This window comes from Corapipo altera, unplaced genomic scaffold (assembly GCF_003945725.1).
Source record: "Corapipo altera isolate COAL_440 unplaced genomic scaffold, ASM394572v1 119, whole genome shotgun sequence".
In the NCBI taxonomy this organism is placed as follows: Eukaryota; Metazoa; Chordata; class Aves; order Passeriformes; family Pipridae; genus Corapipo; species Corapipo altera.
In genome coordinates, this window is record NW_020884985.1 from 1,196,726 (window position 1) to 1,485,083 (window position 288,358).

Genomic DNA, 288,358 nt, shown 5'->3' on the forward strand with positions numbered 1-288,358 from the left:
TCTAGGATACCAAAAGAGCAGCTCAGATTCTCCACAGCCTGAGCAAATTAGCATTCCATGTTACCAAATGTAAGCCTACCCTGAAGTTTATTTTAGATAAAGTCAGCAATAACCTCCCTGCACAAAGGATGATAGGAAATTTTCATGTTTAAAAGAAACCAACCAGAATAAGCTTCTACATGGCAGATGTGTTAAATTTCTGACGTAAGTATGTCATCTAACAGGTTTTTTTAACTACGCAGATCCCATTGGAGCACCTAGACAAGCCTTTGTTGATCTACTTTTTGAGGTGACCAGGGTCCTGTTTTCCATCTGTCCTTGAAGAGGACAATTTGACCTTTGCAATAAACCTATAAGCATTGCAGTCAGGGCTACAGGATTCATTTTTTTTGGATGGAAATACATCATACTGTAAAAAGGTTTCCTGCTTCTGCTTCTTTTTTCAGAGTTATACTTTTCAAATCAAGATATTCTTTCAGAGCATAAAATAGTCAAGACATGAAGCCAGTTCGTTTTTTTTCTGATAAAATAATTACCATAATCACACCATCACCATGTACATCAAAAATCTAAACCAGTCACAGGGAGAGAGAGCAGACTGATGCTTCTGTCCATTTTTTCAGTAGTCTGCTGTTCATACACACACATAAAGTGGCCTGAAAACAACTAACATATACTAGAGCTTGGTCTTGCTATACCTTTGCATTCCACCACTGTACAAAATGTGTCTGTTTATACAACACTGTATGTAGAATACTGGCTGCTGGGAAAGAACTGCAAATTTCATTCTACCTGCTTGATCTTACCAGCTTATAACTCCTTCCAACTGCAACCATTCTCTGTACTTGTCATCAACTCATATTATTTTCTTTTTACTAAACTGTGCTTTCTAATTTTGTAAACGTTTCTTCAACTGCTTTACTGAACTAGGGAACATACAGGAAAATGGATTTTAGTTCACCCAAACAATTAATTCATGCTCTTTAAAATAATAACACCTCTTTAAAAACTTTTGTATTTGAAAAAATGGTGCATTACATTCTCATTCTAAAACTTGATCTGCTCCACCCAAAATAAATTATTGCACATACAAATAAGCACAAAACCTGTTTGCAATGTGTTACCTGGTACAAAAAAATGTTGTTTCACACCACATTGAGCCAAATTCTGTATTCCTCACACTTAGTAGCATCTCACAAGATGGTTAGTGAGTTTAGTCAGGATCACTCACAGCCATTACAATATTGTTAGATGTGAGAAAAAAAAAAATCTATCTGTTCAGAAAGGACACTTTTAGAATTACAGCAGAGCAGATTATACTGCAAGTATCACTGTAAAACCTCTATAAGAAAGCTAGACCACAGTCAAAGTTTAATACTAGTATTATTGTCATTTACGAGTTTGTATTTTTCAAGTATTTCTCCACCTTATACACAAAAACAGGTAGGTGTGTTGCATAAGATCTCAAGGCTGTTACACATACTAGAAGCCACTGTGTATCACCCTCTTTCTTGCTTTATAGTAATTTAAAGTCTAAGGTTACAGCTTTTCTGAATCTGTAGCCATCAGAAAAAATTCAGTGAACTATACTGAATGCCATATACACTTTTGTTGGGTTCCTTAGAAGCAATAGGCAGAGCCCTATAAACCTCCAGGGAATAGCTAAAAAACACCCCAGTGTTGCTCACTCAGATGAATAGAATTTTTTCCACAGATTTGAAGCATTTCGAACAGCTACTCAGACTCCATCCTAAGCACTCTTACTTTACTGTAACAAAAACTGTACAATAATAATGACTCATGATTAATGATTGAATGTGTTGGATTTTTTTTAAGCTATAGCTCTAGACAGAATCTGTATAGTTTAAAATATGCCTTTAAGATGTCAAAATACACACATACTTTCACACATTCTAGATGGAGTGTTATTCATCCTAGACTTCATTACTAGCCTAAAAAAAAAAAAAACCCTCATAAAAGCATTCTATCTAAATTCTCTTCAGTGAGATGAATTCATGATAGACACTATTCCCATAGAACTAATCTCCTTATTATGTGACTGAACAGTTGTGGCACATCCTCTCCCCCATTTTTCACGTCAGATCAATTCTGTTTGGATTAGAGGTGAAGAAACACTGTAAAAGAAACACACTATTTGAGACCTCACTCTAAATACATATTTTCCTACTACTTTAGGTTCCTGATGCTGCCACAACAGAAGCACCTTTAGGCTTTCAAACGGGAGTTGTACCTGAGTACAGAGAAGGCTGTTAGTCCAGTTAGTGGTACAAATGCCTTCTTGCACTATTAGAAAAAGGCATAAAGAAAAGGCAGTCCTGTGAAAATAGTTTCCAAGGGTTATACTTCTATTCTCTCACTTTGTTGCATAGCAAATACGATCAGTTTACAATTTGAGTTCTTTCATGAGCCAGCCCTGCTACATGATTGTGAAAGCCCCGATGGGTTCTGATTCCTCACACATGACCAAGCTTATCTCAACAATTTAGATTTATACTGTATGTTGGGTTCTAACCACGTCTTTGAAATTTTGCTTTCAGTCATGTGTTGTTGCAGTAAAACTCACTGTGCTTATGTGCTTTGAAGGACTCTTCGCAGTTTTCCTGTATGCTCTGCAATGAAGCCTTAAACTGCTCAGTTGATGATGGTAATTGACCTTTAGAAAAAAATTGTGAAACACTAAATATAAACCACTACCTCAAATATAATTAATAAAAAGAACTTGTGGCACTTTACCTTACAAAAAAACCCCACTGAACTCTAGGGCTGTATAAATAATTGGTTTTTCAATTGCTGTCTGAAAATAGGCACTGAAATTAACTGCTGCTTCGGGATTGACCCAAACTGCATATGTTCTCTGTTGTCGTGGCAAAATAAATAAAAACGTTTAATTTAAATTTAATTCGGCTTCATTGTGGAGTTTCTAAAGGCCTTACAAAAGTGCATTTTTAAACAGTGGATTTTAAAAATATGAGCATATTAAATCAAATTATTTACACCTAAAAAACAACCCACACTTTCAAGGTTCTTTGTGAGAAAAACAGACTGAAAATTTGATGCAAGCTCACATATCATTTCTGTTGAACCAAGTTTTCATTTCTGCCCAGCACTAAATAATTCATAATTCAGTTAAGCAAATTTAAGATGGTAAGGAAAAAAAATAAAGGTCTATTTCTACATTAGCTTGCAAATGAGAAAAAGTCTTTTAAGAACATATTTTGTGAAAAGCAGTTATTTCAGTTTTACATTCCAAAGAATTGTCTCACTTTCCTTTGCAGCACCTCTTTCAGTTCCAGTTGACCATAACAGTCATAGAAGATTTTCCGGCCTTCCCACTCCTCATACAATGTCATCCTCCTTAACATTACACACACGGTTAACAAGGAAAGGAAATCAGCCACTCCAGATAAGATGCAAAGCAACGTGGAGGCAACATTATCAGCAGGTCTGTGAGGAAAGGTAAGGACGAAACAATAAAAGGAAAGAGTCAAACAAGAAGAGGAGCAGGAAAGTGTCAAGCAGAACACTGCATCAGGCTGCTCAGGCAGGTGCAATAAAAATAGATTAGAACAGAAGGGCTAAATGCCAGAAGCTTTGTCCCAAATGTAGCTAGCAGAATAATTCTTAAAAATTAACTGTGAAAAGAAACAATTGTTCTACTGCTTTCAAGGATTGATACAGGCTATGAGTAGGGTATTGATGCAAAGGTATTAATTGAATGCATGTGGTATTAAATCCTCCTTTCAAAAACAGAGGTTAGCTTCTGCAACTCAATCTATTGCCAATTTAATCAGAAAATGCTCTTAAAAGTTATGACAAGCAGAAAATCACATAATGTCTAAAAATTAATTTATCTCTGTGCAGTGTGATTTAAATTGGACCTTCGCTGACCACTCAAGAAAACATTCAAAGTGGCTGTGCACAGAGAGCCATTCAAAAGCAAAAAAGAAGAGGCAGAAATGAGTACAGTTTTCTACTAATATCTTCCTTTTGTGATATTTTTTTACCTATTACCAACAATTGTATGTTTAAAGATTTGGTAGCCATTTTAATTTGGCTGTTCTTGGCACAGCTGTCCATTTCCTTGAGCTGACTACAAGGGCAGACCACAGTGATTCAGGTTCCTTTTGAAAACATCTTATATCAAAGGGTCAATAAATACATAAACTCAAGTGTTTATTATGACCTAAAATATTTGTACAGTAATTTTAGGGAAAACAGTGCTTACAGGGCTCTCCTAATAGCAAAGTGGAGGGGTTGTTTTGGTTTGGTTTTTTAATGTCCCTTAAGAAAGTAAAATCAACAGCATTCTGTTTACATCAAATTTAAGACTTGGAAATGTCCAGTTGGTCTGGAGAACCTTTGGACATAAACAATGCAATGCTGAATGAAAGAGGAGATTTGATATTCTAATTTATTTAATGGCAAAGCAGGGATTATTCCCACATGCCTCCTCCAGATATTTCACATTTTTCTTCTAGGAAGTACTTTTCACCATGAAAGGGTAAATTGCATGAAATTTGAATTAAAGAGACATATTCTAATAGCAATAAGCCATGCCAGGGTGTGCATTACTAGACTTATTGGCAAGCCTTTCAAGTGATTGAAGCCACTTGGTCTTCAGACTGTTTTTTTGCAGCGTACCCAGGACATGCACCAATAGCCTACACACATCCATCTTTGTGGGGCTTATTACTACTACATATTAATCACCATGGGAGTCTGGTGTTGGTTACGAGTCATTCCCCCACAGCTGGAAAGGACTGAAAAACAAAGGTTTTGTTTGCAATTAAAAGACCACCGTGTCTCTTTAGGGTCTTGGGAGAAGCACAATTTTCAGTCCAAAGAGGTGATACTTTCAGAGCTCCGATAAGCATTTAATTTTACTAATACAAGCAACTTCAGATGCAATACTCTGATGCTGTACTAAAAGCTGATCATGAACACAAAATGTGGTAAATTGATCCTACAGTGCATCTACAAAAGGATAACAAACAAAAAAAATACATAAATCATTCATATCACAAAAAATATGTTGAGATTTCAGTGCATCAACAGCACTTGATGGAGACTGCTACATCAACTAGCTACATTTACTTTCTCAATTCACAAATCAGAGCAAACCTAACAAAAACTGGCTTAAAGTGAGAGAGCACAATTCTTAGTCTATATAAATTCATTCATCAGGATGTGCAAATTCCTGTACCTGGTGTCTTTTATCCAGGTCATTTTCATGCTTTTGAAGACATTCTCCTGTACAACTACTGGTTGGTGTGTTACCTCAAACACAGATACACAACACACAACACTAATTGCATTCACGGCTTAAAATATTTCCTCTGGCTGATGGACTACCAACAAGAACCCCAAACTTACATGATTATTCCATTAAAAAATAATTTGATATTTAGTTCATTATGGAGCACATATAAGAGCTGCAGTGCATCCATTCTGGAACTTCAGGGTTCCTACAGAATCCTGGGTGATTTGTTTATGATGTGGTGATGATTGACTGTCAGTTACTAATAAATGATAAATAAAAAAGTAACCTGTGATATTAAAGTACTACATTAGCTACATTGTGATTAAATTACAGTAACACCACCAGCTATAAACCTTTATAGAATCTCCTCAGCCATGCAGTAATTCTCCTAACTATACTATTATGTAGAGCACAAATATTTCTTTGTAAGTCCGAAGCAATACATCAGGGAAGCATTTACTGCTAAAGCTAGATTGAGAGTAAATGCATCTTGGGTTGCTATGAATAAAGCTCTGGCTTCTCATTACTTTATGACAAGACACAGAAATTCACTTTACTTTTCATTTAAGCTTTTCTGCTCCAGTTTATAGATGTATGCCTTCACGCTTTTATTCCCTTCTCGCTTCAGCCGTACGTAATAAATGATTATAAATTTTCACATTTGACCACCTCTCTGCTAGTCTCATGCTTAATGCACAAAGTTAGGAAGCTGCAGGTAAAAATTTCACAAACACTTTTATTTATGATGTTGTCCTTGGTAACCGAAATTTCAATGTACTGAAATGAAAAGTATGATTAAAGGGATACGACGTCCTGACAAGGATAGTAGAGGGCAGCCTTCTATTTCCCACTGAAAATATATAATACTTTTTTGACATCAATTTCATAGAGAATAGACATGGGCTAGTCATGAAAAAAAGACACAAACATGTTTCTAACTTCACTGTTGTTCTGCTGTCTTAAATGAAACTTATTCTAGAAATATTTTGTGCAAGTTACACAGCTTTCAAGTTAAAGTCAGGTACGTTATTTAGTATAAACGAAATCCTGTGCAGTTAAAAAAAAAAAAAAAAAGAAGTCTTACTGATAATTTTCTGCAAAATTTAAAAATGAAACACACCTCCTCTTAAGAGAGATATTCCTTTCTCGTTTTCTCTTGCCACTTTCCTGATCATTTTACCAACACAATAGGATTTATTGCTTGTAGCTTTTGTCTGGTTTTGATTCTAAATTCAGTTTAGCTAACTCATATTGTCCCATGCAGCTAAAAAGTTGTGACAGCCTCAAAACACTTTAGAAGAAGCACCCTAACAAGGACCAGTTTATTTTTAATTAAACCCTTTTTGTCCTCTTTTTAAAAAAATCAAAATAAAAGTTTAAACATTCCATATAATACTAAGACCATTGCTCCTATTTATAGGTAAATGGGGGAACTGAAATAACAATAAGGTTATGTTACTAACATTCATAGTTTTAGATTACCTGAAAAATTAGATTAATCTAAAATTCCCAAATAAAATCCATCTTTTTGAGCATTTTTTAAAATAAATTACTTCAGTTTAGTACCTCATTATTATAAGTGGTACATATAATTGGCGGGTGATATTATCAGTTAAACTTATTATTATTATCATTATTTCTTCTTCATAAATTAGTAGTAGTAATAATAATAATATCATCATCCCCAAGCACCTGCTAGAGTTTACCTTCCCAGCAAATATTCTGTCCAATTTCCAGTAGCATAGATACAAATATAAAACATTTTGGAAAATAACTCTTGGACTTCCACATTCTAGAGAACCAAAGTTTAAATCTATTTTAATAGTATTCAGTAAAATAAAGCCTTTACATTTGGGCTTTTTAGGAAAAACAGACTAAGCTATGGAGAAGAGGGGGATAGTTCAGAAGTTCTGTACATCAAACTCTGAACTTTTCAACCCCAAATGAGTGTTTCAAATCCTATTTGGACTGGTACAGACCAAAAGTTGCTTTTATGCATTAGATATTTAACAATATATAGACAAAGCTCTCAGTTTATACTCACTGTCAGATGCATCTGTGTACAATTCATAGTCAATGGCTTCTTGTGATCAGCATTAATTGGCATAATTAGCAGAGATACATTTATGACCAAACTTTTTGACTAATCCTGTGAAACTCATCAATAACTACCTTGGCAGGGCAACTCCAGCAAGTTCCACCTTTTCTTTAATAGTACTAATGACTTAGAGAAAAAAAAAGTCTAGAATTATCATATTAAGAAGTTATGCTTATGAAACTCTTGAAGCATTGTTTCCCAAAGAAGGATTAGGGGTTTACTCCTGGTCTTTTCACAAACACATAAACCATTTGTTCTGTTGCCAAGACCTAGTCATTACAAAAACCTCATGGATGTACAGTCAGAATATTTTTCAGTGCATGCTTGTAACATCATCATACTTTTCCCAATAAAAGAAGCTACAAAGATTTTGTGACAGATTCTATTTGTTGCCTAGCTATCACAAATCCCTGAAAAACACATTAGGTCTTATGTCAGTTATTAAAAAAACCTACAAATTATAATGAAAAGAAAATTACTGACAATTATAATTTGAATGTCTATCTTAATCCATTTCAGATTTACTGTTGCTCCGAGGCTCTACACCTTGGTATTTTTTCTTCTCCCTCACCAAACAATTATAAGCTACTGTAATTATTCCTTTTATAATCATTGCCACTATAATACCAGCAATCTACATTGCTGAGCACTCTGCATAGTGTCCTTACCCAAGCACACTCTACTCTAAATGCATTTTAATATTTGTAGTTTGAAACCTGACAAAAACGTCCTTAGAGCAGACATGTGGGATCAATTACGCGAAACAAAGCATACGAGTTAGAAGTACAATACCACAGCAGAGCTCACACTTTCTTTTTAACTTGCTAATGTCTCTGACCCCTCTGTACAAAAGCACTTTAATCAACATTCACATACTAGATTTTTTTTTAGCCTTACCATTTAACAAGCTGTAAAAAATGTTTAACAATCAATTATATACATCAAGTTGATATGCTGCAGGACTGAGGGTCATTTAAGCTCAGAGCTACAGCTGAAAGAGTTTGGGAAAGCCACATGGGGACAAAAATCACTTTTCCCTGTTAAACTTGCAAGCAAAGGACAGCTTAATTAACCCAGTAGAGAGGATCTCCTCAACCTTCCCAAAGGTCATTGTAAAAGCACTGTCAACTCTGCTTTTGGGCCTTAAGAGCATTTGCTTTATGTCTTCAGGTTTCAGCTGTGCACACAGCACCAATAAGAAATGTCACAATCAAGTGACCATATTAGCTAAATTTGATTCTGATCACATGGCCTAATCCACTGCTGGAACAATAATCTAAATCTGGACCTGGCTACTGATGTCTGGTATGAGATATGGGTCAGCGAACATAAGTGCTCTATTTGTAATCATAAAAAGAGAGATAATGCATAGGATGCTAAACTATTGCTTTGCCTCCCCTTCATCTTATGGGGAAATTGATGGTCCATATTCTCCAGAAGGATAGGGAGAGGATGGGGCTGATTAGGAATCAGAGGTTTGCTCTGACTATGCATCTTTTAAAGAGATTTCTTTCCTCTCTTAGCACTGTTTTCAGAAGAATGACAGTAATAAGAGTAGATTCCCCACTGTTCAACTAAGGCATTGCTTTTAGGGAAAGGGAGTCTGCTTCATTACTTTATTAATCAAAAACACCACCCAACTCATTCTAAGTTCTTAGGCAGCTCAGCATGGTTTCTCAGATAGCTCCACCTACTCTTCGTAGGGTTCATACTCAGGCCAACTTCTTCACTTTTGGAGAATCTGCAGGATGTCACATTCCTTGCAGAGTGTCTTTGCTAGTTGCCTGCCAAGCTAATGCAAAGAACCGTAGCTTTCTCTGTCACAATCTCTGACAGGCAGCAGGAGACTTCATTTTAGAAGGCATTTACTTCTGCTGGTATATATATATCATGGCAGATAACTAGGGCAATCACACTCTGTTTAGGACAAACAAACAAACAAGGCCATTTCATTGACACACGCATTTGAAAATAAGTGCTAACTCATAGGACAAGTCAACAGTTAAATGGGAAGTATAATTTAGAGCTTCAACTTCTTTTTAATTTACTGTAGTCTTGAAAAATAGGATAACCAGAACTCTTCCAGAATGATATATAAAGTAAGGCTTATTGGGCACATACAGGACACAATACATACCTTAAGCACATCCTAAGTATTCCCAGTGCCTTGGCACAAGTGCTGCAGAGTTAGCAAGCACCTCAGATTCTGTCTAACAGACATTTCAGGGAAAGATCCAGGGAAATCTCGACAGATGGTAGCTCTAACTAAAAATCTGTTACTAAGTACGGAAGTTCTGTAGTTGTACAAGTTAAATACTAAAGTGGTTTTTAGTTAGAGATGCATTGATCTGACTTCAACCTGCAGTTACTGAGGTTCTGTAAGACAGCAGTAAAGCTTTCTTTGCATTAACCAGCCAAGCACATAAACATTTTAATGAACTGTTTTTACATGGTTCGTTGAGTAGCTCCTAGTCATACAAATCACTTCTCCGTCACACTTGCCCCTCTCACACACGCTTTTCCTCTCAGTCTATGAAATGGAATAGCAGTTCTATGGATATTCAGCAAATGTGACATTCTAGTCAGTAAAAATGTTTGAGCTATTGTGCCATACACAGAAGATCTCCAGCAGTCTCAAGCAGTGAAATAGAACATGCAGGGAAACAAGCTGCACTGCAATCCCCCAGCAAACTGCTTGGGACCTCCCTAAAATAAACCTCTTGGAGCTACCACATTGCACCGCAAACGTTTCACACAATGAACTACAGTGTTGCCATGGAGTACTGGGGGAGCTAAATTGTCATTTCATTAATCATAGAACATTCCATCTCCCAAACAGGTATTTATTTTATATTGACCTAAAGGTTGAAATAAATTATTGAAATCAACATCACTGTAGACCAAATCTCCTTGGAATAATCAAATTACATTAACGACAAGTATTTTGGTATATTCTAGTCAACCTCTAAAAAGCAACATGAAAAGCATAAAATATTTATTGTTATGTTTTCAAATAGACTTTATGACACATTATGTATTTTTGAGATTAAAGATTAGTTCTAACACATGATTTAATAATGAATGCAAATTATAAATGAATATTTAACAAACCATATCACGTTTTATGTCTTAACATATCCTTTGCCATTACTGGGACTGAATGAGAAATGGCTTTGTGATGTATTGTCCTGCTGCCTAGGGCCCTGGTGTTTTCACCTTGATATGGCCTTTAAAATAAATTAATTTGTTAACATTTAAGAACTCTGTGTAAGAGTTGACATAAAACATTTATAAGTCTGTTTATGATTGAACAAGCCATGCACTAATCAGATAATATTTACTGTAAAAATAATTTATTTGGCCAATTGTTCCATGGAAAAAAAAAAAAGAAATGGAAATGTTTATTTCCAAACTGAGTTTAGAATTAAGTGGTACTAATGGTACCATAAAGATGTTATATAGTGTTAATATAACCTGAGTATTAAAAACATAATGAATTTGCTATTTATGAACCAGTAAGTTTTACCTCAACCCTGAAATAAACTTCCGATCATTACAGGCCTATTAATAACTTTTCTGTCTTCTTTTCCTTCTCTTTATCCTTCTTTGCTTTCCTCTACATGGTAAGTAATATTTTTTATATTTGTAGAATGAATTAAATTATATTTAAAAAAGCTTTATTTTATTCCAAACAATATTTTGTAATATTCTGTGTGCTTAAGTGACAGTACAGGTTACTACCACAGAAAGACAAATATTATTTTTGTTTACTTTTCATTATTAGTTTTAATGTTATATCTATCCCTATTAAATTTATTTTGATGTTACAGATTAAAAAAATGCAAAGAAATACAGGCTTCTCAGCTTCATAATTTTGTTCATTTTAAGTGACTTAATTCAGACTTCTTGTTAGGACAATATACTACACACAACTTAAACCAAAAATCAGCCATTACACTTGGTAGGAGTTTCACTAAATTCTCCAGCAAATTTTAGTGATTGAAAGAATAAATTGCCTGTCTGCCAGTGCTCAACTGCCCTAATTTAATCAGCTAGGAATGAGACTTACAATAGGTTATCATGAGAACTTGGGTCACAATGTTTTATACTTACATAGCATTCTAGATATTTAAAGATAATTTTAAAAAAATGAAAAAAAAAAATTTCTTTTACTGGCCCTCTTAATTCATTATTTCCCCACCCAAATACAGTGTTTAAAGAAGAGAGTTTCAGTTATTTTAGGAAAAATAGAACAGCAAATTAAGAATGGAAAGAGGAGGATGGGCTAGGAAGGATGAGATTCAAAGGGACACTATGACTAAAGGACAGTAAGAAATCAAGAATGAAATTATTACCATTAAGTGAGCAAGAAATTAAAGAAATTAAGAATGAGCTTGCTTGTTAACTGGCAAGAGAACTTTCTATAGCAATCCCTACTCTCCTCTCCTACTGTCTGCCCTGTCTGTCTAGAGTGCACTGTCACATAGAGGTTTGGGTGTGCCTTTGTTTTCTGATTCTTTATATATTTTCTCACATCTCCCAGACATTCCTACCTCTTCCTGTCATCATCTTCCAGTCATCTCTCCTGATTCATTTTTGCCATTATTTTCTTCAATTTCCATCTCCAATGCTCTTCCTCATCACTGTTCTCTTCTGTTCACTTAAAACGATTTCTGACATAAGCTATGCAACCTCGTAAGACTTATCTCACGATCAGTTTGGGGATCGCTCCTATTTAAGCTCTAAGTTCAGATTCTTTTATTCATCCACTGCTTCCTATATCTTGGGGAAAGCCACTGCCATCACCAATTTTCTTTCATTTCAGGTCCCTTAAAAAGAGATCTAAGAGTTTCCAGTACTACGTCTTGGACATCTGCGCTGATCTCTTCATATGCAGACAAAAGCCTAAGCTGAACTGGATGACAGACTAGTTTCACTCACTAAAACAACATTCCAATTCTCCACAGCATTATTCACGACCCAAGAAGCTTTTCTTCCAGACTTAAATCCAAGATATAACAATATTGTTTCTCTTTGCCACACTTTTTCTTTGAATTTTCCCAGAAACTCCTGTCAAATACTTTACACCAGTGTTTTTTTCACTTATTGACTGAACAGTTAATGCAGGTGACCTAAAGCATCATATCCAAGACAGGGAGAATTTAAAAGCCAACCAGAACATCAGACTACAACATGAGAATTAAACAAACTTCGGTTTCATTGTCCATGTTCTCCAAGTGTTAGTAATTTTTATCAAGCCGGACACACATTTCAAATCTGACTGAAGTTGTTTCGGTCTTATTTTTAATTATCTTGGCTTTACCCTAAGGACAACAATCTCCTTAATTCCACAGGAAGATTTCCAAGGAAGATATCCAGATTTGCCTGCACTGCCACACTACCACCAACTTCTCTCAAAATTCTCAAGAAGCAACAAACCCTCCCTGAATGCCCTAATATTTAATGTACATTCTGGGCCTTACTCAATGCCTACTACAGCCAACTAAAACAGTTTCATAGACTTGGGTAATGTTTTATTTGAGGTTCAGAGGCAGTCAATGACCATAAATCAGATAAGCAGTTTCGCAGATTCTTCTCTCTCCCTCAGCGTTCTTGAGCTCTCTAAAAACACTCATGATTGGTACAGCCTAATGAGCTACATAAGACATGTTAAAATATTACACAGCATTGTACATTAAAGCCAAAATAATGGAAATCACTTCACCTGTGACAATATAAAATTTGAGTCAAGGTTCACACAAACTAGCATTACAATATTATGTTCATTTTCCTATTATGCCCATTCTGCCACATATGTCTAGTTACAATTTCTGCTTTGAAAAATTAGCAGTTACATTTACAGCCAGAGAAAATGAAAGCAGCAAAATTTAGATGCATGAGACAGCATCATTGAAACTGGTAAGAGAGAAATAATGTACAGAAATCAAAGACCTGCTTTTAGAATTACCACTTGAAAACTTAAGAATGAAGAAAACAAAAACAATTCCCAGCCGAAGAATAGACAAAGAAGATAACCCTCCCATAGGAGCACAGCATGATAAGTAGCCACAGGGAGAATCACTGTGATCAGTCAGAAAGGCAGGAGAGTTATTAGCTTAGCCCTGAACCTCCTACTTAATGTGGGGCCAGTGGTGATAGTTAACAGACCCTGGCTAAGGTGACAAGCTTTGGACCTGCTTGAGGAAATCCAATTGAGGAGCAGCCATGAGGAACAACAAGCTAGAAACAGATGTTTCAGCTACCAGGATGTGCACACATTCAACCTGAATATGTAGAAAAAATATTATTTTCTATAGATAGTGATTTCATCTCCTTCTGCAGCTCAGGTACTGTCAGGTCTCATTATCCATGGCTAAAGTGCTTCCTTCACATTTTGGAATAGGTCTTAAATTAAAGCAGAACTGTTTGAGTCATAGCTACTGAATAAAGAATTCAAGGCATTAGATTAATATTCTGAAGATAATCTTAGTATTCAAGCAAAACAAGGCTTAAATCATGGGAATACAAAAAGGTAAATTTCAACAGAGTTAAAATAATGACTAACCCCCATTTAACCCAGCACACACTATCGGGAAGGCTAGAGCTTTCTTTCAGCTGTCAATTCATATTTAGCAACTAATGTGGATTACAAGTACATGTATCAATAAATACTTGGACCACGGCCAAAATGGGACAGGAACAGGTTTGTCAGAAGGAGCTAATTACACTCCAAGACAATTATGCCAAATACAACAAACAAAATGTCAAAGACTTAAACTAGTCTTTTGTGCATCTCTGGTTTCCATAGCATGTGAACGAGAATACAAAAGTCCTCTGGGACTATATATCATATATATAACATACACTCATGTACATAGTGTACATTTTCCTTTGCAATTCTATAAATCTCGTTAACATTCATGAAAACTATATATGCACCTCAAGAGGAGAGAATGCCCTGACAGGTTGATTTTTACAAGAAATTTACTATTCTCAACACAACATATGTCTGTTCCAGATTTCAAACACATCCCGTTTTAGGGACATACAATATCCCTAAATAGTTGCTGCTAAATTTGCTTATGGTTCTACATTAAAAAGTAAAATAAATAAAATATGTGTGAAAGGAAACTAATACCATTGACTGTCTGCAAAAGCCTATCTCTAAGCACACAAGGAACAGTGAAATATCTTTACAAATAACATTTGTTTCTATGCCTTTCTGAACTTCTTAACTTTCTTATATAGTTTTAGAGGATAAGAGTAAGTTAAGCTACTTTTTCAACTTCCTAATTTTCCTAATCAACTTCCAATTCAACCTCCCAATTTTTATGTATTGAAAACAAGTTAATGTTATAAATTTATATGTTCTCTTTTTCTGCCATTTCCAAAGCAAATCATCTCAGTAATTTCTAAGGTAATAACAAAAGAAGTCTCTGGCAAAAGTGGGGCTTTTTTTCATAGAATCCTTTACTCTTGAAGATCAAGTTTAGTCCTCACTTCTAATTAAGGTAGTGTATGATAAATTACTCTGCTATTTAACTGAAACAAAACCAAGGATGTTATCAGTTGTCTTTCTCCATTTATATAATACCATGGGGGCGAGGGGGAAAGGAAGTATTAGTACCTAAAATTTAAAACTTCTTGAGAGCTATAAGTTCTCAAAAATTGGATGTTAATGTTTTTCCAAATTACAAGCACTCAAGGTTGATATACGGATACAGAAGTTTTTGTGAAATATAGTCTAGTAGTACATTGTTTCTTATAATTCAAAGCAAAACTTTTAAAAAATATCCCTTCAGCTTGTTTTAAATAACAGTAGTTTTAGAAACACCTGGAGAAAAATGTAGTTTCTACTTCAGAAGAACTCAGTAGTCAGAAGGCAAGGAATCTACTCCTCCTTTCATATATATTTGTAATATTATTATAATATTATATATGAAAATTCTATTGGATACATTATATAATATATAAATTATATAAAAAATATAGCATATATAATATTTTATTTCAGCCACTTTAAGAAGCTGCAGCCTTCTCCCAGCTGATACACCTTCCCTAAAATAAAACACATTTTAAAACAATGTTAAAGACTGGACTGAACAAAATATCTGCTCCACTTACATATAGTGTGTAATTCAGTTTATTCTCTTGTTTCTGCCATCATTCTCTTGAGAATATTATTTTTACAAGCAAAGATACATGCAAATAACTAGAAGGTTCCAAACTCCAAAAACCAAAACATCATGTTCCAAACCAGTGTAATTAATGTAAAAAAATAAACTACTCTTTAAAATTAAAGTAAACTGCCAAAATAAAATCAAATTTGTAAAAAAGTCTGCATCACTTTTTAAGGTTAAGTATCATTTTCATTACTTCTGTGTAATGTTTCCTTAAATTTCAAATAATTGAAAGTATAGCATGCTAGAAAGACTAAAATAAAGTAAGCATCTGGCAGCAAAGATGCCAAACACCAAGTTTCCTGGAAAGTTCAACCACTAAAATAACAATATGCTAAAGAATAGGTGTGCCTGCAGGAAATCTAGATAGATGGCAGGGTTTCACCACAGAAGCAGACTATGTCTAGTATGTATACTATGTATAGTATGAATTGCAGTGTTCAGTCCTGTATTTCTTTATTGACTACTAAGCAGATATTCTAAAATATTTGAAATCAAATATACATAAATAAACATAAAAGCAAATGTAACACAATCTTCAACAATAAGGACCTCTAAGAACAAGAAAACCACTTATTGGGAAAAAGTACCAGAAATTAACACTTTCTAATTGAAATTTTATAGCCATAAGCTCCAGGTGGCCACATATAATCCCTATTAACAGGTGGAAAAATTGAAAGCAAAAAAAAATTACCAGACATGCAAAATTGTCTGGGACCACTTAAATACTAATCAACACATAGACCTTGTTCTCATGCATCCCAGTGATTGGCTTTACATAGTATCAGATAACTTGCAAATAAGTGTTAGAAAGTTTCTTCTTTAACTGAAAAGGCTGAGTCTATAGATATTTTATTTCATTATCTGTCAGACTGTACTGCTATGTTCTCCATGTCATTTCCATGTTTGTTCTGGCACTAGATTCAGATTGAAAATAAATTTTTTTCTTCACAATTCAATGAAAAGAACAGTTGCTTCTTAGTTCTCCATTATTTATTCTTTGGATGTAGCTCATCTGGCTTCTAATTTTCAAATAGATTTTTAAATTTCTATTTCAGTACTTCTATAAGGATAAGATGATTAGGGTGTAAAAAATAATCAGTATCCATATGAAATCCTATGTGCCTCTAGCAGGATCTAAACAATATACTTTCATGAAAGATTCCAAAGGATAGTTATGCAATGCTTTTTTGTTCATAGGTACAAGTCACAGAACAACATACAGGATACCAGAATCATCTTTAGTGCAATAGGGAAAGATCTGAAAGAATGTGCTCTGGGGAAATCAAAGGATAAACATGTGATTGGTTTTTTCTCTAAAAAAAAAAAACAAACAACCAAACAAAAAAACCCCCACCAAAACCAAAAAACCACTGAACAAATGCTTTGACTGCAGAGGTAGAGGCTAAAATACCCTCAAAGACTGAGGGCTACCCCACCTCACCATGCTGAGCAATGTGACTTATATACGAGCTAATCTTATTTTGATATGGCAGAAATGTCACAGCACAGGGTGAAGAGATCGTAAAACCCCAGGACTTGGGTGCCATCATCTCTACTGTCTCTAACACAAATAAAGGAATATAGAAGGAAACAAGGAGCAAATTAATGTCAGTTACAAATGTCCTTGCTTTTGTGTGCTTCAGACGGACTTCTATTGTGATTTGGTGTGCAATCAGGCTAAAACTCCTTTGTTTTCAACTCTACTCAAAATATAATTTCCTGATCTAATCCTGTTTATTACCAGTACGAACATTTTTGACCTTAAAAGGTATTAATGACCCAAACATTAATTCTTAACAAGGCAGTACATTAGTTTATTGATGCAGATTCATTTTTGCCCTTAAGTACTCATATTAAAAATCCTCCTAAAAGATAAGTGAGGGTCTCACCCACAAAACCTCTTTCCTTCAAATAAGAAAGTCATAATCCAACATCAAGACAGGATAGTAACTTTGGAAATCTATAAAATTAAACCTAAATGTCTTTATTTTACACCAGAAAAGGGGGATGACTCTACTCTTACACACACACAAGGAAAAAAAAAAAAATTCTGGATGACCCCCCAGCCAGATACTTAAGCCTTTCTTAATCTGATGATCTGTTGCTTTGACATCTTTGGTCATTATGTGTTTCATGGAGTGTTGTATTAAATAGAAACAACAGAAATAAATTTCAAACCCAAATATTTTAGATGTGTATCTGAAATGCAGATGCATGTGTCTGGCAAATGATTGGTGTGTTTAAAGTACAAAGTTGATTGACACGTGCTTTCACTTAATGATGGTAATTACGAAGAATAACAACTCAAAGCCACATCTGTTCAATATAACAATCTTGTGCTATGCAGATTACATTGAGAGCTGTCAGAAATGCCAATTTTGCCACAAATCATGCACAAGCACATTTGTAAGACAAGAAACAGATTAATAAGCATCAACACTTTTCTGTAAACACTTGTTGAAGAGAATAAAAGCTGTTAGCACTGAAGGAAATGATACAACAGTGGATGCTTTCTCTATCAAGCTTGAAATAAGAAATCACAGGAAGGACAAAAGTGCAGGCTGAATCCCCAAAGAAAAAGTCCCCCTGTAGCAGATCAAGATGTGGAAAACTCAACAATTACACTACATGCAAACAACATATAATCATATTTTTTCTTTCATTTTGCTCAATTCTCACTTAAAATCTACATTTTTGACAGCAGTAGATAATGTAAAAACAGGGTGTTTTTAAGTTGTACTGAACTGAAATATCAATTTTTTATTTAATTGCAGAACATGCAGATCTAAATGGAAGATGAAACCACTAAATGAAGAAAACTGAAATTGCTAACTCATAAACATATGAAATTTTTTTATCATATCATAATTGTAGGTGCCTTTATTCAAAAGTTGTTTAAGATTCAGGGTCACATTTTTTCTGTAGCAAAGGAGCATGGAATTATAGGCATGCAATCTCAGAGAAGTCATTAATGTAATATGACTTTGCTTGCTTTTGTATGACAGAAGACATACAGCTAACATGCAATGTAACTGTAGAATAAATAAATAACATGATTTTTTAAAAGATTCTTAGATATATTCCTCTGTAAAATATAATTAAAAATTGAAATAAAGAAGATTTTTTTTAATCTCTTTGAGAAGTAGTTTTCTACTGATGTGACTTAGTAGACTCTAAATAATCAACACAGAAACTGTACATGCACTTATAATAGAAACTTAACAAATCATCTTTTTTTGGTTTTAAGTATTTATTTTCCAAGTTGTCTAAGCTTATTCTTGTTCACAGGCTGCTAGAGCAGATAAACTGTATACTCTCTTAGTGGATCAGTTAGACATCCTGCAGATTTAGCCAGAGAGGAGACCTTCTTTATGAATCATTTCTTTCTAAGTTTAGCTTTAATTTGCCTGAGTTTGATCAAAATATTTTTCCAGTATTCATTGATAATGCTGGTACAGCTGCCTCAGGTGTTTAAAGCATACAGAGAAGCCAACAATGATTTACAATAGCTAAAGATTTCATAGAAAGACTATTTTACCATCTAAGTAATATAATTTTGTATAATCTACAAAATGTCCAGAAAGAGTAGTACAATTATTTCTACACTCTGGGCTTATTCACTTTGCAATAAAATGAACAAAATATTTTTGTAACTAATAGGAGAGATCTTACAGAACATTAAGTCTCATATTCCACAAATCACTTAATTATGAGGCTATCCTCCTTAAATCCACGAACTTACATACAAAGTTTGGATCATGGAATGCCAGGTTAGAAGGGACCTTAGGGATCATCTGGATCAAACTTTTTTTTGTATAAAAACCACATACCTATAGTTTTCTGTTAAAACTGCGTGATTTCTATCAAGTTACCTACCTGCATCTGTGATCACATAGGAGATCACAGTTCCCAATGAGGAAACCAGGGAAATATTTTCTGAACACATTCAGAACTTTTAAAACTTGCATTTAAAATTGTCCATAAAATCTTTTGAACTTTACAAGAAAAAAACCAGCAGCTACCAGGACTTTGAACACATAATAGCATTGCTTCTATCAAGCCATTAGCTACAGAATTAACATTCAGTGGTTATTTATTGCAACTGTCAAGCAGCAGCAGTGATATCTCTTAGCCAGCAGGTTTGCAAACTGAGTTCCTGTTCCAGCCAGGGTTGAAAGTTCTTGACTAAGGAGCCCACCTGCCCATCAGAATCATCATTTAACTCCCTCTTCAGGGTATGGCACAGCGTGCTTCCTACTGCAGGAGGAAAGGATTCTCTAACCTAATGTTCTTCATCACAACAAATATGTAAGCCTGAACAAATTTTCTCAGACACAGCTGCTTCTATGGTATCTCGGCATTTGAGTAGATGATTTGCAGAAATTCCACTGGGAAGGAGGTACTTTAAAGGCTGCCAGGGAGTGTGATAGGGCTAGAACAAGAGTGAAGAGGCACAGCTGTGACAGCTGAAAGCACGATAAGCTGCCACTGATCTGTTTCTATGCTTATCACAACACCCATTAATCAATTCCAATCACAGCAGGCCCACCAACTAAACTATACTCCACCTCTCAAAAACTGACTACTCAGCCTTGTAATCTTCCTGAAAAATTGTTCATCTGAAAAAGTGTCAGAGGAGCATTATATTACTTACTTTATTTAAAAAAAACTATTATATTTGCATTTAAAAAAAATAAAAATCAAGCAATAGTCAAAATATCCACAGGCCTTTCTTCACAAAACTGTAATAAATTTCACTGTCTTGATTATTTTTGTGTGCAATTTTAAATGAAATAATTTCCTTTCTGCTTTTTGTAAGTTGCACCATAGATGCTACTTTTAGTGAACCTGAGATCAACAGTAGACCTTTAGGTCTGTATCTTCAAGACAGCCTAGAGTATAAATAGTATTTACCCATCATTTAGAAAGGGTCTCTTTAAATACAGTTCTTTGTGAAAAAAAAATAGAATTACACAAAAATGACAGAATTGACAAAAAATAGAATTACACAAAAATGACAAAATTGCGCTAACTGAAACACAAGTAGATATGTTCTGATTGATGGTACATTTCCTATTATTTTTATAATTTGCTTTAGTAAGTTTACTTCCCAATGACATTAATGCTACCATGAATTTGAGTTTTCTTCAGAGCAAAGGGCTGAAGGGACACCCTTAACCACTGTTGGTATATTTGTTCCCTAGAACAAGTGAGCAGGCAGTTCTGTAATTTGGTTCCTTGTTCACTAATTTTCTAGTCATTACTGCATTTCACAGTTACTGCTTTTGTTGGCCTCAGGTCTGCTCTTACCAGAAGAGTTGTAGTTTTAGAGAACAAAACAGCAGCGAATTAAAAGCAGAATGAAGAAAATTGTACTTTCCCCAACATGTTAAAGGATAACATTGCGACACCTTTCCACAGATTTTCAAAGTTAGCCAGAGGAATGAGACCCCTTGGAACCAGAATTGGCCATATGTGGATGTGTGGCCCCTAGCATGCTCGGTGACACAGAACTCAGTCCTGTGTTGACAGCCCAGAAGCTTTAAGCTCGACCAGGCATCAAAGAAAGCACTTCATCAGAAGCCCGGCTACTTAAAACAACCAGTTGGAAGGATTAAGTGCACTTTGTATATCACTTTGCAATGTCAGTTTAAAGCTTGGAAGGAGGTTTTCAGAATAACCAAATACATTTAGAAGCCAGAGTCCCTTTACTATCTAGTGGGATCTGTGCATCCAAAGAACATGGTAAGTTTTGGAAAATCTCCCAATATGATACACCACTAAAACAGTTTTCATATTTATGCAGCTGTCACGTCATTGAAGGATTGTATTCACTCTTTTTATAAAAGTTGTGTATTTTAATAGTGGAATGGGTTTAGAAGAACTAGATGCCTGCTGTGGCATTTGTGGAATTGTATTATTTTCCAGAGAATGGTACTGTTGTTTCCTAAGACCATGTTACAAATCCAGGCAATTCATAAGGCTCCAAAACATGTACTTGAAGAGAGTTGCTTTTATTTATCAACAGTTTTCTAGCTGATCCACAAGCAAAAGAAAGAGCCTGACATAATTACTATACAACAGCACAGAACATCAAACAGCAAAATTTACACTCATTTAAAAAAGCAGTAGTCCACAATTACCACTGGCACGGAATTTGCTTTACTTTTGAATTCTTCCTTTATTTAGTAGGATGGCATCAACCACCTAAGTGTTGAGAGAGTTCTTTCAGGCTCATTTTAAATCTCTTTTATTACCACGACAAAATTCTGAGAGATCCTATATGATATTCATATAATACATATTATCACGTAATATCACAGGACTTATTTCTATGCTTATTATTAAAATTATTTTGGCAAATGGATGAATATGCTGCATGTATCGGCACTGTAGAATGGACACAGTAAACATGCTGGGAAAATTCTGAATTTAGAATCAAATCATGTAAGTTATAGTATTTCTAACCCTATAAAAACTTGGTAAGTACAATAAACAGCTATTTATTTTAATATTCATCACATTCCTATCTTTTGTCACCTTCATCGTATGGGAGTTTAAGGATTTTTTTTCCACTCTCTTGATCTCCCTTAAAGACAGGTACAACTCATTCTTCTTCTAGATGGCATTTCCAGGAACAATAGCATAGTGTAAAAATACTACCTGTATAATATAAAAGAATTTTGATTCTTGGGCCCTGCAATAATTTCCAAATTCAACACCCACCCACCCCTTTTCTCTCCCCTGTTTTCAGCTCTAAATTCTTTGGGACACAAATTTTCTCTACAACTGGAAAATGCCTATCAAAGAATGAGTATCTAAATAGTCCTTACCTGAGCAAATTTCCTGATGTAGCCTCTGCAGTGGTGAACTAAAAAAGCTTCACCTCTTCAAACTACTTTCACACTCTGATTTTGCATTTACACTCTAATAGAAAAGTTGATATCTTTCTCATGTAAAAATTAACAAGAAAAACTGAGGGAGTAAAAATCTTTTTCTAGCAGGCAAAGCACAGTTTAAGAAACTACAGACACCATCAGCCTAGAGACCTGCATCCCAAGAAGATGGAATATACCGGTGTGCTCTGGATATAGAGACATTTAACACAGAAGTAACAGAAAACAAATCAGATGTGCATACACATGAGAATGTGATTGCTCTATGAAAACATACTAGCACAGAAATCTATCACATAGCAGATTTAGAAGAATCTAATAGGAATCTAACAAGCTGGTCCTAAGCCACTACGCTACATGGATGTGACTTTTATTGACCTCTTTGATCATAAAGAGCACCGAAACTGTCAAAAGAAATGTACATGATTCCCAATTTATGCAAATGCTCAGGTGTTACAAACAGCAAAAGTGACTGCCAAAATAAAATAATCTTATTCAACACAAAAGCCAACTTTGTGCATTCAGAGTTATATTTTCAATTCTATAATGATAAAAATACATTTTATTGTGACTACAGAAATGAGAAATGGAGCTGGGGGGCTGCACTGCCTACTGAATTATTTATTTCCTACTGAAAAAGCCTGGCAGATAACTCCTTCCTTACAAAAGACATAGGAAATAAGACACTGCATGACAGGGGAATTTCTGCTAAGTAGCAATCCCCCTAACACTGTGTAACAAAAAAGTATCAGAATCATGCTAAATACGATGGCTCCCCCATTCTAACACCTGGACAAGGCAAAGAAATATTTCAGTCACATTATGCCTTTAGCCTCAAAGCAAATTCCCAGTTTTAGTTAACTTAAACGTACCAGCCACAAGAGCCTATTTTTAGGTTGAGCTGTACGCAACGTTCAACATTTCCAAAATACTGTGATGAATTTCAATGCTTTTACAAAACAGTTCTTTAGATACTGCCCACAATGAATTCTTTCAAGGATTTCTTCTTTCACAGTTAGAATTTTATTTTCCTCTGAAAGCTCCAATTATCTGAGAATTCAGGAGAAAAGCCAACTATTCTGTTTTGCACCTGTGTGCATCCAGGTCACTGATGTCTTTGCTCCTCTGAGCAGAGGATGCTGGTAAATGCCCTCCCAGGACAGCACCGCTGGGCCACAGCACAGAGCAGAGAACAATCTCTATTCCCTGGACAGCAGAGCCTACCAACACAGTGTTGCCAGTGCAATGTGTCAGGAATGTGTTTTATGTATTGTATATCTTAGCGAAGCCTCATCTTTCCTGGGCCGCAGCTGTAAACTAATAGCATGGAAGTCTAATGGAAGTCAGTGAAAAGGGGCTGTTAAACTGACAGATTGAAAAGGTTCCACATGGGTTCTAGGTACTGTAAGAACAGTCACACATGTTCATTCAACATCAATATTAAAAAGCATGGGCAGGCAAAACTGCAAGGCTCACCTTCAGGCAATGCTCCTGAGTCCAGCTAATAAAATCTACTTTTGCTATTACTATATACAAGGATGTTTGTCTACACTTGGGTTGTGATTAACTAAGTCCCTTAACAGTGCTATAACTGTATCCATGCCAAGTGTGCACCACATTAATAGCTAAATTCTTAAAACGACTTATACATAACCTACTCCCTACAAGTTAAAAAATACCACCTTAGCTAAGCAGATTCCCCAGAAGTTAAGAATCCATTTCTTCAATAAGATCTGTTCCTAAAGACATAGATCACTGAATTGCTTTGCAACTGAGATACAAAACATCTGATCTATTTACTTTCTCCCCCATCTGTTCAATGAGAAAGTGTTTCTCACCTTTGCAAAGCACTTTGAGATCTACTAGATGAGAAACACTGTAGATTTTCATGCAATTCCAGCCACAGCTGCAGAACAAGAGAGAGTTTTATGATGACTCAATAACATCAGAAGTGGAAAGGTCAAGTCACAGCTACTAGGATTCAAGAACATTAATACTCTGCAAAGAGAAACCTTCTCTTGAAATTATATCAACAAATGCACCTAATCTCTGTATTTCTAAAAAAAATACAAAAAACCCCCCTAACAAAAACCCACAAAACCAAAAAAAATTCCATCCCCAACTTTAGTGCAAGACTTGATATATACATCAGGAGTATATATATCCAGTATTGATCTTACTGATCTGCCTACAAAACACATAATATTTAAAAATGCCCATTATTTCAAAAAAAGTATTGGCTTCCCCCTCCCAAGAGATAAGACTGCTTTACTACTGTTGGTTTCATTTCATAGGGGTTTTTTAAAGTCCTTTATTCCACTGCAATGCCATTAACATGCAGACAAAACAATTCTGGAAGAATCCCACGCTATCAACACACAGCTAATAAAATAGTTTCTAAAACTGTGGTCTGAGTTTTTGTAAGCACAATAATTGACAAGTTGGATTGCTTCATGTCCATTTTTATGCTTTTATTAAAGCAGTGAGATTGTGAGTAAATGCAGATTGCTCATTAAACAAGGATTCTCTCACAAAAAAATATAATCTACTTCTCCATCTGATTTACAACCTCACTTTCACAAGAAGCATAGCCAAGGCTGGAGAAGGACAAGTATTGTTTATCTCAGATCTTCTTAGCCCTTTGGATACAGCTTGAAATTATGATGTGAGACATGCTAACAAGCAGTGGGGATTATTTTAAACAGGGGACAAAAACGTTACTAAATAAATAATTCTTAAATATTAAGCTTCTCTGAAGACATTGAGAGGTTTTCCCAATAATACTTCTCTCTTATTCAATGCAAACCTAAACCTTAATAAACCTTGGTTTCACATTAGAACACATTTACAACACTTCTATGTACAAAGTTAACCTGTTAAAAACCAAAAGATTGTAAGCTATTTCTTACCTACCAGTTAGAACAGAAAACATCAGAATTTCCAAGTTCTGTTCTGAATTTCACTCTCGACCCACTACGTGATTTTTGGGAAAGACAAGGAGGAATAAAGGAGTCACCCAAGCTCCTGGGCAGTAAAACATTAGTTTATTTGTAGGCATTTTGGCAATTAGAAGTGGCTTAAGAGTGAAGTTAAACAGTCATAATATTTGTTTCACTGAGCCATCATCTTTCCTGGCTTTACATTTTCCAATATTAAATCTGAGCTATTATATTTCTTTTTTTGGGCTATTCACGTGAATATGACAGGAAAAGTTATTCCTTGATATTGTTTATGTAGTTAAACCCACTATATTAGAAATATATTTGTGATATTGATAAAAAAGGTTATTAAACCGTATTATGCACAAGGAAAATTACATGTTTTTTTCCCTTAATAGCAACTTTAGAAAAAAGAAAATTGTAAATTAATAATGTGAAAACTAAGTGTAGGATAGTAGGTGGTTTTGTATATAGTGACAGCTAATCTTGATGGTAACAGTTATGCTATAGCTGCCACATAATTACTTGAGGGAATATATAATAGAAAAGTTGTTCTATAAACTGTAAAAAGACCCCGAGGGAACAGATTTTCCTACAGACCCTGGTAGGAGCGATAACTTTCCCGGGGCGATAGGGCCCGACACGCCTTGGGCAGCGCTGCCATCCAGCGGCTGCCGCGGGAACAGCAGCCACGGCCCGCACAGCCCTACGGCATCCCAACTTCCACCCGGCTTTTCCACTCCCCCACTGGAGGGGAAGGAAAAAACATCACCACATCAAATATCCATCTTCTTGAAACTACTCTTTTCAGGAAACACATTGTATAGCCAGCAGAACCTCTATAAGATAAGAGAAAAAAATCCAAAACCATAAAAGTCTAGGTAGTCTCGTTACCATCCATGTTTTTCTCAGAATGCTGCTCGTGGACAGTGCTGGCATGTGGCAGAATGCAAAATGCTAAGAGAATCATGAAAGAAGTGTTAATAAGCGACAAACGGTTTTGGATAGAGTTACTCAATCACTCCTGGCAGTGGATCACTTTATTTAATTTTACGGTAGAACCAAGTAGGGAAGTATCCCGGATCTCTCTGGAAACAGTCAGAATATGACAGCACACCAACAAGGAACACCAGCCAGGGCTCTTGCTGCTGGAGTTTTAGGGGTCCACAATCTAAGAAAAGCTATGTCTAGAGCACTTTGCATGGATCCCCCAGACCACATGAAGCTGGACCCAGGTCCTTGCAGCATCTCAGGGGTAATCCCAGAAATCAGTGACTTTTGACAGCAGCAGTAGAGGGAAGAGCACAGGCTCAATCCTGTTGCATTAGTCACAGCTGTCTGAAGTGACTATTCTAAGACACATTTACAAAAGTTTTATGCAAACAGAAAACAAACTGATATCCTCGTTGCATTAGTCCATTGTTTATCACTCTTGCTACACAAAACAAACCTCACAGTGCTACCTCAGAGCACTCTGGTAAGCATTTTTACACAGCAATCGGGAGTCCCTCTCCTGATAACCAGAAAAATTAGAAAAACTGATACACCATTGCACAGCAGGATGAGGAGTACAAAGGAACAGCTTTGCATACTTCCTTTTGGGCTGTGTGTTAAATGCTTAGGGTGGGGTACAGTAGTATAAGAAGTTTATATATATTATACACACACATTACCCCTTAATTATCCTGTAGTGAGAGTCAAGTGTAGGAGATGAAACTTGCATGTTACTGGTCACAATCAAACAACTCAGCTGGCCTTCAATTCTTAATACTGGTATATACTTTTCTGATTTTATCTTCATTAATCAAATATTTAAACAGAGTCCTTCTTACCAACTTTGCTATCTACTGTTGAAGATGGCTCAGGAGCTCAAAAACAATCTGTTTTATTCCATACTTACCTATCTGACTTTGCCGTGTTCCTTGTGGACGCATAGTTGATATTAAATATAATTTAATTTACATGGTTTAACTTCATATTTTATCAACTCACCTTAGTTGTGCTGTCTTCTTGTATACATGACAATACACAGATAGTAAAGTTGTGATACAAACTACCAACAGAGAATTTCATATTCCATTTGCTCTATCTCTGAAAGATACCTGAAGTAATATTTTATGTTGTTCTTGCTGTTGAAGAAGCATTAGCTCAGAAGACTTCTTTCTCAGTTTTGTTCTGTTTTCACTGCAACAATCACAAGAACGTTATTAGATTATATAAATCGAATTCTAGAAACCAATATGATTCATGCATATAAACATATTAAAACAACAACAACAACAAAAAAATAGTTTAGGAAACAAATTCAAGATCAACCAAATCTTGTTACATATCCTGATTCCAAGTCCTAAAAAGAGTATAAAACAAAGAAAATATGACAATTATTTTTTAATATAGAAAAGTAAAAATATCAGGACTTAAAAACCAAACCAAACAACAAAAACCAAAAACCAGTCCTTTCTTGGGAAAATGCATAAACCAGCTCAGATGCTACCAAAAGCCAAGAAGGGAACTAAAATGCTGTCCTAAAATAATAACGTAAAAAAAACCCCAATCCAAACAAACCAAAAATCCCCCTTACCATGAAATCAGAAAAGCTGCAAAATATACAAAAGCAACAGGACTTATCTAATCACAGTGTTTTACTATATTTGAAGAATGAGAAGAAATTTCCTGTCCAAAAACAATAGGTTGCATTTGCAGAGGTGAATCAGATGTAGTCTCCTCTTCTGCCTGCAGATGCCATTACTGGATCAAATTAAATTTCTGACTGGAGCTTGCTGTTTTCTTTCATCTAGAATTCTCAAGCAAGTACTAGAAGAGTTTACTTATCCTTAATTTCTAAGACTGATACACATTCTTTAAAAAGCATAGGTAGACTGCCTTTGTTCTAAAAATGCATTTATATACAACATGTCTCAATAAAGATGGACTAACGTTGTCTGAAGGATTCTCATGTAATCAAGCACTCACAGTCTGAAGATATACTTCCTTCCAGGACTGTTATTTTTACCTGAAATAAACATGCTTCTTAGGGATAAAAACAAACAGGTTAGTGCCTAATCACAGTTAGTTGGACTCTCATGGTTTTAGCAATTTTCAAAAAAAAATCAATTTGTTTCATTTTTGTGCAGTAGTTTAATGCTGCACATATTAATGCTGAATGATGTTGGAATGTGCAATTTCAATTTTATTATCCTACTATTAAATAAATAAAACTAGACTCAGAGCTATAACGACAAAAAGAGTTGCAGATCAGTACTCTCAGGATCATTAAGCATTTGTATTGATGTAATACCATTTTTAAAATAAAGTATAGAACTGAAGAAATACCTATTTCTTATTAACTTCTTAAAGCAATTTCTATTATAAAGGGAATGTTTTCCATTAGTTAGATTTTTCCTAGTTGCACATTTTCCAATTAAATTAGGGTGCAGCAGCTGGAATACCCCATCTCTCCACTTTACATTTCAATGAAAACAAACCCCCTTCCTTTTATATCAGTCAATAAAACCCATGGGTCAAGTACATATAGTTCTAATTACATGATTACTTTTTACCTGAAAGCTGACTGAAGAACATTTTCCTGGAGGGAGAAGAGAAGACATTAAAGGAAACAACAAAAAAACACCACCAAAAAAACAACTTCAATAACCCGTGGCCTGACTGTGCATGTTCCTGACTGTTCACTCAAAGTTCATTTCAGTCACACAGAGCTGAAAGACTGTAGGTTTGAGAATCCCAAAACCTTTCAAAGACCAAATATAGCATTCTTAGCAAAACCATGGCACTATCTGCTACAGTGACTAAGTCTCAGCCAAAACCATGAAAGTCCTGTGTATGGAAGTGTGTGTGAATGGGCTCTATCAGTCCCTGTGGCTGCAGATAAGAAATAGGAAGTAGAAAACATCAGCCAACAAGAGGTAGCACACGTGCTGAGGTGTACAGCCCAAAGTCTCATGGGTAAGCAAACACAAACCTCCACTTCAGAGTCAGAAGCTCAGCTGTTGCTCCAGCCTTGTAACCCTAAGTGATTTTTCTGTGTGTGTGCAACTGAAGTGTGAATGAACTGTGTGAACAGTTACCTGTTGGAAGTAAACATCCTAATTCCATTAATAACAGTGAATTAATGAAAAGTGTGTTAATAAATATTATTACTATTAATCTGTAATAATTATTAATAAATAATAATAAATGAAAATTAATAAATATATTCCTGTGAATGTAATTAGCTTTGTGACATACTAAAACTTTTTCAATTGCACTGTTTTGGTGTCTGCTTCAGGGTTTAGAAGAAACTTCTAAGGTACCATCATAAGAAGATTTTATGTATTACCACTGTCTGCCAAAGTTATCCAGACCCTGACTTTACAGTCAGATCTGCAAAAATACAAGATGGTGAAAGTATCTGGACCATACTATTGAGCAGGATTAAGGTCTACTTCAATTCCCCACTGTGCCCAGCAGGGGATGCAGATCCCGTGTTCAGACATGGCAATTCCTGTGCTGACCTGGGCCTAACCCACACCTACTTCCAATGCCTTGGAAAGACTAATAAAATAACATACTGTTCAAATCAATATATCCCAAAATTTGCCTGCTATAATCCCAATTCCTTGACATTCTTAACTTATAAATATGTTAGCCTCTAGTAATAAATATACCTTACCTCATGGAATATTACACTAATAGATTACTGGAGCCTCAGCCAGGCTGGCTGATGTATTAATGCAGCACGTTGTGAGAGCACCAGCTTACTCTGATGATGTACAGTGACCATATAGATTCTAAGAATAAAGCACTTCAATGATGTACAACTGTAACAAGGGTACAGAGCTGAAAAAAGCACTAGCAGTAGGTTTTGTTAACTTTAGAATGTGAATATAGTATTAATAATGGGAAATAAAGAGGGATTGATTAGTCGAATCATTAGATAAGGCCAGTTAGCACAGAGAAGAGGAAAAAAGAAACAAGAAGAAAAAAAAAAACTCAAAACACCACAAAAACACCCTCAAAACAAACCCCAACCAAGCAGCAAGAACCTATTGGCAACATTTTCACTCATCCTGCAAAAGCTAAATTTCATATCATTAAAATGGTCCAATACCTCAGTTAAAACTATCTGAAACTCACTTGTTTGCATGGTCACTTCCTCCTGAGTTTCAGAAAGGCTAAAAGCTTAAGGGCAGTTTGAGCTCCAAGTTTGTTTTTTAGTTATAGAAAGAAAAAAAGACAAAAAAATTTAAAAATTCTCATAAGAATACACAGAACTACAAAACTCAATGTTTTCTAAGCAATGCTTCCCATTAAACACAAGAATAAAGCAAACATCATTAATCACCTGGGTAGGTGGAACATCAGTAACACTTGAATGTAATTTTACAATGGACACTTGACATGATACCACAATATTGACTTGTAAATACAGGAAGGGGTTGAGTATTCTGACATTAATAGGTGTAGATTACTGCATGAGCATTCAGCCTCCAAACGTGTGCTGTTCATAGAGGAAAGTTAATGTGTATTAGTAGAGGAAAGAAATACAGGTAAAGAAGTTTTCTGTTTTGTTTCACTTGTGAGTTACAGAAAACAACTCTTACTAATATTTCATATTTCTACACTATGATACTTTGAGGAAGAAAGCAATACACTTGAAGTCATAATAAATAAATAAATAAATAAATAAATAAATAAATAAATAAATATTGGTGTTCAGTTACATGATGCGGTTTTACTCTTTACAGTTTCCATGCTTAGATACACAATTCAGAAGGACCAGTTACGTTCTTAGAACGTCAGCCAAATATAAAGTAATACATTTACACAAGGACAAATATATCGGGTTTCTTTTCATTTTTACAGCACGAAAAGCTGAACAACTAAATAAATATACTTTAACCCTGGAGCAGACTTGTAAAAGCCTTTACAGTAACAAAGCATTTAAGCATCACACCTCACATGAGAAGAAAATTATTAGCTGATAGAAAAATTGGTGAATATTTTTGATGGCAGGACTGTGCCACTAGACATTTTTTGACTAAGTACAATGGTATACTAGTCTTTAAGAAATACATGCGGTTACTGGATCAGCATAATTACCCTCCTCATTTCCTCTAAATAAGGAAAGTGCAAAATCTCTGAATAACAGCATCAATTATAATTACAGTATGAAAGTTTTCAAAAGAAAATGATGGCTAACTCTACTGCAGTCTTTTTACAAAGAATAGTTCTAAGAACCTAACATGTTCTCAGAGACTGAAATTCCCAAGATGTTGAACATCTTCCCTCAGAAGGAAAGGTGACAGCTGTGAATATCTGGTTTGGAAGGTGTGCTGGGTTTGGCTGAGGTAATTTTTTTCACTATACCTACTAAGGGACTATGGTTTGGATTTGTGCTGAACACAATCATGAAAAATAGATGTGTTTGTTATAGCTCAGCAGCACTGACACAAAGCCAAGGCCTTTCTTCTTTTCATACTGCCATGTTGGCAAGGGGGCTGGGGGTGCTTGGGAAGCTGGGAGGAGACACAGCCAGGACAGGTGATCCCAACTGACCAAAGGGATATTCTGTACCATTTGACATTATGCTCAGTATATAGAAAGAGAGGATGGAGGAAAGGGAGGACATTCAGAGTGATGACATTTGTCTTCCCCAGTGGGAATGATGGAGGCTCTGCTTTCCTGGGAATGGCTAAACACCTGCCTGCCCATGGGAAGCAGTGAATTGATTTCTTCTTTTACTTTGCTCATGTGCACAGCTTTTGCTTCCCCTATTAAACTGTCTTTATCTCAACTCAGGAGGAGTTTTCTCACTTTTACCCTTTCAATTCTCTCCCTGACCCCATTGAGTGGGACTAAGTGAGTGGCTGTGTGGGGCTGAGCTGCCAGCTGGGGTTAAACCATGACAGTTTGTTTTGGTGCCCAACATGGAGCTCAGAAGGTCTGAGATAACGACAGATTTGATTGGAATATGTTAGATGGAATTTATAGCCATTATTGCTGTTTGGCTGCTTTGGGCAGGCTCTTGTGCTTCCCCTGGGCTCGACTGTATGAGAGTCTGAGCTCATTAGTGGCTGCTTTTTGCTTTCACTGCTTCTTGTGCTGCTGATCACCCTGCTCTGCTCTTCCTGGGAACATTCTGATATCAGCAGTGGTGATGCACAGGGACTGGCAGATGGCTGGTGCATGGCTGCTGTTTGTGCTGCTGCACTGGTCATGCTGGAATGCCAGTGTAAACACAAGTCAAGGAGACTAGGACCTGTGGATGAGTCCATAGGGATATACACTTCCAGCCCCTGGAGGATCCATGCCCGAAGGAGCAGGTGGATGCTTGAAGGAGGCTGTGACCCTGTGGGAAGCCCACACTGGAGCAGGGTCCTGGCAGAACCATGGGGATGGGGAGAGAAGCCCATGCTGGAATAGGTTTGCTGGCAGGACTTGTGACCCCATGGGGGAGGCCCTGCTGGATCAGCCTGTTCCTGTGGGACTGCACCCTGTGGAAGGGACCCACACTGGAGCAATTCATGAAGACTGCAGCCTGTGAGAAGGACCCACAACCCCACGCTGGAGTAGGAGAGGAGGTGCTCCAGTTATTGGAGCAGAGATTCCCCTGCAGCCCCTGGTGAAGACCATGGGAAACAGAATTTTTTCTTTTGCTTTGCTTGCGTGTGTGGCTTTTGCTTTCCCTATTCTACTGTCTTTATCTCAACCCAGGAGTTTTCTCACTTTTACCTTTCTGATTCTCCCCCACTGGTGGAGCAGTGAGGGCGCAGCTGTGTCGTGCTTCGTTCCCAGCTGGGGTTAAACCATGACAGAAATTTTGATGTACAGGAAAAATCTTTGGTTTTAGCTTACAAACTTTGCTGCACTGTTGTCAGTAAATTGTGCTCACTCCAGGCCTCCTAAAACCCAGTCTTAAAGAATAAAAATTCAAATTAATTTCCATCCTTCCTGTCAACTTGCACTGGCTTCAGCCAACAGACTAAAAATAAGGTGTTAAACAATGACTACAATAAAAAGCATAAGGAAGTAGTTGACTGGGAAAATGCTCTACAACCTCATGGATTAACACATATTTAGAGATATGCTTCTATTCCAATATGAATAGTATTGAAAGTCATTTGAGCAATCAAAAGACATCTCACTAGCAACAAACCCAACATGAACTTACTTAACATCATGTTGAAGAGCAGCATCACTGATACACTTTAAGCCCAGATTTTTCAATGATCTACAAAACCACTTAAAAAAGCATTTATCAAATAGGGTTGGTAAAGTACTTTTACTATCTCTCAGTTTTTCTCTACAGAAATAAATACAAAGGTTTTGCTCTGTTTAAAAAAAGGTATAAAAAACCCACTTTAAGTTTGCAGTAACACTACTAGATCATAATGCAGAAGTGAAGCAACAACTCAAAAAAAAAAAAAAAGAAAATTGGTTCCCACATCATTTACCTTTCAAGTGTCCAAGTTAGGAAGGCAGTCTTCTTACCTAACTGTATGCAACATAACATGTGTTATGAATGCCCTTCAAAGGAATCTCCCACACAGTCCTAAATCATGGTTTATGATGAAGAGATGTGAATGTCCCACCAACCCTTTACTAGGTTTCCTAGTTGTTCCCCAAGAGTTTTAGTCTACCTGTTCATAACATCTCCAACTGATTTTTTACTTACTGCATTAAATTATTTCTTATAAACTTAGGTAATAATAGACATTTATTAAAACAAAAGGAAATGTATTTTCAAGTCTGGCAGCCTCTTAAGGATTTTTTTTTGGTGAAATATAGGGTACTTATCCTCATACAAACATGTCACTTACTTCCATATCACTCACTCACAATATTAGTAATAAATGTTAGCTTTTTGTGGCATATGTTACTTTGCCTTCATGCAATAGGAAAGAGTTTCCTTTCATTTGTTGATAACGTTTTATACCCACTCTATCCTACCAGGTGAAAGCTCTGGAGTTTCTGTGTGTTCCAGAGTCCCATTCCATTTCCAAGCAAATTCAGCTTCACCTGTTTCAACCTGTCCTCCTTGAGTCTCAGTAGTTTCACTACAAACAGTCTGAGATTGCAGTGATGGTTGTCCTTGTTCAAGTTCAAAATTCATAATAAGGGAATCAACTAGAGAGTCCAGTTCATCCAAGTTCATAAAAGGCTGGGATATCTTCTGGATAGGGTTGTTTGCAGAAGACAAGGCAAATAAACTGAAATAGTTGTTAAAATATCCACCTATGACAGAAATATTTTCTGCAAAGCTCCTGAGAGGGCTTGTGTTTCTGTACAACCCTATGAAAAACAGAGACAAGAAGAATCAAATGCAGCATTTTGCAAAGGCAGACCAAGTTGTCCTCCCTCTTGCTTTACAGGTCTCCTGTAGCCCACAGGTCACTATCAAGACAGATGATAACCCAGATAAATACCTTGCAACATAGAAGAAACAATTCGACAGACTTCAGTTAGGCACTGCTCCAATTCCAAATATTTCACAGCAATCTTAGTGCTTTTCTTTATTTCTCGATACAGAGATTCTTCTCCTGGTAACTGAGATTCTATTTCTTTCTGTATTATTAAAGAACAGTTAAAAAAAAAAAACAAATACATGACAATATATTAACTATTATGAATTCAGTCACATACAACAGGCCAATGCCAAAACAAAAAAATCAAACTGACACCAAGTAAGATAGCCTATTATGAATTCACGCCTATTATGAATTCAGTCACATACAACAGGCCAATGCCAAAACAAAAAAATCAAACTGACACCAAGTAAGATAGCACCAGAAAGAGTACAGACTGTTGATGAGGTTAAAAGAAGGCAAATGAAACTAAAATCCATAATAAGCTTGGCTCTTAGATTAAATGATCTATCCTGGTTTTTAATTCAAAATACCAATAACTACAGCAGCAGTTGTAAGTTACACTAGAATTACTGAACTTAAGGCTTTCACCTTAAAAGAAAACAAAATAGGTGGTTAGGCTTATGATGAGCATAAAAATGAAGAAAGATAAAAGTACCTCCAGAAATACTTTAAGTGGAAAAAAAAAAAAAATCAAAGAGTTTTGAGTGGAAATGTAGTAGTCAGAAAACAGCATCCCAGTCACAGGAATGCTGCTGAGACAGGAACTGTTATCATGCAAGTGTAAATATACAGAAGGTAGTTTCAATACCTCTTCTTTGATAAATGTATCCTTCAAATTTAAATGCCAGACTTAAAGCACACACATTTTGCGAAGCATTTCTCTTACCTTTCTGCAGTAAGAGATGTTATTTTCAAGGAATCTGGCTAATGCCACAACGTTATCCTTTATTCGATTTTGAATCTACAAAGAAACTTTTAATTATATTGTACACTTGATTGAAGTCAAAGTACATTAATATTTTAAAAGGATAAGAATGAATACTGGTACACTATTAAGAAAAATACTCTAAAGCAGAAATAATGTTTTCTGCAACATAAAATGGAATTTTTCAAATGTTAACAGGCTACTTATTCCTTATACTTTACTCTCTATTATGTGTATCATCTACTTCATGATTTACTACCTAAGTATATCAAAAGCACAAAATAACAGACTGTACCTTAAAAAAACCCTCTGTGATCAAATGCCTCCAAGATATAGTAGTAGTTTTTAATCTTACTTTCATCTCACCTCATTTTGTGGACATTGTTTCAGAAGTTTTTTCTGTACCATTCTTGCTTTCTCCTGTACAGCATCAATGAGAAATTCCAGACCCGAGCCTACTCCATCATAAATGGCAAGTACAAATTCCTTTTAAAAAAAAGGTTCAAAATGCAATGATTAAAGAAACTGATTTGGTCTTAAAAATTTAAATTAAAATAGATTTTCTGTAGTGGGCTAGAAACAATTTTGTTTTCAGCAAATTGTTCAGTGCAGGCCTATTCAGTCACCTGTCATTCATGGACCACTGGTGCTCAGCACTGTAACCTCCTTTTCCTAACTTTGTTCAGATTTCTGAAAACTCAGTGTGGTACTTAAACACAGATTACTGAAATGTAAGTATTGAATTTCAGTGAAACAGGTAGACTTGTATAATCTCAATGCAGATACAATCCTAAAAGCACAGTATTTCTTTCTCTTCATAAGTGTAAGTTACACAGATTTAAAGTGAAGCTTTTAAGGGAAAAAAATGTCAAAGGTATTAACACATCCATTTTCACCATAAAAATGAATGTACTATATGTACTTAATATAGTTGGTGAAATTGTTATTTGTAACAATTTGCTTCTGAGCAGTTACTGATAATAAGCGTGACAGCAACATTAAAATTACTATTCATAATTACTATTTCTAATAAACATTTTTTTTACCTGTAGACTAGATGCAGGAATATTGTTCTCTTCAGGAAATGAAATATCAGCTGTTGTGACTACTGCCAAGTGTCCAATGTATTTCATTGTTCGTTTTACTGTTTGGTTTACTTTGCTCAATGCTTCTGTTACCATTGAGGATATATCTGAAGAACATCCCTGAGAAACAAAGGCACATCGTTCACTGAAAGCACCTGTGGTCAAAGAGCACATACTTTCTGTATTGCAAGAGTTCGTAGCATGCAAGAGTTTGAGGAATTTTTAGCTTTACATGTTCCTAATTACAGTGACTTAACTATCACAGCTAAAAGACTGTGCCTTGCAACCACAGAGAAGAAAACACAATTAAGAAAAGAAATAAATGCTTCACCATGCTACAGCGTGAAAAGGGTAATACTCACTGGCCACTGGCTTATACATTTATAAACAGCAGCACTTCACAGTCTAAACCAGCACTTACTCTTGCTCCTGCATATTTTCTTTTACCCTTTAATGAATAAGAACTAATGCTATTGTCCTGGGCACAGGAAGGTCTGCATTACTCTCAACTAGCACGTGGAAGTAGCAATTTAGCCAGAAAAAAGCACACCTTCCTTAGGTGTGTCCAGTTGTCATTGCATGCACTAGATATTTAAGTGTTTAGCAAGTCTGGAGTAAATACTGCATTAATGCATAGAGGTTCTCTACACACAGAAGAATTCTTTAATATGGCCTTACCTGCAACAGTAACTGTAAATAACCTCCCAAGTTCTTTATTTCCCGTTTCATTTCTTCATCAACTTTTATAGATCCAGGACACTTTTGGATATTAAGCCAGAGCTTGCTTAAAACTACAATCTGGCCAAAAGCAGAGATAATTCTGATGCTGTAGGACTGAGCAGTAGGATCAAGATTGAAAACTACAAGAGAAAGATATCTATCAGATCTGTCTCCTTGGCAAATTAATGGAGGAATGTTAATTCTTGTGAGAGACAAACACACGAATGCTTTTGAATCTCAAAGTCATTAGTAATGTTTAAACTCTTATGAAAATGAGACTTACAGTTTTCTTGACATTCTTCATCTTGCTGTTCATAAGCTTTTGAAATGGCAGACACTCCAGAAAAAATTATAAACAAATTAGTTAGGAGACTGTCTGCTATGGTTTTTCCCACTTCATGATTCTGTTCCAGTAAATCTAAAGCTGAACTTATAGATTCCTTGCAAATTCCAGGAAGAAACGATTCAGAAAAGCTTGGGTATATGCTGGACTTGTTCTGTGAACCTGTATGATGTAAAAGCAAAACATACATGCAAGAAACTCTTCACAGGAATGAGCAGTCAGTGTGTCTAAACAGTAGTGACTATTTAATCTTAACACTCATCTACTCAAGACTGTAAGTCAGGAAAAAATGCATATACAATATCCTAAATACATTCTAGATTCAGTTAGTACAAAGACGAATTCAATAGTGAAATTCTTTAACATGAATCCATCTGTTTCAACAATCAAATCTACTGAGAAACGGAAGATAAAACCCAGCCAATCTAAAATAACTGAATGCAAAAAAATATTTGGAGCATCCTGTATTTCTGAAAACAAGTTTGTAAAACCTGGCAAAAAGCTTGGGGAAACCTCAGTAGTTGAATGGATAGCAACAACTCTAGAAAACAAAGTCTCCAAATTATTGTATCAGGATTCAACCTTTTTCTCCAGTTAACCCATGTAGTTACGCTGAGTAATATTTTAGGCAAGTTTCTTAAGTAAAGTTCACAAAGTGCTGGTCAGGAAGTTTTTGCCCTAAGAAAGTGTAATTAAAAATACAAAAACCCCTACTGTTAACAGCTTGACATTAAAAATTTGAAGGTATCACAAACAGGATATTTTTAACTTTGCTTTCCAACCCATGCCACTTTTTTAAAAAACTATTACAAATGCCTATGTTTTCTGCACGTATTAGGTTCAAATTCTCAGTATGAAATGGAAGGTGTTCTGCCATATAGCAAATACCTGATATATAGGAAGTCTGTATATTCTGAATGGGTTGCAATTTTATCTCTGACAAACATCCAGAAATTCTCTTATTCTTCATGAAACTTCTACTTCTAAGAAAGGATGATAAAGTAAAAACATGACAAAATGTCAAAAGAAAAGAACCTCTCTCCTCGTACCCACTGAAAGTTCAATGAATATTAACAGACATCAGGCAAACAAAATAAACATCTAATTAATGGAACTTCTGAACACAGAGCCTAAACCAGAGTGAAAGCAAGTCAATACAGCCCATAGAACGGATCCTACTTACTTTCTTCAGCCTCTTGCTACTATAGAGGGATCTTCATTCCATGTACTCATTTTTAATCTAATGTCCTCTACTACTGGATTATTGTAATCCAGAACTAATTGTCAGTGGTCATACATAAAACCCTCTGGCACTGATCAGATACATGCTGCACATATTCCACACCTGACCTCAGAAACAACTGCTGTTACATCTACCAAACTGCTTCCTGGGCACATAATTTTTATCAGCAACATGTTGCACACCAATACACATTTCGTAAGTGAAGCCAGTAGAGCATAATAAGGTAACATATTTAGTTTCAACTTTCCCCTCCTCCTCACAAATACTAATTAAATCAAAATTTATGGATATAATTGACATTATAATAAAGTAAAAGAAGAATTAATAAATTACTGTGTTAGTGACACAAAAACATATTCAGATAATTACACAATTTTGTGTTTTAAGTGTAGTAGAAGAGCTACAAATTAGTATTACCTTCTTCTGGAAAGAGAAGAAACTGAGGTGTCTGAAAGGTCAGGTTCCCACTCATCAGCAGGATCATAAAACACATCAGCAGCTTTATTTCTATCATTATTCTGAAAAAATAAAGAAAACAGAGGGGAGGAAGAGAGTTAAACAGAAGTCAAGTGACAAAGTATTCAATGCATGGATGAAGACAACATGTTCTATTAACAGGAAAAGCGTAGCTTTAATGTTTTTGCTTATTTTCCGATATATATGTTTTACTGCTTCTTATTCAGTAAAAAAATGACCTGAATAAATTAATTGATTTCTATTGTCCTCTTGTTGTTTGATGGAGAAATGTGTATACATGTGTCTTGGCGTTTAAGATGACATAAACCCCCCAAAAACTCAAGATTTTCCTCCCGTATGGATTATCAAAATCTTATCTTTGACAAAGTATTACTGATTATTAGTGTTTATTCTTCAGCTATTACTGACCTCATACAGTTCTTTCATTGCTGCTAGTTTGCATTCAAATTTCTCTAGACTCCAAAAAGTTGCTATTCCCAGCTTGATGTTACGAACCTGCACCTGAACAGAAGACACTGCTCCTGTTTTATCATCAATTTTGTCATGCCTAAGAATGTGGGAGAGTTAAAAGACAAATATCAAGACAAAACACATTATTCATATTGCAAAAATAAACAAGATGCTTGTTTATTATACAGAGAATAAAAACCATGATACAAATTTCTTGAGACATCGTGTATCTAACCAAACCAATGTAAGTGTAGCTGTTAAAGTTACTTTTATGCAAAGGAAAAAAGGAACCTTGCATTCAGAGGCAGAAGTAGATACTAGAATACAAATTCCTGGCTCCCAAGAAATTCAAAGCCAAGTATATGCTACAGAATTCTACTAGCAGAGTTCTTCTTGAAGGAAATGAAAATATAACACCTGGAAAAACAGTAAACATACACTTCCTATTTTACCTGCATTTACTGTATCAAGTGTTTTAAATAATACAGCATTTGCTCTGCACTAATACATCTCTGCTCATGCTAAGATCAGAACAACATACAGGTCCACTTCCAGAACGTTCTTCAGCTACAGCTGTCAAGTAGCCTGGCATAGCAAGAGATCTGTGGAGTGAAATAACTGGTCTCAAAGGCTCAATATCCACTGAGGTTTTTACTTTGAGCTACCCCTGTTCCAGGCCTGTGAACTGAGCACCTCCTGGTGGCTGGCACATGGGGCTCTGTTCAGTTTTGCTTTAAAAGGAACATAGTGTTCTTTAGGACCACTTCAATATGTGGACACGGGCATCAGAAGATTCACCTCCAAAGCACATTCAATCCAAAATCATTTGGCTGTGGACACACCTTTGAAGTTGTGATCTAAAATTCAAATTTGAAATTCACATTTCAAAGTAACAAGGCTGAACTACACACTTAACTAGTTTGGAAAGTTCATTTATCATGTCAGATTTTATAAGACAGACTCTTGAAAGAAGAACCAACAGCTCCCCGCATATTCAGAATTCACCCCCCAGTTATAAATATGTATATTATATATACAACCCCTTAAAATTAACTAACTCAGACACTCACCTGCAGAAAATAGTGTTTTTCCCTAATGCATTACTAATGGTGTTGGCCTCTTTGACCATCACTGACAGCTTCAGAGACTTCCAGTTAAGTGGACCTAATAAAGAATATAGAACATAATGCTTAAGTGGACCAAACAATGTGATGCAACAACTTTAGGGTTAACTAAAAAAAAAAAAAAAAAAAGGCAAAAAAGATATCAACCCAAATATTCCATGAATTCCCAGTACATTGGGAAAAAATGACCCTTCCAGGCAAGATAACCCTTTCAAAAGGTCAGATAAAGGGTATTTCAGAAACAGAGGTGTAAGACCAAACCCTACATATTAAATCTGTGGTAGAAAACTAAACAAAATTAATTCTGTTACTCCAAGTTTCCCCGAGGAGTTAAGATTTGACCAGTTCAGACAGAAGGGGAAGGACTTTCAAGCAATTGGGATAAATACAGACTACATGGATATCTACCTAACCACCCTGAGTATGACTAAAACAGAGCTTTTAACACAGTCTGACAGATACAAGCTTATGAATAGAGAAGCTTATAACAACCAGAAGGGTCTTGATGTTCAGGGAAGTGTTAGGGGAACAGAAAGACCTCCTGTATCTGTATCCATGGCCCAAGCCCACCAAGCAAATGAAAAGTCAGCATTGTCTTTGCAAAACATATATACAAACTTGTCACTGTTCTATTCCCACTCCCACGGTTCTTCTGAAGGCTGTGTATTTCTTCAGCAATCTTCTGCTTCTCAGCTTCCAGAGCCTCCAGTATCTTTGCATGACGAATAGTATGGTCTTCTAGAGCCTGGGGAAAAATGGGCAGTAATTAAAAAAAGAAACTGAAAATTTAAAATTCTTAATGCTGTTTATTGAAGTTAAATTTTATGTTCCTGTCATTTTAAAGACTCTCAGAATAAATGTGATACCAGGCATCTGCTATATTGATAGAAAATGCTTCATTTTCAAACTCTGACATTTTTCTGAGTTTGCTTCGACTTTGCAAAGCTTAAAAATACTGGAATTAAAAAAAGAAACAACTTTTAAAAAATTAAGTCATATTTGTTGCAGCAGTCAGATATATATGAACACCAGTCAGGAATCAGACGTTGTTTACATTAATGCCTGGAGTAATAACTTTTGCCACAGGCAACAGTCTCTAAAGTTCGGTACAGAAACAAAACCATCCATGTTATATGAGAAATAAAGTCAGCATTAGTTAATCCCCAATGTTAATACAACATCATACTCAGAATGCAAACTAAGTATCAGTTCTGCATAAAATCATGTAGAAGAAAAATACTTCAAAGCATTTCCTTTAAAGTAATTGTTTAAAAAAAAAACCTAACAAAAAAAGCCCCCCCCCCCCCCCCCAAACAAACCAGTTTATTGCCTAAAAAGCTGCTTTTTTTAAAAATTACCTGCTTGGTAGCCAAGGTCTCCATTTCTAAACGTTTCTTACTGAATTGTAGTTCTAGCTCAAGGTTTTGCTTTGCCTTCTCTAGTTCCTGTATTTTAGTTGCAGCTTTTTGGTTATTCATTTCTTGGATTTGCTTCTTACGAGATTCTTCTCTCTGATAATAAAAAGGAGAAATGAGAGGAGGAAAACCACTTCTACAGCATTTCTGACCCGTCCCTTACACAGATATTAAGGTTTATTTTCATTTCCAACACTTAAAACATGCAGTCCCTACAGCCTACACAGCCCAATGTCAGCAATGAAAGGTTATATCCGCATCACAAGCATCACTGTCTTCCACAGAAGGTTTAAAAAATAAGATACATCATCATTATTATTTTACCATGATGTACATTCTATGCCAATGTACATTCTATATTGTAAAAGTGTTGAAAAAACTAGCAAAGTAGCATACCAACTTGGAAAGAAAAAAAGCCATATTAGTATATTACTACAGTATATTACTTAAGTACTTTAAAAATCCCATGGAATAATTCTGTAGGTATTTTTCTTTGCATGCAAGTTACAATCCATAGAATAACTCTGAAGGAGATACCTACTTGACAACTTCTTGTGTTACTAGGACTGACTTTGTTTTTTTTTAAAGAATGAGGCCTAGCATTCCCTAAAATACTTAGAATATTCAAGACAAAAAAACCACACCACAAACAAAACAACCCCAACCAAGCACCAAACAAACAGATACCACATACTACAGTTTCTGTTATTGATATGTTTGATGTAATGATGCAATGGCAACTTACCACCTCTGCTTCCAGTGATTTTATTTTGCTTTCATAAGCTTCTTTTTGTGAGGTCAGCTCTTGTTGAACCATCTCTTTTGCAATTTGGACACTTTGCATCATTTCTTCCTTGGCTTTGAGCCGTGCCTCTTCAATTTCTGATTCAAGACTACAAGTATCATACATTTAGAACGCTGCCTTTAATCTCTTATAGGCTGCATAGAGACTATCAACTTTTTATTCCTATCATGAGGGTTTGTTAAGATTTTTTTTTAGAAGAACAATTTTCATACTTCACCTATTTTACATTTCATAAGGAAAATGTAGACACTGGTAAATATGAAGGGCATTCCAGAATGTTTAAGTCCACTCGATTTCCATTTGCATTGTATTACATCACTTTCACAAAACTAAGAACTGTAATGGAAACCCACTAAATCACATTAAGATGGGAGAAGTAAATTTTAAGTTAGTGAGTCTGGCACTCTGATAACTCCCAGGAATGAAGCAAGTACAAATAACACTTGGCCATCTCTCAAATTCTCCCTCATCAGATACGACTAAGGTTGTAACTTCAGGTTCTTCCATTTTCCTAAGGCATTTACTTTTCAGGCTTTAAATCTCTCTAAAACATCAAAACTAACTTTCAGACTCATCATATGCTTGGAGAGAAACACAACCCAAGAGACACACTACTTAGCCCAGTGTTTCTTTAATCGTGGTCTACATTCTTGATAACTGGACTAACGTGTGGTGATTGAATCTTAGAGGTACACTTTCATTTCAGCTAAATCTGGGACTTCCATTTCCATTAAATAGAGTTGCTATTTTCCCATTTTCCTTTATTGTGAAATAACTGAGGGTTATTAATTATTTCTTAAACTAATTGCATGGTTGAATTAACAATTGCATTTATCTCAAGAACAAGAACTAACACTTACTGTGTTCTCTGTGCAATAAGCAGCTCATTCTTTGCAAATTCAAAATCTTTTGGACCATCATGCAAACACGTAGTCCCAGAAGAAGGTGTTTTAACTTTCTGAACCTCTGCTGGATGATTAAACCTGAAATAATGGTCTCCCCCAAGGATCACTCGATCACCCTATTGGGAAAAAAAGAATTCATCTAAAAATTCAAATTTATAAGCAAAAATTTTCAGCACTTAAAACACAGCATGCAGAGCTAGAAGTCAAAGATGAAGAGACAAATATTTACAGTTACAGAGCCTTCTAAGAAAACTGCAGTCTGAAGTTGAAATATTAACAAAGCAAAGAAATTCACACATGTACATATTACTATTACTAAATCAATCACTTACATGATGCAGAACTGTTGGGTTCAAAATGCATTTCCCATTTACATATGTCTTTGCTTCTCTCAGTGGAATAATACTTACTTGGCCAACAGCATTTTTTATAACACTGAAAACAAGAAACATTTACAGTATCAGTAGTTCATAATAACTGCAAGTGCTATTTCTTAATAGACTAAAATTCATGCTTTAGATTGTGTTCTGTTATTGTCTTTCCAGATGTGTATTGTCTTCATACTGTTTAGTCACAACACACATACTGAAGAAATGACAACCTATATTTTGGAAGGGAACCTATATTTAAATCTAAGAATCCACTGCTAAAAAATTACCACAATACCCTGAGCATTCCTTTCATAATACTTAATTTCCCAACACATCTACATTTCATGGGTTTAGTAACTGATTAGTGAAGTTTCTTACAGCTTTTTGTCTGGGATCAATTGCACAGAATGCACTTTAAACAATATTTCTGCAGTATGGCCAAGTTGATCTCTATTTTTACTAACGTAAGAACTGTCAAGACATTTCACTTCTCTGTTGAACTTAATGTAACAGAGTTATCTACCACAAAACATCATTTGATCAGGTCTAATTCATGCAGAAACGCTGCAGAAGATTTTGCTACATGAATGAGATGAACAAAGAAATTAAACTATCCCAGTTAACAGATTTCTTAGAGGAAACAGAAGGAAGTTGCCTTAATCATTGAGCAGTAAAAAAAATATCCCTAAATGTTATTTTCTTGGCTAAAAAACCTGTTTTGTTACTGCCAGAAGAAAGAGTGACTCCAAAAGAAAGGGAAGAGGGAGAAGAAATTTTAAGTATAAAAACAACACTACATACCAATGATCATCAGCAATCAGCACTCCAGGAAGTTGAATATCATGTTTTGAATTTGGTGTACACCTTCCAACTGTAGTCTCTCCTTCTTTGATCATATACAACAGCACCTCAGAAAGTTGAGGATCTTCATTGAGATTGACAAGGTTTGGTAAATGATTGTCCATTTTGAATGCAATTCCAGCTTTCTAGATAAAAGAGAGCTCTGCATAAAAATACAATTTACTTTGTGCATTCAAACATCTACTTTAAATCTTCCTAAGTCACAGCGGTCTGTTAAAAGAATAGTATTACAGAAACCAAATCTTACAGCTACTCCCATTATTCTACAAGGTTTGCTGATGTTATATTTTCTGTACTATCTCCTATAGAAAGAAAAATGTACCTGCAGTTCCTCTATATCTTCCAGTTTCCTTTTTTCTGCTTGTTCAAATTTTTCTTTCCAGGTCCTTAATATATTAAGAGAAAATAACGCAACATATTAGGAGAAAAATGACAGCATATAAGTCTTGCCATTTCTATTTTAAATTAAGACATTCATGACTGCCTGACCTTTGCATTTCTGCCATGTTCCTCTCCTGCTGGTGCAGTTCTACCCTCAAAGATGTTATTTCCTGCAAATAACGCCTGTATTTTTCACGATCAGTGTTCAGAGCACTTTTCTGAGCTGCCTTCATCCTTTCAATTTCAGCTTTCAATTCTACATTAGACAAACAGAAACACAATGCACATAAGAAATGAAGACAAAATAGGGTGTAGAAACTTCAGTACAATACTAGAAAATTCATCCTGTTATTCAATTAAAAAAACAAAACACACTTCCTTATTCCAGGTTCTCAAGTGTAACCTAAGATATCACTTAAACTTTGGAAAAAGAGAATTCACAAAGAATAATGATGTTAAAAGGAAGAAAATCCCAGGTTGTATTAGCCTAGTTGACAAGCAGTCAGTCAACACAACAGATTATCAGTAGTAAGAACTCTTATGAAGCAATAAGTTAAACACATGTGCAAGTGAAAAACCCTCAGACTGCAGATGTCAATCTCACCTCTGATTAGCTTCACATTTACATCTTCATTTACTTTAGCAATGTTGATAATTGAACAAGCCTGCTTTGCATAGCGGAGGGTGCTGAGTGTTTCCTCCATACTGCTGGCAGCTGGACTCACTGTGGCAATCATCGTCGTTTGGGAATTCCCACCAAGACTTTCCTTCAACAACCTTCATTTGACAGAAGAATACAAGTCAATCCACTGAGAGAAAAAATTCACAACTTCTCAATCAGAACAGATTAAATAAAAATACCCAGGGTCTTGCTACTTATTTGAGAGGGACTGTTAGCTACTTAAAAAAAACCCCAAGGTCCTGTTTGCATCTGATGCATCTGATGCAACAGGCTAATTTCTTCCTTCCATAGATCATTTGAGAGAAAGAGAAAAGTGATGCCTCATGAACAGATAAAGAAAAACACAATCTCAGAAAGTCTTTACTTCTATATAAAAAAAATTCTGAAGTGTACATACCAAGTAAGAACAGATTCCCGGTAAGGAATGAAAGTTTTCTTTCCATTTTGAAATTGTTTAGAGAGTGCAGAAATAACCCTTCCAAGGGTTAACAGTGATTTATTGATACTCACACCTTCCTACACAAAGTAGAAATAAAAATATAATACATTTGCATCTTCTTGTGTGATGGTTTTGACTGTACTGTTGATTAATTATGCTTGTTCAACATATGGTACAGCTGTACTACATGAAATGTTACCACTTATTAAAAAAAAACAACAATAAGATGCAAGAGCAGTCTAGAAGACCCTCATTTGGAAAGAACAAAGACCCTGCCTTTAAAATAAGTGGTGTTAAGAGCAATTAAACTTATCAAGGCAGTTTGAAATAAAGTCTCTTATTAGAAACTCTATTGAATTAGATTCCCCCAAAAAGGGGCAAGACCCAACTCTGTGTGATATCTGATTCACTATTTGCAAAGCCACACCAACAGTTTTCCCTCACCCCTCCTGCAGGATCATTAGACCTGCATAGCATGGGAAGTGCTGTTCTAAGCAAGATGTGCCATATTGCACAGTGCAAACACCTTCTTCAGGCCACCCACCCTCACAGCAAAATGTGCTGTAATACTTATAAAGGCTACATACATCCTTTATAGCTACAGTTCCTGCCCAAGAGTCCCATTAGTTGAGCATGGTTTGGAGTTTAAGGATATTATTAGGAGTCAATCCTCCTCCACAGATTTCCAGTCCTGGTTTACCTTCAGCCTCTCTCCAGTGGTCTGAGCTTTGGCACAGCACTCACTGCCAGCGAGATCAATTAGATTGATGTGACTGGTAAGCCTACGATCACACTGTTCTTCATTCACAAATTTTACCTGGAAAAAGGGGACATGTTGGCATTCAAACCAAATTAAAAAGCCTGAAGACAAGCAGAAACCTGATAAGCTGTTCACAGCAAATACATTAAAAATTGATGCTTCCTTTTAATTTTTGACAGGATATCCTCATGCACATCCCTTGAAGGAGATGAAGTTCAGATTTTAACCGCAGAATTAGTTAGCTGTGGCTGACTAACTGCATAAGCATAAACTACAAACACAACAGACTACCAAACTGTGGGTTTGGGTCTGAAGTTTGACTATTGCAGTTATCCAAAAAACATGGAAATCAGTAAGCTGTTACTGACTTAGACCAATTAAGATCAGGTCAGTAGAAAAGGCTCAAGACTAGTTATGATAGAGAAAAATCAACAATCTAGTGGTGAGAAAAGGGGGAAGAAGGAAAGAAGATCAGGGAACTGGGATGAAAAATTAAACCAATCAAGAACAAAAAACCCACAAACCAACAAGTTATTTGTGCATGGAGAAAATTGATAGTCTGTAGACTCCTGAGGAGGTCTACCTATTTCACTTCTGTCTTCAGGCTCAACTCAATAAGTCAGGTTTTGTCTTTTAAGCATCTGTAAATCAGATGAGGAGTTGTAGTCCCTATGTCCTAGAGTCATATGGGGGAGGAGAGGCACCCTGAAGCAAGGAAACATTTGTTCAGTAAATTGTGTTCAAACTGAGCAGAAACTGTATCTCCCACTGGTGACCCAGTCTGTTGCTTGCAGGAACTCAGCACAGCTATGCACCTCACACAGCCTAACCTTCTCAGAAGCTGTGTTGGCAACAGTGTGAAATTTGGTCTGGCCTCAGTTAGGATTCCTGTTATATCTCAAAACTCACACTGAGAAGCTTGGAACTACTCCTAGATCTGTCAGTCTAGACACGTAAAATAAAACAAGTTTTGCTGTGTAGAAAGCCACATTAAAATGCCCTGTGCTTTTCTCAAAGATCTTCAGGTATATTCTCACAGCTTTCTAGGCAGCACACAAAACAACTTTTTACTACCTGATCTGAGCAGATATAAAAAAAGAACAACCTGGCAATACCTTGGTTTGCGTCATGACAAGGGTGAAGACAGAATGAGATCTAGAGCTCTTGTCATTCATTACTGTAGCAGCCGTTGCTCTCTGCTTATTTCCTAGTTCAAGCCAACTCTGTAAGAAAAAAAAGTTAGGATGTGAAACCAAAACCTGCTTTGGAGTTAATTGAAGATTTTCATGTTTGCCAATAAAGTTATTAACAAAAATCATGACTATATGGGAGGAATGAAAACTTGAATTTAAGAGATAACCCTGTGAAAAGGGACACTTAACTGGATGAATCTACTCAGCTCTATTATATAGGACTAGTCTTCATTATCCTTTTACAAAAACAGTTGAAACATCACAGACTACTGGACAGTCTACACTTTCTTCCCATCCATGGAATTTATTTTTCAGCAGTGAAGAAAGGAGCAAGTAGAAATATTTGTATTCTCTTTTAGTAACCAAATAACTCTTACCTGAATATCAGAGTAAGAACGAACAACATTCCTAAGGTGGGGGGAAAAAAGAAAAGTTTGGGTTCAGACAGTTTTCTTTCTACAGTTTTCCCTGCTGCCTGAGTTCTGAAGCATTTCCCCAGTTACAAACAAAATACAAACACACAATGAAAGCTTCAGTTGTCTTGAGACTTTCACACACTTATTTCACTAGGGCAATACACCACAGGTATGAATTTTTCTAAAAGTACATGACACTGAGAGCTTGCTTGATTTACTGGTGAGTACAGAAGCTTGCACAGAGCCTCAAGATAACTATTGCACTCTTTCGGGATTACACCACACATCTTTTAAAGTAAGAACAGTTAAGACTTACACTGTCAGGCCTTCCACATATGGTCCTAGCACTGGATGTTCTCTTACACGAAGCTGGTGAGAATAATTTCAAAATACAAATTATTAGGAGTGCATTAGTTAGATCTGGCACTCAGGACTACCTTAAAAGAAAAAAAATTCTGCAACATAAATCTATTATGTTTCCAAGTTAAGTAGTTTACCTTGAAATCACTGATAAAACTCACTCCTGCTTTAAACAAAACAGTATAGTCGTAATTTCTATAAAACAAGTCCACATAAGTCTCAAGCTTAGGTTAAAGGACTTACTTCAACAGCAAGTTGAACTTACTGTATCATCTTTATCATAAACTAATATTCAGTTTACACACAAGTGGTCGGTATAGTGCTCAATGTCAAAGAGCAGAAAATACTTTTTTTGATAAATCAGACGTAATGAATTCCTTCCTACGTACCCTACATAAGACAAATTAATTTATGTTTTCTCTTATTCTAACACACAAACACTAAAAACTAGCTAAACTAGTTTAACTAGTGATATAGTGATATTTTCATTCGTTTTTTACTTGAATCCCATTATTCACAACTAAGTTACTTAGATGGCAAATTAATGATCATTTGCCAACTGTGCATTTTTGTTTACAGAACAGATGCCACTGCTTGGAGCTTATGCACATACTTGTTTCTGTGAGTAACTTACTTGTTTTTTCTGCCCATTTTCAGCTTTAAAGACAAGCAAATCATGGATTTTCTCGTTGTATATTTCAAAGAAGCTCATTTCAAGATGATACAAAATCTAATAAAATTAATAATAAAAGAGGTATTAATATGGTCCACAAAACGTTTTCATTATTCTGAGTGAGGGCAGTTATTTTTTATTTCAGCAAGAATACTGAGTTAGAATAGGAATACTATTGAAGTGTATTTTGCTTTGATACATGATGTTTAACAATAAATTCATATTTTTTGAGTTCTGTTCTACTGCCTCCACTGCAAGTATGGAGCCCACTGGGATTTATCTTCACTTACATAAATCTTATCGTGTAAGACATGCAATATAGAGAAAAGAATCCTAGTCTAGTGATACATTAAAAATATCATTCCCATTTTTTTTCACATTATTGCCATTAAAGAAGTAAAACAATGTTGATTTTGACTGCTTAGGGAACCCTGCTAGTCAGAGCTACTAGCAGAAATAAGATTGAATCAGCAAAAGAATATGAACATTAATAAACAGATCAGCACTAAGTTATCAGTTTCCTCATATTCCAATGTGAGGTCAATAGCATAAGCACATCACCTGTTCCTTGTCCATTTGTGCTATTTGATCGAAAAGATCTTCACAAAGTCTTGGAATTATTCCTCGGTCTTCATCAAATCCCATCATCCTGTGGTTATAAAAAACCTGCTAGTTTAGCTTTGTAACTCTCAACAGATACTTTAGCTGTGCATCTCTGCAGTTGCCACACCATATGCTTTTGTGTTATAGAAGTAATAAGCAACAGAAATAAATCTGATCTGAGTTGATGCTTATTTAAGCAGGGATGATGTCTGGAGGTATTTTCTATTTAATCCATTGAGAAATTGGTTGAAAACCTAAGAAAAACCAAAACCCTACAGCAGCTGAAGAGTATGTCATACTATTAACAGTAAGCCTATAGATGTTTATTATCTTAACATGCATGCATCTTGTACCCTCTGCACACTTCCAGTGTAGTCACATAAGACCCTCTCCACCCCTGGTGCACCTTTTTCTTGTTGAATTGTGCCATTGCAGACCATCAGTGTACTGGGCTAACTCAGCCACAGCCTAGGGACACATACAGGTGCACAACATAGTCATGAGCACAAATCTGTTGTGTAAACTTGACCACAGGACACAGGTGTTACTGATACTAATTTCAGCCTTGCTTAAAATATCAATGGATGAAGGTAAGTAGTTAAGGGAAAGTAGAAGAAAAAACCTAAACAAAAACCCAACAAACCTACCAACATAATATTGCAATCCTAAGTATCTTTTCTTTTAGACCAAGGCTAAAAAAATACTGTACATAACAACTGAGTTCACACTTTAAAGGAAAACCCTGCTTCTAAGTTCTGTATCTATTGTAAATTGAACAGAAATACTTCTGGTCCTCAACTATCTATACTAAAAGTTTATACAGCCTCATGGAAATTAGAAAACTCAGAACTAATTTCTCTTGAAAGAGATTTTTTTCCACTAGAAGTAGTAAGAAGTCAGTGCCAGATACATAAAAATATTCTAAAGCTAACTTCGGCTTAATTACTTTAGGTATTTGTTTAAATATTTTTGTTTTAAAATACACAAAAATATTTTGACAAAATTCTATAACGCAGGAATCTATTCCATACAATCTTTTTTCATGATTGTACATGGCATAACAATTGGTTCCTACAGAATTTTGGCAATTATCAGGAACTTACGTGTATGATTTTCCAGAACCAGTCTGCCCATAAGCAAAAAGACAAGCGTTGTATCCCTCAAAAGCTCTTTCAAGGAGTGGCACTGCCAAAGCTTGATAAATAACTGCTTGGCTTGCAAAATTAGGACGACTTTTGTCAAAAGACCAGAAGGAGAAGTCATAACTGAAGCTGTAAACTTGGTTTGTGGATGGATTTTGTACAGTTGTCTCTGAACCACTCATGCAGATTACAGGGAGTGAGTTTTCAGTTTTCTCTCTGCATGGAAAGGGAGGGATATTAAAAAAAAAAAGCTACATGCTTTAAGTTAATAATTTCAATCAAAACAGAAAGAAAAAATAAAAAGATTGGTGACCATTGTGAAAAATATCTGTTCAATGAACACATAAAGTATTAAAGATCAAAACACTGTTAATGAATATGTAAAAAACAGACCCAAATAGCTATAAAGTCAATTCAGTTTCTTAATAAAATCTGGTGTTTTATGAAGTATCAGCTACTTTCAAACCATATATTATATCCTTATTGGGTCAATGATTAAACAATTCAAGAAGTACAAAGCAGAAGTCACCATACACTACAAGCAGCAGAAATAGGTCCAGGATACAAACCTGTTACTGAAGGGTCGGACCCGCACAGCCACAATCACTTTGCTGTTTTTCACTTTGAAAACATCTCCATCAGTTCTACTGCTCTCAGCTAAAGCTTCTGTGTTCGCTTCTGCTTCTGAACTTCTACTCCCAGGAAGAGAGCTGGAGACACTGGGGGTCTTCTTGGCTAAAATTTGAAGATGAGGTGTTTGTTCATTTGAGGCCAGTTTGAGAGGTGGTTGATCTTGAAAAGTGCTGTTCTTTGGTGTAAGCTTAAATCCTTCTGTTAAACCTTTGGCTGGGGTCTTTGGTCTTTCCAAACTGTTATGTTTTATCATCAAGTGCTGTACCCTTTGCTTTCCAGCTAGCTTATTTATATTGCCTTTTTCATTCAGTTCTCCTGATAGCCTATTAATACATTTTGAGGTAACTAATTGCTCTGATTTAGGAACTTCATTTTGAGATTTTGTATCAGCAGTGCCTGTCTTATCTTTTAAACACGTGGAGATACCATTTTTACAGACACCATCAACAAAACCCAAGGAACCCTTGCTGTTCAAGTTACACTGCAATTTGGTACTGGACTGACCCTCAGCTAACTTTAAGTTTGGTTTAACAACATCAGTATCATTAATATTCTGTGGAAGTGTAATCTTGTAATTTCTTTGTGCATCAGCTGGCAAGTTTTCTTTCCTAGGAACAATATTCTGATTGATATTACTCTTCCCAGTGGAGCCAGTCCTCACACGTCTCCGCAGAGTAAGTCTTTTCTCTGTTTGTAGCTCTTCTGTGTCCTGTGTTGCATTTGTATGCAACAGTTCACCACTGGACACTGGTTTTTTGCTTAATCCAGTTCTCCTCTGAAGTGTTAACCTGCCTTCAGATGTAAAAGTAGTTGATGCATCACCCACTTTTTCACAAGCTGAAATCACGTAAGTCCTATTTACTTCCTCAGCCTTATTCTGAGAATATGGAAGTAGACTATTCTTTTCTTCTCCCAACACCTGTGACTTCAGTTGCTGCCCAGATGCTTTCCTGCTGGCAAAGGTATCATTCGAGGAAGTCTTCTGCAAAGCAGCAGTGCATCGTGTCCCAGCAGGGCTTCTGCCAGGAACTGTGTAAATAGGCATGTTGTCTTCCAGCCCGTTAACACTTGGTTTTTAACAAGCACAGCACCTTTCCTAAAGGATTATTTCTAGTTGCTGCTTCACAAGGAATCTGGGAAGACAAAGCAAACATTTTTTTTATTATGCTCACGTCCAGTATGAGTTATGTTTTGGTGCATGGGGAGCTCTTCACATACACTGCAGTACTTGCTCCCAAACATAAATAAATAACAATTAGTATCCTGTTTCACCTCCAGTACTTTAAAAAAAAAAAAAAAATCATTATTTATATTTGAATGACTGCTTCCAACAACAGGCTATTTGACTTTATTTACTGAGTTCTATGATTTGTTTCAGAAAGTAAACCAAACATCACAAAGAAGCACCTGTTGGTAAAAAGAATGATCTAACTATTTAGTAACAAAGATGACCGTGGATATTTCTTTCAAGTGATCTACCATGATCCCTAAAGTAAGGAAATTCCAGATCATGCCTCCATTCACTCACAGCTATTTATACTCTTAGTGTTTCACAGCTAACAGAGTCCAATAGAACAAAAAAATTAACTTTGAATAAGAAGTCTGTGAACACGGAAAGCAGATTCTTTTTCAGGATTCTGATATATAATATAAAACCCACTATCAGAACAAGACAGTTAATAAAGATGACTATTAATAGTACCTTTGGACATTATTTTAGTTCGCTTTAGTACATAGGCCCATAGCAAAAGACATCTAGCCTAGGGGACAGAAAAAACTGTAAAATATGTTCCCCATCCTTCCTACATGTAAATATTTTGAAAGCTCTATATATGCAATCTGCATAGGAAAGTATGTTTTCACTGTTGTATCTGCATCACGGGTATTGGGTTGTTACAGGTTTGGTATCACTACCCACTGCAGACTTGCCAGCTGCAATTAATTCGCTGTTACAAGAAGTCACCTGACTTAGACCCTTAAAAACTGCATCTATCATTAACAAAAGCTGTACACGGTCAGGGGAAAAAACGGGAAGCAAGATGAGAGCAAGTGATGTAGAAGAAACCGTTTAACCACTGCTCCAACAGAAGTTTACATTAAATGCTACACTTTTTAAGTTGAAGCTTTCAGAGCACTCTCCGACTTTATGCACTTACATCCACTTTCGCATGTCATGACTGCACGCTTTTCATACCTCGCAACTTGTGAGGAAAATATAAAAATTTCAAACCAGAGCATATTTATTGCTCAATCCAGTTTGAGACAGGAAACTATTTACATCACAGGAGTTGTAAAATATCAATTTTGTGGCTCCCTCCGGCAATCAGTAGATAGAGAAACACGGCTGTAAGCCATGAATGGTTTTAGCGTTTTCTGAAAAGTCCACCCTTCCCGTGCAGCTTTAACGCAAGTCCTGTAAGAAAGTTCTCCCCTGCCCTTGCCACAGATGTGCCTTGTGAACACACATAAAGTTTTTCTGTAGAACAGTGAAACTCCCCATTGAGAACTCTATCATTCTAAAATAAGGAACGACGTCCAGTTCGAGAGAGCCGAACTCAGAACGAGAAGTACGCTCACCCCTTGTTTTTAAAGGATTACAATCACTAACCAGAGATGAAACCCACGCGCTCAAAGCTGGGCGAAGACGCAGCTTTGAGTACCGGCAGCTCCGCTATCCCTCAGCAAAGCTCCCATCCGTCCGTCCGTCCGTCCCTCCCAGCCGAGCCCCGGCAGAGCCCGCGCGGCCGCGGGGCTGTGTCGCGGGGCTGTGTCGCGGGCCCGCCCGCAGCGACAGGGCAAGGGGACGGCAGCGGACCCTGCGCCCCGCGCTGCCCGCAGCCCTGCGGCTCCCGAAAGCCCTCCCGCGGAGGGGCAAGCCCCGCCGGGACGCGGAGGGGTCCCGTGTGTCCGCCCCATCCCGCCCGGCCCGCCCGGCCCTTACCTGCGCGCGGGGCCTCCGCAACCGCCGCCGCCCCGTTTGAACGCGCCGGGCGCGCGCCATTGGCTGCGTGAGGCACCGCCCCGGGACCCGCCCCGCGGCACCGCCCCCGCGCCGCCAGGGGGCGCCCCTGCGCCGGGACAGGCGGGAAGGGCGAGCGTTGGGAGCGCGGACCACACCCATCTCCACCCGCTCCGTGCGGCCCACACAAACCTTGGGAGTGCAGTCACACCTCACTGCCACGGATGGCCAAGGGATGACTGGAAAGGGGAGAAAATGGGTGGGAAAGGAACTAAAATAACTCATAACGGCCAGGACACTTACAATGCTGGCACTCCAAGCAACACCAAGGGAAGATGTGAAAACAGGGTGCTGGGCAAACAATGGATCTGCCCATGAAAGATCCATTGAAATTAAAATATGTTATACTAACTATCTAAACCCAGTAACAATGAAAAACCTTGCTATAGCAGAACCAGGTTGCTGGTACAATTTCACTTTTACAAAACCTGCGCTCACATTTTGTTCCTGGGGCAAACATGGTGTAGAACTATTGCTTGATCTTATGATTGACAAAGAGAAATCATGGAATTGGTGTAGGGCAGGGTGCCCAGGGGTAGAGGTGTGTGCAGTTCTAAATGTGTGCATGCCTGAGTAGCATTACACAAAAACAGTCTATAGGCAGGAGTGGGTTATTTGAAACGAGAGAGAAAAATCAACAAATTCCATCTCTAAAGGAGACATTGTTTTGATATGATGCCAAACTGAAAGTAACACTAAAAGCACGACGACAGTTTTACACATTGTGGTGAATTATGTTGAAGGGAAAAAATGTTGTAAATTGTGTCAAAAGAATTCAACAATCATAACATGCCTTTGGACAGACCCCATCTCTCATTTGAGCTTGTGTCTACAATTCAAGATTGGCATCGAATGGCCATATTCAACAACACCCATCCCTGTATCTCCTCACATTTACAACAGGGTGCCACACTCATGTCATCTGTCCTGCAGCATGTAAGACCTACTGTTTTAATTTCTAGTTGAGGAAATTAAAAACAACAGCAAGCTACTAAGCTGTTTTGCCACCAAAGTCAATTTATCCCCTTGCTGTCTTTGGCCAAAGAACGGACATACAATGCATAGGGCTAACGCTTAACTACCTGCAACATCTCAGTCTGCCAAAAAGGGATGATGCGTCACAGCACCACAAAAGGTCTGATGAAACTAATTTCTCAAGCCTTAGTCTAAAAGGAAAAAAAAAAAAAAGGAAGTTCTGATTATGACCTCTCTCATACTTCAGATGGGAAATCATACAACGCTATCTCAATACAGTTTTAACCTCACTTCCCCAAAAAATGAAGGAGTATCTGATGTCAGAGCATGGCAAGTTCTGCTTAACTAATATGACCATTTATACATTAACTGTTTCATTAAAGAACAAAACAAATTTCTTATGTGTTTTATCTTACATCTCTACAACAAAGCTCCACTAATAACCAAGTACTGCTGCTATTGCAAAGTGCTTGAGTAGAACATCCCACTGGTTCACAGGCCCTAAAGGAGAAACTAAACTACCAGTATTCTTTACAAACAAAACTTGAATACGTTCCTAAGAACATATTCAGAGAGCACAGTGAGAATCTGGAGAAATGTTCCCAGTGGAAGATTTTATGTAAGCTAACAGGAAGAGATTTTCAGAGACTAATCTGTCACCAATTTTTAATGGTTTAAAGCTGTGTTCTTTGCAAAGATCTTGTCTCAATATAATGATATAAGAACTACCAGAAGAGTGTGTCTCACAAGAAGTCTGAATCTATTCTGCAGAAATACTAAGACAAAATAAAAGGTATCTTCTCAGTTCATGTTGCAAGCAAGACCAAAGACTACTGGTTATAACAGGGTTACAGGGTATTTTTACTAGGCACTACTGTAATTCAAACACACAGCCTGTATTTCAAAATAAAGATGAGATAAAAATGAGCCTCCTTAAAAAACTGACAAACTTCTTTAAAAAAGGCAGTACACAAACCATCATTTCATGTTTATTTTTAATCACAGTTTCATGGTAATTACATAACTATATCTTTATTACCTCTGAGAATTATTTTTGTTGTGTTTTCTAATAATGTCCATAATATTATCTCCTGTTACAAGGCTATTTTGTAACTGTTTAAGTCTCTGTTGTTCCCTTCTCTTTTGGTCATGCAGATATGGGGAATTAAGCAGCTGTGGGGGAAGAATGGTGCCTGTAGGTTTTACTCTTTTTACAACGTCCCAAAAGAGCTTCTTGCTGTTGTTATTGATAAAAGTAATTGCAGTTCCGCTGTGACCCAACCTTCCCGCTCTTCCAACCTGAAAAAGCATGAATTAATTTTAAGTTATCAATACTAAATGGAAGTCCTTCAAATAGCCCTAAAGTTTATTTTCTGTTATAAAATAGCAAGTAACACAAGTGACAGGGTCAAATCTCTAACACAAAGTTACTTACAAAATACTTCCTGAATTCAGGATATGTAGATCTGAAGCTTTAGCTTAAACGCATCTAAAGTTATGACTTGCTTATGGGACATACCAGAAGTCCACTATTGATACTGAGACATGTGACACAGCCTACGGGCAAAAGCTTACAGTAGATCTGATCCAAACAAAATGTTTTTCAAAAATATTTATTATAGAGATGTCACATACATGTATCAAGCACAAGATGTACCAGCACGGCCATAGAAATGCCCTTTACTTTCCATGTTCTAGTAACTGTAAATTATTTGCCAATAACGTTCATGACTGGTTTCCTGACTATTTCATGCATATCCCATACTGCAGACAAACTGCAGCAGATAAGAGGGATATTCAGCCTTTCTTCACACAGATAGTAAAAATGGTAAACTTTGCTTTCTATAGACACAAAATTCTTCAAGAGTACAAAACAGGAAGAATAATACTGCAAAAATAATTGACATAAAAACACTCTTCTAGGTTTTAGTAACTTATATAGATGAGAGACAAGAGCAGCGTTCTAGATTTTAGTCATTTACATAAGAAACTTATAGAAGAGATATCCCACATCTCTCTTTCTTTTCCTATAAAAATCAGTATTCTGAAGAGGAAAATAATCTTTCTTTTTACATTTAAATTTGAATTTCCACAGGTGGATATCTTATTTTGATATACTTTTCAAATAAGGCTTTAGCAATTTATTTATTTACCTGGTGTACGTATTCATCCATACTTGAAGGCATATCAAAATTCACTACCAGTTTGACGTTGACAAGGTCAAGCCCTCGTCCAAGGACTCCAGTACTTACTATAACTTCATACTTCTCTTGAAGTAATCCCTGGCAAGGGAGGAACAAATAAAAATTAGTTCTTTTTAGCTCATTTTTATTTTGAACCGCTCCAAGCATAGGCTAAGGGCCAGTGTGTAAGAACAATGTAAGAACACAGCAAGTGGGATTATTCTATTGTAGAAGAGATAATGACTCCCCTGTATTCTTGATTTAAACAGGAATATAATCCACAGGGATAATTCAAGAGAGATCAAAGCCACAATTTTAATTCTAAAAAATAGTCAATTTAAGATACTGCATATTTAAATTTCCATTTCAAAGCAAATAACCTAGGAAACAGTCTCCAGTATTTATCTACATTAAAAATGGCGTTATTATCTTCAGTTTTGCATGGTCCCATCTATCTCCCCCATCACTACCTCAGGAATTACTGCAGAAAAGCAGTCAATCATGACTTCAGTCATTCAAGCGAAGCCACCTTAAAAAAAAATGGCCTTTTAAAAATCTACCAAGACTCGCGTAACTTTAGGAGGCACAAACCTGTAATATGTCTGTTCTTTCCACCTGAGACTTTTCAGAATGCATAGCTGTGCACTGCAATCCTGTAATCTTATGAACAGCATCACTCAACAGGTCTGCTCCTAGTTTACAGTCCACAAACACTAACACTGGAGGCTTGAAGAGCTTCTCATCCTGTAAAATTAAACAGTTTGTATAAAAAGGTTACCAATGGCAACTATTGGCTGCCCATCATCAGCGTGGATTAAATTTCTTCTGCTCTTTATCTCCAACATTAACAAGACTTTCAGATGAACAAAATGTTTCTAGACTTTAGATAAGAACAAGATACCAGCCATGAAACTTTACAAAGCTGTACATTATAAACATATAATGACTTGTAGACTCAGAAGCTAATTTTATATCAACACATGAATTTTTTTTACAAGTCAGAAGTTTTCAAGTAATTCTGAATTTCTTTAAGTTTGGAGATTCAGTTAAAAGATTCTTATTTACCTCTTGGATAACCTCAGTCAAACATCCAAAATCACCCCCATTTCCTCACAGAAAATACATGGGAGTAATGGGAGTGGAGTAATCCCTGAAACTGCCCTTAAAACTCTCACATTGCAGAACTGCTGAAGTAAGTGCAGTCACATGCTTCACCTCACTCCACCTCTTCACTGCATACAGATTAGAACTAAAGATGAGACCCTGACATAGATGTGTAAAGACATGAGTATCTTTATAAACTGTTCTTATGAGAAAAATATTAGACTTACATTTAGTATTTCAAACAGCTTTTTCTTTTTAGATGGTTCTTCTACCCACAAGATAATCTGGCGAACATTGGAACATGGCAGATTCTTCTCTCCAATCGTTATTCTTACAAAATTGTGCAGAAGCTGATTTGCCAAGTGTTCAATGCCCACTGGAATCGTGGCTGACACCAGTATGGTTTGATGATCCTGTGAGATGTCTTCCAAAACATCCAACACTTGCTGCTGGAAACCCATTTTTAACATGGTATCCACCTAAGTGAAAAATATTAATTTGTACCAGAGTTTTCCATGAAGAGCAGGACCCTGAACTTGAATTGACAAAAGAACCATAATGTGTATGATGCAGGAGTATTTACAGTCAGAAGAAAATGTGAAAAAATTAAAAACAAATTATTCACACTGGTCTAACAGTATTACCCTGTCAGGTATCTAAGTCTTTTACAGCCAATAGAAGAGGAGTTGTTCAAATACATTTCAAATTGTATTAAAAAAATAAAATTTTCTCTTAGGAAATGTATTGTATCTTTATAACAAACACTCTGTATGTTTAATCAGTTAGACCAGCCACTCACACTGGCTCTTCAACGAAATACAGCTCTTATAAATAAAAACTTACTTCATCCACCACTACAATTTTTATGCCATGCAGTTGAACAGAACTTTGCTTTAAAATCTCAAGAAGCCTTCCAGGCGTTGCTATTATAACCTATTAAAAACAAACAAACAAAAACCAAAACAAAACAAAAAACAAAACCAAACAAACAAACAAAAAAACAACCAGGAGTTAGAAATTCCATGAAAGAATAGATGACTTTCCTTTCCTAGAAAAACTATGAAGTTACAGCAGAGATAACAAGGGCTATAATTAGTGAAACTACTTGCCTTCAAGTAAGTCATAAAACTTTTAAAGATAACTTAAATTACAGAGGCTCAAAAGGAAACAGAACCTTTCAGAACTCTAACGGACATGTCTAAATTACAAGCAATATAATCTGCATGAAAAACAAACTACTTTTTGCTGTAAATTACAACTCCTTGTCTAATAAAATAGTATATTTTAGTCTTTGAAAGCAGCAATATCACCCATGAAACTTTTTAAAACAAAAAAGTTTAATCAGAAGTCAAAATATTTTTAAAAATTGTATTACTGTAAAATTTTCAGGAGCTAACAAACATTTCATTAGTTTAGACTTGGAAAAAACATATCCTTGTGTGCTCATACATGTCAACAATAACATTTTTCTTTTCTGTGAATGTCATGAAAATGTAACTCCCCACTCCAAGTCCTTACCTTAACACTTTGCCTGAGACGGTGAAGCTGTGGAGGCAGCGGCAAACCTCCTACCAGGAGAACTGTTCTCATGTTTGGTAAACCAGCCATCAGTTCCTTAGCTTGTCTCTCTATCTGAATTGCCAACTCCCTTGTTGGTGCCAAAATAAGGGCAGATGGAGTTTCTGTCTAGAAAGAGTGGGAGAACTCCAATGAACATGGGAGTGCTCTATTATTTTGATAAAAAGCTTTCAAAATTAAATTTCCCAACATAATTTTTTACATTACAAACAAAAATTATTTTAAACAACAAAATAAAATTATTTCTTGACATATACATGAACTTGTTCAGTGCCCTGAAGATCAAGAATGGGAAAGATCATGTACAGAGGTATTATTCATTGACACTCCAATTTTGTGCATGTTATTATAAACATACAACTGTCTTGCAGACTTTAATGATAATCAGACAGAGGAAGTATTGGAATGCAATACACCTGTTCTCACATGTTCTTACATAATGCCTTTATTCTTAAAACTAATGCTAGAGTACTTTAGAGATTAAAAGAGTTGCTTAAATAATCTCTCTTCATCTGTAAGAGTTTATGCACTCGTCTGTGAGTCTATATACATATATTTGTAAAGGTATCTAACCAGTGAGAAACATCAACTAGAATCAGGTCCAGAATGTTTGAATATGTTCTTACAAATAAAACCACCAAAGAAAAAGCAATACTGAGCCACACACAAGGTACTCAATACTATTTGCCATTACTTCTTGTCATACATTCATGTCCTTATGAAGCAAAAACTTTCTTAATTGCTTTTTCCCACAGAACCGAAGGGGTGGCTGGGTAACTAGAGGATTTCAGAAATTATATTACCCCAAGTTCCTGCAGTTATTTGATGGTCAACCAAATATATTCCAAGAGAAATTACTCTGTGAAATTACGCAAATGCCAACAAATGTCTTTCAGCCTTCTGACATATCAAGATAGAGGAACAAGTTCTTGCAGAGGGCTGGAATTACTTTCACTTTCTATTTTAAGTCATTTAGGAAGCATACCACAGAATTTAATTACCTTTCTTAAAAAGGAGGAACTCTACACTTGGTAATATTAAAAGTTGCTTTATCTCCTGACCAAAGTGAAAAAACATTCAAAATCATTAAAATTAATCAGCAACTCCCCCCACCCCCAAGAACCAACACTCCATCTATCAAAAGTAAAATAAATCATTGAATGTTAATTAAAACCACCACAGTCACATTCTCCTTCACATTGGGAATCCAAAAGACAAAGTTGCAAACCACATTCTCAAAACATACAAAGTTCCATTACCTCATTCAAAACCTTCATAATAACAGGGAGTAGGAAGGCTGCTGTTTTTCCAGAGCCCGTGTCTGCACTAGCCACAATATCCCGCCCCATTAGTCCAACAGGGATCATTTGCATTTGGATGGGAGTTGGGACTTCATAGCCAGAATTCTTCAAATTATGGTTTAAAGTTTCAGGAAAACCACAGTGTTCAAACTCTACAATAGGTCTTGGAACTTGCTGACCCTGGACAGCAATACCCAGCTGCAGCTTAAGGTTCTCAACCTGCTCATCTCGCAAACCTAAAATAAAAGAATGATCTTTGTAGAAATAAGGTGCATGAGGCAAGTGAGCTTCTGCTTCAGAGTTAGTGAGTTGATCAGATGTCAGCTGTTCTTCCTTCGCTTGAGTTAGTAGAAGGTGTTTGGCTTTACATTCCAAACTACAAACATCTTCATCTGTTTTATCGCAGATATACTCTCCATAGCGACCACACACCACACACACAGGTTCTCCGGGTTCTGCCCAACGCTGGGATTTGCTGAAGGATTTTATGGGTTCTTCCAAAGGGCTGTCTTCATCAGTATTTTGACTGTCCTTTCCCAGCGCTGTATTAGCAGAATCAAGGTCTCCAGCTACAGGGTCTGTGTGTTCTTGTACAATTTCATTCAAATTGCACGCTGAAGGAAAAGTTTCTGTTCTAACTGACTTACAGTCTTGGAACTCGGTGGTGTCCTCTAGCAAAGGTCCTCCAGAAGACAGTTTATTTTTCTTAGCTGTACAGCTTTTGTCCTCATCAGCAGTCCTCTTGACTTTAACAGATCTTGGTAAAAACATGCTTCAGTACACTAGAAAGCAAATGGTTACAGTTGTTAGAAACTAGTGCTATTGAGAAAGGTACATATACTGTTACCACAAAAAAAAGACCAGCAAATATTTGCAAACCCAGGCATGAACTCTCACTCCCAGAAAAGATCTAGAAACTGCCTTATTTAAAAATTATCTTGGTATTACAGTGTTCATGCAATGTCAAGTAGTATTTCAAAGTAACAGTGGAAGCATGGAACAGTACAGAGATCCACCTACAAGTAGTTTTCACTATTAGACCTTTGCAGCTGAGTAAAAACTTTGGTTTTGACTGCATGGAAATTTATCTATTTTGAGAGTCAGTCATATTTAAATCCTTGGAGAGCTGTTTCTAGGATGAAATTATGGAAGCAAGCATTCTTCTAAGCTATATATAAAAATAAAAAAAATAATAAATTTTGAAAAATACGTCAAATTCAGTATAGGACCCACTCAAGACCACTCCTTTTGTTGTCCTTTTCAAAGTCCACTCAAATTTGAAAGGTTGCACACTCTTGAGATGTTTAGAGTCCAGATCTGTTTGTTCAAGGTGTCCAAAAAAGAGTAAAGACCTACATGATTAATTTGGCAAGTCTCTACTGTAAAACAAGGAAGACAAATCAAGTGTCCATAATGAACCTTAACTTTTATATTCTGAAACTTTCAGTAATTGACTCTGAAAGCGTCAGATATTCTCACTAATCGTTTGCTATCGTACAATCATCAAACAAAGTACACAAACCCCAGCAATTTTATTCTGAATAAATGGTACTGTGTATACCAGTCTCTGAGGACTTCTTCTTACATTAGTTTTCTAAAACCCCACAAAGCTATCTCTGTGTTTACACCCAGCTGTGTCTCTGTGTAACTCGGAGCCGTCCAGCGGCTGAGGCAGCGGGGCCGGCCCGGAGCTCGGCGGGCAGACCTCGGGGGCCCGGCGGACACTGCTCCCCCTCGCTATCGGACCAGAAGCCAAATCTCACCACGTAATTTTTCGAGCCTAACGAGGCTTTTCCACAACAAACCTCTTCGAAAGCTCAGCAGCCTCCCAGGTAAGGGGAGCGCTCAAGCAGAGTGCCGGGCTGACGGACGGGCTGCTCGGGAGGGACCCGCGGGGACCTCGAGCAGCCTCTCCCGCCTTGCCTCAGCCTCTCTCTCTGGCAACGGCCACGCACCCCACGGGACAACACTGCGGAGTGGAGCCTTTTCTGTCCCCCAGCCGCCCCCGCCGCACTGCCCGCGCCCCCACCCCGGCCCCGGCGCTGCAGGCGAGGCCCAGCCCCGGCCCCCCTCGCCTCACGCACCGCTGCCAGCTTCCCACGGGGCCTCGCCGCCTCCCGCACAAAATGGCGGCGGCCGCGCGGGGCCGCTCCCGCCCACAGGCCGAGGCGGGGAGGGGCGGGTTCCCGGCTCCGCGGTTCCCGGCTCCCCGCTCCCGGGAGCCTCCCTGCTCGGCCGGGGAGGGGCGAACCTGTCCCGGAGCTGGTAAACTCGGATTGGATTGGGGTCTGACGGCGCGGGTTTTGTCCACCAAAATCGGATTCGTCACCCAGTGTAAAACAAGCCCGATAATTAGTAACTCGAGAGAGACATTGATTATTTCAGAGTTGCGCAAGCCTGAGTGCTCGGTGTTATTACACAAATCGAGCACACCAACTATCAGTACATTTTACTATTTATACATTTTAGCAAACAAAGGAATTAGTGCTCATTTGCTACAAGTTACATTGTTCTCCTATTAATTAGTATTCTATTGCTTAACGATTCCCTCGCTTCTTATGCTAATTAGTCCATATGCCCAATCTTTCTCTTCTTTTGGGTTGGCGGGTTTCTCGGGTCAGTGGTCTCTTGAGTTAGTGGTCGCAATTTGCCCCTGCTAGAATTAACCATTTAACCAGTTGGAGCAGATTCAGCACAGTTGCTGAGTTGTCTTTATTAGTTTCTTCCTTATCTTGGGAGTACTGCCAACGTCCTTGTGGCCTGTAAATTCTGCATTCTTTGTGTCCACTACCAGAGGACATCCTTCTTCCCAAGCTTTGCTAACCTCCCCCTAGGTCTTTGATCACTGGAGCATGCTGAGACCTAAACAAGGCAATTCTACCAACAAGGCAATTCTACCAACAAGTTACTTGTCTTTCTAACACCTAGACATCACTTAGAACTTTCTTGTTAGCTACTATCTGTTTCACCGACTAAATCTCCCTTCTTGTTGATTAGCCTTGAAAGTATACAAAGATCAAACAGCAAAGAACATCCTTAGGAAAATTTTACATATTCCACATTTTGCAACAGGGTGCTGCCCCTCTGGCTCTGCAGGGGGGGCACGTCCAGGACTCCCACAGTTACAGCCAGAGCTGCCAGATGCTACAGACACAACATTTGCACATGAGGAAAATATTCCTGCTCCACATAACAGAGCTACAAGGTATGGGAGAGAAATGCCCAGTGTGTGCCCCACCCACTTGAAAGGGCACAGTGAGATAGCTGTTCACATACTGCAAATTGAGTAGGTTATTACTTTCAACAATAAATAAGCATATTTACACTACTTCACAAGGCATGAGAACACAAGAATTTATGACATTTCACTGCAGGGCACAAAACACTTTCAGACTGATCGACAACCGGGCCTTTGCAAGACAGCCCAGGTGTGACCACTGCCCCAGGCAAACCCAAGTTCTGGAAGAGAGCAGGAGGGCTTGGATGTGTGTCCACTCAGAAAGGCTGTCGGCTTATCTGCTCGGCCATTCCTGCTCGGCCATTGTGAACAGCGTAGTCACTGCCACTCCCTCGCTTTTCAAGGACTCATGTCACCACAGGGAGGTCAGTCAACCTGTCCCAGGTACTCCCTTCCAACACCAGGACCTGTCATAGGTGATGTTGCTGTGTCTGTACAGGCCCTGGTTTTGAGCACATGCAGCAAGACCAGAGTATTCCCAAAGTAAAAGTGTACCCTATGACCATAAATGATTTGGTGCATGGCAAAGATATCCTGCTGGGAGTTCTCTGGGTTGATGTACTCCCAGGCACTCTAGATACCCTAAACCAGATTTTATCTTACCTCCCTCCCTCTCCTCCACCATTGATCCCATTAGCCTGAAAGCATCCCCATTGACGCAGAGTTCCATTTCTGCCTCATTACTTTTGTTGGTGACTACAACCATCACCATTTCCGACTAAAGAGAAAATCCATAAATCCTAACAGCCCCTTTGGAAGCACTGTTTAATAGCAGTCCAGAGGGACAGTCAGGGAGCCAGGAGGACAGGGCTTAAAACACAGACACAAAGCTGGGGGCTTTCAAAGAGCCGCCTGTAGCTTTCTATAACATTCAAGTCCAGTCACATGTGAAACACGGTCTATCTTAAAGTATCCTGGAAATACAAAGTTAGTGCAAATAAAGGGGGTTTAGTCTCTCTGGGATTATTAATTAACTGGTAGAATTGGAAGAGACTATTGAACTTCTGGAAAGATTAAGTGGGCATTTCTAGACCAAAAAACTATCGGGCACCTTTCACCCACACTCCATACATTCCTGTTAAAATCTCTACCTTTCTCTGATTCAGCCTCTGTCATTCCCTTTTGTTTGCACTGACTTTCTTTTCTTCATTTTCCCTCCCTAACGTAAGTGAATTTCCTTTTCTTACTTCCATTTTTACAAGGTCATTTCCTGGAATTCAAAACATCATTTGCTAAACAAAGACCAGTATTTCAACAATATTCAATATGATATGAGATGCTTCATACCCTATAGAGTTCATACACCAAAATGCAAATATCCCATATGTATCAGCTTTTTCTATTCTTTTTAGTGTATAACAGCAGTCAGAAAAAAACAATGTCACTTGGCAGGAAACACTGGGAAAGGTATATAGAATATTACTGTATATACTGTATCCACCTATATGGATGCTCCTTGTAATTCCCCATCACTCAGTCCCTGAGAAGGACTACAGTACTGCTTGAAATTAAGTTTTAGGAAAGGACTCTATGGGTATTAAGAGGCATGAAAAGGCTTCCATGCAAGAGACAACTATGTAAACTCAACAGTCTGAAAAAGAGATGACTGAGGAACAGGTAACAGTAGATCTCCTGTACCTTGAGTGGCTCATAAAGGCTGGACAGCTGACAGTTCAAGCTTCCACAGAATGCAGTAGCTTATTCTTAATTTACAGGGAGAAGATAATCAGTATAGATGTAACAAAACCTCTTCTGGAACAGATACTGTACTTTGTGAGCTCACTAAATAATTTTTTTTTCCTGGAATAAAGCATAAATGTTCTATTTCAGTTACCTTTTTTTCAGAATGATGAAATATGTAAGAGTAAGAGAGAGCTTTGGTGAATTTAATTCCCATCCTCTCAGTTCTTGATGCTGCTAATCAGATCTGAGGTGAATGACATTTTAATAAGATTTCTGAATTCCAATTTTTGTAACCTTCAGAGTTCACAAAATGTCCCAGACAATATGCTCTCAGATATGCTACAAAGGCTTTGCCTTGGTATTCTTCCTTCTAAAAACTAGTGAGTTCAAGCATTGACTGAATAAAGGTGGGGTTACATCCTGTTAGAAAACCATGAATAATTATAGACAGTAACTTTTGTACATTCTGGACAATTTATCTGGGAGTGTCATAATGGAAAATCTTAAGGTCTCCAGGGCAGCAAGGTAGCATTTGTATTTTGTATGATCACATTGTTATTTAATTTAGTTGGTAAAACACCAAGAATGTACAATATTCTCATCTTGCCTACGCTGCATGTGTTCTAGTACAATAGCTGCCCAGGAAAGTATCACGTACTGTTATTAGAAACCCCTGCACAAATACAGTCCTTATATAATTAACATATCTCTTCACAGTAAATTCTAAAGTAAATATTAGGAGCTACAGCAATGTAACACACGCACAACTCCATATGTACAAAAGGACTACTATATGTTGTGACATAGATTCACTACATAAATATATAGCCACAGATTATTTCAACACTATGCAAATTTTTGTTATAATATCAAAGATAACAACTATTAATTAAAAGTCAAAAGAAATAATGAAAACAATAACTCAAGCAAAAATTATTAATAGTTAAGTATCCCACTTTTTGGTTTATTTTAAATGATATCAAGGAGATTTTTCTATATTCACTCATGCTTTCTATATTAAATATACAGAAAGCAAACGTGGCAACTTGGATTCCTGCCCTCAGTTTAAAATCAAATGCTTTGCCCTGTAACATCTCATAGCCATTCTTTAGAAGCATGAACCAACCTTTCCCATCACTTGCAAATAATAAATAATTCAGTAAAATAAGATTGGATTAAAGCAGGAGGCTGAAATCCCTCTACTCCCAGGCACACTAAATCCATAAGAAACAGGCATTCTGCATACTAATTCCAAGAGAGTGTCCCAAGCATTTCCAAGAACTGCCTGACTGTACCACACACCTCAGCTCTCCATAGCAACACTGCCCAGAGTGACCCCACCAATTCAAACCTGTACCAGAATACAACCTCCAGGCACCTCTCCACCGATCTGGCAGGAAAGGTCTTCTCGAGTTCCACACAGGGATTTGATTGGCACGTAAGTACATCCCAAAGGGTAACTGTCCAAAACATTTTAGCCAAAATATCCTCATGTGATGTCTGATTTTTCCACTTGGAGTGAGCTCCCAGTGTATGAAAAACTACTGAGAATGGACTCTAATTTGAGTCCAACCAGCACCTTGTGCATCACTCCCTCAAGTGGCAAGTGCCAGGAGTGACAGATCTGACAATTAAAACGTGTCTAAAATCACATCAAGAGGGATAGCTTTGGGTTTTCTTTATGCTATTAATTATTTTAAATATCTCAACACATATCCTGTGTAACACTGTTCTACACCAAGGAATTACAGAGCTTTAGGGCTGTTTTATAATGTTATAATGGATGAAGAGCATTAAGTTTATGTAGATGTCAATTAAAGAATAAAAAAATTATTCTCTGGGTTTGTTTAGGGGTTTTTTTAAGTGTGCCACAATACATGTAATTGGAGTTAACAACACATCCACTGTTTGGGTGAAAGTGAGGGGGAATGTCTTTCCATTCAGAAGGCATGGAAGTCAAAGCATGTTTACGTGGGGATTGGTCCATGTCTGCTCCATCTGATGCTATGAAACTAAATATTTTTCTGCTCCTTCAATGCTTGGGGATTTTGAAGCCACTCAGCATATTTTTAGGTAGGTAGTCAACTGCAGCTCTAACCCAAAGCATATTTAGTGAATAGTTCTTTGATTGAAGGAACTAGTGAGTCAATGACACCACTGGTTTCTGAATTACAGCTTTAAAGGAACCACACAGGAAAAATCCAGATAATCTAAAACCAAATAATGGTGGCTAACCATTACCTAGTCAATTTTGCTAATATTCATACAAAATGGCCTGATTTAGTACAGGTATTGCACACAGTATACTTATTCTGAGGCCCAGTTTTTCTAATTTTGCTTAATTTAAATAGGCAACTCCTAAGGTTTCAGAAAGTAAATAATCAGTAAAAGAAGACTTGGACTAATATTTTCAGGCTTCCTGAGCATTCTCTTTGTTTGAAGAGCCACATTCTAAGGAAACATTGGTCAATATTAGTCTCTGCAGAAATCTGTGGTAAAATTGGAATTTTTAAAAAATAATCTAATTAAATCTGAATTTTTAAAGCATATGACTGAATAGGTTTAAAAAAGAACTCCAAAAAACACCCCAACAACCAAACAACAGCAGTCTGCCCTGAAGCTCCAGCATTAAATGCCACTAGTCCATAGGGAAATAACTGTACAGGGCAATTCATGAAAAAATTATGAACATAATTAATGTATGTGATTTTATGCTCAAATACTGCATATAATATTTACTTTGAAAACTGATGGACTCCCTAATTCAATATCATCATACCCTTAGCATAGCTATAAAAACTACAGTGAATACAGTTACCAACTTCTTTGTGCAAGATACAGACCAGCTTTTTGCAGTTAAAAGGAATGATTTTAGGGTCTGACAACCATTTAAACATATTCAAACTTCCATATCTCTGTCGGGTCTCTGAGACTTAGAGAACAAGAATTTGATCAAAAGATTGCAAAGACAATTGACAAATTCCAGAGACTTCAGTAAGCAGCAAACTGTAACCCAGAGAATTCAGGTGGAAATTAGCAGGATTAAACGATCTTGAAATATAACATAATTAGAATTAAGAATTAAAAATTAAAAAATTCTCTCCTTTCATGTTAATCTCATTTTCTTTCTGAGGGTATAAAACATTGTATTTGGAAAGCTGCTTACCAGTTTGCCATTTAGATTTGTGTTCCAGTTAATAAGGCTGTTTGGAGGCAAGAGAGATTGCCATCTATTCTAAAAGTAAGATAACACTCACACAACATGCACTTACTGAAATTAAATCCTTTCCCCCTTCTGCTTTGGGGTCTCAGACAAAAGGATGGGAGAGGAAAAACAGAAATTCCACAAGAGACAACAGGAACCATTAGGTTCCAGCTTGCCAGATAACCTGTGTCCAATGTGTATTGCCACCTGCCCATCAATAAACTCTCTTTCAAATTGTATCACTTTTTAAGAGATTAAGACCTTTCTAATTAATCAGCAAGTATAATAAATATAACAGGTACATTGCATTCATATTACAGGGAGACAGGTGAAAGAAGAGTTATAATCCACTAAAGTGACAGATTGAAGGAAAAATTTATATCATAAGCCCTTTGAGTAAATGGATAATAAATTTCCCTTTTCACCAGGAAAGCTCCTATCAGCACTGCTAGTTTTGACAGCAGAAACTACTGTAAGAAAGGCCTGGAAAACATGCAAGAGAACTGCTACAAACTAGACTTTTTATCAGTTGTTTTGTTAAAATTTATTCCAATACTAACCATTAGGTTTAACCTTCATGCTTCCCCACATTAGATTTGGTCCCCCTTCTGTCTTTGCATGAAATCTTAAAATTGTCCTAGTTGAATCCCTCACACAAAAATTATTAAAGGATGGGTGTGGAAAGGGTGTAACTTCACCTACAAAAAGTCAACTCACTGCTGCCAGAGTAGATGCCAAGTTCAGGGTGTCCCTGCTACAAGTGACTGCCAGCTGTGACTTGCCTTTGGAAGGCATGGGCAGCCTTTACCAAGCAGAGGATGCCCCCAGCTCCTGCACTTTCTACCAGTGCTGGGCTTGGTGGCTACACAGCTCCAGGATTCCTTGAGGCCAGCCTTTACCACTGCTCTCAGTGACTGTTTCTGTTGGGCTCTAGCCTACAGATTTTTTAAGTTCTCAAAGGTCACTCTTTGAGTATTCATTGCAGTCTTAATAGTGTAAATAAAAAAATACACCTTGTGGATATTTTCTCCTACAGGCTCATCCTGCAGGTCTCTGATATTAATTTCACAGACCTGGGTCGTAGTTGGCACTGACTTCACTAGCACAGAACTTTGTCACGTGCGAAAAAAAGGCATTGTACATGACTGCTAAGCAAAACAGAGGATACAAGTTTGTTTGGTTTGGGACTTAGTTTAGCAAAACAAGTTACACCTGCAATTAAAATTCTTTCCAAAAGGATTGTAATGCAATATAAATACACGGTCAACATGTAGGCCATTTATCCATGACATTTTTTTAATAGAAAAGTATACCAGATGGCTTTCATTTCCAAAGGCACAACACTTTTTTTAATTGCATACTTAAGGCTCACAGACCCCTAAAGTTAAAGCAACAGATTTGTCCTTCTGAAATTCAGTTACTTTTCTAAACTTTGCTGTGAGAACATGCAGACAATGCATTAGCTCAGCTTGATAAAGCACAATAGCTATTAAAAAACAAAAGCAAGCCTCAAAAATGCAACATATCTCTCACTACCACTCTTGAATGACTGCTCCCCATGCTGTTTATTAGGAAGATTCAAAGATGCCAGTAACCTTACAGCTGGTGACTGTAAGAACAGAGGGTAACAAGACAGAAATAATGAATGCCTCCTTGTTAAGTCATGTTGTTTGTGCTGTTCCAAGAGAGATCTGCCAAGAACTTTCCATGCAAACCTTATTTTTCTGGGATCTGTAACTTGGCTGCAAAAAAATCCATCATGATAATACCCACTTCAAAAGAATTTAGATTAGAAGTTTTAAAATACATTTTCACATTTTGGTATAAATTCAATTTACACTAAATAAACAGTTTATCACTTCATGTATTTTTTAGTTGCTTTATTGCAAGAAAACCTCTGGTTAGCAAGTTTGCACCCCAGATCATTATATGTTTTCTAACTCTTGGGCATTAAATAAGTCTGAAGTACTGCAGTGTGAAAGGAAACTTTGTGCTGTATGGTCAAGCTTTCAGGGATGTGTATTTTCTTTTTAAGGAAGACTGTATGAAATTCATATGAAGCACTCATGGGATTCTATCTGCCAAACAATTCAATGGAATAAATCTATGCTAATTCTTAATACAACTCAGCTGATCTGAGTGTAAGGCCAGATTGTGAAAAAGACTGTTCAACACACCGTTCTCACAAAATATAAGCCTAGAATTTCATGTGAAATTATGTCAGTTTGGGTTTGTTTTGTTTTTAAACAAATGATTTAGAGCTTTGAGCCATGCAGAAGTCCAATTTCCATTTCTTTTTTGGCTTATGACCCACTAGGACAAGGTCATTTTGTACAGTTCCTGGCCAAAGCAATATTCTTTCCTGTGGCAACTAGCAAGATATATAGAAATTAGATTTCAGGCACAAAACAGGTTGCAGCCCAAGCTGAGGAAGCTCTCTGTCAGGTAATAGTCTGGTGTCACAAAACAAGAAGGTTATGATAGTTTCCCAAGTGGACAAAGGTGGTGGCTTAGGCTTACACCTATAAGGAATAAACATCCCAGCAATTTAAAACTATAAAAGATAATAAAAACATATAAATATAATCAATATCAATAAATTATAAACTGTTATGAATATATATGGTGAAATAATTTCAAAAGAAACACTAGAAGGAACAGGCCAGAAAACAACATGAGACAGAGTAGCTTAAAAAGGTTTCTGTTCATTTTCTTGGCTATCTTGGGTTTTCCCTCCTAGAGCACCTTATTCCTCAGAATATTTATACTTACCTCACAGTTCAAGACAAATTAAAATTAAGTAATCCTATGAAACCACAGTTCCCCTGAGATTATTTGCAATTCAGCTAACATGCTGGGTATAATAAGGATATTACCATTCTTGAGGAGTTTGCATGAACTGGAGCAAGTCATCGTACTCAGATTCTCATTCTGCTCAGTTCCAGAGTAAACTAAAGCTGCAGGGGAACAGTTCCCCTTGACATTACCAAGGTAAATACTTGAAAAATAGAGCACTACTGCACTGTACTATTTGAAAAAAGAAAAACATGGGTAGCTAGATGAGAGACAAGTAAGAACAAAGAGCTCCTAGTAGATCAGTGGAACTTGGAGCAAAAAGGCAAAGTAGCCAAAAGGCTTCTGCATTACTGACACTGTCTGCTCTGCAAGGAGCCACAAAGGGAGGCAGTGGTTACAAGAGGGTGTTGGCCCTGGGAAGCATGACATGTCTTTCTTTAATCATTAAAAGAGCCAGCAGATGCACAGATAGAGCATCTCCATTCACATGGCTCTTAATCTTCTGTTGATACACAGGAAACCTGCTCTCTAGCAGCACCGAGGATATTTCTGTGGCAGTGGGCTCTCTTAAATAATGAAATCAGAGCAATGTAATCAATCAATTTGGATATTTCCATTCTTTGTGCCAATAAGTGGAACCATGGCTGCTCCCTGCCCAGGTGAGACAGCAGAGATAACACTGTGCATTAACAGTGCCATGTATATTATAGAGCATGAATACCATATGAGGACAGAATAACCAGAGAGATTTATCAACCTTTTGAATTTCTCTTTTGAAACTTTGTAGAAAAAAGAAATCACCCAGGCTTTTTTCTTCAAATACAAATAAACTGCATGACACCTTTAATCCAGAAACCCAATTATATATACACCTACATTTAATTATGTCTGTAGCACCAGTAATTTCAAAAGGGAACAGCACATAGGACTAACCTAAACTTAAAAAAAAATCCTTCTTGAAGCCAAATATATACACATACACACAAACACACATTTAGTTTAAGGCAACTATTAAAATAATTGTTGCTCTTTCCATGTTTCTAATATATATTGAAATTGGGTGGTATTTAAATCAAATTGTTCTATATACAGCTTAAACATCTCATACATTTTTCTATCTTGAACATAAATTAAGTTATGCCAAAAGATAATTAAATGTAACACAGTTCTATACACTCAGGTTGTGATGACCTTACCATAATCGAAATCTCCAACACCATCAAGGATAACTATGTATAAATGGTTACAATAAAAATCTTTAATATACACTTTCCACATCTAATTTTTAAAGTTACCAGCTATGTACACCTGCTCCCTAAAGAAATAAAAAAATTCCTCAAAAACTTACAATTTCTCAGTAATTTAAGGGAAATGGAAACTGCTTAAAAAACCAGTGACATTTTGGAGCATGATGTTTCAAAGAAGACATATATAAAAAACCCCACTGTCATTGGGCAGTCTGCTGTTCTATTCCCTTGCTCACCCCTCCTCACACATATTCACTACCACGCCTTCCCAAAAAAAAAGAATTTCACTGCAATGAAATGATAGCAGAAATGCGGTGTTCAAACACAGTGTTTACACATGAGCTTCAGTGAAAACTGGAAGCAGGGCCAAAACATGGGAAACTGAAGTCTATTCATGCTCTGCTAATAAACCATGTGTATGCTCAAAACAAATGAGCTTTTATGAATGTTCAGATCTTTCTTCACATGTAGAAGACGCATAAAAAAAGCCAGTCAGAGCACGAAAAAGTGCACAGTTTTGTACTGACTCTCATTCAGACTCAGTGAAAAAGCCCTAGTAACTGATTTAAACTTCTTATACGTGAATGCACAATTTGAAAACTAAAGTCATGTCCATTTTCCTCTGAACTTGGCTGCAGATAAAACATTATCTGACAACTACCATAATGGTAATAAATATGGCATTTTAGTTTTGTACAAAGTTTATAATAAAACATATCAGTTATAGCAGGGTATTTGTTTTCTTTACAGACAACCTGGCAACAGTGGAGCGTCAAGAAGGAGAAAGCCTTGGAATTACGGAGTATTGCACAGCACATGTGGGAAGAAAGTTCATCTAAAATCTCCTAGAACAAGAGCAATTCCAGGAGATGGGAAGAACATAAAAGTAGCCAATGTGAAAACCAGATTAAAAAAATTAAAAGTAAATTTAAAAATCTGAGGAAAGAAGGCACCAAAGTAACCAGAGAAAAAGACAGAACAAATCAACCAGTCCTGAGTGTTGAGGGGGATGAGAGGTTTTGCCTCTCACAGACCACAGATCTATTGTCTGACTGGTGACCCAGCAGAATTGGGAGGCAAGATGTAGATTCCCACCCCCCAACACCTTCACACAGCTACATTAGGCCAAAGCCAAGTTGAGGAAATGAAAACAGTAGCATCCAAGTATTAAGAGAAGTGACAGTTAGGTACCACATTTGACTCACATCGGGAAGCTTTCTGGTTGTGCAGATTTCAGTAGCAGTAAATGAGTTAAAGTAGGTATCACTCCACCTTTTTCCTTTTTTAACTGTATCAAAAATCACCAACAATTCAAGTAAAATGTCAGACAAACCTTTATTTTCCCTTTGACTCATGACTCTACTAGAATCTATAAAGTTGTTAAGCTGTTTTATTCCCTTTTAAATGCCTCAGCACTTTCTGATTACAAATTATTAGAACAATCTAAAAGACAGTAATTATGTAACTGTTCTTGTACTTTTGTATCATCCTGAAACAGGAAGAACATACTCCCTTCCAAAATCATGCTCTGAGAAAATTCCTAGCTTGCAGAAACTACATACGTGCATGCCAGTAACAATGCCAAAGAAGTGTAATAATTCAAACAATCACTCACTTGATTATCATAGAATGGCCTGGGTCGGACAGGACCTTAAAGGTCATCTAGCTGTAAGAAAAAGAGCTTTGAAGAGCTGCCAGCTCTGGTCAGCTCCTTTGTCCCTGAGGACAGTTTCCCAGGGGATCTCATTCACCAACTCCTTAAACAACTGGAAGTTCATTCTTTCAAAGTTCAGGGTCCTGACTTAGCTCCTCACCAGGCTCATGCTCCTTGAGATCACAGACTTCACCAGGGAGTGGTTGCTACCCAGGCTGCCACCAATCTTAACCTCTCTAATGAGCCTCTGCATTGGTGAGCACAAGGTCTAGTAATCCTCTTCTGGCTGGTTCACCTAATATCTGGACCAGGAAATTGTCCCCCTACACACTCCATGAGTCTCCTGGACTCCTTACAACCAGCTGGATTGTGATTGAAAAATATAATTTCTTAACTCTTACAGTTTTACCACTGCTTATAAAGAAGTATATTTAATAAAAGGTCTTAAGTTTAAGAGGCTGGAATATCAGTAACTCCATTTCACAAGTCATCTCTAGGCTGGAATAACCTCACAGAATGACTTATAGATTGCCTGTTCAACCTCATACACACAATATAAACCTGCTGAAGTCAACAAGCTTGTTCCTTAAGGTTCACATTGGGACATGACTGGTTCTTGGGCCGTATGTTGACAGTCTGACAGCACCACATTGAGTTGTACATGCTGCCTCTTTGCCAGAGGTTACAGACCACAGGGTGTATCCCTCCCCTCAGCCAAAACCATTTCTATCATGACTGATATTCTCTAGGCTAAGGCAAACAGATGGGATCATCTTAATTAGGTAAATTTGATAACAGCAATTAAAGACAATATGCCCACGGTGTTATTTCAAGTCTGTTTCCAACATTGAACATTGAAGCATTACCCAGCAGAATAGTTGCTGTGAGCTGCTGTGTTTGTGGATTCGCCCTAATAGCACCAGCTAATCTGAAATGGGAATGTGCTTACTACCTTTCACAGGCAGCCTGATAAACTGGCTGTTCACTAGCACCGAGTCTGTCTACAGACAGTGCCATTGCAAAAACAGTAATGGTATTGCTAATTTAAAACATTTTACTCTACCTTTATCATCAAGTATTGTGAAGGAAGAAACAATGCATGAAATGTTATTCCAGTTTGAACACTATATTATCTAGCACTAGCCTGAATTTAGTCTACTGCTTTCCACTCTACACATATCCTCTTCGGAAGCTAAGTGAATCCTAAACCAAGTGAAAAAAATTGTATGAAATTGTTAGTCAGGACTCATTCCACTATCTCCCAAGGTTATAACTATTAGCAACAACTGCCATCCACATCATTATTCACAGCTTAATGGTCATATTTGTTCCTTTTGCCTGATGCTGACTACAGGCGTGGTACACCCACTGCATAGATGACCAGACACATGACAGTGAAGAATCAGGCCTGTGATGTAATCACAGGATAAAACTAGTTAAATGGGTTTCTAATTTGGGGTAGAGGGAGGGGAAAGGAAGTGAGAAATAAGGTAAGAAAAAAAAAATCTGTGAGCTGATTGTTTTAATTCTCAATACTTTGTCTTTCCACTTGGAATTAACATTAAAGTATTAAATGCTCTGCAGCAGAAAGATTGTGTACAGAACAGATTATCACTATTTAAAATATTTTAAGATAGATAAACAGGAGCAGAAAGGCATGACTCCTCGCTCAGTTTTCCTGTTTATTTACCCTAAGGAATTAGAGCAAATTTTAATAATTTTCCATGTTGGCCGTTGATATCTTTGATAATGCAATAAGCAAGATGACACTTCGGCATGTCTGCAAAAGTAGAAGAACTGGCACAAGAACTCCAGGAGCTAGTGGTGATGTCTTCTTTTTCACTTATTAGATTTTATATTCGTGCATTGACTTCTAAGAGCACTAAGCAAATGAAAAACCACTTTGACTGCAGTTACCACAAGACAGCATTTTTAGATTTTGTTTTGTGACTCCGAACAGGTTTCATTGGCACAAATGCTGCACCCACAACAATGTCTGCATTTTAGATTAGACTGTAGCAATGTCTATATACGTATCTATTCATAATTGTACCTACTGCCATTTCTGAGATGTATTCTCTGAAACAGTATTCACTTTTTCCTTTTTTTAACTGAGAAGGGACTCATGACTGCAAGAATTTTTGAAGATCAGACTTTGCTTCAGGTAAGCCTCACTTATCCCAGTACTATGTATACTATAGTATATAGTATATATAGTACTATATGTACTACAGTACATATGTATATGTGATGTTTTGCAAGTGCATAGGAACAGATTATAAATACAAGAGTACTTTAAATATAACCGATGATTTCTTATTTGGATTATGCCACATTTCTTTTAGAAATCTGTTTCTGCAAGTTTCATTTTATAGGGACTAGTTTGTAATCTTTTGATCTCTTAAAGTGGATCCTATCTCCATCACAACTAAATAATAGCCTTATAGTTTTCCTAAGCATGTTTTCCTGTATGTTGATCTAATTTTTAGGCATTTTCTTAGTCATACAAGAAATAAACTAGTTGGAATCTGGAGTATATTTTTTTCCATAGCTCTAATCATTTGAGGGTTTAAAGCTTATAAATTTCAGACGTTTGTTGTTAAATATGCAGGAAGAATTAATAAAGTTTGCTAGTGGCAGTATAAAAAAAATAGTCAAAATAACAGTAACTTTCTAATATATTTCCAAAGAATGTGTAAAAAATAATTCAGGAAAATGTGCAAATGTAGCTCTTACTTTAGTTGTTGAAAGTTAAGCATATACTTTCTGAATAGAGAACATTTTCCCAAGTCACACCTGCATGTTAATTTGCTATTGTTATTACTATTTCTGCTGCAGAGGATCTGGGAATTTCAGTCTTATGCCTGCTAAAGCAAGGATTTCTCAACTTACCTCCTCCCCTCTCTTCTGCTGAATACTGCCCACAGCAGCTCCTAGTTTTGTAGCTCGCTATGTACCACTTATGAGTGGTATGCATGACAGTTTGGGAATCCCATCCCAGAGAGCACATGGGGAGATACTCGGCAATAATTTCTTCAAATGTTGACCTCCACAACCCTTTCATTTACTCATTATTAATAAATATAGACACATGTCAGTAAATCTTGCTTCAAATTCATGATGTTTGTCTCACTGTGTACATGAAGTGCTAGAAGCACGCATAGCCACACAGCAATGGAAAAATCTCTGTCCAGATCAATTCACAGTTCAATTGAAACATGAAGAAATAACAGTCTAGCCAGAATATTATTTGAGACCTTGCAATGTCATGCTAAGACTGTGTCTAAATATTCTTTTCCAGACTCAGGGGAGCAACAGAAAACCTCAAAATCAACCCACCTCAGGCCGCTGCCCTCCACTACAAGAGGTTGGGAAAACACTCGCTGAATTACCATAAGGGAAGGAGGGCAAGTCAGCTAATAATTACTATAAGTCAGGAGTGGTCCTTAAGCGATTCAAGAAAGCTCAACCAGATTAAAGGGGGGAAAACAAGTACAAAAAGAAATTATTAATTTCCGGCCAGATCAGCTTCTTAAACTGGCTCACCACAGAGCTGCTAGAGCAACCAGGCTGGCGGGGAAGGAGGGCACACTTCGACATTGCACCAGCCTATACATACAATATATACATATTGTATATACAGTATATACAATAACTATATACACAATAAGCTACAATAACTATTTGTTGCCAAACCCCGGAGATGTACCACCCGCTGGCGCTGCGGGTCACCCGGTGACACAGTGCCCGTGCCGAGAGAGGCAGCGCCTCCCGCCAGCCTTCCATCACCAACACGGCCGCACCCTCAGACCCGCACTTCAAAGCCAACCCATCCAGTTCTGTTTGAGTCAGTAATCACCCAGTTACTGCTCCTGCCGTGACTAATACTTCTCTCCACGCTGCCCCTGTTAAGGTGATTCTGTACTTCCAACAACAGCCCAGCTACTTGTGGGCACGATAGCAGATGGTCTCTAGGGCAAATCGCTACTCCTGCTTGCTATTACAGTGATTACGTGACCAGACCCTGAACCATTTTAAGGCTTTGTCATTTTTCTACCCGAGCATTCTTAAAGTTATTTATAGACGCGATTTAAAATAGGAGGGACGAACGCCCAGGGGCGGGATGCTCAGCCCGCCTCCCCGGCAGCGTTCTGTGCTCCGGCCACCGCCACTCAGTCCGCCGGGGCTCCCCCGCTGCCGGGCGGCTCCTCAGCCCCTTCACACCCGGGACACGCCGGGGCTGATCCGATCTTGCCCGACGCCACCGCCGAGGGCCCGTCCGGCCCCGCCGTGGAGAGCGGCGACGCCGGAGCGGCCCAGGGACACCGCCCTTTCCCACCGCCGGGCACCGCCGGCGCCCCCTGACCGCGGGAAACACTCCGCCCTCTCCCGCCGCCGCCGGGGTAAGGCCGGGCTGGGCCGAGCCTAAGCCCGAGTCTGAGCCTGCCCGCGCTCCCGCGGCCGCCCCACCCGAGGCCAGACCCACCTCGCGCGCCCCCGCCTGCCGCGACGCCGGAGCCCCCGTGGGCTGGGGGCGGCCCCGGGCCCGCCCCGCCCGGCCGGGGAGGCGGTGGCGGCACATGCGCAGCCGCGCTCCGCCCGTCCAGTGCGGCAGCCGCGGGTGTGGAGCCGCAGCGGCAGCGCCGGGCGGGAGCGGGGCCGGGGGGGCGCCGGGCAGCGCCGGGGGAGCCCGCACTGCTCCCGGCCCGCACAGGCGTCGCTGGCGCGGTTGCGGAGCGGAGCGGGGCTGCGCGGCGTTTTGGGGCCGGTCCCCGGCGTTTTGACATCCCGGCGCCGGGAAGGGCCGCGTCCCGGCCTGCGGCGGCGGCGGGGGCCCTGCCGGCGACTCCTGCCCCGGGCCGGGGGGCTGGCGGCCGCGCGGGGCTCCCAGCCCTGGCCGCGGGGTGTCCCCAGGGAACGCGGGGCCGGGGCCGCCGGGGGCATTTTCTCGGAGGCGGGGGGACGGCGGCGTGAGTGAATTGAGACAAAGAGCGAGGAGGAGGAGGAGGAGGAAGAAGAGGACACTCGGGCTCGGCTACATTCCTGTGCAGAGGAAGGCGGGAGGCGGCGTTAGCCCTTTACGGACAGCTGGGTCCGGCGCTGCCCTCAGCTGCTGCCGGTGTATTTACAGCCCGCTCTCCCGGCCTCGGGAGGAGGAGGAGGAACAACCATGTAAGTTCCGAATTGCTGGGGGTCCTGTGAGAAGATGGGGGATGCCGCAGACGCCAAGGAGATGAGGAAGACTTTTATTGTTCCTGCCATCAAACCCTTTGACCATTATGATTTCTCCCGAGCGAAAATCGCCTGTAATCTGGCCTGGCTGGTGGCCAAAGCCTTTGGGACAGGTAGGTGGCGTCTCCTTCTTCCCTTTCTTTGATGCTGGTTCCTGCTTGGTTGCTTCGCTACTGAGGACGTGCGAGCCCTTCCCCGAGGAGCTGGGAAGGGGGGGTAGGAGATGTGTGAGAAATGGTTTCGGTCTGTTCCCATATCATTAAGATCCCTTACATTTTGCCGGGTTTTTTTGGTTTTCTTTTGTTTTTCTTTAATTACCCGTAGTCTTTTTGGAGTCGTCCCACTATTTCCATTAGCGAGTATTTTTTGTGTATTGGCGCTAATACAATCTTATTTGAGGAATCGAACTCTGTAAATCGTATTTTATTTATTACCCGTGTCACACTTCTAGAATGCGAAAAATCATGAGCAGTCCACGTTTGTCTGTCATCTTGACATTTTTTCCTAATATCATTTAGGAGCTGAATTGTGGGCTAGCAATGGAAATGGATGCGTGCTGTTAGTTTTGACATGTGTGACAGTAGCCTGTAGCCATTTGAGTGGTTAACCAAAAAGAATGGTTTCAGGAAAAAGAGCACTTAATGCCAGGTTTTGACCTGCACAATACAGAAGGCTCTCCTTGTCTGTAAGTGTAAATGGAATTGATTGTATTGCCTCCAAAAGGCATCGGTGCTCTGTCTTTGAAAACCTGGGCCTTGAGGAATACCAGACCTATTATTCTGTGCCTGAAATATTGTTGGGCCCTGAGGAATACCAGACTTGCAGAGGTCTTCTAAGGGAAGCATTTTGAAAATTTACCAAGCTGCTTTTTTTGCTGCCTTTTTTTTTTGGGTGTTTTTTTTTTTTTGTATAACTGTAGTATATTAATCACTGAATTTTCTGTGGATTAAAAATAATGGGTTTTTTTGAAAGGTGAGTTAGATATTAACAGTCAATATTTTTACCCCTTTTCTTTTTTTTTGTAGAATAACAGGAAAAGATTTCTCCTTCTGGAATTTTGCACCTTTTATGTTTAGAGCCAGGGCTTTGTTATGTGTTTGGACAGGGTTAAAGGCATACCTTTTATGATGCCTCTGGGAACTGGTGATATTTGATGTGATGTGGTGCTTCCAAAAAGCCACTTTTAAAATACTTGAATGTAGTGAAGTAAGTGCAGGAACTGCTGAAATGAAGTGCATGTTCATCACTTTAGAAAGAAAAAGAGATCAAAATACTGTTTCCATATAAAGATTTGTCAATAAACTCTGCTTACTTTTCTTTGGGAAATCTGGGCAAGTATGTAATGTTTTTATATATGGCTTTATTACCTATGCAGACATGAGAGGTAGAATAGTAGTAGAAATTCTTGGAAGTACTTAATTCAACATTTTTAGAGATCATTGTATTTTCAGGTAGCTTGGTTCTTTTGGCTCTACTCATGGGATTCTGAGTGTACAATGCTTGTGCAATTATATAACCCAGCATTCTAACCAGAAAACCTTTTTCTACTGGAGTTTGGCAGATTCTCAACCTATGGTTGAAATGTCTTAGTTTGTACGGGTTGAGTTTCTGTTGGATGTGTAAAGCCACTTGCAGTAAAAAGTGTGATCCAAAACTCTTTCTCTTCATTATTGGGGTTGTTCTGAGATGCACAAATGGAACATGATTAGAGGAGATAATTGCTCCATCTGCTTTCTAAATACTGCGATAATGTAATAGTAGGAAGAGAGGTAAACACACAATTGTAGTGTTTCTGCTCTCAGATCTTCTACTGGGGTTAATATAACTAGAAACCTCAAAGAAGAGTTTGTGGCTAATGTAGGGAAAAACAGTATACAGGATTTGCATGTCTGCAGTACAAACGCTTCCTTTATACTTGGAGTGAAATAGAAGAACTGACCTTCACCTTTTCCAAGAAGGAAGGAAGTTTGGGTTTGCTAAATTATTTTAGCTCTTGGGAGTAGATCACAACCTCAATCATGTCTTTTACCTATTGCTATATACATTTGTACAAGGGAAATACAAAGGAAGATTAGTGTTTATAGATGCCACATTTTATTTCTTCTTTTATCCCTAAAATGTTGGCGTTCCTTAAGTGGGCAGGGGAAATGAAGGGTTTTTTTTCCTCTACCCTTTCTGAAACGAAGTAGTGCCATTAGCTTTGAGTAACGAAAAGCATAAGTTGTTACAATCACGTATCCATTGAAGAAATCTAAATCTTTGTTTCAATTGCCACATCTTTCAGGGCACGTCTTTCATGTGCGTATTTTAAAAACATATTTTAATACAATCAAAATTGTGGCTACAGCTTGGCTACATGATGTGAAAAAAGACTTTGAAATAGGTACTGTTTATTAGCATTTACCAGTGACTTTTGGTGTTTGATTGATACCCATGAGCAAAACCGAAGAGACAAATTGTTTATTGCTATTGTTCTTGGTGAAGCTACAAGTATAGAGTTTGGCCCACAAAACAAGCTGTCTTATTAGTGAGATGCCTTAAGAGAGTAAGTATAATAACAGTCATTTTGAAGGCTTCTTGTATGAAGAATTTTTTAAGGAACACTAATTGAAGACAGAATTCATATTTAAGTCTTGAGGGAGTGGAAGGTTTTGTGTCTTGGTGTTTTGCTGCAGACAATGTATCAGTATTAGGACATGTCAGTTTAAATGTTTTGTAATAACCAAATTGTTTAAGAGACAGGACTTGCAGTAACTGAAGAGGGAGGGAATTCACAAAAAGTGTGAAGTATTACAGGAGGAGTGTTTGACCTTAGAAATTAAATCTGCAAATACTTAATTTTAGCCTTGACTTCCAATGCTGGGAGTTAACCATTTCAGTACAGAAAAACTGCTTTCCAAAGAACTGGTTGAACTGTATAGACATTATACAGTTATATTCTTCAACTTAGAAGAATAAAAGGACATATTTTGTAGGAGTAGGTTGAAAAAGGTCTCGATGTTGTGATACTCTATGCCCTTTTCCTAAAACAGAATTGGCTTTCATTATTTTGAAATGTGACATTTCTTCTTTCTCACTCTACTATAGTCATAGGAAATGTACCTGGAAAATTTGTTGTCCATCCACCATCCTAAAGACAGGCTGAGCTAAATATACATCATTCCTGACAGATGTTTGTTTAGCCTGTTTTTTGAAAATCTCTAATTACAGAGATTCCACAGTATGACTGCTAGTCAGTTTGAACATTATTTATCTCTAGATGTTTGAACGTAATCTTGATGTCTCTTGCTACACTTTGAACCAAATAACCTCTTCCTGGTGTGTGTGAGAATGGGGGGCACCGTATCTTTTAGAATAAAAGCAGTGTCTCCTCTCCGTTGTGTTGTTTAGACAAAACAGACTTTTTTCTTTTTTGTAAGTCAAACTTTTTTGCTCCCTGTGTTTTGGTGGGTTTTTTTGGGGGGGTGTTGTTTTTTGGTTTTTTGTTTGTTCAAGTATTTTTTCTGTGGTTGGTTTGCATGAGTTCTGTCCTTAAATCTACATCTAACAGTCCAGCTAAACCATTGCCAGTACAAGGTAAATTTGAAAAATTACTTCATCTTTCTAATCTATAATACTCTCGTTTATTCACTAAAATATGATGTTTGTCATTTTTGCATCAGCCTAGAATTGTTGACTCATCCAGTCTGTGATTCACTGTAGCTCTGTATCTTTCACTGCAGAACTGCTGCCTACTCAGTTGTTCCCATCTTGTAATTGTACTGTTGTAGGTTCCTGCTTTGCAGCTATACTTACATAACTACACCCTATTTTCAAACCACTTCTTCCACTTATCAAAATTATCTTCAATTATAATTTCATCCTCCAAAGTGCTTCCAATGCTTTTGTAGCTTGGAATCACTTCTCTAGAACCTTGTCTAGTGTGAAGAAAGAGATGAATTCTTGAACACGTTCTTCCTTTTTGGTAGGGGACTTCTGAGTACTCTTGGAAAATAGTTTTTCAGACAGCTTTTCATCCAATTTTTAGTTACTAAGTTAAGAATATCTCTGTGTATGACTCTAAGACAATTATGGGAACAGTTTTAAAGTCAAGTTAAATCTTTTGCTGTTCTCCTATCCATACAATATATTATCCTGCTACAGTAGAAATTTCACTGGTTAGCATGAGAATTTTTTGTTTTACCAGAATAAACTAAAAACTAAATAAAAGCTGCACAAGTCTGAGTGCTTGTCTTAAACAGTGTTGTGTTTTCTGCAATCAAAATAGAATAGTCTATCTACCTTTTAACATTAAATTTATCCTTTATACGTGTTCGAAGCAATAGATTACAAATTGCATCATCTGCAACAAGAAACTTAAAAATAGCTCTCTCCTGATGATTAACATTTTCAGAATTCGTGTGTGGCTACTTACTGCCATTTGCACATGTTGCCAGTAGAACCATGAAGGGAGGAAACGAACACTGTGTATCTGACAGAAACAAATTGTAGCTAAATACTCTCATCTGTTACGTTGGGTGTTGCAGACCAGAACACATCTTAATCTTTTTCTAGCAGACCTAATTTCTTTACTTTTATTCAATGTGGCAGCAAGCAAAACCCTGTACAAGGGTTTGGAGTACAAAAGAAGATGTTTGAGATTCTTGAGAGAAATTTTTTTATTAGATTCCATCACACCTCTAAAATAGCTGCTGTCAGATTGAAACTTCAGTCAGTCCTACTAAAATCAGTTGATTAGACTAATAATCTACTGGGATGTTCTACTTAGAAGGTGATTGTATTGCTCCTTTCTGTAGAATACACTTGAAACATAGTTGGACTGTAGATCACTTAAAGTAAATACATAACATGGTATGAGCTTCTGGACCCGTTAGGCTCAGCAGAGTCACCTGAAGTTGTACACTGTGCGTGTACAAACGTGCAGGAGATGGTTAGTAAATAACAGTTGCAGAATTCTTAGTACACGATGTACCTCCCTCGGATGAGGTAGTTTAGAATCTGTTCTTTCAATGACTTCATGCCAGTGAGCCTGTTTTGAGCCTATTTGCCTTTACAATTTTAAGGGCTTGTCTGCAGAATGGAATACATCTGACCGAGAGACTGTAGCGAAGGGCTCATTGATGTCAGGTGATGAGATGAAATATATTTCTTCTACTTGTACCTGGTTTCTCTTTATATTTTTTGACCATCCCTGCAGTTACTACTGCAGATATATTTTAGCTTCCTCCGCTTCCCCCCATGATTTAGGGTAATGTATTGGGTTACTTTAGTGACTCCATCTTTAAAGGTGGCTCGCATTCAGACTTGAAGAGTATTGATATGCTATTGATCAGGAATGTATCACATTCCCAATATGAGATATTATGTCACTTCCATCCTACAACTAGCTGGAGGATTTTAATGAGCATATCTGGGTACAATTCCACTCCTGAAATCAATAACTTTTAACTACTTGCTCTGCTAAACCCAGGGCTCTGAATGAATGTTTTTGCTGGTCATTCTGGAAAATGGTGGGGGTGAAAAACATTCAGGACTCCATAAGAAAAGCAGAGCGAGTTCTTCCTTCCCGCCTCTTTTTCTTTTTTCGTCCCCTTGGACAATACATTGTTACGGGTCAGGTGGCAGTAATAAACCTTTCTCCTACAGAGTTGAAATGTAGTGTTTGAAATCTAATTGCCAGTGTAAGAGTTGTATAGTTCTAGCTGTTTCCTACGTGTTTTATTCAATTAGAAGCAGTCTTAAACTAAGAGAACCTCTAAACCAGATACCAAAGCAGATGTGTCTGTCCAAGTGTATCTAGTTATGATGGGTAAAAAGTTTTCCTTGGCTTTACAAAGTCTAGTAATAGTTCAAGCAATAAGCATTTTTCTTCAGATTTCTGAAACAGTCTATTGCCATATTTAAATAGAATCATAGAATCATAGAATCATAGAATCGATTGGGTTGGAAAAGACCTCCGAGATCATCGAGTCCAACCCTTGGTCCAAATCCAGTCCATTTACTAGACCATGGCACTCAGTGCCACGTCCAATCTGCGTTTAAAAATCTCCAGGGATGGTGAATCCACCACCTCTCTGGGCAGCCCATTCCAATGCCTGATTACTCTCTCTGTAAAGAATTGTCTCCTGATATCCAACTTAAATTTTCCCTGGCGGAGCTTAAGCCCGTGCCCCCTTGTCCTATTGCTGAGTGCCTGAGAGAAGAGACCAACCCCCACCTGGCTAGAACTTCCCTTCAGGTAGTTATAGACAGTGATGAGGTCACCTCTGAGCCTCCTCTTCTCCAGGCTAAACAACCCCAGCTCCCTCAGCCTCTCCCCATAGGACTTATGCTCCAGTCCCTTCACCAGCCTTGTTGCTCTTCTCTGGAAGAGAAGCCATGATAGGCTATTTAAATCATAACTTGTCTATAACAGTCATCAGGGTGCTGCCTGGGTGCGATAGGATTATAATTAAACTATTATCTTTACCTTTCTCATAACTCACCTCTCCCAAAAATAAGTTCTGAAGGCATTTATGTTAATAAGAATTGATCCTCTTATTACTAAGGTTAATTCTAAGTCATTCTTTTGTTTATTTAAACCTGAATCAATAAACAAGTTTTAGCAAGGTAGATGCTAATCTTCCCATTTTAATAAGGAATGCCAGTCCTAGACACATTCTGTAGGTTTTGTGAGGAATGCTTCCTGTTGTGCTACCAAAGACAGAATGTTGGATGGGACAGACAATTAGTGTGACCCAATAGAGCATTTCTTACGTGATTCTCAGTGTTCGAAAACAACTGAAGTCTGATTAGGCTATGAGGGTAAAGCCTGTGTGTATTTCTTCCTTAGATGTTTTGAGTTTGTTGTTGTTGTTTTGCTGTTTGGTTTTTGGTTTTCTGCGTTCGTTGTTGTTTTTAATAAGGAATCCCTTATAAGTGCAGAACAGCTGTTGAAGCACTGGATAGTGGTCTATTTTTCTGTCATCTAGAGGCAGGAGATTGAGTCTGTTTATTCCTTGTACTTCTGTGATGGTAAGTCCAAGAATCTCTCAAGTTCAGCTTAGCAAAGTTAAGAATGGTTATACTGAAACTGAGTCTGCCATAAATTTATAGCTTGACCTTTCAGATACTTGCCCCAGGCAGAAGTACACCTACTGCCTGCTAGCCAAGAACTAAGTGGTAGACTGATTCAACAAACCAAAAAGTAAAGTCTTCCAAGGAGTAATTCACACTTATCTGAACAGAGAGTTTTGTTTATACAACATCTTTTAAAGGTAAATTCAGGAGTGGTATCCATGAATAACTGTTAGATGATTCCTGCCCTTTAAAATGGTCTGTCTAAATGGGAAATTAAGTTGCATTTCTTTCGCATAGTGGGAAGTGTTCTGATTTTGTCTGGAATAGAGTTAATTTTCTTCCTGGTGGCTGGCACAGTGCTGTGTTTTGGATTCAGTGGGAGAATACTGCTGATAACACACCAATGTTTCAGTTGTTGCTCAGCAGTGCTTACTCTCAGTCAAGGACTTCTCAGTGTCCCGCTCTGCCAGTGAGAAGGTGCACAAGAATCTGGCAGGGAGTGTGGCCAGGACAGCTGCCCTGAACTGGCCAAAGGGATATTCCAAAGCATGGATCGTCCTGTTCAGTATAAACTGGGGGAGTCGGCTGGCTTGGGGGTAGGCAGCAGCCTACCTTTTTCCATTTCATTATTATTATTATTCTTATTGTTGTTGTTATAATATTTTACTTTATTTCAATTATTGAATTGTTCTTAGCTCACAGGATTTACTTTTTTCCAATACTTCTCCCTATCCTCCCATGCCACCAGGGAGAGGAGGGGAAAGAGCAAGTTGCTGGGCCTCGTAGTTGCAGCTGGGGTTAAAGCACAACAGGGAGAAATAATAATCCCTTGTTTGCTTTAAAGCTTGGAATAAGCCCTTTAATTAATTTATTTATTTATTTTTATTTTTTCTTCTCTAAAGAGGACATCTGCAGGACTTATGATTCCATTATAGTTTATGAAAAATTATCTGAAGATGTGTTGAATACTTTTTGGAAGTTAGCCTGATTAAATTTGTGCTACTGTTTTGGGCTAATGTGATATTTCCTTTTCGTTATTTTCCCTGTATGTTGAACTTGTCCATTAGATTCAACTATTCTCTTCACATTTCAGTATTTAAAAATTCAAAATATCAAAATTATTTCCAAAATTCCAATTTGTGGTCCTGTTCACAATTAAAAAAAAAAAATAGGGTGATCATCTAGTTTAGTCTCCTTGTCCAAGAAAAAACAGCCTCAAAGTTAGAAGAGGTCTCTCAGGGCCTTGTCCACAGTTTTGAAAGTCCCTGTGGATGGTAGTTTCACAGCTGTCTTCCCAGGCAATCTGTGCCTGTGCTCTGGTAGTCTCTCTTTGAAGAACTTTATTCCTTGTGTCAGCTCGTGACCACTGCCTTTTAGCACTTCACTGCACAGTCCAAGTCCATGTTTCCAAAACCTGCCTGTTGAGTGCTAGAAGAGTGCAGGTGGATCCTCCACCACCTCTCTCAAAATACACCCAGTTCCCATGGCTCATCTGCATTTCATGTGTTCAAGTCTGTGAACTTGGTGTCTCCAATATACCTCTCTAATAACCGCAGATTTCAAGGTCAGATGGTACTTTATGGCAGTATGTGCAACAAGGTATTTATTTTAAAACTGGTGATTTACCTCCGAGGTTAATCTTGAAAGACTTCTCTTGTCAGTTGGGCAAAGGAAAGGGAATGGTAAAGGGCACATATAAAGGTTCTTCTCTCTCTCTAGCAGAACCCGTTTAACAATCTCCAGTCCTGCCAGAATTGTTAATAAAGGCTTTTGACCCTGCTGATTGTTCTGGTAATCTGCTGAGAACTGGACGTAGCCTTGAAATTCCCTTCCACGGGACTTCACAGGCAGCACATGCCAATTCTGGAAGGACTCCTACTTGAGATAGGAGAGTTTTCTCTCTCTGTTACTTATCTGCTGGGCTTTATTTTTTTTTTTTTTAACCAAAAACCTAACGTGGGAACACAGTTTGACTCTACTATCAAGAGCTATTCTGATATCAAACAGTTCGATACGCATTATGAAGTGGGGCAAAGTGCCCGTGTTACTGTCTGTGTGTGGAGGGAACTCTGACAGGAGTTTTTGTAAAGACTTCTGATCTTGTTGCAGCAGGGATTCCTTGTTTGTGTGCTGTCACATGTTTCTATACATTCAGAATATGTCTGTAGCCACAGTCTCTCTTCTTAGCCTCTTGTTTCTGTACTCTATTTTTCTGCTAAATTTCTTTTCCGGTTTTATTTTTGTGAACGCCAGTAAGTTTCTCTTCTAGATCTATTTTTGTGAACACCATTGATGTAAAAGGAATGGCATACATCTCATTTTGTCTTTTTCTGTATTTTTCAGAAGCAGAAGTAACATTTATAAATACTTCTATTTGCCTTTGCTAAGTGCTAATGTTGATTTTTTTTTTATTTTTTTTTTTTAGTGTATTGAGTCTTTAATTACTAAATCCCAGTAGTGGATATAATTTTTTCATGATAAATGCATTTATTACATCTTAATCATGTCACTTTAGAATCTGTTTTGGTGATACAGAAGATGAGAATTAGGGGTGATGGGTTTAGTATTTCCTGTCTTGAAATTTTTCTTTGGGCTCAAATTTTCAGACTTGAAATCTGTATTGTCTTCAGTGAATCTGAACCCCAGAGTATGTGATTTCTATTTGTGTGTAGCTAACTACTCCTGCCTCAAGAGGTGCTGTTTTTATATGGGAAAGAAGAAGAAATTACCAATGGCTTTCTCTGTTCCTCCCTGTTTCCCCCTGCTCCCATCAAACTTCTCATCTACTTCAAAAAGGGGGTGTGCTGGTTTTGTTTTGGGTTTTTATTTGTTTGTTTGGGTTGGGGTTTTTCACTGTGTGTTTTTTCTATTTTCGAAAAGCAAAATATGCTGTTTTCTAATCCTCTCTAGCTTGAGGAAATAGCATAAAGATGTTCTAAAAATTGGCATTTGGAACTGTAAAGGATAAAGTCCCAATAATCAGGACTGTGCTTCTGATACTGAGGTGGAGATGGAGCGTGAGGGACTTTAGAAATAATAAGCTTAATATTTAAATAGACAACGTATGGACAAACAGGGAAAAGAAAGAAGGTCAGGTAGAACTGAGATAGATGAAAACAATACCTGGGGAGCCGCTACCTGGCAGCTCAGAGTTCCATAAGTACAAGTGCTTTTTGTAGAACTGGATGACTGCAAGTTCCATAGAGTCAGTGTGTGAGGTTGGGAAGAGAAGTTTGCAATATCATCTCCTGAAACAGGTAGATATTTTTTTTAGCAGTTTTATCTTGTTAAAAAGTAATGTTGTTAGACATTAGATTTGTGTTTTAAAGGGCAAAATAGTTATGCTGACAGTTATTTTGGTCTATGGTCTAAAGCAGAGCTGTCAGTTTTCTTGCCAAATTTAGGCTCATGGTTTAAGCAAATTATAAACTATACCTCTCTTTCACTTGAATCGGCAAAAGAAGCAGCAATAGCTTACCCTTTTCACACCCTCCTTATGACATTTAAAGTGTGTGTTAAAATTTCCTTCACTTTTTGCACTCTATAAGGTGTATCTTCTTTCACAACTAGAAGGCAGCTGGCACTTTCCAAAACCCATAATGGAAGACCATGAACTGCAATAGAATATGTATGAGGAAGAAGATAATCTGTCATTATCTTGTGATGGCATGTTCTGTTTTTTCTCTCTCTCTTGTGCTCCACCCTTACTGGGCTGTTTACTTCAGCCTCTGCTTCAAACCTTGGCTGTTTAGCCATTTATCCAGTTGAAGGCAAAGGGGATGGGAACTTAGAGTTGCATCACTGCTTTCCTACGCAATTATTTTTTCTTCTAGCAATTAAACAGGCTTTTTCCATTTGGACTCAGGGAAAGAATCACATGCTTTTGATCCCATAAGTGTTGTTGGCTTAACTAATTTCACAACAATGGAGAATGAAATTCTTACGGGAGGAAAATGGAGCATCTTGCAGTGTGCATGCCTAAAAATGTGAAAGTTATTTTCCACTTCACTTGTGACTTAATTTTATTCTATCTAGTACCATATTTAATTAAGTTATAATTATTACTTTTTTAGTAGACAATTATAAATGTAGTCTGCCTGTATTGTGTTATGTACAGTATTTGAAAACACTGTTAGATTGTCTTGGAATGCTAATTTTGGGGTTAAAATCTTAGCATAAACTTGACAGAATCTTGCATAGCTTTCTGTGGGTGGTAAGCCAGCTCACTGAAAAAGGAGGAAAACCACAATTTTAAGAGAAGTCAGTAACACAACGAGGCAAATAAGAATTCAGTACTTTGTCACAAGGAAACTGATAATATTTTTTTCATCTTTTTCCATTCTCTTAATTTCAGTGAAACATCCATATATCTATGCCTAACTGCTGGATTGTCATTGTTCTGTAATGCACGGCCTTTGAAAGAGATTGTATAGTAATCAAATTTGTCTTGCATATATGAAACCTAGAAGGCTGATTTTTGTCCTGAATTATTCTGTTCTGAAATACAATGTTTCAGTTCCATTTTGTTATTGTAATAGACGCCAGGGTTTGTGTTTAAATGAGTGTTGTTCTGTCTTTATATGTCTGACCTATATAATGTTATGCCAAAGGAAATGAGAATGTTTGGGCATGTATTTGTCAAAGCCAAGAAATTTTCATGTAATGATGCTGTAAACCACAGGTTGGCCTTTTATTGTGTCCTTGGCAGTGTGAAGCTCTTTGAATTTTTCTGAAGTTGCTATTTATAGTTCAAATGTTACCTTTGTATGAAATTTTTCCTAGTATTTTATATCATAATGCCTGGTAAAGACTCTGGCCTTTCCTTGACTATGCTTTCGTTAACGTAATTTTGAGTTCATACATGTTAAAAAAAAAGAAAACCTAATACTGTGTCTGTCCTTACTGATATTGATTAGTGAGTTCTTTTTCTTTGCAGAAAATGTTCCAGAAGAACTTCGGGAACCATTTTACACAGACCAGTATGACCAGGAGCACATTAAACCACCTGTTGTTAACTTGCTGCTGTCTGCTGAGCTCTACTGTCGTGCTGGGAGCCTTATTCTCAAGAGTGATGCTGCAAAACCACTTCTAGGTCATGATGCTGTTATACAAGCCCTGGCACAAAAAGGCCTTTATGTCACTGACCAAGAAAAGTTGGTGACTGAACGAGATCTTCACAAAAAACCAATTCAGATGGTGAGTGTTCAAAGCTTGTGTGTTACATTTCTTCTCCTTGTCTGTGTACTCCCAGTGCCTACATATCTTTTAACAGGCATCACTGTGTTGAAGCATTTTTCTCAAGAGTTAAATGTGACTCAGTACTGGGAAGTTTATGATTGTTTTGGTTTGGGGTTTTTTTTTAATCTCCTCAGCTGTCAGTATTTCTCAGCTGTCAGAAATACTGATGTATTTCTTTTGTATTAATGCTGGAATACACCTATCATTCTACTTAGTTCAAGTGTTGCATTTTTAAATATAGTACTGACAATATGATCACTTTAAGTCAATGTAAAACTTACAGCAATGGTATTTTTTCATGGAGACTTTTAATAATATGTATTGGCTTTATAGAACTGGTAATTAAAGCATTAGTTCAACTGATGAATGATTCTATTACTAAGCTCCTGAATCATTCCTTCCTTGTTTGGAGCTGAATTATAAAAAATGATCTGTAAAAAGGATGGCTACATATGTTTGTTTAGCAAATGACAGTAGGATAGAATAAGGTGCTACTATATTTGAAGTGAAATATTTAAATTTTTCACCTTTTTATTTTTTAATATTTAATATAGAGAATTCATTACATAAACTTTAAGTATTTATGGTCAGTGACCTGTAGCTGCTGCTACAAGGAAGGTGAAAAATAATAGAGCTATGGTTTTATCAGCTTATTAGCAACCTGTGTTTACTAACATGTAAGAAAACAAACAAGTATTTGGCAGAACATAACTAGAGACTCTCTCTTGTTTGATCAGTTGGTATCAAGTGATAAGTTGCAGAGGCTTTACAGGTGTGATATGAAAGCTACGAATTAGTAATTAATGATTTACTCCATACAGCATTGCCAAGAAGTATCAGGCCTCTTAGTTTGCACAGATATTTTTTTAAAAAGTGGCAGTACTCAGTTACTGTGGTGTAAAGACTGAATTCGTTATCTCCACTTAATTTTTTTTTTTATTTAAAAATTCTTTTGTGCTCATAGAATGCTTAAGGTCTGAAGAACAATAGTCTTAAGACTAGTCAAGACACTCTTTCCTTATGATTAAACTGTGATCAGTGAATGTAGATCATTTGAAATTTTGCCAGTCTCTTTTTTTAATCTTGATATCCCTTTTAAAAAGGTGAGCTCAGCAAAGAACAAATAGCGTTTTTGTAAAAGAACCTGTGGATGGCAAATAAGCCATACTGAAGTATGGACTTAATAGTTGGACTTGATGATCTCAGAGGTCTTTTCCAATCTAAACAATTCTGATTCTGCTGTTCACAGAAGTCAAAGCATTTAAAAAACAAACTCCCGGACTGTTTATGTTTTATAGAACTTAGTTTTGTTCTTGTCTCTGAAGCAGGATAAGGTTACTGACTTGCATTTATGCTGTTCCCATTTAATTATTTTCATTTAATCCCTGTCCAGAGTAGTTGTAACAGCCATCTCTTCTCAGAGTTGTCAGTTGAAAAAAAAAAGTCAGTATTATCCAGTTGGGTCTGCTGATCTTTGATTTAGTAATTCATGTGGCTCAAAATGCATATCAGTAGCCATTTTTCATTCCCTCTGTACTTGTGTGGCTGTTTGTGCCTTTCTTTCCTGTGTTGTTGAAATATGGTCCAGCAAGTAGTTGTTCAAATATCATCATAACAGTTGACATCCCCAGATTCCTGCTCTGCCCAGGGCACTGGTTCCCATTCCAGTACCAGCAATGGGTGAGTGTGCTGCTGCTGCTGCTGAGTTAGTCCACAGGCAGCTGGGCTGTGGCAATGTGAGGGAACACAACTGCCTTGGGGGAAAATGCAGCCATTACCAAAATAACTGCTACCAAAGAAATGGCTGTGAAATTGTAGTCTTAATACTAATATTCTAAGCCCAAGAATCTTACTTTGTCAAACCATGCTCATATTCCTGTGCAAGTCCTAGCAGTAACACTATATTTTAGTTGGAAAGCCTCAACCTTTTTCCTTATTATACAATTAGTAAAGTTGGCAGAGAACTTCCAGTCTGGCTGTTGCAGTATTGACAGTCTTTTCCCTTGTTGCCTTCCAGTACCTTTTCCTAGTGTTCCATATGTCACAGTTTCTACAAGTCTTACAAAGTTAAATGTATATCCTGTTTTAGAGCATGGAATAATTTTTCCTTTTCAATTACGTAGAACAGAAAGTTTTCATATATAATTAACTCATATGTTCCTCTAGTAGACCAGATTGTGTTAAACCCATGTTCAATATAATTTTGAGTAATTCAACAGAAAATAGTATAGCTTTTGCTAACCTGTCTTCCCTATGAATATGGAAGAGATATTGATGTTTGTTAGGGGATATTTCTTGTTACCTGCTCAGATGTACTGCGTTTCTCTAGCTGAAAAGAGATGAGTTATATTATAAAATGGAACTATGGAAAAGAGATTTGAGTATGGAATGTTTTAATTTTACATGTGCATTATAATATGTTTAGTTGTGGTCAACTCAGTTGGAATTCCTTGTACTGGATGTTTGTGCAGGGATGTCTGTGGGGATTGTTAACTTACTTCACGTATGACTATTTACTATTTACATATCAAAGTTTGGTCTTCTCTCTTTCTTAGATTGAACTTTTTTCTAGGAAGCACCTTACATATTAAAGTCTTCCTTGGAAAAGTCTAGGAAATGGATGTGCTTCTTTGCACTGGGGTCAGGATAGATGGCAGTTTCCTTGTTAGTCATGACTGACTTGGCTGCATTAGTATCTAATTTGAGAGGCTGCAAATTGTTGTGTTTGTGTGTGTTCCTGTATGTGTATACACACATGTATATTTATGTATATTACATGTATGTGTATTTAAAAATCAGTTTCCCCTGGTGGAATGTGGTTAGGAAAGAGGCATTTATGAAATGAACACATAGGAACAGAAGCAAAGGAATCTATTAAAGCCTCCCCTGTGTAAGGGTAGGGAAGTCCCTGTGGATTCTGATTTGTTTAGTCTTTTCTCTAGGTTTGGTTGGTTCACATCTCCTATTTGCTTTCTGTTAAAACCAAAAACTAGGTTATTCAGCAATACCTCTATTTTTGTTCTCCATGTATTGCAAGGTATTAAAACTTAATTCTATGTTAGTTTTGTTAACTCTTTGTGTTTGAAAGGATCATCCTGTTGTCTTTATTTTTGGTAGGGAGGCAAAAGAATCAAATACCATGTTATTACTCTTGTGGTTGAAATTTATATGGTCTTGGCTCCACTACGCTAGACTTCCAACAGTGCAGAAATAGTCTAGAGCTTGGAATTGAAGGTGTTCAACCAAGAACCAGAATATTTTTCTCCTGGAAATTATAGTTCAGTATAAAGGGAACTATTGGTTGTTTAAAAGTTTATGGAAGCTAAGTTCCAAAATTTTTGCGAATATTCTTATTTTAGTTGGCAAGTTCCAATTTAACTGAAAAAACCCACTGTCTTAAGCAGGCACTCCAATATGGAATAGTGAGATTTTGACAAGCTATAGAAATCAAAAACAGCTTAAGTATTCAGCATGGTTCTGATAATGATGCAATAATTTTGTTTTGATGCTTCCAGCTATAATAGGCAGAGATCACTGTTCAAGTCAAGGTTAACTTTTGTTGATTATCTTTTTTAAATGTCATATTTATTTCATTACTCAGACTGACTTAAAGCTTAAAATGGCAGGTAAAGGAAGGCAATTTGGATTTTTTAATATTTTTTCCCATGTAAGTATTGTATCTATTTATTTTAAAAACATACATGTCTGTTCTTACAGAATGAGTCAGAGGCTTTTAGACAAGTTTCTGCATTATGACAAGAATTTTATATCGACTGAATAATGTATTTTCCAAGCCAAATCATTTTATGAGAATTCTGATATTTAATCAGGCCGGTCATTTGGTATTCATATGGTCTCTTTCAATTTGCCTCAAGTGGAGGGAAGAATAAACAGATTCAGAGAGGAATTAAGAATTTCTTTCCTTCCCTCAAGTCCCTGCAATGCACTTCTGCCATGTGGGGAAAGGAATAAAGCATCAGCATCTTGGTTCTCTGCTGCCTGATGCTCTGCAGAGAAACTGAAGTTGCATAATTACCCCAGCAGTGGACTTCTGTTCTGCTCTGCCTGTCCCCTGTGGCAGGGCCAAAGCTAACTGAATTTCTAGCTTGAGGAGTAATAATGTCAAATCTTGAATACCTGTTTAAAAACAGTGTTGTGTTAGAGGGTATACAGATACAATAAAGTCATAGATTTTTGCCAAATTTGTGCCAGAAAAATCTGTTTTCCTACACTTACTGTTGTTATATTGATATTGATTGTTGTATATTTTCACCTGACTACAAAAAAGTTACTAATTTGCAAGGCATTTTAAAGCATTTAGTTCTTAAATAAAATTTAGTGACTAGAAGAAGGTTAATGAATACCCTTTGTAGAAATACTATATCCAGGAATATAAGCCATACAAATATTTTTTGTATTATATTTTCAGTATAGGAAAGTATAAAAACCATGCTAAGCATAATGTAGTCAAAAAGCATAATTTTTATTAAAAATTGAACTTTCAATTTGGAAAAGTACTGTTGCCAAAAAAAATATGTCAACCAGCTGAGTAGCTACTTTAAACTTACACCCATATATAATTATTTTTGTGAACTACTGTCAGTAATCAAGTAACACTTAAATCCTTCATACAATTCTACAGTTTTCAGCCAACATGGGAAGGGAATGAGAGGCTCCTGCAAAACCCCAGCAATAAGTCAATAATAGCTGGTAGGATTAAAAATTGCTACCTCCCTAATTCTGAGACACAATTTATGTGTACAGGGTTTTAATATAAAACTTATTGTGCTGTCATCCAAACTGTTTATCCATTTAGCTGCAAATTACCTCCTCCCTTGAAGATGTCTGCTATGAAGAAGTCTGGCAATAATTTCTCTGTAGCAGTTGGTGAATCTGGGCTATATCTGAGGTGTAATTAGGTGTGCCTGTATTAGCTATTTAGTAGTGATCTGGAGCACGTGTTTGAGGCAAATCTCTGTAATTCTCCCAGTTACTGCATCTGTGGTTTGCAATGTGGAGGCATTGCAGGGAGCACAAACTCAGTTTCTTTCAGCAGATAAACTGCAGGACGGGCCCCAGGATCACACCTAATGGTAGCCCACTTGCCAAGGGGGACTCATTTCACAGGCCTAGAGTAGAGCTGACTGAAGTGAATCCCCTGGGAGGGGAGTAGAGGTGAGTCCAGGGACCTCTGCACCAGTTTTGCTTTTCTGCTGTGCAGTACTGATTGCTGAGTTAATCACAGCTAGTGAAACTTGTGTGGAAGGCAGGGGGTTGATAGTGCTAGTTGTGTGTGTACCTGTAGCCAGGATCTGGATCTCTTTCTGGATGAGATAACAGACAATAAGTGGTTAACTCATCCTGCAGTCCAGACTTTTGGTCTCTGACAGACTGCATTCATTGGAAATGACAGTGCCTTTCATCAGCAGTGTTTCTCCTTGAGGAGGGACTGCAGCAGCTCACCGGGTTCCTTGCAGCTACATGCTGCAGCCTCTGCTCTTTCATGCTGTAGGATTCCTTTAACTCTGTAAAGCAACACAACATGCACTAAGCACTTCATAGAACAAAGAAGTAAGATGTGGCTTCTGCCCTGAAGAATTTTTTTTTTCTGGTTTTAGGCATGATGCAACAAGTTTCCATTCTGTGCTATTGTAAATTACTTGGTAGATGAGGACACATAAAAAGAATTTGCAGTTACTTGACTTGAGCCCATAGATACTATAATTTGTTAGTTAAAACACCAGATTCTAAGAGTAACTGCCTTGTGATATTTGAGCATCTTTGATAGTAGTGTGTTTCACACAGGATTAAAATAATAAGCAAATACAGTGGTGAAACAGAGCCTGAGTTTAGTCTAGTGAGTCTGATGTACCATGTAGAACCAGTCTGCTGTGGTTTTGGGCTGGGATAATGTAATCTTTAGATGTTCTGTATTTTTTGCTCAATTTCTAGTCTCACCTCTTCACATGCATTCCTGGTAAAGTTCTCATTTGCTTGAAAACAGCGATCCAGTATTTTTGCTGTTCTTGCTGTGTCAAATATACCATCACACTTTAGTCAGCATGGCACAGACACGGATACCAGGCTCCCTCAAGCACGAGGTGCCAGTTTGCACTTGGGTTACTGTGACTCTCCATAAAGTTCATTCTGCTCTTACCATTTTAACGTATAATTTAGTGTCCTATTAGCTTTTTTCGTGAAGCTTATGTTGACTCATAGCCTGGGGATTTTGTTTTGCTTGCTGCTCATTTTTAATTATGTTTCTCTTGTATGTAGAAAATGCTTTTTTTCTGTGTGATGTAAATAGAAACAGTGACTTGGGATGTGTTCTACAGTATGTTTGTCTAGAATTTAGTGTGTGCAAATCATACGGGTCAGTAGTGTTAGTTATATTAGAGTTTGTTTTATTTCTGTATATCTGTATCAGAAATTCGTGGAAGACATAGATAACTGCAAAGTCCTCTACAACATCCTTTGGGTTTTCATGGAATGCTGTCTGCACACCTTGTGCATCAGGTGTGGCAACTAATGCAGAAGGTAGCAGAGCTACTGACACCAAAGTTGTCTATAAAGAACACAGAGAAAGGATACTTTGCTGGTCCTTTCAGCAACTCTAATGCTAAAAAAAAACCAACAAAAAACCACAAGAGCCTTCTATGATTTCTCTAGCTTTAATTCTTTGGGGTTTTTTATTTTTTTTTAATCCTTCATCCTTAATTTCAGTACAAAAATCTATGCAGGGTTTTGGTCTTATTCATAGTTCCAGCATTTAGCTGCCATTTCAAATTTGTATCACTAAGAACCCTTGCACAGAAATAACTAAATCTGGTTATTCTTTTTAACAACTCTTGTAGGATTGATTTCAGTTGTGCAGAGCTATTGAATAAATTGTGCTGCTTGTATTGTGCTGAGAGTGTCTCCTCAGAACCACCATGAAATACAAAACTGGCCTTACGTTTGCCTTTGCCAGTTGAATGTAGTAGGAAATGTTCAGAAATAGCAGCACATTTTCTCATGTTTCTTCTAATGTAAAATTGTGGTAGCTACATTTAATCTTCCACTAAAATGAGGAGAGAATATTGCAATACATCTTCCAGTTGAGATATCTGATCTACTAAATAAAACTGCTGCTTTTGGAATGATGACAGGAAATGAAGTGAACCCCAAGAGAAGGTAGCTCCTACCAAAGCCAGGTTTTATGCCTCTCATAAGAAAATAAAGTGATGTGTTATTATTGACTGTTGTCTATCTTGTTCACTTCCTTGCTAATTAGGAAACACTGAGTGCTGTCAGGACTGAACAAAATACTTGGTATTCTTCTGCCTTGAGCAAACTAAAATTTTGAACCAAGAGCTTCTGATTGTATTCTTAGTGTTCCTTCTTGTGCTGCTAACCTGGAGGGAGAAGGGAGGTGAAGAAAAAAGGAGTGATGGTGGTGATTTAATTAAAAAAACCCAACACAACCACCTGGAAGCCAGACCAAAAAACCCATTCCTGAAGCACAAAGTGAAAACCAGTTAAAAGGAGGACTAAATTAGGAGAAAAATATGTCATGAATTAATGTTCATAAAGAATGCCAGATACCATGTAGAAAATGGTTTCTAAACAAGTCAGGAAGTATTTTCATTAACCTTGAAAGAAAGACTATTTTGTTAAACACAGTTTAAGAGCATTTTCTTCCTGTTTTAACAGCACTGCTAAGTAGTGTGGTTCAGCTTTTGGCTGCTGGTTTGCTGCTGTGAACTTTCTTTATATCTCTTTAAATATGTGAAAAGGTTATTTAAGTAAATGTTTAGAAATGGTCGTACTTCTGCTGGGTTAAGTATATTTTGGAGTACAGTAACTGAGCTATTAGGAAAAGATGTGGCTATTAATTGTTTTACAGACTGCCTAGAAGGTGTTTCTTCGTCAGTTTGTTTGAATTATGCTAAGGAAATCTTTCTTAATACCCTTGTGCTGGATAGTGGAAAGCTAAAAATCTTACATGGTTGTAGCAGGCAGTTCCTTGAAGAGCACTGCTTTCTTCCTATTATGGAAAACAGTGAGCAGCTTTTAGCAGGAGGTGTGGGTCTGTCATGTAAACATAAGGAGAGCTTCACTACCAGCTCTGTGTAGTACTACACACAGCAACAAGGGGACAAAACCACACTGACTGTTGAAGGAATACAGTTTGTACTCCCCAAAATGCAGCAGCTGCTCCAACAGAGTACAAAAGAACACTAAGAATCTACATTTGTTAATCTGCACATATAATTCTGGCAATCTGCCTGCCTTTATCAGCAGAGAACACACTCTGTCGGCACAGTAGATGTATCATAAAAAAATCTTTGTTCTTACAAACTCTCTGGAATTCTAACAACATTGGGATTTTTTTTTCCCCCTGAAGTTGAATGAACAAAATATAAGGTCTCTGCAGTATATCTAGTCTTTTTGTTTGACACTTAGGGAAATGCAGTAAATAGTAGTGTATTTCCATAATTTATAGGAACTGGTAGGTTTTCTCTGAACTATTATGTTTATATGAACTAGTAAGAAATTTTGTCACCTTGCCGAAATATATCTCCAGATACTCAAAGCAAAATCCAATAGTATTTGTCCTATGTAAGGAAAACAATATATGTACTAAAACATTATCTGGTAACTTGCTAAATAGTTTAAGGTACAAATTTAGTATAATAGTATTCTTTATCAAATTGACTGTCTACTGTATATGTAGGATATTTTCAGTTTTCCCCCATCTGTCAGAAGGTCATTAGGAAGGATATCTCCCAGTATATTTCTTTACCTTCCCAAACCACAAATGTAAGACAAGTGGAAAAATTAGTCAAGTGTATGTCAGAAGGAGGTCCTCAGCTTAATAATTTTTAGAACAATGGAAAAAGCTATCTTTAGCACAATTTATATAATCATGTAGCAATAGCCAGGGATCCAAATCAGTCAGTTGTCAAGACTGATAACATTGCTCAAAAGCTGAAATGGCAAGAGCTTTTATAAGCCTTAAGTTGGATGCTTGGAATACAATTTAGAAGACCTAGCAGTCAGTGTTTCTGAACTAATACACACTTCACATTGTATATAACTGAAATTCTTTTAATTGTTTGGTTTGATAAAGAAGTGGCAGGTAAAAAATATTATGGCCTCTAAAAGAAGAAAAATGACAAGAAAAGCAGAGAGAATATGTAGATATTGGGTAAGCATATAAGTGTGGATCAGATTAATTTTGCATGATGTAATTATGAAATGTATATAGTATGCAATACGAAATCTCATATAGGGACATGTTTCTTAAATGTGAAATTGAGATATCTGTTCCCTTATTAAAGGATACTAATATATTAAGCCAACTGCACAATGGTATTTAGGCAACAAACCACTGCAGTAGGTGCCAATTAAGTGCTGCCAAAAGACAAGTGGCATTTTCTTCCTGTTTGTCAACAGCATTTGTTCAGAGGTTCAGTTACAGAGCTTGTATCACCTTACTCTCTTTTTACTGATGCTGACCTGCAATTTATAAATTAATTTCTGGGATTTGGGGGTAATGAGGGTTTTTTTTTTCCATATCTGTAGTCAGAAGAACCCCATGCAGACTTTTTTACGGCTCTTTTCTCTGTCATATTAAGATTATTTTGTGACTGATTAAACCGTATATTGCTGAAACATGCTTTGGTGGAAAATACCTTGTGCTTGATTTCCCTTCTTATGGGCATTCTGTGAGGGAATAAACATTTGTAAAATCTTCCTGGTGCATTATACAGAAAGAGTTTTGTAAATCCTCCTGGTGTGTTTCTGCGGCATTGTTTTGTGTAGGCTGCCAGCTTTTTACAGAGCTCAATTCACTTCGAAGTGTGGACTTAAAAAAGAGGTTAGAATGAAATACAGGACTATGCCAGGTTACATCCTAATGCATGAAAGGGAAACAATGGAATGCAATGTTGATTGAAAGAAAATTCAGTTCACAATTATGAACAGATTTTACTCTTTTTTTTTCTCTTTTCTTTTCCTTACCCCTCTTCTTACTTTCCCCACTCCCAAAAGCAAACCCAAACCTACCCAGTGATACTCAGAAGTTCACTGTAAAGACATGTTTGTGTATGTGAGGTTAAAAAAAATAATAACGTTATGACTGCCCATAGAAGTATTGTAAATTAATGTAGTTCAGTATATCATTTTGTCAGGGAAGTCTCATAACTTCCAAGTTGCTGAATTATTTGTGGTAACATGTATCTAATAGGTAAGGGATGAAATTATTCCAACTCTTGCATTTAGGTTCTCTTCAGTAACAGGAGGAAATACAGAGAAAACTCAACTTTTGCGGTTGGGAAGTAAAACATCATGGTAATAATGGAGTTGGTGAATAAATATGTGCACATGCTAGCAAAGAACTGCTAGAGAGAAGCAAATCCTGATGCTAAAAGACCCCTTCAATTAATTTACTTACTGAACTTGCTCTCAGGTTTAGTATAGTATTTAGAGAACAATGCCGTCGCTCAAATTACTTCAATGTCTTATAAGGTGTTATGGTGTCCCTAGATACTCTCCAGCACTTTTCTATTCTTTATTGTTAGAGAAAATACAATTCATAATTCTAATTAAGTCAGCACATGCATATGTATGAAAATTCTTATTTTTCCTGGTCAAAGCTCTGGGGAAAAAACCCCAATCCTCCCAAAGTACTGTGTACTTTCAATAACAAGAAAAATATTCATATGCCTCCAAGCAGTAGAGGATAATTTATCTGGTTTTCCCAGAACATAGGGAAACTGTGAACTTATGTAACAGGCTACATGTACCTTGGTATTATTGGCTTGTACGGATTGTGGGGAGGGAGAAGGATAATACAGCCTTGCTTGTTCTAACAAGATCTAATGTCTTAACGACTTAACACAATTATACTCTTATCAGACGTATGACTGTAGTCTCAATTGTTTTAGGTTCCTCTTCTTAAACAATTTTAAACCTTTCCTTTACTAGAGAAGATAATACCTTTCTGATTACTGTAGCTTGCCTTTTTTTTTCCCATTTGAGATGGGCCCTTCTATTTCCATGTAGCTTATTTGACTCACTTATTACCCTCCAAAATTTAGAGGGAGAACTGATTACTCCTCCGATTCATCTTCTTTCTTAGCTACCTTTCCCACAAGTATTGCATTCTCTTTCAACCTGATCAGTGATGAGTTTTCCTTCCAGGCCTTTGGTAAAAATTCTAAGAGAAGGTGAGCTGATAATTCATCTGTATGGTGTTTCCTGAATTCATTGCGGATTCTATGCTCAGAGTTGCATTTTCAGCTTCGTTGACTGGACTATACATCAGTTTAATGTATCCAGCATTAAAAAGTCTCTTTAATCAGAGTGTATTAGTATCAAGTTAGATGTTTTGCACTCATAATGAGTCTTGCACATTTCTGTTATATTTATAAATGAATTTAAAAAGTGGTTTATGTTCTGTTAGTTCATGATTTAATTGGTATGTTTAAATTTTATACACAAATCAAGCTACTTGTTGACTCTGAAATTATTTTGCATGAGATTAGAAGAAGGATATGGGACATTAAAATTATTTTTATTGTCTATTGGCTCTCAAAAAAAATTCCATTGTTTCATTTCTTCTAATCTTTTGGAATATCCTCACAATTCTTAGAGTTATAGAAAGAATAGCTCAATGTGTACAGATTACTTCTCTTTAAATCCTTCTGTAGTTTTAAAAGTGTAGTATTTTTTCTTTCCTTATTTACTCTAGACTGAGATGAAGATGTAGGTTAAACATGAAATTCGCAGACTTGTAGATAATACAAAGGCTATCAAAATATAATATATTTTCCAGAAGACAGAACTCTCTTTATAAAAAGTGAAAGATGCTACTAATATCAGCTTGCAGGTCAATATGTTAACTCATAATAGAATTGAGATGTTTCTTATCCTTAAACACAATGACTGTTCTCAGACATTGAAGAAATGAGCAAAAAGGCAGCTTTTCAAGGCTGAAACCTTGGACAGCAGCACAAAAGACTGCCAGCACTTAGTGTCCTTTCAGAAGGTACTGTGTTCACTGGGGTGATAATGGCATGTCTCTCCTGGCACTTACATCACTTTTTCCCTGTATGAAGTTCTTGGTTTATATTTACTTTTAGATAATATTCATCTTAGCAACCATCTTGATGATTAAATTAAAATCATGCAAGACTGCTTTCATATTATTTTAAAATATATCTTAACTGTATTGTCACTTCTGTTGTCTTATCCAAATTGTGGTCTTTTAGATGGTGGGTTGTGGTTTTTTTCCTGCTAGTTATTTTATCTGGAAAAATACCATTCTTCCAATATAACCACTGGCTAAATTTGCCTTTAAGTTTTTCTGAAGGCTGTTTGATTTTTCGTTCTTTGCCTTGCTTCTGTACCTTTCCCAAATCTTCTTGGAAAAGAATTTAAAATATGATCTGAATTTGCAACTTTAATCCTAGCCAAATGATGTTTTGTTTTTGTCTTTTGTTCCACTTAGGGATGGCCTGTATCTATCTTCTGCTTATTTATTTTGTGAATTCTTTCTTGTACAAGTTCTTGCAAGCATATTGGAGATAGCTACTTGTCTAGAGGAGAGTGAGCCAAATTCACTCCTTTGACAAAGGGAAGGCTGAAGTGCAGACCAAATAGCTGGACTCTGATGAGCTTCCTTCCTGAGCCAGCACATACTGAGAATAGTTCAAGGAGGCCTTCAGAATGTAGGTCTGAGGAAGAATGTGAGAGATTAGAGGATTTAGAATGGGAACTGACTTAGTGATGTCAGAATGGGAAAAGAACTGAAGTTACTCAAGAGGCTGGAGCTCACAGTTCCGCAATCCACAAAGCTTCATTGACATAGAGCAGCTTAACTTCTTTCCACTTTGCTCCTTTTTGTTACCAAAAGATAACCAGTGGCAAGTGCTTGGAGGTGCTTCCTGAAAGTGGTTCTGTTATACTACTGAAAGGGCACCATCAGCCTGTGACAACCCCAATAAAGCAAACCTCCAGATCTGTGTGTAGGCCTGGTGTGATAAACCCTATTGCCAGGAATATCTGTTTCCAGAATGGTGTTAATTTTTTTTTTCTTCCCACAGCATAACTCCCACCTCTCCTCCTCTGCTTCTTCAGTGTACTGGTGCTTTACAGATTAAAATAATGCATTGCTCATCTGCTGGCAACTAGACATGCCATTATCTCTTAACTTTATTGTCATAATTTCTGAGGGCAAAATAGTGGATTGTGATTAAAACAGGAAAATACTACACTAAAGAAAATTATGGATTATAGTAATTGAACTTTTAAAACAGTGTTACTTAACTTTTGTTCTTGCTGCTGTGAAAAAGCATGTTACAGTAGACATATATTTACAGAAACTGTTTTTGCAGTCTTTTACATGTTTCAGATGCCTTTTTAGAGGATGCAATTAGTTGCATTTGCATAAGCAATTAGAGCCTGATTATATATTGAAAGCTTAGTGAAGTTTTGAGGTGAAATTTGAAAGCTTAGTAGGCCGCTTGTTTTTCCCTGAATTAGATTGTTGTAAATGTCATATACAATAGATAGTGCTTAAGGTCGGGCTGCTTACTATTTAGTGAAATGTTTATTAAATTAATTAAATGCAGAATAAAATCTGGAGGCTGAGTGAAAAGACTAAAAAATCAGGCCTATATATGTATAGATTAATTATTTTTTATGTGAAAGAATTGTTTGTCTTTATATCACCAAGCAGTATATTTTATCATAATTGTATAGCAGTATATTTCCAAATATGAGTACATTCACTGCTAGACAGTACATTCACTATCAGTAATTAGGAGAGAGTTTAAATTATTTCATCCAGTGTCTTGTTGAAATACCAGGGCATAGTGGCAAGTTTTCATGTTGGATCAGGGTAATAGAAGAATAAAAAGGTCCTAAGTTTATAAATAGGTGAACAAGACTTGCTAGGTGAATGCCTGGTGTTTGTAATGGTATATAAAATCAGTAAGTATAAAAATAATCTGTTTAAAACCCCCACAATTTGTTATTACAGACACCAATATCTGTAGAAACTGAATTGGGGATATTATTTGTATATTTTACTGTTTATTAAAAAAAAAGTTTAAAAATTTAGTGGCAACGCCAAATACTGGAAAGCCAAGAAACACCAACGTGATATTTTCATTTGCAGTCTTGGAACTCTGACAAAAGCATGACATTAGTCTCTAAATGTGAAAACCTGTCTGTTCACATCTCAAAGGGATAGTGCTGTTTGAATGACTGATTCATTCCGATTATTTAAGTCCTGTTGCAACATTATTTGCTATGTGCATTCAAAGCTGCTCTGACCTCTTATTCCTGTAGGTATGTATGTGTGTGTGTAAATGCATATATATATAAACACACATAAGAGTTGAGCCATCTACATGTAGAGAAATAAGACATTAAGAATGTAAAGAGGTCAGATGAAGACAACCTTCAAAATAACTTTCATAGTCTATCATTGATCTATCTAGAATTTCCAAAAGAATTTGTATTTTATCTCAAAAGAATCTCAGTATAGTCAGTTAGGGATTGATTCAGAAATCATTGTAAAGGTCATGTTAATAAATGAAAGAAGTATTTTAAATAGTATCCAAGGAAAACCTCTGAAGAATCACTATTATTATGCCTTTTCTTTATTTTGAACCATTTCATGGTTATAGTTGAAGCTTTCTGGTAGATCAGTATGATCCAGCTGGCTGCCAGCCAACCTGCAGCCTTTCTGCAGTGGATGTGGGAAACCGGTATCTGAACAGCCAACTCCATTCCAAGAGCTTCCTGCCATGGCTGTGCTGTCCTGGCACACAGCCCCATTTGCTGCTCTTGGGCCTGGCTGAAGGATGGAGCTGGAAGCACATTTCCTGTTGTGACTGCACATCCTGGAATGGCACAAGGAAGTTGTAGGCTATAATGCACAGAGGGGAAAGGACCGAGGGATGTTTATGTTCCTCCTCTCCACAGTAGCTGCTCTGGTTGAACCTCTCTGTGTTTGTTCATTGGATGTGAAAAACTGATTTTGTTTTGTCTTTTTTTTTTTTTTTTTTCAGTATGAATAACCGACATTAAACAGCTTCTTTCTCCTCTGCAGAAGGCACAATCCAAATAAAGTATTTCAGATTTGATAAGTCATTTTGAACTACCTGAACTACCTATATAGCAAGTGTTATACCACATGCTTTTTGATGATAAGTATTTATTTTGCATCCAAGGGCAAAGGGGATGAATGGGAAGAGGTGCAGACACAATAGAAAGCATATGTACTAATGTGAATGCTTCTATCAGTTTATGCAATTTTTTTTTATATTTTTGTCATTTTTCTTTGCAGCAATAGAAACATATGAAATTGTTTTATGACATGAAACTTACTTTATTTAAAATTATGATTACAGGTGAGAGTGTGATTGCTCTCCATTAATAATTATAAGATTGTGAAATAGTTCTTCAATCATCTGAGATACCTCACTTCTGTACCTTTATCTTTCATCCATTGTGGAATAATAAACAATGCATTAAGTCAATATATCCACTTCAGATGCATTATACACACTAAGTACACCTTACTTTGGAAGTTAAAATACTGCAGAATCCTCTGTTCAGGGAGAAACCATGTGTACACTCTCTTCTAGGCTTGGCATTTGTCTGGCTTGTGTTTGTTCTTGGGCCTCTATAGTACCTCTTGCCTTGCTTGGTGTGTGTCCATATGTATCCAATAGGGGACTTGAAAAAGACTTACAGTTCTTAAGTAATGTGTCTCAAAATAACAACTGTTCTATGTTTGAAGATGAATAATTAATATTACTAAGCAAACCCTAAATTGTCTAAATTATGTTTTAAAACACATTTTAATATATTTTAATATATTTTCAGTTTTAATATAGATTAAATTCTGCCCAGTCTTTCATATCTATAATGAGTACTGTAAGAATTTTTTTGGCAAAATTACTTACTGATTTGTATTTATCCTATGTTTGGATGATCAGGCAGACACTGAAATGTATACTGCCTGTTACCTGTGACCAATAAATGTGCTGAGAACTGTATACCAGCTTTTCAAAAAGTGTCCATGCCATCTGGTACTATTACAGTATTGATTTTTTTCATTTTCAGATGTTACAGATTGACTTGCCTATGCAGACAGCCAGCTTTTTAGGTTTGATAAAATTTTCCTTTGGGTATTTTAGGTAACGTAAGTTACAGATACTGCCTTCAATTCTGAAATAACATACTCGAAGCCAATGATTTTAAATTGATTGCTAAAACAGCCACTAATGTGTCTCACATGTAGTTCAGCCAAGTTTCTCAATAATCATCCTTTCCCATTTACAGATTATGGGATTTCAGAGTTTGGATGCTTGAAAAGAAAGAACAGATGTCAGTTAATTTCTAATTTTAATAAGAAGGAGGTTGGGAAAAAAACCCAAACAAACCACAGATATAAAATACGGAGAAAAATAAGGCTTTTTCTTAATTCAGAAAAAATTGGGAAGCAAGAATTTCTACTTTTCTTTGCTTTACTTAGTCTGGTCTGAAAAACCATCAGTTAAGTTCTTGCAGCAGTACTTCTCCAGGGATTTTGGCCTGGCTTGATGTAATTTCTCTGCAGTCCTTAATGCTTACACTACTTTCTTTTCTAGCTCTTCCAAACAAAACTGTTTTCAGTTCCTCCAAATGATCAACAACCAAACTGCCCAGCAAAGATTTTTGTTCTGTGATTTTAGGCTTTTGGCTGACAGAACACTGTCACCAATTGCTGGGTGTCACAGACTGCCCAAGTCTTGCATAGGACCTGTACTGTTCCTTCCATGGCACTGCTGATGGGACTTCGGGTTTACAGCTGGTGGGCTCTGAATCAATCATTTAAGGACAGCGATAAAATACTTTCCTGTTCCTTCCCTCCCTTCATCCCTTCATCTCCCTTCCTCTTCCCAATTAAGAAGGTGATTTAATAGTTAAGGTTCATATGTGGGGGTGGGTCACTGCTTTTGCCAAAGGAAAGACTTTATCATTACATGAAGGGCTTGTATGGTTTCTGGACAGCATGCACTGACATACCTTGTGCTTGTAGCAGAGGTTTCAAATAATACTATTGCTGTTAACTGCTATTCTTGGAAGCACAGAAAATACTTAAAATCTAGTAATTGCCATTTTAAGTAATTATTTTGAAAATGAAAGGAGTTACCAGTTTTCCTGTTTCTGTATTGTGATTTTCTGTTCAGCTGCTTTGTGTTTTGTTTCATTTATCACCATGCCCTCTTATTTAGCTTGTCTTAATTGTGGAGAAAAGGAGGAGTGATGTTTTGCCAATGAAAATAGTTGTTTACTACAATGTGAATAGGCTACTGCTGCAGCTCACTTTACTATTTTGAGAGCTACTAACTAAGCAACATCTCCTGAAATAATAACATTATAAACAAAAAAATGCATGAGGACTTAGGACATGATCATGTGTTTTATTGTTTTAATCTTTAAATAGACTTATGAACTGGCTGTTCTTTCATTACCAAAGAGAGGTGGAGGATAAGACTTTAAAATTCATTTTCATGCTCTGAAAAGTATCAGTTTACAAACAAATACTTGTGAAAGATGTGAATGGTCATTGTTGTACCTTAGTTGTCCATAACTGAGAAGTAGTCTCTAGTTCACAATGGTCTCCTGTTCTATCTTAATTCTTTGGATAAAACATTCTAGTCTTTTCCATGGATAGGAAAGAAGCTAATTAACCATTTCATTTTTCAAAAGAAAGTTTTCTTGAAGAAAATGTTCTTCCTGAAGATGGTGTCATATTAATCATGCCTTTACCAAAGTAACTTCTAAGAAAGGCTTTAGTTACTATTTCATTGATTTTCCCATTTTTGTAAAATGCTGATAGAAAGACAATCCACTGCCTTACTAGTATGCTGCTTGAATTCCAGATTATTTTTTAAGTGGAGTGATTGTTGACAGGAGCAGTCCATATTGTAGGTATCCCCTCCTCAGCACAGCCCTTTTCTGTCTGACAGCCTGTTCCTGCTGGTCTGCAGCAGTTCTTGATGCAGGCGGAGCCTGTGTGTGACCCTGTGCTTAGCAGAAGCTTATGGTGCTGGAGACTGCTGCCAGATGTCCTGCAAAAATCTACAGCAGTAGATGAAGTGGACATCCTCGGGTGCAAGTAATCTATTAAAAAGGATTATTGGTACAGCAGGATCTCTGTGAAGGCATGCAGATTGCTCTTTTTAAAGTATAAAGTATATTCCTGAGTGCAGAGTTGATTTGGAAGATGAAAAAACAGATCATAAAGTTTACAGTACAGTAACTGTTTTATGCCTGTGAGTGCATATATGAGCCTTTCTCTGAAGAACCCACTCTTTACTTCAGAGGTTCAAGATCTGTCTTAAAGCTTGATGTTTAGTCCAGATTAACCAACCAAGTGGAAAGGCTTTTGAATATGTTTGTCAAAACAACCATAATGCACCTTTCCCACTTGTGCTGTAACATCACTGTGGCTGGCCTGTCATAATCCTTTAATAAGTAGATGAAAAAATGTTGGTCAGCTGTCTGATTTAGTAATGCTATTAGTCAGCAGCTTGTCACTTACAAGGTTTTACTACATTAACAGCCATGGAGAAAGAGATTTCTTGTGATCAGTATACTTTTCTGTGTCTGTTTTAATTATTTAACGCTGCTGATAGAGTTCATTTAAGTAAGAGACTGGGAAATTTCTTTTGACCCTGGCTGTTATTTTAGAAGAAAATGTTTGACGAGGTCAGTTTCCCTCCCATGTCTTACTGTGCTGTGTTATGGTCTATAAATGTGCTATTCCTATAAACCTTTGAGAAAAAGGTAAAATAACTCCTTAATGTAATTGCCATTACTGTAAGGAGTGTGATGACCTCATTTCTCTGTCCTTCTATGGTTAATAAAGAAACAGCAAGAAAATTATCAGGAACCTGTTCATATGCAAATGGAGGAAGATTTCATATTATGTTTTCATATAAAAATTGAAACTTATTTTCCTGTTTCTGAAGATAGTATGTTGAAATGACCTTATATGTTCTGATTTCTTGATCCAATATTTTGCTAGATCAACACAGAAAGCTAACACAAAGAAAGTTTCTCATGTTTCTTTCCTAAAAATAGATTTTTGTGTATCAGCAGTTAACCAAAAACCACAGAAACTTTTCATAGGTTTTTGAGCAGCAGCTTGATAAAATTATGGTGATATTTGACATGTGACAGGATGAAGTTGTCCCAAGGTCTTAGATGCTTACGTTTCAGAGGCATTAGCTTCAACACTAAATTTATTTGTTTTATCTAAGATGCTGAATGATACACTTGTCCTCCACATATGGTAAAAATACAAATTTGGACCAAGAAAGATGATCACGCTCAAAAACAAAGATGAGTTTTGCAACAAAACACCCCAAATATCTTGTTTATGATTGAAAGTTAATCTTCAAATGCATCCCCCGAGAATCTAAGTGTGTATTTCCAGTTTGGTATTTTGGCAAGTGTCTACATGAGTTCCAGCTGGGAGGCACATTTCCTGAGGAAACTGAGCAGAATGTAGGCATTAAAAACATAGCCTGGAAGGCCAGTCCCAGAACTGTGTGGAATTTAGTTGGAGATTTCCATTGATAACTAGGCCTTACTTTGATCATCTTTTTGTTTGAGAAATGAGAGAAAAAACCGTATCTAACTTTATTTCTCTTCTTGTAGGAAAGCATATTATATCAGTTACCTGAGCTACAAAAGCTGCCATTCAAAAATGCCCATCAATATTTAACTGTCAAATGTGTTAGCTAGAAGTCTGTGTTGTAAAATTTCAGAACTGGTCTCCTCTGATGACATACAAGCAAGAGGCTCTGGGGGGTTTGCCAGTGGGACTTGTAGCATGCTGAGGCACAGTGCCAGGCGAAGTCCTGCACTGGAGGTGCACTCTCATCTCCACGAATTAGTATCCCAGCCCCACATATATATTTTATTTTGGGACCTCCGCCTCTTTTTCTCTTTGCCTTTCCAACTTACTCTCTTATGTACTTTAGCACATCACCCAAACCTGAACTCTTCACCTGTAATTCCGTAGAAATCTGGCTTGTCTTGTCACTGCTCCTCCTTCTCCACGAGGAAGTGGTAGTTCTGCAGCACTGCCATGTTCCTTCAGCAGATGTTCTGAGATGAACATGCTTTGATACTCTGGTGATAACTGCCTCTGCAGGTGTTTTAGCTAAGCTGCCAGAGAAGTTAAACCAGTGCTTTTAATGTCATTACCATGCAGGTATGAATGAGTCAGGAAGAAGGAACTACTTTTTATTTATATATGGGTAAGATGAAGACTTGTTTTTCTTTTTCCCCATTCCTGTGTTCTTCAAAGAGTGGTGAAGCTTGTTGTGACAAAAGAAATTCAGATGATATTTTATATAATTACTACTTGTTCTTGGTTTAAATATCCAACACATGAGAGGAAGGAGGCAGTGCATATAAGTAATTTTTGTAAGAGATTTTTGCTTTTGGTTTATCTGGACAGGATTTGACAGTATGATATAGAAAAATCCTGAATTATCTGCAAAAACAAAATCATCTGGGAAATCTGAGGCTCTTGCTATTTACTTGTCTAAATGTATATAACTGTCTTGTTATCAGTTATCCTTCATTAATTTCTCACTTTAGTTTAATCTATATAACTGCAAGTGTTTTATTTTTCGAAACGTGGAGTACTTAGCATAAAGGGCCTTTGTGGTTTTTACCATTAGGCACTTGATTCTTCTAGTAAATAAGATACAGGCAACTTGTAGTTCTTAAGTATATTAAAAAAAAATCGAAGTAGGTTGTGTGAAACTATTAAATATGACAAAATTAAAATAATGTGATGAACATAATTTGCTGGTTCCTGATTCCAGTGTGTGTTGTGCAGGTATTTTGTTTCACTATGACCTGGAGTAGGTCAAGGTCTCACTTGGTTATTTGATTCAGAAAGAATCTGGGAACCTCTGTTAGGTATTTAGTTAGGATTGAGTTAGTACATCAAATTAAGTTCTCTAACAAGCATAATGAAGAAACCTTAGGTAGAACTTAAAAGTGCTATCAAACTGCTTAACTCAGCAAGTATCTGTACTCAACAAATCCTTTTTATAGAAGTGAACTACATTTCCTGTGCCAGCTGTGTATAGTCAGTCAAATAATGAATTTTTAACATATAAATTCATATACGAGATTGCTAAATTAAAAAAGTTAACCAAATACAGAAAACTATAAAAATACTGAAAGTAAAAACCATTCCCTCTACCTTGCAGAACCTGCCTCGATGTGCTTAGCATGACTCAGTAGTGCCCATTTTTGCTGAATAAGCATCTTATCAGAGTCAAATGCTTGTTCTTCATGACAGTGCAGTGAGGAGGTAATTCCACATGATCATTCACTTGCAGGACAAGACTAACTAGACAACTGAGGTTATTTTGGGATTGTGCTTAGGCATAAGTACTGTGTGAGGCTAGAGAAGAACTACATCCAAAAACATCAGACAGAGCAAAACTGACTACTTGAGACTGCTCTGTTTTGTTAATTGAAATATTTTAAAATTTGTTGCCTTTGTAGTATCAGAATTTTCTTCAATTTGCTGTATAACTGATGGTGAAATTTGTAATAGAGTTATCACCTGTTGGCACTGCTCATGAATTCCTTCCTCACCTCCTGCAATATCAGGCTTGGTCTATGCCTTCCCTGAGCTGAAATTCTGCAATTTTCCACTCCTAGTTAAGACTTGGAATGTAGATGATATCTCATTATGCTAGCGGATTCATTTGAGATTTGGATTATCTGGGGGAGAGTCCCTGGAAAAGGGAGTCTGGGAACTAAAGCTGCTCAGCTTTCTCAAACTGTGCTGTGCACAGAATCTGCAAGGGAGCTGGATTCAGAAGTGGGTTAGAGTGGTACAGAAGGGGATCCTCGCACTGCTGGTGGCACACCTTTCCTGTGTGCTTTCCCTTGCCTGCTGTTACTGTGTGTTTTTTACTCTGGATATCAGCAACTGTTTTTACCTTTTTTTTCTCCCTAAGTACATCTTATACTGGTTATTCCATATATGTTCTTGAGTAAGTTTCATCAAACCATTGGAATTACTGTTTTTTACTGTTGTGTGAGAAGTATCTGAACCTCTGTTTTCAGAAGATAGGAATGGTTAGTTACATACATAACTACTGATGCAATGGATATAAAAATTCTGCCAGCCAAATGTAGAGAGCTGATCTCATCTGTTCTTTGCTCAAGTGCCTGATCTAGTCTAGGCAAAATCTTTAGGGAATTTAGCTAGAAATATATGTATTTGTTGTGCAAGTGATAACTACAGTGTAATGATCCTTTTTTTAAAAATATGACCAAATTCCTTCACAAAATTCTTGCAAAAAATTCTTGAAGCACAACCAACTTGAGTAAGAACAGGAGTACATATGTGTGCTTACAAAAGCCATATTCTGTCAAAGATCAAATCTCTTGGCCAAAGCATAGTGAGATTGGGGGATTTTTATTTTCAGCGCGAGGGTAACGATTATATCGTCTTTTTCTTTCTGCCTCTTTCTTCAAGCACGGTAGTGGGAAATGGGTTTGTCTATGTTTTTATGTTGGTAGGTCATAAGAGAACTCCTGACCTGAATATCATTTAATGGAATATGAGAAATATCCTTAGTAGTAGGTAACAATACAGGTGCTGTCTGTAATTTGCAATATTTATCCCTAAGTATCTGTATGTACAGTATCATATGCACCTTTTGCTTAGTACTCTTTTAATGAAGTTGTTTTCAGTTCTTCAAGGGACATGAAGCAAGCTCTGTAATCAAATGTTAGGCAGACAGGGAAGGCATTAGCGGTCATGCTCAGAATAATTTTTCTTCTACAGTTCAGTAAAGCTTCTTATTGAAGTATTCAGCAGTAGAAAGAAAAGCTGTGGAACCTACATTACAGGGCAGAAACTAACTAGTAATTACATGAGATTGTTAAGATTAGTAAGTTAAAACTCTTGTGCTCTGTACAGGCTGTAGCTGGGCAAGACAAAACCACATTTGTGTCTTAGAAAATAAAATACCTCTAAGAATCCAAGGGTTTGTATTTTTTTAATATATCATCATGTTCTATTTAAGACTTTAGTGCTTTGCACTATTGTAGTGAAATGATCAAAGAATGAAAAAATATTTTGAATTGGCTTAAACCAAATCTCTGCATAACACTTCTGTAAAAAGTATATTACTTCTTGTGTTGTTCACTGCTGCTGTGTTGATCTTGTTTGTTGGTTGTTTTTTTTAAAGATATTGCTCTAATGTTCTTTTATTCTACTCTGTGTGATTTTTTTTTTCTTATTTCTCTAATTTTAGTTTTATTTTGGAACCATGTATTGTGGCAGTTTTGGCCAGCACAATATAAGAAAGATATTAAGCCATAAGAGTGTCCAAAGAAGGGCAATGAAGATGGTGAAGGGCCTTGAGGGGAAGCCGTGTGAGGAGTGGCTGAGGTCACTTAGTCTGTTCAGCCTGCAGAAGAGCAGACTGAGGGGAGATCTCATTGCAGTTACAATTTCCTCGTGAGGGGAAGAGGAAGGGCAGGCACTGATCTCTCTGCTGACCAGTGACAGGGAATGGCCTGAAGTTGTGTCCGGGAAGGTTTAGGTTGGGTATTGGCAAGAGGGTCTTTGCCCAGAGGGTGATTGGGTGCTGGAACAGCCTCTCTAGGGAAGTGGTCACAGCACCAAGCCTGACAAAGTTCAAGAATTGTTTGGACAATGCTCTTGGTCCTGTGCAGGGCCAGGAGTTGGACTCAATGATCCTTGTGGACCCCTTCCAACTCATTCTGTGATTCTGTGATGTTTATTCACATATGCCTTGGTGCAGTTCTGGATGTGGGAGGTATGTGACAGCATGAAATCCTGCCTGGACCTCTATGCTCTGTATCAGAATGCTCAGAGGAAATATCAGCATTTAACCTACTGTCTTGATACCAGTCATCACGGCTCCTGGGGACTTCCTTCAGGTGTTGTGTTACAGGCTTGTCTGGAGAAAGAGGACATTGCTGAGTGCTGATTGTAGTTTCTGCCCACCTCAGAGTGGTTTCTGTTTCTCCCTCAGATATGAAAAGTTGCTTCCATGTGTAATTCACTCATAATTGCAGATCCAACTAGTAAAAGTGAACTCTCCCACTTGATTTTTTTAGCTGTACCTAAAATATGTTGTTCGGTGAGAAAGGCAAATCCATAGAATTTCTTAAAAATTGGGGTTTTTTAGAGAACTTCAGCAGTTATGCTGTCAAAGCCTGTATTTAGAGCAGTAGGACACTATATTTGTAATGTAGTTTTTAATTTGCTCTTTCTCATTGAGCATAGTGGATCAGGAGATGTAAAAGAATGCAGCTTGTCTTACTCTTTACCGAATAAGTGGAAGAAAACCAGTAGAGCTGTATATGGAATTAAATAATTTTCTCATTCTTTCTGTACCTCCTTTTAAAAAGAACCCAAACAAACCAAACTAAAAACCAACTATTTTAGATACCTGTTATCCTGTGTGTTTATTTAGTTGCTTGTAATTTTCTGGGGGAATAAATCCATATATGTTACTAGTTTTAAATATTTTTATTAGTAAGAGAACAAAAGCTTGATTTTTGCTAACTGAAAAAAATAGCAATTTTGTTGTTTGTTTCTTAGGATAATACTCATTCTTCTTTTTATTAGTTAATGTTTTTAAAAAATCTTCTGAATGTCTTGCCTGGATTATAAAGAAAATAACTTGGAGTCACTTATGAGACTGAAGATGCTTGTATTTGATTGTTTATGTAAAATAAAGTTTGTGACATGAATTTAGTCGGTGTGGGTAAAAGTTTATTACACTTAGTTTTGATAATACAAAGCATTATCTAAGGTCATTCTCTTCATTGTTCCCTCTGTTTGCTTAAGTAGTTTGCAGTTCATTAATGATTTACTAGAAACAATAAAAATGTGACTCAACTAACTAAATGTAAATAATTTAATTTGCCTAATGTATTTATAATGTATTGAGCATATTTGCAGTTTTAGCAACACTTCAGTGGCATTCTCTCTCCATTGGCAATCCACTTTATAGGCATGATCAAGTTTTCCAGAGAAGCTGATGATCCAGCATGGGAGGTGAAGGCTACTAAATTCCTCTGGGAGAGTTTCCAGGGATAGCTTTTCTTGCACGCCAGTCTCAAAGCACAGGCATAGTACCCAGTGAACTAGTCATAGATCAACAGTTGGGGAAGAAGATGTTGCTTCCACACCTGCTTGCAACTTCCTTGGTTGTCAGACGTCAGTGGAAGGCAGTGTCCTCCCACAGGCAGGGATGAAAACAATCCTCTCCTGCCGCAGGCAGTGTTAGCAGTTCTGGATCAGCACATTTCTAGCAGTAGCACTCTGTATGAGGCCACTCTTACGTTTGACTGGAAAACATGATTTTTTTGCATCACCTCCTCCTAAAAGGCAAATCCAGTATTTTCTTGCTGTTTTAATTATATCTTCATTTCATCTCCTGGGGAGGTTCTGAAAACAGCACAAGGTTTTAACCCAGGAGCCATTCAGACTAGGTTAGAAAAATGTAGCAAGGAAAGATTATTAGATCAATGACCCCTGGATGTCAGAGATGATCCAAATCTTGTGTACTACATATGCTAAACTACCCTTCTGCAGTCTGAGCTGGAAACTCCTGCCAGAATTGCATGGATTTGTATGGCTGACCCAGGCTCTGCAATCCCTCACAACATTTTGGGGGACTGTACTCATAGTTAATGACTTGAACTTTCCTCTTCGTTGCTGGGCCAACAAAGGAGTAGCTTGTGCATCCCTGGATAGCATTGCTGCATTGCCCACTGGAGTGCAGGCTCCTTGGAAGGCTGTATATGGGCAGTACTCTTTTCCATCCTATTTTTCTTGAATACTTTGAGTGGCAAGAATTCAGCTCCCCAGCATTGTCCTTCATTCCCCTAAGAGATTGTATCAGTATTTGTTCATAAAGGTCTGTAAGTAAATTCATAAGGCACAATAATGGTGGTGGAAGGAGTTTATTCTGAATGGGTCCATCAGTGGTGTCAGGAGTGAGGAGATGCTAGTTCCCAGCCTGGCTCCACTGCTGCTGCTGCTGGGAGCACAGATGGAGTCTGGGGCAGACAGGGCTCTCAGGTCACATCCAGGGTCCAAGGAGAACAAGCTTGTTCCAGGAAGGCTGGCTATCAGGAACAGTTTTGTGAATGTCTTTAGTAGATAAAGTGAGTGTAGTTTGCCTTTTTTTTTTTTTGTCAAACAAAGCAACTTAACAGCATTAAAAAAATCGGTATATGCTGCTGCCTACTTCTGAGGTCAGCATCATCACTGTCATTGGTGCTACAAACACTAAGGGCAGCATGAAGTCTGGATCTGTTCATTTCCTGCTGGAAATACTGGCATGAATTATGTGCATGAAGTACCTTAAGTGTGATGATTAGATAGCATATTGCCGTGTGACTCATGTTGTTCATTGCTGTTACCATGGCTGTCACAGCTACCTTGTGAGATGCTTATATGAATATTTTTTATAGCATTGAAGCGATGGTATTAGCAAGTGTTGGGGATTTTTGTTTGCGTTGTGAGCTGTGTTTAAAGTCAATATTTTTAAAAATACCGTCTTCGGAAATTGTTCTGATCCATGGGATATCTTGCTTAATACTTAGAAAACTGTTTCTGTTTTTGTTATCATGAAGACGAAGGAAATCTGTTTAGCTGTAGGCGCTGCCTCTGCAAACCGCAGTAATTTTGTTATTCAATCACAAGAATCTAATGTAAATCCCGGTTGTCATCCTCTTTTTTATTGCTGTGTTTGAGTTTTTTGTTGGGTTTTTTTGGGGGGGGGCAGGGGGAGTTGTTTGTTTATTTTTAAGTATTACAAACTGTGAAATAGCCATTGTCTTTCAATACATAACACCAGGAGAAATGTACCTCATCTTTTAAAAGAAGCTATGTTTTATTTATCAGTACATGCTTATTTTAAACCTAATTGAGCATATATAGCTGCATCTGCATAACATAATTAATATACTAGAAGAAAAAACATATTTTTCTATCATGTTGGGGGTTTTGCTAAAGATTAGTATAATCGTGTCTTCTTCCTGGATTATGACTTTAAATACAGATAAACTTTCACATATTAATACAGCATTTTCGTGATGATGAAGGTTGTTTAGCAGGCAGTCTCAGCTTCTATTTCCAGTACAAATAACATTGATCGGGGGGGGGGGTTGTTTTTCCTATGGTGACAAATTTAAAAGATCTCTTTAGCTCTGTTAAAGGTGATATGATGTTTGAATCATTAAATTTGCTTATTCTTTTCGTTTTCAGTTCTTTAATTTTTGTGTTCATTTTCTTACAGGAGTTATTTTAATTTGAAATGTAATTTGTGTTCTCAAATCTGTTATGTTTGTTTTCATTTGCCAAAAGCTGGCAACCAGACAGAAAACTATAGTTTTGGTCTTTTCACGTATGTGGCTGTGTTGACAAGCAATCCATAAGAAAGTGATCTTTTGATTTGCAAGGTAATTAGGTATTGCTACTTCTTGTTGCAGAGTGCTCACTTGGCCATGATTGATACCCTCATGATGGCGTATACGGTGGAGATGGTCAGCGTTGAGAAAGTGATTGCCTGCACTCAGCAGTATTCAACCTTCCTCCAAGCTACAGATGTACCTTATGATATTGAGGATGCTGTCATGTACTGGATAAACAAGGTATGAGTACTGGAAAGGCAAGCTGACTTTCTTTGTAGCCTATGTGATTCGATTAGGGATGAGAGGGTAGGATATGTGTGTATGTAGGTGTATCAGCACTGTGTCTGATAAAGACTGTTCCATTAGCCTGTTTATGGATAATAAAGAACACAATTTGCAGAAATAAGTTAAGCATGTTGTGTGAACCAAATAAATGGGAAGGCTAACTAAGTACTGTAATGTACATTATATGTGACATCTTAGCTGTCACTGTCACATTGAGGTGCCATGATTGCCGCTTGAGGGTCCTTCCTGGCTCTTTAGGACTTGTCATCTCATTGTGTGAGCTAAACCCAAAGGTATTGTGTTTGTGTTTGAACACCTCTTGCTTGAAGTGATCTACCTTCGCTGCATCATCAAATCAAGTAACAAGGATACACTGTTAATCAAATATGATCGAGCATAATAAGGAGCAAGGTAGTTCATACAATGTAAAGCTAACAAGATGCTAGACTGCATCTGAGACTGACATTGGCTGATTTTGCTTCAGGGATTTAGTCTGAAATAGTTATTTTATCTTTTTAGTTAACTCTGCGGTTGTAATTTGTAGACCTTTTGAAAGCTTGTAATTTCTATGATTTGTTTCTTAGACAACTGAATGAACTATTTTGTCTCTAGGTAAACGAGCATTTGAAAGACATCATGGAACAGGAACAAAAGCTAAAAGAGCATCACGGTGCAGAATCTGCAGGAGGTCAAAAGGTAGGTGTAGAAGTTAAGGTATTTAAACTAGAATAAGCATTTATCTGTAAACATAAACTACTTGCATATAGTATGTAAATATACATTTGCAGACACTGAACTTATAACTGCTTGTTAAAGAAAGAAAACTTGTAGTATTCATTTTGTTATTAGTTTTATCATTTTCATTAAAATACCCATTTAAAAGTAAAACTAATAGAATTGCACTTTTTATTCCCAGTTGTTCCTTTTGACAAATAAATCTTTGATAGCAGGCAAAACATCTGTTATGTTAGTGATAAGGAATTTGTTAAGATTAATGAATACTTTTGAATGAATTAGATCTACAGTCAGATCTGATATGCAAAAAATAGCACATTGTATTCATGGTTTTTAATATTTTTCCTTGTGTATTGTCTGAATCTTAAATGACAGATCTGTATGTGACATCATGAGGAGCATTGCTCTGGCTATGATCCAAAATACTGGTTGATTACAGGTTTTATTATATATACAATAAAAACAGATTACGTTTGATTTCCTTTCCCAACAGGATTTTTTTTCTTTTGTTTGTGAGGTTCAGTTAATTAAGTAGCATTATATACTCACCCAAATACAGAGGGATAGCATATACTTCTAGAGTATGTAAAATTGCTTGCTTCAGAACAAGATCATTTATCCTATTGAGATATAATTATTATTGGGGAATTGGTAATCAGTTTGAACACCCTTTGGTATTATCCCTGCACTTGAATGCAGAACAGATTTCTGAGCTTCTGCAAGGCTGTAATCCTTGTTCCTCTCCTGGTCTGTTGTCATGTAAGCTGCTGTCTCCTTTTCAAAGCTGCTCTGAAAGAGTTATGGGTTACCAGGCCAGATTAGATGTTCAGCTTCAAAAAACACGAATGTAGTGAATATCCTTCAATTTGTATGGGTTTTTTAAATATAAGGAACGATGATGAGGGCTAATTAGGATGTGACTCAGCAAAAGAAAATGGTGGGTTTTACAATAGTAGTGTGACTGATGCATATACCCTGATATGGAAAATTTAAGCTGTGTTCAGTAGTGATAGTAGATTACGAATCTGGAAAATGAGATGTCCTTGACAAGGTGCTCCAATTTAGATAACACAACGTAAACAGAGGGCAGAGAGATGTCTTGTGTACCTCTGTCCTCTAGTGATTTTTCTTTTTACTGAAAATAATAGTAGGTAGTTTTATGTGGTTTTTAGGTCTCTTGGAAAGATGAGAATAATTTTTAAAATTAAAAGTGCATGAGAGTCATAATATGACAAACAAATATATATAAAAAAGATTGTTATCAGAGCAATGCCATAAAATTATCTGTATTTGTATTATCTATATTTGTATTATTTTTACTTATATTATAGTTTGCATTTTATATTAGGAATAAAATGATAAAATTTTTAGTTTATAATTTATCTTCAACGGCAGCATTCTTGACTCAATTGTTGAAAAACCTGTATAGTTTGTTATTCTGATCCTATAAATGGATTCAGTTGGAATAACACATTTACATAAAAATGGTATATATTGTGAAGCTGTAACACAATAAGAGCCCAGTTCTTTTGGCCAAGGTACAAATGCATTTGCAAAAAATCAAAATCATTTAACAGTTGCCATATCATGGAAAAAAATATTTAAGGCCTTCTATTCTGTACACTAAATTTTCGATGCTATTATCCCAGGTATATGTTATGTTCTTTCCCTAATTGGGGGATTCAGCTGCATAAATTACTTTAAGTAAGATATTCCGTGCTAGGGAGTTATGTTAACATTGAGATTATTAAGCTCCAAGTTTTCTTTGAGAAACACTGGTCTGTTCAACTGATGACTAATTTACTGTGAAATCTCAGCTATTCTTTTTGTCATGATGGCTTTACAAGGCAAACTAATGCAGATGCATTGGATGAGTCAAATGCATCCAATCAAGTTGGTCAGAGTTTCTCACAGGAGTTTCTGTTAAATTATCAGCTGGCTCCGGTCAAGCATCCTAGTATTCATTCCTTGATACCCAGGTGCTTTACCCTGATTATCTGTCTCCATATTGCATCAGTCCATGTATTTCTCTTGTAAGAGCTCAGAATCAATGATAGCACTGACCTTCCAACCTGTACTCAGCAAAGCTGTGTCAGAACTGTAGCTAAATTCCTGTACCAGGTTTGGGTGTTGCTGAAATATCTGTATAATGTTTCTTTTCATGCTGTTCCTGAGTTTAACTATTGGTATCAGTAGATGTTCTTAGATTAAAAAAAGGGGAGAATTAAATTCTGCCTTTATTTAAACTAAAGGAATATAACATGCTTTTCCATTTTTATGGAAAAAATTAAATTATACTTCTAGATATTTATTTAACATTTTTATTCTCATATTACAGTTGTAGCTTAATTCTCAGCAGCTGGATTCAATTGTTTTATTTTCTTCAATTTTTTTAAACTCCTAATTGCTGCTTCTGTTTGTATCTTAAAACTTAACATGAAGGGGAACCGGAATGTTCCATTGTGCAGCTTTTCTGTCTTCCACCATCCTTTTCAGGTTGAGGCTTTATTATGTAATTTAGGTTCTCTGGGTTACCAACACAATTAGCAGTTCAAAAGGTGATGACTCCATTCTAAAATTTAAGAAACTTTGCAATCTCCCTTCTGATCTAGGCAAACACCTTTGGATATTTGAGTGTTTTGGAACTAAATTTAAATTATGAATGCCCCTTCCGCTGGTTAAAGAGATGACCAAACAAACAGGGGAAGAATAGATCATTGTAGTTATCTTTCCTTCAGTTTTCATTTCTGGCTAAGAAGCAGTAAAATCAGGTACCTAAAAGGTGGCTGTTACCTAAAGCTAACAAGTAGATTTAATTTCATCATATCCTACTGTGATAAATTCATAATCACTTGTGAAAAATAATTTCAGTGTAACCCTCAAGTCTGCCAAATTAATGCTTTACTGTCTTGTTACAAACCTGTAGTGAACCTTTTTGCAGTAAACGATAAATCTCTACGTTTCTAAAAGTTTTAAGCATCATATAAACAGATTAGTAGATAATACAACTGATAAGATATACCTATTTTATATTTCTGGATGGATAAAACCAGTGCTAACACATTATGAGGTTGCTTTTGTTTTCTTTCACTTAATTCTGCTACTGCCTGTCTGTAGAAGATGAGAGGAAGGAGTATGTATGATTTTAAGTTCCAGGTAGTCCTCTGGATCTTGATCACCTGGTGATTTGTGGTAACTTCATCCATTTCTGGTAGAGTCTCTGCATCTTTTTTCACAACTAGGATTTCCAGTTTTGTAGTAAATAGCTTTGGTTTTCAGGCTTCCATTGAATAATATGTAGTGACTGCACAGTTGCACTGGTTAAACTATTGATTTTCAATGTAGTTGGAGCTTTCTCAAAAACCTGTTGTTTTCCCATCTGCTTCTGTGATTGAGACTGAATCAGTCTTAACAGATTTAAGATAAGTAAATGCAAATCCTATGAGAGAAACAAATGTATGAGTATTCATCAAGTACCTGCGTTTTTCAAAAGTTTTTTTTAAATTAGTTTAAACAGTGCGACTTTTTGCGTGAAGGTAAAACACTAACGCCGTAGTTCCACTTTCAATTTAATGTTTCATAAATCCACACTGCTAGCAAAAGCTAACCTGTCAAGAAGAAAAATTTGCAGCAGAATCAGCTTCTTGATTAATGCATAGCTGCATGAACACAAATGATGGTGCAAGGAAGACAGCAGAAACAAGTATTTAATGAAAGGTGTGACTGCCATGTTTTGGCACCATAGGATGAATTCAATTTATCATAGTCACGTTTAAAACCTTGTTGGGGGATAAAAAAGTCTCCTTGTAAAGAAGACTTTTTGTCCTTTCAGGTTTTGTTTTGTGTGGAATTATTTTCGTTTTTTCGTTGTTGTTGTTTTAAACACTGGGAGAAGTCAGCCAGGATTCTCTGCTTAGTTTGTTTTATAGTGACTGATTTTTATGAAGTTCCAGGGGAAGAAAGTTTGTTCTTGCTGATTGAAAGTGACAGTTCAACACACATTGAGTTCCCATTATGTTGTCCAAGAGATTTCAGTTTTTCTTTCTCTCTTTTCCTTTAAGTGGCTTTACAAAGTGTATATTTCTAAATCTTGGGGTAATTTTGAATTTAAATTTGGTTATCTTAAATCTTTCAGTGCTTTGAATCATGGTCATCTCAACCATAATTTCAACCAAGTGGATAAATAAAAATATATATTGGATTACTAGTTTTGAGTTCAGTTACTGTTACAGAGAGCTAGTCTTGAGAATTGAAACAAATTTGTGCTTTTTTCCAAAGAGTAGTTCTTTAGCCTATCATTAAATAGACATTGGTGGCCTTTTTTAGTCCAAATCTCAAATACACTTCACCTTGATAAATCCAAGAAGAATGTTCCTATCAGAATTAAGCAGAATAATAGGCAGCCTAGGTCTGTTCTCAGTCAATTTATCTAAAACCCTGTTTTATGATATAGTTTAGAATTCGTGATTGCAGTTGAAAATTAAGATTTGTTTTCAAATTCACATATTTTCCCATACTTTGACTATATTTCAGTGATATGAAGAGATACTGAACCCTGTGGAAAGTGCTTTATTTGGGTGTGACAACAGAAATGTCTAGAGCCACACGTGGGCATGCATCTTGTAGTTAATTTCTTTCTAAGTGCCTTTGGGATTCTCCTCTGCAACAATCCAGTTAAATGGAGGAGAAGAATACTGAGAATAGCCCTGCTACTAATGGACACCCTTTAGTGCACAAGAGCTTTTTTGCATAAAAGCTCTGTATCGTTACTGGAGCTGTTTTAAAGGTTTAACAACTACATAAAATATAATAAGGTTCCACTGCAGTTTTTTCCGTAGCAGTTTTCAAACTTCGTTTTTATCACTCCAAGAAAATATTCATCTTCATTTAAAAAAAAATTTCTTTCCTGCACTTTGGTAATGGGTTTAACTTTTATTTTTCCTAAAACAAAATCCACAGAATGATAAAGTTTTCTGTATGTATTTATAGTACTGATATACAATATTTTTATTCTTAATAGTAGAAATATTATACCAAACTAGTGTGTAGAGTTACAGAGAAAAATCAATTACTTCAGTGTGCTTCAGATTAGTATTTTTTGATCACGTATGAGTTTAGAGTTGTATGTACCAGTTCTGATCATTCTCTGCCAGCAGTCAGAATTCCATCTGCATTTCAGGTCATTGCACATCATGCAGCTGATGCTAATGTGATTTGTCATTGCAAAAATATAACTGCCTGTACCTCTTGTTGTTCTGAAAACTGTCATACGATTGTTTAAAAATACTGTTGAATGTTACTGTTTGGCTTGAAGTAACTAACACAAGCTTCACTGCAGTTGGTTGTACTGTACTACAGTGTGTTTATCCTTTTTTCCATTGCTTTAGCTTCCCTGCTTCCCCATGTGTGCTGCTGGTGTTCATTTTGATACTTGTGATCATGACTTCAAGTCTCAAATGAATTCCTCAGTCGGATTGCATATGTAGAATACAATTAGATGTGTGAAAGCATTTCATAAAACTGCATTGATCTGACAATCTTATCTCTTCATGTGGGAAAATTATAATGTTGATCTACAAAGAGTGCAGACATATTTCTCCACTGTTATTGCTGCTAATTAGCTCAATACACAGAGGTTATGGTGCACTAATGCTTACCATTAAATTACAATTCACTGTTATACAAAACTGAGAATGTTAAAGAAAATTGCTTTGTAAAAGTAATTTATGAAATCTGATAAAATGTTCCTTTTTTTTTCCTTTGCTTTTTGCTTTTATTCTTTTTTCCTACTGCTTCCTCTGAAGTCTCCTACCAAATGGTTTTGGAAACTGGTTCCTGTAAGTTTGCCCAACTGCTTCACTTTGATCAAATTGCTTATTTTGGGAATGGCTTTGTCCATGTCATGCTGGTCTAATCATTCATTTCATTTATCTGTATGAGAGAATTTTATAAGAGATTGCCCTGCAAAGATATGCGTACTGCAGAAGCCTACTTTGCAAGGTAACCTGTGCAAAAGAAATGAGATAAAATGCTGGATAAGGAATTACTTTTCAAGCAGTCAGTGGGTCTGTACAAGGCAGTGCTACCCAATATTAACTCATGTCAAATGATCAGGATATTTGCAAACTACTTTTTCATAAGCTTTCAGTAATCACATGCTATTTGATACCAATTCTCTTTTAAAAAGAGACTTGCAGAAATAGCTTTTGATTATTGATGCTACATGGAATCTGAAATCTTATTATATGCAATCATTACACCATTTGTCCAGAATTCCCGATTTTTTTCGGCTGATTTAAGACTGCTTTAATCTCTCCCCACACAAAGTAACCTAAAGCAGTCTACTTTTAGTGAGACTATAATTTCACTAAAAGCAATAACAAATAACTGTTCATGTCTGCAGTAATAATCAAGTTTGTTTTCTCTGTGCTGTGTCAACTTGGTGTTATCATTACTTTCCTCTATCATGCAGTAATTCACCCCTGAAATGCATTCAGATTATTTATTCTGCAGCAGGTTTTGCTGCGAACAAAATAGTCAGCTGTTTAGGTATATGCAGAATTGCTTAGGTACATGCAGAATTGCATACTTCTAGTCTGAATTCCAAAGAACTAATTCTGAGCTATCTTTGCTCTGAGGATTACCAAGTAACTGATACAGCAGTCCCTCAGATATTTGCTGTCATAATTAGTAAAAGACTGTTCTTACATTGCAAAAACAGTTGAAAATAACAATAAAGGCAACAACAGAAGTTACTTGGTGTCTGGAAAACCAGTTTAAAAGTACTGTCTTCAGCAGACGAATCAGTATTCAAATTCCTAACAGTCTCTGTGGGCAATTTCTCTAAAATGCTATCTATTACAGTGGTGACACAGTCCTTCAATTTTATTTTGGAATTAAGATAGTGTAATTAAATGAAGGGAATAATGGAAAAAAAAAACAACAAACCAAGACTTAAACACTTTTTTTGGTCTCATTTTTACAAAGTAAGGTGGCTAATTCAAAGCAGTATTGGAATATGTTTGTGTTCTGTTTTTGTCTAGGGTGTTAGTTTACTACTGATTCTCTTCCTTTGCATAAAAATGGTATTCAAATATAGAACACTCAGTCTATTGAAAAGCTAACTCCAGTTTGCCTGCCAGTTGTCCATAGACAACTCGAACCAGTGGTATTTATGTTACTTTGAGTTGATGGTTCAGTTGAAACCCGAGTGCTACTGATAATACAATAGGAAGGCCGTGGCTCAGGCTGCTCTTAACAGTTCAGCCAGTCTTCTGCCTCTTCCCTTTATAAAGAACAAATGTTTCATAGAGAGAGATTCCTGAGCATACAAGCAGCTAAAAACTTACTCGGAGAAGTAAATTTATAACATGTTACTACTGCCTGGTAAATGTGTAAGAGCATTGATTATTAATGATTAACTCTGAATACACACAAGCACTTATGGCAGAGTAGCTGCTATGCTGTTGGCTCATCTTTATCTGACCTTGTTTGTATGCAAGTGTCTTGACTACTTGTTTTAAGTATAAGCTCAAAGATGCTAGATCAGAATGGGTTTGGATCTCAGAAGGAAGATGCCTGTATTAGTATTCATGTTTTAATTAGCACTAGAGCTTCATCATAAATGTAGAGGTTAATCTTTTGCGTTATTGCATCCATATATGGTAGAAAGCATTGCAACTGATGAGAAGGGTTTCTTCAAATGGAAGTTTATTAAAAATGCAGCACAATTACCAGTGTCTTTTGTTTTTTTCAGTGTAATTTCTCTTTTCAACCAAATTGAAACATGATGCCTGCTATACCCTACTGAACCTAGCAGATCAGGTTATATGAGTTTATTTTTCCTGAAGTAACATGCCTGGCATACTCTATAATGAATTAAGTCCTCTTTCTAGGTCCACTTTAAAGATATGACACAGTTTCTAGCATCTGTGGGCACTGTTCATAAGGCCAGTGAAAGTCTCATTAAAGTGGCATTATACTTCTTCACAGGATTTACTGTGCAAGGCCACTGTTTGAATACTCCATTAAAAGATGCTATTCAAAAGAATATATAAATTACACAGAGCTTGTTGACCATGGTGTTGAGTCCATCTCTATCCTGTATCTGTTATAATTATTCATGTTTAATCATAATTAAATGGTAGTATTTCGTAGACTTAGTTTCAGTCATTTTGAGGAGGACATATACAGACACAATCACATGGTATTTGAAATTTGCAGGATTTTCATCATATTGGGACAGTGGAGTGCCACAGTGAAAAAGAATGAACTTCCACTGCAAGCATAATTGGCCTATTTGATTAGAAATACTAGGGAGTATTAAGAACATGGAGAAAGGAATATTATTAATGCATAACAGTAGCATGATTTTGTTTGGTGCTAGTGAATTTTTCCTGTAGCATGCAAAAATGAGATTTTCATTTTTGTACAGCTTATTTGACACACAAATATCACTACACTAAAATTATGAAGTAAAGAATAACCTTTTTTTTAAAGAATAATTTTTAAAAAATATTAATTGGTTAAAGTATAAGTTCTCCAGGTCAAGTACAAGCCCATTATTTTTCTAGAACGGATGTGGCTGCTGTTGCCAGATTAGGCTTTGACTTCCTAGACCAGTTAGGGGACACTGACATTCACTGAAATAATCCCATGTGATCCTTGACATAAATCCAGTGTCAGTAAGTATAGCCCTCAGGGTTACTCTGTGGTTCCACAGACTTTTTTGCATGCAAAGCTCACTTAAACAATTCCTGCCCCACCCATAAAACCTCCATCTCTGCTCACTCATTCACTGCAGAAACAAAGGAGGAGAGTTGTTGTAGCTGGAGCGATGGTTTTGCCATGCAGTCCCATCAGCAATTGCTCCAGCACAACCAAAAAATGGAGAGTAGGAGATAGGAACTGTCAGCTTTGGACTTGCTGGAAGAGTAACATTCACAAAGACTTCTTAGAATCCCTTCAGGAAGACTTGCTGTTTAGTGTGTATAGATGAATTTAAATAGAATAAAATTAACTCAGAAACACTCTTGGCATCATAAGTAGTTCTGTGGTGTGAATGGAAAAGTAATCCTTCACTACTGCTTTAAAAATTTCTTAGTACATAATATTAACAAATTAAAATTTATACCACTTTCTTCCACCTCCATTTTTTTTTCCCAAGAAGAATTGGGCAAAAAACCTAAGAATGATAAATTCATTTTTTAAGTAAGCCCCCCTCTCCTATCACAAAAAAAAAAGAAACTCATTAAAAATATATTCACTGCAGATAAATGCTATCTCATCTGAACTAATGATCTCTTTATATGCCCACTTGTTTTTCAAAATGTTTCCTTTTATAACTGAGTTACTGCATGGTCATAACACTTGACCATTAATATTTCTCTATGACTGCTTATAGTGACACATGCTAGTAATAATCTACATTTGATGAACTCCACTATTTTCTTGGTTTTGAATTTGTCATGAAGTCAGTTATATAAGAATGAGATTTTGGGCAAAATATTTGGGTGTGTTAACTTCAGAGTCATGACTTGCCAGTAAACTGAAGTTTCACTAGCTAAGGGTTTGTCTCACTGTGTTTACACAGATAATTTTTGATCGTATAATGATGAGTGTTAAATTTTAATGAAGGTATATAATGCTATTAAGTTCAGTGTGCTATACAGAGATCATTAAAACTTGGTGACTTCAAAGGAAAGGCTCAAAATTAGTATCGTTCCTTTCCTCTTAGATATTATTTATGCCATTCAAAATGCGGCATAATATGAATAGTTTTAGAAAATTTAATACTAAGAATATTCAGCTATTTCTTGAATACTACTTTTTCACTAACAGGGTAAAAGCCTATAGTATAAATATGTTTCTTCATATGTTTTCAGAGCCCTTGTTTCTCTAAATTTCTTCATTCTATATTGTAGGCTCGTTACAGGAAGGAACAAACATTGCTTAAACAGCTGCCCTGCATTCCATTGGTAGAGAATCTGCTGAAAGATGGTACAGATGGTTGTGCTCTAGCAGCCCTGATCCACTTCTACTGTCCAGATATCATTAAACTGGAGGGTATGTCTGACATGTCTTTGGGCTTGTAAACGTGTCCATAAAAGTCTAAATGTTTGTTTGATAACTATGTGAGGGAAGGTGCTTGAATACAATAGGCCAAAGGCATCATTTGAGTGTGGTGAATTTAATATTAACTTTTTACCTATTTATTTTTACATTTAAATAAAAGGAACCAGGATGTCCTTCCCTGATGTGCTTGCTTTTATGTTGTCACACTAATATAAACATCTTAAGATATATTATTACAGATCTGACTATAACAACACATTGCATTTTGTGCTATGAAACTTGAAACCACCTGCAAAACTTATTCTTGAAGCTCCATAAGTGCTTTTTGTGAATCTGAGTAGTTATAGATATAAAACATGGAAGAGGTTAGAGTTAAGACTCTGCATAGCTGCACTCCGTGGCAAATAGTTGCTCTGTATTCTGGGCTTTTAGTTCATCTGAGAGCTCCTATATCACTTGTAAACAAAAATATACAGTCTAGAAGGTATTGGAGTCATGCTGTTCTATAATAGCAATTGTCTGTGATGATGAGCAGCTTCATCTCATTCCTCAGTAGCTTGGTTAAAGTTATATCTTCCTCTTGGCAACTGAGAGGCTCATGTAGCTGTAAAATGTCTTGGCAGCTAACACCCATAATTTTCTGCCTGTGTTCTGGCTAATATACCTTTGATGTCGTGGGAACACTTATAAAGAAAGATTCTGAGAAATCCAGGAATGTGAAGAAGGGTTTAAAGCTTACTAAGGACTAAAATCTGGAATTCATATATACAAGCACTTTATAGGGAGCTTCCAGCACAGTAGGTGTTGAAGATGAAAGACACGAAGACACGTTCACCATTCTTCTTCAGCTTGTGAATTTTGGAAAATAGAACTTTTAATTTACATAAATATTGTAGCCAAATACATACTGTTATATGTGATTAGGGAAGAGTTAAAACTTGGGTAGTGTTGAACAGAGTAACACCCAGTTCCTTCTGACTGTCCTAGCATGGCTGAAAACACAGACAGTCTGAAGGACCTTGTATTCCTTGCGTTAACCACATATGTACTTGCCAGCATCTTTCTGCAGACTTTAAACAGGACAAGGCACATGTCATCTTTGGAACTTTAGTTTTAATATTCTTGTTAGGTGTCCTGACATCATCTTCCCTGAAGATATATAAATATCATTGTCTCAGAAGTAAACTCAAAGGTACGCCAAAGCAACTAGAAATACTTTAAGATTTTGCTCATCTTCCCTGTATTTAGATGACATAATTTTGGTGCATGTTGAATTTTACTGAGATTTGGTTCTGTACTGGCACTGAAGAAAGGAGGGTAACAAAAATGCATATGCAAAAATGCTTAAAAATACATTTACAAAAAAGAAAAAAAATTATTCTAGAGTTCTCTGTAGTCTGAAATAGATCACTTCTCATTAAGACTTCATTTAACTTTCAAATCTAGGTTTCCTTGAAGGAATACAGAACTAGAAAGGGCTTCCTATGTCAGCGAGTCAAGAAATTGGCTATTGTACAAAATTATATAATCCCTTTCATGAATTTATCTTGTTCTCTCTCAAAACTGTCAAGCTCTTGAAAATCTGTACTCTTCTTACCCAATTTTTGTAACCGAGTTTTAAATCTCATTCTTACTTTCTGCCTAAGTGTGCCCTGTAGTCTGTCTTACATGTTTTTGTTGTTCCAGCAGTATCCTTTGGCTTGCATAGATTCTCCAAATCTGATGCCTACCTTTTTGATATATTTCCTTTCTATTATTTTAGACCAGGCAACTGAACCAAGCCTTTTCAGTCTCCCCTGCTGAAGTAGATTTCCATGTTCATTATTATCCTCAATAGTCTTCTTCTGCAACTAGTCCGGTTTTGGTTTATCTTTCTTGAATATGGATGGTCCCAGTTGTACCCAGAAATCCAGCTTGACATCTCATTACCTTTGTACAGTGCCTCTTTGTCACTACTGGAAAGAAACTTTCTGAGACATTTTAGCATCACGTTTGCTTTTTCCATAGCTGCAGGATGCCAAAGGCACATAAATATGTTTACAATGGCTAATAGATGATAACTTCCTGCTCTATATCACTCTCAGCTAGTGAATCACATTACAATTTTATTAGATCCAAATGCATGATTTCATATTTTGCATTACTAAATTTAATCTCCTTTCAGTCAGTTTAGTCAAACATTTTTTTCTATTGCTCATCGTCTGTGGGGTTGGATTGATGGACTAGGTATGACTTTCTCAGTATGGCAATCCTTACCCTGCTAGCATCAAAGTAGATTCTATGTCTGAAGAAACCTTTTATCCTAAACAATTCAAAACTTATGTGGAGCTCTGTCATACGCTGTTGCTTTAGGAATAAAATCTAATGCAGTCTCTGGAAGTATATTCCTTTTTTTTTCCTTCAGTCCTTCTTTTTACAAGGACTATCTTTTTTTCTTTTCTAGGAAGTTATTATTGTTACTTAATTTTCCAAGAAGCAGTCATAAAAAGAGAACAGGAGGTTATCTGGGCATAAATAGTATTGAGAGAATACTGTATAACTACAAGTCTGTTCACTTTGACCACTTCTTTGTCTTTAAATAGCACTTTCAAACAGAGAGTGATACTTCGTGTAACAGGCTTCAGCTCCTTGTAAAATCTCATCTCAAGCATCTCAATCTACAAACACAAATACATAAGACCAATCTAATGCTGCTTTTTTGTGAAGATTAAGGGTTAGTGGTATTAAAATGTGCTCTTGGATCCCTGTGCAAAGAAAAAGAACTAATATGTACAGAGAAAGGTGTGAAAAGATGTACATTTCCTATTGCCATTGCTCCATAGAAAATCTAATTGAAAAAAAATTCCATTAGTGATTATGGTTTTTCTTTACATGGAACTATTAGGGATGAGAGCATAACTTCCATCTTCACAGAAAGCAAAACAAAAACAAATAAACTTGTCAATGTGAAAAACAAAATTATTTTTTGCAAAAATGTCTAAATATATAAAAATGCAAGGATAAAATGCAGGTTAATAATTTGTTTAGTTTCTGAAATAGAAATATAAAAATCTCGGGGGGGGGGGAGCAGAAATCAAGTCTGAATCCAGAAAATGCTTCAGAATCCAGCAAAGCCAAAAAGCACTTTTTTGTAAATCTGTAACTGTATCTTATATTTGCTTCTTTTCTTCTTTTTTAGATATTTGTTTGAAAGAGACAATGTCTTTGGCTGACAGCCTGTATAATCTGCAATTGATTCAAGAATTTTGTCAGGAATACCTCAACCAGTGTTGCCATTTCAGTCTTGAGGATATGCTCTATGCAGCTTCTTCCATAAAGGTAAAAAAAAAAAAAATAATAAAAATGTGATCAACATCCACAGGACTGTTCTGCTCATGGTATGTTTAGTGGTTTTTTTGGTCTGTTGCTGTATAGCATCTCTTATGATGGAGCATGCAACACACAAATTTCAGCAACATGTAAAACCACCTTCTTTTGCCCATTGTTTTTCTAGTAATTTCAAAATATTTTTAAAAAAGCACTTGTGAAAGGATTTGTAAAAACTTTAATTTTGTGCAAAACTATTTCACACTTCTTTCTTATTAATTAATTGTTATTTAAAGCATTTAATCTGTGATATTTCTGTTAAAATGTAATAGTGATCTGCATCAGTTTAAATGTATTAAGGCTTTAACAAAAGGAGGAAATATTGAAGAGTTTATGGAATTATTGCTCTCTGTACTTATACATTTCTGTGTACACAATAATTTCATGGTTTTTAAACTTAAAGCTTTTTCATTTCTGTAAAAGTGTGAACTTACAAGTTAATTTCATTGGAAAATCCAGTGGTTTGATGCCCAAAACACAAGCAGGAACACAATTCCAGCAACTACATTTGTTTGAATAAGCAATTAAGTGTTTTCAATCATTCTAAAATTTTGCACTTTTAGAAGGAGAAAAAAAAAGCAACATTCTATAATTTTTTTAAGCCTATGTGGAAAACAAGGAGCAACTGAATGATTTCTTGCTTAACTCTAACTTAAATTTTTCATCATTATATTTCACCAAGACTTTCTTCTATATAAAACACTCTTCATTTGCTTAAGATTCTTGTTGTCTTGCCTTTAGGGAATGAAATACTATTTTTCTGAAGTCAGCATATCCATTGCAGATGGGATGTAATTGGTTTCTAAATATCTGGGTCATTTCACTGCTTTTATGATCTTTATAGCAATCTTGCAAGCAGAGTCAGAGAGGCCAGAGCTCACACACAGCTTTGTTGTCTCCTGTAGGGTTGAACCCAATCCTTTTCAAATAAGTAATGAGCTGCCAGGGTGAGTAAAGGCAGTAGCACTTCAGTCTAGACTACTTAGCAGTTGCTGGTTTATTTTGTGTACGCAAAGTTGCATAGTGACTGCTTTCAGTCAGCTTTTGGTGTTCTTAAATTTCAGATGCAGTAATCTACCTACACATTTGGGAAGTCTGCTGCATTGCAGTCTGTCTTGTCTGTAGTTCATAGTCCTACAACCACAAGGATCTCGAGTGGGACTCCTTCACTGCATTTTGATTGTTTCTCTCTGCTTACACATACATGGAATGCACAGCATTAATTACTCCTGTTCTGGTTCATAGCAATCAGTAAAATTTTATAGTAGTGACTTGAATTATTTCTCAAGCCAGTGTGCACTATGAAGTTTCAATGTTAACAAAGTAACTGTAGTAAATATTTTGTCGGTATCCTGATGCATCAGACTTTACACTTTGAAAGTGCTACAGACTCAGTGATTTTGCTGTTTCTGAACACTGTTTCTAGATAAGATTTAGAGTTCTTTCAAAGATTTTGAGTATTTCTAGAACAGAGAAAGCCCTTTTGTGATCATGTTATTACAAGTTGCTGTGGTGTAGATGCTTATTTAGATGTAAATGCTACAAAGCAAAGCTGCCAAGTTGTTCTTTTAAAACTTGGCATGGAAACTTCGACTAGTGCTACAAAACTCTGCTTTTCCAGTGTTAAGAGTTAATTTTCTTTAAAAATAAATTCATAGTTAAAGGAGCTCTTTCTTAGTTTTCCAGTGCATCTGATTAGAGTAAGTTTTAATAATGCGTATGTTCTCCAAAGAATTTTATTGTCACTTTGAAAAAGCTTGTATTGTAAATGGATATTTTAAATATTGCACATTGAATTACACTGGTTTGTAGAAGTCACTTTTATCTTGGCCTACAAAATTTACATAGTATGAAGTTTTAGGATTTATGAAAGTGTCTTTTTTAATCAGCTGAAATTCCTGTCTACTTTCAGGGTGGCTCACACTGCACAGTAGATTCCACTGTGCTTTTGGTTAAAAGTCTCTTACATTCATAGAAGTGATAGAAAAATTAAAAAGAACCAACTCCTGATACGTTACTGGAAAAAGCCTCCAGAAAAAAAGTCACAGCAGTATTTTTGGAATTACAGTGCTGTTCCTTGTGTGGTCCTAACAGTTGTACTAGGTGTCCTGACTTCATGCTAGTTTGTGAGAAGGAAGGGAGCAGAACCTCTTCTGAAGTGATCAGGCACGAAGTATGTCCCTTGCATTCCTCCCAGGGCAGACTGCACTGTGCTGTCACAGATTGAGGCAGGTTAGAGACAGGATATGATGCAGAAATTTGGTGCTGGACTTGACCAATGTGACTGTGCCTGCTTTTCGCTTTCCCATCAAAATGCACAGAAATACAGTCATATTAATTTAAAACTTCACTTAACAAGCATCTAAAGTCTTTGATACAGGCTCTCTGATTTTGCAGCAGATGAAACTGTTGGCTTAGTTCTGTTTTAGCACTGAGGAGAAATCCACTTTGTCTGGATTTCTAGACAGCTTTAATGTGCCATAATCAAAGGAAGCAGAAAGTTAAGTTTTGTTACTCCTCACTTGCCTATTTCACCTCCTCTAAGAAAAATACATTTGTGAAGCTCTTCATAAGATGTTTAGTAAGGCTACTGATATTAAAGAAAAAAAATATTTGAATACATTGCATGGATGCTTGAGGCACCAACAAGGGATCATACTGGTTCTGGTTGTTTTCCTTTGAGACAGACAAACACAAGTACAGAGAGATTACATAAAAATAATCACAATGTTTTCTGAGTCCTCTCTGCCTATATAACAAGAGGAAATAATAGAAAATCTTAGATCTCTCTTTACTTGCAGAGACTTCTTTTTTTCCCTTCTCCTGCAAGCAGTTTTATCCTCAGACAGGATTTATTTTTCAAGTATCCCGTTCTTCACCTGAATCTGGGAAAGTACATAAAACTGAAAAAACTGTTTCATTGTGTCTTGACATGCACTTACTCTGCCCTTTCAAAGAACAAATCTGTAGAAATAGAAAACCTTGCATGAAGTGCCATCACAAGAAGCTTGAGCCACCGTGCAGAACTGTAAAGACTTCTTTATTGCTTTGTCCCAACAGTTTATTAGCACTGTTATGTAATAGGAGGTATGTAGCATTTGTGGTTTCATTGTCTTATGGAATGTATAATTCCTAAAAGGATGTTGTAAGGGGCATATATGGTCTCTGAATAGGAAGAATTAAAAAAAAAGAGCATCTCACCTGTTCCATTTGTCACACGAGATACATGTTGAAAGTATTTCTAGAAGAGGAAAAAACACATATTTGGTTGTAATTGATTATATTGATATTTTTAGATAGTTCTCTGTCAATTTATTTTAGTAGGACCATAGACTTCAAATCTAAGAACAAGTAATTTATGAGGTTAACTGTCAAAGAGGGTACTGGCAGACAACTTCAATCATTTGATGTTTCCCATAATTTAAGAGCTTATGTGGGAACTTGGCATTGCATCAACTGATATGCAGTTAATTACTGTCTTTTGTGTTCCTTTACCCAAGCCTTCAAAAATGTGTGGTTTTGTGTCTTGTTTTTTTAAATAGTGATCCTAAACTTGTGCTACTCATTTAATCTATGTGTGTTTTACATTCCCTTCTTTCTGATAGGGGATTGAGGGTGAGACACAGATCACAATCAATATTAGAACAACTTTTATTAGTTCAACTGCTAGTATTAATAGAATGAACTATTGATAAGAGATAACTATTCACACGATGCATTCATTTGCTCACAGAGTTCATGCAAATATACACACACACTCAGGCACTTTTATGGGGTTGGAGGCCAACCCAGTGGTCTCCCAGAAGCTGGGGGTCATACTGGCTCACCAGTGGCTTTTGGGTAAGTTTCTCAAGGGGTTCATTTGTCTCTTGGGGTGTGTATATACTTATAGCCTTTTTCTGCATGTAATAACTACAGCCCTTGTTGGCACAGTTGGGGTTGTACAACCTGTTGTTGGCACTGGCATGTGCTGATGGTCCTGTACAGATGTGGCTGAGTCCTGCAGTTCTGACCTTGTGGGTTCTTGGGCATTGAACAGGGCCAGAAATCTCTGCAGCCTCTCAATTCCTGGGGGCTGTTTGTTGTGTGCTGCCCCTCATCATGGATGCTTCTTCTCTTTGGCTGCTGTGTGCTGGTAACTGTAGAGTCTGTTCACCCAAGCTCATACAGAAGGCATATTTCTTTCAGAGTGAAAGCTTTCAGAATGTGAAATGAAGCAAATCTGAGAGATGATTGCTGTCTCTTGTCTGCAAAGGGCGTTCCTCTGACCTAAATGTGGGCCACTGTAAGCTGTGCAGAATCACAACTAAGCACATGGAATAGCTACCTAATTTTTGCACTTGACTATTAACCAGAGAGGCAGAAAAAACATTTGCACTGTCAAATCTTTTTTGATTCAGATCCTTCAGAACTTTTTTTTTGTCTTTTCACTGGTGAATTAAACAGGAGCATATGATATCTGAAGGATTGATGTATACTAAAAAATATTTATTGCACTTGAGCAGTTTTGAATACTTGCACTTTCTGATGTAATATTGGTGGTGACTTTGTAAACAATGTAAGCAGAAGCTATAATCAGCATGAGAGATGTGAAAAATAGTGTTCAAATACATTGCATAGATAAATCCTAGAAATTCAGGGCTGCAGGATGTCCACACATGTCGTACAGCTTGCCCTACAGTCTCAGTGGAAAACCCACTGCCAGTCAGGCTGCCAACCTAAGCCTGAACTGGCAACTGAAGCCCTGTAAGCGTGAACGTGGATTCCTTAAGGACCCGGGAGAGCAGCTGGCTGTGCTTGGTGAGGCAGTTGGGTATGTATGGTGGGAGTCATCCAGGGATTTGATTCCCATCTGACTGGGTTGAAAGGATTGGGGATCAGGAATGAAAAGTAAGATTCAACCAGGGAACAGTTTTTTAAGAGACGATTTCTCCCCTGAGAGGGACCAGCCGTTCCTGACTCATTATTTAAAGGGAAGCAGGGTGGTTTGCTTTCACTGATGTTCATCGGACAGTTTTCCCTCTTGTTCTGGTCTGAAACAAGACAAACTGGAGGTTTAAAATTGAGTTGTGGCTTTTCTTAGCCTGTGGCAGGAGATAGGACAAACTGGTGGTGCATGGATCAGACACAACTGCAGTTCGGCCTTCTCTATACATTCCAGTTTTCTGCAGTCTTGGTGCATTTATGTTGGCACTTCTGTAACATAAAAACTGTGGATTTGCACTCGAGGTGACATTTCCTGGCCTGCTGAAGAGAGATTTTAATGTGCATCATGATATAAATTTTACAGTGTATTTGTATGTTAATTTTGAAAAAATTTCCAAAAGTCTCTATGGCTGCTTTGACATCCAATTTTAGTGGGTTCAGGCCTGATGACAAATTGTTTCTATCATTTGTGTATATGATCTTGTAGTTATTATTCTATAAATATGCAGATCTAAAACCTATAAGTATTAGGAAGGTATAATTTATTTTAAGTGGCAAGATTGGACATACTATTCCCACTAGCTAATTTGATTTAAAAATTAATAGTGATTTTAAAACTGTGAAGGGGAAGTAGAGATATTAAAGAAAATAATTTGCCTTTTTTTGTATAGAATTTTAAACAACAAGCTTGCTTATATCTCCCTATGGTACAGAAGCAAGTAATGACTTCAGATTTTATGCTACAGAATATGGGAATTTTTTTGCCCCAAAAAGATAGCATTCCAAAATCTGTTAAACAGAAGGGTTTTTATGGTACAGCACCAGATGATGCAGTACCAGTAGTACAACTGACTTCATACAACTGAGGAACAGTCTGCAAATATCAAATTAAAAAAATCAAATGAGGATGTTTAGCAAATGAAAGGATCTCTGAAGCTGCAAGTCTGCCATCTGCTGTTTAGGGGGCTTGAGCCAGTCTGAACTGCTCAGAGCTTTGCTAGTTTCTATTACTATTAAAATACTGTTATGCTTCTGAACATTGGTGTGTGTAAGTGCATGTGATAATCATGTGACAAGCTGTTAGAATTTTGTCACCATAACCAAGGCAAAACCTGTGGTAATAATATCTACATTCTTTCTAACCCTGGATAGCAGGATCACTACAGACCCACTGCTAGTTTTTCCAAAGAATTCTGTTACTGATCATCAGTCTTTCCCTTTGATCATTCTTAACGTCCCTTTCTGACTAAAAATAACTTGTGAGAAAACGTGATTTCCATCATGATGGCTCATCATCAGACATCTGAAGTAGCCTCTGTTCTCAGTGGGCTGTGCAGACAGCACTTTCATTTTTAGTTCAGTAAACACTGCTTTGGTGATTTTGGAAAAACAAAGATAATCTCAGAAGGATTATCTGAGTCCTTCATACAATAGTCAAGCTTTTATGTGTCTACTTTTCACTGAAATGCAGCATTTCAACATAACCATAAGAAATTGCAGTATTTAAATGCAAGGTTATTTCAGATGGGGAGAAAGCTATTATTAGAACATTTAATAATTTAATTTTGTACTAAAAAATCAAGTTAAAAATTTAAGAGTTTAAGGAGAGGTAAGAGGAGGGGGAATATTGAGAGAAATTGCAATATTTAGAAATTATAGTATTAAAAATCATATTTTGTCTGAGAAGTACATCTGATTTTTTCATTGCTTCCTAATGAAATCAGTGAGTGATACCAAAATGCTATACTCGACATTTTCTCTGAATGGAAAAAATTTTGCTATGTACTTTTCCTCATTCAGTTCTGTTGAGCTGAATAAGCAGCGACGGGGTTTTTCCTAATCTATTTATAGCTTGTATGTAATAACTGTGGCAACATCTGCCTGATCCCTTTACCATAAACTGAAGCGTGTGAGCAGCTTTTGGTCTAAGAGCATCCCTTAGCTGGAGTAAAGGTTGATCAATGTTAGAAATATGCAGGAAGAATAAATCTGAAGCAAAAGTGTCAAATAGATATTCGGAATTATGTTTTCAAATTTTTCTGATACAGAATTGAAGCTATACCATTTATTATTTAACTTTTTAAAATAAATTTTTGTTTATTTTAAAATTATGTTCTTAGTGTTAAGTCCTGTGGTTTGTTTTTTTGAAATAAAACAACATTTTGTTTAGAATTTTTCTAACAAACTGTTTTAAAAAGTATTTCATTATGGTTTCCCAGCTTAATGCATAAGTGAGGTTTTTATTGTTTACATTTTCAGACTTTGTAAGACTGGTGACACAGGTCTGTGCACCTGCTGGAGCCAGCTCAGGCCTGGATGCTTGCTGATCCCCTTCAGTTGTTATTTCTAGATATGGAGTAGCATTTGGGTGTAGAAGCTTTGGCCTCTCAACTCTCCAGTCTTCCCAGTCAAATTTTTGCACTCCTTGTATGCTCTTGCATTAGAAATGACTGCTACTGCTTCTGCCTGCTTTTCCTCTCTATTGATTTTTGTTGTTGTTGTTGCTGATGCAGTTTGTCACCAGTTGTTTCTTCCTTTTCACCTGTTTGTCCCCTTGTGTTAAATCTGGGGCTCCCACACCATGTCTTTCATAGCTGTGTGATGGGAATGTACAGTAGGGAGATATACCAACAGTGTATTAAGTGTGCATAAATCTTTGGAGCTGAAACCTTGTTCTAACCTACAGTGAGGAAGCTCTGCTTCTGGCTTTTGTTTTGCTTTAAAAACTTGTAAATTTGGGTAGATCTTCACACATGTGACCAAAGGCACATACTTAAGATGAAAGTCTAAATCAAATTTAAACTTCCTACACTAAAACTAAGGGCTACCATACTTTTTCATGTTGAAAATCTCTGAAAAAAAGCATAGCCTAGCCTTTTGAAACAATGGGCTTCTCACTGCTCTTTAATGGAAATAACTGATCCGTTTGGCAGGCGTTTTCTTCCACCAATCCTGCACCTCACTGCCCTCCCTGCGAGGACATCAGGCTTGAGCATATGTTTATTATGAAACATTTCATCCCAGTCAGTGGCAATCTGGTCAAGTTATGTATATTAGATAGTTGGTGCTACAGATCAGTTTTACTGGTCTCCTTTTCTAAGAAATCAGTAGAGATTGTAAACTGGGTGAAATGCAGAGACATCTCCCAGATGCTGCTTAATCTGTTTATTTGCAGGCTTGTATTTTAACATAAATTTCTCCCCATCTTTTTTTTTTCTGGTAGAGCAATTACATGGTGTTCATGGCAGAATTGTTCTGGTGGTTTGAAGTGGTGAAGCCATCATTTGTACAACCTCGTGTTGTTGTGCACCCCCAAGGTAATTATGTTATGTATTGACCTTAATATGCACGTTTTGATATGTATGTGTGCAGATTGCCATTGTGTTCACAGATGCAGTGAATATTTTTGTTAACAGGATTTGACAGTGTATAACCTCCATAAAGAAGGAGCAGAGTACTCTTACTTCATTGTTAATCTTCATCTCATCGCATAAATCGTAATTAGATTTTGTTGTCTGTTACCAAAAACTCGTTTAAATTGTTGTGGTATAATCACTTGCAAATTTTCCTGGCCTAAACAAGCCTAGAATCCATTTATGCCCATGCAAGGATTACAAACGTAATAAAGGAACCAAGAGCAGAATTTAGCCTTAAGAACTTGTATTGCTGAGAAGATACCAAGAGAAAGGAACACAAGTCTGGGGAAAGCGAATAGATAGTTAATTGTAAAATTGCATTTGGTACCTGGGTGCAAGGGCACAGTCTTCCATCAGCAAATTCTCAAATTTAAAAATCCACCTGTCCGGTAGATCTTGAGATCTGTTAATGAATACAAAGTCTCAGTATCTGAACTGTTCATACAGCAGTGCTGTGATAGACTCTCCAAGCACTAGGAAGAGATTTTCAATGTGTGGCTTTTATATCTATTTTTCATTTTTATTCTTTATAGCACATACAAATCTGATTTAAGTCTTTCAATATTGCTAAGTAATTTAAGATGTGCCAAAGACTCCTATTTTCTAGCCGAAAAGTCAGTCTGAGAGTTTGGGGAGAAATTTTTATCAGAAAAATTTCTTTCAGAAGAACAAATTTTTGCTAAAATGGTTTGCTTGCTTTTAATTGTGTGGTTCTTTTTTAGTTTTTCTTTTCTTTATTACTTCTTCCCTTGTCTTTTCCAGTTTATTTTGTCATTTTCCATTCCCCTAATTAGTGCCAATAGGAGGTAAAAATGAAAGTGACTGAGTTTTAATCTAAATAATGTAATCAGTGAAAATTCTTTAAATCTTTGAAAATAGTATTTCAGTTTATTCTGGACAGTTTATCTATTATGTATTTTAACGGAATACTAAAGTACAATAACTTGAGCTTTGTTCTTCTTGGCAGCTGAACCTGCAAAGGATGCGGCTTCTGCTCACAGCTTGAACGCTAACAGAAGAAATTATGTGGATGCTCCATCTGGTTCTGACTTTGTAGCCAGGTAATGTCAGAGAATCACTAGTACTGCTTCACAATCTCCTTTCTATTAAAAAATCAAACACAGTTGTTCATTTACTTTTGTGGCCTTTTTGCAATGCTCAGGGATTGAGTCACCAAATACTATCTGTGGAATTTTGTGGAAGATTCCATAGTTCTGGCCCTCGCTGCCTTGTTGCATGGCAGGCTGCTTGTTCCTGTTTGTACAGACAGCGTGCTGCTCCATTACCAGTTTCCAAAAGAACCCCTGCCATTCAGCAGAGAGGTGGCACATGGCCTTGTCCTCTTCAATTTCAAATGGGGCTGCTGACCAAGTCTGCTCTCTTAAGAGCTTTTTTTCTGGAATTCACAGCAAATTATAAAGAAAGAAAACTAAGAAAACAGCAAGAAAACCTCTGAGTGATTGTTTTAGTTTGGCTTGATTATTTTACTAAAGTACCACAAATGTCATAGAGGTAAAAAGAAATACTTAGCTATGATGAGCTTCCCACCCCCCGTCTCCTGGTGGAGAGGAGAATGGGAAAGAAAATTAAAATCTCATGAGGTAAAATATGATGATGATGATAATAATCATAATATTTGTAATGAAAATAAGAGAGAGAGGGGAATATAACCCAGGAGAACAAGTGATGCACAGTACAACTGCTCCCCCCTCCACTGACCAATGCCCAGGCCATCCTCCAGCAGCAATCGGTCCCTCCCGGCTAACTCCCCCAGTTTACACTGAGCAGGAATTTCAAACCATGGTTTGGAATATCCCTTTGACCAGTTCAGGGCTTTGGCCATGCTCCCTGCCAGATTCTTGTGCACCTTCTCACTGGCAGAGCGGGACACTGAGAAGTCCTTGACTGAGAGTAAGCACTGCTGAGCAACAACTGAAACATTGGTGTGTTATCAGCAGTATTCTCCCACTGAATCCAAAACACAGCACTGTGCCAGCCACCAGGAAGAAAATTAACTCTATCTCAGCTGAAACCAGGACAGTATGAAACATTATTTTTAGTATTACTGTTACAGATTTGGAAGCAATATAAGAGCATCCTATTTCCCTTGTGTTCTCTAGCCTATCTTACATGTGATGAATTTCTCTCTTCCTACAACTGTCTGAAGGAGCTTGTAGACAAGTGGGGATTGATGTCTTCTCCCAAGTAACAAGTGATAGGATGAGAGGAAATGGCCTCCACTTGCACTAGGGCAGATTTAGATTGGATACTAGGAAAAATTTCTTCACCAAAAGAGTTGTCAAGCACTGGAACAGGCTGCCCAGGGAAGTGGTGGAGTCATAATCCCTGGAGGTGTTTTACAGATGTGTAAATGTGGCACTCAGGGACACAATTTAGTGGTGGCCTTGGTAGTACTGGGGTAACGGCTGGACTTTTCCAGCCTAAACGATGCTATGATAAGGGCAGAAAATGCACCTTAGGCCTTCTTTTTAATCTTTCTTTTGTGAACGTAAAGAAAGCCTTCCAGTGACCTGATCTGGACATAGTCAATGTGGGGTAGCGTTACAATATATTTATGATTTTGGGGCCAAGGTTTACTGACTGTCTTAACTGGCGCAGAGGAGAAGGATAAAATTAGCATTTTAATTGAATATTCGACAAGTTATTGATTGCCAACCCAGATAATCCTGTTTAGCCTTTTCTGTTGGTTTTGGATGGGGTTTTTGGAGAAAGGGGTGGGTGTCTGGTTGGGTTTGAGGTTTGTGGAGGTTTGTTTGAGGTTTAAGATTTCTGAGTATGCTTTTAGCCTTTAGAAATCTGCTCTGACTTTAATAAGGGAGTAATATTTCTTACTGTCATTAAATGCTGTGATTCCAAATCTTTTTGCTGTATGTATCTGAAGTGTTTCCCTTGTAGGCAATGAATTTATTTTTGTATAGACTGAGCCTATAAGCCAGGAGAACAAGAAACAGTAGTTTTGAACATCTCTTTTGAAGCAGGGGTTCCCAAAGTGATTCACTGTATCTTTCCTCATAAACCAGTGTACTTCATCCAGCTTGATGATACATCACTGGATTGTAGGACAAAAGAGGGGCCCAAGAAGTAATTTCAGATGGTAGGAATCAAACACATGGGCTTGCAGGTTCCCTGGCAGAACAGACCTGACTGCAGGATGTTCTGGTCCTGGCCTTCCTCATTGTCCCAGCTGTGTGTTCCTGCCCCCTTGAGTGTTTGAACTGCCATTTCAGTGCACAGAGGCAGGAAAAACTAACCCAGTCGGACAAAGTGAATGTTCTTCTGTTGCCTCAGCTTGTTCAAATGAGTCAGAGCATGGGATGGAGAGCCAGATCCAGCACAGAGGAGGGAGTGGGACTGTGGCAGTGAGCGGTTACGATGTCTAAGGTTGCCATGGAATCACAGTATTGGTGCCAGAATCAGTCTTTACTTGAGGAAAAACTAAGTGCATAGATTTTCTTTGTGGTAGCAAATTTTCACAGGCTGCTGGATGAAATTTGGAGATCATTTCTTTCAAGATAACTTTTTAGAAATTATGATTTTAAAATTTTCACAGAAACCTCAAATGATACGTAAAACAGATACATCATGTAGTGTTGTTTACACAAAAAATCAAGAATTTATGAGAACCTATTTTGAATAATAAATGATATGAAAGATGCTTTTATAGATTGTAAACAACATTACTTTTCTTAAACTGATGTGAATATCCTTCTTACAAATATTATGTAGACATTTCTACATCATACAGCATATATATATAATATAATAGCACTAAACAAATGTTCTGAAAATTACTGATTGAAAAATGTCAATTTAGGAGTGTGCTCTTCAACTCAGTGGACAACATTCAAAACATGAAAGGATTTAATCCAGCATAGTTTTGAAGTCTGGCTTCTTTAGAAGTGTTTTACCTACAAATCCATGCATCTTTATGTATGTGTCTTTGTTCTGATGCTGAAGAAGCACCTTGATCAAAACATTGAATTATGTTAATCCGATTCTGGATTAACACAGCCACTCAATTACAGACCTTCTCTATGAACCAAAATGAAGTCTCTGTGTAAGTAGAAAGAGAGGAAATCTCTGTAATTACTCGTTAGTAGTGAATATATTTTGTGTATTTATAAAGCCGTGTCTATCACAAAATCTTCTTTATCCACTTCTAGTGCATATTGCAGTCCAGACACAAAGCAGAAGTTTCAGACTAAGCAACTGATAATAGAAACACATGAAAAGTATGTGATGTTGGCTGCAATCACTCAGTTTTGAGGCCAGTAGGAGCTGCCTCATTTTGTTCGTATTTATGTTTGGACTTTTTACTAAAAAAATGTGAACCTTCTAATAAACACATTTGCATGAAACACACCATGAGACAAGTATGTTAATGGACCTCACTTTCTTCCCTGTCACAAAAAATAAATCTGTTTTGGCCCAGAACATGAAGTCTGGTTGCCTTTTCATAATGTGGCTTTTGATGTGTTGTTTCTAAGTTCATATCTCTTGTTTTATAGATTGGAAAGTCCAACTTACCCACCGTCTCACCAACTGCATACACCCCAGCAGCCTTATTCATCTGTTCCAGGTAACAACTTACAAATGGGTGGAAGAGGCAATGAGGCAAGGTGTTGTCCTCAAACTAAATTGCTGTCTTGCATATATTTATTCAAACATTATTTATGCAGAAATTCCTGGGAGACCTTTACATGAAAGGCTAATGAATGAGTTCTATAATTTATAAAGTGTACAAATGGGAAGTTTGTGTTTGTACCTCGTATATTGTGTGTATTTTTGTAATTGGACTTCTGCTTTTGTTGTGTGGAAGATGCCTTACAACAACTATCTGTAGTATATTTTAGTAGTATTTGTAGATTATTGTACTCAGTACCAAATTCTTTGAGGGATGAGGGGTATAATATATATTCAGGATGAAGTTGGCTCAGTTCCTCTACTTTTATTTTCAATATATAAACATTTGTTTTTGCCATTGCAATGTTCTGAGTAGTGAAGCAAAATAATTTGTTAAAGTAACAGAAAGTGATGTTAAAATCATTTTTCACAGCAATTACATTGGGTCCTATTTTCATTTCACTTAGGAGTCATCAGAAGGTCCACATCAATGTCTTATGTAGATGGGTATGTAGGGACATGGCCCAAAGAAAAAAGGTAAGTCGTCTTTCTGTCTGAGGCAGTTAAAAATTTATTATTTTTTGGTCATGAGTAGTAGTAAAATGCTCCATTGTAATTGGATTTTCACAGTCCTGTAATAAGAATTCTTATAAGCTACTTGAAAAGTGAAAAAAGAGAAAAATGTATCATGGATTAAGGACTTGTAAGGAACAGGAAATAATCTTCAGAAATAAATTATTTATTTTTTACATTGAAAGAGGTATTTTTCAGATATTTGAATTGTTGGTCTTAATATGTTCACATTTACCCATCACAATGAACTAAAAGCAGTAAGAATAACATGGCTAATGAACTCAGTAGCATTTAAAATTGTATTATTTTGTGGATACTAAGAACAATCAGGCTGAATGTTTTGGTTTTCACTTAGACCAGTTATAAACTCTTAATCTGTAGGGTGTAAACTAAAGTTAAAACAGTAAGAGTTGTAGTGGTGTGTAAATTGTCTCTTTTCACAACTTCCTTCTGATCTGTGATGGCAGTGCCTATATTGCTAAAATGCTCAAAATTTATTCCAAAGTAATAAAAAGCATTGTCTGACTCTGAAGAAAATGTTATGTGCTATTTTATTGTGCTTTAAGTAATTATTGTATTTATATCTATTTATTAAATATGTAAAAATATATGTGAATTTATTATACTTGAAGCTAGGCAAAATACCGTACTAACAGTGCCTTTAATACTACCAGCTTAAAATAATTTTAAAACGAAATATGAATATTTCATTATTACTATTACTAATAACCATGAGTTGATCAGTTATGTTCTTTATTCTGATCTCTGTTAGGTCATCATTACATGGAGTTTCGTTTGACATTCCTTTTGACAAAGAAAAAAGCATTCCAGTATCTACTCCAAGCAGAGGAATTCCTAGATCTGTGAGTAATGAAGGCCTTGCAGGAAACATCAACCGCATGCCAAAACATTCTAGAAAAAATCTGTCCTTCAAACCAGTAAATGGAGAAGAGGAAAATCAAGATATTGAAGAAGAAAAGGACATGATAGCTCTTAAAGACACAAAGGCCAATCAGTCTCTTAATGCAAATCAAAGAAATGCCAATGAGAGCAGCCACTACAGGTTTCCAAATGGAGCTCTGCAGAACAGGGCAGTTCTGGATGATTTTGGCAATCAGATTGAGACACCAAGCATTGAAGAGGCTTTGCAGATAATTCACGACACTGAAAAATCTCCCAGACTTCTCCCAACAGACCAAATTACAAATGGGTTCTTTCTTCACAATCGGGAAATGAGCATCTTGAATTCAAACATTAAGCCAAATCAGTCTACCCCAGATATAATCACAGACACTAAAGGTGCTCTGAGTCCTGTGACTGACACTACAGAAGTAGATACTGGAATACATGTCCCTTCAGAAGATATTCCCGAGACAATGGATGAGGATTCTTCTTTGAGAGATTATACTGTAAGCATGGACTCTGACATGGAAGAACCATCTAAATTTCTCCAGGATTATGACATGCGAGCTGGCAATCACAGAGATCAGTTAAGCCCCTGTCCCAGCTCAGTAAGTACTAAATCACAGGCAGGCAGCAGTGCCTCTTCAAGCTCGGGGGTTAAAATGACCAGCTTTGCAGAGCAGAAATTCAGGAAGTTGAATCACACAGATAGTAAAAGCAGTGGAAGCAGTTCTCAGAAAACCACACCAGAAGGTTCTGAGCTGAACATCCCTCATATGGTTGCTTGGGCTCATATTCCCGAGGAGGCATCTGTTCCTCAGGGAAGAGACACTACACAGTTACTGGCTTCTGAAATGGTACAGCTTAGGATGAAGCTAGAGGAAAAGAGGCGAGCCATTGAAGCACAGAAGAAGAAAATGGAAGCTGCATTCACAAAGCAGCGGCAGAAAATGGGAAGAACAGCCTTTCTTAATGTTGTGAAAAAGAAAGGTGATGGAGTATCACCTCTCCGAGAAGAAGCAGCAGGAGCTGAAGATGAGAAGGTATTCACTGACAATAATCGGTTGAAAGAAAAAGAAACTCAAAAATCAGATGACCAAACTAGTAAGACTTCAGAATTAATAAAAGAAAACCCTGAAAATTCTCATAGCAAATGGTTAAAATCTCCTGCTACTTCCGTCGATGCTGAAAAACAATGGAATTTAGCAAGCCCCTCAGAAGAAAATTTGAATGAAGGAGATCTCTTAGAATATACAAAATCTATAGAAAAACTAAACTCTTCCCTACACTTTCTACAACAAGAAATGCAACGTCTATCCCTTCAGCAGGAGATGTTGATGCAGATGAGAGAGCAACAGGCTTGGGTTATTTCTCCTCCTCAGCCTTCTCCTCAGAAACAGATTCGGGACTTTAAGTCATCAAGGCAAGTGGGAACTCCATCTGCTGTTGCACCTTTCTCACAGGAATCTCCTCGCTCTACACATCAATCTCCACAGTCTTCCAACAGGAAGAATGCCTCTTTTCACATTAAAATGCAAAGGACTCCTAGGCCAAATGAACTGAAAATTACACCTCTAAATCGTACCTTGACTGCCCCGCGGTCTGTGGACAGTCTTCCCCGTCTGAGGAGATTTTCTCCAAGTCAGGTTCCCATTCAGACTAGATCATTTGTTTGCTTTGGAGATGATGGTGAACGTGTAAGTGAACCTCAGTTAAAGGGAAATCTTTTGAAGGAAGCCAAGTCTACAGAAGAGGTAGCAAAAGAAGAAGGACCAAAATTGCCAAACCAGTGTGAACAGAAGGGGGAGGAAAAGGAGATTAAGCCTATTGAATCTAATGTTTCTGAAGTATTATCTCAGCCTATCACAGAAACAGTCTGCCTCACTCCAAATGAAGATCAGCTAAACCAACCGATCTTACCACCTCCGGCTCCCAAAACAGCTAACCTGATTGAAGTTTCCCTATCAGATTTGAAGCCACCAGAAAAAAGTGAGGCATCTGTTGAGAAATACGAAGGTGAGAGTGATAGAGAACAGTTTGAAGATGACCAGAAAGTGTGCTGTGGATTCTTTTTTAAGGTAAGAGAACTAGTGAATGTGTACATTGGCTGTTAGCTTCATGTGAAAAGGAACTTCTTAACTGTGGATGTCAGTGATGATTGAAGTCAAAACAGATAGTTCTGCAACTCTAAATGTACAAGTTTATCTTTTGCACTTGATTAATTTGGCATCATAAGAGTGGTAAATATTCTACAATATTGCACTTCTGAGCATGCCAGAACTTTCCACTCATAATTGTGGAAGAGTGCTTGGAGTTTTTGATGAGAAAGATGCATGATGAATGTAGATTTATTTTTAACATAAGCTTTGGTGACCTTAATTAAACATGGTCACATATCACCCTCATTTCCCCATCGCAGCCCAAACTTAACTAAAAGCTTTTGAACTACATAACAGCCTGCATTTTTAAAAATCAGTAATGTTTCTGAATTGCACTTCGGAGAGCCTTTTTCCCTCTGTTGGCTGGCTAATGAAGTATAGTCTTCTGAGACTCCCTTTTGAAGCTGGTATTTGGGAGCACTCCTCAGTGACTTTTTATTAAAAAGCTAGTTCAGACAGGCTTTTAACTACAATGCCCATTGTAACAGAGTGGTCTAGACACTGAGAGCCATCAAGATTTTGAATTTCCATTTGCAATACCCCAAAATGGGGTATCACGTATCTGAGATGCGCCTTGCTTGTCTGGAAGCGTTCCTCAGTTCTACCAAAACATCTGACTTGATCAGAAGTTACTTCTATACACTGCATAGTTACTGGGGCTTGTGATAAGTTACCATACACATAGAATCTTTCAAAGCTGAATGCAGAGGTTTATGCCACATGGGATCTGACTCTAAAATATCTCACTTGGCATGTTTTCTTGTATCAGTGTTGAATTTTGTTTGATTTAGGAAGGAAAAAGTCCATTTTGAAAAGTTTGTAGCAGACTTAGGAAAAATCATTTAAAATAAACTTATTCCAAATACTACAAGAGTATGTTGGGATATTGCAACCCAGTGTTCAGAATTAAGTGTCTAATGATTTGGCAAGATCAAGTTGCTGAATTCAGAGATTTTAATATTTTTGGGTCCTTTTCCTTCAAATACTGTTGCTAGGATGATCAAAAGGCAGAAAATGATATGGCAATGAAACGAGCAGCATTGTTGGAGAAGCGTTTGAGGAGGGAAAGAGAGACTTTGCTTCGAAAGCAGCAGCTGGAAGCAGAACTAGAACATAAGAAGGAAGAGACAAGGTAAAACTACATGTCCTGATCCAAATGATCAGTAGTGGTGAACGTAAAAACGTCTGGTTTAGTTAAAAGTGTGTCTTGCATGTCAAAACATTACATCCTAATATCCAAGGTATTTACTGCTAGAGCCAGATGTGCTGAGGAGCCCAGCTGGCCCTGCAAGTCAGCAGGTGGCATCAGTCTACAGCTCAGGCTCAACATGTGAGCTGTGCTGGCCTGAGCGCAGGCCCTGCCCCGCTTGGCATTCTGGGGAGAGTGCATCCCTTGGGGCTTCTTTCTGCACAAATGCACAGTTCTCACACTGTGAAGATGTCACACCAGTGAAGATGAGAAACGTGGGTTTGAATTTATTAGTAGCAATATCTCAGAAAATTTAAACTGTCTGAAAATTGTAAAAAAAAAAAAAGGGCAATTGTCTCTTACTGACGTTTGAGAGTTCTGAAGTTCCAACAATCTGCTGCCTGTATTGTCCTCACCATGCTAACTGAAATTCTTTGTTTGGAAAGTTCCTACGGGGGAATTTACTACTTTTTTTTTTTTTTTTTTAAGACGCAAAACAGAAGAAGAACGTCAGAAGAAGGAGGATGAGCGAGCACGGCGAGAATTTATTAAGCAGGAATATATGAGAAGGAAACAACTAAAGCTTATGGAAGACATGGATACTGTCATAAAGCCACGTTCCCTCTCAATCAAACAAAAAAAGCCACGTCCAAAATCTATTCATAGGGATCATATTGAATCACCTAAGACACCAATCAAAGGTCCACCAGGTAACAAATGTTTATGTGGAAAAAGAGTCTGTTCATGCTAAAACACCAGCTTGGGTTTTGGTACTAACAAGCACGTGCCTTCTTGAGTGTCTTGTGCTAAATTGAAGCTGCACGTGACCAAACTGGAAAGCCAAATTTGCCAATAGAAATGGAAAAGTGAATGTCACTTACCTGCTATGCATGCATGCATATACATATATATATATATATCAACAAACAAAAAGCTTGGTTCCGTGAGAATACAGGGGAGACGCCCCTGTGTGGTGCAAGTTTCATACACCCCCACATTTTCTTCACTGATCTCTTCTTGCACCTGTAGAGCTAAGAATGAATAAAAGTTGGGAGATAAGAGATCGATAAATAAAGTGGTGATTATAGGGTAAGAGGACTTAAACTCCCACTTAATAAAGACAAAATTGAAATTAAAACATTTCTTTCATATTTCATGGGTTTTTTCCTATTTTGCTCGCTTACCTACTGCATGTGTAGTTATGAACATAGCAACACTAATCATGTGGAACAATTTAACATTCTTTTAGATACCGAAGAACTGCAGTAATGATTGGAAGAAGTATTGCCAACTTACAATTAGAAAAAAAGTAACCAGATTGCTCAGTGATCCTTTTTCTTACAGCCTCCTGTAACCTTGTTATTCTCCTGCAGTTTCTCTGGCTACTTCCCTCCATCTTTCAGGGTCATTTAAAGTATTTCATTAACACCTTCCAAGAATCCATCCCAAGCATTAAATTAAGTGCTTAAGCTCTCTTTCATGAGGACTTATTAACTTTGATTGCATTCCTTGATTTGCATAGTGCCAGTATTCCCACCGGTACTTAGTCTGAGACCATTCCTGGTGGCTGCCAATGGCTGGTTGTCAACAAGTGTTTACATGAAGTACACCACATATGCATGCAGGTATATCATGTATGGGTGTTAGTCTCAGGTGTAAAAGCTCCTACTGACTTTCAGATGCTGGTGTTGGGTCTAATGAACAGACTCTACTACTTGCATAGGTTTTTAAGCTTTAACTTTGTTTTTATCCAGGTTCACAGCTTTATCGTGTTTTTTCAGTATCTAGTCTTTCATTGGCATCGCTGAATACAGGGGACAATGAGAGTGTGCAGTCAGGCAAGAGAACACCAAGGTAAAGCTAAAATAACCATTTCATTTGATAAAATTTGATAATTAGCTATGTAAAACAAGCATGAATTTTAAAGAGGTCATGTATATACTGTGTACTCTGAGAACAGGTATGTTTTCCTGATTTGAGGCATGGAGAGTTTCCACTGTCAGGCATTAGGGTACTGAGCCATGATCATTTGTTTTGCAAATTTTACCAAGTAAACCAGTTGGGCAGGTATAAATGAGGTCAAAACAAAATGCTATTCACACAGCCTCTTTAATTCACCTGCTTGTATTTAAGTCTCAGCTTGTGGATATTTTATTAAACCTGTATGCTACGTGCAGGTATATAGCTTCTTTTCTTTTTTTTAACATGGAAGCTTCTTTTCTGTTTTTTCTTTTTTTTTCCTTTAGCAGTTGTGCAGGAAATTATTGAATGCTCACTAGGACTTCTACCTTTCCCAAATACCAGAATTTATTTTGTTTTAAAAATCACCTGAAAACAACAGAAACATTTTAATTTAACATAAAACCCCTATATTATCCTTCAGAGGAAAAATATTATTTCTATGTAACTACTTAATTATATTCAGACAAACACTAATTCTTTTGTATAGAAAAGAACTTGGGGAAAAAAGGCAAACTAGAAAAAAGGGATTGATAAGGAATACTACATATTACGATATCATATGCCATGTTTTCATGGCCATTGTGCATTACTCACCAGCTCTGATATGCCTGCTGCTGGTTTCAGTTGACTTTTCAATTAATTACCTTGAAGTCTTGAGAACTGACTTTCCAGTTATTACGTAAGAAACTTTAATAAAATGATCCAAATAGCCTAACATCTCTTGTCATCTCTTAAAAATTATCAGTGTTAATTGAGATGGGGATTTCTTCCAGCTATATTAGCTATTAGAAAAGGCTTGATGTTGCTCTTCGACACAGACTTTACAGGAGATGACCCCTGTCTATGGAGTTGTAGTTGTACAGTGCTGTACTGTGCTTCTAATGAACAGTACATCTTCCTCTGGCTTTGGATTTGGTTTAGGGGATTGAGGCTTTTAAAACATTATAAAATTCAGTGCAAATTGCTAAAAGTAACAGAGTTGAAAGAATTTTCAGTATCTTTCCAGACCCGTACTATCACCTTGTCCTCACATCAGAATTGTCTTTTGATGATACCACTGACAGAATTTCAGTGAAACCTTTCAGATCCTCTTCATGCAGGTGCTAATCACAAAAGGTGTAGGATATATTATAAATTGGATTTTCTTCTATTGCTTATTTTACTGAAAATGAGTGTGCACACAAATGCTGATATAATGCCATTTTTATCTTATTCTGTGCCTGTCTTCTCACTTAGAAGAGCTAAAAATTTGACTGGCTTTTGCAGTAGCCACAATCAAAAAAGGTTTTAAGTGTCTTGTAATAATTTAAGAAAGCTTAAAAATCTTGCTTAGACTTCTATATGTAAAACTATTCACATTTGAGTGCATCCTGAAGAATTACAGTACTAGAAGTTACTGCCTGTGAAAACAAAAATCAGAAGGGAAATTGTTTTGCTGTCTTAAATACGGCAGTGCCCACTGCCAGTTGTTACAGTGATCAGTATAAATGAACTAAACTTTTTTTTCATATTCATCATTCTATCAAGAACTGATTTGTTCACTACATGAGATAATTGTTTTTCCAGTAGCAATGTTAAAAGTAACCCGAATTTCCACTTAGTAATTATATTTTCACAACCAGGAATATCTGTTAGGTTTCTGTCCCTCAGATATAGCCCAAAAATTGACTAACATGTATGTCACCTAAATATCAACTTCTTGCATCACTCAAAACACTTTATACAGTATGTGAACTCATTTTTTCTTTAATATTTTCAATAAATATTGTGCATTTAGGTTTATAGTCTGCAATTCAAATCATTGTGTTTTACCTTAATGCAGTTTGCCTTCCTTTCGTATTAGGCTTCTCAGGTGAACGCTGTAAATTTTTTAATAGACTTTAAAATTAATGTTTAGGTCTGAATCTGTGGAAGGATTTTTATCTCCAAGTCGGTGTGGTAGTCGTAACGGAGAGAAAGATTGGGAAAATGCATCTACAACTTCTTCAGTTGCCTCTGCTACAGAGTACACAGGTCAGTGACAACAATATTCAGAAAAGTACTTGCCTAATAATGGTTCTGTGTATGAAAAGTTTTCAGTTATCTTGATTTGGCTTCCTAAAACTTGATTGAGGACACTTGGATAGAAATGTTACTTTCACCTCCTTTCAAGTAGAGGGTAATAATACAAGGTTTAAATTATAGATCCAAAACAAAAGTACTGACTCTGCAGCATTTGTGATAAGCAGAATTAACTGCAGGCAGGCTCAGAACAGCAAATGGGCTCACATATCACTGTGCGCTTCAGGCAAGAAGAGTTGAAATTTCAGCTCAATTTAGAATAGAGTTACAAAAATCAAAGACCAAATTGCACTTGGTATTAATATGTTGGTTTTTTTCAAATGGTCTTAATACAAGTAGACATATATTTCAGAAATTAAAACAAACATTTCTCCTTCAACCAGATGAATCAAGTCTTTTTACAGCCAGATAACCTGATAAGTCTCAGGTCCAAACTTTTGCCTCTGGTTTTGGGTAAAAGATTTCTGGAATTCCAAAGCGGACAGGCAAGAGTTACTCTAAGCACTGCATCTGCTTCATTGTTATACCACTCACCCTTGAAATCGTAGGTGTAGATAAAGAAAAAGAAAGACTGCTCTCTCCTGGGCAACTGAAACTTTAGTTGGAAAAAGCAAAATGTTTTATTGTCCATAAAAACAATCTTCTGAGAGAAAATATATCTACCGAGGCTGCCAATAATAATGATTTAATAATGAAAGACACATTTGTAAGTAAATTCAGTGACAGCTGAAAGAATGACATTTTACTTGTTTGTGAAATTTGTGGTCTCTAGCCTAATTCTGTATTATTCCTGGATTTGTGGTTTTATGCATGCAAAAAGTCCATACCAGAAGTGCTTCACCGCATTTAAAGTAACTCTTTGTTGGCTTATTGATTAACTTAGCTGATTTGTCATTCCTTTTCCATAGGACCAAAGCTCTTCAAAGAACCCAGTGCTAAATCCAATAAGTACATAATTCAGAATGCACTGGCACATTGCTGCCTGGCTGGAAAAGTAAATGAAGGTCAAAAGAAAAAGATACTGGAGGTAAGGGAATTTTTCCCCTAAAAGCTTAAGCACCTAAGTCAAGCCACAGTCAGGCATTGTGGAGACCCTTAAGTATAAGTGCAAATATTGAAAGGAGCCTTCTGAGGTTATGGCAGCTCTTAGTGAAGGGATTGAGTAACTTCTGTAACTTTTGCTTCTAGTGTAGGCAGAAATGTTCTCCAGGGCCTTAGAAACAATAGTTGTCGTGTTGTACATGCAGCACAGGAAGCTGAATTAATTCACAGGTTAATTAATAGTTACTGCTTGTTTTATGTGGGAACTTCAATATGTAGACTTTCATAATTTGCTCACAGAGTCGTTTCCCCTTATTCATAAAGATCCTCAGGTTTGGAACTTTAGAACTAAAGCACAGCACTCTTATGAGCAGAAAGAACTGAAACACATCCCTTCTAGGCTTTTCTCAAGTTTCCAAGCAGTAGGGCAAATTCAGGACTTCCTGTTACAGGAAGATGCCTTTCAGTCTTTTCTCTTAGGCTGGTATAAACCTTTATGAAGATGCACAAATACGTAAGGGTGAGAACTCAGAGACCAGTGTGTTTCCATGCAAAAGAAATAACACAGAAATCTGACCCTTGAGAGTAATGGGACTGTTCCTTTTACCAGCTGTGACAAATATGACAGATTAAATAGATCAAACCAACACAGGTACTTGGAATCTGGACTTAGTTTCTTTTCCAGAATAGCAGTATTTCTTGACCTTTCTTCTCTTTGTAATTCTTCTTCATTCATGTCTAGATGCTGCTTTCTCTGTCTTTCCAGTTACTTTTTGGAAATACCAAGTGAGAAATCAGGACAGCCTCTTTCAGTTCAAGTAACTGGGAGCAAAATGACCCCCAGAAATCCTGAGAAAGAACAGCTGCAAAAACGTCAGTCACGCTTATCTGTAGGGTGAAGCATCCAGCACTTGATAGAAGCTATACATGTTCAGGGCAAGTGTCTCAGAGAAGTTGTGTTAGGTGGAATAGGAATCTGAAGATTTCAGCTAATGGAGAACATTGATATACTCCAACTAACTTTATGGTTTGACACAAGTTGAATGGATTTAGGGGTGACTAAAACCCTATTTTTGCACTGGAAGATCTTTCAGGACTATCACCACACATCTAAAGTTTCCTGTTCCCAAGCTTGTAACTATTAGACCAGTTTGATGAAATGGATGAGGAAAAGAATTTCTATTTGGTATCCAAAAAAAATGTTAGGATGTCTGCTCATGAGGTTCAACTAAACAAGTTTAGCTGAAATTATGTAAGTAAATAACACTTTGCTCGAGAAAGATCTTACCTTATCAAAATTCTGAAGCTTAGCAAATTCTAATGATTGAAAATGAGGTCTTTTAGTGGACAAAGTTAGATGCAAGTTTTAGCTCTAGTAGAAAACCAATTCAAAATGACAGTCCAGTGATTTGGAATGTTTTCTAACTACAATGCAAAATTCATATTCTGAATCTTTTTCTTTCTTTCTTTTAAAGGAAATGGAAAAATCCGATGCCAATAATTTCTTAATCTTGTTCCGGGATTCAGGCTGCCAGTTCAGATCTCTGTACACGTACTGCCCTGATACTGAAGAAATCAATAAATTAACCGGAATAGGTCCCAAATCTATCACAAAGAAAATGATAGAGGGACTGTATAAATACAACTCTGACAGGAAGCAATTTAGCCACATACCTGCCAAAACTTTGTCTGCCAGTGTTGATGCAATTACCATTCACAGCCATTTGTGGCAAACCAAGAGACCAGTAACTCCTAAGAAACTTTTACCCACCAAGGCATAGTAGATGGGAAAAAATTTGCTTGAGACAATTATGATAAACTTGCACTTCATCTTTACTGCCTATAGGAAATAGATTTCTAGTTGCCAACAAGACTCTTAGAACTTAAAACTGGACACCAAGTTCTATTATCATGTCCAACTGGAATGTAAACACAGTGTTTAGGAGTGCAGAAGACTATTAGGTGAATAATTATGAGTGATTACGGAAATGTTTGACTTGTGTGGAGATTTGTATGTGCTAATACAACATATAGAGTATATTTGCTCTGTATTTTGATTAGATACACTGAAGCACTGAATGTTCCTCTTTAGTGACTCGAACTACATTTTTTACATCTGTTGCCTTATATGTTTGTATTTGTGCTTGTCTTGAAATATTTTTCTTTCACTAAAGAAATACTTCTTAATATTCTCAATACCATCAAACTTTGCATACTGACTTACAGTAAACACTAAGTTGTATGTCACTGAATAACAGCTGAATGGGTCTGTTCTGCAAGATCCTTACTGTGTGTGCTGTAACAAAATCAAGATTCATTCCCCTGTGTACTTCTGGTTCTTTCTCAATTAAATGATACTTATTTGCTTATAAACTAAACAGTAAAGGAAAAACCTTTGAACTGCTTGAAGTTTGCTTCAGATGAATTATTTAACAACTCAGGGTATAGTTAAGTGATGCAATTATTCCTGTTTCAGTAAGTTGCCATCTGAGATGTAATGACTGACCATGTATGTTCATAATACCATTAAAATGCAAAGTAAAAAGATTTGGTAGATCTCTCAAACAGTTTGAGCAAGTGTGCATTCATTGCTTTGCACTGTTCCAGCTGAAGAGAGAGCACACGGTCAGGTACTGCTTCTTCAAGGAAGGAATAGGAACTTATGATACATTCAGAACTAGATCCCTGATGTTTGCCTGACAGAACACTAAATATTCAGAAGAATCACAGAATTCACTGAGTCACAGATCTTTCAGAAGTCATGTATCTAATTCCCATGGATTTTAAGATCCAGGCCACTTCCTGCCTTCAGATCTGCCACCTCAGACTTAAATCAATTTTCTAGGGAATAGACATCTGAAAAGAATTTTCAGTGTGTCTTAGTAAATTGTTTTCTTGACACTTACAGGTGATGTCCTGTGACACAGCAACTTTTAAGTGGCAAGAAAGCCTAAATAACATTTCAGTAAATTTATAACATGACCATTTGCAAAACCAAACTCTAGGCATATTTCAGTATTATTTATAAAGGGCTGCATTTTATTTCAAAACAGTATTTGATTATTTTATAAATCACTATTCTGTTTCAGTGTTTGTTTCTCTTATAATTTGCTGTCATCATAGCACTGTTCTGGGAAAAAAAAAAAAAGAAAATACAAACTTGAAGCCTCCCCTTAATCTGTGGCTATTTTGATAACAACGTACACCAGAGAATTTGTCATGTTGGGGGGGGGGGGAAATCTCATTCTCAGGAAAAGACTTGAATGATTTGTGATTCTGTTCTGTTTCAGTGTTGTGACAACTCCATTAACATAAGCCAGTGTTGTGCTATGAGTATGTAGTCCTTTCAGTTTCATGGGGAGACTAAAGCTATGTTCGTATTTCTCTCATTAAACTGCTTTGAGAGAAACTATGCCTCACTACTATGATGTACTCATTTACTTAGAGAAAAGATGCACAGGAATGAGATGTCATTAAGCAGTTTAGAACAGTACTTTTTTAAATTATTATAAGGCCTTAGGCATCAGTGCATCTGGATTATAAACATTTTCTCAAAAATGCTGTCAGTTTTACTGTAATTTATGTTCTTATATTTATGTATATTTGTTAAAACTGTAAAAAAAAGAAAAAAAACACTTTAAAATACATGTTTAATATGTATGTGGCTCAAAACTATTTGTGGTTAGCTGATTCCTACTGTTTGCATGTATATCACCAGGATATGTAACTCTTATATTTCAAGTGTATACATATTGTGTATATAGGATATAAATAATATTAAAAAGGGGGGGAAAGAGGGTTTGCACATTCTGCCTGTTAGACAGTTCCTACAAATACCATTGTAGGAACATCTTGAATAACAATATGAAACTGTGTATAATATACAGTGATTCAAGAAACCAGGAGGTTGGAATTAACTGACACACATATGGTGAATAACTTCAAAAGAAGTTTTATCATGGGAGGCTTTTTATTTCTAAAATCTGTACTATGATTTAACTGAAGATTTGCAACACCATAAAGACACATACATCAATCTAATCAAAGTGAGCTTAAATACATGACAGGAATTCTTTGAGTAATTTTAATTATTTCTGAACGTATTATGAAATTTGCATTTGTCAACAGGTTAAAGATTTGTGCAATGTCAAAAAGTAGAATGTGAATAATGCAGTTGAAAATTTCATTGCTCGCAGTATAAAGTTTTACTTAATACAGGAAAAGTAAAGCTAGATATGCTTTTCCTTTTTAAGCCTGCAGATTTTCTAATTACAGTGGATCTTTGGTTGGGATCATGTTTAAAAAAAAAAAAAGAAAAAGAAAAAAAAAAAAAAGGAAGCTTTCCATAAAGGCCAGTATTTATCACTGACCTTTTCAGAACACACTGGTGCTTTCATCAGGGGTATTACTATTGTTGCTACGAATGAATTGCCAAACTCTCGTCTTAGTTTTTGGAGCAAAATTTCATATTCTAACAGTCATAATGGCTACTGAATTCTTTTTTTTTTTTTAATAATGTTAGTATGACTGTTAGGTTTTATTATTTGGCTGTTTAAAGCCAAATTCAGCTATTTAATTATGATTTAATGGGCACTGTTGAAAAATGTACAGTGTATTGTGTGCTTATTTGTCCACTTCTATGGAGCATAGCTTCCATATTTTTTCAAATGCTGTGCTGTAAAATATTGTCATTGCTACTTATGTGGTACAGTGTAGTTTTTTCCTTTCATTTAAATAAAAGCATGGCACCAAAACAACATTTTTTTTGTTTTCTTGCTTACCTCTAAGTATAACCTAAAATTATCAAAAGTTCACATTAATGTTTACATCTTGTTTCTTCTCATATTTCAGCAACATGGAAATTGTAGGAAATCTGAACCATTATAATTTCTTCTTTTGTTTCCCATCATTTGTTTTATTTCCATGTATAATCTTGCTTTCTGATGTTACCAGAGGAAGGCTATTGAAGAATTAGGCTTCACGGTTCATTCTTGAGGACAAAAAGGTGTTACCCTGTTCTCTTCAAAAGTGAGTTTCACAATTTCAAGTCAACTGATAAATTTCTGTACCCTGGTTAGCTTCCACTGATCCAAAGCCACAGAAGCTTACTCATCAGTGTAATAGGATTGCTTCAGCCTGAAAGGTTTTCAAGGTGAGCTGAAGTCTTATCTTTGTCAAGACACCATATCAAGCACGTGTGTGACTTTTAGTGACATAACTTGTACTTGCTGGTGGTGCTACCGTGACCAGAAATGACATCAAAAAAATGAGGGGTCTCTTCCAGAGAGTCCTTGCAGAGTAGGAGCAAGGACCTGCTGAAAGGGGACGTGACATCACTGAACTGTCAACAGGCTGACTGAGCTGTTGGGCTAACTTACACAGATAAAGAATCTCAAAATTGCAGAGCTACTCGAAGGGCAGCTTCAAGAATACAGGAAATCTGATAGTAGGGCTTTTAATGCTGAACTGAAAACTACTATGGATGAAAATGAATAGCTTTCCCTCCACCCCCCAAAAACGGCTGAATTTTTCAGCCAGCTCAGTCAGTTCCCTGTGCAGCATCACAAACAGGCTGACACAAGCTAGGAATTGTGTTGGAACGTGAACACCCAGTTAAGCTATTTTTGAGCTGGTGAGCCCAGCTCAAAATCTTCGTCTAAAAACAGCCTTCATACTGGTTTTTTTGTACAGACTTTGTTTTTTCTACCCTTTGGCAAGTAACACTGTACCTGAGAAACTTTGGCTCACACTCTGTTTAGTTGGACAGAATGTGACTGTACTGTGTGTCTGAATTTGTACAGAATTTCTGAATCTAACTTTGTACTGCTGTGGGATCCAGTGCAGAGAGTTACACTTGGAACTGAAGGTTTTGGATCAATCACCATACAAATGTTGTTTCTCAAATCCAGCTGTACTGAGCAGCTAGATGTCAGATGTCTTTTTTCTAACAGCTTAATAAAAAAAAAAGACACAGCTTTTTAAGGACTAAACCTTTAACTATTTAGATCTTTTCAAATAGCAAATTAGCATTTCTTTGCTGCCTTGTTACTAATTTAATGAGCTGAATAAGCAGCTTGAAGAATTGTGGCTATAAAGATGTATCTTGACAGCCACAGCCCTTTTCAGCTGCTTTTACATTTTCTAGTTAAAAACATTGAGAAACGAAAACTAAAGAAAAAAAGTCACCACAAATACTGTTATTCCAGGTATAAATGGCAGGGTAAAAAACAAGTATCTTTAACATGCATAGCATTTTTGTTCATGTATAGGCAATTTGTTTTTAAAAGCAGCCTGTTCCATTTAGGAAAAAGAAATATATGAAGTGTGTTTGTGTATGCATACATACAAATGCTCATATACCTTCAGACTTACTTGCTTACATACAGAATAAAAGAAATATACTTTATTTAGACAACCGGCAAAGAGTCAAGCATAGTAGGGAAGCTTCTAGCAAGAAAGAAAAGCAGCTACATTGTTTCACCCTCAGAATTACTGGTCCTCCTAAGAGGCAAGGAAGCATATCGAGCATACACATTTCAGAGCTGAGTACAAACTCTTTGGGAGATGAGGCTCTTAACATCAGCTTTTCATCAAATATCTCAATTCAAGGATAATGTTGATGGACACTGGATAGAACTGCCTCTGATCAGAAACACTAATAACAACCAGAATTCAAGCAAGGACAGAAAACAATATAAACAAGTAGAGCATTCACTGAAAAATGTTTTTAAAACTTCCTTCAGACCCTTATTCAATGTTACAAACAACTGGATGTATAAAATGCTTAGGAGTACTTCATTATCTATTGATGATTTTGTTTAAGCAAGATACTGAAAGAATTTTTTTCATGTAAGATGTGTTTAAGTTTGCAGTTAATGGTATGTGAACTTTATGGAGACATACTAAGTAATACCCGTATGCACTTTTATGTCACTGTTAATCTGTTAATGGAGCTTTGCAGAAAGACTTAAAAGCTAATATGAAGCTTTCCATCACAGCAGCTCTGTCTTATCCTTTCTTCATCATCACTGATCTAAATGTCTGCAGTACAAGACCTGGCAAGGCCCCACAAGTCTGCAATTATTTAAATTACTGGAAGCCAGATTATACTTTGGCTCAGTATTTTCCTCTTTAAGCTACCTGAAACTGGAGCTATGATGCTGACATAAAGAATTCTATAGATTATGCAAGAATTTTGCTGATTTGTCACCCTGAAGTTCTGGAAATTCTTTCTTGAAATGAGTAAAAACTGTTTCCAGAATAAAGTTTTAAATAGATTTTTTTTCCCCAAGTTTTTACAAGAACATGTAAATATAATATATAATGTAAAGAGTTGAATGGCTGTGTTACAAGTACTGAAAATCAGGGGATTGGCCCATTTTTAGGGTGACAAAACAAAGGTGCTTTGCACAAACTGCTGGACTCGACTGGCAAATCTTGTGCAAGTTTGGCATTGGGGAATAAATCTGAGAATGCATCCAGCCTTACTGACGTTGTCTGCAGCCACCTGCAACACCTGTAAAATAGTCAATTACTATTTTCTTTTCTGAAGCGTTCTAAGAACAGACTGCAGCACCCTATTTTGTCACTAGGCAATGCAGATCTTGTCCTCTACTAATCCTGATTTTCAAGCTCTCTAAAACCCACACCCAGCAGCTTTGCTATTCATGGGAGTTACCTTCTTTGCAGTAATGAGTAGGAAGTTCAAACAAGCTGAGACCGTCCCAAAGATGTCTCTGTGCCTGAATAAACAGTTGCAAACAACCAGAGAACAGGATTTTCCATCTGCCCCCTTCCCATATAAATGCCACTATGGGTATCCTCACCAAATATTTCAGAGTAATATGACTGCCCTCCAAAGCAGGTCCACCAACTGCTGCTACCTATTCTTCCATACCTCTTCCTGAGAGTTTGGTTCTTGAAATCTCTTTCCAGAGTATAGGAATTTGCTGCTTCTGAAAGTCCTGAGCAGAAACATTCTGAGCAGGAAACAGGATAATTTAAAATTCATAATTTACTCTTCCTTTCGGGTCCATAATTGGGGAGAAGCTTTACTTTTCTTTCATCCCGAAACTCATGCCCTCCAGAGATACAGTCTCACAATTTGGTCTCAGAACTTCCACTGAAAACAAAGCTATTGCACCAAAGTAAGTAAACTACACTAAAACCATTCTGAAATCAAGATTAAATTTAAAGCATGTGTCTGTTTACCTAGTATTTTGTAGGCCAAACAAAGTTTAAAATGGACTTATCTAAGTTTATGTTCTGCAAAGCTCAGTTTAGACAATTCATCTTCTTTTTCTGCACTCCCTCTAGTTTATCAGCTATATTGTATCATCTGTATTGAGAAAGTTTCATTTCTATAATTACATATTCTATTAAGCAGTGCCTCCAAAAGTGATACTTTTGGAAGTAAACAGAAGGATTTGGTGTTTTACCAGTAAATCAATCTTACTGGGAAGTAATGCTGGGACTTGAAAAGAAGGAACCATTGAGTTCCACATTCTTTGCTCATCCCTGGTAGAGTAACTGAAGTGCAGCCAGGTGACACTCGTTGCTGGACAGCCTTTGAGGAATTTGTATTCTGGTTCAGAAAGAAGGAGAGAAAGTAACATGATTGGCCTCTGCCCTTCAGCAGATCCTCAGCAAAACAGTTTGCAAGCAGACTTGAATTTACTGTTGTCCTTCACATTTTGTGATAGTGACACAAAATCCAGTTCAACTTCAGTCAAATCCCTGGCAACCTTCCCTGGATCTCTGATACATGGCCCACATGCACACATGCATAATTAAAAAAGAAAAAAAAAATTAAAAAATCAGGTCCTTGCTTGTCAGAAAATTGCCACCATCTCCATTTTGGCAGGGCCTGCCAGTGCGCTGCCATATGCTCACGGGTGCTTTTTCGAGTACCATTTTAACATGATTTTCTGTATCTCACCACTACATTTACAAACAAGAAAGCTTATTGACTGTTCACCATGATTCTGAGATGCCATCATCTTTTGACATTACAAAAATATACCTGAAAGTCAAATTATATGTAAGTACATCATAACACAGGTATCACACATGCATACATAAGACTTATGTAAAGCGTGTGTGCTTTTCTCAACAGCCTTAAGAAGCAGAAGACAGCAAGAACACACAGAAAAAATCCCTGGCTGACCCGAAACGCGGCAGCTCCACCCAACTCAGCAGCTCAAGGTGCTGCCAACAAGCCATAAGCCTGCGCCGCAGCAGCGGTGGCACAGGGTGGTGGCAGAGGGGCAGTACCCGTCCTGCCCTGCTCGTGTGCGGGGAGCGCTGGGCACCCTGGGGCGGTGGAGCGGAGAGGTGACAGCGTGTGTGCCCTGACGGCTCGGGGGGCCCGGGGCCTGACCGCCCTTTGTCGGGGACACCGGGCTGTCCGTAAGCGTTCCCGCCGCCAGGAGCCCTGCCGGGACGGGCTCGGGGCCGCCGCGTAGCTGGGCGGGCGGACGCCGCTCAAGCCGCTTTTGCCGGGGCGGCAGCTGCGGCCCCGCCCGGCCCGGCCCGGCTCCCTCAGCCCGGGACGCGGCCGTGCCCGGCGGGCGGGCGGGGCTCGCCCCGCCGCGAACAAAGCGGCCCCGCCCAGCACCGCCGCCGCCATCTGTCCCTCCCTCCTTCATCTCTCCCGCCCCCGCGGTGGGGCGGCCCCGACCCGCCCCTTTCGCTTCCCACTGAGGCGCAGAGGGCCCCGGGGCGCCGCCGGGCGGGCAGCGGTGCAGGCGGGCACCGAGCGGAGCGACAGCAGCACCAGCCCCAGCCAGACCCCGGCCCCGGGCCGGTCCCTCCCGCCGTGCAGCCGCGCCCGCCGCCATCTTCCCCTCCCGCCCCGCCGGTGCCGGCGCGAACGGGCCGCGGGGCCCCGCAGGTGAGAGGCGGGAGCTAGGGTGGGGGCCGGCAGGCCCGGCGGGGCTGCGGCGGGAGGTGGGCTCTGCCTGGCGGCCGAGCCGGCGCCGGGCCCCGTCCGTGGTTGCACGGGGCCGCCGCTGCTTCCCCCGCGAGGGGCGCATCGCCCCGGCTGCCGGCGCCGCCCGAGCGCCGCCGCCCCTTTGTTGTGCCCCGGGCCGGGCAGCGCGGCCGGAGCCCGGCGGGTGCGCCCTGTGCCCGGGTCGGCCCGCAGGAGCCGCGCCGGGGCTGTGCGGCCCTGCCCGCCCCGGTGCTGAGCTCACATTCCCGAAATGCTGATGCGGGCTCGGCGCGGCGCAGTTCGCCGGGGCGGCTGCTCCGAGCCCGGCGGAGCTGGATTTTGGGTGGAAACCTGCGTGAATAGGAAGAACGTATTGGAGCAAGTGGGGGTATCACAGTCAAAATGCGTTCATTCCTAGTTTCTGGAAGTTGTTTGGGCTTTTTAATTTTTTTTTCCTGCCTTCTGTTTTCACTTTAACGTGAAGTATTGCATAATTTAATGTCACCTTTTTGTCATTCGCGGTGCGGAATGCGCTGGGTGAGGCGTGTGCATGTGGGAACAGGGACTGACGGATGCCGAGGGCTCTGCGGTCACCTCCAGAGCGTGGCTGGGATTACCGGGTGGCTCTGAAGCAACAGCTGATCTAAGCAGGGAAACAAAATGGATTACGAGAGGGCAAGCTAGTGAAAAATCTGTGTGAGACAGGAAAGGCGGGTGTGTAAGAGAACACCGATTTGCTGTGTATTGGAGTAGGAAAGGTTTCAGTCATGGAGTTCAGCTGTGCGAAGTTTGGCGAAGGTTTTCTATGAAGGCTTAATATGCTCAGTGCAGTTCATTTGAGATAATGAATTGTGCGATCTTAGGGTGAAATGGGTGTCAGTGAGTGCGCTGACTGCTGTGGAAATCAATGGTGATAACAAAATCTGGCCTATAGTGTTGTTTGTTTGTTTTTTGTAAATTCCTTTGATATAGAGTAACTGGAAGATGATTGAGGGCACATCAGAAATGGAGCTAGTAGGGACTGACCGGGCCCCGAGTCCCCCATGGGCTCTGTGTGGGCAGAACTCCGGAGTGGCCTCTGGGCAGGCACGAGAGTCACATGTAAGTGACCGTGGGATGGATTAAAAGGTGAAGTAACTTAATGCAAAACAACCAGCTTTTTAAATATGTATGACTTGCTCCCATTCGGGATTTCTGTGACATGGCTCACCAGGATGCTGAGGTGATGGGTAACGCATCGCAGCTGTCAGTGAAGTCAGCGAACCAAGGCTCCTAATTTGGCTTCAAGTCTCACTTTAAATGTGTCACTTCTCTCACAGTATGACACTTAAAATTTGAACTATAATATTTTTCTTGTATTTGAGAGTAGTTAGAGATTTTATATTCCTTGCCCAGTTTTCCAAATGTATATTGCATACTATTGGTAAGTGATCTATTTCAATTAGTAAATAACACAAGAATAATGCTTATTGTAGAATTTCACTATTGGCTTGCTCAGAATATTAAACTTTAGATTTCCGTTATGTTAATGTATATGCATTTTAAATTTTTTCTAAGGAAGGTGACTTAACAGAAGAAGTATTTAATACTGGTTTAGATGCTTTTCGTTTAAAAACATTTTCCTGAAGTAGTATATTTTAAGGTATAAGTGGATATAAATGTTTGAAATTTTTTTTAAGAATTGTTTTCTATGCTTGTAATACCCTGAGAGGATTCTTGCTGTTGGCATGTTCTTAGAACATGAGTTAGAACAGAACAAGAGTGAAGCCTCTCTCTGGAGGATTTAGTGGTAGGTAGTCCTGTGTTCCAAAGAGCTTTTTTTAAAGGGTGTCTTGTCCATTGAAGCTACAGAGAAAAGATGTACCAGGTTTGTGGTAAGAAATTTTTTGGTTTTTTTTATGTAGGAAAACAAATTTAAATACAGAACTAGGTGGAGATAAGGGGGAGTGAACAGGAGAAAGAAGGAAGGAGGACAGGTGTGGAGAAGTACTGTTCTGCAAAGACTGGGTAGAATAAAAAGGTTGCAGCAGAAACGTGGTTGGTAGAAGGCACCTGAAATATTAAGGTCTAATTCTCATTTGCTTTCATTTATACCTCAAGCTAATGCTGTGCCTCAGTCGTTCTTGAGTATTAGTGCTTGAGCTGATCAGATTGTGACGTTATGTGCCATATGTGCTGGCAGAAAGCAATACAGTGTGATGGACCAAAGATGCAGCTTGAGCTCTAATCTTGAGTTTCCCTGCTGTTCTTTGCTATTTAATTATTATTATTTTTATGTATACACATACAGACATACCACTGAATGTGAGAAAACCTGATAGATTTCATAGAGGGTGATGTGTAAGCCTATGTATATTTATGATTTCGTGATAGTGTTAGAGGGCTGCTTATTACTTTGACAGCATAATTCTTAGAAGTCTGAGCTCATAAGACTAAAAAACATCAGTTACGTGAAAATCTTCTCTAGTGGGTTTACTGTTCTTTTCTAGCTGTTTGTGTTGCTCTGACAGCAAATGCACACTAAATGTTTTCATAATACTGTTAATGTATGAGCTTTTCAGTGTGCTTCAACTCTTTTTCAGAAGTTCTGTGTCCAAACTAGGTTTGGGTATTGTATTACATTTTTCTTTACAGTACCCAAAAGTGCTGTTACTAGTCTTGTATCAAATATGGAAGGCACAATCGTTCTTTACCCTGATCTGTGTAAATGAGGTTAAGTGTTAGAATTGTCAAAGGCTTTATGTTCAGGACAAGCCTGTTATTTTAAAAATCTAAAAAGGAAAATAGAGGACAACTGCTTGCAGATGCTTAAGAGTACAAATACATCAACTAAAATCTAGCAAGTACTGAGTTTTATGCTCAGTATCAGTACAGTATGTGAATGATTAATTTTAAGGCAAGCTTGAAGCTGTGTAGGGTGGCTTCCTATTTCAACTTGAGTCCCGTAGATCAAGTTGAGAAGCAAGCTGGACTTGGTGTTCCTTTCTTCAAAGGGAGTCTTAGTCTGATTTTTCTGATGGGGAGTCTCAATATAGCTTTGCCTAAGTTTTACTTTGACAAGGAGGTTAATTTAGTTTATGTAAAAACCACCAGTGCCATAAAGCATAATAAAAGAGAAATGCAAATGGTTCAGGTGAGGTTGTGAATTAAGATGTCAATACTAAACTGCTGGTTAAATTTGTGTGGGTTTTTTTTTTTCTCCTTCAGTATATAAGTAGGGTTGAATTTTTCTCTGGGACCAAAAATCCATATCCAGTTGCCAAAGGGGGAAATTGAAACAGTGCTAAAATGTAAGGAGAAAAGCACCTTTCTACAAATTCTGGATTTGGATTTTTGGGTCCAACTTTCTTTCCTGCAGCAAAGCTTTCTGCAAACCAGACTTTACTTTTTCCTGTTGACTTTACTATCTAAGAGTGTGCTTGTGGTCTCTGGGTGTGTCTTTCATGAGACCCATCAAAATACTTGGTGATTAGAGTCTTCTGTGACTAAAATGAGAATGAGACCCAGCCATTTTAAGAAGTTAGGCCATTTCATCTGGCACAACTAGGTCTCTGTTGTTCCAAAATAAACTATGCTGCTATAATCAAATGCTTTGCTCTTCAAATGTTCTGGCAAAAATTTACATGGAAAAAAGTTGGCATACCACTGTGAGAAAGATGAAGAACTTGGGGGTTTAGATAATAATGCAAAAAGCCATGTTATTAATGCCTAAGTTTTTGTATCCTTTCAAGTTCACTCGCATTGGTTTATGGTGATCAGTGAGAAGTTTCACAGGAGTATTTGTCTCTTCCCCTCCTCTCTGGTAAATAATTCATTTCTTGTTAATACTCTGAGTGTTCTCTTTGGTTTATTCAAACTTATTCAGTTTCTCTGCATCTTGTCCTGATATGAGATAGATAACTAGCTTATTAACTCCAGTTTTCTGAGGCTGAAGTATCTGAAGTCTGTCTTGGGAGCTGCATTGCCCACAGCTGGTTATCTTTCAAACATCCTAGTTGCTAGATTTCTGCATAAGTGAATGAGTGCATGAGGGAATTGAGAAGAACTTTTATTTTCCCCTTTGAATTATAAGGGGAAGAAACTGGGAACCATAGCCTGTTGCTGTGGACATCTTGCTCTGTGTGGTCATCTCCCTTCATTTTTTGGATCACTGATGCACCATTGTCTCTCCTTGTTGCCTTCTGCTGAGGGTTCATCTCTGCTTTCCTGTGTTTTTTGGTGCACTCTCATAATCAGTTTAGGTTGGGTTAAGACTTTGCTACTGCCAGAAAGCAAAGTTCTGTTAGTTCCTTGTGTCCATGGAGTGAATAAGTGTTTAATGTGCCCCTGGCTCAGCACACGGCCCAGCTGGGGATGCTGTGGGGTGGCTGGGGATGTGTGGCAGTGCGTGACTGAGTGCAGAGGTGACAAGAGACTGCCCTTTTCTGCAGTAGTAACATGGGATTACACTGGAATCTTCCTGATGTGAAACCATACTCTTGTATACAGGAATGCTGCTAGGTGGTTGTTTGGTTTTGGTTTTGGTTTGGTTTTTTTTAGAGCTCCTGATAAGGCAGTGCCCTGCGGCTTGGCTGTGTTGTAGTCTTTCTCCCCACATTCCCATATAGTTTACAGATCATCTTAGGAGGTACAACTGTAAAGTCTTTTTAAAGTTTGAAAAAGGAAGTTCAACAGCTTCTACTTTAAGTCAGACTTAAGCACTCAGGCAAGATTTAGCCAGAAGCAGAATTTAATATAGGTTTCCTAAGAGGAGTGCATGTTACAACTCTCATATCCTTGGAGGAATTATGTTGCAGAGGAGCTCGGACCTTGTACCTATGGGAGCTTTAAACAAGGTGACTGCTGGCTGCCAGGGCCCCAGCTGCACCTTCCCGCTTCTCCTTTGTGCTGGCTGGACAGCTCCTTAGACTCCTGAGCCACTTTATGTATGTTGGTGGGGAAGCTAAGGCAATGACAAAAGCGAGGAGTGCTAGGGAAGGGCCAGGAACCTGCAGGTGGAGGCAGGTGAGTGAAGGGGAATTGGCAGCCAGTGAGCAGACTGTCTTAGGCCACCTTGGGTTTGCAGCTTTAGATTCTTTGTGAAGGGTATAGACAGAAATAGGCATCCTTCTGAAGGAAGAATGAAAGCCCCTGGCTTAATTGCCATATGCTACTTCAAAATTAAGGTAGGGACAGAAGGCAATTTTAGTGTGCTATGCCTTTTACATCTGTTAGAATGCGAGATCTCTAGATAATGACATAGTAACTGACTCTTACGCTCTTTGAACTTCACTGTTTGCATTTCACAAAGGAAAATTTTACATACTGCAGGCTTGGTAAGCACAATATTTTCACATTGCAAGAGGACTGATTTCTTGTTAGATTTGTTGATATGGGCCCTGTATATGCATAAGACAGAAATCAAAAAGTTGCAGATGCAATGTTAGGTCTTAAGTATGGCTTCATAGTCAACCTCTTAAAATCAATTAATTAATCTTGTAATTTAATTTTTGTAACACTACTACATTCTGTTCTATAAAATTGTATTTTTGTTTTTGTTAGTAGCCAACGTTTGTTAATCAAGCATAAAGTAAGATACTGATCATAGCTAAAATTCTTTCCTTTTAGGCTGCCATCATGACGGCTGAAGAAACGGTGAACATTAAAGAAGCTGAAATAATTAAGCTAATACTAGATTTTCTGAACTCAAGGAAACTTCATATCAGTATGTTGGCACTTGAGAAAGAAAGTGGGGTCATTAATGGCTTGTTTTCAGATGACATGCTCTTTCTAAGGTAGGGCTTCTTTTTCTGGTACTTAAATACTACATATATGAAAACAGAGCTAGACTGTTATTCAGTGGGCAGCCCTGTGCCACTCAGTGGGAGATCTTAACTTGTGCCCTCATCTTATGCTGCTTCCTCCTGATCCCATTGTGTGGTCCAGCCCTAGAATGTGTTCCAGCTCTGCAGTTAGTGACACCCTTCTATGAGCCACTTGGAGTAAGTGACTGGGCATCATCAGCACACACTGAGCTAGATTTTTTAGTTGCTTATTTATTCATTTTAACTTGGTTATTTTTCTGACACACCAATGAATTTAAGTGGGAAGGAGTCTTAACAAGTGCCAGTGTTAGTGCAGGGTAAGCTGGGGAAAGACCATAAGCAGGAATAATATGGGAAAGCAAGACCTGTTGGTATCTGTGATGTGTTATCAGCTTACCAGGTCATGTGGACCTCAATATGTAGTTTATTGACTATTAAAATATTTTTACAGTGTTTTAGTGCTCAGATCAATGATGAGTGGTTTCCAAAGCTTTTCCCCAAAAATATTATCTGCATTTCAAAATAATACCTAGTTTTATCTTAAGTTTAACAACATGAAAGGAGTAGCTTTTATCATCAAGGCATGAGAGTTCGCGCAACTTAACATTCAGGATATTGCCCTCAATATTTTTAAAAATAATCTGTGTAGATGCACACTAGTTTTTAACATTGCTGTCTTATATTTCATGCCAAAGGTACATAGTAATGTTGTTGAAGCATGAGAATATAATCTACCCAGCTGTTCTTAAAGCATTTAAAAATGCATTTTATCACTGAGCAAAACTTCTCACCTGGCTTCCCTTTTGATTAAAATTATGGATATTGGACTAAAATGAAATGAAAGAAGAATTACAGAAAGATGGAAGTTACTAATCCAGTTTATTTGTTTCATTCTTAGCTCAGTTGGAGTAACTCATCCTTTCCTTGTAGGTCTGGGCCTTTTATAGAGAACTCTGTGTGCGATGTAGGTATATGAATTGAACTGATCTACCTGTTCAGTCCAGCCCACTGATTTTGGAGTTGGAGCTCTTGTGCTGGCATCATTCCTGCCAAACTGTTCCTCTCACATTGTTAATACAGGAGCTCTGTGTTTACCCATCCCCTTTATAAAATAGGCCCAGCAGTATTTATACAATTAAAATTGACCAATTTTTCAGTTCTCTTCCATTCTTTGAGATGTATTCATTGAAATAATATCTTTATTTAAACTCTTTAAGATTTTTTTTTTTTAAGTAATAATTACAGGTGAAGCAGGAGACACAGGACCATTTTGTGCTTTTTGATGTGCCTTTTAAAGTAATTTGTATTTGTCCTTCTAGTATGCATTTATTTTTACAAAATATTGAGAAAACATTTTGCTCTTGCAGTTAGTCACATCAGACAGTCCTCTTGGCATCTGTGCAAAGCGTTAGCTTTTCAAAGCTGGTTGATCACTTGTGTATTTAAATTATTGTTTTGTATTTAAATGGACTTCTTACTTGAAAAAGGTTGTTCTTGTCTAGTGAAATTCAAGGAATGATCCTTTCTTTTACTAGGCAGTTGATTCTTGATGGTCAGTGGGATGAGGTTCTTCAATTCATTCAACCTCTTGAATGTATGGAAAAATTCGACAAGAAAAGGTAAAATAGAATGTATGTCAGAGGTCAATTTTCTGAGTTGTGGAAAATATATGAATTTCTAACTATTGTCTATGAAAACAGTAGTTGTAAATTTGTCACCTTAGTTTTGGGGTTTTTTTTCTAACCTGTATACTCTTCACAAAGTGTATGCATGCATTTTTAAAGTTGTGCTTAAAATACACGCACAGGGTCTGCAATGAGGTGTCATTGGCCATACACTTTAGAAATATGGTGCATGTTGTACTATCTTCTAATGGATGGCTGTTTAAGAAATAAGTACTTTTGCTATACTTTTCAAACTTGCCTTCTGATATTTTTAATTGAACACTTCTGAAAGCAGTAATGGAAAAAGACATTTCCTGTTAAAAAATAATGTTGCGGTTACCAATTTGTTAAACTTTGAGATCATCAGAGTTCCTTGTTGTGGCAGTTTCTATGCCTGATTCAAAAATTTGCTATGAAATACCCTGCATGTCTCTAAAGTTTACTTACTAGAGCAAGATGTATAGCATTTAACTTCTCACCTGCAGATTTCGATACATTATAATGAAGCAGAAGTTCTTGGAAGCCTTGTGTGTAAACAATGCGATGTCAGCAGAAGATGAGCCTCAGCATGTAAGAGTTATCTCTGGTTTGGGAAAGTTTTTTGTTGTCAGGAAGTCTCTTGAGAGATTCTGATTAAAGGCAGAGCGGAAGCTCCCAGCACTAAATGCACAAATTTTAGGTATTACTAGATGGTTTCATAATAACCATTTTTTCATAACTGGAAAAAATAATTGGTGTCCTTTGGGAATTAATGTCACTCCCAGGTCTCAAATAGAATTCTATATAAAAGGGTTGTTTGAAACTTTGCAGCATGGATCAGTGACCATATGCTGTGTTTGTGGTCCTGATCTCAGATTTACTTTAGGCCATTATGCTGAAGTACAAAGCTTTCTCCTTTTTTTTTCCTCTTTCCTCCCCCCCAAATTATTCTGGAGCAAACCTCAGAATTGCAGAAATTTATTTTCATAATGTGGGCCAGGTAAAGGATTCCAATTTGAATGAATCTTAAATTTTATTTCTGTTGCTTCTGGAGAGAAAGGCCAGAGTTGGTTTGTTTGGATTTTTTTTTTTTCGAAGGAACAGATGTGTTCACAAAGGACTCTTTCAGTTAAATGTGCAAAAACAGCAGGAGTTGTGGACTTAGGTTTTTAATATGGAAAGAGGCACTAACTGAAACTGGCAAAGAAGGTTTGCAGATTGTGAACTTATAGTTTTTCATTTATTTTGAGGATACAGTAATACCAAATTTCTAACACTAAAATGTTCTGAAATTAAAAATGAAGAATGCTAGTAGCTTTAAGGTAATCAATTTTGTTTTCCAAACGGAATTGATTTTAATTCCATGTCCCATTACATGTACATTGTGCTGCAGGGTTTTCTCTTCACAGTGTAGAGAAAGTTAAAAGTCCATCTTTATAGCTGTAGATGGAAGCTGTCTATTCCTTTAATCACTCAATCTGTATACTGTTACCAGACAGCAGTAGAGGGGAAAAAAACATACTAATGTTCCTTATTTTGTTACCAAATGGGTTAGCATGTTGTGGATGAAAGGATAAGTGAGGGGTTTTATCTTTTTTTAAAATCTTTGCAACTAAAAGTGCCAAATTTTGTGTATGTAACGTGGTTCTTGGCTATTAACCGGCTTTGTAATAAAGCCCTTTATTCATTTGGAGGTCTTATCTTCTGAGAACTCTTTGAATGTTTTTAACATTTTTGATTGAGGAGCAGAATCTCAGTATAAAAGCTGACTCAAAGTTGCTAATCACTGGAAACTAGAGCAGTCTATAAGCCTTTTATAATGTATGCCAATAGCTTCTCACAGAAAAAAAAAGGGAGTATAAGTCAACTGGCTTTTAGAATGGAAGTAACCTGTGCTACAATAGAATTGTAGCTGTTCAGCTACAGATTTAAATTTTAATCCTATCAAACCTGCAGTGACATGAAAACATTCTATAAATCTCTAGGAAGTGGGACTGATGAGTTTTTTTAGGAAGTCAAAGCATCTAGGAATTTGTCTCTGTAACTGCATTTGCATCAGCAATTTCAGACTCTGTATCGTATGACTTTTTAATTAAAATATAACTAGTAATAGTAATAAATGAATGAGAGCAGAGAAACTCTACTGCTGCCTGTTCAGCTGTTTTATTGTGGAACCACATGTCCTATGAAGGGCTCAGCTGACGTTAATGTCTCCGTAGCTGGAGTTCACAATGCGAGAGGCAGTGCAGTGCCTGCACGCGCTGGAGGAATATTGTCCCTCCAAGGAAGACTACAGCAAACTCTGCCTGCTGCTGACACTGCCCCGCCTGACCAACCACGCCGAGTTCAAGGACTGGAATCCCAGCACTGCTCGGGTGCACTGCTTTGAGGAAGCCTGTGTCATGGTAGCAGAGTTCATCCCAGCTGACAGGAAGCTGAGCGAGGCCGGCTTCAAAGCAAGTAACAACCGCTTGTTCCAACTTGTCATGAAGGGATTGCTTTATGAATGTTGTGTGGAATTCTGTCAGAGTAAAGCAACAGGAGAAGAAATCACAGAAAGTGAAGTATTGCTGGGCATTGATCTCTTGTGTGGCAATGGGTGTGATGACTTGGACCTTAGCTTATTGTCGTGGCTGCAGAACCTGCCAGCTACTGTGTTTTCTTGTGCTTTTGAACAAAAGATGCTTAATATTCACGTTGATAAACTCCTCAAGCCTACGAAAGCTGCGTATGCTGATCTTTTGACACCTCTCATCAGCAAACTTTCTCCTTACCCATCGTCCCCAATGAGAAGGCCTCAGTCAGCAGACGCTTACATGACCCGCTCCTTAAACCCTGCCTTAGATGGGCTGTCCTGTGGATTAACAAACCACGATAAGCGGGTCACAGACCTCGGGACCAAAACTTCTCCAATGTCACACTCCTTTGCTAATTTCCATTACCCAGGAGTACAGAATCTCAGCAGGAGCCTCATGCTTGAGAATACTGAGTGTCACAGCATTTTTGAAGAGTCACCTGAGCGGTAAGTGCAACTAGAGCTCTGGTTTTTTCCTTGGCTTATGTTGTTGATATTACTGTGTTCTTACTGGCACTGTAACTCTGAATATAATTGTAACATTGAAATATAATTTGGTTGTTTGATTTCTGTTGTAAGTAAAACTCTGTATAAGGTAGTTTCTTCCTTCTGCTTTTATGATTCAAGTAGATTTTCATATTTGGTTTTGGGCCATATAGATTTAGTCTGGGCTTTCTTAAAGTTGAAATCCTAGCACGGAGCACCACTATACTGAGTGCATAATAGAGTCTAGCTAAGATTTATGTTCAGTATCACTGAATTCTTTCATTCCACATAAATAAGTGGAGACAGTGGAATAGCTGTAACTCCCGTCTTCTTTCTCCATTCTGTCCTCAAGTCTCTGTAAATTTTAGTCCTAACATTCTAAATCATTACCTGTACTTGCAAAATTTGCATATCCCAATGAAGTTAGTGGAAATGACAATATGCTGTCATTGTAGCATTCCTGTATCACTTAAAATGTTACAATAGTATTTCAGCTTAAATATTTACTTAATATTTTCCAAACCAAATCTGAGTCAGTCAACTGAATGTATTATGTTTTTTGTATTGGACTTAGAGATAGTTGGGTTATGCTATTAATAACTTCTTGATTGCAGTGTAGATTGCAAAACTGTCCTCTTCTTTCAGAACTGCATCAGAGTTTTGTACTTTTCTACCTTCTTAGAGAAAGGTAATTAGGAGATGTGGTACTTGTCAGTTGAGAGTTTATCATCATGTTTTTACCTGGCCTTTATTTTGATCAGCAGTTCTGTCCCTTCCTAAATGTAATATCCATGCTTCTCTAAAAGCAGGTACCAGGTTTTTTGGCTCCAGAGGACCAGATGGGTAGCTAGCCCTGCATGTGAGTGCAGTGGCCAGCAGGAGACAGTTTCAGAGCTGGGGTGGTCAGTCCTGACTGCAGCTGGTGTCTGTTAGTTTTGCCTTGCAGCAATATTCTCTATATTGTGTCATGGTAAAGAGCAGCTGTAATTAAACTCAGTAAAAAGGAAACAAACGCTGTCAAACTGATGTCAGTTCACCAATGATGATGAAAATACTTACAGTAATGTATGTGTTAATATTTATCTTAATGCTTATCTTGAAAGAACATATATTGTTTGATTAAAATCTTTGTGTTTACCAGCCTCTTCCCAAACGGAGTTTTTGTGGATAGCTATTATGGAAGTATCCCTGGTGTTACATTTTTACAAAGTGTAAAAATGTATTATACTGATTTTACTAATGAATTGTGAATCCTCTAATTTAACTGATCTGTATAAAACCTTAACATAGACCAGGATTCGATGTTAAAACTGATTCTTGAAAAGTTTTTGTTTCCCTTTTCAGTATTAGAGTACTAGAATAGTTCCACACAAATAGTGTTATGTTGTGGGCTAAAAAAGGTGGTAAATTGCTGCGGTTCTTCTTTATGTAGGCCTTACGTGATGTAAAATGAAGTTTATAGTTCTTAACATGTTTTTTTTATTAATAATAGATCCCTTGAAGGTAAGACTTAGGTTATAGGACCAAACCCATAGTTTTCAAGAAGGCATTACATTTTTCAGAACAAAATCCAACTTCACATCAAGTGTGCAATTTAAACAGCAGTATTTGCAAGGGTGGGAGGTGAGCTTTATTTAAATATGGCCTTTGCTTCCTCTTGCACATGACAGAAATATGGTATTTCTCTTAAAGGTTGTGTTCATCAAGCAATTGTCTTTTAGTCAGCTGAGCTACTTTTGTTATTGTACAGAGGTGCCCAAAAAGTTTAAAACAACTTTATTAAGAACTTTGTTCCAAGTCACCGGCTATGTGAGTTCTGCACGTCTACTGATGACCAAACTGTTTTGGAAAGAGTGCCATGCAGGAATAGTTAAAATACAAGGATAATAAAACTGATACAAACAATTTTCTGTCTTGCACTTTCAGGAATGTTCAAGGTGATGGATGTTATACATAGTTTAAGTTTAGATTGCTAGTGGTAATTGAAGTGATTATCTTAGGGAATATCTTTAGTCACATAGTATATGAGATATTTTATGCACATAATTGCTTTGAAAATGGGAGATCTTGAATAACTTGTTAGTTAAAAGGTATATAATTCAAGTGTAGGAATAGAAAATAGGGAGTTTGCATATGTCATGGTCGTAAGGCTTTTATTGGAAAATGCAGGGAAAAAAGCACAATGGCTATGCTTTTTTGTTTGTTAGCAGTTTCATTTTTAGTGTAACCCCTTGCAAGTGACATTTTCTTCCCAAACAATATCTTCAGTTATATGTGACTTAAACAGTTTGCACACTTGTGTCATCAGATTTTACTCTAGAATGTTATCTCTCTCTACTTGATTTTTCTACCCTTAATTTTTCTCAGTTAAGCTTCTCTTCTTTTCCATGTTGCTGCGAGAAGTGATACTCCTGTGGAGCAACAGCGTCCCATCGGCAGTGAGGCTTTGTGCCAAGGTTCAGTTCCAGAAAATGAACCACTCAGTGCTGCACAGAGTCAGGGATCAGCCAAACAAGAAAAAAATGAGGTAGTGGATGTTTGTTTAAAAATAATGAGGCCCTTTGAGCTGCGTTCTGATCACTTCATAATGATTTGCCTTTGTTTGGAGAACTTCATGCATGACAATGGGTTGCTTTGAATCTTTGTTTTTACTATAGTAAAAATACCATATTGTAGCTTGTGTAAGAAACTACTCCTTTTTTTTCCCCCTGTTGTATAGAGTTCTGCTGTTGTTTTAGTTTGTAATGCAGCTGATTGAGTGTGCCTTGTCACACCAGCAGTGCAGCTAAACTTCACTTCCACATTAAGGTCTTTGACTCGCTTCTCTACTGCAACAGTATTTTGTATGCACCTTAGGAGGGAGGGAGGAGCAGATGCAGAATTTATAGGAGAGAATGAGGACAGGAGATGCTGTGGTGAAGATGTTGGCCAGGCTATTATACGCAAGTAGAAAAGAAGGTAGTACCCAGTCCAATTTCACCTTGTTTTGTTTCCCACATCATAGTGGGAAGAAATTGTAAGAATTAATTTCTGTAAAGGAAATTAAGGGTTTTTTTCATAGCTTTATTTTTGCAGTGTTCCTGTAGAGACTGATTTAGAAGCCAGAGTTTATAGATTAGAACTTCTGGGCAACATATTTTAGGTTTGCATGTTAGTTTGGGTAATAATAGCACGGAATCCAAAAGATCAAAGGATTGAATCCAATTACAACAAACAAGTATCAGTCGTGGAAAGAAATATAGACAAGAATGTACCTGTTACCTAGAAGGATTATAACCCAGTGACTGGGGAACAGTTCACAAATTTCAAATACAGGGAATAAATGCTTTCTAGACATTTGGTGATTCCTTTGAAGTTTCTAAACTGCAAGTATTCACCATGGGAAACCTAAGGTGATAAATACTTTGCAAATACAACAACACTAGAAAATCCATTATAAATCAGAAAATTATTGTGTCAGAGAACAAAAAATCATAATGCAAGTATTGTTAATTAGAGGAAATGCAAAGGCTCATAGTTAAAAGGACAGATCATGCATGAATTGTCTGAACTAATGCAGAGTTATCAGGATGTCCTTATACAACCTAAATTCATAGGTGACAAAGCTGTCGCTTTTGAAAACAAAAAAACCCACCAGGGTTTTTTCTTTCTTTTACTACTTTTTTCCCTATTAGTTTTCTAAATATGTAGTTAAGGGTTTTTGTTTTTAGAAAATGTAGGGCAGTTCTGTGTGGATCATCTGGCCTTGGACTGAAGTGCTTTTGGTTTTGTGTTTGTCCGTTTTTGTCGTGTCCTCAGCTGCTGGCATTTGGAACTAGTGACACAGAAAGTGAGGATTTGGGAATGCAGGAGGCAGCAAGTCCTGGGCAGCTGGCAGTGTGGGGAGCTAAAGACAGAATTGTAAAGGAGAAGGGACCATGAGAAAGCAAGTTCAGATGTTTGTGTTTGGCCCAGAAAGTACAGAATTTTTAAGTTAGAACAGAGCACCAATTTCAAATGTAAGATGTAATGCTCGGATAGACCACTTCAGAATTGGCTACTGGGAGAGGGAGATTGGCTCTGCAGACTGATGGCAGGAAGGTGTCAATGTGGCAGAAAATACTAAATTTGTAGTGAAAGTGTGACTTGGAATTTGGAATGTTGCTTATATTGGGTTTTGATTTTTATTTTCAGTTTTAAATCATTTATTTGTTTTGATCTTAAGTAATACTTTGGAAGTTTTGTAGGAAAGAGCAGTCTCCTTCAGAATTATGGCAGAACTGCTTCAACAGTGAATAGCCTAGGCTGGCAGTGGTTGCTTTCTTTAATATGTAAATTGTGTCTGGTTTTAAGGAAGAATTAAATCATTACTCCTCAGAGGAGAATATCCTGTCCTTTTGATGCCTGTGTTGAAATAATGAATCAGAAAGTAAATATTTAGGTTAAATACCAAAATTAACTGTTTAATTTTCATCAGTGATTCTCATTTCTTTTTAGCTTCGTGATTCAACAGAGCAGTTTCAGGAATATTACAGACAAAGACTACGTTACCAGCAGCACTTAGAACAGAAGGAACAACAACGACAGTTGTACCAGCAAATGTTGTTGGAAGGAGGAGTGAATCAAGAAGATGGAGCTGACCAGCAACAGAATCTTACTGAACAGTTTCTTAACAGGTTGGGGATGTTTGTTGATTCTCCTTCTACCCACCTGTCTCTCTTCTTAAGTCTCATCATAACTTGGTCTTTTTTTTTTTTTCTCTTGTCATTTGTTATTAGATCTATCCAGAAACTAGGGGAATTAAACATGGGTATGGACAGTCTTGGAAATGATGTACAAGCACTTAGCCAGCAATGTAATGGGAGCAAAGGGAATGCATCTACCAATCCAGCAAGTAACTTCACATCACCACCCTCAGATGGCAGTCAGAGGATAGCAACTGATAGCCCAAGTGTCAATACAAGCACTCCTCGAAAGTGTGGATCAGCCAATCAGATCCCCTTTCCTGAAGAGTCGCCTGTACAGGGGAACCAAAAGTAAGTTATTTGAGAGCAGGGCAGAATGGGAACTGAATTTCTTCTGTTAACTAATAGTAGTGCTGACCTGAAAGAAACAGTAATTTTTCCACTTCTGTGTGTGTGTTTATGTGTATACATATATACATATGTATGTTATGGAATGAAAATTTCTAACTTGCATTCACTTGTTCAGTGCTTGGAGTTGCTGCACAAAGAGCAGCCCCTTGTAAAAATAATGTTTTAATGGTAATGAATCAGGCACACATAACACTTGTCCTCAGATTAGTCAGTTCTGAGAATGAGTAATTGAGACTGTAACTTTAGTCCAGAAAATCCATACAAATAAATCTGTCTTTGCTCTTCTTTTTTTTTGTCTTGTTATGAATTCAAACTCTTCACCAAATCAAAGCAGTGTATCAGCACATGCTGTCACTCAGCCACAGCTGGAAGACGCTTTGGGGAATTTAGCTAAGGCAAGAGGTGATGAGGTGAGTTTTCTTGTCATTTGTGTTATCAAAAGATTTGGTATTTAATCCTGAGTATGTGACATCCTCATTCTAAATATCTATTAGCAGTCAGAGTTTTTGGTTAATGCAGTACCTGCAGAATCACAGAAACGTTGAGATTGGAAGGAACATCTGGAGGCTGAATCCAAACTCACTGTGCAGAAGAGGGTCAATGAGAGCAGGTTTCTTGGGTTTTGAGTCTCTCTAAGGATGGAAGATGTTCCACAACCTTTGTGGACTACCTCATCCCATGTCTGACCACCCTCATACTGCTTTTAAACCAACAAAAAATGTTGAAGTGGAATTTGCTATATATTATTGTTGTCCATTGCCTCTTGTCCTTTCACTGGGTCCCACTGGGAAGAGTCTTTCTCCATCTTCTTTACTCTTCCTATCACGTATTTATATACACTGGTGAGATGTACACATTCACACCCTGAAAAGCCCTTTTGATCTCAAGGCCAAACAGTACCAGCTCTCTCAGCTTCTCCTTGTACAACAGAGGTTCCAGTGGGATGTCTTTTACAGCCATTGTTTTGTATTTTCCAGGTTGAAACTTTGATTGTTAGACTCCACTCAGTCCATGGTTTGAAAAGCCAGGGAAATAACTGCAATAAGTGCATTCAAAAGTTTCTGCATCAGATACATAAAAATCATAATCTTAGAAAGGTGGTGATGAAGTCACTAGGAGGAGGATGTAATAAAACAGCATAATTTAATGATAACTGTGTTATATACGGGGTGAAAATCTGATTCTGTTCAGTATTATATTTGTTTTAGAAACTATGTTTATGACTTGGACTGTTTTCAGTAAAAATGCAGCTTTGTTCCCCTTGCAAGTTTCACATAGATGAAATGTGTTTACACAAAAATAAACTGTAGTATAGTGCATCTGAAATGGACTGTTTAGAAGAACAAAAAATGGGTGGAAGTCTGGAGGAGGAATGAGAAATGTTAATCTAATGTTAGCTGTAAAAGTGAGTTGAAGAAAAGAACTTGTTGGAGTATGCTGTTCTTGGACCTGAAGTAGACATTGTTTTACAAATCTGCACTTTGAATAGTTCAGCCTGGTGTGATGCTACTTGTTAATACTTTGGTTCAGTAGCTTTACTTTACTCCACAAAACAGTCACATCCGCTTGTAAATGTCCAGTTTTACACTGAAGAGCCTAATTTGACTGTTACCCTTCTACACAGGATGACAAATCAAAAAAGCAGTTCATTTGCATTAATACTCTAGAAGACACACAGGCTGTCAGAGCTGTAGCCTTTCATCCCAGTGGGAGTTTATATGCTGTTGGCTCCAACTCTAAAACTTTGAGAGTTTGTGCCTATCCAGAAGTAATTGACCCAAGGTAAGAAAGCTTGTGTAATACTTTCTATATCATAGCCCTTCTTCCTCCTTATACCTGTACTTTTCATACCTTTATTTTATTATCATAAATAGAGCAGTGCCCTCCTTGGAAACCTGAACTGCCAAACAAAATTAGATGATCTGCTGAAGCATTTGTGTATTTGTGGGCTACTTATTTGTTCTCTTTCATTACTGTCAAGATGCACTGCCATGATACCACACTTTTCCTTATAAAGTGTTGGTTTTGCCTCAGCAGTTGGGCTTTTCTGTGTTTACTGTGATGGCTTCTGGTTTTGATATTCCAGCTGTAAAAGTGGGAGAAAGCATGTGTCAGTTCCCAGCCAGCACAAGTTGGGCTTCATGAGGTGCAAGTTTCTGGCAGGAGGATGGACTTCACATTTGAGAAAGCAATATCTTCTTGAACTTTCAGAGCAAAACATGCCAGAGCCTTTCTGTTGGCCCATTATTACTATAAACATTGTTTTATAGGTATATTGGTTCCTTAAAGGGAAAAGCGCTGTTTGTGTTTTGCTGTGCACCTGATATTTTCAGGGGTTTTTCCCCCATTTTTTTAATAGGAGGGGGAAAATATATTTTTTCATCTGGAAATAAATATTACTGTGTCAATAACCATCTCCTTCTCTCTGTTCCACTTCCATTATTTTCTTAGAGTAGGGGTGAAGTGCAAGCATCTAAAACTTCACGAGCTGCAAGTGTGCACAGTGACTTTATCTGGGACATCTTCCCAGTTTAGAACTAATGCTCAGGCTTCCAAAGTGTTCAAAAATAATTAGATTTTTTTTTTTTAATTTCCTCCTTAAATATCATCAGTAAGGTAGACTTTGAAGTTTAATTCCAAAGTATTTATTGGCAATGTATGACACAACAATATAAAATAAAAAAGATTTCTCTGATACCCAACACAAGCCAACTTGCTGGGCTTGAAGCCCAGGCAGCTTCCTCTTGACTGGTAAACAGTGCAAAGCATTTCCAGTGGAATGGATGCTGCTTTATGGACTAACTGTGGTCTGCTTCTGCACAACTGGTTGTTGAGAGCACTGGGAAGGGTTAGAGTGACTCTGCAGCCTTAGCCTCTAGTTGCAGTGCATGATCTGATGTGACAAGTGACAAGCTGCATCTGGACATGAAAGGAATACTGACATTTCCTTAATTCTGAACTTGTAATTCTTCCTCTTACTGTTGTTTTTGACTATGCTTACGGCTTGCCTGAAACAATTCATCACGGGATTTACAAGACAGCAGAGAGATTACATTATCTTCAGGATACTCTAATCCTTGTAACAACATGAGTCCAGACATGCATTCAAAATTGTGTTTTTCAAAAAGCTATAATTGTGTAGAACAGATGTTCTTTGAAGCTTTATTGGGCATTTTTAAAGTTTTTTAAATTGTCCTTCAAACTGATGTATGATTCAGGAGAGGCTGGTTTGGAGTTGTTTTTTATTCCTTTCTCTAAAGGTATAATAGTAGTGTGGGAGTTTTTTTTCTACATATTTGAGATTAAACACTGATAGATACACATTACAGTTCTGCAGGTGTTGCTTAAATAATTGCAGTGCTTCCATGCAGTGGATTGGCAACATGTGGTCTCTGAGCTGGATAATTGCTCCTGTATCCTGGCGGAGTCAGTGATTCTCAGCTCTTAACAGCTGGTGGATCCAAACTCAGAGTGCAAGTTAAGGCATTAGGTCACTTAGGAAGCTCTGCAGTGTGTTAAGTGATCCTGACTTACAGTAATCTGTCATGGATTTCCTCTCTGGCAACAAAATAAAATTACCTTCCATGTAGATTTACTTTAGTATTCTTTACTAAAGCCATGTTTATCTCCAGAGTTTTTCAACAGACTTGGGTGATTGTCTTCTGTCTTTTCTCTCTACCTCTTCAGGTATTTATAGTATGATTTCTGAATTTTTTCAATAGTGATTTAATTTGTTGATTTCTATTGTTGATGTTACTGGAGTGAACATTGATGGAAGTGGATACTGCAGTACTTTATCCTAAGTACTTCTTCCTGCTATGACAGCAGAGAAAGAACATTGTAGGAAGGTAACTGATTGAACTGAAGGCAATGTACATCAGTGGGACTGTTGCTTTTATTTCAACCACGTGTAAAGCTGATGTGATTTTAGAAATAGGAATGTATGGTGTGTTTAGATGGTGTGAAGATTCTTGCACTGATGTAGAATGGTGAATGTGTCTTTCTGGCACAGACTGCTGTATTCAATTTTCTAGTAGAGAAGTGAAGCTTTTAGAGTCACTTTATTCAACAAGTACATCCAATGCACAGCTCATGATGAACACTGGTTTAGGACTCTCAGGATAAGGTTTCATTGTACTATAGCTAGTAATTATTTTATTAAATTAATATTTTATCTATATCAACCCCCAATAGACGAAGGGACTGCCTTTTTGCATGTTTAATCACAAGTACAATGGGAAGATGAGGGAAAACTGAGAAAATGGAATGGAGATGATCCTTTTCTCTTAGTTTACATATATGTTTCAATGCAAGCAGTCATATGAATTTCATGTTACTCAAAATAATAGAAAAACAGTACTTTCATTTTAAAATACTTTGTTTTCCTTAGAAATAAAAGGATATCTGATGGTTTTCTTTTTTTTTTTCTTTTACCAGTGCTTATAATACTTCTAAACAACCTGTAGTTCGCTTCAAAAGGAATAAGCATCATAAAGGATCAATCTACTGTGTAGCCTGGAGTCCCTGTGGACAGCTGTTAGCTACTGGTTCTAATGATAAATATGTGAAAGTACTGCCTTTTAATGCAGAAACTTGTAATGCAACAGGTACTGTGTCTATATTTAAAGAGTTTATTTTCAATTATTTGTCAAAACCATTCAAATTAAACTGATTATGTATTGAATAGCTTTTGTTATTTTTATTCTGACACTTTAGTCTCTTTTCCCTTTCACCGTCACTGTAGTCTTTGTCCAGAAAGAGCCACTGCGAGGTTGGGGATTATCTTTTGGGTTTTGTTTGGGTTGGTTGGTTGTGGTTTTGGTTTTTTTGGCAAGATTACAGTGTTGTGCTCTCTTCTGGCAGATTCTCCTTCATATACAGTAAAACAGCCAGATGTTCTTACCCACCTCTGGATCTTGACTGTCACTAGGAATTTATTTCTACTTCTAGTTCCCCCTTTTTTTGCCTAATTCTGTCATCTGTCTTCTCACCCATCTTAAAAAGGTTTCTGGCCCAGCAAATATTACTTTCCATGCCCAACCCTCCTAATCAATACACTGAATATGGCTCTTATCTTTTCTGTTTTGAACTTGGACTGCCTTGTCCGATGTGGTTCAGTGGTCTCAGTGACCTCTCCCTCCGGGCAGAGAAAGCCTTTTGAGTTTACCAGAGTTTACAAAAAGAAATAAACATACTCTGTAAACTTTGGCTGCAATTGGCTGTGGTGATGGTCATTTTGCAAAGCTTTAGGAAGTACGAAGCTCAAGCAACACTCAACAACAAGATTCTTAGGGATTTTATTTAAACTTTAGTAACTGAAATGTTGTTGTGTTCTATAGAAAGTGCACAGCAATATTTGTACTTGGTAGCATACCCACCCTTGCCTAAGGTATTCTGCATTATCACTGGAGCTGCTTTAAAGTGTAGCACTAGCAAACAGAGTATGCTCTTGTTTTGTTCCTCGACTTTTAAATTATTTTAGGACCAGATTTGGAATTCAGCATGCACGATGGGACAATCAGAGACCTTGCTTTCATGGAAGGCCCAGAAAGTGGTGGTGCTATTTTAATAAGTGCTGGAGCAGGGGACTGCAATATTTACACAACAGATTGTCAGCGAGGACAAGGCCTGCATGCCCTGAGTGGTCACACTGGTATGTGTATTGTGGCTTCTCTCACACTTTCTAAGTCTGTACTATGTTCTAATAAAGGTGTTGGGTTGTTTTGGGGGTGTTTTTTAAATTCTTTGTGTTTTTCTTCGTAGCAAGACTTTTTTTTGGTCTCCAGATTGCTCTTGAGGTATTTTGAGGGGTGATGGGGGATGTTTGTTCTTACATATGTTGGCTGTTAATTTAATGGGTTAATGCAACCTCATTCCAGAGAAGATGCAAAGGTGGATATTGCCTTTCACTGGTGTGTTAGATCATGCAACATGCAGCTTTTCCACAGGATAGTCAAATCTCTGAAAGCAAAAATATAATCTGAACTGTGGTGTTTCAGTATTTGATTAATGATGGTTAATCAACTTAAGAAGTCTTCTTGTTCACAGGTCATATTTTAGCACTTTATACATGGAGTGGCTGGATGATTGCATCCGGATCCCAAGACAAGACTGTAAGATTTTGGGATTTGAGAGTGCCAAGCTGTGTTCGTGTTGTGGGAACAACGTTTCATGGAACAGGCAAGAGTTGCTATCATGCTTCTGAACATTCTTGCATAAAAATAGACTTTGAAGACATCAAGGTAATATAGGCAGAATGTAAGAGGAGTTTGTGCCACAGACTGGAGGCTTGGCTTTAAAAGAAAGAAGCTGTTAGGAATCTTTACCTGCGTTTTGTTTTTAAAGTAACATTTTCTTTCAGAAGTTGAGTATTGTTTTTGCCTCGTGACTTTCAAACAGACACTTCCAAGCACATTCAGATAAAACATGGTGCCAGAACATAACAGTTTTGTTATTCTAAAGTAACAGTAGCTGTGTGTGTTGACCTTAAATTTAAGGCCAACATTCAGTGTTCTTTTACAATGTATATTCTGGTTTAAAAACAGTTGGCTATTTGCGCAAATGTACAGAACTATAAGGTGTGACCATGTGGGTTTTTCTCCTCCTGCAGGCAGTGCTGTAGCCTCAGTAGCTGTTGATCCCAGTGGGCGACTCCTGGCTACAGGCCAGGAGGACTCCAGCTGTATGTTGTATGACATCCGGGGAGGTCGGATGGTGCAGAGCTACCACCCCCACTCCAGCGACGTTCGCTCCGTTCGCTTCTCCCCGGGGGCTCACTACTTGCTCACAGGGTCATATGATATGAAGATCAAGGTGACAGACTTGCAAGGTAATGTGCTGCAAGGGATCATAGGCTCATTTTCCATTTAGTGCTTTTAATGTTGAAGTTGAGATCTTGGTTCCAAGATCAGGTTTTACTTTAAATGGGGAGAAAAACAGTAGAGCTTCGAAGGGTTTGACGTGTGTATATTTGATTGTGTCTGTTGGCAATTGGCTAGTTGTGTAGCTAAAAGTGCAGGCTATGAACTAAATCTTGCTTTGGCATGACGGTCTCATTACAGTAAAAAAAATTGTTAACGCTATTGCCTAGTGAGATGACCATTGCTTTCAGATAGCATTCATAAAACTGACACTTTAAAAAAGTATATAATTTTTATTTTTATTGGAAAGAGTTAAGAAGAGGGAAGATGTTGGGTATATCTAATTGACTTCATTTTCTTGGGCCATTAAACTTTAATCACCTTTTGTGAAAACAGTGAGTCTGCATTTTTAAGTTGTACTGTGTCCAGTAACACCTAAAAACTGAAACAGTGGGGCCCTGTATTATGCTGCGTGTATGTGAATGGGGGGGGTATCAAGTGCTTCATAAGATGAAATACCTATGAGCTTCACTAAACAAACAAGTAAAAAAAAACCACAAAAAAAACCCACTCAAGAGCTGGGGTTTAAATTAATGAAATGATTGACTTCTGTTCCTCTGCCACAGGGGACCTCACGAAGCAACTTCCTCTGATGGTGGTAGGAGAGCACAAGGACAAAGTTATCCAGTGCAGGTGGCACACGCAAGATCTTTCCTTCTTGTCGTCGTCTGCAGACAGGACTGTAACCCTTTGGACCTACAATGGTTAGAGTGCAAACAAAGGCAACCTATGCAGCTAAAGCACAGAGACCTGAGACTACAGAACTGTCCAAACAATAACAATGAGGCATTGAGAGCAGCAGTTGAGCAGGAGAGTGTCTTATCAAGAAGAGGGGCACTTGTCACTGGTTTTTCTGGTTTCTAGGAGGTCTTGGTGTTTTTAGTATATTCTTTTGCAGTGCTTCCAGTCTTCCATGTTGAACTCATGCTGCTGTGACCTATTGTAGTCTTGTTGCCAAAGTCTATGAGGAGAACTCTTATGTTGTTGATGTGCACTCAGAGTAACATGAATGATGTGTTTACAGTTTGGTATTAATTGCATTCCTTGGTCTTTGCCTCGATGAGAATTTTGTATATAACTGAAGTTGAACAACACTTTAATCAAGTCTGTATGTAACTAGTTACACACATACACACACACACACACACAAAACTTCCACTGTTTTTCCATTGTATTCATCACTCCTCAACAAGAGATCAAACTTTATAACATCTCCACAATTTCAGTATTTTTAGTAAAAACATCTGAACTTTAAAGGCTGACTAGACAGCAACCACATCTTGATTATGGTCCATTACATAGTGTGGGATTTTTTCTTTCTTTTCATCTAACCTTGGAAAAATGTTGCTGTTTTTACTACATGACATTGTTTTGAACAAGCTAACATGTTGGAGGGGGAAAAAGTAAAATATTAACTTTTTTCAGTAGAAACATGTAATATTTTACTTTTTGAATGCAACAGAATACCTCTGTGTATAATGTACTATAGAAAAGAGTGGATTGGCAGCAGTTGTCACAGTGAGCTTAATGGCTATCAATTTTTCAAGTAAAAGGGATACCATTAATGCTATAATAGAAACCAGCATGGCTTAAAATGCTATGTCTGCATGATAATTTAAGAATTGTTTAAATTCCCAGTTCAGAAGCTTATCTGAATTTTATTTCTTGCACTGTTTATGTATGGGAAACTGCAGTTTTATTTCTACAAAACTTTAGATTCTAATGTTTATGTATTGTTATATTTTCATATTGTACAGTTCCTTTTACTTTTTAAAATATAAACCTTAAACTTTGGGTTATTTATTTATTTGAACTGCAGTTAAGTTTTGGATTCTCTTGGTTACTAAATTATATGTGCACTGTAGCAAGCATTTTTAACTATCGTATAAAAGTGGAAAGGTAAATATAGAAGTGTATCTGTGCTATAATCTCAATAAAGACCTCCAACACCTGCATCTGTTTCGGCTGTTATTTTGGATTCTTAGTTCATAATTATTTGATGCAACTGTGATACAGAATTAGACATATGACTTAATATGCCAGAACTATAAAATACTCAAGAGTTTTGATATTGCTTCCCTATATTGAATTTTCAGTGTGATAATAATCTTGTTTATTTTTCTGTATTTCATACATAATGCTGCTTTGGAGGAAAACAGTGTTCCTCTAATTGTTTATCTGTGGACAAAGCTGGCAGACTTAATGTCTACAACTATGTAAATACTGTATTCTGCCATTAATTGTATTCCAGCTTGGGTCTTTACAGAGCAGATCTAGATTTACATCCCTTGTTTTACGTCACAGCGTCTTGTGACTGAGCTCGCATTTAGCGAAGGTAGGTCCTCCTCTATGTCTGTCTGGGACTGGAGGCGATTCGAAAGGAACGAAACATCCCTCTACCGGAGGAGAGGGGCGGGGATGGAGCCGGTGGGAGTTGCTGGGGCTCCCTCGGTGCCGCGGGGCCGGGGCCGGGGCGGGCTCTGAGCGCGAGCCGGCGCTTGAGGGCCGGGGCGGCGCCTCCGCGGCCGCTGCTCCGCGGCCGTTCCCAGGGCGGGGCGGCCCCCCCGGGCCGGGGGAGCTGCAGGGCCGGGAGGAGCCGAGAGCAGCGGGGCTGTGGGGCGGCCTCGGGCCGGGTAAACACGCCGAGATTCCTGCGGCCCTTCAGGTACCGCGGGCGGGGCGGGCCCGGGGCCTGCGCCGTGTCCGGGCCCGGGCGGGAGGGCTGCTCGTCTCGGCGGAGCGCGGTGTCCCTGCCGAGATAAAGGAGGCCGGGGCGGGGGAGGATCGGCCGTGGCTCCGCTCTGTGGCCCTGCCCGCGCCTATAGCACCCGGCCGGGCGGCAGCGCCGGCCTGTGCGGGGCCGGGTGGAGCCGCCCGAGGGCACCAGGCCGTGCGTCCCGCCCGGTCAGGGCCGAGGTGCCCCTGCAGGGCTGACCAGCCTTGATTGTTGTTCTGCGTGACGGGTGTACTGGACCCTTTGTGGGAAAATAATGTGAAAGGTCAGCGAGCAGGAGTGCATGCGGTGGCAGTAATTCCCCGGGGACGAGGTGTTCTGCACCCTTAGGAGCGGGACCGCTGGGGGAGCGCGGGGTATCGCTCTCAGAGAGCCCGGGGACAAAAGATGGAGCCGCACGGAGGTGGTGTGGCCTTGCTCCGTTTAAAACAATGCCACCAACGGGAACTAAGCCAGAGGAATGATCTAAAAGGTGACCGACCAAAAGCTGAACTTTGTTCTTTTAACTCGAAAATACGTGTCGCTTTTCACATCCCCACGTGGGCTGATGAAGTAAAACCTGTACATGCTTTATGTGTGTGACTGAAGTCACTCAAACCACCTAAACCTGAAATGACATCAACTGAAACGCTACCTTTTCCCCTCCCTCAAAGAAAACCATATAAATATAGGTTATGAGGGATGGGAGGTCTGGGAAGACTCCACCTTTGTACCCTGGGACTGTCGACAGTCTGTGCTTATCTCTTCTTTGTAGGGATGCCTGTTGGGTAAGGCTCGAACACTCGGCCGTACCAAGTGCTTCCTCGGGAAATTCAGAGGGCCAGCTTGTGTTAGTGATCGTGCTTTTAGCCCTAGAGAGTCAGCTCCCAATGTCACGTATTTGCTGTCACTTGTATTATTCATATTTTTGTGTTCGTGCACTCCTGCAGACACTATGTAGCAGCAGCAATCCAAGAGCCTGTGTTTCTGTTGCTTACCAAATAACACTGTTTTGCACCTAAGAGAGTTATTGCATGTGGCTGGGCTTGTGATCTGGCTGTGAATCCTGGAGGAGTTCTGCACAGATTTATTGTATTTAGCAATTCTGAACTCCGTGTTAGACCTGCTGATATCTGTGGTCAGTTATATCTATCCAGTTATGTAGTACAGTTTAATTGGTGCATATTATTGCTGGCAATTTCCTTGGGGGGGGGGGGGGGGAAAGAGGGAAGTGAAGTTTAACCTGCTTAATGGAGAACTGAGTTTTTAAACAGCACCAGAGAATACATCTTTCATGTAAGATTGTTGCTTTTTTTTCATACAGCGTGTTACAGCCTGACCTAAATATGTGGATTTCTTGTTACACTCAGTGACACAGGATGCTGTTCCCTCTGGTGTTGTGTGCAGTTATGCTGGTAGGGAGCAGTAAAGTTCAAGAAGATGAATGGATTGACCCCACGGATATGCTCAATTATGATGCAGCATCAGGAACAATGAGAAGACCTTACAAGGTAGAAAAAGAAAGGGTGTATGAATACATGTCTCTCCCAAACAGTCCTTCAGCCACATACTGTTGAAAGATTGCTCTTAAATGATGACATTAGATAATGATAGAATTATGGTATTTTTAAGGTCTTACTGTGTTGTATCTGAATCCATTCACAGAAAAGTCTTTTGTGTCCATGGTTAAAATTGCAAGGAAAAAAATAGTGATCTATGTTATTGTAGTTAGCTCAGGACCTTGTCCTGTTGAGTTTCTGTTGCACACTGATCCAGTCACAGCAACCAGGCTTTTTGTATTTTTGCAGGTGGTGCTTGATTTATGCGGGTTGTGGCACCACAAGTTACTGCTCTGAGAAGTACTAGGTTCAGGAGCTCTTACTAGTTTCTCAAGTATAGTATTAAATATCTTGAAAATCAAGTTCCTACCTGATAACAGTTGGGGGAGTTTATGGTTGCATTTTACTTTAATTAACCAGTTTCATAGCAGTATGGTAATAAAGCACATTTCTTGTGTGAGAGTGTTGTGAAAGTCACAATGTGTTTTGTAATGCTAGGCATCAGTTTTCAGAAGGAAGATCAGAATAGGGGTTGAGTGCTGTACTGTTAGTGATTTGTGAACATTTAGGAGAAGATGAAGTAGGAAAAAAACTAGTTTTAATAAGGTGAATCATCTCAGTTGTCCTGCGTGAGGGATGGACTCTGCATAGATACATGTTGTTAATCAAATACGTATGTGCACACGTGGCACTGTGAACTGTGGTTGGTTCCATGGGCACCTTTGATTTTTGTCATTATTTAGCTTTCAAGTTTGAATGATACTATTTAAACACTTCAGAATGTAATTTTCTGAAGTTAAAAAATGCAGACTGCATTATTTCTCTCCACAGCATTCCTCTTCAGCCTCCACCTGCCTCAAGTCCACCTGATAGTCATTAACATCCCTAAAATTCAGCAGCAGACTTTAGAGTCTTTAAACTTGGAGCCCAACTGCTCCAACTTTTATAAAAAAAATAGTAGTTTTACTGTTGTCTCCCACAAAAATAGAACTTCTCATCTTAAAGGAGAAAAATGCCTGCTTTGGGTTAATCCATCTTTTCAGGATTTCTTTTCTGCTCTGCAGTGAGTTTTTAGGTAGGCAGGCTGTGGAGGCCGTCCGAGTCCAAACCAAACTTGGTTTCAGCATGAGTCACTGATTTGTGCACTGTTGTGCTTCCTTTTGGAGACTTCCCTCAACGTCCACTCCTGGTTGTGTAGAAGCAGCACTGGGTCTGAGTAATGAACAGAAAGCATAGAGTGTTCTGAAGCAAAGAGGGAATGTGACAGGAGAGGCACGCATCCCAGAACGAGGGATTGTGTTTACTTGCAGTCTGGCTGGCTGCGTGGCCAGCGGGGCTGGGAATTTGTCTGGCTGGAAGCTGCCCCTTTGCTTGCTGAGTCAGTTTTTAGCCAGTCCAGTTATCTAATCTGATGCTCTGTGTGGCTCACCAACACTCTAAGGAGGGGAAAGGGCAGGTGGGGGAGGACAGGCCTCACCTTTTGAAGGCAACAGGCATTTACATAAACTTAAAGCAATTGTCCATCTGGAGCCTAGAATAACAGCAGAGAGGCAGATGGGGTATCACTGGGAGAGTATTAGCAGAAAAGATCATTCAGATTTTAGCTCCTTTGCTCCTTTTAAAGGGATCTGACAATAGAAGTGTAACAGGGCATGTTTGATCAAATTATCAGATTCTAAAAATACGTGTTTTTCTTCTGTTATTTTAGGCAAACTATCATGACTCCGAGGATAAGACTGTGGATACAGTCAGTACTGAAAATTCACCAAGTTGTTCCAGGACAATAGATTCCCTGCAACAGAAGGTTTGTAACAGAACTCCAGAATATTTTCCGGTGTTTAGTAGTTTGTACTTTCTGACAGTGCTTTTTCTAGATAGTACAGAACAGGTGCATTGCTGGCATAATTTATGAGAGATCGTGTTTATGTAGGGAAACCTCTTTATTCAGAGGAGAGACTGAAAGTGGTCTGAATTCAATTCCAAATTGTTGCTCTCCTTCCACGATCTGTTTCCTAAAATATTTTATGTCACACCATGCTGCCAAAAGCCAAGGAACCTGCCCAGTTGTTTTCAAGTTGTTCAGTACTGGCCAGTCCCATGGAAAGCAGCATCTTCAGTAACTGCATATGCTTTTTATCTGGCATACTAATCACAGGATCATTGCTAAACTAAAGAAATGTGCCCCTGTTGATCCTGAGTTTAATATGTTAGTGGGGGGGAGGTTTTCTCCTATGAATGAGCTGGTTTGAGCAAAGTGAATAAAAGTGTCTTTTGCTTGATTGCAGATTGCAGAATGCGAGAAGAGGAATGCCAAGTCACAGGAAAGCCGTAGCTTTTATATTTTTAAGCGATACTTGAATAAAATTTTAAATGAAGCTGGAAAACTTGGCCTTGTAAGTATTTGAACAGTCATTTAAAAAAATTAATTAGAATTCATATTACTACTTTATATGGGTTTCACAGTTATCAAGTATTGCTTAATTATTCTGGTGTATTTTAAATTAAAATGAAGGGAACTGAATGCACAGGAAAAGGTAATAGCAGTGTGTGCATCCAGTACTGCTCAGTTGCCATTTGATATGTAAAGCATCCAGAAGAAGGCTGTGTGAATTCAGTGTATCTAAATATCTGTTACTGGGATGCAGCTACAAGAGTACGTTGTTCAGTTCACATTAATGGTTGTTAAACTGGAGTGGCTGCATGGTACTTACTTGTTGGGTGGGCTCTTTATTATATTGTCTATGGAGATTTTTTTTTCTACTCAGAGAAGAATTAATTTTTAGTAGTAAGCAAAATTAATATTTAATAAAGAACATTATATTTAGCAATGCAAAATTTCTTATTTCGGTATTTAATAGCTTCTGTCTGTATTATCCAGGTGTGATAGGGGCACCCATAGCTTGTACGTCATTATTACTTGTTAGTGAGCCATGGTTTTAAAGTTTTAATAACAGGTGAGATAATTAACTTCATTTCATTAGTTTATTGCTGTAGAATTGAAGGAGTACAAACCAGTTGAACTTGAGTGTTTAGAAGAATGAACAAAAAGGATATAGAATCATAGTTTTGTCCCATGTTTTCATCCTGCAGTCTGCTTCAGAAAGGTTCTAGTACAGCACGAAGGGTATATAATCAGGTTTTTGCCTAGGGATGCACTTCTACTTCCAAATGAGCAGCTTTTAACGTTATTTTGCTTTACTTTTAATTCAGCCTGATGAAAACGTGGGCCAAGTCCACTACGACGCTGAGATCATCCTTACAAAACAGACATATCTGGAGATCCTCAGGTTTCTCAATGAGGAAAGCTGGCAACCAGGTGCCATGGATGATGCACTTAGTGATATTTTGATCAATTTTAAGCACCATGATTATCAAGCTTGGCACTGGAGATTTGAGGACACTTTTGGAATTGATCTATATAATTTGTTTTTGGTAAGAGAATAAAGGGGGTTTGTTGTTTTTGATTGCAGTTGTCTCCAGTTTCTCTGGGGAAGTCTAGTCAGTGAATATATATATATAATATAACCATCTTAACTCCTCATGGAAAGCAGTTCTTTCCATTGTACTTTCAGTGAGTCATGGGTTTTTTAATGGTTGCTGAAGGAAGAGGGGATGTATTCATTTTAAGTAAGGATTCAAGGTTTTTATTCCTGTGGTCATCTTTTCTTATTGTAGCTTTGTGAGGTTTTTTTCTGTTATGCTTTTTTTTCTCTTCTTTTTGTCTTATATCTGTGCTACCTGACTCATTAGGCTCTAGCACTTTCTTATCACTAGAACTGACATTTTGTGCATTACAGATTTTCTGGGTTTCTCTCTTGTTCAAGTAGATGCTGAAGTTGTTGGCTTCTGCAGGAGTTGGAATATATTTCCTTTGAGACAAGTATATATTTGAACTCTTACAGGCTCTTGCGAATTTTATGGAACAAATTGTGGAGTGGTGGAGAGGAGAGCATGACTATGGAATTATAAAGTGCTAAGCTGAGGATCTCTGATAAGCTGAAGCTCTCTGAATAAAGCTTTACAATTCAGAATATGCTAATGGTTTATAGTGACATAATCTTGAAAGGAACCTGTCTAGATTTGAGGGGTCCATGGAAGCCACATCACAAAAGCGAGCTGTCTGTCGGTAGCAAAACCTCACTGTTAGGGGTCCTGCGATGGCAGAGACTGTAAAGTGCTTCTCTGAGGTCTTGCTGCTCTTGCCCAAACTGTAACTTTGTCTCTTATCCAAAGTGCAGGAGTTGGCACAGCAGTTGTTCTGTGGTTCATATACTCAAGCAGTGACCGACACCAGTTTTATAATTTAAAAGTGTGGTAGGTAACGTGATAGACATCATAAAGGAAGAAATAACTAAGTATCACAAGAAAGAAATGAGCAACTGCAGTGTAAGGCTGTGATAGGAATGACTAGTAATGCCATGAATCTTCTGCCTTGTACTGCACAGATGTGCTGTGAAAGCAAGGAAAAACTGTGTAAATGACACTAGCAAAAACAAAAGTTAGAAGTTTCTTCATGTGTACTGGCAGTAAGCTTGGAAAATTTCAAATCTGGATCATAATTTTTTCCTCTTTTCTTTTTCAGCTACTCTTGTGTTTAGTGTGCATTGTAACTGTAATAGCTACAGAGCTCTGGACACGTATTCTTTGGTTTGTTCAGCTAAAACGTCTTCTGTTAATAAGTTTTTTCATCAGTTTTGCATGGAATTGGCTTTACTTGTATAAGGTAAGGTCTCTAATCTTCTTGTCTTTTAGGCTTAAAATTTTAGAGTTATGAGGAAGTTAAGGTTATTTAGTTCCCTTAGGTAGTTTACATAAAGCTTTTAATTAACCACAAAATAAATAAAGGGATTAACATTTTGTTTTGCATGCTGATGGGTGTGTTAGGCTTAAAGAACAAAAGAAATTCTGAGAACTTTATCCTACAGTAGAGGTGCCCAAAATTCATAGAGTACTAGAACTCTGATTTCACTGTGTGAGCAAGGCAGATGTGACCTTTGACTAAAGCAGCTTGGTAGAAAAGTTATATGAAAATATATTGTGAGAAGTTTTTTCTTTTTGAAGATTCCCTGTGTTTGAATTGGACTAAACTCCAGTATTCAAAGATACGAGTTCAAGGCAAAAGTCTCAGACTTCATTTGAAGGATAACTCAGAGGTAGCCATCATCATGGGTTTTGTCCACTCCCAGGAGGTTCTTGGAGTAGAACTCCATTAAATTGTTTAGTTAGCAAACTTTTCTTAATGGGGAGTTACCATTCCAGGGGGGTGTAATGGGGAAATTATCATTGACATGGAGGATTATCCCAAGCTGGCTAAGAGCAGACAGGGACAGCTGAGGTGCAGCGCTGCATGGACGCAGGTTCTCTTTGTTTCACAAGTCATTGTGTTCCCCTCAGTTGGCCTTTGCACAGCATCAAGCAGAAATTGCGAAAATGGGGCACTTTGATAACATCTGTGCTGAGAAGTTGGACTGGAGAGAAAGTCTTTTTGGTAACTATTTGTTTAATTATTTTGTAATAGTATTTAAGATCACAAAATAATAGTATCCAAGGATAGTCACATATCTTCATGAGTAGTACACTGAATTTTCTTCAGTACATGAATCTGTGATTTTTCCGTTCCATTAGACTTTTCTAGGCCTTTGGAGGAGAGCTGATCACAAAACTGTACTTGGAGCATGTCACGGTGTTCCTTCTTTTTCTTTTAACTTGTTTCCCAGCTCCCCTCCCCAGAACCATCCAGTGCCATTTACCAAAGACAGGTGGGCAGAGCTCATGAAAAGGGTTATTTTCTTTTCATCTGCCAGGCCTGTGAGTACAATGGACTGGAGAAATTAGATCTGTAGCTGCTTACTCGGGTGTTACTATTTTACACAGAAAGCTGATTTTTTTTTATTAGCTGTAATTAGTATCCAGTGCTATAGCTGGTAGATGACTGGTGGCAACTCTTAAGGACTGCTTGTTATGGTCTTCCCTTTGTAATTTATTGACTTTGATTATTCTGTTTATGACAAATTTCAATGATTCGTGTTCTGACTGCAGTAAAACCAAACTACAGAAACACTGATGTTGTAAATGACTTGTTTATAATGTAAAAGTTCCCCTAAGAAGTGAGACTTTCTGCCTGTAAATAAAATAGACCCTTGAAATCTAGCAAGCAAAACAGAATTTTAATCTCATTTGCAGACTGGCAGATGAGTAATATCACTGGGAATGGCAATGTTTCAGTAGCTGTGCACACATTATGCTAGATAATTATTCTCACAGACTCTTTCCCCTGAGGCTTCTAGGGAATAAGTTCATCAAATAAAGAGAACTTTCTTGACTCTGCATGGGAGAACTTCAGGTTCTTTTTTCTTTCTAGCCTTCCCTCTCCTTCCTGCATCTCTATGACTGGATAAACTACACTGCCAAGCTGATCTCAGAATTGTAAAAATAAATCTGAGCTTTGAACCGCATCTAGAAGAGTTCTCTTACATCTATAATTGAAATGCTACTTTCTCTACTACTGCTGTGTCATAGAATATATTTTTAAGAAGTTGTAAAAATATGTCTTTGCTTTGACAGAATGGTTTAGAAGCACATGGACATTACAGGACGATCCTTGTCAGAAGTATTATGAAACTCTACTTGTAAATCCTATTTTGCTGGTTCCACCAACAAAGGTACATGCCAAGTCCAAAGGGACTGTTCATGTTGATGTTTGTTGTTTGTGTGACAACACTGTTTTTCTGTTTGTATTTTTCTAGGCCTTGGCAATTACTTTCACCAACTTTGTAACTGAGCCTTTGAAGCACGTAGGACAAGGTATTGGTGAATTCATCAAGGCACTAATGAAGGAGATTCCATTCGTTCTGCAGGTTCCAGTACTAATTATGATGGCTCTGGCTGTCCTGGTTTGTATACATTTATCTTACGTTTAAGAGCTCAGTTTTATTTTTTATATATTATTTTAATTTATATTTATTATCTATTATTTATTTGTTATTTTTACTTAACACAGATGAAATTACTTCTACAAGGCAATTTTTTCTTGACCAAGGCTTCACAGTACAGGTGGTTTAGCAATTAAAACAGCCAAGTTTGTATTCAAAACACAACTCCCCCCCTCTCCCCAAGTGGGATAAATTAGCATTAAACTGCTTAAAATCTAAGACTCTATGACAGTTTATTGCAGCTTAGTTCCCATTTCTGCTTTGTGTCGTTACACAGTGATGCATATAATTGGCATTTTGTACACAAAAGCATTGAGTTAAGACCTTCAACATCTTCAGTGTAGCACCAACAATGAACTGCACCCAATGTGGCAGTTCCTGCAGTGCGGTCAGACTGCAGAAAGCTTGAATTTTACTGCAGCCCTTCTGATAACCTGAGCTTTTCATTCAGGGTCTTGTAGATGCCTGACTTTGATATCTGTGTGAGAACCATAGACTGCAAGTATGTGGTGTTTTGTTCAGCTTGGTTTTTTCCCTCCCCCAGGCTTTTTGCTATGGTGCAGGATCATCAGTGTCTGCATTAAGATACTTAACATCGTCTCAGAAGAAAAGTCTTCCTCCACCTGACAGTCAACAGGAGCAAATAGGCTTTGGGCAGTACGATGGGAGGCAATCAGAGGACTATTACTTGCAGAAGCACCCCTATGTGTACAGAGGACACCAGGACAGGGGAGATGGCTCTGCAAGACCTCCTCTCACTGTGAGAGCAGCGAATGGCAGCAGGAACCCCGACACGGCACAGACCAGCGATGAGCCGGACACACACATACAAGAGTCTCACAAACCAGAACCTAATGTTAGTCCTGATGCTCTTTGAGCTGGGATTAAATTGAATAGATTTCAATGTCACCTGATAAACACGCTTAAACAACAAGCTTAACGCAAATCCTGGGGAGAGAGGAGTTAAGAAAGTACATGTTTCCTGATAGAACAGTTTGGTAGAGCTGTCTCGGACATGTTTCTTTCTGGAAAAATATTTTGCAATGGCTAACTGACAGGAAATTACTGAATTAAAACTCTTTAAGACTTCAGTTTTGGGAGATCAGTACTTATGTCAGCCTGGGCATTCATTATTACCCCCAGGAGAAAGGGGGAGGGAAGTGCTGACTTTTCTGTAAACTAGAGAAAACTCAAACCAGATTTATACCCTACATTGTGTATATTTACATGCACTGTTACCCCAGGGAAAAAAATTATACTACTCATGCTTTGGGTGAGCTCTGCCCCTTGAGCTGAGGTGCCCTTGAAGCCATAGATGCTGTCACTTTAGATTGCTTAATTAATAATTATTATTAATTTTATTACAGAACAGGTTGTACACTGAGTGTGAAGTTCACAGACTAGAAACTCTCAAAGCTGAAAACCATACTGAGGAACCTGCAGTTGAGCAGCAGAAACAAGAGACAGGCAAAGTAGAGCAACAGGCTGGAGAAAACTGTGATCCCAATAAAAATCTAGAAGGGAAAAGCTCTGCGATGGAGCAACGTGAAGAGAACGAAAAGAGCATTTTACGCGACTCCCAGGAAGGAGATTAAGGAAGGCCCGAGCTCTGCTGTAAGTGTTGTCTAATCTTTGGTTGTCATGTACTTGCTAATTCTGCTCTAGTTCTACAGTGTCAGAAGGAGAACAGCAGTAAGGTGTAAGGTGGGGTTGTAAAATCTGGGAGAGTTACAGGTACTGTGTCTGGAATTTGAAATAAATGTGTTAAGTAAGATAATAATACACGTTTAAGTGGCCAAGAAAACAGGCTTGTGGGGTGTTGCTACTTGTTGGAAATCAAGTTTGTGTAATAAGTTTTGGGTAAAATTGGATTCTCGGTGGGGAAGCACTGATACTCTGATGTAGCAAACACAAGCCTAGCCAGGTAACTGTCCAACAGCCTCAAGGAAGTTATGATATTCCTGTACTTCACATAACACTAATCACAGCTCAAATAGACATCTCAGGTCTATCTTTGGGATTATAGTCTTTAAAATGAGTTGGCTGTTTGTCATCTCAGTTTTAGGACAGCCAACTGATTTTCTCCTAGTTTAATGATTTGCAGAGTGAGAAGCTGATGTGTCAGATAGGTTTTAGGGCATTTCAAAGCTGAACAGGGAATAGGAAGCAGAGTAAAAGCATCAAAGCTCAGGATGATAAACTGATTGGTGATTTTTTTTTTGAAGAACATTCTGACATTTCTCCTTAGAAGCAGAGGGAGGAGTTTTAGTTTCAGTAGGATTCAGATTTCAGTGCCTAAAAAAAGCTGCAAGAGAATATTTATAAATCTTTCAGTAATTGTAAAGTAGTTTGAATTATATTTCTGTTTATTCTTACATTGCCATTTCCCTCTGAAGCTAAAATTAACTGTAGGTTCTTCTCTAGGGGCATAATACTTCAATAAAAACAGGACATCATTTATAAATACCCAAAGTGAACAGTTTGCCACCTTTGCTGTTAAAATCAGTGGCTTCTAACTGAAGGTACCTACAGTTAAACCAGGCACAGCCCTCAGGGTTCCCCAGAACTGCCTCGGGACCGGGATCTGCTGCAGGGAAAATGAAGTTACAGTGGCTGTTCCCCAGAACTATCCCAGCACAGCACATCCTTAGCAAGAGCAGAAGGAGCAATAAGCAGCCAGGTCAGGTAATAAGCAGCCTATGAGCATTTACAGCATGTGACATTTGAAATTCAGGTACTGCAGGAACTACACTGTGTCCCTGGGAGTTCGTGCCAAGTGTCCACCACCCCTGTGATTCTCTGGTGCATGGACTTGTACCACACCATCTGTAGAGCAGCATGAGCAGCTGTTACTTGAAAAGAAGTACTTCTAAAAACTTCTCCTGATTGTAAAACTGTGCTGAGTTAATGTAAGAACCACTTAACTAAGTATTACCAAAAAAACCCATCATGTTTTGAAAAAACTTATTTTTTATTAAGCAGAACTAAAACCAGGGTTTAATTTTTTTAATAGAAATGATTGTTTCTTCCAAACTGTGTTTCTGCAAAGACAGACTAACTACCGAAGCTATTTCTCAATTTTTTTATTTTTTAAAAAAAGTATAAAAGAAAACAGGACCTTTTTTTCAGGAGGTACAAAGCGGGGGGGGGGGGGGGGAAATCAAGTTTTCTTTAAAAACAACATAAAAATTTAGGTCTTACACTAGATTGAGACAGTAGTAGAATCCACACATGAGCATTGATAACCTTGACAGAGAAAAAATTAATGTTGATAGACTAGAGACAGTTAAGAGGGAGAGACAGTAATGGTATCTCAGACTGCTGTAAAAGCAGCTGCCAACTGCATGAGCAGGGGCAAGTCTAAAACTACCGGTCACACGTGTGATGCTGCTGCTATTTCTATGGAAGATCATTAGAAAGGAGACAAAACTACTCATTGCAGTCATCTTTAAAAAGGCAGGTATGCTTTTCCAGCAAACAAAAATGATTCCTAAGATGCTGCTGTACAGTACATTCCTGTGTGTGTGTCTTCAGCTAGAATTTGGTCCCTTTATAGCTGAGGGTAAGTGGACTCTCTGTTCATCCATTCTCTTAGCTTGTGATCGTAAAATGAGGCTGAAAAAATCCTCATCTGGTACAGTGGATCCTTTTGCAGATGCTGGAGGAGCACATCTTTGATCATCCAGTCTGGAACCCTACAGACAGATCAAGAGATAAAGCTGCATATTTACAGGAACAGATATGATAAATGAACAATATAAGTGAAAAAATTCATAAAAGCTTTTGTTGTCAGGTTTAGAGCTATTATACAGATTTAATTTTAAGTTTTGTTTCAAGCTAAACTGGTCAAATGAATTATTAAGAATGCAAGTTAAGCTAAAATGTCCATATGTATCTGAAAATACCCCCCAACTGTCCTACTGCAGAATGAGATTTAAGTGTCCTTTGTCCAGAAGAAGAATTTTAGCACTACTATGGGGTATTTGTAGTCTCATATATACAGAAAATATAGTTGTCTTCCTTTCCTTATAGAGGGAGTAAAAAATGGCCCCACTGGTGTCAGATTTGGAAAGGCAATACTGAAAGGCACCTCCACACTAAGGACAGGAACAGTTCAGTGACAGAGTTACAGAGCATGGGATGGTTTCTGTGCTCCTTTCACTGAACTGCCCTCCTGGCCAGCTCCTCCAGGCACCAGGTCAGGCTGCAACAGCTACGGCGGCTCCTGTGCCTGAGCTGGGAATGAGCATTCTCTGTCAGTGTAGGAAAAGCTTTCAGTGCTGGATGGACCTTGGACAGTCATCCTTGAGACAAAAAGTCTCTAAGGACAGCAACCCTTTTGTGCTTCTGTTTAAAGTACTAGCCTCCATAATGATGAGAGGGGATTAAATATTTTTCCATGCCTTAAAGAGACAAAATATATCATACTACTTTCTAGATTCTTTGCTTGACTCAAAGGAGTAAACAGATAAGCTGCTAAAACAGAACATGATATTTCATCAGATTGAAATTCAATTCCAGGTGCTTCTTCTCACCCCAGCTAACATACTTACCTTTGGAGAACTCAGTATCTGAATTTTGTATTTTGAGATGCTTATCAACTTAATTAAATTCTTTTTGGTCTACTTGGTATATATACCATGCTCTAATTGACAATCAGCCATCTCACCTGCATATTGCTATGAACTATCATTTACACTAAAACATAATGGGAATGATGACCACTGTTATCACCAAAACTTGAATACTAAATCCTTTAATTTCATTTCATAGGATTCCTGGTGCCTTACACTTAAAAACTATTTTAATACTCATTTTAAGAGCCTCACTTGTTTTCCTTCACTTTTTAAGAATTTTTTCTAGAAATAGTTACCATAGTATACATATTTTTTACTTGACATAGTTACCATGGTATATATACCAAATTTACACTTACTAGACACTGGATAATTTAAAAAAAAAAAAAATCAAAACAAGAAACAGAAATTGTAAAAGAACCCCAAAACTTGGGGAAAAAAAAAATCCTAATATTTTGTTATATTCTTCCTTATCTGCCAAATCAGTATGTATCTTAAATCACATGGTAACCAAGCAACTCAAAAGCAGGAGGCACAAATCACATCCCCAGAGACTCAGAAGCTGAAGAACTTTTGTTAAGCACTGACCTGGCATTTTATCAATATATCAAAGAAGTCATCATCCAGCTCCCTGCTGTTGCTGGCCATGAGGTGCCCCAGCACAGCCTGGCTGTCTCGCTGGGGGAGGCGCAGCCCGGGCAGGTTGTTCAAACTGGCGCGCTGGTCATCCAGCCGGCGGCTCTGTGAGCTCGCCAGGAGGTCCAGAAACTCATCTGTGTGTGGGGACACCACAGAAGTGGAAAAGGCTGGGGAGCAGGAAGAAAACAAGTTAGCCCAGAAATAACTGTAACATTTCTGAAAAAATTTCTGTAGTGAGTCGTGCACGCAAATACATTTTGAAAATGGTATTTGGCAGAAACTCAAGTCAGATACAGATTTTACTTCAAAAAAAATTACATTTTCGCATTGTTTTAGGTGGAGTAGAGGATTTTGCCACTGAAGCAGCTGGGAGTCTGTTCTTCTCCTGGAAGTAGCACCTCTGGTCATCCATTCTGTTGCTCTGGAATCGACTCAGCAGATCAAAGAACCCTTCATCTGCCATTGTCTCTCGACTGCTTTTCTGAAAAGGAGAAAAGATTTAGGGGTATTTGGAACTTAAGAGTATCTAAAGCTGGGACAACTGCATCAGAGTTTTGTCCAGTCCTGTTTCATATTTGTGTGTCTGAAATCTATTAAAATCAATTTTTTTAGTCATCCCTTTCTATAGACAGAGATTTATCATAAGAGGAGATATAACAATATGGCAGCATTTTTGTAAGGTATAATATATTAGAAACATTTCATTCTCTCATGTGGAAAGAAACAGTGCTTGGATCATAGTACAGCTGGAGTTATTCCTCCTCAGCCATTAATCCACTGAAAAAAACCCAAATGCCCATGACAGAAGAAAAGCAACAAGAACAGCAATGAACAGTTTCCATTGTCTCCTCAGGTTTATGATCAAGTGCCTTTTATTTTTAACTGAGTTCTGTCAAGAGTGCAATAATCTAAAGTGTCCAAAATATCTCCCACTGCCTGAATCAGAGAAACTAGATTTTGTGAAGTTTAGAGAAGCAGTGTCTAGAAGAGACTTAGAAATAAAATATGTGGGTAAGCTGAGCTCTAACTTTAGAAAATCCATGAGCAATACAATGGTTTCAGTGTTAAGAAAAGCTTAAACTTGGCACCACCCATGAGACAGCTGTAGAATGGAAGATTCTGCATGTTTTACAGAGCCACAGTGTTTAAATGAAGTTAAAGTGAAATGGACAGTTGCAGGAATGTGTTTTCCATAATTCTGATCAGACAAAGATGAGTGAAGGTGATGATCTCCACAGCTCACCAGACCTACCCTCTGGGAGTTGGGAAGTCGATGATCAATAGAATTACTGGCATCCTGCAAAACTTTGGAAGTGGTGCTGGTTTTGTACTTTTTGCCTTTTAGTCGATTTACAAAATGCAGTTTTGCTGAAGGTTTGGCAACCAGTGGTTTCTGTTTAGCAAGAATCTCACTGTTCCAGTTCTGAACCTAAGAAAACAAGAGTCATGAAATTAAGCCTTGAGATTTTAATTACCTCTTACTTGCTGCTGCTTCTCCTTCCCAAAATGAAGCAGCTTTATTTTGTTCATCCAACCACAAGGATGTTAAAACTTTGGGTTTGGTTCTGTTACTTGACCTGGGATTAGTGAGCCGTTGTTGGCTGGAGCAGGTTAGTGCTGTTACTGATTAGGCTGAGAACTGTTGTGTGACACCTGATGGATTAAAATGTAATCAAATAGTGTATTTAATTAAACACACTGAAGTTGTCCTTGCTGACTGCAGTGCAGGAAAAACAGTTATAATGTAAATGCTGAACTGCAGACACAGCTGGTATTTCTCACCTGACATTCTTAAAACTGGAAAGAAAAAAATTAAAAGCCCCCATATTACAAAGTGTCAGACCAAAAAAACCCTTATACCAACCCAGATAGTCAACAAGCCATCCTTGAAGTCCTTCATATACACAAACTTCTCAGTAAAGATTGAAAAGGAAGAGGGAGAATAATGCCAGCACAAGAGCAAACAGGAATGACCATCTTGTTTCACTAAAGATCAGAATGGATAGCTTTGTCAACCTGTCAGATTTTCCCTAAAATATCTTCTAAAATAAATAGAATTATCCACAAAATAGCTTTATCCACAAGTGACAGTCTCTTATAACCGAGTAAAAACAAAACAAAACCTTTTCTTTCCTGATGCAACATAACAAGCATGAACACAATCACAAATCTTCCAGCAACAGTGCCTACTGGATTGCCTTTTCAAGGCTTCCTGAGCACCCGCACACAGACTGTGACTCCAAGAAGATGGCATCCTGTCCACTGAAACCCTAGTGCTCCTGTTGTGCATTGCTGTAGGTACCAAGGATTTCCATGGAATGAATTTTCAGAATCTAATCAATAAGTACCTTGAAAAAAGTCCTTTATAAAGTGCTAAACTGCAATAGTAGATTAAAGCCAAAAATCTACAGGAAACAGTATATTTAGGGCACAGACTATCAGAGGATACACATTTTAGAAGTGATCCCATATAAACAGATTCAGAGAGTAAGAAAACATAGCTGATGGTGGCCAAAAGCTTAGAGGTTCCCTGCAGAGGCCTCACCCTGGACTAAACAGTCTTTCTAAATCGGTACCCAAAGTGGCTCATGAGCATCAGCACTGACTTCAGCTGTACCCACTGTCCATGTGCTTTGAGATTTTATTGCCTGTTTGATCAACATGATGACAGGCTTTGCCTCACTTGAAGAGAGGGGAATTAGATATCCCATTGTGGAGGGAAAAATATCAATTTCAGTGTGCCACTGGAGTCATTCATGTAGAACTGCCAGTCCACTACTGAAAGGCAGATAGAACTGAAGGAAAACTCTCATAGAGTGAGACAAGGATTTTAATCAGGAACTCCTGTCTCCAAGAGATTTCTCTGAGCCTGGGGGGGAAGTTGCTTTGCTTATCAGTGACTCAGGTGCAGCATTTCTGCAATAGCACCCTCACTCAAGATGGATATTGAAGCTCCTGATGGCTTGTGAGTTGATTGAAATCCCGAAAGAGAAAGACCCGTATATTTTAAGTGCCTATAAAATGACTGTAGCCAAAGAAAAAATGTTCAGAACAGCTGAACTAAAGCTTAGAAATTTTACTCCAAAGCACTCACGCTGCAACCTCAAACCATCTCTATAAAGATATGAAAAGGAATTCCTTTGATGCACCTACAGAACCTCATTCTTTCTTATTTGTGCAGTGAATAAAGCAAGCTTCCCACAAGCCATTACAGCCATCATCTGTGTCACACGCTCCACACCCACACAACAAAACTATTATTTGTTAGTATGGTTAGACCTGCTGTTATGTAAATCCTAAGATCAACTAAATTAAAAGGGGAGGCACGTGGCACATCAGCAAAGCCTTAGAAATGTTTCACTGCAATCTCAGCAGCAGAACAGAAGCAAAGTGCCAACCTTTTCTGGGGTTAATTTCATAAGTTCCATGTTCTCCATGCTGTGACGGCGTCCTGCTCTCGGTCTGGTACCTTCAAGAGAGAATCAAGTTCCTCTTTTTATCATCAAAATTTATGGTGATTTATCATCAAAGCTGTGGCTGTACTCATCTAAGGTCCAAGGCACAGCAATTCTGACTTCCAAAACAGTGCAGGTAAGTATATCAGCAGAGAATAACTATCCACTAGTAAAAGCAGCTTACAAAACCCACCCAAATCTAATCTACCTAAGTTCCTTTCATAGGACATGAGAGAAGGACCATGGACCTTTGAACAGAGGAACAGTGAATGGACTGGGTTCTGCTGTAACCCCAGTGTTGCTAAGATGGCAGGAAGAGAAAAGACAGGATTTGACAGCAAATAGATACATCTCCCACATTAAAAAAGGGAGGGGAAGACACGGACACAATTAGAAACACCATCTGAAGAAACTAAGCAGTAACCAGTGATTCACAGTGTAAATCCTCCAGAAAAGGAGGTGCTGAAGGGGTCCAATACTGCAAAAACAACTGTCTTTTGCTGGTGGGGGAGAAAACCAAGCAAACCTGCACACCAGTGTGGTCAGTAAAGAACACAACACTCTTTCAGAATTCTTTGTTTGAAAGTATTGCAGAAAGAGGCACGTACCATTGAAACTGTTTTCTACCACGTGGCTTTCTGACATCATGGAGTTGTTTGTACTGTAGCTTAATCCAAGAACCATTTGAAGATCTGAGAGATTAAGTCTGGCAGTGAGTTCTCCACTTCTGTCTCCTACCTTCAAGCAAATAAAATAAGCAGTTATATTACCTTAAGTACACACATGAAAGTGTAAAGCAATCCTTGTCCCCTAGATTTCTGACAGAAAAAGGCTGAAAAGGTTTTCCTGCTTGAATACTGAGAGAACCATCTTTTTTAATGAAGTACCTGACAACTAACAGGTACGTAAAGCCTAAAATAACCTCTAATAGGCTACTCAACTTGGATTCCATGATGACATTATGAAAGGTAACACTAGAACTAAGCAAGCTGCAGTGAGATGGGGCTGAAATGATGTGGAATTAACTTCAAAATGCATTCCATTACTCAAAATCAAATGCATGGATACACCTCCATAAAACCACTGTGTAAGTGAGAGCAAAAGCCAACAGCCAACAGTGGGAGTATGCAAATCATACCTCTCTTGAAATTTCCAGGTGCCTTTCTGCAAAGTGGATAGCTTGGTCATGGTTTCCCAGAGCAGTATATGCGTTCCCTAAACTCCAGCAGGCTCTTCCTTCACCAATTCTGAAAAGCACACACACATTTTCAGTTACACCTTTACCCGCTGAACACCAGGGGGCAGGTTTGCACAGCACTGCCACAGTAAGATCGCTGTGCCAAGAAAAAGGGAGGCTGTCATCAGAGACTGTTCCAACACCAACACATTAGGTATTGTATTTAAAGAAGTGTGATCTAGGTATTACCATAATGAACAAATCTAATCACAATTTTAAGCTCACAGCAAACAAGTCACTCAGTTTTGCAAGCATGGAACATTGTATAACCTACTTTGCTTGTCCTCAGATAGCATGCCTTGTTATTCTTCCTATATTCTACTTATGGAGAATATGTACATTGTAGAATATGTACATTTAAATAATGTAAAAACTTTTAGTTGTACCCAACATTATAAAAAAGGCCTTAGAAATCATGACTGTAATATAAACATTACTTGCTACTGTGTTATTTTCCTTTCCCTACCCCCTCCCATATTATTAATTTGTGGACAAGTTGGAGACAGATTTTTATGAAAGTATGCAAAATTATTATAATGGAGTCATGAAAGAGAGATCTGCTTTTTCTTTCCTTAATTTACAGAGGCAGTGCTGACAGGAGAAGATGTAGAGACAGTCACTCATCAATTCGTCTTTCATCTCAGATTCATTAATTGCAATACCTTCATGAGGAACTTTGGTTTTCCATATGAAAACCAGAGCCCAGCATTGTAGGGAATTCACATTAATTCAGCTCTCACATACAGAACAATGACAGCAGAGCTGGAGGTAACAGGATTTGCTGTAAGCGTCACACATACATGAAACAGTGTCTTAGGGCTTACTTATCATTTAATTCCTGAGCAATCACCAGGTGTTTCAGATGATAATCGATGGCTTTCTCGTAGTCCTGGAGCAGAGTGTACGTGTTCCCGAGGCTGTAGCAGGCCTGTGCTTCCACGGCTCTGTCCTTCAGCTGCCGAGCCAGCTGCAGTGTCCTCCTGGAAGAAAGGGTTAGTCATCTCAAAAATCACTGCAAGGAACACCTTTCAAGAGTATCCCTGCACAACTAAAAATCAGTTATACAACTTAAACAAATTAGGAAACCTGGCTGGCAAATTATCGGCTAATAAATTACTTGCTATATTGTAAACTCTTACACTCTTAGACTTGCATTACCCTTCTAAAAGTATTTCCATCTATTTCATTCAAGGGCAGGCTGATCCCTCAAACAGCATCTTTTAATCTTAATTTATTGCTTCATTAATAATTTGTAGGAGTTTCCCTGACAGTATGCAAATTGGCACAGTTTAGTACCAGTGTTCCAATAACGACTTGCCCATCAGCAGGAGCAAGGCAGGGCTATACTCACCAAGCCAGCCTGGCCCTGCTGGGCAAGAAGAATTCAAGTGCTAAGAGGAATCTGCTCAGTACTGAGGCTTTTTTTACCTTTCAAAAAGAACAGGTAAGCTCTGAGATCCAAGTAAGATGCTAATAACACCTGTACTGTATCTTTGCCAAGCTTTTTACCTTCCCAAGTACAGCAGCAACTCTTTAGTGGTGCAGAGGTCAAGAAAAAAGCCTGGATTAAAAATACAGACTCAAGATGTAAATTTGTTTTGCCATGCATCACCCCTCTCAGCTACTGAGCACACCCAAGGCAGCCACTCAACTCAGGGTAGGAAAGTTACTCAGATCCTTCCAGAACTCACCAAGAGCCAAGACAGTAATGCCTGGTTCTAGAATAAATGAGAACAAATGCCTAGGAACAGAAAGATGTCTGTCTACAGTGCTGAGAGGAATCTATTTAGAGTAACTAAAGAGTTAAAAAACAACACCAAAAAAATATTAATCCCTCGATTAAAAGAATCAGAATAGTTAAACAGCTAGGAAAAAATACTTTTGCCAAACAAATAGAAGTTTTTTTCCTAAGTATATGTTCAAGAGATGGCTATTCTACAGTGAGCTACAGTACCAGGCACAACAAGTAAACTGTACAAGAGGTATAAATTGTATTTAGAAGTAGTCAACTAACTTGTAGTATTCTGAAGCAGTTTCAAATTCCCCCAGGAATATGTAGGCGTTTCCAAGGTTGCTGTACGCTCTTCTTTCAGCTGATCTGTCACCAAATTCTTTTGCAATTAGGAGACGCTTAAAAATGTGAAATAATTGCATTATTTACTCCATTTTATACTTTGTAACATACATTTGCATACAGAAATGCACATGAAAAAATGCATTCTTTAGGTCAGCAATGCTTGATAAGAACAGCCAAACTTGAACTTCTGCCATTAAGATTTAAAACCTGCATTGAAAAGCTTGCAATAAGATCCAAAACAATGCGTGTACTAAAGGCCAGGAGCAACCAGTCACATTTTGCTAGAACAGAAATCCTTATTAGCAGATGTTGTACCTGTTCATGGGCTAAAACTGCACTCCTGAAGTTGCCCAGAAGATAGTGTGTGTTTCCCAAATTTCCAAAGGCACGTCCTTGTGCTGCTCTGTCACCCAGCTCTGTTACTATTGTCAGATTTTCCCTGTTTTGGGGGAAAGTGAGGAGAAGAATAGTGACTTTTAAGAGGTTTTTTTTTTCCTCACGTTCATTTTCACACCATAGATCTGAGAAGGAAACATTTCCTGTGAAGTACTGAAATCCACTGCATTCTTACTCAAACCAGTGTGCTCACCTCTAGTTACATAAGTATAACAACTCAGCCTGGTCTGAAGAGTGGTTAGCACCAGTCCTAACCTAAGGGAAGGACTTGCGAGGTGCACTAAAAATAAGGGCATAACAAAAACCAGTGCACTCTGCCATTGAAAACAACAAATTCACAGGTACCTCAGTTCTGCATAGAAGTGTTCCACAGTTTAGCTCATGATGCTACAAATCTCCCATATTCTAATGAACAACATGATCATATCCTCCCAATCCCCAACATTTACTTACTCATAATAATTTGCAGCTTTTTGTAAAGCATTTTTCACATCATCTGGAAGGTCCCCTGGATCGTGAGTCCCCGCACTAGCTACGTTTTTCCCCTTAGAGTGATACACATTTCCCAGATTATACAGTGCTCTTGCTTCTCCAACCTAAACCAAAAGTAAAACAAGGCATTAAAATTTCATGCTTCAAAGTCTTTTGTCACAACAACTATTTGTACAATCCACGGATAGGAAAAAAGTTTGTTAACTACTCATCAAGGCACACTCTGCCCATTCTGAACATGCTCTTACCATCCACCCAGTCATACCCCTCAATCCAATTGTTTTGCATACTACTTCCTGTTGAGGTGCAAGAGACAGAATAATTCCTGAGGTCACTCACCATTAAAAATTAAATTAAGAACAAACAAACTCACCACAACACAGGATAATATTAAACCTGGATCTGTAGCTTTCCAGGTGCAAACAATTATATTACAACTAATATAGTCTTACTGTCTAGAAGAAATAATTGAATATTCAGTATTTATTTCCCTCTGAAAGGTGGCACACTCCTTACCAGTACAACAGCATTCAGAAATGTGTGTTAGCAGTTTACTTCCAGATTCCCACACAATTCTTACCTTATCATTAAGCTCTCTGGAAATATCCAGATGTCTTTGACAGCAAACGATAGCTTCTTCAAAATTCCCAAGTACCTTTAAGGTGTTGCCCAGATTCCCACTAGCTTTAGCTTCTCCCAGTAGATCTCCAATTGTCCTAAAATTGCAGAAATACCCAGGAAATAGTGTACAACTTGAAACCAAGCAGATGATCGATGTATGGCAGACAATTACATGAATTTATGATCATCTGCTTAACATTTTTTAAAAGTTCATGTCTTTTATGAAGAGAACAGAGAGAAAATTCTTAATGATGATGTTGAAAGACAGTCCCAGTATTAGAAATAGAGATTTAACTGTGTCTGCATTTTACTTGACTGTCATAGTCTGTTACTTCCAAGACACACCAGTCTCCCAGAAAGCTCAGAGGCACCAGGACATTGCTAGATGTAAATGAGACTAAGGCAAGAGACTGCCACTGAACCACTGACTTGTACCTGGGGGATAACACAACAAATTCCCACAAGGTCACAGCACCTTAGCAGGCTAAGGCAGGGGGAAGAATAGATTTATGCCTAAATTGAGGTTAAGTACATTAGGTGCCTGTGTCTTTTAATGGATCTATACCAAATCAGTAAAACTCAGATGCATAAATAGCATATGAAATGCACACGGTTTTAGATTTCACAATATTGCACTATGAGTTTCACACAGATAAACATTAATAGGTTCTGTCCAGCAAACAAGAGAGCAGTTTAACATTCTGGAGAACCAGAAACACTGAGTTTTAGAAACAGGAAAGGGTAAAGAAAGGGTGGATTTAAAGAAGCCACTTAATTATCCACAACCCTGGTGAGGCCTCAGTCCTAGGATTATGGTGCTAGACCAAGTATTAGCTGCCAGGTTAGAGGCCAACCAAGTGACCTGCCAGACCCCCAGCCCTCTGCCACCACCACGTTCACTCATTAGCCAGTATTAATAGTAGGGTTTGGCAGGAAAAGGAGCAGCCAGCTGCTCATCCCTACAGGAATGGGATGACATGGAGAACATGGTTAAGGACACAAGATTACCTTGCAAGAGTTAAATCATGGTGGTGGTATTCCAAGGCCTTTGCATATTCATGCAGGTAGAAATAGGCATTGCCCAGCTGGCTGTAAATAGCACTCAGGGTACGTAAATCTTCAGTCCCAACCTGGACAGCGGCTTCAAAGAACGACACACCAGCCCGGCAATCTCCTGCTTTGCACAGGCGCTCACCTTCCAGAGCCAGCTCCAGGCAGGAAGCCTCCATCCTGCACAATGGAAACAAGCAAACAGTCACTCAAATGCAGTACTTTGTCCATCACCTGAGTTCTGAAGAGGGTCTTTTACTCACAGGGCTTCTATTTGTTTAGGAAAGGGAGTCAGCCCCACAGTACAACCAATGAGCTCTGCATTATAATATTACAGAAACTTGGGCTGAAACGGGAGTTGCAACTTCAATGGTGATGAGCAAACTTAACATTACAACAAACAGCTTCAACTTGTTTTCTTTCTTTTGCAGTCTGAGGGAGGAAATCACTGCTTTGTCCATATATAGCACCAGTAGGATTAAAAAATGCAGTTTTCACCATCTAGACAAACATAAGCACTTTAATTTTTAGGCTGATACGATAGTTACCTGCAAATTGTTCTAAGAAAAAAATTCAATTAGAATATTCTGTGTGTCAAAAACCATGACTAATTTTCCCTAAATTGTTTCCTATGTAATTCAATATTCCTTGGCACTTCATTTCTTATATTGGCACTGCTATGAAAATTCTCAGTGTAAGAAAAAATACCTAGATTCAATTAATGACAAAATGTATGTCAGTGCAAGTTACTTCACTGATACACCACCATTCCAGAACCCACTGGAATACTGCTTATTATTATCAACAAATAATTGTATAGTTAAACAGGTACGAAACACTGCAGTCATGGATGAATTTGCAGAAGATTACATTTTGAACAATGAATGAAGAAGCTGATAGAGAACTACAGTGACAAAAGCCATTCACGTGCACTTGTGCCACTGTGAATTCAGGTGTACAAAATGAAACGTCATAAGTGTTAACAATTATATACAAACATTTCCTGCTTTCAATTGTGGGATGCAAGGGAGGCAGGGGAGAGGAGGAGAAGGAAGATGATAATTTCAGGTCCCAGTCTCAAAGCAAGCTTTTGCAAGATATATGCATTTTAAAAAGCTTGCAAAAATGTCATCATGCTATTTTTTAAAAGATTTTTTTACAAAAAAAACCTCTGTAAGAGACATTCTGTAATTGTTTAAAAAGCGCGTCCTAATATTGCCAAAAAGTGGACAATTAAATGCTGGACTTTCCAATTGTTATTTTAATGGCAACACCATTAAAATGTTTTGACAAGACATAGTGATGAAGTATTTAATGTACCTGAAATATTTACATTTCCTTATTTTCCTAAACTGGAAGAAAATAGATCATACAGAATTCTTTTCAGATCTGAGTAAGAAGAATATATATTTGAAAAATCCAAAGACTTCCAAGAGAACTAGAAGAATTTGGATCATAAGTACAATAAGCTACCAACACAAACAGTACCATACCTGCTGGTCTTCGACATTCCACAACTTAAGCACATCGAGATGACAGACATAATTAGCTTTTGCAATGAAAAGCACTGTGTGCTTGGTAGTTGGTAAAGATGCCAACAGCAAAAGGTAGAGCGGGCATGAAGTTCTTGCCAGGCCAAACTTCTCAAGTTGGATATCCATAACACATGCAGTATCTTAGGTTTGGAAACTCTTCTCAGAGAAGTTAAAGCATTCCTACAACACACCACCTGGTTTTCACTACACTGTGCATGTGTTGAAGGTAAGACAGAAAAAGGCAGAAATGATTAAGTGCAGTTAAGTACCAGGCAGGAATGATTACACCATCAGCAACTGAAGGTTTAGGACTTAAAACACATCATTGGGTAATCTTAATCCTATCCACAGAGGTTCTCTCCGGGCACCTCATGTTAACTGACATGTCTAATTAGAGTGATGACTAGAAAATATGGTGCTTCTCAGTGCAAAGATATATACCATTACACAGCAACACTCAGTCCCTTAGATTTTTAGCTTGAACGGCTAAAAAGGGCAGAACTTTCAGCAAAATGTGTGTGTGACATAATAGTCAAAATGCTACACTGGACTCCACTTCTGTAAGTGAATTTATTCCATAAAAAAAATGTAATCGTGTTTTGACTTGCAACTGTGACGCGTCAGCCACATGTTCAATGGAGAAAAGGCAAAGTTAAAAAAGGTACAAGGCCAACGTCAGAGAGTGCTGTGCTCCAGGAACTCCCCTGACAGACTGCATTCATCTCGTTTCACACACCCCAAAGACTCCAAATGCCAAGGCAGCACTACCATTTTCTCAGGGAACTTGAAACATAATCGTTTGACTTTGCAAACCTAAACTCAATATAGCCTGTGAAAATGAAAGATCTGGGTCCTTTCATACACAACACAAATAACTACGAAGCAAAAGGCTTATACCCAGACTGATGAAAATCAGCTGTTATTATGGAGTGTTTCAATTCAACCTGAATTACAGGAAGTAAATGAAAATGGGAACTAGTAATTGTGTGAGTAAAAAAGGAACTCAAAATGTAACATTACTCTTGAGCCCAACTCTAGAAAGGTATTTTAACAGGTTGCTAGAATCTGTACAGCCAATTAAACTTTAATTCCATTTGGATCCATTCTTACTGACCTACCATTTCAGTTGCCTGCACCCAATATTAATGTTTTTATTCATGTTATATAAGAGCTATGATATCATTCAGTTATTTTAAAAGTTTGCTAGACTTATCCATCAAGTACAAAACTGGACTCAGAAGGGGTTTGGTTTTGGTTTGGATTTTCTTTTTTCTTCCCCTCCTCTACTTAAAAGGACTTATGCAAATGAACACTTTTTTTGTTTTGCTGGGGTTTTTTTAAGATTTACGTAGGTGTTCTCCACCTGTCACTACTAATGGTTAAACAGCATGTTGGCAGACCAGACAGGGCTAGGCTATCAATGTTTTAAGAAGTCATTAAATAGTTACAAGGAGAATATGACATTACTTTCTCTGCTCCCAGGGCTGAATTGAATTATTTACTCAACACCCAATGGCCAAACAAAAGATACATTGAATCCCCAGAGAGGAGAAGAGAACAAGGCCCATTCATCTTGGTACTTCTAATGAAATCCTGTTCCTGCTGAACAGGATAACCTTCCCCTAGATATTACTGTGGAACTGCTCACACAGGGCTTCATTTTGTTATTCTGTTTATAGCTGCCTGGACCTGTTCTCTGAAAGGCTGGCATCTTCTCAATAATTTCTCATTTGTAAAACTACCTCATCCTTATCTGTCCCTTCTAAGCTTTTCCTCTTGCCTGGCTCCCTTTTTTTTTTCCTCTTGTTCTTCTCTGACCTCCTTCACATTCTCATTTAAACCTTTACACTTATAAGAATATAAACCCTAAACATATTGCCTCCCCCCTAACCTCCCTGTTTTTTTCTCCCATTTTGGAGTCTCCCTCCCTTCAGTTGTTCCCATCTTACAATAAAATCAGAAAACTGCTAAGAAGTAAGGCAAGAGAAGGCACTAAGACTCATTGATTACTACAATCTCTAAAGACAATTTAGTTTTACTAAGTTCAATTCCCAGCAAGAGGATTTTTTGCTCTTGGGAGGGAACAAGGTTGACATCAATTTGCCAAGAAACACACGACACACCTGGACACAAACCAACCCCCCCTATTATATCTCTTTAGTTGAGGTGCACAGCATTACTAACCCCACAGCATCCTGTAATAAAGCTCACACACCATTCCTGACTCCTGCACTTACTCTTGGCTCCCACATGGAATGCAGGAGCCTCCACACTGACCACTCCAAACAGCTTCACCCCCACTGAACACTGGTTCCCTCCAACTACGCTGGGTGGCAAAGTCAGAAACAAACAACGCACACACCAAGAAACACACACCTGGATTGTGGGTTCTTTTGCTCCAATTAAGATAAAAGCAGTGACAACTTTTTGGTGTGTAAATTTGATAGGCCAAGCCAAGCAAGTCCTACAAATATTCACCCCATAGATCATTTATTAGCCCCATTTAGTAGCGTTAGCATTTTATTTTCAGTCACTAAACAACAAAACGATAAAAAACAGTGTCCTTCCATCAGCATAAGCATTTTTATAGCTGCTAAAGTGATACTGGTCAAGTACTGTGGGGAGAAAGAAACATCTTGGACAGTCAGAAACAGACCCACAGTAAAGCCTTTCCTTAGGAGTTTCTTTTAAAATCAGTTGTAATGGATTGCCAAAAAGCAGACAGCAGTCAGAGCCAAATGAGCCTGGGAACATACCTGTGATTAAAAAATTTTTAAAAGTGGTAACACCTCCTCCCCCCTGTAATTTATGACCTACTATTTCCTGCACTAAATTTTAAACTACGACCTAATAAATATTTCCAAATTAAATTTTAATTTAAATATTAAAAAATTAAAAATTAATTACAATGATTGAATTAAATCATCATAAATTTCCAGTTCAATATACTGAATTAATTTGCAGTTTCTCTAAATTTTAGAAAAGTTTAATATTTTTTAAAATTAAAAGTATTATGGCATGACTTTTTAAAATGTCAATCAGATTACAGTTCTTAGAGAAAGGCTTAGTAACGCCATTAATATTTTATTGATAATATTTTTAACTGGTATCATTCAAGCCTGTACTGAAATACAGCATAAAGCAGTAAGACATTTTGCCCTGAATGTGCTTGCCAATTCTTTTGAAGTTATTTTGGACTCGTCAATTTAAACGAGACAACTGAGCATAACGCTTTTTTTATCCATTTCCTTCTATAATAGTACCCTGAACAGCTCCTGCTGTCATTAAAAAGTGAGCAAGGATCTTCTGTGGTTATCTGGGGAGGACCAAGAGCATCAGCAACAGCGTGGGGACATGTCAGAGGAGAGCTGGGAGGGAGGAACCTTAAAGAAACACGTAGCACAGAAGAACCATCATGCTCACACACTTAGGGATTCCTGCTGTCTAAGCCACACTATAAAGATTTTAGCAAAATAAAGAGAGAGAGCAGACAGTAAATTACAGTTTATTTCTAATTTTTCTCCTTACTGACCATGAAAAATCTCCTCATGCTGACTGCATTGCTAACCAGAACACTGTACTTCTAAGAAATGGAAGACAAGACCAATCTAACAGCAATGTAACACTGTCAGAACATTTTCAGAATTAAATCTAAGCATGTGTTGTCTTACAAAAACAGGTAGAGCCTTACTGCTGTTAGCCAGCTATAAAAAGACCTCTAAAGCAAGAATGACCAGGTTGGGGATTGAATCATGCTTTTTATTTCTTTTTAAAACAACCATTTCGGTGTTCCAGTGTCCCTTCCTGTTGAATGAGCTGCAAGATTTACCCTTCCAAACCCATGCACTACACAATGCTTCTGTTGTTCAGGGTCATTAGAGTGAGTCTGCAATGCCAACACGTTGCCCCACATCTGTAAAGGGGATTCAGAAGAAAAATTATAAAAGCTCTCAGAAGGAAACTCACATCTCCTCTTCACTTGCAATAACAGTACTTTTTAGTCCAAGGTTTCAAAGCAGTTTCCATCTATCCATCAAATCTCTTCATTTTAAGCAAGGAAAACACCACTCTAAGTGACAGTGTGCCTAAAAATTCATTATTTAAAGCAATGATGGGATAAGTACAGAGAACTGCAGCAGACAAAACAATTTGCATAGGCAGTCCACAGCCAGAAGAAGAGGGAGCAGGTACTACCCTGCAGGGATCATACTTCATATCATTCTACCCAAAATACAAAGAAATACAGACAATTTTGTACTATTTGCTACCATGCACAGTTCCAACACTATACAATCACACAACTATATTTACATAATCTGCTACATAGCAAATGTAAATTTTCATTGCTCAAAAATCAAGAAAAGAAAAAAGTGGTTCAGTTCTAATAACTGAGATATCAAACTATTTGTTGCAACTTGTTTAGTTTTCTGTTATTAAGAGCACTTATTCATGCACAGTAAAATTAGCACAGTCTCACCTGTATCGCACGTGGAAGGAGCGATCCTCGCGCATGCTTATCCAAGCATTACTGTCCTCCATGGAGCTGCATTATCAGCAGGGAAAGTAACACCGTCCTCTAGTAGGGTAAGTACTTCACTACAGAGAATTGTTGTCAGAACACCATTTCAGTTAGTATATTAAGAAGCTGGAGTAAAGATAACCTAAGCTTCTGTAGAAAAACTCTTCTTTATTACCGAGGTTAGGAGGTCACTGTCAGACACATCTCACACCTTCAGAAATGTTCATGTTCTTTCATCTGTGGCCCTTTAGCTCCACTCAGTTTCTGCAAAGGGAACACAAGATGCTTGGCTTGAAGTCTCATAGTCAGTTAATAACTCATAACCATTTGCAGCTGATGTAAAAGCATAACACTGCTCCTACCAAGCAGGAAACGTCAATCAAGAACTTGAAAGGCAGAGCCAAAGCCTTCTACATACATACGGCAATTCCTGCAGGCAAGTGAGAAAGTAAAGGAGGTTTAACAAAACCCAACATTCTCTCTTCTCTTGGAAACTTTGAATAATTTACCCTTGTTAGTATTCTTTGGCCTCATGAAGTTCCAAGCAAAAAGCTTAAAGGATGAAAGCTACAGAACGAAAGGCATACTACAGAATAGATCACAAACTGCTTTACACAGAAACAGTGCTGCTGAAACCCAGATAATCAGCTCAAGGCCCTCTGCACTGAGAACCAGAAGGCAGAACCCCATCTGGAGATCATTCATGCTGGAGACTGTCCCACTTGGAATACTACGAGCACAGCAGCCAGCAAAGGTTTAAGATCTATTCTCTTTTCCCCTCCCTGCTCCCCAGAGAAAAGGGGGGAGTTATGGGGGCTTGGGAGTTGAGAGGTGGTGTGTTTACACTGGCTTGCCATTCCAAAATGCTGCAGCATTGTGATATGAGCTCCAAACTGCTTCAAAGGGATTGCAGCAGCCAACAGGTAGACATCAGACATGTTTAGGCTGGCTGGGAAAAGATTAACAGAAAAGAAACTCTGTATTCAAAAGTCTACCCACTTTTAAACATATTTTTAGTAGAGACAGTGACATATTTATTGCTCAGTACTAATATTACCTTCCTTTGCAAGTAAACATATAGTTGTGTAACTCACAAATGCATATTTCATCAGGAGACTGCAGAGGTGTCAAAAGACAAGAACAGAGCTCAGATTCAGAGCTGTCAACAGAAGAAAATGCAACCTCTATATTTAATTGTCAATGTAGGCCATGCCTTTTCCTCTCATTAGTTTTATCAAGTACCAGCTTTACTTCCCTTTCCCATCATACTCTACCTTCACAGCAGCCCTCAAACAGACTATCCACATTCTTCCGGTTAAACAATTATTTTGCCCTTCCACGCTCATCACTAGAATTATTTGGCATCAACAAGTGGGTGTGGGTGTATTTTTGCAATTATGAAGTGTGACACCTCCAGTTTACCATACCATTGCAACCCACAAACTGGGCAGTCCATGTTACAGGTATTTACTCTCCGGAAGTTTGTCCGGGCCTCACATCAGATAACTCACACAGGCAGATGGCTGTAAGCCACCCAGTCTGCAGCAACCATCCATGAGCATTCCTGCTGTCAACTTTAATTAAAAAAACAAAGTTATACTTAAAAGTACATCAGAACACCTGCATTTATTTAAATATCAGTTATTTTTAGCAGTACATGCCACATCACCTGTTTATAGCTTCACTGTATCTGAGCTACACTTCTGTCCTCATACTTAAGCTCATCCTCTGACTGATGCCACCATCTCCCACCAGCTGGAAGCACTACTCCTGCTTCCTTGCCTCCTTACTGGCCATACAGCACATTCCTAGACTTGGGAGGGTGATATGGACACACCCACATTGGACAACACATCATCATCACATATCCAACAAAAATTACTGGGTCTGGTCTTCATAGCTCGCTTCTTCACCCGTAAGTCATTAGGATGCCAATGACTGCTCCAGCCAGGCCAACATGTAATCAGTAAGCAAACTTAAAGCATATTAATTAGAGTGATGAATTCAAAATTCAGAAGGTGGAAGTCAAATACTTCCACAGATGGCATCTGTCAGGTGTAAACTGGCCTTGGAAGGACTGTGCTACAGCAAACTAAGCCTTGCTCTTTCAGCTGATGCACCTGAACTACTGAGAAACTGCTGAGAGTACCTGAGTAACCAGCCTCGCCTGAGCTGATGATCAACACGGGATTGACTCAGGGGGCACAGGAATTCAGTAGAAGAGCCAAGTGAACTAACAGGCATCAGGAGAAGGTCTATGCTGTCAGCATAACTAACAGTGAAACATGTTTTCTCCTAAACTTGCATTTTTAATTAAAATTTCATGTAGATTGGAAAAAAATCACTTCGGAAGAAGTTACAGAAGAAACCAAGACACCTCCATCTTTAAATCTGACCAGTACACTTCAAGTTCTTGACAGCAATAAAACATTAGTTGCAATTTCTTTCCCAAAAGCCTGTATGCAGGCTAATAGTCCTAGTTACTGCAACTTCCAGACAAGCATTTCACATTTTAAGGCATTTTCCATTTCAGCAACAATTTATTACATACTATGAATTTTATCACTATGGCAGACAATCACTTTAATCAGTTTGCAGTTCTTAGTTACACTAAAGGTCTATGACAGATCCATTCATTTTAACTTCTGGCAGGAAACTGTTTTTCCAGACAGGTGCAACTTCATCAGCAAGCACCAGAAAGCCAATACTGCTATTTATTAGCAGTCTACAGAGCCAGGAATCACAATACAGTGGGAGAGGAAGATGATTTTTACCCCTTGCATCGCCTTAAAATGGTACCTTTCTGCACTTTCGTTTGCTCCTTCCCTCAACCCACACCTTCCTTTTTGGAGCTTGTCAGATGGTTAAAAGCATTGCTTTGCTTATCCTCAGTCACATGGCTGGCAGGCTGACAGATCCTGACTGGTCACTTGGGGGCTGAGCAGTTCCGTTCTTTCTGCCTTTCCCAAAAGGAGACGACCAAGTCATGCCTTCTCTACTGTTGCCGTGGGATTTAGGTGCTGAAAAAATCTCCAGAGCAGTTAATTAGGGATGAGATAAGAAAGGGTTTATTTGCCAAGGCTAAGATGTTACAAGACGCAGGCGCCCCTGTGCCCGAGAGGTTACATTTTATAACATCATCCATCCAATCCCAGATGTATCCACCCTGTGGCCTTTCCTCTGGACAGCCCCGGGGTCCACCCCCTGAAAATGGGTCTGGGGTGCATTTCGGGACCCCCTACTTCGTTACCTTCATCATCATCAGAGCACAAAGGGTACGTAGTTACCTAATTCTTGACTTCATTCTGTGGTTTAGGTCCAGATATGCTGTTCTGTCAACTGTCTAGGCCTTGCCTTGACAAAAGACTAAACATTTCTATTGGATTCAGGAGTAGGGCTAATATAGGGAGCATAGAATGGGGTAAGAGGGTTAAGGAATGTGTAAACAAGGGTGCTACAGGGAAAGGGAAAGGGACAAGGGACAAAGAAGGGAGGGTTTCTACTTTTAAAACCTACTTACACTGCTTATAAAACTTACAAGTCTTACAAATATTAAAAGAAATAAAAAAACATTAGGGGCTTAAGGCATCACTACCCATCTGCTACTTCTCACAAAGCTACGGGAAAGGAGCACCAGCCAAGTGAAGTCATCACCAACTGAGAGAATCAAAAGCTACAAGAGGAAAGTACAGACTGAGGCAGATCAATTGCACAAATTGTATTTCCTTAGAAAAACTAACAACAGATATTTGCTGTTCCATGATTAAGGCGAATTTCCCAAGGGTGAACTAAGTTTGAGTTTCCTTTTGGGAAGATGCTACAACATGTGCGAGGAAAAGAAAAAAGAAGAAGGAAAAGAAGCTCGAACTGGATTATCTGAAACAAAACAGAGCTTTGTATACCCTGTGGAGGAAGACAGAGACTACACAACGACAAAAAAACCCAACAGTTCCATTACTGAAATAGAGATTAGCTTGTCTCCAGACCTTCAAAATAAGAAAGAGCATAGAACAAGGAACACTCAGAAATAGAACGTTCTCTACTTTAGTCTTCAATGCTGTTCAAGGATATTTTTAAAATTTACCTGAATAAATACGCCTAAAATAAGCCACCCAAAAAATCTTCAAAAATTCCATATCAAGTATTGTATTTACATAGCAAACAGCCTCATCATTAGCATTTCTGCAGTAATACATATTCCCCAGTGAATGAACTTTAAAGCAAATGTTTGCCATGCTGGGAAAAAAACCTATTTTTTTCCAAACCTTGAGCACAGTACAAGTGATTAGTCATGAGAGTGGACCATGCTGATACAAGAAACATTGTACTAAGACCAGTGTGGTTATTCTTGGAAGCGTAATTTTAAATTTCTCTCTGCACCACTTCTGACAGCTGTTCAACAGTGGTTAGCTGACAGCACACAGAAACCACCTTCACTGATGAGGTGAATTTGAGGTTTTATTCAGGGTCATGATGACATGGAGCAATACCTGCCCTGAAACACTGCCTTTGTCTCCCCATGGATTTATACGTGGAGCAGAAAACCCTAGAATAAACCAGGGAGTTTCTGTTAAAGGACTAGTTTAGCAGCATACAAGCCCCTTTCCAGCACACAATCCAAGTGAGGCTCCCATCACACATTAATGGGTTGCATCTGAAGGACAGAACAGGAAAGCTGAGGTTCATAAACAACTATCTCAGCTGCTCTCCCAGGTGTGAGTCTGATAAAGCACATGCTGCAAAGCCTGGACCACCACAGAGCATGGGAAAGACCCAGCCTAAATATCCTGTGCTATCAGGCTCAACAGACAACCTGCAAATAAATTAATACCACTATCTAATGTTCTTGGTTCAGATCCTTCCTCCTCCACCCCAACTACATTACCATGTTGACTTACAAATATGGATCCACATGAATCTAAGGCACATTGCTGAATATTACAGACAGTGCTGAAATGGCTGGAAGGGGTGGGTATTGTACTGCCTGTGGCACACAGGTGACAATCTTGAGATGATTAAAATAAAAAACCAAACCAAAACACAACAACAATAGGCAGAAAGCATTTCTGAGATGAATTTTGCTCACAATGGAATGATGCTTTCACCACGTCCACAGCTGGAAATGAAAGCATGGACTTGAATTCAACACTAGAGGAACACAGCTCTGGAGCAAAGTCCAACGTCTATTACCTAACTGCTAATATGGTCCTGCATTATGACAGACATGGTTAATAGCAGAGATATTTAATTTATCACCCTATTTCTAGAAAGGTTTTTTTGGTTGTGGCAGAAAATACATATCCACATTGCAAGTATATTCAGAATACTGCCATATTCCAGACCAACTCTATTAACTTCAGTAAATGCAAAGGTGCCCTATCAGGCACAGTAAAGGTATAGTATAGCTTTGTAAACAGAGATATTTAAGGCATCTGGCAATGATGCAGGACATCTAGTGACTTACAGTCTTAGAATGTGCTGTAGACAAAAGCAAACGAACAGCTAACACACATAATTCCACTAAGAAGAGCAAAACAAAGAGGCAACAAATGCACATATGAGACTGGTATCGGTGCTCAATGACGCAGAGATGGCCCTCGCAGTGCCTCCATCACAGAGTATCCTTCCAGAAAAGAACATCCTTTTTCTAAGAGAATTGGTAAGTAGCTGGAAAATAGCTTGCTACTTAATGTACATAATTACTGTCCAGTGTGCAGGTTAAAGAACCTGGTGTAGCTGACACAAGTAACCACTAGCATTTTTATTATACAGATATTCCTGCAGATAGTTAGTGTAAGTCATCTATTTAAATCCTGAACTAAGGCAATCCCACACTATGATAAAATAAGAAAGGAAGAGAACATGAAGTGCCAGCAAAATATAACTAATGTCCCCATCATAAAACTAATCAGGCAACTGAACTCATTCTAATATGCAGCAAGATTAAGATTTAAGATACAAGAAGATAGCAGAATAATATCTTCTCTTTACTTTAAAAAAAGGAGCAAAGTCAGAATAGCTCATAATTTTTCACATATTTGATACATCAAGGTAATAGGATTCCAAGTTTTTTTTACAAATTGTCATTCACACATGAAATGAAATATTGTGCTGCCTTCTTTCCAAGCATCCCATAACTGGACATGAGATTGGCATTTAAGCACTGTAAAATAAAGTGCTTAAATGCCACAATAGACTGAAATGACAGTTCACAACAAAATAATAACTTCTGATCCTTTTATTTGTAACAGAAGTTGAAATTATATGCCCACAAAATCAGTAAGAATTTTGTAACCAAATTCTCTTTGTTACCAAGAAGGTAAATTTGAATGTTGCTCCATTGGGAACATCTCATTGTGCAAATTAACGTATATGAGGCCTCTCCCAGGCAACAAGACACTCAACTACCTTCAGTTTGGGAAATGGAGCATGTTACATGATGTGAAAGAACACCACATGGGAAGAGTTCAGCACAAAAGGTTGGCTATTTGCACTTAAACTGACTGAGCAAGTTGATTATAGATCTCTCCATTTAAACGTTCCATGTAGCTCAGCTCCTTCTTGGTCTATAACATCTCTTAAAAAGAGATCTTGGTAAGTAAAAGAAGGAAGATAAACAGATCGTACAAGCACCTTAAAGAGAAATGGGAAAAGTTGTCTTGAGATTGCATAAATTAAAAAAAAATTAACAATCCTTAGAATCACTGACAGTAAAACATGAGAGCAATTTAAGCGAAGCAATGTAGCTGCTATTTCAGATTTCCTACACTGCACTGTGATGCTCATTCAGAGATTAAGCAGACATTCAGCATAAAGAACTCAGTGCTACTCCAGCAAGGTTTTATCCTGTAAGGAGCAGACGTGGCTCTCATAGAACCTGTATGACACAACTGAAATGATCCATGAAGTTTAATGCCAGCAGCATTTCTAGGTGCATCCCTTGTGCCCCTCAGTTCCCAAGTATTGACAGCAACCATTAACCATCCTCTCTAATGACTCCTCAGTTGAACAAGCATGGCTACAACCTGTAAAAAACTGTTAAAGTGCAGGATAAACACAAATGAACACATACTACGGTGAGAAGACCATGTGTTGGTTTTTCATACTGCTTGCTTCTTATAGACACAGGTACAGTGTATTTATAGCACATCACACCTGTAGATTTAAGGTAAACAATATCTGTTGAGGTGCCAAGTTGTAAATTGCTTTGCATATTCATTCTAACACTCGGGATGCAGGTGCAAATCTATTCAGAATCTACTCACTGCATTTTCTTCCCTCAGTGATGGCTACTGGACTGGAGTCCATTCTGCCCCCACTGCCCATGGATATATTCACTATGCACATACATTATTACACCAATATAGCTGGGTCACAATAGTGCATCCTGTCCTCTAACAAACCAGTGGCTGCATGCAAGGAACAGAATTCCTAACAGGATACTAGCAGGGCAATGGTAGGAAAAAAAAATGTAGCAAACAGAAATAGTGAAGAAATAAAATAGATTTAGAGAGCTGTCTTTATGAATCACATATGGTTTATATTCCCGGTAACTCAGCTGCATGAAAGCTTTCCTTCCTATTAGCAAAAGGTTTATAATACACAAAAGTTTTATTACATGAACAAGAACCATATTCCTCAAACACTGCCAAATTTGAGTCCCAAGAGGCAGCTTGACATTAATCATCTGTTCAACACTACATATGTTTCAGACCATCTCTTACCAATTTGTCCACTTTTGTTTGTCCTGTATTTTACATTCCTAATACTGTGGTTTCCACAAAATACCACCCCTTTTTTTCTTTTCAGGTACTATCATCTGTATAGCAGATTTGCTATTAAGTGGCTAAAGAAAAGTTCAGGGTTTTTTCTGGCACCTGGTATCTCTTTTTTCTTTCATTCACAGGAGCAGTTATACCAGTAACAGGTTAATCTCTTGCAAAGTCTCAAGATCAACACCTGCTCCTCAAACAAAACCAATTTCATTCTGATTTTAAGCTTAAAAGCTAATGGAACCAAGTTCTGGTAACAACAGTTACCAGATCTGGGCACGAATGATTAAGTTGTGGAAAGTGAAAGTGACCACACAAGGGTAACAAAAATCCTGAATTACAAAAAGTACGAACATCTTGGCTATTAAATTTAAAAAGTGGAACATCAGGGGAAACTAAAAAATGATCCAGTTTTAAGCAAAACAGAAGAATCCAGATAAACTATAAAAAAAATAAAAATTCCCACACATTCAGTAGTTTAAACTATGGAGAAACAGAATTTATTTTTCGGAAAACACCCATGTCTTACTAAAACTTTTCCTTCCTAACCAGCGACAGACCAGGCTGCTCTCTGAATCATACTGTGCTGTCATTTGTTGACAAAAAAGGCTGAGAATTGACATTAGAAAGAGTTCTAGTAAAATAAGAATATATCCCCACCCTGGCAAGCTGCAGGAAGTAAGACTCAGTTTCAAAATTGATTGTTCCCTGCAGCATGCCACAAGAAACAGGTATTCTATGTTTTTGCAATGCTTTTACTCAACATTCATAGCAGGAGACTGGCTTGCTGACTACCAAAAGAAAATCTATGTGAAGAAAGAATTGTTGTCTTTATATACCTCAGGAAAAAATGAAAAAGCAAAACATCAACAGTTTGAAGCCAAGTGACAATGAGCACACAAGAACAGAATGGTAAGATGTCAATGAAAAGCTTTTAACTTTTCATTAACCTTCTAACCATGAAGTTGTGAAGTAATTCTCCAGCAAGAGTAGCAGGAATGTACAATCCTAAGCAGTCTTAGGATGCTTGGAAAACTTTCAAGAACATTTAAACAACAGCATGTTAAAGAAAGCAGCAGACAAGAATCACATATGTTTCTTCTAGTCCAATGAAGCCGTCTTAAGTTTCAGGTAAGTTTTGTCCCAGTTTTATACGGAAGTACTAAAAGTACAAAGTCCTTCCCGCTGAAAAGGGATGCAGGACCACAGTTCAGAAGGCCTGGTAACCATTAATTAAACCAGTAAAAAGCAACACTGTTAAAAGAAATTAATTTGGAAGGACTGTAATATCAGAACAACTTTTTTTGTTAGCGTTTACAGCTCTATTAAAATTATAACTTAAACAAGAGGTACAAAGTTTCCAGACAAAATTTAAGGAGGGACTAAAATCTCTTCACCGATCTTTTTGAGATGCAAGACTCAGCACGTTCTCCCAAATTCTGAGATGGCTGCACAGCTCTCCATGGCAACCCAGGATACATGAACCCCGCAGTCGCTGGCAAGAATCTAACAGGATCAACACATTAGGCTGAAAAAGCTTCTAAAGCAGAAGAAAGGCCACAACTTCAAGGTGGTGTAAAATTTACGTCTGGGCAACTGGGCCAATAAAGAGATAAAAAATAATTTCTCATTTACTCCGCTCCTCTATTGACAAAGTGAAGAAGCAAAAGCAGAGGAGGAGGGACTACACTAACAAGAGCTACAGTCTAGTGGAAAAATAAGACTAGGTCTGATATAACCTGACTTTAGATATGCCACAACGTACTGCCCAACTCAAACCCGTGCAGAGCTCAGAGCTCCTTCCCCTGTGCCTCTCTCCCTCCTCGCGGTGTGCTGGGTTAGCCTCTGGTTCCGCTTCCATGAACAGCCCGTTCCACTCCCGCCCTTGGACTTCTATTTTCTGTTCATCACCTACACCCACCCTGTTAAGCGCAGCCCAACTGCTCAGAGCAGCCTGTTGGTCCCGGCTCCCTCCAGAGACACCCGGGCGGTCTCTCCCTGGCGCAGAACCCACCCGGCCCGGCTGCGCGGCCACCTCCTGCCTTTGTTGCCGCGGGGAGCCCGGCGGCGCCGGCCCGGGCACGGAGCGGCCACACCATGACCGTGTTCGCCAACGCGCGGGGCCGCTCGGCGGCGGCGATGGAGGCGGTGAGGGCGCCGCAGCCCCGCGCAGCCGGGACCGGAGCAGCTGCCGCGGCCGCGCTCGGAGCCCCCGTCCCGGCGCCGCGCTCACCTGTGTGCCGGGCCGGCGGTGCCGTGCGGGACTGGCCGCGCTGCGGGGGCCGCTGGCTCTCAGGGGCCGGGGGCAGCCCCCGCCCGCCCACGCGCAGCCGCTTCCCGAACGCGCCAATGGGCTGCGCACCCGCCCTTCCCCGGGGCGCGGCGCCCAACGGCTGGAGGGCGCGGCCGTCGCGTCATTTGCACGGACCAATGGGGAGGCGGCGGGGGCGGGGCTCCACCCGGGGGGCGGGGCGGCGGAGGGCCCCGCCCGGCCCGAGCTCCCAGCGGAGAGCGGTGCCGGGCACAGGGACGGGCAGCGGGGAGGAGGCAGCAGCGGGCGGGCACTGCAGTACAGCTCCGCTGCCCCCGCGGGAGGGAAGCGCACGGCCGCGCTGCTGCACTGGTGCCCGTAGGAAAGCGGTGCTGCAAGTTCGCCTCTGCCAACTCCAGCCCCCGCAGATGAGGTGAAACCACGCGCTTTATGAAGCCGAGCTGTTAATTAAATGCATTTCATCTGGCGGAGGGGGGAGAGAAACAAATTGGGAAAAAAAAAAAGTTTGCTGCTTTTTCGCTGGTGCAGACGCTCAAGAAGCGCTTCTTGAGGTGAAAGGTGGGAAATGGTGCGGGGTTTGTGTTTGGGATTTTTAAACCTGATGTTGGACTCCAGGACCACTGGGGGCTCTGGTACCAGTTTTTTTTGTCTATACAATTACAGCAGGATTACCGAGCCAGGACAGATACCTGGCCTTAAGCTCAATGCTCCTGTTGCCAATCCTTTTGTCATTTGTGCTTTCCTATTCCCTCCAGCAGTTATTCCAGACTCACAGTAGTACAAATATGGAAACATCCCTGTCCAGATGATGGTTCTAAAAAAGCTACAGTAGGTAGATAAATAGATATTAAGTATATAGATAACTAGATATTATTACTCATACATTCCAGATTTTGATCAATGCAATAATAAAAGCTCTGTCCAAAACTGGCAAAAGAATGGCACTTATATTCTAAATAAACTGGGTATGGAGACTACAAAGAAGTGCAAACCATCAGAGTGGATGAAAACTCAAATGAATAATTCATTTTCAGATGCATTAGGCTGTAGCACGGATGTAACTGAAGAGGAACAACATGAATTACTTTATGATGGAGATGTAGAAATAGCACATAAATATAATAATAATTCGTATCATTTGAATGACAGTATTTGTACAGAAGATATTTCTGGTATTTTAAACCAAATGTGTTCTGAAGATAACAAATACACAACAGCAAATTATGCAGCTTATCCACAGCCTGAAGAATTCTTCAGTCAGCATAGAAGCACCGAAGAAATAATGGGAGTTTCAACTGAAATGCCTGGAAGTGAAGCTTCCTTTAAGAAGGAATTCCCTGTTGCTAGTTCTAGTAAACCAGACAGCAAAGAACATTTAACTACCTCAAAGATGTCCAATGTTCTCCTGCGTCATTTTTGTGAGGGAGAGTTACTGAGCACATGCCAGTTAATTGAATGTGAGATGATACCAGAGTCGTCCTTCACTGACAGTATCAATGACACTGGGAGTGAACCTGAGCCTTCAGAACACCTCAGAGGCCCTTCACTGCAGGAACAGTGGGCAACTACCTTTGAAGAATATCACTTAGAAAAGCACAAAGAGGTAAACTCTGGTGGTAAAAATGAAAATGTGTTAAGTGAAAATAGACCTGTTTCAAAGAAACCTTGCACTAGTAAGTGTGGGTGCAGACAAGAAAATTCACAGCTGATTAATGAGAATGAACATACACACACCTTTCAAAACATGAAAGATGAGAGAGGCCTGTTTAAGAAAACAGTTTCACCTTGCAAGCTCCAATATGGCCAAGGTCAAGCTCAGTGTTGCCTTCCTGATTTCTATGAAGTTGCTTCAGAAGTAAAAGTACCAAAAAGAACTGACAATATTAACTCAGTTCCTACAACTGGGAGAGCAAAACCCTTCCCTATGTTGCTAAGTAAATCAGTAACTGTGAACCACACGCTGGAAAATAAGAATTACTTCAATTCTGCTGAAGTAGAGAATAAAGAAGAAATGAGCATTTCAGAACTGCTGCTACAGCTAAAGGTAATTAGGATGCTTGAAGAAATTAATATTTGAGTGGTTTATTGTAAGAAGATACTCTGTGTCCCATAAAATCTGACATGACTAGTTCAGGCAGGCAGTACATCACTTGACTCAAAAATTGCTTTCACAAATAAAATTTAGTGGGACTGACTTTATACAACAATTTCATTACTAAGTGTTCAATGACGAAGTATTATTTAATACTCCAGTATTTAACACTGAGTATTATTTGTGATAAAACATCCTATCAAATCATTAGGAAATGCACTACAAATTTTCATTTCTAGTGTTACATGTAAACGTTTAAGTTCACCAAAAATACTTAAATGTATTTTTAAGAAAAACTTTCTATTTTTATACTGTGCCTGTATTAAGAAAACTTTGACCTTTTTTTACATCTTAAGGCTCTTCAACTATTTGGTATTCTTTTTAAAGGATTTGTTTGACAACAATATTTCTTTTGCTGTAGTAAATTTATTTTAGAGTAGTAATTAGATAATCACTTCTCAATTTCGTGCCCTGACATGGAGTTCATTCACAGACCTCTATGAATTTTTAAGTCCATTCTGAGATTTAGATCTTAGTAAATCACTCAAGATGTAACAAAGTTTTAATAGTTTTCCCTATTATTTCCTGGCTGCAAATGAGATGCTGACTCAGCATGCTGACACCCGGAATCATATTGACCATCTGAGATTTAATCCCAAGGTAAATCTCTTAAAATACTTTTTTTGTTTTCAAGTCATTCTTCTTTATCTCTAGGACTGACTATCCCCTAAAACTATTTTGTCACCTTCATGTTGTACTTCCCATTTACACAAATCCTCTTTATATTTTCACAACATAGAATTGAAGTATTTAAGTATTTATACAATGAGACACTATATACATCTAACTATAAACTTAGAAAATTATAAGGTATTGTTAAACATTTCATGAATATTTTGTGGTTTGAGTTATTTCTAAGTTTATTGCTCATATAAGTGTTCTGTACATTATATCCATAACCAAAGTTCTCACTTCAACAGATACTTCCTCAGTCAGACTTTCCAAATGCCAGCACTGCCATTTCCTCAGGAGACACTGGGACAGCACCTGGCATCACATTAGATGCTCCCGTCCCTGTACAATCTACACATGGTTTGCTTAAAGCAAGTAAATAAAATTAACTATGCAAATGACTATTTTATGTAACTCGACTGCACTTTTGGGTAGACATTTCATCTGATCAATCTTATCTTGTATCACACAGGATTGCAGTCTGGAACAGCAGCATCAGCACTACCAGCAGCTGGTATGGTAGAAGCACGATGTCCAAATCCTTCTAATTCACTGCCAGAACGAACACTAGGAGAAAAGATGTCTCAAATACTAAAGGATCAGACAGATCAACTGACAAAGAAAGTAAGAGCTCTGTTTCAATATACACTTTGCACTGATACTCCAATTCCATATTCATTTGGCATATTTGTTTTCAAAATCCCAAATAAAAGTCTAATATTTTGTCTTTAAGGTAGAAGACTTCTCTAAGCATATGTCCCAAGAAACATCCTTTTTACAAGACAAATATCTGGTAAATTATTTTACATATTTTGAGCTATCTGAAATGCACTTTAAATGGCTGTAGACTTACAATTTTCTGGCAAGTTGTTCATGTTCTCCTCAAATGAATGTTTACTCTTTTCCTCAATTCAGACCAAAGGTACAAGTTTAAGAAGCAAAAATGAAGGTGTTCAGTAGGTGGCTGAATTCTTAAATCTGTTTTAAGGATTACAGTTCAAAACTATTAATGAAAGGCCTTAAGTTGCCATGTGAGTTAGGAATTTTGAAACATAGGGCATCAGTTCAGAAGTCAGGGTTTAATATTTTACTTGTACATAATAGAGCAGTACAACATGCAGTCCTGTTCCAATTCAGAGAATTATCAAAATTCTTACCAAGAGCACTGCAAACAGCATCTGGCTCACATAGCAAGCCACAGCGATAGCTACTTATGCTAAGTGATAGTGACATTTGCTATTGAATTCTTTCTTATTGATGAAGGCATTAAATCAACTGAAAAGATACCTTGATGCCTTGGAAAGGAATTACTTAACAGCTAGAGAAAAGCACCATAACTTACAACTGCAGAACTTCAAGGACAAGTCTATCAACATTGGAGAGTTTGATCCTGACAGGTTGGAAGATAAGTGCTAAGTAGTACATCAGTATATTTTCTGTGTTTTGAGTGTCTTACAACTTTTACTTCATTTATCCATTAGAATTTTTCTGAAGTAAAAACATTATGTCATATGTGGTAAGCTAAGAGTGATTTGGCCAAAATTCATCTTGAGCTTTATACATCCCAGTTATAATTAGGGTATCTATTTAATTAACTCAGATACTTAAAAGGGACTCAGTGAACTCCATTAATTTTATTTTTTTTCCTATGAGAAACATACTGCAATGTCCCATATCATAGTAAGAAATAAAAGGTCAGTTTATACAGGTTTAACTAACTGTGTATTGCAATTGGATTTAGAAGGGTGGAAGGGGGAATATTTAGACTTGGCATGCTGCTTGAAGACATTCAAGAACAAATGGATCACAGCAAACACAGCCTGTCATCTTTGCTGACTTCGTATGAATCTGCCTATTCATCACATTCTTTTTGTGAGGTAATTGAGTTTTATTATTTAAAGACTGCAATTTTTCTGTTTTACTGATGCAAGCCTCGAGAACATAAGTGTGGTTATACAATTGTATGTTCTCTAATAGGAGCATGATGCTTTTAGATAGCACGTTACTTCAAAGAAAATATTTTATGAAATATTAACTTCATAATATTTCATTAATTGTAACAGAAACTTAAGTATTAAAACACCGCTACACTGAAGATTCTTAATTCTAGTTTCCAAAGCATTTATTTCAGAGTAAGGAAATATAAGCAGCTACTTCAAATTCTACAAAGCTGTCTTTGTTTGGGGGAATGAATCAATTCCCACTATCACTTAGTTGGAAGAAATATTACTTTGTTTGTCCATGATTTTTAAGCTGCAGAATTTCTAAAAGACCAAACAGTATTGTGCTATAGAAAATTGAGTTTACTGCTAAGTATAGTAATATTTTATCCCAGATCACAAATACGCACACACGTAAAATCTTACTACCTCCTACAAATCTGCAGGTAAGCCTCACCCAATGCTTTCATAATCCATGTTTTACATAATATTTTCCTCTGAAGCCCAGATTAGGAGAAACTCAGGAGATACTCTTTGGCAGAAGTCACGTGCTTGAAGTGCAATGACCACATCCACCTGTATCTGTGCTGTGGTTACTTTGTACAGAGCTGGGTGGTTTCAAGCATTGCTGATCCTCCAGAAAGAAGAGGTACTGAAAATCCATTTCTTTACAAGAACCATGAGGGAGAAAAGAGTCCCACAACTGTAATCCCACAGACAAATCAACTTTATTTAGAAGGCAAAAACTGCTGTCTTTGTCCTCACATGTAAGTGAAAACTTGGAAACAGCTGTTGAAGTTTTTATAAAAATGTACCTAAAACTATTTGCTGAGTAAGAAAACTGGAATGACTGGAATCTCTGAAAGCAACACAAATATTTCTAGAATAAAATTTCTACAGAATTCTGTAATTACATACCCAAGAATTCCTCCCATTCCTCCTAGCTTGGCATTCCTGCCTTTCTGAGTCTGAAAGTATTTCCTGAAGCCTAAACACTGCTATCGCTTTCACCTAGAGTTAAATCATACTTCTGTATAAAATTAATTACAGCCACACAAATTCAGGATGTGAATGACTCGTCAAAGCATCTCAATGAAATTAGAAAAATAAAATAAATGGTTTCCCCTTAACCAATCTAAGGTTAAAAAAAAAAGAGAGCTGCTTCAAGTTCCAGAAAAGCAGCAGAACTTCTGGGAAAAGAAGGTCTGCTAGCAAACAAGCATTCTTCTAACATAATGGTAGGAGATCTCTTTTCATACTTTTTTTTTCCAACTTAGATTATTTTACTGAGCTTTGAGGGTGCACAACATTTTCCCTCCAGTTTTTGCACAGCACAGTGTCCCAGCTTTTGTGCTACTACAGCTTATCATCACGCTGCTGAGTTGGTTTACAAAGGAGAAATATCAGGATCCTCAAACATTTTTGAAATCTGTGATAAAGTTTGCTGCTCTCAGGACAGATTTTAACTGTGTTTACTAACCTGCCTCTCTTATTTTTCAGAGAACAAAACCCTACAAGCAAATGCTTGCCTACAAAAAATAATTAAGTAATTGAGAGAAGATAATTAATATATATTAATCCTTTCAAAGCAACATGGTTATTTTGGAGTTTGGAATTTTGGCAAATTAAATCTCTATCCAAAGCTAGATCTTACAATACATGCAGCACAGAACACAATTATACTAATATGAATATTCTGTCAGATTATTTCACAGAGTAGATGTTAATCTTTATCTAGTAAAACTCACCTAGCTTCCACTTTTTTCTCTGTCATTGAAAGAAAGTTAGCTCAATCTTCTGATCATTATGTTCATGAATGGGTGAAAAACTTTCCAAATAAATCTGATCACTCTGTACACCCTAAATTGAAAATACACATCAAATAAATAAGGAACTTTGTTCTTGTCCTCTTAGAAGGTACATCTCAAATATTCCTCTTATTATCTAAAGGCAGTGCTATTAAAGCCTTAATAACTCAAAGTTACTAAGAAACCAAATCCTATTTAACATACAGTATTTTGCTACAACATGTATAAATATGTAAGATTTCATACAACTTTACTATTGGAATATGTGATTATCAAGACATCTACTTTTAAGGATTTTTAACAGCTTGTTAAGTCAGAATGTGTTCTTTAACTAAAGGTCATTATTTTGCAATTGGTTAATTATTAATTTAAACTTCTACTTACCACCTTTTCAGATAACTGATAGAGTTCTTTCTATGAATAAATCTGATTTCTTCTCAACTAAGAAATGGTTAATTATTAATATAAAATGCTTGTAAGTCTCATCATAGAAGTATTCAGATACAATTAAAATATCATTCTGTTTCCATGCTCAAAGAAATATAAACATCCAGGAAAGAAATACTGGAACATCTCCACTCTTCAGTCAGAGAAAACCAACTGATTTATCAGATACCAACCTGAGTAAGTCATGATGGCATACAAAGGTCAGAACTGTGCTTAAACCTGCTAGTGAATCCTGTTAAGAAATACATTCGTGTCACATCTCAACTACATGAAAATTGTAGTTTCAACAGATGTTACTGCTTAGCACAGCACAACACACTAAGAATAAAAAGGAGGCTAAAGGGGACACAAAGTCAAATTCACTGTGGAAGTCTCAGTGACAGACCAAGAGGCAACAGACGAGTTGCAAGGCAATTTTCAGTTAGATAAGAGCAAAAAATTATTAAGTTGGGGTCTAGTCAAACATTGAAACAGTTTGCCCTGAAGAGGCTGTGGTATCTCCATTCTCAGAGATATTCAAAACTCAACTGGACAGGGTCCTAAGCAACTTCATTTAAGCTGGTCCTTCTTCAAGAGGGGACAGGGCCAGATGATCTCCAGAAGTCCTATCCAACCTGAATTAGTCTATAAATCTAATTCAGCTTTCTAGAGAAGTTTCCAAATATTGCCACTATTACCATTTTTAAAGCATGACAGTGATATGCACACAATGCTTTGTTTTTTCTTCTGATGTACGTTTACTTCATGTCCTAGAAGAAGATTGCAAACTTGACAACTGAAACATGTCATATCAGTACTTCCACTTTCACTTTTTGGATTCAACTGTCTTATTCTGCATGAATAAGTTTTTGCATGAAAACACTGCAAAAAGTTTTCCTCGATCTTTGATCCATTCAGGGTTGACACAGATAAGAAATACTCTCCCCTTCCTTAGTCCAGCTCCTAATAATATAATTTCATCAAATCCAAACTAGACCCCACAGAGGCTACTATGAGCTAGTTAAGTTAGTTGTCAAGTCATCCAAGACTTCAGCTCTTGGAAGCTTACTAGGAATCTGTAGGCATTTGTCTCTCTTAGGGCATCCCAATTTTAATCTTTCCACTGCAGAATATTCTGAAGCTGTTAGTACCCAACAACTAAAGAATAGCATGAACTGTCCTAGATTCAGTTCTAAGTCTAAATATATAGGTTATTCTTACCTTTGGTCTATCTGTTGTCCTTGTTTGTGATGCTTCTTTGTGATACGCTTGGACTTTAATATAACACACTGAGACCATTATTGTTAGTACTGGTTTGTGCAGTAGTTAAAGCAGTGCTGTACTAGAGCTGCTCAAATTCTCATCACATTTCTATTAGGCTGCACTGTTTGCACAACACTATGCACAGGGAGATGGAGTGCTTCATTTTTTTTATTAAAAAACAGTTCTTGGTCTGAAAATAACCATCACCAAAAAATAATAAAAATCTACATTCGAGGCTTACAGTCAGGGCTGAAAGCCAATCTTTAAAGCTCAATTCCCACACTCTTGTAAAATTGAGGGAAAAGTACTTCCTCAAATTGCAGTATCATTAAGGGCTCTGAAATGATGGCGCTGAAAGCCAAATAATTACCTGGTTACACTAGCCTAAGTTTCTAATATTTCAGAACCTTTTAACTTATTTTTTGAATTCTAGGCAGTGATTCAGAAGACATCTCAGTCTACGATTCTTATAATGATTCACAAAGCAAGGACCTTGTCAACTGTGACACTCAGAATTACAAATCATTAAATATGAGATTATGTGGAGAGACAAAAGGTACAATGATTGCAAAAATATTAATATCTACAAAGAAACGCGGCTTATAGTGTTTGTTTTTCTAAACAACATGTCTCTGTTTTCAGGACTCGGATGCAGATGCCCCAGGGGAAGCAGAGATCAAGTTAAACTCAGGAATTACAAAGAGTCTCTTCAGTCTTGTGCCCTATGTAGAAATAAAAGTTCTGGTTCATCCTGTAAGTATGATGTGTTACTGAAATAATTACCAACCATAGGCTAGATTTTAAGGGGCAAGAAGCCACACTGCACATATCAGGCCAAATTTAATTTAGTATAAGAAATCATTAGCATTGTAGCTAAAACAGTGGGTTTTTATAGATCTTGCAGAGCAAAAATCAGGAAATCCAACTTCTACACACCTGCTCAAGTTTAATCCCCATGCACAACAGCTTTAACCTTCTCTGGTTCTTTATGAGAGGAGTGCTTTTCATATTCCATTCATGGCAGGAATATCTCATTTTGCAGTGCCACGTGAAAGAAAATGAAAATTGGGCATTACTGTGCCAACTTTTACAGTGCCAGCCATTGCCTAAAGTAGCATAAACAAGTATTAAAGAAAATTTCAGTTCTACACTCATCATGTGACATGCAGCAAAGTAAAGGAAAGACTAATGAAAAAAAAAATTAAATGTTTAACATCTACTTTTTGAAGTCACTTATCTCAGACTCTCTACCATAAGAAAATATTGCTTAAAGAAAAATATAAAATTTCAACAGTCAGAAGAAAGTATAAGTTAGCTACTTGTCTCTAGCAATTCTGTGAAACTATAAAATCAAAGCAGTACTCATGTAATTAGTAGGATTATGAGAGTCTGATTATTCTCCACCTCCCCCCTACAGTCTTTCATTGTATGAAATAGAAATGTGCATACCATTTGCCACAGAGCTAAATTCAACAGCAAGCACAAAAAGGTTAATCTGTCCGCATTTACAAAAAATTAAGCATATTCAAGTTTTATTCATCAGTGATAGTTTGCTTGATCTTTTATTTATGCTAAATAGAGAAAAATGTTAAATATACAGAAAATTCACAAAAAATTACCTTTTTTTTTTGCTGGTTTTAAACATAGCCTCTATGACTCCAGCTTATTCACAGAAAAGAATCTCCACAAAAAAGGCTCAAAAAAATAAACAGCCACGTGAACTCATAAACAGACTTTCTGAAAGGTAAGCTGTAGCAATAACTACATAGTACATAAGAAAATCCCATTGTTGAAGATCCAGCAGGGAAAAAACACACCAGTATCATAGGCAGGAAGAATGTTTTATCTTTAGCAGTGCATGTTGTATATTAGAATTTTACTCAGTAATGAATTTAAAATATATACTCTAAGAACATGTATAAATAGTTCTTAGAGTAGTTTTTCAGTCTTTCTAAGTTAATGAAAGGTAAACATATAACTTGTTTATCTGGCACATTGAGTAATGAAAAGAGATATTTAATTTTATTAAGAGGATGTTCCCATTCACAGATTCAAAAGCAGGTCTGTATTTTCAGGATGCAGCTCTGTTTGCTGCCAACTATTTCTTTATAAAAGTAACAGTCCTCCTTTTAATTGTTGTGAACATTAAATAATTCTGGGAGACCAAGAAGTAAAATGGATTCTTAACTGTAGCACAGACTAGACTGAAATGCAGACAATTTCTGTTACCATATTTTTTGACTCAATAGCAGTAATGGCCTGGACTTTGACTCAATAGCAGCTGCACTTGAGAATCAATGGCACAGACCCCTGCATGAGAGAGCAGCACCAAGAGAGTGACGCTGTGAGAGATTTCCTGGCATGTTTTCTGTCTTACTGCAATAGAGATGGAGCACAAATAATGATGGACTGTGTTTTACAGTTAAATGAAAAGTTCTACTCACTGTAAAATTAACTTGCAAACCAGTGTGCTATCAAGGTGTGTGTATTTAATTCAGACTTTAGAAATTCTTTTGCTTACTGAAATTTTATTCTCTATATCTTCTCTTTAGGGAATCCTTTGAGGCTGCCAAAACCTGCTGTTCAAGCACATGCAATAAAATTCTTGTTTCACATCAGTACATCCCCAGCAAGAAGTTTGCCCAAAGCAAATCTGCAATCAGAAACGCCAACGATTCCAATGCAAATGTAAGACTTGAAAGTGAAAATTAAGCACCACACAACTATCTTGGAAAGGTTAAATCCACACATCAAGGCACTATTGAGCATCCCTTTCTTAGCAAGCTGATTATTACAATCTAAGCAAACCTAGACCATTTAAGAATAAGACTGTATGGAGTTAAAAATCCAAGCATTTTAGCTTATATATTAATATACAACTTCATGTAAGTATGTCCAAACTTTTCATGCAACTTAGTCCCTGTATGAAATGATCAGGACAGAACAGTAGCACTGGATCTTACCTCTGAAACGGTTTCACATACTGAAAGAACCACAACTATCACAACCACAAGAAAGCCTTCTCGATACCACAAACATGCACAACACTGACCCTGCTACTTTACAAAGGTGTAAATATCCCTCAGTTCCAATGATTATATAGTCAAAGAGAAATAAATAACAGATACTTCCAACTTGAATCATGGAGCAGTCTTATCACATAACTCAAGTTCTACTTCTCAACACGTATTCAGAGTGAAAATCATGCACAAAACCTTAAACATCACCTTCTATTCTATACCTATGTATGCATTTGCCTTCGTTATTAACAAGGCTACATTTTATTATTTCCAACAGATTTTAAGTTCTACTCTGGATCATGCCATACAGACAGCAAACAGTTTGAAGAAAGCTACAGAACGAATGGTACAAGCAGTTTCAGAAGATCTAGCGAAAGTCAAAAGAAAACCACTTTAGTTACCTATTTTCAAATGCTATATTGTTTTGCTGGTTGATACTAAAGTGCTAGGACCTCTGCAAATATAAAGTGATGAATACAAATATCAAAAAGTCAGCTAGCTAACTTTGTCAGCTGTTCTGTAACTGTTAGTATTAAACCACACCAGACAAAAAGGTATTCCACAAGTTTATGCTCAGTCTCAGAACTCTAAAACAGCCTCTGCACCTAAGACACCTACCTGCAAACATCACATTAACATATCAAGTCACAGTTCACATTTCTAATTATTTTGGTTTTACAGTGCTCTACACTGAGAGTTGGGGTTTTTTATAGTTACAAACTAGAATTCAGAAAAATGTTATAGGTATTTCTGCTAATTTTTTAAAGTTTTGATGCACGTGGTGTTTGATGAACCAGTTAGAGTGTTGTTCCTGTATTCATATTGAAAAAAAAGTCAGAATACATTCAATTCCTAACTCATTCAGTTGCATTTGAAAGATAGAGCCACTTATTCTCACCATGCTACATGTCCTGCAACATCTTAAAATGTAACCTTCTCATCTTCCATTCTCTAACGTGTGTGGGGGGGAACTTAACCTTTTTCCACCTAATTAACTCCGAATGATCTTAGCCAGCAAAAATATTCTCTTAACCTGCTAGTTAACCTTAGAGCAAAATAAAGAGAAAAGAAACAAATCCACCTTTATGCAAAACAAGAAATTAATTCCTTTATGGCTAGGAAAAATGTAAATAAAAAACCATGAGTAATCTATTATGTTTCATTACGACATTTCTCTCAGCTTCTACATACAATAAACTAACATTTCAAGGCACATAAATACAACATCCCTTCAAAAGTTTAGTGATTTTAATTATGTAATTTTTAAAGACACATCTAAACATTACCAGTGTTACAGAATTCATACATTTTAGATTATTCACTTCAATGCAAATTTAAGTATTTCTTTCTTAGTACATAACAAAGCAGACAGAAGAGTAAATTCTCTTGAATATATCAGGTTTTATCATTTGGTTTTCTTTTAGCTTTTCTTTTTTAAATTACCAAGCCATCTGAAAGATTCAGCTGCTTCCCTTCTTTTCTTCTCCTTTTCCCCTGCCTCCACCTCCTCAAGAAGACATGCTTATAGTTTTGGAATTTCTGTATCACAGGCAATTCAACTTCTAACAGATGCACTATGTAGACACAACCATAAGGAATTGCTAAGAAATAATTTTTTTAAAAAGCTTCATTAATAATCCCTGTATATACTTAAATATAAAGTGTACTTCAGTGCACAGTTGACAGCATTTCTTCAGTTATTTATTGTGATTAGAACTGCTTAATAGTTCTGTGATTAACTATCTCCCTTACCCAGCACCATCTAAAAAAGCCTTTAGATTTTTCACAATTAAACATATTTAAAGAATTTTCAGTGAGTTACTTTTACAGAAAATATTACACTTTAAGACATTGCATTTGTATGAAACATTTTTACCATAAACCCATATATACAAATTTTCTCCTGAAGCCCTTACCCAAGGGCCTAGGCCCTTTTTAATTCAGTAATTTTTAGAAATAAATTCTATTACATAAAGGTTTCACAGTTCTCAAAGACAATTCCAGTTTATATATAGTCACAATAACTTTTAGCATAATTTCTTAGGAACAAACATGCCCTTTTGAAAAAGCACTTATAATATTAAATACAACCTAAGAAACACATGTGTTTAGTTTTTCCTCTCTCTACCTTCTACTTCCCAAAAAGCAGCAAATTTAAATTATAACATGATTTTCCATTAGTCAGAACCCTGTAATATCATAGTGCAGTGTTTGGAAAAGTCAGTTCCATTAGAGTATGTACATACTGTTTGTCTTTGTAATGCACCATAAACATCACCGTATCTATTCATCCTTAATGGAGACCATATCCTTGGGTTTAGTAAGGCTCTTCACTTCATCCAGTAGTCTTTTAGGTGTCAAAATATGAGTAGAACCTGACAAAAGAATATAAGTATTAACTGTGTCAGTCAAATTCTGACTGTCAGACATTCCCTCTTTAAAACATCAGTGACATGCTGGCATGTTTTTACTGTACCTGCAAAACTGACAAGTACAGCAGTTCAAAGCGTGTTCATATAAAACACCATCCTATAAATGGAAGTGTTAGCATTAGGTAGGAAATGTCCCTCTCCCACACACACATCCAGATCAGGACTCGTACTTGGAATAAAAGTTTCAAGTCCTGCTCTGCTCTGTGGCTTGAACCTGGGCCACTTATGCTGTGTACAGCTGTCCCAGCCTGCAAGAAATCTGCCCAGTGAATCACAGGCTTTATCCTAGAATCAACAAACTACCCAGATTAAAGGTCATCACAAACAGTAGTTTTCCACAGAAATATCAGTTACCAAAAATTGGCTTTTACTGACTAACATTTCTGTGAAAAATTTACAGCAAATTCCAAGTCTTGAGCAGCAAAGAAAATCCTTAGTATTCTTCAGGAGTGCACAACTCTCTTATTCTCATAGAGAGTAATTATAATTTCTGCCATGAAGGGTCACCCTACAGTTCTAAAGGCAATGCTTAACTGTTGAAGATTATAGCTGTCTGGAAATTTTGGTTTTAGCAGTGTCACTCTGAGTGGGCTAGTATTCCTTGAGTTCTGAATCACAAATGCAGCACAATTTTAATCCTGCGGTAAGCCACATGGAAATCTGGCAAATTTCATCTTCCCTCAAAAACTGGGATTACAAACAAAACTACAGGAATCATCTCTAAACAAAAAAGGAAGATGGTGCTGTGGTTAGTGCTAGATACCACAGTGAAAGAGTGACCACTAACCATGGTTTTGTAAACAAGTCTCAGATGAAGAAACAGTCTGGTTAATCTACATTTCTGTTATCCTGGTCTTTCTATTGCAACTAGAACCAGCATTAGACCTACCTCAACCACCATCAATGAAACCAGCAAAGAAAAAATTAACCAGAAAAACCAACCACACACACAAACACACCTACAACACCCCTGACTATTTAGAGGTAACAGACTCTAGATCTCAGAATGAGGCTTGTCATTGTTTTAGGAAACAATTTATTTAAAATCATGGTAGATAAATTCAAGCCTTTCCAAAACTCAAGATCAAATTTAACTGCCAGACAGACATTTCAAGCAATTTAAAATGCTTTAGATGACCCTGCACCCAAATATCAGCTGCCCCTGCAGATGGATACAGGTCTCTGGTAAGGTTCTGTATTTAGAGCTCTGTTTTCATGTATCTTACTACTTCCAAAAGCAACAGGAGTAGCAAGTGGCACTAAAGGCAAAGCACAGGCAGGTGCAAAAGTTGTGAGGAAGCTGTAATGCAAGGAAATAGAGGTATGTTTCAATCCTTTAGGCTATACTTCAACATATTTCTCTGACATAATTCATGATGTTTCTTCTGTAGAGCATAATTACTTTTTTGTCCTTAACACCCTGTTGCAAAAAAAAACCCTCTAAACACCAAGCAGTGTGATCAAAATGAAAAGATGCTTCTAAGTGCATAGTTTTAAGCAATACACTGGCTATAATATTAGTGTACTGAACCAACATCGGGCATGTATGAAAAACAATCCTAATGATGATCCTTACAATTTCCAGAAGCACATGTAGTACAGTGCACACACCACCCTTCTCCCAAGGCAAGCTTACCAATAACAACTTCACAGGACTTGTAGGCTTCAGAAACCTCATAAGCACAGCGCATCTCAGAATATGTGACTCCCCCAATCACAAATATAATCAGCCTTGCACTGCTCTTCCGCTCCTCTCTGGAACTACCCTTAGGTTTCTGGCGTGCACTGCAAAAGATTTCAGAAGATGACATTTATCCAGCTTTACTGATTCATTTTTGGTTGAAATTATATATACTTAACAGGCAGGTAATTCCTGTCATGCAGTTCATGGTTTGATTGTAATTTCAGCAAAAGTGGTTAGATAAATTGATAATTTATCAATTATCAAAAGGGAGGTACTCCAAGTAAAGGTGTATACGACTAAGAAGAATTATTAAAATAACAACCAAGTTCAGTATGTTTTAGATTAAATAAAAATATAGGCTTGAGATTTTAGCATTACCTTATATACATTATTTTACCATTTAGTAAGCACACTTCCATAACTCTTTAGAATGTATATGACAAAAATACTGAGAAAGGGGTAAACTATTTTTCAGGAAATAAAATTATCTACCTTACTGCTCCTGAACCATTCCAGGTGGGAGGACACCGGGAAGAATAAGGCCAGTCTTTTGAATCTAGTTTGTTTTCTATAGCATCCTGAAGGGCAAAATAAAGACACACTTTAGCCTTGTAGATCTAAAACCCACCAAGTTTCAGCTTTCAGTAAGGATGCCTAGCTGGAATTTAATGCCAAGACATGCGGCTTAGAATAACCAATTGCAAGTTGCATCTCATGAACAACAGTCCTATGCAACAAAGTGCTAGACCACATAATGCTAAAATGTATTCTAAGTCTTTTGTGTATCACAAGGAATTGGGAGAACATGTGCTTTTTTATAAACACAATATTGATTTAACTGTTCAGATTTCACAAGCAGCTTTTCATCTGTAACAACCCTACAGCATTTAATTTCTCTACAGCAGCGTATGAGAGAAGTCAGGGTCCACTAAAAATACAAATGAGCATGTGAAAGCCACCAAAATCTATGAATTACAGCACTGGGTCAGATTACAGGTCCAGTGAACTCACTACCTGGTCTGACATCAGTCACTAATTGATGCTTAGGAAGAGGTTTAAGAATAAAGGAACTACATTTCCGGCAAGAAACATCTTCCAGTCTCTACCACATTACAGTTTGGATTTGAATTGTAGTTTAAAAATCCACTGGAGGAAAAAAAAAAAACCCAAAGCAAATCTTTAAATTACACTAAACACTGCCAATCACAGGACAAGCTGTTCTAAAAGACTTCTTGCTTTCGCTTTCATTTGCTTCACCTTTAAAATGACCTCTAATAAAGAGCATTACTAACACACAGCAGTCTAATGTTCTGTATTACTGACAGACTAAAAAAAGATCACTTTTTCACCAGATGTATTTGACAACTCATAATAGTATGGAGTGGTTGTAACTGCTCACTCAAGTAAATTTCTGCACTTGACCCATGAATTAATTAGTTGGTCAAATTTACCTCCATAACATCTTTGATAACAGGTGTCCACCTAGAAAGTTGAAAGGTTTCTTCTGAAGAACGGTCCCTTCTTGGGTATTTATGCTGCTGAACAGCAAACTGAAAAGATTTTCAAAACATGGTTGCATTATATCATGTATTTGGACTTTTAAAAATTATTCACAGTCAGTAGTGGAAGGAGGGGGCATCAGTAGGAAAATTTTAAGAAATAATAACAATGACAAAGAACAACAATTAATACCTACAGAATTCAGTGTACACTAGAAATACTAACTTCAGAGACAAGGAACTGAGTAAGTTGGCACTTTCCAAAACCAGCTAGGTCAAGTCACCATCTGATGATTGTAGAGGGAACATTACAGGTACCTTAGTTTAAACAATTAACATGAATAATTTTCAAAGGATTTAGCACTTAAGAATTCCTAGTAATTGCCTGTTTCCAAAAACAGACCTGGATAATACTACTAGGAGTTGCTGAAAGAGCTGTAGACAAGTGCTTGGGTGGTAGGAACTTAGAAAATAAATAAATACATTCTTACTGAAGAGATAACAGGAACATCAAGGTACTTCCAATTTCTTATCATATCACTATCACTTTCTATGTGCACATTCTGGATCAGCTTCTCCAAGTTCTCCTGGGTAGTTCCTTCAATATATGGAAAACAGACAACTTGATTACCAAAAGACTGTAAGACCAATTTTGTCTCACACTTCCTGGGCTGTTATTTAGTCCAAGATTTTTTTGTTTGCTTCGCTGTTTAACATAATATTATATTTTAGATAAAATTTTGTTTAATGGTTCATTTTTGAGACCAAAACTCAATATTGCTGCAGATTCCTCATATCAGCATTCTGCTAATTTCCTCCTCTTCTACTACAAATTCTTCCCCACTGACTTAAAATGTGAAAACAAGAAAATAAACTATTGTACACATCCAAGAACAGCAATGATGATCAAACAGAGTATAAATCTGCACTTGAATTACATCTCTTAACTCCTTATCAGTAATATCTTTGCTACCAATTTGAGTGTAGCTACGGAGGATGGACAAGATTACTTTCAAACCTGGCCATCAACTCCAATATTAACTTATATTAACTAAAAATATCTATCCTAAAACTTGAGTTCAAGTTAATAGTATTGAGGAAAAAAATAGGACAAGTTATCATACCATTTGTGCTAAAGATATATAGCAGAATAGCTCTGATTTTGTCATAACTCTCGTGACTTTTGTTGAGCAGAACTGGAAGGAGGACCCTCATGGAGTCTTTCACTTTTTGACCTTCTGCATCAGTTCCAAGAGCCAAGTCCTAAATTAATAAAAAATAAAAAGCCCACACACAATGGTTTTAGAGAGTAGTCGTTAAAAAAGCAACATTGTTTTGTGTGTTTTGAAATGCATTTTTATGAAACCATAGATTTCAGCAAACAATCAAGCCGCATCAATTTAAAGTCAGTATGACACATCTGACATTTATTTCAATAGCTGCAGCATTATAATAATTCTGCATAACACTCAAACATTTAAAACTGCTTGATATCTATAATTCTCAGAAACGTAATTTACAGTTTTTTACTTGAGATTAATAGTAAAATGTAATGCCTCACCCTAACAGGTGCTTTTCCCAGACATTTTAAAAAGGCTTCCACCTGCAGAAAATACTACAGAAACTTCACAGGAGTTTTGAACAAAGAAAACAAAGACAATCTTTATACAAATCAGCCAGATTTCAAGAAAAAAAAAACCCAAACTCTAAGAATACCTCCATTATTGGGAGATTAAGAGCCTTGTACATCTCATTTAGTATTAATACTAGTACCTCAAAAACTGACGGCAAAAAAAAAAAAAGGTATGAGATTTTTGTCACTTAGAGCAAGCCTCTATTCCTGCAAACAAAAAATCTGTATCTGCAATAGTTGCTGCTTGGGTTTTGGTTTTTTTAAACATACCTGTTCAGTTTTACAGAGCCTTTCTATGTTAGATTTGAACTTGCTCATGCAATCTTCTGCTATGTTAAGATGAACAACTTGCTATAAGACAGAAAGAAAGGAAAAACAAAAAGAAAATCACAAGCTGCCATAACTTTACTGTCTTTTTTTAATATACCAATCATTTTTACTGGTTATAAGAGTCAATCCTTCAACTATCCTTCAGAACCATCAAGCATTTTCCACGTTTTACCCTTCACTTAGAGACCAGCCCCAGTAATACCTTTTAAAATGTTAAATAGTAATGCTATCCTCAAAAGACACAAAATCCTCAAAGCACACAAATAATGATTTTTTTACTTAGTAAAATGAAACACCTGGAAACAAGTTTTCTTCTCCAAATTTTACAGTAGGTGAACCTACTGGAGAACAGCTATATAGCACACTCAATAGGAAAACAACAGAATAAAGCTCAATTTCAATAATACAGAAAGTTAAAGTGCACAGAATTATTTATTGTGATGTTGTAATTACAAAAGACCCCTTACCTTACTGATCTCTTTACGATACTGTGGCATCCTTTTCATCAACTGGGACAGAGCAGAGAGCGATAACTGTGAAGAAATGATACAAGTTGAAAATTTGGCCCTCCCAATATTTGACATGCTTATTTCCCTTCTTGTTGCAGCCTTGCTTCCCCCACAACCCTCAAAAATTCCAGTTGAGAAAAGCCTCCATCTCTGTAGAAGGTCAATGAATTAAATGGATTTCTTCAGCTGAAAATAACTGAATTACCAGGAAAGACTGCAATACTTTAACTTAAACAACTTACTTTTCCTTCTGCTTCTTTTTTTTTTGATGAAATCTCTTTCAAAAGTTTTGGTATTTCTCTGAAAAAAAAAAAAGAAAAATTATTGAATGCAACAGCACAGAAGTTCTTAAATCTTTTCTTAAAATCTTAAAGGAACTGTACAACAAGAACTTCTGAATGAAAGTAAAAACTTCAAATACAGGTCTCCTTCAGGGAAGAGAGCAATTTTTCACAAAAAAAATAGAAGTTAAACTTATGATATCTGCATAATGTCATTTGATGTAACAGCTTGCTAGTACTTTACACGAAATAATCCCTTCAGATGCAAAAGATTTGAAAATACTTCTCAGGAAACTACTTTATTTCCATTTTCCTCAAGAACTGTAAGTAACATTAGCATAACTGTATACCTTGATACATAACGTATTTTGGAAGCACAGTTTCTTGCTGGCATCCATTAATTAACTGAATGAAGTCTATATTACAAACCATCTTCACTACTACCTGTACTCCTACCAAACAGCTCAAATACCTTCCCTCTCAAAGAAACCAAGTAGTTGGGTTTGTTATTCATTCACATACTCTATCACATCTGCAATGTGCTTGTGCCGCATCTTCACCCAGAGGTCATCATCTTCCTCCAAAATTGCCTCCTTTTCCTTCCCAGCAGATCCTTCTGTTTTGTACCTTCCAAGAGAAAATTCAGACAGTAATTTGGTTTTTGGGTTTCCCCTGATTCTCATTACTTATGACAGTATTATTTGTTACAGTTTAATCAACACGAATGGTAACAGCAGTAACACACAAAGGTTTTAATTTACAAGCCAAGCTATTGCCTGACAAAAAATATAATTAACAGAAGGATTTTACAGATTACATCTCTGAACAAAGAAGAAGCAGATGAATTTTAGAACAGTTCTTTGGGGTAATAGTTTCTGGATATCCTTTTAAACCAACAGTAACTAGAGATTTAATCACACATTCACATGCACCTCCATTTCTCTTCAGTTTTCAATGTCAACTTCCCTCTGGTTTCAAACGCAAACTACACAAACAACACACTGCAACTGCAAAGTACACCTTTCCATGTGTACCATAAGACATTTCATAACTGAAGGAAAATGAAGTCTCATTCACCAACAAAATAGATTAAGCGTGACAAATTGCTTCACATATAAAAAGGAACATGCTTCACACCATTACAGAGCAGTTATTACTTGACTATAAACAAAGCTCACAATAAACCTACAAAGCAAGACAGCAATCAGATTACACAATATTTTGACATTTACAGAAACTCACACAGTTGCCAGAAAGCAGAATGGGGAAAAAAAAAAAAAAAATCACAGGATTAATTGTGAAATTCAGATCATGGCTACCTATAAAACATACTCTGCTACATCTTCATACCTGGTGAGTTTGAGATTCATAGAACTCTACACTTTCTATTAAAACATTCACTCAGTGCTTCCAAAGACAGGCGTTTCTGTTTGCTTGACCAAACAACGAGGCCATCAGGTCTCATTTGCTGTAGAGGGTCATCGGAAAGCTAAGTCCTACCAAAATCCTTGTCGTCAGAACAATCTGACAGCAAAGTACGTAACTTATGCAAATCATTGTCACACTGTTCCAAACAGTGCTTGTGAACTGAACATGACTTACTTAAATGTGCACTTAGAATAGAAACATGTACATTTTAACAACTACACAAATTAAATGACTGGAGCTATAAAATTGAGCATTGCTGAGAAATAACCAAGAGTTTTCTCAATATGCAATTACTGGTCTAATTTGTCTTATGTCAAAAAGGTTGAGAATATGACAGAAAATCTACAGAATCTCACTGTGCACTATGACAAAGTTCTTGGTTTTTAAAAAAAAAATGCAATTTGTTAGACCCAAGACTTAACAAAAATGATAGTTAGATCCTACCTGATCTCAACTAAGTGAGGAAGTTAAAAAAACGAAGTTACAAATCCAAGAGGAAAGAGTCGTAAGTGAAGCAACCATTATGTAATACAAGGAGCTAATACTGTCATGGTGCAATTATGCTAAACAACTCCAGAGATTTTATAATCAAGAGTAAAGGGTTTAGGTTTGTTTTCTTTTTAAAAGTACTTGCTTGTAAGTATCGTTTTCAATTGGTAGCAGGTCATACGCCATTGCCTGGAACGTGAGCTCATGAAGTACAGTTGATACTGGATCAAAGGCACGATCAATTATTATTAGTTGGGAGTGGGTTTTAGCCTAAAAAGCCATCAAACAAACATGAAGAAGTTAAGACATACAATACAAAGTTAATGCATGCTAAATCTATTTACATTAAGGTTAGAGTACTGCAGATATGTTTTAAAAAATAACTGAAAAAAACCTGAGGTATGGTCCAAGTGTTTATCAACATTATTAGCAACAAACATTTAAATTACATACAATGGGTTTAAATATTAATTTTAAAGTAATGTTCTCAGCAACCTGAATTTTGTTCATCTAATGAACAAAAAGTGTAAAGGAAAAAAAAAAAAGGCCACCCACTGACTTTTCATAGATAACTGTGTTGTTCATATTTCAGAGTCCATTATCTATACAGTGCTGCAACACAGGAAAAAAAAATCTCCAAACATTCAACTGAAGTTTCATTTTGGGATTTAATAAAGTGGCAGTAGCAGCAGGTACATTTATTTCTGTAGCAGAGTGGAAAGTCACCAAGTCAGAATGATTTAGCCTATACTTTTGTGTTAAAGCAGCTGCCCTAATCAGCCCTGATCTGTAGGGACAGATCAAAACCATTATTTGCATCAACAGCTGTATCTTTGTGGACAATAAATCCCTTCAGGAGAGCCATTTTAATTCTGCAGGGAAGTCCCCTCTACACATGGCCTTATGGAAGGTGATATTAAAACAAAATTTACCCACTTGTCTTCAGGTTTGTATCATCCCCTATATCATCACAGGGCTAATTTTTCAAGTAAAATCAGTTTTTAGCTTACATACAGATTTACTGTATCAGCTACTACCTCTGAGTTGCTATCATACACAAAAACAACTAAATGGCAATTAGTTGCCTTCATAATTAAATAAAATCTAGGTTTGTAGAACCTATTGTCAAAGTCTATTTTGAACATGATTCTTTTTCCCCAGACTTATAAAAAAAGAACCAAACATTTTAGTTCACTTTCTACCTTTATTTGGCTTTTCTCATCTGTTCTGTAGTAGTTTTCAAGATTTTTTTCAACAAGTTGTGCAAGTTTGCTGGCTCTATCAGATGGTCCACTGGGAAAAAAGGAAGCATGCAAAAAGAACTTAAATTTCTTCATCAGTACACTAAGATGCTACCTTTAAGACAGAAAGAACTCCCTAGATTGATCCTCTGGTTTCACGAGCAGTTTCTGAACTCCATTCTAAGTCTTTCCAATATATTTGCACTTTTACATTACTATTCCACTCTTTGAATGCTTCAGGTATTTCACACAGCAGAAACAGCTTCAGCCAAAAGACTGACATGAGCTGGCATATGGCCCAGCACCTAAAAGTCTCACTCAGAGGCAGGAAACAAGAAAGAAGAAAGAAAAAGAGAAAGAAAAGAAAAAGAAACAGTCAAGCAGTTATTTCTTTGTTACCTTTGCAGAGAATAAGGCACCACTTCACATTACACCACAAAACAAAGTTCTTGAACACAATTTCAGATGTGTACTTTGAGATCTAAGATACTAATCTGTACTCCCTTTCAAAGCTCAAAGGAGGCATTCATCTCAATATCTCTACTACAAGAAATCCTGATCCTATCTGCCACAGCAATTTATGAATTCCTTGGCACCAAGTGGAGCTGAAAATCTACAAACAGCAGCAGTTCTCTTACAGGATTATGCATCTGGTACACAGGAATGCAGCATAACAGAGTGTCATCCTACTGACCAAACATGAAACAAGTCATTTGGAACAAAATGGGGTCTAGCAAGTACTCTTCTACAAATGTACATAGCTAAATAACTCACTGTTTTACCTACACTTGACAAATTCCTATCATTCCGTATTTCAGAGTTGCGGATTAAAAACAATTAATCCACAATTACAAAAATAAAACAAAAAACCAACAAACCAAATTATGCTGCAGCCTCAAGCTATGACCAAACAATGGCATAAGCACTAGAAGTGAAAGTAATTACACTGTAAAATACTGATTTTATATCATATTCCTTTATATACCTTTTATATCGTACTCCTGGATTCTCATCTAGTGTGGCACATAAGGTAACAATTTGTTCAGCCATTACTTGCATTACAGCATCTTTATCCTTTGTCTTTTCCAGAGTGGGACTGTAACAGCGGTAGAATGCATCTGGGACATTGAGAATAAATACCTAGGTAGAGCACAAACAAGGAAAACAGGGCCTAAATTGCACATATCTAAAATATCTGGTAAAAAATTTGCTAATAATTTAAAACTAAATGCTGTAAGAGAAAGTCACACATAATACCACTAAAAAAAAATTAATCCCACACTTCATTCCTCCTTCCCTGCCCTGTTGAGCTCATCAGCTTCTTGTTCTCACACTCTTTTTCCCTATTACTCTCATCTCTTATGTAAACTACTATATTTTTCAAATTTCTTACTGCCTGTTCAGATGGAAGGAAGGAAAAAAGATCAGGAAGAACTAAATCCTCTCCAGTGTCTTGTACAAAGCCACACAATGCAATATCAGAATAACTATAGAACGTATCGAGGTTAAATTTAAATTAAAATTTTATGTATTGTATCTGCTTATTAGATGAGGACTTTACCTTCAATAATTGAAATTTTTTAAGTGCATTAAACCTTGATAAAAGAAGCTTAGTACTACAGAGAAAAAAAAAGTTTTTTCAACAGTTTGGTAAATGGAATGCAAACACAGAAACAACCCCATTGTCAGTAGATGGATTTTCTCCAGCTTCAGATGGACTCTGTAACTACAGAGCCAAAGAAGAACATCCATCCAGATAAAGATGTTTGCTTCATTCGAGTATATAATCACCTGGACTTCGCCCAGAGCTCACTCTGATTATTCACCCTTAGCACCCCAGAAAGCAGGTAAACCAGTTAACACTGCTCCTTTGCTAGGGATTTAAAATGTTCTCACAATCTAAAATATCTAGAATACAAAACTACACCAAAAACAACAAGAGTGTTGTCAACTGGAGTGCTGCTTATTTTCAACATCAGAAAACTAGTTACAATTTCTACTCTGACAGTGAGACCTCTGGAGAACCACAACCACAAAATTTTCATAGGCCTTATTTGGTAGAGTATTTCTGAAGAGCAGCCTTGGTAGAGTTGCTCAAAACAGTTTGAAACAAAACTTGGGAGCATCAACCTCACTGGAAAGCAAACAAACAAGCCACCACGCTCATTATTCTCTGATGGCTTCTCAACCTAAAAAATAAAAACCCTTTTATAATAAAAAGGTATCTGTCTTCAAACCAGGAAACTGCATCACAGTGACACATAACCAGCAGCAACCTCTCCTATATTCACCTGCCACTTGGTATATTAAGAGCTGTGACCCCCTTGCTCATAATGTTTGATGTGGGAAACATTCATGGTTAGTTGTACAACTCTCAGTACTGGACAGGGTTTGGAGACTTCACTGCATCAGTATCAGTGTGCATTTCAGCCTTCTGTGTCTGATCAAGAGCATCAGCAACAAATTATTTGTCAACACAGCACCCACTGTGCAGCTGCACATTGAAACCACTCATTAGTTTCCATTAGTCTCAAATTTTTAATTGAGAAAACAGGGATTTCCATGTTCTCCTCTCACTGAAAATTCTGTCAGGTTGTGGGAGTTTTTATTTCCTGGTTTTTGTAATGCTTTCATTTTGTTCCCCTCCCCTGCAGTTCTCTTAATCCATTTGGTTGTTCTTTCCTGATTTGCACCAAGTAGTTGGTCCTACTTACTCCTATTCCTATGCACCAACCTACCTTGTCTGCCAAAATAATAAGCAGTAACATAAACTCTACTGTTTACTGAAGACAAACCAGAATACTTGCCTTTTCTTAGGGAACAGATTCCTTCTTTAACCTCCCTACTCAACTGACACTAAGTCTGGCAAACAGATCATGTGCAGAGTAAACCTTTCAGTATGAGAGCATTTGTTTTATCTGAAAAGCACAAACAAGCACTGGAAATGTGCCAAAATGGTAAAACATCTCACATACAGTTTGTCAGTCAAAAGCTACATTCTATTTCATTGTTTTCTAGAAGGTCAGAAACACTTGAAAATAATCCTCCAGACTGTTTTTTGCTGTTAAGATTAAGATTAACTCACCTGAGACTCGTAAGGGAAGAAGGAAATATTGATCTCCTTGCATTTCTTTATTGATTTTGCACATGAAGATTTAATTTTATTGAAGAGGCTGTCAGGACAAACTAGGGGGAAAAAAAAAAAGACTAAGTATAAATAATTTGTGCATATTCCAGCTGTCAACTCACTTATGAGTTTACAGTATTCAGAACAGACAATTCTAAATTGAGAACCAATTAACTGTAAAACACAAAAAAAAGTTGCCTACTCTTCCTAAAGTGAGAGAGAACATATAATCAATATTTTGTGTTGTTCAAAAAACACCACTGGTCAATTTTTACTAGCTTTGTGCAAGCGAAGTTGTAGAACACTCAGTAACAGTCTGCAGCTGTGAAGGATGCTGATTTTATCAAAGCAAAACTTTCTGCTATTTATTCTCATATAAGAGAGAAAAAACCCTTCCCAAGCTACAAAAAAAGTTAAATGGAGAAATAATGTGCACATATCTAACAGCAAAACACGGAAATACAGAATTGAATATAGGTCTCAAATGTGTTCCACTACGCTTCCAGGCTACACTGGATCCCAGTCTAGAAACTGAATTTAAGGAATATGTGGACAAAACGAATACTACACAGATTTGGAAGTGACAGAGCTATTTCTCTAACTCAAGAACTATTCATCTCAACAGGAAAAGTTTTGGCAAGTATTCAAACTGAAAGCTTGCCACTTGCAACCAAGGAACACAGAGCAAGATAGTATTTTTCCAGAACAGTAATTGCTGCTTCAGTGTGAAATGAACCAAGAAACCAAGAGCTTTGGATAGTAATTTGATAACTGCTTTGAGAACATACAGTAGCAGATATGCACCATGCACAGACATCCACAAAGACAGTCACAACTCAGGCCCTGCCTTCAGCAGCACGCTTGGGTTTTTTGTTTTCCCTTCATTACAGACCGTTTTAGTCACACTGACTGACTGCAGGGAACATGCAGTCATAATAATCCCATTCACACTCATTGCCTCTGCTGTGCATGCAAGGGCTAAGTGGGCCCCTTCTTCCAGGCAAAGGGAAAAAGCTGGCTCACAAGTTTGAAGAACTACCTGAAAGAACCAATTACTAACACTGCTCTTGCACAAAGCTCTCATGCATATTTATTTTGTTTATGTGGAAATACGTAGTTTTACTTGAATTGTGTTCCTCCACACTCTCCAACACAGGTGAAGACTGGAATACTAAAAAATAAAACTACATATCCTAAGTTAAAAGCTGAGGAGCAGAATAATCAAGACTGGTAATTGTGAAAGAAATTACTACTGCAACACAGCATGGTGACCACAACCTGGCAGCCCAAATATATGGTTAATGACTTGAGTCTCAAATCTTCTCACAATAAACAGGACCTCAACTTTTCAGGTACTCAATTATAAGAAAGAAGTGAGAAGCTTACTTATTTATCTATATAAAGTTATCGAACTACAACACAAAAGCTTACTTACAGTCAGTGAAATACACATATGCTGCTTTGTATCTGCTGCATGATTTAGTGATGAAGTCATCAATAAGTCCATCTACAGACTTATGGTGATAGAAAAAATAAGGAAAAAAACCATCATGACAGTGTTTTACCTTTGTTCACATATCAGATAAAGTTTCTCCCACCCTATTACCAAGTCCCACTTAGGAATACTGAAGTTCAACATACAAGAAAACACTTAAGCTTGAGATTTTTAATTCCACAGCAAGAATAACAAACAGTTATGGATGGTCAGTCATGCACCAAGATCACTTTAGGAAGCACCCAAATCAGGGTACTTGCAAAATTTCCCACCTATAACAGTGTTGAGATTTATTCTCTCAAGAATTTTTAGGAAGTAGTAGAAATCTTATTAGAGCCGTTACTTTGGATTCTGTTTTTCAATTTATTGCATCATTATGTGATACAACATCTCTTTCAGTGAGGTTACAATAGCTAAGCCATGAAACAGTGCCTCCATTGACCACAAGGTACTTGTTTGTAACATACTCTGGTAGCACAGCATTTTCTTTTTGTTGTGGGAAATGAAGCATCACACGGGGAAGTATTACAGAAAATGCAAAAGTTAAGTACTGCATAGCTGTACACAGTAAATAAGCGTGTTAAAATATGATTGTTTTTTCAGTCTGAAAAATCTTGTGACACTTCCTTTAAAATACTAACCTTTTTTGTGGGAGTTATTAAATATATTGCTTTCATGTGTGGGACAGGCTCACGGTTTTTATATACATTCTCCACCACTATAAAGCAAAAAATATTACATTTTTATAATTAAGAGCATTATGCATCTTTAAGGAAGGCAGTAGAGAGTTAATAAAGTAACAGCAATCAAGTTGTCCACAATATTAGAGGCAGGGACATACCTTCTGCCAAGAAAGCCCTGATTTTTTTCCTTGGTTATTTTAAATGCATCACGTTACCACATGACTTCTTCAACTCTCAGCCTAGTGACAACTAAAGTTGTAGGACTAAATTTTTCCTGGGTATTCTACACAAGCAGAGTTTCAACCTCACACAGAGGGATATGGCAAGGCAAAGATGCTCACATTATGGGGGCCAGTACAAACTGTCTTGCAAGAGAACTGCCTTGGCAAGATGGTTCTTTTTCCAGCACACTGAAGGAGAGGGAGAGCAAAATTATGCAGGGCATCATTTTGGACTACAGCCTCTTCTGTCCTTTGTTTGCCTATTTCCTGGGCACTTACTCTGTTTCAATATAATTGCAGGCACAAATTCGATATTTTCAGCAAATCAGCTTCACTCAATTCTTGTTTTTCTCTGTTTAACAAAGTCATTAATATATAGTGTTGCAGTACATTAGCTTGACAATGCAGAGGGATTCTTGAGGCTCAGAAATTTTGTGTGGGATGAATGAGGAAGATAAGTTATGTCAGACATCTGGATGATGAAAACTGGCTCTTTTCAGCAGTGTAATCACTAAAAATAAAAGGCTTTTCTTAATGAAGAGGATACATGCTCACTGACAGTTTCTCACAAAGGATAAGTAGTACCTCTTCTGATTTATAACACACTCCAAAAAAGGAAATTGATACAGTTTTGCTATTATACTTCCAGAATAATCATCTTATACTGAATAATTGAAATAAGAAAAGTCTTGCTACTCGTGAAAAAAAATAACCAAGTCTAAACAATGCCCTCTTACAAATGCATTTCTAAAAATCTACACCTAAAGCTAATTAAAAACTACATCACTTACATTTTGTGCATTTATTTCAATCCCAAAAACAGGTATTAGCAAACAAACACCCACTCCCCTCTCCCAAAATAAAAATCACATACAAAAAAACCCCAAAAACCCAAACCCACCACACCAACCAAACAAAAAAATCTTAAAAGCACAAAACACTGAAAACCAACCAAACCAACCCTTACAGCAATCTTTACAGAAAAAATATTTTAAAAAAGGATCTGAACTTCTAGGCAAAGAAACATTTATTTCTTCATAAAAAAAAAAAATAAATCACAATTGGGTAATTTCTGTACAAACCAGAAAGTCTACTAGTCTAATATCCCATAGCTACTTGTCTTCATCAACCAAATAAAGACATTTTTCTTGAAGGGTATCATCCATTTCACTCCTTCCCTTTTTCTTACCAAGATACTGCCACCTGTACATTAATAAGAATTACACTTACCTGTGATACCCTCTGCCAGTAGATCAGTCATTTTGCAGCAGAGTGACAGTAATTTAGTAGTGTAATCATCTAAAAGCATTATCTAAACATTTTGAAAAAACACACAAGTATTTAGGTAAGTTAATCAGCTATAGCAAACCCATGTTATTGCCTTAACTTGCTGTGGAAATTTGAAGCTGAAATCTATTTCATTACTCTATATCTTTTCGTTACCTGCATATAGCAACACTGCAGGAGAAAATTAGTCTCCAGCAGCATTAGAAGGCAGCTCCCTACATGCAGGATATCCAAAGATGAGCTTCATCTTAACTAAGTAGCTTTTCCCCCCAACTCATCCTAAAAAATACTTTGGAACTTTCACTTGGGCACAAGTCTTTTGAATTCCTGCTAATATACACAATGGCCTGCTTAAATATACCTGTACTTATTCTAAAACCGTTTTATAGCTTAAGCAGCTCAAACAGGTGAATCCACACGTACTGGAGTGCCATATAATTTATGAAAGTAATAAAGTATAAGCCTTTGAAAAGAAAAGTGGAGATAAACAAAAACAGTTCCTAATTTTTTTTAAAAACTAAAAAAAAAAATAAGAGACAACTAACCATTTGTTCTCCCTATACTAGGCTTTAGATTTCTCAAGATGTATTATATGGTGTTCAGTTACCAAACCCAAAATCCATCACTTGGATAGAAAACAATCTTAAGTGAAAATACCAGCCATTAAGTTTATTTATTTGTTCTCTACTCAGTGATACAGATTTCTTGTTCAAGCGATGACAACATTCTTACAAAAATAACAAAACTGTACCTTCCATTCTTCCTCTTTCGTGAAGTCATCAAACACTGCTGATTTTAGCTCTGTAAGAAGAAACAATTTCTCAGTTAGAGGAATCAAATTGTTACTAAAAAAAGAAAAAAATAATTCACTCATTTAGATTCATATGTTTATAGAGGCCTAAAAAGAATAATAAATATGTCCACAGAATTCTAGACCACAAACTGCCCCTGCCTGTTTCTAGGTCTGTACACAAGGTGTAATAACCAATCTTTAGCCTCGTGAAAATTTTATTAACCTCCATATTTTTGGAGAACATTCTTGCCAATTAATTAGTCCTTAGCATTACACAGAGTTCTTTTTAATAAGCTGAATGCCCAATAATCTTGTCCAAAAGCTCAAATATATTTTTTCTACAAGACTGTATTTTGTTTGCCTATAAAATAAACCAGACCATACAAATGCGTAATTCAGTTGCCTTGAACCTCATTTCTGTAATTAAAAAATTTAAGTCCATTTTTTCCCATGATAAAAAGTAACTTTATTCCAAGCTATCAGTGTACTAACACAGTGTACTTGCCCGTGTAACATTCCAACAATTTGTTTTGGACTCAACCTGCAGCTGCCTCACCCAAATAACTGACCTAGACTGCTTTAAAAGCTCTTAAAATCATCTCACTGCTCTCCAGCAAGCATTCTGAACACACCAAAAACCATCACAAGCCCAGGAATGATTAGTACTCCGTTTTTGTCCAAGTTTTCATTTTCTTCTCACAAATTTCATATCAATCACACATCCTGAGTACCTTTTCTACTTTTGTCTTCTTTGAATTAGTCTAGAAAAGCATTTTTTCTTCTACCTTTACTTCCTGATCTAGATAAGAACTATACACAAGGCCGCAGGAACTACAGACTGCTAAATCCTTATGTGAAAAAATAAACAAACAAACAAACAAACAAGAAAGCCACACCTTGGCAAAGTCAGTGACCCGTTTATAACACGCTTCCTGAAGAAAGGACTGTAAACAATTGTTACAAAAAATAAAGTTGCAGAAGTGCCAAAATTAACCTAGCTATCTGTGACTAGGCTAGAACCCATTATACAAGCCTAGAACAGAATTCCTTGTGGAAAAACTTTATTTACAGATAGACACGGAGAGCAGCTGTATATAGTTAATGTCAGGATTTTATCCACAGGAACTACTGTCTCCTAAATACAGGTGCTTCCCCTACCCCCATAATTGTGAGCTGACAACAAACTGGGTTAATTAACTCTCCCACACACTTCTGCTTCAATTCAGACTAAAACTGCACCTAACGGAAGGGACTATCACAATGGCATAAAGGGGTTTTTAACAGCACCATGACATAGCACAGGTACAACTCCCCTTGTACACACACCAGAGGTACTTCTGTACCTATTCACACATTGACACAAACTGCCACATAAACCACCAACACCACTGACATACTATTTTCAGACAAATCAATCTTAAAAAAAAGAGCACCAACATGTTTGCTGACCCATTAAGAAGCAGCAGTTTATGGCTTTCAATAAACAGAGTGCCAGACTATGCATGAAACTTAGTTCATCAATTTTCATTGTTGTTGAAATGGAAAGACAAGAGTAACTAATTATCTAACAAAGCATTCTTTTCATGAGATACCTCAACTAAACTAAAATATGTTTTATTATTTACATTGCTTTACCATCACTCTAATCTTCATTCCTCACAGTCTTGTCCACACTGACAACACCATTTTCAAAAGTCCTTACAGGCCCTGATAACACCATAATGCTTTGATCACATTCCTTCCTTGAGATGTCCAAGTCTTCTACAAAATATCTCAGGACAAAACAGTGGCTTTACAGTCAAAGGCACACATAACCTAACAGACCAAGATAGGAAAAGCAAAGCAGCAAAAGTAAGGATTTCTAAAGGTCAAGTTGTAAACAAAGGTATCTAATTCATACAAGCAGGGTATAGGTGCCAGCAATTGAGGACTGAACATCAGAGACAGTCTTTCCTCTTTCTCTATATCCTCTTCCAGTGACACAAGCAACCAGATCAGAGCTTTCAGGTGGAACCAGAGGAGGAACAGAAAGAAGACAGCAGCAAGACCTTCCCATTTCAGTGACAGTCACTAGGCTGGCTGAACAGCTCATGGAGTCACAACCTCAGTACAATTAAGCCCAGGGTGAGGTAGCTGCTAATGCTTTTTCTCACAGGTCTCACACTACCTGAAATACTATGAGCCCTTCTACTCCACCAGGGAAGGGAGCAGTTGCAATTTCCTTTTCTGTAACAAACACCAGTAGAACCTGCTCCTAAACATGGAGATAAAAATCTGCAGTTCATTTGTAAGACTACGTGGGAACACCTTCAACTTTTTCTACTGAAACCGTGAAGCCGAACACAAAGCGGGCAGTGCCGCTCCGTGACACACACCAGAGCCCCTCCTGAGGCCGGAGCGCTCTCCAAAACCGCCAGTTCGGATGCAACAGAGAAGTCCTGGAAGAGGTGGCTTCAGTTTAAGCTCTCCAAGAGCCGGCCCGGCGGGCTACAGCCGGCAGAGCTCACCCTTATCTCGGAATAAGGCGCGAGCGTCTCTATCCAGGCGCTGTCACCGCGGGCACCGCAAGGCGGGGCAGCGCCTCCCACCCCTGCGATGAGTCACCAGGTGTAGCAGCCGGGAAGAAGCCACCACCCACAGCCCCCGCCGCACACTCGGCTCCCCGCAGGACCGGCCGGGACCGACTCCGCTCGCCCTCCTCGGCTCCGACAACGGCGCGGCTCCGGCCGCGGCCCCGGACCCACCCCGGGCGGGCAGGGTACCCCCGACCCCATACGGCGAGATACGCGCGGCGGCGCCCCAGCGGCGGCGGCTTGCAGCCGGCCCGCGCACACCGAGCGGCCCCGGGGCGCTCCCGGCCCGGGGCGCGGGCAGCAGCCCCGCACTCCCTCCCGCACTCACTCACTCTGCCACACAGCGCCCTTCAGCCCCCGCACCGGCGGCGCCATCTTGCTGCCAATCCCTCCCGGCAGCACTCCCTTCCCCTCCCTCTTCAGGGACGGCGGGCGGAGCCGGGCGGCGGCGGAGGGCACTGCCTGCTCTTGGGCGGGGCGGACTCCTGCCGGCCGGGATCGGCCCCAAGGGGGCCGGGCCTCCTTCCTTTGCCACATTGGCGTCCGTAATTGCCCTTGGGGAAGCGCTAGGTAACCAGGGCTCGTCCCCTGAGGAAGGAGCCTCCTGCTGCTCACCTGTCAGCAGGTGAACCCGGGACACGGGGGCCGCTCCCGACCCCCCCGGCGGCTCCTGGGGCTGTGTGTGGAGCAGCGGAGGGAGCTGGAGACCGCAGAGCCGAGGGAGCGCCGCGAAATTTGCCGTGGTCCCGGGTCCCCTCGCGGTGAAAACCGGGGCTCCCTCATGAAAGCGGCCCCAGGGTTCCTTCTGACGTTCGTGTAAAGCCGCCAAGGAAAACACTGTCGGGTCATAGAACGATACGGTTTGTTGTCGCCTACAATCATCTGTCAGAAGTTACAGTTTGAAGACATAAAGTCGTGTTGTCAAAGGGGAACCAGCAGCTGTTACAGATACGAAAGAATATGAGGAAAATGTCTCTTTCCACAACGGCAGATACTGAGGAAAGGTGGTTCCCAGTCGGTATGGCAGTGTTCCATGCGAAGGGGAGTACCACGAGGGCATCATTCCCAACAGAAAAGAAGGTCTTTGTATGTAGACAAAAATACAGTAGGTAATGAGCTGAAGAGCAAATCTCAGATTTACATTGGGCTTAATTATTTCATTAATTTTGTATAACCCATACAGAGACTGCATCCTGTAACAGAAGGCGCTGTGTCGGCCCGTGTCCCCAGGGTTCGGTGGCCGGCTGGGCTCCAGCGGGGAGGAGCGCTCAGCCCAGCGCGACCTCCTCTGTCCCGGGGAGCGACCCTGCAGTGGCAGCACTGGCGAGAAACAGAGCTGCTCACAGCAGGGATCGGCCTCGGCTCATCCCCGTGGGAAGGCTGGAACAAAGCTCTGACAAGATGCGTGGTGCGAAAAGTAAATCATTAGCATTTACTGGACTGCTTCTCAACTGCCTAGAACTGGTGAGTGCAACTCATTTGCTTTAGAGCTGTTTTCAACGATGATACTGTACTCTGTAAATGTAAACTAAAAGTTAGGATGGAGACTATGGTGCAGATGCTTCCACATTGGTATTGAGTTACTATTACACTTTCGCACTGTTTGCAAGTGACTGAAAAATAAAAGGATTCAAGGCCTTTCAAAGTGTTTCAACAACTTGAAACGGGATCAATAGGAAGATTTAGAGAGGAAAATGAAAATGAAGAAGCAGTACAATCTGGACACCAGTAGCAAATCTCATTGGTTGCATACTCTTTCCATGCTTAAAGAATCTAAGCCAATACATCATATCAGTAAAATGTGTTAAAAAACATAGTATTTTAAGTTGTTGTTGTTGCAGTTAACATTCTTAGGTTTTTAATTTTCCAAATAAAATATTTCACATTGTATTTCTAATTTTTTTACATCTTCCTTTTCAGATCTTTTCAGCTAACACAGGTAAATCTTCAAAATGGTATTTTGGTTTTGCCTGCCCGTTTTTTAATGGGTCTGAAGAAAACACACACTTGTGATTTTTAATAAAATATTCTGTAAGTTCTAGCAGTTTTATAAACAAAAATTGTTTTCAAGTTTGATTCAGCTTTAAAAAATTATGTTGATATCTTTATAAATTTTAAACCTCATTTTCAGGAGTCTCAATTCTGTTGGGGACTTGCACAAATATTCAGACTTACACCTAGACACTGGTGTGAACCAGAGAGAAGACTCAGATGAACAAATCTGCTGTCCACTGCCTACATAACCGTGCTACAAATAGGATTCAAACTGCCCCACATTTGCACCAAATTGATTGTTACATATTTTAATAATAAAAATTAAAAATCACCAAAAGAAAATGCCACCACACTCCTTCCAAAAAAACCCCCAAAACCAAACAAAAAAACCACACCAGGAGAAGCACACTCTCCCCTGCACAAATATTTCCAGTGTTTTGTGCTTTATACTTTCCACAGTCTTGTATTTTGTGCCTCCAGGTCCTCGCACCTTAAAATGTGAATATTGAGTTTTTTGAAAGAAGAGGTTACAAGATTACAAGAAATGCTTTCAGCATTCATGCACTCTCTGGCAATAGTACATTCCTGCATATCCTGCACTCTCAAGAGCCTTAAATGCTTGATCATTGTGGACATGTTGCAGTATCTGGACACTTACTGTCATTCCTTTTATGATTAGCAAATCAACTGATCCTATTTATTTATGGAATAGTGTTGGCATTGCTTGTATAGTCACATACAGATTATACATGGTATTTTTTTAAAACAATTAGACTACAGCATATCAGGAATTTAGGAAAAATAGCCATCATCACAGCATGATATTATTAGAGTGAGCAGCAGTTATTACAGTAATTAAAGGATTACAAAAGTGAGCAAGGGAAATAGCACTCCAAATTCAGCAGAATCTCTATTGTCTGAAAATTAGGTCACATAGATGCTTGATAAGGCACTGAACAATATTCTTGTCAAGACTTAACTAAATTCAGGAATGACTGAAATGTTTTCTGATAATGATTTTTTTTTGGGGTTTTAGGTTTCTCTGTGTCTATATATGATGTGACATCGCAAAGCATTTCTCTCAGATGGCCCAAGTTTTCAGGAGCCTCTTCTTACAGGGTCACAGCTACAGCTGTGAATACTGTAGGCCATTCATTACTGGCTCATTTCAGTGATGTGACAATTAAAGCAACTCTAACTTCATTAATTCCCAATACTGTTTATGCTATACAAGCAGAAGCCATTGACAAGAATGGAATTATTCTTGCAGAAACACAGATTATGCAGTCAACAGGTTAGTAAGAGAAACTGGGAAGTATAATTTCCGTTGTCCTCTGTATGACTGGGATTTCATCCTTGATGTTTCATTGTACTGGTAGGGAAAATCTGCCATTCTTGTTGAAGCCTTTTGCCGGTTTTCCTACTGAGTTCAACATTAGCATGGTTAGCTGCTTTTCTCCTCTCATCTTGTTCCAAGTTTTCCTGATCTGGCATGCACAGCTTGCTCAGACTGCAGCTTTTTAAATCACCTACCCTTTCATTACAAAAGCAGACATGAAGCTATTTATACATTTTTCAGAACTGCTAAACAGTAATTTTGTTTCATTCACAAAAGGACTTGTAGCATGTAAGTCACTGATGGATATTGAAAGAATCTACATAAACAGAAATCCTTTTTTATTTCATCACTGAAATGTAACTGAAAAAATATTCTGTTGAAATTCTGTTTTTAAAATAATTTATCTGATAATTTTGAGAAATAGCCATTACTTTTCCAATTGAATGTTTCTTATGAAATTAATTATTACAATAAAATTTGAACATAAAAAAGTAGAGGTGTTTTATCATGGTAAGTGTAAACAAGTAGAAGTATTTATCCTGCTAAATGTAAACAAAATGTCTATTGCTAGCTTAGTTTTGGAAGAAGAGATATTAATGATTAATGCTGTGTAATTCATTTCCGATACACATCAGGTGCTATATATTCTCTACTTGACTGTTAGGCAAAAAACTCCATTAGACTTGCACATGCATTTCTTGCACAGAAATTTTTATGCACGGTTACTAAAGACAATATTTTAAAAGGAAAAAAAATATAGTGCAATGTCTTACTCAAAGATTGCGAAAGACCCACCTGCAAATGTTCCACAGGCACAGTCAGACAGAATATCTGTTACCATTTTTACAAGTGGGGCAACATAGGGTGTGTGACTGTAACTGATAAGGTGCTTGGAACTAAGAGAGCAGACATAACGCTCAGTTAAATAGCTGTGTAATACTTCCTGGGTCTCCCAAATCCCAGGTGAGCTGCCTTGCTTTGAGTAAGTTTGCCTCAAGGTGCATACTTTGTCCCAAATATTTTACATTCCTTTTCTTAATTTTATGTGGGATACACCTTCATTTTATCTTTTTTCCAGTGAGTGTATATCTGAGTATAGCGAGTCTTAAGTGTATCTGCTCTGAGCAGGGGGTTAGATGTCCTACATTTTGTCTGTGTGGAATGTTCACAGCACTCAGCATTTCACAGGGCTCAGCTCCCCAACTTAAGCATGTCTATCATTATTTCCATTTTAGCTCCAGACATACCTGTTATTGACCAAGCTTATTCAAAACTTAGCAACAGTATCACAGTGGAATGGAGAGCGGTACCTGGGGCTACTAGTTATATGCTGACTGCACAAGATGGAGATTCCTTCATTGAAACTGTAGTTAAAAATTCTCCAGGCACAGTGATGGGGCTGAAACCTGCCACCTTGTACAGAATCACTATCAGATCTATAAATTCAGGAGGAAAAAGCCAGCCTTCACCTTTCAGAAAAGCAAAAACAGGTGGACTTTAAAATTCTTATTTCAAATTCTGTAATGTTATTATAAAGCATTCATGCATGTACCAGTCCTGAATTATTATAGTCTTGCATTTTAAATTGTACTGATCACATTCTCCTTTCAGTTTTTGACAACTAGAATTCAGGCATTTGACTTAATGACCAGGACAAGAGTCTGAATTAATGGTTTACTTTATGATAGGACCTTAAGTTAAATATTCAATTGGGAGTTTTACTAGAATTTGTATGAATATATGTATTTTACTTTAACAAAAGGCATAACTTGAAGGAATAGAAGAAATGAAGAAACAACCAAAAGTATAAAATAATAAGACAATGTAAAACTTAAAGGACAGGAAATGCAGTATCTTCTTGGTGATTTTCATTCTTCAACACTCACAACCTTTCATACTTTCTGTATGAGTTACATTCATTTTACAAAACCTGTTATATAATAATTGATGTATCACAAATCACTTTCTGTATTTATTCTATCAAGCTGGCATCCATTTATTTTTCTGCTTTTGTTGTCACTGAATTTGTCTCTCAGAGTTGGTGATTGTTGTTTCTATATTCATTTCTGTATTCATTTCAAATTTGGCCCTTTCAAACTGTACTACTGAAAAACCAAAAGCTTGATTTTGTTCTTTCTCTACAGTCCTGGCTGCTCCAATTCTGTCTGTCAGTTCTCCGAGCTGTGACTCCATTGCACTGAGCTGGAAAGCTGTGTATATGGCAGCTGGATTCTCTGTGTCACTCATGAGGTCAGATGGTTTGGGCGGAATGCTGAGGGAGAACACCACCAATACCTCCTTGATATTTACAAATCTAGATCCAGGAACTCTCTATACTATCAAGGCTTATGCCTGGAATGCCAATGGGATGCCTGGAGATGATTTCACATATAACCAAAGAACAAGTAAGAAATTTTCTTTTCTGAAACCAAGTGAGCATTAAAAAAAACCCCCAAACCAAAACAGCAACAATATAGCAGGAAGTATTTATGTGTGTGTATGATTGTGTTATGTTTTTCAAAGGTACACTGGGTAGATTTCCAGATCACATCATTTTTGCCCCATCTCAAAGTTTATGAAACCTCAGATGACATGACTATGTTTAATAAATATTACTGAGGCAAAGATACCATTAACTGTCGCTAAAGTGGTACCCAGGACAGGTGTGGATAAAGATTACACAAGTTTAGACTGATTTGAGGATTTTTCTAACTGTGAGAAGCAAATATTCAAATAAGGCAGGGAGTTTCAGCAAAAAGCTTTGTGACAGTGTATAACTAGAACTATTTCTTTTAAAAAATGTCACTTTAACATGAATGAGGGTAAGGTCTGCACAAAAAATGTATTTAGTTTGCAAATTATGAAAAAGCTCATGTCTGTAGGCCATAATCTAAGTTGTATTAATGTGTTCCAAACTACTGATATACCGTAGGTCCTAATGCACCGGCGGATGTTAAAGTAGCTTTTAATAGTGGTGCTTTAAGAGTTTCTTGGATGCCAACAGAAGGAGCTCTAACTTACAGTGTCACAGCCTCCAGTGGACTCTTGAAACTGAAGTGTAACACATCCTCCTCCTCCTGCATGGTGCCATCCCTCCAGTGCAGCTCTGAATATGATGTTTCTGTCACAGCATACAATGATGCTGGATCCAGTAAACCTACTGATGCAGTAAGCTTAAAAACTAGTATGTGTCATTGATCCTTATATAGCTTATAGCATTTTAACATGTATTTCTTTAATTTCAAATGCAAATTAGTCCACTGCAATTCACAAGTAATTCTCAAATAGTTATTTCTGCTTTTGACCTTTGTGCATGAATGGTGCCATATTCTTTTCTATTTCAGGGATAAGAGCCTAAACTTTCTTCATATTTCTGTAAGAAAAACTTGCAATGGTGTATATATTGTTAGCTGAAACAGTAAGCCTCCATTTTCCTATTACTAGAAGTACATATTGTATAGTCAATTTTCTGAGTGTAAAACTAATGTAAGGAATAACAGGTCTGTGAGGAAATGGCATTAAGGATTGCCTCTGGGCTGAAAACTGTTCTAGGCCAAGTCTAGTTTTTACTTAGAAAGGAGGTCAACAAAACCACATTCAGTCAAAGTAGCACCACTAGACTAAATTAAGAAACCATCAACCATCACCAGAACAGAAGCTCGCTTGTTTCAGCTACAGCACCAGTGCCATGTCAGAGGTTATTGCTTCCTGACCTATTAGATAAACTGCCCATGTAATCAAAATCTAAACCATTTCTTTTATTACATGTTACTTTAAAGACACAACACTATTTACTTAGTTATTTGATGTAACCTGCCTCATTTTGACTTTTCATTGATAGGAGTTAGAGATCAATTCTGTGAGCAACTCTGAGGCGGATCTAATGGGATGAGAGAGCCTTACACGGTAGACAAGTATTAAGCTGTGGGCTGTGATCTCAGCCAACACTGCTCCAGCTGGATCATGTACATTTATTCTAATAGCAGCAAGCCACACTTCTTTGAACTAGAAAGAAAGTAAATGTTATTTAAGCAAAAGCCATAGAGTTTGCAGTTTAATGTGACATGATGCCACCAGAAAGGGAACCTAAGCAAAGGACAGTTCTACTCAGACACAGCCAGTGAGTTTCATACAAACACATAAAGGGTTTTCACACATAAAAGCTTTTGGATGCTAATTGTTATTCAAGCTAGTATTAAAATTACCATCCCAACTGACTATTTGTGAGCACACACTGTGCCAGTTCCTTTTGAAATACTGCCTAGTGTCACTGGTTTTTTCACTGTTCAACCGGGGCTCCTTACGCAGAATTTGTTTCTGTAAAACATGAAGATAGTATCTATTTTGTTCTGTAAAAATCATACCCACTTGTCATCTAAATGTAAGTAGCACCCTCTGTAAATGCAGATAATATTGCTATTTGCTTGAACAAGACAGAAACTGAATAGAATAATTCTGTATATTCCTGATTTTCCTTTACTACGTAAAAGTGTAACTTCAATAAAAATATTGTCGTTACAATTCTTTTTTTTTTTTTAATTTTTTTTTTTTCAGTTCCTTGTGCACCAGTAAACATATCAATTAAAGAGGATAAACCTGGTCACTTGCTGGTGTCATGGTCTAGCGTCAGTTTTGGTCATTATTATGTGGTTTTTGTGAAGAGTGATGATGGCTTGGAAGTGCACTGCAACACATCATATACTCAATGTTATTTCCAGTCAGACTGTGGCTTCACTTATTTCATTAGTGTCTTTGCATATAACAAGGCAGGGCAGAGTCCTTTAGGTGATGTATTCAATTACACTACTGGTAAGTAGCCACTTATTTTTGCAAAATAATTTGGATCCTTTAACTGTGTTTATGGACATTTTTATGGGAAGATACCGACTTAAACGTCTATTTTTATTCAGATTTTGGGCAAAACACACAAAGGTTGGCTGAAAAAAAGGAACACTTCCCGTTGCCATTAAATTTAACTTGTGTAGTCAAGTGCAACGTGCATACAAACTTGAAAATAGTTTAACAATTCACAATCATCAGTCAGGCAAGGACATATGAATAACTCGCAGCCCTGGTGTAACATTTGAACTCTAGTCCTGTTTAGTTCTTTTCTTTTACCTCAGGAATGGTGTGTCAAAATCTTAAACTTCCTCATAGAGAGTTTTCATACTTGGAAAATGAAAAAAAGATTAACCAGTTCAATGGGAAATTGAGAAGAATGTTGTTTGAATTATTTAACCTCTAGATGCTTTTAAAGCTTAAACCAAAGACATATGTAATTCCTACGTCTGACCTAAACACTAGGATGTCCTGTGTTGATTTTGGAAGGAGGGGCATTGAATTAATTCAGGAAATAAGTCTGGGATTCATGAGACTGTTTGCACAGTATTGGTCACCTTTGGAGATTTAAGACATGAAGCACATAGGTAAACGAAACAAGGCTCCTATTCATGCCAGTTTCCCATTCCCATTCGAGTTTCCCCCTCTGCCTCATCTGTTCCCAGCTCCTTGTTGCCCCAGCGACTTCAGGGCTGTGTTTGTGTCCAGCGACACCGTGCGGGTCACCTGGGCTCCTGTCCGAGGCGCCGACCTGTACGAGACCAGAGCTGCCGCCTGGAGCACGGTGGTGCTCTGCAATGACACGGCCCCGGCCTGCACCCTGTCAGCTCTGCAGTGCAACACCCGCTACCACATCACCGTTCATTCCTTCAGCGAGGCCAGGGGCAGCAACACCTCATGTGCGCCCAAGCACGTGGCAACAGGTACCGTGATCGCTCGTGTTTTCCTTTAGCAGGAGAAATAATTATTAGGCACTGCAGTGATTCATGGATGAAATGCATTACTGGAATGCTAACTTACTGTAACTGATAAAAATTAAAAAAAACAACCCTCCAAAACACGGAGTCTTTAAAAATTTACTGTAAGCAGGGACCTAAAAACAGATTTGGATTGAAAGCTTCTGACAGCTCCAATATTTTGAAAATCAGATTTACAGTTTATCTCTGGTTTTCTACACAAACTCTGTATGTTGTCAGCTCTGTCACAAGGTCTAAATTCTCACCAGGTGTAAGTATATAAGGATCATATACTTTTTCCAAGTAGTTTGCTAGTTCTAACTGGAAGTTAATTATCATGTCTAACTTACATAATATGTATAAACAATCTGTTTAAATACTGTTAATATGAAATATTTCAGCTCCCTGCAGTCCTGAAATTAAAAATGTCTCAAAGGAGGGTCTTTCTGTAATCAGTGTACAGTGGCAATCTAACAATGAAGACGCTACATATGTTGTCACTGCCAGAGGAGAGGCTGGACTTTGGCATTGCACAAGCACTGGAAGCTCCTGTACCTTAACTGATCTTCCCTGTGGATCTGCTTTCTCTGTCAGTGCTATAGCAAGATCACCAGCAGGACAGAGCTTACCAAGCTACAGTGTCCCTTTAGAGACAGGTATGTGGGAATTGTATGTTAGCAGCACAATATTAAAATAGTTCTATGACTCTTTATATGTCTTTGATTTTTTTTTTTAATTACAGTATGCGCATATTGTACTACCTGTTGCTGGATGCCCTTTGTGTGAATCTGTCTGTATCTTTGTGTGTGTGAGAATGATCACTTGGCAGTTGCCACATACTGAGAAGCCTTAGTGCAACCAATTATTTTGTGGCACAGCTAACTAGAATGCAATAACATAAGCCACTAATGTAATACATAACTTCTTTGTCAGCATTTTGATATTTAATATTACTAGGAGAAGCAATGAGATAATGTCCACATCAACAAATAAGCAGTGTAAAGAACAGATTAAAGCACATCCTACCCACCACTCCTGCTATTAATTTTCTAACAGTTTTGTCCTCTACCACTTAACCCAGACAATCCCCAGGCCCTGTACAGCAATTAATGTACACCAGGGTCTATTTTTAACAGGCAGTTTGGCTGCAGTCATCTTTTACAGTAGAGGAAGAGACTTTAAACAAAGACAGAGCTGGACTGAGCTATATGACTTGAGGGTTAGAGGTAGACCCTGCTTAATTATCACATGTACTCTGATACTCTGATGAAAAATTTTAGTAATTTTTCGAATCTTGGTGAATGATCATGTTGTAGTAATTCCAGTATTATAACCCACTGTTACAGACAAATTGATCTTGTATTGACAGTCTGTTTATTAGAAGCTTGCCAGCAATGTCAAGTATTTTTCAGCATGCTAGTGTTTGCCTGAGAAGTATGCACTTCTTCATTCCTTTGCTCTTGATCATGTACAACTCTGGCTGCAACCCAACAAAATACCTTCCAAACCAGAACTGACTTCTCTATTTTTTCTTTTCTTTAAGCTCCTTGTTGCCCTAACGACCTGATACTAACTCAAGTGACACAGTCTGTAACGAATATCAGCTGGTCTGCTGGGAAGGGTGCACAGACATATGTAACAACACTGGAGTCTCCAAAAGGACAGGCAAAGTGTCGCACTCTTCAGAACTACTGTCTCCTGGGATGTATCACATGTGGCACCAACTACACAATGTCTCTGAAAGCAATTAGTGAAACGGGTCTGACATCCAGTTGCACATATCAGGGATATTCTTCCAGTATGTAAATTGTAAATGCACTTGGGAAGAAAAAGACTCAGTATACTCAGTATACTTTGTATACTGTTGGTCTCATACAAATAGCACAACTGAAATTCAGTACATACTTAGTACACTTGCAGCTCCCTCTTCTAAATAAATGTACTTTGGATTATTTTCATATAATTTAAAACCTGTTCTTATGACAGCCATCAGGTGGCCATATAAAGAAGTTTTAATAACATTGCTCCAGAATCAATTTCTTAATTTAAATTATGCTATGGCATAATTAAATTTTAAAGACCTCAAAAGGATTCTGGGCACTTTAAGGTAGGCCTCGTGCCAGGTAAGAGCAACAATATTCCAACATGTAAAATGGCTGAATTCCAGCTCCATAATATGAGTCTGATAAAACATTTTCTTTCCTAGTTCAGTTCAAGAATTGTTTTGGCTTTCTGTGAAATAATAATTTCTCAGTGAAATGCTGATAATCATAGTAATTTGGTTTAAAATGCACTCTAGGAGTTCACAAAATTTGCTTATTAATGTTTCTCTCTTTATTAGGTGCTTGCTGCCCCTCTGGGGTGAAGCTATACAGACTGAGCAACAATGGCATCAGGGTGTTCTGGCGAGCCTCTGATGAAACAATAAACTACAGCACTGATTTACATGGTTCAAAAGGCAACTTCACCTGTACCCCCAGCACAGGTCGAAGTCACTGCGACATCACCGAGATACCCTGTGGGGATGTCTACACAGTAGTGGTAGCTCCACTTACTGATAAGGGTCTGAAGCTCACATTCTGTCCTAAAAAAATATACTCAGGTAAAATTTAAATTTCTTTGAATGATCTATTTTTGTCCATGCATTCTAGATGGTTAAAATATAATCCAAAGTTATGTAGGTATACGTAGCATGTTCTAGTGTTGACTACAGAGTAAACTTCATGGGTGCTGTCTTGCAATATCTGTGACAGGAACTTCACAGGAGCATTTTGGGACTGAGCATACTTATCTACACAGGTCCTCTTAACTCTGATCACCTGTATCTTGGTGAAGGTTAGGAGTGGTTACAATATAGGAACAAATAAATGAGCATTTTTTGGTTTGTTTTTGAATTTGGTTTATGGATGTTTTTTAAGTAAAGAAACAATTATTTCTATGAACCACTCCTAAGCACATTTTGAAGTAATAATTGTTTAAAGGGGTAGTAATTACCTTGGGATTCCTTTCCTAGGGCATGGATTTAATCCATTTTAAAAGTACTGGTATCTGATGGGATTGCACAGTTGTAGAGATGGACTACATACTACAGACTAATAATGTTTCACAGCTCAAAACCTGAGCTCACACCTCACACTTATACCACTGTTTCATGTCATTTCAGTAACCTGTTCTGGAAGCTCTCTTGGAATGGGTAAGAGCACATAGTACATTCATTACAAATTAATGAAGTTTGTAAAATATGTTCACATCGTTTAACTTCAAATAAGATGCATATAACATAAATTTGATCATCAAGGCTTCTGTTAGTATTATGCAGGTTTGTCTTACCCCCCATTTTATAATGTATAATTAAAAACCCCATAATCTTATCTATACTGTGGCCTGTATACCATCATGCATAGTCACAACACTTACTATTTATCAGATAGCACAAAATAAAAGGCAGGCTTATCTTTTATAGCCTCACCATATCCCATTACAAATTAAACGAGGTTGCAGTTCTGATTTTTATTTTTAAAAAGCTTAAAAAAATGTGGTTTACCTCAACTTATTCTACCTTATTTCTTCTGGGGTTTAAACAGGATAGCCTTGTGTTTTATTTGCCTATGTAAACTGCTAGAAACAACTTCAAAAGCAGCCACTGAAAAATTTCTCAAAACAGTTGCCTTTCCATAACTGAAATTGAATTTCCAAATTCTTTTCTAGTGATTTATAGAGGCAAGAGCAATGCAGAACACATCTAAATGAAAATTCTGGGTCAGATAAGGAGGTAAGTTACAAAAATTGCAGCTCATATTATGATGTATTAATCAAACTTTTCCTGCTGATTAAATCTTTGGGATTGGAGATAATCCATATTTACCTCCAAAAGCTCATGTTGTCTACTCCTACTATCAATACTGATTTGTTCTCCATTTGTAATAACCCTCTTTTGCTTCATTAAACCTTTTCTAATACTATCCTATAGTTCCCCATAAAAGCCTTCAAAATACAAACTGATCAAGATATTCTTTAGCACCCATTTACTTTCTCTCTTTGCCAGCTAAAATTGCTTACTCTTCAACACAATTACCAGTGTTCTGCACTCTTTACTGCTCCTGTCTCAAAGGAATGGTAAGAAATCACTGCTGATTTTTTTCCCCCCAAGGCTTATCATCTCCTTTTTGCTGCTATTTACCTACAGCTATCCTGGATGTTAAGGTTGTTGATAATACCATTCTCCCTAAATGCTCCTTTCAGTCTTTCTTTCCCTAAAGCTGGAAAGACAACATCTGTGCTTAATGGCAACATTCACAGCTGCTCAGGACTGGTAGGAGGGAAGCTGAACAGCTAGTCATATCTGAGATGTAATCCAGGACATCAAATTTGAGCCCCAGCTGACAAGATCATTTTTAAAATGCAGCTGAACACTTGATGGAGATGGCTCTAATCTTGAACTATCATTTTCTGTGCAAGCAATCACTTTTAAAAGTTCTTCCAAGAACCGTTATTAATCAGTAGGTGTGTTCCAGAACTAATGTACCAATGAAATAAGGCTGAAATAAAGATCAAGAGAGTGAAATTAAACTTCTTAAAAAAAGAAAACAAAGCAACAGCAGTTCAGGTAGAGCCACTCAAAAGTAGCTCGAGGCTTAATCGAGTGTTCCAAGGCTATTTCATTTTACTTCAAATTTTAAAAAAAGTTTCTTCCTTTACAGTTTTGAGAGGTGACTCATGAGGGGTAAACAGAATGTCCTCTTCACATCAACTGACTTGCTTTGCACTGTAGCTAACGAAGAACTGACAGATATTACTAAAATTTTAATTTCCCATTTTTCAGAAAAGGCAGGACCTTTTCTCATACTCCTCACTGGTTACTTTCTCAGCCAACACAGAAAATAAGTTCAAGGTCAACAGTTCTACAAACACATGTAATCTTACAAAAAGAGTCTTCAGAAACTCGAGTGTACAAAGGTAACCAAAGACAACAGGCATTTTTACACAGCTGTGTTAGGTATCTCAGTCACTGCTTCTGATCACCTGCACAAAATCATCTCACAGGACTCTCACCCTTCAATACATTGATTGTAGATGGCCCAAGAATTATATGTTGCTTCTTAAAACATCATCTACATTTAGTCATGGTCAAACAAGTCTTTCTTTAGAAAACGTTATTTGAAACTGCCCTGCATTAGCTAATAAACAGTTGGCAACTTTTCTCATTAATTGAAAAAAAATATTATTGCTAAAGGCTTTCTTCCTCAAAGGTTTTATTTAAATATTTCTTCTTTGGAAACATCCCTGTGAAACACTGCCACCAAGGCTTAAGTGTTTAACCAGGTTGCTATTAACTGGATTTTCAGAGGTCAAAAGCAATCAGTTTCTTTCAGAATCAAGTTCAGGCCCCAAATTTCTTCTTCTCGCATAAACAATTCTGGTAATTCCATGCTCTAACAGTAATTCTGATGTTTTTTAAACTGTTGGTGTATATTTTCTCAATTCTTCCTGGCATACAAACCTTAACATCTCAAAATTGCACACTACAAACAGGACAATGCTGTTTCATCAGCTCTCCTCACTTTTATAATTGAAAAGAAGCATAGGTGTAACAGAATGTATTATTTGCATGTCTGTTGGGGGGAAAAAAAAGGAAAAAGCTGAAGAGTAATGATGTTAAGAAAAAACACATTGATTCAGCTCAAAAAAAAATGGTTAGGAGATGTACACAATTAACCAAAACAGGGAGGAAAAGCAACATAACCAAACTGAGCCAGAGCCACACCTCCTGCTGTGGCTGCATATATCTTCCAGGCCTTGTTCCTCAGGCATTAGGCATTGTCTGATAGTAATTAACACTGCTGATATGTGAACTGGCACTGGCAATCACTCAGATGAGTAAAAAATTTTGGTGAGGATTAGTTGCAGGTTTTCTCCAGACTGAAGTAAATGCTTTTTTATGGGTCATGCTGACTTAATGGACAATGACATGTAGTGTTTTCATAGATGTAGTTTCTACACTACTTACTAGTATGAACCTCTGGTCTTTATGAAATAAAAAACCAGCACCAATAAATCCCCTCACCAAAGTGACAAAAAAAACCCTAACAGAAAGCCCCGAGCAACCCAACCCCATTAAGCTCTTGAAAGAAGAGATTTACAAACCAACAAGGTACATGGGCTTCATAGCAGTGCAAAAGGCTCAAACAGCAGCAGAAGTTCTCTCATTGCTTCGGGTTCCCTTTAAGGGTGGAATTTGTATACTGTACAAGACTAGAAACATTACTAATGCAGTACTTACCGTTGGAGCCACGGGAAATTTCAGAGACAGATGAGGCTTCCCAAGGGATAACTATCCCAGCTAGGTAACTATGGACATGTGGCATACTGTGGGAACTTTGGGTTCACAGTGCTTCAGTCGTTGTGCTTTTACCCTGAGAACTGAAGAGTGCACAGACTGTCAGAGAGCAGCTCCTGGGGTAACTCCCATGCCTCCAATTAAAACTGGCAGAAATTTTCTCCGAATGCCCTGAGCTGAATGCCCAGTGCAGCTGCACTGCAGCAACTGCAGCAGAGTGGGCAGCACCAGCACCTCCACTGAACTTACCACTGCTCACCAGAGCTGCTTTCACGCCCCAGTTCCTTTTGGTTTCAAGGAAGGTCATGTGAAATAAAATTATATCAGAAAGACAAAAAGGAACTAGAGGCCCTGGATCCAAACCCAAGAGCTGCACAATACTAAATCCCAAGGATAACTTAAGACAGGTGTCTTGTTGAAGTAATTTTCATGGGTCTTGGTTATGAATATTGTGCCATCCATTACACTGCTAACTCAAGTACATAATATGCATCATATTAAATCCAGAAGTCAAAAAGTACTATTTATTGGAAAATAAAAGCACAGTCCTCAAATTAGTGCACTTGTAAGAGGTACTGGCATGGGCTGGTCTTTTCACAAGCTGTACCAAAATGTTGACCATCTTTGTTGTAGTAAGACAGCCCTTCTCCACTTTCAGGTCAAAGACTGTGTTTCTCAAATACCTGTATTTTTCCCCGCAAATAAACCATTCTTTCACTGTATTTCCCAACAATGGCAGAGGAGGGGGAGCCCTGAAGGAACAATTGGAAATCAGTAATCCATTTTCCCTGACAGAACACTGGCCTTGCAGCCTCTCTGCCTAAGAGTGTACTTGCTTCAGAAACTGAAGGTTTTTAAAAACAAGGCCAAAAGAAGCCCCCTAGACACAAACAAGATAAAGTTGTCCTCACTGTTTTGACTTGGCAGACTGCAAAGACAGCTCTAATAATCTACTAGACAGGGTATTCCTTAAATGGCCAGTACAGTTTTTCTCCCATATTAAATGAGAGCTCAGTAGTTTAGTTTTACATTGCAAGGGAGTGACTTCGTTGAAGCTGAAGTTTTGTTTCAAGCTAAGATTTAAAATCAGGTAACACAAATATAAACAGACAATACCTCAACAACATCAGTATTAATTGATTACTAAGGATCACGATGACAAAGGAACTGTTTCTGAACTGATAGTTCAGAAAAAAATTAGAGCAGGGAGGAAGAAAAAATGAAGTTTGCTCCTTGGAACACTATAGAATGAAGTGTACTGTTAGAAGTTGAAACACTGTTTTCTCCTGGATGTTAAAAAAAAAAAAGCCTAGATGACCTGCATCACACAGAAGCAAAAAGGCACAATTATCAATTTATTTCTACCTTCTACCTTCAGGTCACTTCATCATCATGAGTCACACTTCATGTTCTTCCTGTTTTGGGGCTGCAGCATTTCTTTGTTTGCTACATGTCCCACATAAAGTACTTATTACATAAAATCCCTTATTCATACAAAATGTCACTTGATCTGAAAAAGAAATGTGGAGGAACCGAAACACTCTTCAACTGGCAATGAACATGCAGGGGAAAGCTGACACTCAATACAAAGGAATTAATTGAGAGTTTATTCCAGATGGTTCTCCTCACTTAGTATACAAGTCATCAGAATAATCTATCAAATAGACTTGGACTGTAATGATATTATTTTTCTTCTATAATCCATTTTGGTTTTTGCTTCTAACAACCTGTTTTAAAAAAAAATCTGCCAGATGAAATGTTCAGCATGAACTGCGATCCTTACTATTTGTAGAAAATATGACTTAAAAAAGGACACTGTTATTTAGTTCATATTTTAAATGTTTAGACTTATAAAAATGCTTTGGAAGCTTGAAACTGAAATCCTTTGTAACATTTTTCTTCTTCCTACCTCCCTCTTCCCATCTTAAATGCCTTTATTAGCCCAGGATTATCATAAATGACAGAGTGCAGCTGATGATTGAAAAAAAAAAAAAAATTAAAAGACCACAAATGGATAAATTGTGCTTAAAAAAAAAAGGAAGCTTACATGGATTTTTTTCAAACAAATAAAATGCATAGATGGCTACGGTACTCATCTGTCAACCTTTACAGTGTCCGCTTGAGGTAGCCTTTCTACAGAATTACTAAACAAGCCCCAACATCATCTAAATCCTTGCATCAAAACCACTATCTCTTTGAAAGTCCACTAATTTAACACCACTGGTGATCAACATAATACAAAGCTTTGAAGAAAACAGCAGGTACAGTGGACATAAATGTTAGTTCTAAATCTGCAGCCCTCAATGTACATTGTATGCACATAAATATCTCAGCTATAGTACACATTCCAAATCCATCCCTAAAAGCCATACTATTACATAAAGCACAGCCATGCTAACTTCAGGATACAAACCATAATTCCACGTCTACAAAAGGGAAGTATAATTAGTGGCAGTTTATTGCCTCATACAAATTTAACCAACATGGCAACTGTGCCAAAGGAATTAAAACATTTTCAGGACATATGTACAGACTGTACATTTCAGAAACATCTGAACAATAAAAATGCAAAAACAATCTCTGCATTACAAATTAAACTAAACAAATGGTTTGAAACCGTCAATGCATTGAATGGGTTTACAAAGGCACTTCCCTACCCAAAATAGGAAATGACAATCTGCAGCCTAGAGGGAGGTTGGAGAAGAGTGCTCATCAACTACTGCACAATCTCAACTTTAAGAAAAAATAAGCAGGATTTAATCAAACATTTATAGGATTCAATGTGATCCACTTCTGAAAGAATTCACAGAGTCTCATCTTTGATTTTCTCTTGCTTTTCCTGGTTCTCTCGTTCTGTACTTTGGCTCCTTCGGCGATCGGGTTTGTCAGAATGGTCCTTGCTATCACTGTGATCGTGTTTGTGGGAACGTTCTTTGCTTCTGCTACGCTTCCTGGATTTTTCTTTGCTGGGACTCTGATCTCGTTTTCTGGACTTCTCAACACTATCTGTTCTTCCTCTGCTTCTGCTTCTACTTCGTTTATTCGACTTCTCCTTACTTTCATTTTTATGTTTACTTGATTTTTCTTTGCTCCTGCTTCTGCTGCGCTTACCTGTGTTCCTACTGCGGCTCCTACTCCTATGCTTTCTTTCCCGGCTTCGACTTCTACTATGTTTTCTCTCTTTTTTGGACTCCCTCTTGTCATCCCGGTGTTTCTTCTCATCCTTGTCATCCTTGTGTCTTCTCTCTTCTGTATCACTCTTACTTTTTCTTTCTTTTGACCTTTCTCTAGATCGATCTTTTTCCCTCTCACTACCTCTTTCCTTATCATAATCTCTCTCTTTTTTTCGACTCCGTTCATTTTCTTTTTCTCGCTCCCTATCCCTGTCTCTTCTATCTCCTTTCCTGTCACGACTTCGACTACGGCTTCTGTATCTGTCCCTGCTCCTGCTTCGCCTCCGTTCCAGTGCACGATCAGTACTTCGAGATCTCCGCCTTTCTTTTTCTCTCTCCTTTGCTTCACGTTCTAATCTCTGCCGTTCTCTTTCTCTTTCTAGTTCTCTGTCAAAACTAGATGATCCATGGCCTTCCCGATGGTGACTTCTGCTTCTGGATCTTCTGGGAGACCTCCGGGGACTGATCGATCTTGGTCTTGGAGACCTTTTAAAAAAGAAGATATTCAGTGTGAAACACATTTTTCAAGTTAAGAGACCATCTTTCCTTTTCAATTTATACTTTACGTACACAGTCTGTTTTTCATCTTAAATACCAAATATCATGTGATGATTTTAATCCATTAGCATCCATAAACTGTTTTGCCTGTTGCCTTAAAACCCAACCCAGTGAAAAGACAAGATGTTGCTGGTAATAAGTTGTTCAATATTAAACTTTTAACATTAAAAATAATGTGTATATGACCTTGAACGTCTACGTTCTGCATGCCGTTCGATTTCTTCCATTCCCTCCTTGCCCTCTTTCTTGATTTTTCTAGGTCTGCTTTTAATTTGCTGGTCAATAGCTTTCTGGACTGGCACAGGAATTCTTGGAAACAAGGTGGAAAACCATTCAAGCTTTGTGAGGAAGGAACGAAGCATCTCCCCAATGGTCATAACGCAACCCCCACCTGCCTTCACATCCAGGTCCTGTAAAATACAAGCAAAAAATATCCTGATGGTCAAAAATATTCTTTACCGATTAAAAAAAAAATGTTTCTACATTACTGTCCTATTGAAGTCTCATGATTATGAAAGTTTACTTGTCTCATATTCTAATACATTTCCTTAGAAAAAATTCAAACTCTGCACCCTTTGGATTTGGCAGTATGTTACAGACAGGGAATGGGACTTAATATATATGCATGCAGGCACACACTAATCCTGCAGCCATCTGGATGGTAAGGGACTGTCGATGAAGAGATTAACGCAAAATCCCCTTACACAGTCTGGTTATGTGGTATGATCTTGTATTTTATTTCAATGCCAAAATGTTGAGAAGTCCTTTGAAAGTACATTTAATACTCCATTTTGTGGATGTACAACTGTGTACCATCATGCCCAACCCTGTGGCCTAAATCATTTATGAACTACATCATTGCCTATCTAAAAATGATCATAGAAAAACCTCTAGTACAAAATGGCATCCTAACAGAATTGGAAGCAATAGCAAACCAACTGCCATGAAGCAGTGAGGTTTCTAATTTAGAAATATGTAAAAAAATAAATAAATGAACAAATAATTGGAAACGCATAATCCATGATGACCATTGTCTCTGAAAAGGGTCATTACCGCATGAAGGCCTTCTTGCTATGCCCTCTCACAGCTCAGGACATGTTAGTCAGCTATTGTCAGTCCCAAACCTATAGTGCAAGCACACAAGGAAAGTGAGATTTGTTATCTAAACAGGAAGAGAAAATCTAAACGTAAAACTGCTTGCACTCACACACATTTAAGTGTTCAGATATACAGTTTTTCCAAATATAATCGCTGCAGAGATCTAAAGAAGAAAAAAAGGAGTTAAACGTAGCACCTGGAGAGTACGTACAGTTAAACAAAATAAACATAAGAAGCATTTTGAAAGGTAACTCTGTATCCTGGGAAGTTTTTCACAGCAGCATGACAAAAGATGAACTGCTTCCACATATTTAAGAACTGGAGGGGGAAAAAAATCCTGTAGGTTTAAATAATTCCATATATAAAAATTTGCTTCATCCTATAGAGTTTGACCAGGACTGGTAAGAAACTTAAGCAGCCCCAAGCACGTAACACAAAGCTACTGATAGCAGCTGGGAAACAAACACTAATTCCAAAAATATACTGGGAGATTTTAAACAAGAAACAAATACAACTTGATAACCAATACCTGCAAGAACTAAAATGTATAAATAAAAAATATCCTTTGTATAATGAACCAGTTAAGACTTGCACAATGCAATGCACTTGTGATCACTTTATTGTTCTTTAAGTCTACATTGAGTTTACGAGACCCTGAGAATGAAGCCACCCCAATTCTTCTCATAAATTAGAGTCCAGCATTGCAGAGGAGAGTTCATATTAACTACCCCACCTGGGGGAGAAGGAGGAGATCACAGAGATGCAATCAAGGTTCAAATTTGTTTTGATTTTTGTTAAAAATGTAGAATAGCACAGGTTTACCTGAAATAATAGCTGTTTCCTTTGCACAGTGTTTTTGATACTTAGCATGAAAGAAGTTGTTCACTGCAGTCAGATACAGGTATAATTAACACTATTTTTATTACAAATATCGGGACATCATTTGCAACTACAGCATTTGGAATTTCTTGAAGTAGATGTATACTGTCACACTGAAGAGGGCAGATGATCCTTCCTGTTCCATTCTTAAATCTAAGATGTAACTTAAAAACCTGCTCAATAAATACAAATTGCAGCAGTACGTAGCAGACTGTGTATTCAAGTTCATAGCCCAAGAAGCGTCACCCACCAACTCCCTACTCTGTTTCCCCAAACAATAAATCAGGACTAGGATACCAAAGGTATTCTCCCACCTGACTGCATAATAATGCAGCCTCTGCACTGGATTTCAGTGAGCAAATCATCTTCTTTATTTGTCCCCAAAGACATTAACAATGGAACCTTATGCCATAATCAGGCTGTTTGCTTCTCCTCTGGAGAAATCCTGGGTTTAGTTATTCCAGGACATGAATAATAACCACTGAGATTTTTGGCAGTATTTTCCAAGGTGAATGTTGGTTTCTACTATACACTTCCCGCTCTTTTAAGTCAGCATCAATTCTCCTATCCCAGTAATAAATAGATAATATAAATTTAGCATTCTCGTGACGTACTACACCTTCCTTTTAAGATAAGACTTTGAAAAATGTACAGAAGCCACACACAGCCTGCTGTCTGAATTCTGATTTAGTACACCTGTTTCACATGGCTTTGTAAATCTGACACAGTAACACATACTAACCAGCGAAAAATTCTGTTAGATCTTTGACATTTAAGAAAAATAACCCATGTCCGAGCTC

General features: G+C 37.7%; 10 protein-coding genes across 52 annotated transcripts in view; 5 read left to right on the top strand and 5 right to left on the bottom strand.

The window, feature by feature from the left end:
* Positions 1–32,884: 32,884 nt before the first annotated feature.
* Positions 32,885–55,776, bottom strand: KIF14 (kinesin family member 14). 3 transcript variants are annotated; one of them, XM_027666141.1, is made up of 30 exons: positions 55,713–55,776; positions 52,708–53,904; positions 52,100–52,354; positions 50,955–51,042; positions 50,355–50,450; positions 49,677–49,729; positions 49,322–49,352; positions 48,867–48,974; positions 47,692–47,808; positions 46,950–47,068; positions 46,475–46,647; positions 45,979–46,126; positions 45,812–45,875; positions 45,430–45,614; positions 44,590–44,692; positions 44,213–44,373; positions 43,293–43,440; positions 42,491–42,643; positions 41,751–41,877; positions 41,079–41,172; positions 39,967–40,105; positions 39,499–39,599; positions 38,727–38,821; positions 37,779–38,000; positions 37,454–37,635; positions 36,737–36,895; positions 36,057–36,176; positions 35,652–35,726; positions 34,823–34,961; positions 32,885–34,688 (listed from the first exon to the last, which is right to left on the bottom strand). In XM_027666141.1, the coding sequence occupies exons 2-30, from the start codon at positions 53,814–53,816 to the stop codon at positions 34,327–34,329; spliced, it is 4,926 nt and encodes a 1,641-aa protein (XP_027521942.1). In that variant the 5' UTR covers positions 53,817–53,904; positions 55,713–55,776; the 3' UTR covers positions 32,885–34,326. The 3 variants fall into 3 exon arrangements, with proteins under 3 accessions (XP_027521942.1, XP_027521941.1, XP_027521943.1); XM_027666140.1 differs by lacking the exon at positions 55,713–55,776 and adding an exon at positions 55,396–55,506; XM_027666142.1 differs by lacking the exon at positions 55,713–55,776 and adding an exon at positions 55,380–55,496.
* A 1,826-nt stretch (positions 55,777–57,602) lies between these two features.
* On the bottom strand, positions 57,603–81,309 carry DDX59 (DEAD-box helicase 59). Of its 4 annotated transcripts, none has more exons than XM_027666124.1 (8): positions 81,241–81,309; positions 62,890–63,713; positions 61,571–61,738; positions 60,896–60,985; positions 60,280–60,531; positions 59,540–59,692; positions 58,919–59,047; positions 57,603–58,064 (listed from the first exon to the last, which is right to left on the bottom strand). In XM_027666124.1, exons 2-8 carry the CDS (start codon positions 63,700–63,702, stop codon positions 57,801–57,803), a joined length of 1,869 nt encoding a protein of 622 aa, XP_027521925.1. In that variant the 5' UTR covers positions 63,703–63,713; positions 81,241–81,309; the 3' UTR covers positions 57,603–57,800. The 4 variants fall into 4 exon arrangements, with proteins under 4 accessions (XP_027521925.1, XP_027521923.1, XP_027521924.1 ...); XM_027666122.1 differs by lacking the exon at positions 81,241–81,309 and adding an exon at positions 65,016–65,082; XM_027666123.1 differs by lacking the exon at positions 81,241–81,309 and adding an exon at positions 64,737–64,863.
* A 341-nt stretch (positions 81,310–81,650) lies between these two features.
* CAMSAP2 (calmodulin regulated spectrin associated protein family member 2) lies at positions 81,651–163,875 on the top strand. Of its 4 annotated transcripts, none has more exons than XM_027666094.1 (18): positions 81,651–82,099; positions 93,982–94,241; positions 121,863–122,024; positions 122,682–122,765; positions 128,609–128,641; positions 132,728–132,869; positions 136,057–136,196; positions 144,394–144,487; positions 145,554–145,647; positions 149,116–149,186; positions 149,698–149,767; positions 150,576–152,784; positions 153,861–153,997; positions 154,544–154,764; positions 155,809–155,908; positions 157,914–158,029; positions 158,986–159,104; positions 160,594–163,875. In XM_027666094.1, the coding sequence occupies exons 1-18, from the start codon at positions 81,961–81,963 to the stop codon at positions 160,897–160,899; spliced, it is 4,497 nt and encodes a 1,498-aa protein (XP_027521895.1). In that variant the 5' UTR covers positions 81,651–81,960; the 3' UTR covers positions 160,900–163,875. The 4 variants fall into 4 exon arrangements, with proteins under 4 accessions (XP_027521895.1, XP_027521898.1, XP_027521899.1 ...); XM_027666095.1 differs by having other exon boundaries at positions 81,961–82,099; positions 155,836–155,908; positions 160,594–160,899; XM_027666097.1 differs by lacking the exon at positions 128,609–128,641.
* A 4,955-nt stretch (positions 163,876–168,830) lies between these two features.
* Positions 168,831–193,507, top strand: WDR47 (WD repeat domain 47). Of its 9 annotated transcripts, none has more exons than XM_027666114.1 (15): positions 168,831–169,010; positions 174,657–174,823; positions 176,389–176,472; positions 177,003–177,087; positions 178,716–179,518; positions 181,958–182,084; positions 184,034–184,212; positions 184,315–184,572; positions 184,964–185,042; positions 186,257–186,414; positions 189,070–189,239; positions 190,115–190,285; positions 190,681–190,812; positions 191,243–191,461; positions 192,119–193,507. In XM_027666114.1, exons 2-15 carry the CDS (start codon positions 174,666–174,668, stop codon positions 192,259–192,261), a joined length of 2,766 nt encoding a protein of 921 aa, XP_027521915.1. In that variant the 5' UTR covers positions 168,831–169,010; positions 174,657–174,665; the 3' UTR covers positions 192,262–193,507. The 9 variants fall into 9 exon arrangements, with proteins under 9 accessions (XP_027521915.1, XP_027521908.1, XP_027521911.1 ...); XM_027666107.1 differs by lacking the exon at positions 168,831–169,010 and adding an exon at positions 169,345–169,437; XM_027666110.1 differs by lacking the exon at positions 168,831–169,010 and adding an exon at positions 169,346–169,437 and having other exon boundaries at positions 181,961–182,084.
* Positions 193,508–194,102: 595 nt separating this feature from the next.
* CLCC1 (chloride channel CLIC like 1) lies at positions 194,103–208,587 on the top strand. 3 transcript variants are annotated; one of them, XM_027666080.1, is made up of 12 exons: positions 194,103–194,217; positions 195,636–195,776; positions 197,533–197,628; positions 198,110–198,217; positions 199,035–199,256; positions 200,407–200,547; positions 201,219–201,312; positions 202,389–202,486; positions 202,571–202,717; positions 203,301–203,612; positions 204,124–204,370; positions 208,309–208,587. In XM_027666080.1, exons 2-11 carry the CDS (start codon positions 195,645–195,647, stop codon positions 204,349–204,351), a joined length of 1,578 nt encoding a protein of 525 aa, XP_027521881.1. In that variant the 5' UTR covers positions 194,103–194,217; positions 195,636–195,644; the 3' UTR covers positions 204,352–204,370; positions 208,309–208,587. The 3 variants fall into 3 exon arrangements, with proteins under 3 accessions (XP_027521881.1, XP_027521882.1, XP_027521884.1); XM_027666081.1 differs by lacking the exon at positions 208,309–208,587 and adding an exon at positions 205,491–205,607; XM_027666083.1 differs by lacking the exon at positions 208,309–208,587 and having other exon boundaries at positions 204,129–204,256.
* On the bottom strand, positions 205,778–242,094 carry GPSM2 (G protein signaling modulator 2). 5 transcript variants are annotated; one of them, XM_027666079.1, is made up of 15 exons: positions 239,911–242,094; positions 223,313–223,618; positions 217,259–217,480; positions 216,210–216,345; positions 215,591–215,733; positions 215,057–215,180; positions 214,679–214,794; positions 213,489–213,644; positions 212,566–212,674; positions 212,036–212,165; positions 211,371–211,441; positions 209,225–209,401; positions 208,291–208,453; positions 207,922–208,139; positions 205,778–206,451 (listed from the first exon to the last, which is right to left on the bottom strand). In XM_027666079.1, exons 2-15 carry the CDS (start codon positions 223,372–223,374, stop codon positions 206,287–206,289), a joined length of 1,992 nt encoding a protein of 663 aa, XP_027521880.1. In that variant the 5' UTR covers positions 223,375–223,618; positions 239,911–242,094; the 3' UTR covers positions 205,778–206,286. The 5 variants fall into 5 exon arrangements, with proteins under 5 accessions (XP_027521880.1, XP_027521879.1, XP_027521876.1 ...); XM_027666078.1 differs by lacking the exons at positions 205,778–206,451; positions 207,922–208,139; positions 208,291–208,453 and having other exon boundaries at positions 208,838–209,401; positions 223,313–223,431; positions 223,530–223,618; XM_027666075.1 differs by lacking the exons at positions 205,778–206,451; positions 207,922–208,139; positions 208,291–208,453; positions 239,911–242,094 and adding an exon at positions 233,360–233,451 and having other exon boundaries at positions 208,838–209,401; positions 223,313–223,431; positions 223,530–223,618.
* Positions 233,649–245,268, top strand: AKNAD1 (AKNA domain containing 1). Of its 6 annotated transcripts, none has more exons than XM_027666057.1 (15): positions 233,649–233,810; positions 234,628–235,442; positions 236,091–236,150; positions 236,471–236,597; positions 236,695–236,846; positions 236,956–237,015; positions 237,486–237,619; positions 237,964–238,099; positions 238,769–238,929; positions 240,509–240,594; positions 242,093–242,215; positions 242,302–242,412; positions 243,322–243,403; positions 244,212–244,347; positions 244,957–245,268. In XM_027666057.1, the coding sequence occupies exons 2-15, from the start codon at positions 234,681–234,683 to the stop codon at positions 245,074–245,076; spliced, it is 2,250 nt and encodes a 749-aa protein (XP_027521858.1). In that variant the 5' UTR covers positions 233,649–233,810; positions 234,628–234,680; the 3' UTR covers positions 245,077–245,268. The 6 variants fall into 6 exon arrangements, with proteins under 6 accessions (XP_027521858.1, XP_027521855.1, XP_027521859.1 ...); XM_027666055.1 differs by having other exon boundaries at positions 233,784–233,810; positions 234,289–235,442; XM_027666054.1 differs by having other exon boundaries at positions 233,649–235,442.
* A 379-nt stretch (positions 245,269–245,647) lies between these two features.
* Positions 245,648–266,816, bottom strand: STXBP3 (syntaxin binding protein 3). 4 transcript variants are annotated; one of them, XM_027666070.1, is made up of 19 exons: positions 266,717–266,816; positions 263,770–263,819; positions 262,962–263,043; positions 261,469–261,545; positions 260,768–260,846; positions 259,291–259,391; positions 257,191–257,345; positions 256,167–256,257; positions 255,110–255,234; positions 253,570–253,674; positions 253,009–253,066; positions 252,725–252,790; positions 252,198–252,278; positions 251,419–251,557; positions 250,786–250,892; positions 250,247–250,345; positions 249,288–249,373; positions 248,748–248,896; positions 245,648–247,054 (listed from the first exon to the last, which is right to left on the bottom strand). In XM_027666070.1, the coding sequence occupies exons 1-19, from the start codon at positions 266,757–266,759 to the stop codon at positions 246,963–246,965; spliced, it is 1,785 nt and encodes a 594-aa protein (XP_027521871.1). In that variant the 5' UTR covers positions 266,760–266,816; the 3' UTR covers positions 245,648–246,962. The 4 variants fall into 4 exon arrangements, with proteins under 4 accessions (XP_027521871.1, XP_027521873.1, XP_027521872.1 ...); XM_027666072.1 differs by having other exon boundaries at positions 266,713–266,768; XM_027666071.1 differs by lacking the exon at positions 266,717–266,816 and adding an exon at positions 265,010–265,014.
* A 778-nt stretch (positions 266,817–267,594) lies between these two features.
* Positions 267,595–285,747, top strand: FNDC7 (fibronectin type III domain containing 7). 10 transcript variants are annotated; one of them, XR_003531398.1, is made up of 14 exons: positions 267,595–267,848; positions 268,305–268,323; positions 269,416–269,673; positions 270,954–271,208; positions 271,863–272,123; positions 272,651–272,902; positions 274,273–274,527; positions 275,223–275,480; positions 275,915–276,169; positions 277,057–277,311; positions 277,855–278,115; positions 278,677–278,832; positions 279,222–279,285; positions 285,407–285,747. XR_003531398.1 is itself a non-coding variant. In XM_027666060.1 (14 exons), the coding sequence occupies exons 1-13, from the start codon at positions 267,786–267,788 to the stop codon at positions 279,257–279,259; spliced, it is 2,460 nt and encodes an 819-aa protein (XP_027521861.1). In that variant the 5' UTR covers positions 267,595–267,785; the 3' UTR covers positions 279,260–279,285; positions 285,407–285,747. The 10 variants fall into 10 exon arrangements, 9 of the variants coding, with proteins under 9 accessions (XP_027521861.1, XP_027521864.1, XP_027521862.1 ...); XM_027666060.1 differs by having other exon boundaries at positions 278,677–278,706; XM_027666063.1 differs by lacking the exon at positions 285,407–285,747 and adding an exon at positions 279,700–280,160 and having other exon boundaries at positions 278,677–278,706.
* Positions 283,435–288,358, bottom strand: part of PRPF38B (pre-mRNA processing factor 38B) — a 5,788-nt gene continuing 864 nt past the window's right edge. For 2 of the 4 annotated variants that reach the window (XM_027666084.1, XM_027666085.1), the window contains 2 exons: positions 285,768–285,991; positions 283,435–285,509 (listed from right to left, as the gene is read on the bottom strand). In XM_027666084.1, coding sequence (XP_027521885.1) covers positions 284,654–285,509; positions 285,768–285,991 — 1,080 coding nt within the window. In that variant the 3' untranslated portion in view covers positions 283,435–284,653. Of the gene's footprint in view, positions 285,510–285,767; positions 285,992–286,634; positions 286,706–286,788; positions 286,843–288,358 lie in introns of those variants that run through there. The other 2 variants (XM_027666087.1, XM_027666086.1) reach the window with 2 other exon arrangements.

Coding starts and splice junctions, on each gene's coding strand:
- WDR47 (XM_027666106.1), top strand. CDS start 170,034: ATGATTGAGGGCACATCAGAAATGGAGCTAGTAGGGACTGACCGGGCC. Junction 170,151..174,656: donor GGCAGGCACGAGAGTCACAT/GTAAGTGACCGT, acceptor CTTTCCTTTTAG/GCTGCCATCATGACGGCTGA. Junction 184,213..184,314: donor ACTGAACAGTTTCTTAACAG/GTTGGGGATGTT, acceptor ATTTGTTATTAG/ATCTATCCAGAAACTAGGGG.
- STXBP3 (XM_027666070.1), bottom strand. CDS start 266,759: ATGGCGCCGCCGGTGCGGGGGCTGAAGGGCGCTGTGTGGCAGA. Junction 249,374..250,246: donor TTATCAAAGATGTTATGGAG/GTAAATTTGACC, acceptor TTTGCCCTTCAG/GATGCTATAGAAAACAAACT. Junction 247,055..248,747: donor GTCCTGTGAAGTTGTTATTG/GTAAGCTTGCCT, acceptor TTCTTTTGTCAG/GTTCTACTCATATTTTGACA.
- DDX59 (XM_027666124.1), bottom strand. CDS start 63,702: ATGTTTTTACCAAGATCTGTTAAAGTCAAGAGGACTGCTGATGAGGAC. Junction 61,739..62,889: donor TTATGAAGGTTTTGAATGAG/GTAATGGAACTT, acceptor CACTCTTTCTAG/ACAGAAACTCCATCTGCCCT. Junction 59,048..59,539: donor AAAGAACAGACATATTACAG/GTTTGTGCCTCC, acceptor CTCCCTTGCCAG/GGATTACTTCAAGAGAAGTA.
- CAMSAP2 (XM_027666094.1), top strand. CDS start 81,961: ATGGGGGATGCCGCAGACGCCAAGGAGATGAGGAAGACTTTTATTGTT. Junction 122,766..128,608: donor AATCTGCAGGAGGTCAAAAG/GTAGGTGTAGAA, acceptor CTTCCTCTGAAG/TCTCCTACCAAATGGTTTTG. Junction 158,030..158,985: donor CTCTGCTACAGAGTACACAG/GTCAGTGACAAC, acceptor CCTTTTCCATAG/GACCAAAGCTCTTCAAAGAA.
- CLCC1 (XM_027666080.1), top strand. CDS start 195,645: ATGCTGTTCCCTCTGGTGTTGTGTGCAGTTATGCTGGTAGGGAGCAGT. Junction 199,257..200,406: donor ATCTATATAATTTGTTTTTG/GTAAGAGAATAA, acceptor TTTCTTTTTCAG/CTACTCTTGTGTTTAGTGTG. Junction 201,313..202,388: donor CTGGAGAGAAAGTCTTTTTG/GTAACTATTTGT, acceptor TTGCTTTGACAG/AATGGTTTAGAAGCACATGG.
- FNDC7 (XM_027666060.1), top strand. CDS start 267,786: ATGCGTGGTGCGAAAAGTAAATCATTAGCATTTACTGGACTGCTTCTC. Junction 275,481..275,914: donor GCCCAAGCACGTGGCAACAG/GTACCGTGATCG, acceptor GAAATATTTCAG/CTCCCTGCAGTCCTGAAATT. Junction 276,170..277,056: donor CAGTGTCCCTTTAGAGACAG/GTATGTGGGAAT, acceptor CTTTTCTTTAAG/CTCCTTGTTGCCCTAACGAC.
- AKNAD1 (XM_027666054.1), top strand. CDS start 234,366: ATGGAGACTACAAAGAAGTGCAAACCATCAGAGTGGATGAAAACTCAA. Junction 236,847..236,955: donor CAGATCAACTGACAAAGAAA/GTAAGAGCTCTG, acceptor TTTGTCTTTAAG/GTAGAAGACTTCTCTAAGCA. Junction 244,348..244,956: donor CCAACGATTCCAATGCAAAT/GTAAGACTTGAA, acceptor TATTTCCAACAG/ATTTTAAGTTCTACTCTGGA.
- GPSM2 (XM_027666079.1), bottom strand. CDS start 223,374: ATGGAGGACAGTAATGCTTGGATAAGCATGCGCGAGGATCGCTCCTTC. Junction 217,481..223,312: donor TCCTTCCACGTGCGATACAG/GTGAGACTGTGC, acceptor TCCATTGTGCAG/GATGGAGGCTTCCTGCCTGG. Junction 215,734..216,209: donor CCAGAGAGCTTAATGATAAG/GTAAGAATTGTG, acceptor CTTTTGGTTTAG/GTTGGAGAAGCAAGAGCACT.
- KIF14 (XM_027666141.1), bottom strand. CDS start 53,816: ATGCCTATTTACACAGTTCCTGGCAGAAGCCCTGCTGGGACACGATGC. Junction 44,693..45,429: donor CTGATTGCTGATGATCATTG/GTATGTAGTGTT, acceptor TCTTGTTTTCAG/TGTTATAAAAAATGCTGTTG. Junction 38,001..38,726: donor ACAGACTTCCTATATATCAG/GTATTTGCTATA, acceptor TACATCATACAG/GTTCACAGAACAAGTCCAGC.